At 35.9% G+C, this 278,520-nt stretch overlaps 23 protein-coding genes, 7 long non-coding RNA genes and 1 other non-coding gene across 43 annotated transcripts; 19 read left to right on the top strand and 12 right to left on the bottom strand.

Moving 5' to 3' along the window:
* Positions 1-5,236: 5,236 nt before the first annotated feature.
* LOC135117839 (uncharacterized) lies at positions 5,237-7,988 on the bottom strand. Its single transcript, XR_010277204.1, has 3 exons — positions 7,155-7,988; positions 6,526-6,618; positions 5,237-6,071 (listed from the first exon to the last, which is right to left on the bottom strand). It is a non-coding gene; the product is annotated as an uncharacterized LOC135117839 (long non-coding RNA).
* A 1,472-nt stretch (positions 7,989-9,460) lies between these two features.
* Positions 9,461-11,656, bottom strand: LOC110376370 (allergen Tha p 1). Of its 2 annotated transcripts, none has more exons than XM_021334827.3 (3): positions 11,535-11,656; positions 10,252-10,444; positions 9,461-9,914 (listed from the first exon to the last, which is right to left on the bottom strand). In XM_021334827.3, exons 2-3 carry the CDS (start codon positions 10,436-10,438, stop codon positions 9,730-9,732), a joined length of 372 nt encoding a protein of 123 aa, XP_021190502.3. In that variant the 5' UTR covers positions 10,439-10,444; positions 11,535-11,656; the 3' UTR covers positions 9,461-9,729. The 2 variants fall into 2 exon arrangements, with proteins under 2 accessions (XP_021190502.3, XP_021190503.3); XM_021334828.3 differs by lacking the exon at positions 11,535-11,656 and adding an exon at positions 10,855-11,092.
* Positions 11,657-12,898: 1,242 nt separating this feature from the next.
* LOC110376373 (allergen Tha p 1) lies at positions 12,899-15,722 on the bottom strand. The gene is made up of 3 exons (XM_021334835.3): positions 15,565-15,722; positions 13,870-14,059; positions 12,899-13,503 (listed from the first exon to the last, which is right to left on the bottom strand). The coding sequence occupies exons 2-3, from the start codon at positions 14,051-14,053 to the stop codon at positions 13,316-13,318; spliced, it is 372 nt and encodes a 123-aa protein (XP_021190510.3). The 5' UTR covers positions 14,054-14,059; positions 15,565-15,722; the 3' UTR covers positions 12,899-13,315.
* A 7,121-nt stretch (positions 15,723-22,843) lies between these two features.
* Positions 22,844-23,913, top strand: LOC110376390 (uncharacterized). Its single transcript, XM_021334855.3, has 2 exons — positions 22,844-23,210; positions 23,409-23,913. The coding sequence occupies exons 1-2, from the start codon at positions 23,172-23,174 to the stop codon at positions 23,772-23,774; spliced, it is 405 nt and encodes a 134-aa protein (XP_021190530.3). The 5' UTR covers positions 22,844-23,171; the 3' UTR covers positions 23,775-23,913.
* A 3,760-nt stretch (positions 23,914-27,673) lies between these two features.
* Positions 27,674-28,803, bottom strand: LOC135117814 (uncharacterized). The gene is made up of 2 exons (XR_010277184.1): positions 28,459-28,803; positions 27,674-28,196 (listed from the first exon to the last, which is right to left on the bottom strand). It is a non-coding gene; the product is annotated as an uncharacterized LOC135117814 (long non-coding RNA).
* A 10,110-nt stretch (positions 28,804-38,913) lies between these two features.
* Positions 38,914-39,915, top strand: LOC110376388 (uncharacterized). Its single transcript, XM_021334853.3, has 2 exons — positions 38,914-39,025; positions 39,406-39,915. The coding sequence occupies exons 1-2, from the start codon at positions 39,011-39,013 to the stop codon at positions 39,682-39,684; spliced, it is 294 nt and encodes a 97-aa protein (XP_021190528.3). The 5' UTR covers positions 38,914-39,010; the 3' UTR covers positions 39,685-39,915.
* Positions 39,916-43,186: 3,271 nt separating this feature from the next.
* LOC110376395 (uncharacterized) lies at positions 43,187-44,260 on the top strand. Its single transcript, XM_021334859.3, has 2 exons — positions 43,187-43,270; positions 43,586-44,260. The coding sequence occupies exons 1-2, from the start codon at positions 43,256-43,258 to the stop codon at positions 43,973-43,975; spliced, it is 405 nt and encodes a 134-aa protein (XP_021190534.3). The 5' UTR covers positions 43,187-43,255; the 3' UTR covers positions 43,976-44,260.
* A 3,306-nt stretch (positions 44,261-47,566) lies between these two features.
* On the top strand, positions 47,567-48,336 carry LOC110376381 (keratin-associated protein 19-2). Its single transcript, XM_049845392.2, has 2 exons — positions 47,567-47,724; positions 48,014-48,336. The coding sequence occupies exons 1-2, from the start codon at positions 47,710-47,712 to the stop codon at positions 48,248-48,250; spliced, it is 252 nt and encodes an 83-aa protein (XP_049701349.2). The 5' UTR covers positions 47,567-47,709; the 3' UTR covers positions 48,251-48,336.
* Positions 48,337-48,392: 56 nt separating this feature from the next.
* On the bottom strand, positions 48,393-49,552 carry LOC110376380 (proline-rich protein 36). Its single transcript, XM_021334846.3, has 2 exons — positions 49,404-49,552; positions 48,393-49,325 (listed from the first exon to the last, which is right to left on the bottom strand). The coding sequence occupies exons 1-2, from the start codon at positions 49,419-49,421 to the stop codon at positions 48,429-48,431; spliced, it is 915 nt and encodes a 304-aa protein (XP_021190521.3). The 5' UTR covers positions 49,422-49,552; the 3' UTR covers positions 48,393-48,428.
* Positions 49,553-62,431: 12,879 nt separating this feature from the next.
* On the bottom strand, positions 62,432-69,498 carry LOC110376364 (uncharacterized). 2 transcript variants are annotated; one of them, XM_064038333.1, is made up of 4 exons: positions 69,213-69,498; positions 66,119-67,407; positions 63,492-64,647; positions 62,432-63,018 (listed from the first exon to the last, which is right to left on the bottom strand). In XM_064038333.1, exons 1-2 carry the CDS (start codon positions 69,276-69,278, stop codon positions 66,535-66,537), a joined length of 939 nt encoding a protein of 312 aa, XP_063894403.1. In that variant the 5' UTR covers positions 69,279-69,498; the 3' UTR covers positions 62,432-63,018; positions 63,492-64,647; positions 66,119-66,534. The 2 variants fall into 2 exon arrangements, with proteins under 2 accessions (XP_063894403.1, XP_063894404.1); XM_064038334.1 differs by lacking the exons at positions 62,432-63,018; positions 63,492-64,647 and adding an exon at positions 65,092-65,927.
* An 880-nt stretch (positions 69,499-70,378) lies between these two features.
* On the top strand, positions 70,379-71,788 carry LOC110376396 (uncharacterized). The gene is made up of 2 exons (XM_021334860.3): positions 70,379-70,447; positions 70,708-71,788. The coding sequence occupies exons 1-2, from the start codon at positions 70,430-70,432 to the stop codon at positions 71,743-71,745; spliced, it is 1,056 nt and encodes a 351-aa protein (XP_021190535.3). The 5' UTR covers positions 70,379-70,429; the 3' UTR covers positions 71,746-71,788.
* A 10,507-nt stretch (positions 71,789-82,295) lies between these two features.
* Positions 82,296-83,131, top strand: LOC110376382 (uncharacterized). The gene is made up of 2 exons (XM_021334847.3): positions 82,296-82,448; positions 82,683-83,131. Exons 1-2 carry the CDS (start codon positions 82,440-82,442, stop codon positions 83,040-83,042), a joined length of 369 nt encoding a protein of 122 aa, XP_021190522.3. The 5' UTR covers positions 82,296-82,439; the 3' UTR covers positions 83,043-83,131.
* Positions 83,132-93,481: 10,350 nt separating this feature from the next.
* On the top strand, positions 93,482-95,069 carry LOC110376389 (uncharacterized). The gene is made up of 2 exons (XR_010277224.1): positions 93,482-93,672; positions 94,767-95,069. It is a non-coding gene; the product is annotated as an uncharacterized LOC110376389 (transcript).
* A 2,343-nt stretch (positions 95,070-97,412) lies between these two features.
* Positions 97,413-98,479, top strand: LOC110376363 (uncharacterized). The gene is made up of 2 exons (XM_021334818.3): positions 97,413-97,552; positions 97,704-98,479. Exons 1-2 carry the CDS (start codon positions 97,466-97,468, stop codon positions 98,160-98,162), a joined length of 546 nt encoding a protein of 181 aa, XP_021190493.3. The 5' UTR covers positions 97,413-97,465; the 3' UTR covers positions 98,163-98,479.
* A 1,230-nt stretch (positions 98,480-99,709) lies between these two features.
* On the top strand, positions 99,710-100,714 carry LOC110376400 (uncharacterized). Its single transcript, XR_002429547.3, has 2 exons — positions 99,710-99,848; positions 100,401-100,714. It is a non-coding gene; the product is annotated as an uncharacterized LOC110376400 (long non-coding RNA).
* A 936-nt stretch (positions 100,715-101,650) lies between these two features.
* Positions 101,651-102,728, top strand: LOC135117905 (uncharacterized). The gene is made up of 2 exons (XR_010277234.1): positions 101,651-102,073; positions 102,432-102,728. It is a non-coding gene; the product is annotated as an uncharacterized LOC135117905 (long non-coding RNA).
* A 1,909-nt stretch (positions 102,729-104,637) lies between these two features.
* LOC135117915 (uncharacterized) lies at positions 104,638-105,417 on the bottom strand. The gene is made up of 2 exons (XR_010277240.1): positions 105,345-105,417; positions 104,638-104,914 (listed from the first exon to the last, which is right to left on the bottom strand). It is a non-coding gene; the product is annotated as an uncharacterized LOC135117915 (long non-coding RNA).
* Positions 105,418-105,557: 140 nt separating this feature from the next.
* LOC135117805 (uncharacterized) lies at positions 105,558-106,617 on the top strand. Its single transcript, XR_010277180.1, has 2 exons — positions 105,558-105,983; positions 106,322-106,617. It is a non-coding gene; the product is annotated as an uncharacterized LOC135117805 (long non-coding RNA).
* A 5,957-nt stretch (positions 106,618-112,574) lies between these two features.
* LOC126055530 (uncharacterized) lies at positions 112,575-113,325 on the bottom strand. Its single transcript, XR_007511506.2, has 2 exons — positions 113,087-113,325; positions 112,575-112,839 (listed from the first exon to the last, which is right to left on the bottom strand). It is a non-coding gene; the product is annotated as an uncharacterized LOC126055530 (long non-coding RNA).
* Positions 113,326-114,146: 821 nt separating this feature from the next.
* LOC135117908 (uncharacterized) lies at positions 114,147-116,875 on the top strand. Its single transcript, XM_064038344.1, has 3 exons — positions 114,147-114,473; positions 115,542-115,737; positions 116,523-116,875. Exons 1-3 carry the CDS (start codon positions 114,468-114,470, stop codon positions 116,870-116,872), a joined length of 552 nt encoding a protein of 183 aa, XP_063894414.1. The 5' UTR covers positions 114,147-114,467; the 3' UTR covers positions 116,873-116,875.
* A 445-nt stretch (positions 116,876-117,320) lies between these two features.
* Positions 117,321-119,430, top strand: LOC110376403 (uncharacterized). Its single transcript, XM_021334867.3, has 5 exons — positions 117,321-117,929; positions 118,337-118,372; positions 118,623-118,749; positions 119,091-119,227; positions 119,333-119,430. Exons 1-4 carry the CDS (start codon positions 117,339-117,341, stop codon positions 119,213-119,215), a joined length of 879 nt encoding a protein of 292 aa, XP_021190542.3. The 5' UTR covers positions 117,321-117,338; the 3' UTR covers positions 119,216-119,227; positions 119,333-119,430.
* Positions 119,431-120,327: 897 nt separating this feature from the next.
* Positions 120,328-122,473, bottom strand: LOC110376404 (eukaryotic translation elongation factor 1 epsilon-1). The gene is made up of 4 exons (XM_064038126.1): positions 122,272-122,473; positions 121,812-122,000; positions 121,365-121,460; positions 120,328-120,715 (listed from the first exon to the last, which is right to left on the bottom strand). The coding sequence occupies exons 1-4, from the start codon at positions 122,356-122,358 to the stop codon at positions 120,566-120,568; spliced, it is 522 nt and encodes a 173-aa protein (XP_063894196.1). The 5' UTR covers positions 122,359-122,473; the 3' UTR covers positions 120,328-120,565.
* Positions 122,474-122,761: 288 nt separating this feature from the next.
* Positions 122,762-130,714, top strand: LOC110376379 (solute carrier family 35 member F5). 3 transcript variants are annotated; one of them, XR_010277198.1, is made up of 11 exons: positions 122,762-123,221; positions 123,306-123,440; positions 124,290-124,355; positions 124,682-124,693; positions 124,943-125,035; positions 125,334-125,486; positions 125,946-126,128; positions 126,604-126,751; positions 127,266-127,425; positions 127,924-128,681; positions 128,968-130,714. XR_010277198.1 is itself a non-coding variant. In XM_021334845.3 (10 exons), exons 1-10 carry the CDS (start codon positions 123,066-123,068, stop codon positions 129,035-129,037), a joined length of 1,377 nt encoding a protein of 458 aa, XP_021190520.3. In that variant the 5' UTR covers positions 122,762-123,065; the 3' UTR covers positions 129,038-130,714. The 3 variants fall into 3 exon arrangements, 1 of the variants encoding a protein (XP_021190520.3); XM_021334845.3 differs by lacking the exon at positions 124,682-124,693 and having other exon boundaries at positions 127,924-128,136; XR_010277199.1 differs by lacking the exon at positions 124,682-124,693 and having other exon boundaries at positions 122,763-123,221.
* A 680-nt stretch (positions 130,715-131,394) lies between these two features.
* LOC110376346 (nucleolar protein 8) lies at positions 131,395-134,365 on the top strand. The gene is made up of 8 exons (XM_021334796.3): positions 131,395-131,729; positions 131,952-132,076; positions 132,297-132,665; positions 132,858-133,052; positions 133,135-133,361; positions 133,460-133,740; positions 133,826-134,062; positions 134,146-134,365. The coding sequence occupies exons 1-8, from the start codon at positions 131,540-131,542 to the stop codon at positions 134,319-134,321; spliced, it is 1,800 nt and encodes a 599-aa protein (XP_021190471.3). The 5' UTR covers positions 131,395-131,539; the 3' UTR covers positions 134,322-134,365.
* Positions 134,366-134,500: 135 nt separating this feature from the next.
* Positions 134,501-135,916, bottom strand: LOC110376348 (small ribosomal subunit protein uS9m). The gene has a single exon (XM_021334797.3). It carries the CDS (start codon positions 135,743-135,745, stop codon positions 134,546-134,548), a length of 1,200 nt encoding a protein of 399 aa, XP_021190472.3. The 5' UTR covers positions 135,746-135,916; the 3' UTR covers positions 134,501-134,545.
* A 1,274-nt stretch (positions 135,917-137,190) lies between these two features.
* Positions 137,191-141,796, top strand: LOC110376401 (dual specificity protein kinase splB). The gene is made up of 5 exons (XM_021334866.3): positions 137,191-137,429; positions 137,537-137,813; positions 137,993-139,654; positions 139,734-139,853; positions 139,938-141,796. Exons 1-5 carry the CDS (start codon positions 137,376-137,378, stop codon positions 140,981-140,983), a joined length of 3,159 nt encoding a protein of 1,052 aa, XP_021190541.3. The 5' UTR covers positions 137,191-137,375; the 3' UTR covers positions 140,984-141,796.
* A 1,405-nt stretch (positions 141,797-143,201) lies between these two features.
* Positions 143,202-147,555, bottom strand: LOC110376349 (microtubule-associated protein RP/EB family member 1). Of its 5 annotated transcripts, none has more exons than XM_021334798.3 (6): positions 147,472-147,555; positions 146,826-147,115; positions 146,216-146,459; positions 144,958-145,061; positions 144,641-144,796; positions 143,202-144,469 (listed from the first exon to the last, which is right to left on the bottom strand). In XM_021334798.3, the coding sequence occupies exons 2-6, from the start codon at positions 147,090-147,092 to the stop codon at positions 144,401-144,403; spliced, it is 840 nt and encodes a 279-aa protein (XP_021190473.1). In that variant the 5' UTR covers positions 147,093-147,115; positions 147,472-147,555; the 3' UTR covers positions 143,202-144,400. The 5 variants fall into 5 exon arrangements, with proteins under 5 accessions (XP_021190473.1, XP_021190477.1, XP_021190474.1 ...); XM_021334802.3 differs by lacking the exon at positions 146,216-146,459 and adding an exon at positions 145,741-145,972; XM_021334799.3 differs by lacking the exon at positions 147,472-147,555 and adding an exon at positions 147,276-147,412.
* Positions 147,556-149,276: 1,721 nt separating this feature from the next.
* On the top strand, positions 149,277-165,567 carry LOC110376377 (probable peptidoglycan muropeptide transporter SLC46). Of its 3 annotated transcripts, none has more exons than XM_021334842.3 (8): positions 149,277-149,418; positions 149,549-149,690; positions 152,680-152,940; positions 158,516-158,690; positions 158,764-158,941; positions 162,480-162,858; positions 163,260-163,500; positions 164,014-165,567. In XM_021334842.3, the coding sequence occupies exons 2-8, from the start codon at positions 149,558-149,560 to the stop codon at positions 164,072-164,074; spliced, it is 1,428 nt and encodes a 475-aa protein (XP_021190517.3). In that variant the 5' UTR covers positions 149,277-149,418; positions 149,549-149,557; the 3' UTR covers positions 164,075-165,567. The 3 variants fall into 3 exon arrangements, with proteins under 3 accessions (XP_021190517.3, XP_021190515.3, XP_049700803.2); XM_021334840.3 differs by having other exon boundaries at positions 149,281-149,418; positions 149,511-149,690; XM_049844846.2 differs by having other exon boundaries at positions 149,403-149,418; positions 149,499-149,690.
* On the bottom strand, positions 165,562-174,508 carry LOC110376353 (ATP-dependent RNA helicase vasa). The gene is made up of 14 exons (XM_021334808.3): positions 174,365-174,508; positions 173,719-173,754; positions 173,427-173,511; positions 172,842-172,973; positions 172,102-172,352; positions 171,015-171,200; positions 170,838-170,924; positions 170,615-170,752; positions 169,723-169,899; positions 169,236-169,431; positions 168,902-169,099; positions 168,526-168,656; positions 167,863-167,988; positions 165,562-167,182 (listed from the first exon to the last, which is right to left on the bottom strand). The coding sequence occupies exons 2-14, from the start codon at positions 173,749-173,751 to the stop codon at positions 167,123-167,125; spliced, it is 1,800 nt and encodes a 599-aa protein (XP_021190483.3). The 5' UTR covers positions 173,752-173,754; positions 174,365-174,508; the 3' UTR covers positions 165,562-167,122.
* Positions 174,509-175,674: 1,166 nt separating this feature from the next.
* Positions 175,675-199,035, top strand: LOC110376354 (tyrosine-protein kinase hopscotch). Its single transcript, XM_049844823.2, has 22 exons — positions 175,675-176,194; positions 177,869-178,020; positions 179,234-179,392; positions 180,048-180,225; positions 180,378-180,532; positions 180,777-180,869; positions 180,952-181,071; positions 181,777-181,925; positions 183,443-183,577; positions 183,836-183,963; positions 184,420-184,556; positions 188,178-188,375; positions 189,775-189,925; positions 190,384-190,522; positions 190,897-190,971; positions 191,060-191,172; positions 191,545-191,763; positions 192,813-192,965; positions 193,459-193,632; positions 194,344-194,516; positions 194,847-194,996; positions 195,426-199,035. The coding sequence occupies exons 1-22, from the start codon at positions 175,952-175,954 to the stop codon at positions 195,562-195,564; spliced, it is 3,333 nt and encodes a 1,110-aa protein (XP_049700780.2). The 5' UTR covers positions 175,675-175,951; the 3' UTR covers positions 195,565-199,035.
* Positions 199,036-220,655: 21,620 nt separating this feature from the next.
* On the top strand, positions 220,656-277,608 carry LOC110376412 (G-protein coupled receptor dmsr-1). 3 transcript variants are annotated; one of them, XM_064038214.1, is made up of 8 exons: positions 220,656-221,013; positions 252,229-252,595; positions 265,139-265,297; positions 269,426-269,562; positions 272,125-272,227; positions 273,221-273,801; positions 273,971-273,991; positions 276,975-277,607. In XM_064038214.1, exons 2-8 carry the CDS (start codon positions 252,305-252,307, stop codon positions 276,994-276,996), a joined length of 1,314 nt encoding a protein of 437 aa, XP_063894284.1. In that variant the 5' UTR covers positions 220,656-221,013; positions 252,229-252,304; the 3' UTR covers positions 276,997-277,607. The 3 variants fall into 3 exon arrangements, with proteins under 3 accessions (XP_063894284.1, XP_021190552.1, XP_021190553.1); XM_021334877.3 differs by having other exon boundaries at positions 220,663-221,013; positions 273,971-274,027; positions 276,975-277,608; XM_021334878.3 differs by lacking the exon at positions 273,971-273,991 and having other exon boundaries at positions 220,675-221,013; positions 276,975-277,604.
* Positions 277,609-278,520: the final 912 nt, after the last annotated feature.

The raw sequence follows: 278,520 nt of genomic DNA, 5'->3' as shown, positions 1-278,520 counted from the left end.
CGGGGATTTTTCTAAGGTTCCGAAACTGTTAAACCGATATGAAAAGTTGTGTCACTGTTGGGAAGCTGTACTATCACTGAGTAATATAAACTATATTCTATCAGGGTATGGGAATGCGTTCCCATAGGACGCGGGTGAAGCCGCGGGGAAACTGCTAGTGGCTTGATATTTTATTAATTAACGTAAACTTGCTGCCCATTTGTATTACGACTTTTATAAAGCACGTAACACGTAAAATACTAGCTCTAAGTCTATAAAGTTTTTACCCAGATCCCGAATATTCGTGAATGTTTTCGTAATTCATGGAGACTAAAGGTGACCCCATAGCTATGAAATGTGACCACAGAACGTGCTCAGTGTGATTTATAGGAGATTAATTTTAATTTTATGCTGATCTGTATTCTTGAACTGTCTAAAGCTTTTTTGTGGGATAACCAAATTACATCACCTCTTTTAGATATCTAACATGTATCTAAGGGCTCTCACACAAAACTGCATACTCGTATCGCATCGCAAATATCTGCGAACTCACACGAATGCATCGCAAGAGCGTTCGATCTCATTCGCATCGCCCAGTTACAGCCTTTTTATCGTCCCACTCTGCTGGGCACAGGCCTCCTCTCACACGGAGAAGGATTGAGCATTAATCACCACGCTTGCTCAATGCGGGTTGGTGATTTCAGACTATATAGGTAGTCCAGGTTTCCTCAAGATGTTTTCCTTCACCTTTTTATCAGCCATTGGTGTCTAAGTATACTTAGAAAGAATTCGCATCGCCCATTCCTGCGATATTGACGCCCCTTTTAAAAGACTACTTCTGCTACCAAACGGTTTACCGTCAATAATCGTGTCGCAGAAATTCGTATCGCAAGTTCCTGCAATGCCGTATCGCATCGCATCGCTGTTCTGAGGTATATGAGAGCCCTAGTACTTACATGATATTGTTTTGTATCTAGGTATTAATACCACATTTTTCTGTTCGCTCTTGCTTTGTCCTATCCATAATCATATCGTTCAATGCATTCCGTAAAATAGTGTTATTATAAGGTGGAAATATAAAACAGTAAGTATTATGTATTTCCTACAAATTTTGGAAGCAAGACGGATTGAAACCTATTCTAAAATAATTAAAAGAGACAAATAATGTATGGCATAAATCCTTCCAAGATCCTAGACAAAAGAGAAATAACCAAAGAAATCTTTGATATAATACTTAAACTGAATAAGCTTAACCTTAACCACTTTTAACTTCTTTTGTAACCATTTTTACGTCCAGTATTCTTATTATGGAGGTAATATATAAGGTTTACGAGTATGTACATATATGCATACATACAATTTTCAAGGCTGGTCCGCCAACAATTGTTATTAATTATACCCAATTAAGTGATCACGATAGTGTGACCACTCTTGGTAAGACGGATGCTTGGCTTATATTTTTGGTACTAAGCATAAGTTCAACGTATGATTTTCCTATTCAGTACTGTAGTCATCTAGGACTTAAGGTGATGGCGTAGGTCAATGACCTTTAGATGATGTAATTGGTGATAGATATTCAAATAATTATTCTTCAATTAAGAAGCTTAACAAGGGCTAAGGCAATCAGACTGAAGAAATAGCAGCTTTAGAAAAAAAAGAAGACAAGAAATAGCATCATGGCAACGAAAAGCAAAATAATACTTACCTATGTTGTTTACGAAAGAGAACTTTAATAAAGAACCCTCTAACAGAATTTTATTGAAAAGTCAAAATTAAAATATTTACCTTTCAGCTTTATACCCAACCGTTCAGTTCTATTTCCTACACTTAAAACCTTTGTTTTTAAAATTATGATGCTAAAAACAACTGATTCTTTAAAGGCTCGATACAAACTGGAACATTCGCACTAAGTTATAAATATTTCAGTTTGAAAGTTGTAGTTATATTAAGAGCTCTGCCTCACTACCCAACAAACATTATGGCTGCAAATACAGCTTACTTTAGAACCTAAAGTGTTATGAAGGTAGAATAGTAGCTGCAATTATAGATTGAGACGACAAAAGAGTGTTAGTAATAAAATATAACACTTATAGTGACAGTGAAGCAATTATAAGAGCAATGTATGGAGGTTAAACGCGTAGAGCAGCGATTACTATCCCTACAATACAGACCAAAGCTTCTGTGTTATAGCTTTGAGCGAATTTTACGACTATAAGATCCATATAAGAAATTAACATTTACTATTAACTTCTAAAGTTCTAAGCAAGCTGCTACAAACTCTTTCGGAGCGCTGATAGTTGCTCAAAAGGAGCAATTAACGTTACTTGCTCTACAATGGTGTTCATTAACACTTTTACAACACCAAACTCCTAAAGGGATACAAAACTCCCTTGTATGATTTAGGGCTGAATAGTAGGGATATTTCTCCCTATTAATAGAACTTATAGTGTCAAGTATAGTCTCTATATTACTTAAGGTTTAATTATTGAGTTCGTTACTACTTTAGTACCTCTAATTGGTCACGTGGCGCACGAACAAAAAAATGGCGTCACAACATAGTTCCTCTCAAAAGCGTTTTAAAACTTGGAAAGTTCAAAGTAGAACCGGTGGAAATAGACGGAAAATCTTGAAAGATTATCGTAATATTTTAAACTACAACGTTGCAGATGCAAACTTATCACAAGATAACCTGAATGAAAATGGAAGCATCACTAGACGTGGTCAAGTGGGAGACTTACTTGATGAGGGTTCCGCATGTAATGGAAGTGATATCGCAACTGCAAGTTTTGATATTTCCGAAGAGGACCGATGTTATTACTCATTGAGTAGTGATGATGAGGATAATCCGAGTGAATATATTAAGAATTTTCAATTTAGTGAAAAATTGAGGGCATGGTCCATTGAGAAAAATATTACACAAACTGCTATAAAAGATTTGCTGTTAATCTTAAATGACAGATTTGGCATGATTCTACCAAAAGATCCTCGAACTCTTTTACAAACACCAAAAAATATTTTAATAAAAAAACTAGATGACGATGGCGAATATTGGCATAATGGAATTTCTGAACCTTTGAAATGTATTTTAAGGAAGTTTAGTAATTTACCCAATACAATTTACTTGAATTTTAATATTGATGGATTGCCAATCCACAACAGTTCTAAAAAAGAATTTTGGCCAATATTAGCAAACATTCATCAAGTCGACGCAAATCCTTTTGTGATTGGCGTGTATTTTGGTATCGGAAAACCAAAAAGTTTAAAACTTTATTTAGAAGATTTTGTAAATGAGACTAAATGTATTTTACAAGAAGGCATCCAAATAGAAGACAAGAAAATTTCTGTGAAAATCAGATGCTTCATCTGTGATTCTCCAGCGCGAGCTTTCATTAAAGGTTTGTACCTACATAATACGAATCGGTAAGTTTAGTCGGCAAATAATTACAGTAACAGGGCTCAAATCGGTAAGTCTATAATTGTTTATATATTTATATGAGATGTTATGTAACAATTTATTTAATGAGTCAATAAGTAATAGGTTAAATCAGTCTCTACCGGTTTCAAAAGCTTAATTCTTTGGCCGACTATTAAATGCAAATACAAAGCAATGCAAAACACAAAATATACGTTTTCTCATGTTTCAGGTGTCTGCAACTTTAATGGAATGCATGGTTGTTTGAAATGCACAACTGTGGGCGAATACTCTCACCGTTCACATACAGTGTTTTTCTTCGCGAAAGTTTCCTGATAGAAATAATGAAGATTTTAGAGCTAAGAAATATGGAGCTCATCACAAAGCAGATTCCCCACTATTAGAATTACCAATCGACATGGTTCAAGATATTCCTGTAGGAGATTCACTACATTTGATTGATCTAGGAATCATGAAACGGCTATTAGTGGGATGGCGTAATGGAAACTTTGGGATTTATACTACAAAATGGTGTGCAAGGGATATCACTAAAGTAAACGAATTCTTGATGAAAAGTAGAATGCCTTCCGAAATACACCGGTCAATCCGCTCACTTGATTGCCTTGCGCACTGGAAAGGATCAGAATTCAGGACTTTTACATTATTTGAGCATAATCGTACTTATTGATGTCCTTCATGAAGATGTGTACCAACATTTTCTAATGTTTTTCTGTGCGGCAACTATATGTTCAGTTAGTAGATATAGCACTTATTTACCAATAGCTAGAGAGCTGTTTCAAAGTTTTGTGGACCAGTTTAAATTTTTATGGGAGAGACTATGCGACCAGCAATGTTCACAATTTGATGCACGTAGTAGATGAAGTGGAAAAATTTGGGCCCCTGCTAACTTTTAACGCTTATCCATTCGAAAATAAATTATACACAATTAAAAATATGCTCAGGCAGGGCAATAAACCTCTGATACAGCTAGCGAAAAGAATCTCCGAGAAAAGTATGGTTGATTCTCCTAATTTACATAAAAGATCTGAGCATACTGAGCCTTTTGTATCTGAGAGTCAATATCGTACAACGCTTCATTTTAATACTTATGTATTATCATCTAAACTTCAGGACAGATACTGCATGACGAATGACAGCGACATTGTGGAAATAAAAGAGATTAAGCAATTACATGAATCTAATGTTGTGCATATTCATGGCTATAGATTAAGGAACAAACGTGACATATTTCAACGTCCTATTAAATCATCATATTTGAATATGTTTGTAGTTGCAAAAGACACTGAAAATCGAGATGAAATTGTGATATCACCAGGAGATGTCCAGTTTAAACTTGTGTGTATTGAGCTTGAAAATTCTCTTTACTTCTTTCCTTTACTTCACACTGTGTAACATTTTGAATTAAACGCAATTAATGTATGTATTTTTTTTTATTTCTCGTGCAAAATCAACCTCTTAATCTAAACTAAAATTAAGATCAGAAATTGTTTACGTTATTAAATAACAATTACAATCATTAAATGCGAATCAGGTACTTTTTTACTGGAATAGTGACATGTAGCATAGCGTATTTATTCGTATGATTAGTTCCTGTAATAAAACATTTGCATTATAATTAAAGTAGGCACTTTTACCTCCTAAAAATATAAATGAATTAAAAATGAATTAAATTAGCATAGGGACTCTTCTTCGACTTCGATTGAATCGTCACCTGGGGCTAGTACTATGGAATCATTTTTGATTCCAGGTATATGTCTGGGTTGATTTTCAACATTATTTTCAGCAGTTGCCACGAATGCTACATAATTGTTGTTTTCCGTCTCGTTTGCGTCTTGTTCAATATTTCCGGCACTATTTTCATTATTATAAGGCTCTGAGCTACTTTTATTATTTTCAATTTTGGCTCGTTTTCGTGCAGTAGATGACCTTTCTTGTTTAGCATTTTTTCTTTTGTTGGCATTCTTCAAAATGCTTTTGAAAAAAAGCTCATTTTTTTGTAATGTAAAAGTCTGGTCCCAACTGAAAATCATCTCCCAAAAAAACGAAACAACATTTTTATAGCACTTTAAACTAATTTTAACGCCATCAGAACGACTACTGCCACTCCAAGAGCACTGACACAAAAAATCACGCGAAAACATGATATCTATAAGTCTGTAGGCACAATTAATTCCTTTTCCACCGGAACAAATAACCGAAAAAGTTTGTTTCAGTTGTTTTCTAGCAGTTTTATCAGAAAGTAAATCATTGATTTTGTTCAAATCTTCAACAGTTGTAATTGGAGAGAAACTGAATCGCAAGTTCTCAACTTGGTTTTTAGACGTACCCAAGGGAACAACATCCTCTTCATTGCAATTACCGAGTTGTAATTGCATATTATCAACTTGGACAGAAATGCAAGCCATCTTGTGCATAATTTTTTTTTGATTTTCCAATATTGAATCCATCTTTTGTCGTGGTTTTCCAATACGTCTAATATTTTCTTTAAATCACTATTTTCTTGTGATTTGTCTATAAAGTGATCTTGGTTTTCAGCAAGCACACAATAGGTATTTGGAGGTATACCCAGTATTTGGTTATCTGAAGTCAAAATGATTTGAGATGAAGACTCGCTGGACTCATTGGGTACAGAAATCACGGGTGAATTGTATTGGTTATACTGAAAAAAAAAACACAAAAGGTGGGTTGTGTATCGTAAAAAAATCTCAGTCTCTGCATTGTAAAAAGTTTTTATGCAATCATCTATACTTATTACTTATAATATTATAAAGAGGAAAACTTTGTTTGTTTGCTTGTTTGGTAGTAATGAATAGGTAGGCTCAAAAACTACTGGACCGATTTTAAAAATTCTTTCACCATTCGAAAGCTATATTATCCACAAGCAACATAGGCTATATTTTATCCCGGTATGGGCAGTAGTTCCCACGGGACGCGGGTGAAACCGCGGGAAAACGGCTAGTTACTTATAAAACGTTGACCATGTTTTCATCTATAAGTATAAAGAGAAAAGAATCTATTCAGATCGCATACCTCGTAAAGCGTTTTGAAACAAAAACTCAATATCTATTTATCAAATGAAAGGATCTTGATTTCCTGAAAGTAATAATACATACCACTTGTTGTTGGTCGGATGTTGTAAATTTAGAGGAAGACGCGTTGGGCTCATTGGGTACAGAAATCATGAGTGGTTCGTATTGGTTGGTAGTCTGAAAAAAAAAGCAAAAGCACTCTTTGTATTGCAAAAAATGTCATTGCCTATTCGCAAGCAATTACGGTTGGGTTTCTGCCGGGAAATACCCAAGGTCGGGTATTTTCCTGAATAATACCCGAGCTTGTAAAATAAATTACATGACTTAAATATCTTGTGGTACTAATAACACAATTGTATAAAATGTTATTTAAAACGATTTTGTTAAAAGCCCTTACTTGATTTTTACACAAAGTCGTCTGAATTCGAGTTTTATCCCATTTTTATTTTCCGGGAAAATACCCGAGCTCGGGTATTTTTCGAGCAGAAACCCAAACGTAGTTGCAATCCGTTCATTATTTTTGGAACATCTTTTAGAAATTGAAGAAACTGACATAATTACTGACTGACCGGTCAATGCACAGCCAAAACCGAAACAGAAACACACAAAAACACCACATCACGATCGTGCAAATACGCGTGCAAAAGCTAATTTTATAACAAACTTTTTTTAAATTAAAGAAGCTTGAATTGAAAACGGAAAGTAATACATACCAATTGTTCCACAAGTGCATTCAAGTTTACTTCTTGTTTGTTGGATTTTGTCATTTTGTCATTTATTTGCTCTTCATCAGTGTCTGTTACACATAATAAATTCTCGAGTTCTCGTTCAGCGTCCTTATAAGTTGGAATATTGTTTCGTTTTACTCGGCACTTTATTTGTCGCCAATCCGGGTCTGGTAAGTAATCATCGCATTTAACAAGTTTTGAAATGTTTCTTTTAGGCCATTTTACAATGTTATTAGATTCCCATGTAGCAGGAACAATCCAGTGGCTGTATTTTCCCTTCTCTAATGTTCTTACAATTTTGAATGGCATTCTGAAATTGAAATATTATTGTTTAGTTAACAGAATTAAATTAAAAAAATACAATAACGTCTAAATCGTCTTGCACTCTTATTTATTTTAACAACCTATATGGTAAATAATGCTAATATCTACCTAGTGACACTTTTAAAACGGCGCAATCGAAGTTACCTACGTGAACAAAGGTATAGGCACTACAAAGTTTTCGCGCGGTGTCCAGCGCCAAAAACAACACTCGTCACGATGAACTTAGGTGGAGGGCAGAGACTGAATGGTAGGTATTTATTTATTAGCGCGCGGGCTCTGTGTGCGTTTTGTGTCAGCTAACCGGAACTGTCAACGTGCGTTGCCGTCACTGCGTACGGCGTCTAACTGAGTGTAGACAGCAAGTGCCCTCGCCTCTCCGCCCCACCGCTCACAAGCTCACATACCTAAGGCGCGGCCAAGTTCCGCGCGGACTATAGTCAACCGTAGGCTAGGTAGTGCTTTTGGAAAATAACTACGGATCCCCAAATTCATGCGTCCACCATTTTAGATAATGAAGTTAATTAAAACAGTAAAATATACGAAACGAAAACTTAATACAATGAAGGTATTTATTTTTCTAGCGTCCTAATACCAGGGTCACGACACTTAAGTCAATAGGCAAAGTTTTGTTACATATTTAGTAAAAAAATGTTTTGCTCCATGTGAATCAAAACATTTTTTTAGATAAATACGCAACAAAGTGTGGGCCCTTCAATTATTTGCTAATAATATATACACATATTCACAGTTTACTTACCTTCGCAATGAAAATTCCGCTTCAGCTTCCACTAACAACGATTTAAAATAACACTCAACTCCGCCTTTTTACCAAGCGAATTTTTTGATATATCATTCATTTAACAACGTTATACAAAACATACCGCATTAGCCGGCTATGAAAGAAAGTAAAAAATTATATCCTTAGACGCTAAAATTTCCTATTCTAGATCTATACTGCAACTCAAGGTGTTACAATTTACCTTATTGCCACCTTCTAACCGCTCAAACAGTAAGTAAGATACATCATAGATCTACTGTGCCCCTTACGGAGTTTATATTCATACATTTGCTCCCTTTATAGCGCTCAAAGCGTCAGTAAGCAGCATGTAGCTCTACCATACCGCTTGAGGAGTCACTAGTCACTTAAATACCACTCTTACAGCGCTTTAAGTCTCAGTTAGCGCTACTGTACCTCCACAATTGCTCTACTATATCTCTTAAATTAATTCTGTAACTCCACTACATCGCCATTATGGAACCTAAGGCCATAAGAACTTGTGCCCATTCCAGGGGTATAATAGATTTATAGCTCGCTATAACTCCCATGTGATAGCACTTATTGATGACCTTAGGACCTGTTTAGCTCCTTTATATATCTGTTATAACTCTTGTATTAGCGCTTAATGTTAGTTGGGTAGGACGCCATGGCGACGTCGCCAGTGGCACAGGTCTGGCTACTTCTGGCATCCAAATATCGCCAAGTCGAGTGACCATGGCGTCTCGACAGTCAATTGTTTACGTCGTTGCTGAATAAATTGCACGCTGACTGGCGACCACATTGGCAACTGTGTGAGGGAGGTGCGCTTTACCGTGTACATTATGGTGGCAACTGTGGCCACGTCGCCAAGCTGACACGGTAGCCAGAAGCCACGTATGGAACTGTAGCTCGTGGCCACGCCTCCAGTTTGGCGACGTTGCCAAACCGTCGCCAAGTGAGATAGGTTCCATACATTTCAATACTAACTGCTTGGATACGTAGCCGGCGACGTCGCCATTGGCGTCCTAATGAGGCAGAGCTCTAAGAGAGCAAGAGCAAGGTTACTTAGTAGATAAACTTGTGTGTCTTTTGAGAGTTAATCTGGTTGCTATTGATGCCTAAAAAAATTTGTAAAACTCTATTTTGTTAGAGATCTGCACCATTCCTCATCTTAATTTTAGTTACTACAAGTTTTAATATAAATACAATAATAGTTATACAAATTTACTTATCGCTAGATCATTTGTTATCATCACTTATATCATGTTTCCATAGATATCATAATTATTTCCATAACTGAAGTCAAAACATCTTTCATCACAAAGAAAATATTATAACGATTTATCTTATGTAAGGTTATTAAGTAACTATTAAATAATGCACATTATCAACTAGTTAATCCTAAGTTTATTTTTTCTACTACAGAAGTCCAAAAAATATCGTTTAAAATTACTCTTAACAAACAAAATGTTACATTATCTAAAACGCGGCAACTGCAGCTTCAAAATTGTCGAAATATTTCCCTTCTGGATCGTATTTGTTCTTGAACTTCTGAAACTTTTCAGGCATTTTCTTCTTGAAGCTTTCGTTGAATACTCTCACTATGTGCTTCTGTGCTGGTGTGCATTTGGCACAGGCTTCCTGAACCGCTTCAGGAATTACACCTAAAGAGAAAAAAACGAATGTTAAAATAGCAAAGCTACAAAAAGGTCAGTAACCAACTGCAAAGTGTATTAGGAGACCGACAGGCAGACTCTTTTTTAAAGTCATACCTATACTAGGTGTCACACGGATTCAATTTGAAATTTCTTTCTTATGCTTTTTATGCCTTCAGCAGCTCTATTTACTCTACATTACTACAACTCGCTCAATCGCCCAATCCTAGCCCGCTGTATTACTTTTGTCCAGATACATAATGTAGATCCCATGTCAGTCTAGCAGCACAACGGAAACTATTATTTATCTTTACAAAACTAAGCAAATATAAGTAGGTATTCTCACTTTTAAATGTATCAGCAACATCGTCACAAGGAGCCTCGTCTATAAAGCAGTCGATGAAGCTATTGAATTGGTCCTTATCTTCCACCACAGCTGCTATGTCTAAATCGTCGTGATCGGTTCCATATGTGTCTTCTTCATACTGTGCTGTCACCACTGCTGCCAGGAGTAGCAGAACCAGGGTCTTCATCTTCAACTGAAATTATAGGAATATAATTATGTAGATACTTATTTTTCAAATGTTGGTAGGTCTAGGTTCTCGCCTAACTTTTTGTTGTTGTAACACATTACGCGAATGGCTACGCAGTCACTATTTTTATGTATCGGCATGTGAACTTAGTATGTAAGTACCTATGGGTACCATGCGCCTTCCTATGCACGGAATTGATTGCTCTCAGCCATTGAGTTTGGCGAGAATTTTTGCTATCTATGATAATTCCTTGAGCTTTAAGTTACTTGAGAAAGCTTCACAGAAAATCGATACATGCGGGCTAAGTAAATGTACCTATAGGTTACAATATGTTACGGTTCAATCACCTAAATATTATAGTTACAGTACCTACAGACGAATAGCATGATAGAAAAATCTCGACTTTTAGATCGTACCTCTTGTATTTACACTTTATCACCAAACTGCAACCACCAACAACTTATACCAACTTATCAATAATAGCCTAATCTACACTACTCTCACAAGAAATTAGGAACCTGCTTCCACCATTCACTGCCATAGAACTAGATTGATTCAAAAGTTCTTCATTATGATTTGAAAATCTAAATAAATCTAATAATAATTTTGAGGTCGTCGTGCAACCAGTCTGGCCACCGTGTATTGACCTTCATTTTGGATGCACACCTGGCCAATTCTTGTATATTATATGCTAATATTCATGGTATATATCATCATTCATTAGTTTTTTTTCCTCCGATTGACAGGTCTGATAATGGGAATCTTTTAAGCAAACATGAGATTGTATTTTAGTCAGTAATTTTAACTGCCTTAAGGATTGCGAATAAAGAATACACCTACATACGTATAATCTAATAAATGGTCTCAAAATTATAAAATTAAGCTTTAAAGAGTGTTTGCTTACGAAATATCATTCTTACTCGCGGAAAAATCGATCGGAGAATCCGCTCGGAAAATGTGCAAGAGTGAAAGGGTTGTTACTGGCAACGTTATTCAAATGTAAATATATAACTTTGACGACCTTTAATTTATTGTTAACTTAACTAAATTAAATATAAAAATAAAATAATTATAAATAAACTATGACTGAGCTTACGTTCAAGATGGGCGCGCCGCAACTGTATTGGTTCAGACTAAAGCCAAAATGATGTAACACAAAAATGTTTTAGTAATTGATATTAAAACAATTAATTTTTATTACAACTGGAAGGCTGTCTACCAATAATATAATTGACTATACCCGTAGTACCAGTTAAACTACATAGTTATTTGGGTATCATAAACAAGTCTGGAAACACCCATAAAATTAAAATCGCAGTACACACTTACATCTATGTATAAAGCTTATGTTTCTATTAAGGAGCAATTTTAGCATATTTTCGTTAAGTTCGACTTTTAGAAAAATCATAGCAATGTGTAGCAGGAAAACATCATACTCAGTGGCTTCTCTTGTAATGCCACAAAATGTTAACAAATTAATAAGGCTTTTTAAAAAGTGTAAAATTGCTAAAATCTTACAGCTGCGGGCTGCCAAATGAAGAAATCACATGTATTATCACCTACACAACATTAACATAACAAACCTTTATGGGTTCAATATGAAAGAAGTACTGGCCACTTTACGTTTAAAATATTATCAGATGCCATAAACATAAAAGAAATAAAAATTAATAACTTTTTTTTTATTTTAGGACAGTGTTAAAAGAGATTAAATACTTTTTCAAAGGCGCTCCACCATAATAAGTTTCTGAATGCATATTTTATCGAAGATTTTAATATTCTAAATGTATTGATACCAATAGTAACACTAACATTTGGCATAATTAGTAGGTACTTGTTTAGAATATAGGTTTGTACCATTCAGTAACTATCTAAATTACCAATTAGATAACGTAATCACGAACCTACAAAAAGAAAATGAACAAAAACTACATCGTCAAGATCACATTACATTGAATTGACGTACCTATATCAAAATCTCATTATTGATATTATTTATAGAGTTTACGCTTCTTATCGGAGAAACTAATTTTGTTTAATTCATTTTTATACGATCACTTTTTATTCATTCATAGCAATGTGTTGTATGGAACCGTCATTCTCAGTTGCTAATATACCGTTGACAATCGCTCACAGTAGAAATCTTGATCTTTGGTTTATGAGCTTAGCATTTTAGAAACGTGAATCTTACCTGCTACAGTCGCAAAGCAAAATCAAACGACTGAGAAATCACTAAGGTTTGTGTTATGCAGAACACGCCTCATATAACTCTCACAGCAATTTTCATTATTGCGCCTATATAAAACCTTCATGCTGTCACAGATCAGCGAAACACTGGCCGCTTTTCGTTAAAATAATTATAGATGCCATATAAGATTGACATTAAAAAGAAAGAAATAAAAACTTAGTCAATTTAAATATTTTCTTTGCTTTTATTAAATAAATAAATAAGATATAATAACAATAGGATTAAGTAATTGTCTTTACAAATTAAGTTAGTACAAAAGCTTATAATTAATTAATGTGATGTTTAACAAAATAGTAACGTAAACACGGACCTACGTTTTATTTGCCCAGACGATGTCAATCAAGCCAAGGTAAGCCAAAATGTTTATCTATACGAAAATGAGATAATACAATTTTCGCACAGACATGTCAAAATTAGCACTTGGCACTGCATAAATGCACAAGATGCATTTTCGTAACGAGCCCCCGCACACTGCTAAATTGTCGGCCTATAGTTGATCCGATGGCTGGCATGTAAATGCAATCAAACTTTTAAGTAGTCCGATACCTGATCGTTAAAACGTCGGCCGACTAAAAGTTTGCAGTGTACGGGAGAAGAACCTCCTTGGCATTACATCTCTTTGGTATTATTTAGTCGGATCCGTTCAGGAACCTAGTGAAAATTTCCTTGTATTGGCCATTAGGGTCTTCCTTCTTGACGAGCTGTTGCCATAGGTCTGGAGTCTTGGATCGGAAGCCTTGGACCACGACGCGAATTAGATGGCGCTGCTTGGCTGTGCATTTGCCGCAGCCGGTTCTTAGAGCGTCGGGGATGGTTTCTGTGAAGAGAATTGTATCATCAGTTTTTGTTATACGCTGTCATTTGATGAACTACTTTATTTTATTTTGTATTTTGTATAAAAAATATAGTTATGTATATATTATTTCGTCTCCGACAGGCATACATTTTCAATCGACTTTCCAAAAAGGAGAAGGTTGTCAATTCGTCAGGATCTTTTTTATTTTTGCGATTGATTTCATAGCACTGAGTTCACAAACAAATTACTTAAAAAAATAGATTAAATACAGACACACATAGCTCCGAAGAAAATCTGATCACATATTATTCTTGTCTTTTTACTAGATACGATTAAAACTCAAGAGAAGAAAGAAACACATCTACTAAGGAAACAAACTGTACTCACTCTTGAAGTCACTTCCCTCAGGAGTGCAAGGTCCGGTGCCGAGGAAGCAATGGCCATATGCCTTCAGTAGCCGAACATTCTCCACCAGGGTCTCCGCATCAAAGTCATCATATCGAGTGTCATATGTTTCTGGGCGCGCCCACACAGCGGCGATTAATAAACACAGGAATAGAAGGGACTTCATGATGAGCTGGAAAAATATTAAATAGATAATAAGTAAGTAGAAAGTATTCTTTAAGTCAGTGTAACATTTGATGGTTAAAATGCTCAAAATATCTCTTATTTTGAGCATTTCAACCATCAAATGTCAAGCTTATAAAAATGAGTCTTTCAATGGCATAATAGCGGTAACTATCTCTATACATCAACCCTTTGAAAAGTTTGAATATTTACACACTAGGAAACATGTAAAGCAACTAATGAAATTAAATTCTATTGGGTACTTAAATCACTAGATATAGTATAAAAATAGTATAAAAAAACCATAAACACGAAAACCCAAAACAACAATTCCTACAAAAAGTAATCTAGACACACGGCAGTGTGTCAGCCAAGTTCGAGCAAAAAAAGCGACACACCGGCCGTGGGTTATATTACACGAACCATTTCGGGCCAAATTCGACCCCCCTGTAACTCAAAATCTATTTTATTTACGCATATCAAATTTCTAGTATCTGTTGAGACCCCCTCACTTATCTAAAATACAAAATTTCATTAATATACCTATTGTAGGTCTTGAGATATTGACGTCAGAAAATCGCTATTTTTACTATACACTCACTGACTGACTGATTCACTGACTCACTCATCAAAAACCTAGACCACTTCCAATGGTCGTATTGACTTGAAATTTGGCATGGAGGTAGGTCTTTATGTCAAGGTAAAGGGAAAAATCTGAAAATGGCCAAGTGTGAGTCGGTTTTAAAATAATGAAGGTGTTTTTTACCCGGTGTAAATTTATACCCCTAAGGAAATAAAACGAACTAAATTTATCTATATTTATATAATATATCTTCGAATGGTACAAAGGTTTGTATTGAGTCAAAGTAAAGTAAAAATCTGAAAACAGCCAAGTGTGAATCACTTTCGAAAATAACGTATGTGTAACTTTGATCCCCGAACATAATATATGATAACATGTCATGTCAGTCAGTTGGTAAATCTAGTCCATTTAGTTAATCTAGTTCATTTCTTTGTAAGAAACATAGTCCATATTAAAAAATCTAAAAGATAGTATAAATGAGACATTTCTTTTTAACTAACTTCATCATAAGAAAAAAATAAAATAAACAACCTTACAAAAATAAATGAAATCCCACCCAAAACAAAAATGTGAAAGACTGCCAAGTTCGATAATATGGGAATACTTCGCCTATAAAAGAAGTGAGATCTGAATAAGTACCAAGTTCCATACACATACCTCAGTTAATAATAGTTACTTTTTAATGATGTTACTTGGCAAGTTTTAATAGAAAATTAAATACTTGATTCATTGCGTTTAGTAGGTTTATAACAAGGTGTATGAAAACTTGCCAAGTAACATCATTAAAAAGTAACAATTTTTAACTGAGGTATGTGTATGGAACTTGGTACTTATTCAGATCTCACTTCTTTTATAGGCGAAGTATTCCCATATTATCGAACTTGGCAGTCTTTCACATTTTTGTTTTGGGTGGGATACCAAAAATTACTCACCTATAAAACGTGAAACTTCCGTGTCCTGACAACAACTATGATATAAGTGTCACAGTACCTCTTTATATATCACTAGGATTTTAACTGAACATCTTACGAATTATGATAAGAAACCAGTCAGCATTGATACCTATTAACCAAAACCGCTGACGAGTTGGAATGTCAACGCCGCGACAATTGAACGTGTAAACTTCCATTTTAGAACATTTGTCATTATGCATCATTCGAGCAAACGTGATAATTTTGTAATCCAACAATTTTTACATCCTTGTTATGAGTATCAATCACATTCGATTTAATACAGATACATATAACTTATGTTATAGACCATCTTACTTAGGCAAGGGTTTTCATGACGATTATTACATAATTCGTAAAACCTGCAAAAGGTAATGATGGCAACATCATCATCCTCCTGCCCTAATCCCAATTTATTTGGGGTCGGTATAGCAAGTGCTCTCTTTCCATACTCTTCTATCTCCCGTCATCTCACAACATTACACTTTCACACAATCCGCCTATCGTTTCTTTGGTCGTTCTCTTCCACAATATCCGTTCACGTTCATTCTCAAAACCTTCTTCTCACCATGATTTTGCTTTCCTCCTCATCACATGCCTAGGTCATTTTTAGTCAGTGGGAGTCCGGCACACCCAGTACCGACCCGATATGATGGATAGTCAATGTCATTGTTTAATTGTTAAAAAATGCCACAGGATGGTTCGAAAGAGTTTCCACGGTCCTGGTACACAAATGTTTCCAGAAAAAGTATTTGATCGGCAAAATGAAGAGCAGTAGGTTTATGTCAATGACCGCTTTGATATACTTTTTAAAAATACGTATTTTATATAGATAGATAGGTGGGGTCATAGACAAACAGTTAGGTATAGGTATAGGTCTCTTGAATCCTTAGTTTTCTCCAGTACGGTGTTGTATTGAAAACGTGGGAAACAGATATTTTTGATTTTCTTTATTAATACAGTTTTGATTGTTATTTTTTCCTATTAAACATTTGATATTTTGAATGCTGTTATTCAAAGCGATCATAAAACAAAGCTGTGATATATTTGACCCCAGATTGACCGCGACTGATTGTTCGACCGTGCCTACCTATACGCAATAAATTCTTGGTAAATGCTACATTAACAAAAATACAATGTGTTTAACATTAACAAAGCTTGGCCAAATGAGTTTGGGGTCTAGGTTTCCTCCCAATATTTTCCTTCATTCACTTAAAACTCAAAAATGGTACATAGGTACATACATGCATGTAGATACATGCTTGGCGTGAATCAAAGTCGCTCACTCGTACTGGAGAAAGAAGCTGCTTTTCTAGGTACGGTCACCACGATCCTCTGGACATTTTCACGATTTAAATATTGGTGCCATTTTACAAGTCAAAAATAAATACTTAGTTGGTAAATACCTATGCCTAATTATTAAATAAGAAAAAAAAAACTCACTTTTAGTCTTTACCTGTAGAATATACAATCGACCCTATCTTATTGCGAGGGTCAGTTTGGGTATTTATGATTACATTATGGTTTTTATATTCATTCCTCCATCAAATCGTTGGGTTCATGGTCAAGATTAATAACAACAAAAATACAAAGTATATTTATCAGTCTACCAATTCTTATCAATGTCCACTTCTCGGTAAAACAAAAAATCTTTTGTCTCCAATTCCGTTTAAAAAGTCATGATTATTTTTGGTTCGTAGGGGTTATCACCTTGTGCTCTATTTATTTATCAATATTTGTTGTGTACGCATATAAAAAGATCTTTAATATAATTAGGAAGGCAGTTTTGTCTTGCTAATTGAAGTGTCAAGAGAAAAAAAAATCATCATGAGCAAATTCACGGTGCGTACTATTTTTGTGAAAATGGTGTTCTAAAAACTGTCTTTTTTGATTATACGTACCTACTTAATTTTGAATTAAAAATAATCATTTTAAATGTGTGTATGTAAATGACACGCAAAAAACAGATAACTCAAGAAGTTTTCCGTAAAAATCCCATAAATAAGTAACTCCTATATTAAAAGGAAATAAATCTACCTACTCATGATTAAGAATATGTTTTTTCTGTAAAAATAACATTCGTTTATTAATTTCAGATCCTTCTGCTGTTGGCAGCTTTGGTAACCATTACCATCCAAGGTAAGAAGTTTTCTTTACTCACTTCAAACTTATACGGTACCTATCTATGTTTGATAAACAAACAAAACAAAAATGCTTTTTATAGATATTAAGTCCTAAAAAAAAATCCTCCTCCTTACAAAAATAAAGAAAATCATCCTACTCGTATTTACTTGATTCTGACGGACGTTAAACGCAGTAAACATTTACAAAAAACTCCTATAAACCAATACCTACGTGACTGGAAATTATAAAATTCGTGCACACGGATACAAAACAGATTTAGAGATATAATATAAATCTAGGCTGATGCGACTTTATTTCTGTACACTGGTCTATTGAGTACCTAACCCACTAGATTAAAATCTCACCAAGAGATTTACCCCCAATTTTTTTTGTGATAAATCAGGTATAATCAAGCAGAAAACATACTAATCTAGCCATAAACATCCTTATATAAAACTAAAATTATGTATTTGATTTCGTAGCTACGCGCCTACTACTGTTGGAAACAAAGACTATAAAACCACTTGACTGCGCATACAGTGCCCCGACGCTCGCCAAAAGTTAGTGATTTTGCGCGTACTATAAGGCTACGATCAGTACGATCCTTTAGTAGCGACCTTGAACTGACCAATAGTAGCCGCGGATTATGTCGCGTCCCCCCGCCCGCAGCGGTGAGTCGTGTTCTTAGAAGAAATTGGCGAGTGCGCTCTCTAGTGGTTATTTACTTTATGGTTGGAAATGTACCTAGTACATATACAGGGAGTTTCATTTTAATTACTGTTAGCTACCAATTCTGATCTCAAAGATTCAGAAATTAGCAAAGTTAATCTTGAACTGTTTGACATTATTCCTTTAACTGATCGAAATCAAATATCATATCCCAATAGACTAACTTCGGATCGGCCATGACACATCAGCGGTTTTGTACAACGTATGTTTACGTAGTTAAGCATTGAAACCGGTTTAAACCTTTATTGATATTTCTATTTAAAACTTCGTCGTTTATGGAAATTGTGTGTCTTTAACTTTCCATTCTCGATGTTTTCCATTGAATACGTAGTATCTAATGTTAACAAATGTAGGACCGGTTCTTATGGGCAGACTTGAAAGAGCTATATTTGCTGCAATGCATGCCTATATCGTGTGATTGTGACGCATATTTTTATATGTATACTATACAGTTTGAATCTCCAAAATGTACATGTAAAAATTAGAGAATCTAGGTATGATATAATTTTGTCAAAGAAAAATACCTATTATTTGCCAAATTAAAAGTATGTATATTTTGTTTCAGCTCCCCAGGATAACGGATCAGGTGGTAAGTACAAATTAAAAAAAAAACATTTTATTTCAAAAGTGGCTCTTCTAGAAATATTTTGATCAATTGTTTTTCTTTTTTGTTTTTTAACTTTATGATAGTTGGACAGTGTCATGCTTAAGAATATACATATAATTTATTTTGTTTTATTACATTTGCAGTCAATGTCATCGATGGCGACCAACAAGGTAAATATACTGTTTTTATGTTATGTGTATAAATGAACACGAGCCATAAAAAAAACATCTATTCATTCATCATTCATTGTTAACTATTTCAGTAGTCCTAGTAGTAAAATAACGAATTGGCAAGCTATGGTAGGTATACTCTCGTATTAAAGTAATAGAGTAATTCCCAATTACAATAAAAGACAACAGCTTCCGTAAAGAACAACTGATAACAAATAAAGAATTTTCAGTGTATTTGTTTTTTCTTGCAGTTTTTTATTAAAAAAAAATACTTATTCTCTATTTCTTTTGTTTCCAGTAAACGTTGTGGATGGTGACCAACAAGGTGAGTCGTCTTACTTTTGTACATAATGTACACACCCTTTTCCCATTTTTGGAAACTGCAGACATATTAGGTACATTTAGTACATAAGTGGTAACAGGTTTACTAGATACAACGTCTATAATATATAGCTTGAAGCAATATAAATGTGTAGGTATACATAATGGTTCACTTCGGTAAAGCAATTTAATTCGTTTAAAATGTTCATGTTTTCCTGAAGGCTATTTTCCTCCGCTACTAGGTCATCAGTAACTAAGATATTAACTTGGTTGGTACCCATGTAAGGGAAAGTAACCTTATTGTTAAACCATTTGGTTGTAAACATCATAAAGGCTCTACGTAAAACATCCGTATTCATCCCTAAAATATTGTGCGAAGCCTTCAATTTTGTCAAGTTAATGTGCTTGCTTGTATAGTAATTAATGTGTGCTTTTTATTTTTTTCAGTGAACGTTGTTGACGGTGTTGACAATGGTAAGTACTTACCTCATCCAAAAAAATAGCATTTGACGTAGAGCGTGTTCTAACTGTTAAAAAATAACAGCCTTACTTATAAAAACCAACTAATCATCTTCTAATCATTGTTTTAACTAATTACTACTCAAAGCCTTAAGTAGTGATTAAATTATTTTGACCTATAAACGTTGCTTAAGCATGTCTTAAGTAATGAACAGATAATGACATAAAAACATACTAATTTCTCAACACTACCGGAATGTTGATAGCTAAAAAAAATATTTGTCATGAAAACTTTGTGTAATGGCAACAATGGCATCCGTAAAATATAAAATTAAAAGGTTGAACTGTCAATAAACCGGAAATAAAAAATCAGCTGGTAAGAATCCAGCCATTTTGCTAATTAGCGGGTTAAACAAGGGTGTGAGGCTACTTAATTTGACAGCTCATTTAAGACATTGCTAAGAAAATGATTTATTTCAGCCACGTTTATAAGTAAGATTTTTTCTTAAACACCCCTTAAGTATAACTTATTATTTAATTCACGTTTATAAGTAAGACTGTAACAGCCTTACTTATAAAAACCAACTAATCATCTTCTAATCATTGTTTTAACTAATTACTACTCAAAGCCTTAAGTAGTGATTAAATTATTTTGACCTATAAACGTTGCTTAAGCATGTCTTAAGTAATGAACAGATAATGACATAAAAACATACTAATTTCTCAACACTACCGGAATGTTGATAGCTAAAAAAAATATTTGTCATGAAAACTTTGTGTAATGGCAACAATGGCATCCGTAAAATATAAAATTAAAAGGTTGAACTGTCAATAAACCGGAAATAAAAAATCAGCTGGTAAGAATCCAGCCATTTTGCTAATTAGCGGGTTAAACAAGGGTGTGAGGCTACTTAATTTGACAGCTCATTTAAGACATTGCTAAGAAAATGATTTATTTCAGCCACGTTTATAAGTAAGATTTTTTCTTAAACACCCCTTAAGTATAACTTATTATTTAATTCACGTTTATAAGTAAGACTGTAAGAGTTCTTTTTGTATTTCCAAAGTAAATTGCACCTCATCTGTAATGCATTATAAATTATTTTTTTTTTCAGTGCAACCTCGGAACCAGCCTACAGAATAGTACTAGGAAATAGTAAATAGTTTCAAATTCTTTTATAAGTAAACCCAAATATGTATAACGCACACAATTAATTTGTAAAATAAAGTTATTTTTTCATTCCTTATTTTGTTTTGAATTCAATATATCTACCTATTATCATCCGTTACAGCTGTGTTTACATTTCGGTACATAATAAGAAGCATTGTGACAGATCCGGCCGACCTCTTTGATTGGGCAATGTGGGTCAAGTTCGTGTCAACCGACGTATCTCGCGAACCCTGCCCATCTGGTTAGCATCTGTTACCATCAACTATATAGGTATAAAAATACAGTATGAATAATTTAAATTCAAGTCCTTTAACAACCGGGTAACTGAGTTGAGGAGGTCAGACAGACTCGCTCCTTGTAAAATTGGTAGTCAGCTGCATCTGGTTAGACTGGATGCCGACCCCAACATACATAATTGGAAAAAGTCTAAGCAGATGATGACTGCCTTTAAGAATAAAATGCTAGAAACTACAAGTCTATCTACCTTTTAAAGAATTACAGATAAAAAGAAGAACAATCAAAGAGTTTAGTTTTTACGCCCATTGCGTGCGAAAACTCATTAACTAAACATACAATTCCTACATATTCTACTAATTGTAATTAAGTAGAAGTAGTATTTACAATTGCGACCCGCATGAATTTAATATAGCAATGTTCACAAGTAGCTGCTGAGTAAACTTAGAAGACACGCCTACGCACATTTACATTCTACTATTCGATACAACATATTGCTCAGACAGATTATATTTCATATCTGCTTCCAATAGTAGGCAGAGATATTGGTAGGTACTACATAGCATATCATTTATTTATCGTTATTCCTCCTGCCCTTATCCAAATTATTTCAGGTATGCTCAGCATGTCTTCTATTTCCATACCCTGCTATCTTACGTCAACACCTAAGTAATACTCCTTACAGTCATATTGATATCGTCGTGCACACAAGTAATCCATAGTTTCTTTACACTAGCACTAAAGTATCGGTGATAGCATTACTTGATGAGTTTTTGTCCTTAGGTCTACACCTACATACTATATACTTACTTACTTAACTAGATGATCTAGCCTCGTAGCGACATGCAGGTAATGAATATTTATGAAAAATATAAATGCACATATGTATATTGTTATAATAGCTGAAAAATATTGCGTAGTTAAACTCTTTAAAAACCTTTGTCTCGGGTAAAAACCTTTTTGTTTCTGTCGTGGCAATGTGTCACCAGTTCCCCGGGTAATGACCCTTGTGAGACCGGTGCAAGGAACGCTCTCGATACTCTCCAAGCGTGACCAATAGATGACAAATCCTGCACCCGTCGGCTTTCGGTCATAGCGGCGAAGAAACGACGTGACCTAGTTCACATATCCCTATCTCTAAAGGGTTTTATATTTCAGCTCCTACAGTTTAATATATACTTACGTACACTTTAGTAGCTTTAGAATATGCACCAAATCAATTTAAATACAATCAGGTTAATAAACAGGTGCCCCTAAGACGACAGGTCATCTCAATATCACTTGATCTCCATTTGGCGTACTCATTGTATTACACTGGTTACTATTTTTACACTATGTGACCTCTAGCGACTAGATATCTTCTAAAGCTCATTGGTCCAAATGATGTTATTAAAAATAAATTTAAAATATGTAAGGCGTAGTTCAACAATTACGAATCATTTGTATAATTTTGCGTAAGCCTTAAACGTCATCAGTTACAGGAAAACGTTGCTCAGGTAAATCCGTATCGACTCACGACATTGGTCTTGATCGTTGTTTTCCCTCGTCCTTTCTTTAGCGAAGTCGTGTGTTTTATATGAAATACTGTGTTCAATTGTTAATATCGTGAGGTACCAATAAAGACTAGTGACATCACAGTCTAAAAGAGCCACAAGCTCCAACTGACATTAATTGAGTGCGACGACGGGACCGCTCGCCGCGACTGTGCCAATCTAACCTCGTTTGAAACACTCGTCTCACTATCGACAACGCAGAACACAACATATTTTTTTAAATGGCGATCTACGTCGGCTTTATCGTCGCTCTGGTTTTGGTAAGTTAAACAAAATATTTTCATCTACCAATTAAAAAGCATAGAATATTTTCTGTCTCTGTTGATAGTATTATTATGTCGTCGATACTGGTATGCACATCGATAATCATAAAAAATCCAAGATGGCGGCCATTTGACGTAATTCTATTAAGAATTTATGATCATAGGTGGGTACATAACATGTTTATGTCTTTGCAGGCTGCGCTGGTTATCATATGGATAGCTTACTGCATGTTTGTTCGAGAGCGACATAAATCTGAGGTATTCCACCACAATATTGCTGATATACAACACAAGAACTACGTTCTTCAAATGGAAGAAGACGAGGAACCTAAGAAAGATGTTAAGAAAGATCTGGCTGTTGGTGTGTTTGTGCTGCCGTCACGACATAAGCAGAAAACAGAGACTTACGACAAGAGGCCGGACTACCCGGAGAGTCCCGTCCACGTCACCCATAGTACCGATAAATTGATTAATATACTGAACGATTCCGCCGACGACTTACACTACAAAGATGGTATTTATGAGGTGGACTCACACCAGCCGTGCCACAGTGACGTGTAACACATTGCACAACTATGTGACATCTCCTTATTAGATGCCCGCACCGACCACCACTCTAGATATAAGAATGCATTATGCACAATAGGTACATATAATATTATAAGATGTTTTTACTGTTATAATAAAACTTGAAAACAGATTTGATTTATTTATTTCTAACCGGTCTAATGCTAACTAATGTAAAACGAAGGCGTGTGTGTATGTTTGTTTATATAATTTTACTGTAGGGAGGCTAAGTCGATTTCAATGAAATGGAAACAGTACTAGCACACACTATTACAACAGTACGTTACATTGAAAAGGCAGTTCAAAGCAAACGGCTACATTAACATTGAAATAATTGTAAATATAAAATGTACTTACTAAGACAAGTAAAGAGTAGTATTACTTACTAAAAGAAAATATGGGACGAATTGCCTGTAAAATTATATTATCGAGTACGATTATGAAGACACAATGTAATGGTGAATACATTATCACCATGTAATAAAACTTAAAAATAATTTATTTGCCTAACTTTATTTAACTTAACTAACCATTACGATGTAATTCCTATAAATTAGAAAAAAACGTAGTAAAAGAAAGGTGGCCTAATTTTTTCAAAACTTTAACTCATTATAAAATCATGTTAAAACAGTTATCTATCTAAAAAGAACACACCATAGGCAAGAACAGTCGGGCGATAAAGTAAGTGTAATATTAATAAGGCCAAGTTGCCAATAGCGTTTCAATACTCGTTTTTACGTAAGCACTTGAAAGGATAATGCAAGGAACTGGTTAGTCGGCGAAGCTCTTGATTCCATCTGTTAGCTTGTTGACAACGCTCTTCTCTGTTGGCTTAAACACGTGGACGACAGCGTCGCCCGCATCGCTCAGTGTCCTCACGACTTCTCCCCATGCGTGCTTCATGGAGTCCATCACATCACGCCTCTCCCGCAACACAGCATTCTCCGAAGGAAAAGCCGAAGCAATCACGACTAAGAACTGCAAATCCAAAAACACTCACTGCAGTTTCACACTCGAAGAACAAAGACAAAAAGAAACAAAAGTGTACAACTTACCAAACATAAGAAAATCGTCAGTCGCAAATCCATAGCAGCGTTATCGAACTTCAGTACAATACTTCACTTCAAGCTTGACCCAGTTGGGTATCAATATTTGACAATGGTTTAGTAGGCCGGCTACTATTGTGTTACAACAATGTGCTGAGCGCTCAACGCACTAACTCCTACTGGTCACAAAGGATCAACAGGAAGGTCTGAATTTAGTTTTGCACGCACGTGTGTCAGCGTAATCAGGCGAGCAGACAAATTTACTGGGGACAATCGACCGTAACAAGGGCCGCGATGACAACATCAGCAGTCTGCAATATCTACTCATATATTATTTTCTTTTCTACTACTAAAGAAACCCACTAACTATTTAATAGACGGATTAATGGCTTAAAAGTAGTGAAGAAGTGTAGTACATGAAGCTTGTACGCCGTTGTATCACACAATCAATCTGCTATTTAACTTCGAGTCATTTTTATTGTAGTTCTTATCACAATGATTAAATCGATGAATCTAACCAGATCAAATTGTGATTATTGACAAATTGAATCGTGTTTTGAAAATATAATCTATATGGGGAGCATATCGAATCAGGTAGTAGGTATTAAAGCATCTATGTCTAATATCTATATTGAATAAGATTAATTATTTTGTTTAGTGACAGAAAAGATAAGACCCTTTGACGTAGTAGGTTATAGCATATGTTGAGAAAGTGTAAAACACACGCTACAAGTGTGTAAATATTAATGTTGATAGATGGAGAGGCAGACAAAGACCAAGGAAAAGGTGAATGATATTACTTGCACGAGGACAGAAGTATGATAAGGGAGACGAAATAAGTATGATAGCGGACAGAGAGACCTTGGGAAAAGGGCAGGAAGAAGGAGAAAATGAATCACTTTATTCAACAAATACAACGTATCTAACACTAGAACAAAATGTATGAAAGAAATAAGGGCTACGCAATAAAAAACAGTTTTCAAAGTTTTGGACACCCTGATCGCAACCTAAATTGAGTAATAGGCGTACGCCGGAGGTGACGGTCTCACTGAATCACATCACAAATAATACCACCGTCAAATACACTGCTTAGCAAATTGCTTTATTTACCTCCTGCTTGTACCTGCGCAATAAATAAATGAATAAATCATATGCGTACATCCGTCAGCGTTCATCTTCTATCTAGTTCATAACTTTATTGAATTATGTTAAACAATTTCTATAATTACTACGAGTAGTAAATACCAAGGCAACGTGTTAGAATTGCAAATAAATGAATAGTTAATGAGTAAACTAAAAAACATTTAAAAGGAAATATTCTAAGTTTTGCTTCTGATGGTTCTTCTCCTTTCTTGTTTTTGACACTGGTATTATTTTTTTCTACGACTATCTCTTAATGGTCTTCTGCTTGAATCTCAATGAAATTAATAACTTTTATTTTACCGAAAGATTCAATATCTTAAATGAATATGAAAGCAACATTTGATTTTACGTCTTCTAAAATTAGATCTTATTCTACATCTGAAAAAACGTTTACGGTGGTTGTTTTTTTAGTTGCTGGGGTGTCGTCGCGAAAAGCGAGTACGACAGCATCACCGACTATGTTCAAAGTCTTCACGAAGTCATCCCATACTACCTTCGCCGCATCCACGACATCACGCTTGTTTCGAACACTATCTTTATCCTCTAGTGCGACAACCATCTTCAACTGAAAGGGATTTAGAAGATTCTCATTGAATGAAGAATGAACTTCATCGGTGTGAAGGCCTATTCGCACTGTGTGGTTACTTGTGACCCTTGTGGATAGCCTCGACTAAGCCACAAGACTTGGTAAACAAACAACAAATAATTCTACTTACGAGTATACAAATCTAAATATTAATATATATTTACTTCCACTATGTATTGCGGATTTGGTCCATCAGAGGTTCTACGTGGATGTATTAATCATTTTTATTTGAAAGTTTTCGGTTGCGGTCTTTATCACTGACATTAAGTATCAATTTTTAAATTAACCACAACACTGTGGTTGAACCACAAAGAGGCTGCAACTGACCAAAATATTGCAAAAACTAAATAAACAATGATTTAGTGGTCATCTGCAACCTTTGCTAAAGGCTCCACAGGGAGTTCATGATAAATAAAAAAACTTTACTTACAAAACACATCAAAATGATGAGTCGGAAATCCATTCCGATCTTCTGTTACTGACAAAAATAGTTGACCGTCCAACGAAATTGTATCTTCTATAGATTCTTGAACATCAACAAGAAACACCTGAACTCACTTATTTACAGTGCACTCCAACTGATTAGTTATTTTATTAACATTCCTTGAACAATGCTCATTAAATAGTTATTAATTTAATAAATTATATTTAAAATCTCAAACTACAAGTAGGTACATGAGCTACAAAATAGTCAGTTGAGCGTTGATTGTTTTAATTGCACTATAATCTTATCGATATGATTAAATCAACGGTTGGCTTAACCTGAAGTCGTAAATATGTAATAAAAAGTAGAACAAACAAAACCAGTAGGAAGTTGTAGAGAAATTCCGACAAACGTTGATGAAGACGAGAAAATTTTCACGTTCGTAAAGCACTCCCCAAAGAAATATGTAGCAGTTTAAAGTATTTAACAATACGACGAGCCCTGACAGTATGTCCTTTTGCCAATACGCCACTATTTTAAGGACAAACTGCAAAGCGAAAAATATGGGACCTCATAACTAAATAGTTAGAGAGCATAAGTTACGTGCTACAGAAAATGTGCCGTAATTTTGCAAACCTTCTTCTAATTACAAATTCTCATGAAAACGATAAAATTATAATCAAAACATGACAAGTTGTTAACTATTTTTATTGATAAGCTATTATAATAAACAGTATGATTTCATAATTGTAATTATATGTCCTTACCACGATTATAAAATTAAAGACAGACGTACAACTATTCTCGGCGGATATATTGTATTAAGACACAAGCTTTAATAAATTGTACCTTTACCTGTACTAAAAGTCACTGTATACTTGGAAAAAAAAACCTTAAACTTACGCTGAACCAGACAAGATTGTAGGACTAACTTGTACTGCAGTATTGTACCAATATCATGCCAATACTCCAATTTGTACGCAGCTATCAATATCGCAAGGAACTGGTTACACATCACCGTACTTGGGTAGTTCAGAAACCACCGGCTTTAGTGTGCCGGGTTCCGTCGGTTTGAAGATTTGCACGATGTTCTCCCCAACCTCATTCATCGTATTCATGACTGCAGTCCACGCCTGCTTAGCGTATTCCACTAAATCACGTTTTGCCCTTCCTCCTCCCATTTCTATGGGGAAAGCCGTCGCGATGGCTAGCATGAACTAAAACAATTAGACAATATAAATGAGCACAACACAATACAAATACACTGCTTTTGCTCTGAAAACTTTTAGTCGGCTGATAGGACTAGAAAATCAGTATGGTGATGAATGTACTGCGCACATTGTGCCGACCGGGATCAGACCGAAATTTGATTGACTGCGTAGTCGTAGTCCAAACAATGGATGTATAGAATCTATGTAAGTCTTAAATATTTAGTTTCCAGTCACTTAATAGCAAAAAGTAGATAAACGTTATACTTACAAAGCATAGAAGAATCGTTAATCGCAAGTCCATGGCGAGGTAACTTCAATGATATTTCAATATCGGAAATGAACCAGAGTATTGAATGTATGGAACCTGTTGATCCCCCTACTTCACTTGGCACGTTCTGGCGTAATCTGACAATATTAATAGAGCCACGGACATTGGTCTATTAAGTAAATATTATTGTTTCTAGCCTCGGTTTACAATATCACAACAAATTCTCGTGGGACCGACAGGTACCCTTCCTTTGTGACTCAGTTCAGCATTCCTTGTTTTAAAGTGCTTAATTTTAAATACAATTCTACTTTGTTATGATCTACAGCAAATTATTATGATTTAGTTTTAATTATACCACCTACAGATATAGGTATTTTATAACCTTCATCGAAATTATTGCTCAACGCTCGAGTTACAAAATTAAACCATATATTAATAATATTTAGAAATATAATCAAATTACTAAATTAAGCATAACTATTGTTACTGATAATAAAAATCGAAAGTTATAACAAAACTCTCTTGGCAGTACAATTATTGTATTATATGAAGGCGTCTATTTTCTCAGTTTTGACACCCTGATGGTAACCTTATTGAGTAATAGGCGTACTCCGGAGGTGACGAGTCGATCTCAATGAATCACATCACAATAGTACCGTAGTCACACAATGTACTGACAAAGTACTGAATTTTTCTATTTACTATAAAACTGTGGGAAATCGAAATGAATAGACTCTTGCATTGTCATCAGTCATAACATATATGCATATATGCATATTAACAACACATTTTGAATCAACAAACATTTTTATTCGTAATACTTATTTACATTAGAAAACAGCTAAAAAAGTAACTTATCTCTATAAATAAATTAATCATCTTAAAAATATGAAAAACGTAATTATTATTATACCTAATATTCGCTCTGGATATTTTCTATTTTCATTTTCCTGTTAGTTTATCCTCGCAATGATGTTTTGAAGCCGATGACTCATTTTAATAGATTTGTACTTGAGATACAATCTGCTGGGGCAATCCAGCGTACGTACCCTGGGATTGTAAATTACTAGTTTACAAACGCGATTTATTCCTGCCTGAAAAATATCAATATTAACGACGAATATCAAAAACGTATAATTTTCTAATTTATTTCCGTGTTCTAAAATTGGTTTTCCGAATATTTTGAAATGGGTCTTGTTGTTTTCTTGAGATAGCTGTTTGAATATATTTTCCTATCAGCACTTTGATTAGAATTATGTATGGTAACTTTTTATTCTTCACAATAATAATTCGACTTTTCTTAGTAGTAGGTACTGCAAACTAAACTCAGTCGGCTGACAGTTGACCCGATGGATGTAAATTCTTAAACATTAAATCTCGATTCCAGTCAAAGTTTTCAGTCATTCCGATACTGGTTAAATACTGATTTATGAGCCAAACCATCTATCGGCCGTCTAAAAGTTTGCAGTGTGCTACTGCCATAGTTATTTAAATCATCTGTCTTAGGAAGCCATGTTCTGAAATCTCTCCAACCATTTTTGAAAAATGATTTCATACTAGATCCCACATTTCCAGCGACTGTTTTCATATTGTGTCCAAAACCCTTTATCGAGTCATGAATATTGTACCACGTCTCTCTTTGTAATGTGAAACTTGAGACTTCTATTGGACATAGAAGTTGAAATACAAGCGCCTGTAAAAGAAATACAGAATTATCTAAAGTTCATATTATATCATCTATCAGTTCGTCTACGTATAAAAAAAGTCGGTATCAGCAATCGAACTATATTTTTTTAGTTTGGCAACTATTCTCTAAGTAAGATATAAAATTAAAAGATGTCTTCAGCTTCAGTAATTAAGAAAAATTTGAAATGACATTAAACTAGCCGTCTACGTTGCACCATTCGCTTCCGATGGGAACTTTATCATACACCAAAATAAACTATAAACCTACTTCTTTAAATACATACATATCTAACACTGAAATATGTTTTCCAATTTTGGTATTAAAGCGTTGGAACAAACAAACTCTTCAACTTTTTAATAAAATTTGGAGAAAACTACAGACATCACGAGTATTATACTTAAGTATAAAAAGGCAAACCAAACAAAATCAACACACAAAGAAGAAAGAGTCGCAAAAAAACTATTACCACTGTCAGCAAGGTCATTGGTTTTCGCTGCATCATCTTATCTTCGAGTAATGAACTCCGTAACGAGACTCCATCATGACGAAGCATTTAAATTCTTCTTTTGTTAATTGATTAATCACGTCCATGAAGTTTTCTAATGTTCTTATGAACTCTGATCAGAATTATCTCTGACAATTGATGTACGTGCGATATTTCTCGATAGCTTGTCTCTGGATTATCTGTTGCCATGAATCCATGTTGAATATCTGTGCCAAAGATGTGAAGAAACAATTTAATAGGATCATAATTTACGCGTTTTATTCACAGACACACAATAGTAGTTACAATTTTAAAAGGTTTCCATAAACTTCAGTACCTATCCCATACTTGACTTCACAAATCTGAATGAGCACTTGACCTAATTATGGGACTGTAACAGATGAAACTACGACTTTATATACTACTATTTTATCAACAAATGCCCGCATTGGTCAATTACAGATTGTTTAAAAGGATATAAATTATGAAATATTCACACGCTCATCTCACAATACCTACTCCGGACATGCCAACAGAATTGTCGGTCAATCAAATCGCAGTCAGGCTTCCCGCCGAAGAGTGCATTTACGTGTAACTTTGTGCAAAATACTCAAGTATCATATGCAATTCAAACACGCAGGAAATGCAAGGTTACTGACACCTTATCAATGGAAAACTAAAATTAATTCCGTTATCAAACATGTCAATTAGATCACCAAAGTGAATGAAAATTATGGTTATGTTCAACAAAGCAGATATGGATGTTGTATAAATTCGGTGGCACTGAACATTCCTCAAGGCGTTTACAAGTGACGATCAAAATGGCATTCAAGGTAAGAAGTAATACTGAATTTTATTGTGCTAATTTTGTTTTTGACCCTGCTGCTCGTGCAAATACCGTTATGTCTGTAGATAGAAGAAGTCATCATTTTCATCATCATCTAACCGGATGCAGCCGTGTATCAGTGTTTAACAAGCAGCGACTGCCCTACCTGACCTCCTCAACCCAGTTCCCCAGGCAACCCAATACCCCTTGGTTAGACTGGTGTCAGACTTACTGGATTCTGACTACCCGTAACGACTGCCGAAGCTGTGCACTGACAGCCGGGAACTACAATTTAACGTGCCATCAGAATATCCGAGATATTTTAAATCAATGTTAGATAGCCCATTTATCCAGGAAGGGTATGGGCTACATTTCATAAGGATTTCCACGGGACGCGGGTAAACTGCTGGCGGAAGCCAGTTATTTACACCAAAGGACATGGCTGGTCACACATAGCATAGGTCCAAGCATAATGCAGAGCCTAAGGTTGTGGAATTCAGAGGCATAGTGAAACTGGTGCAAATATTGTGTATTGACCTGATAATAATGAACGAATATTCTTAAAATACTTCCCGTGGAGAAGTGTACCCATTCGGCACATTTCCCTTGAAATGGATTCTTGGACAGACCTTCTTTTCTTCGGAAGACGTTTGATATCTTTAGACGCACACATGGATACCGCAGCAATCATACTCAGGTTTCTGGTAATTTACCAACACCTTTAATTCGAGGCGGCGCCGTGCTGCTGCCATGCTGTTGCGGTGCTGCTGTAATGTGCCACAAGCTTATTTATTCTTTCCATTGCAGATTCTCAGTGTCTTCCTCCTCGTGTGCTTGGTCGGCTCCATTCACTCCGCATCATTAGAAAGAGTGAAACGTGAAGATGGAGAGGAAACCACGGCAGCACCAGCGACTGAAACCACAGACTCAGGAACAACTGCTCAACCTTCGTCAACCAGTACATCAACCAAGTCTCCACTAGACTTTGGTGCCATTTTTGAGAACTTTGGGCAAATATTCCCGAGTAATAACGGCAACGGTCAGAATTGGTACGAGGGCGCTAGCTCCTTCCTTACCAATGTGCCTAACTGGTTCGGTCAACAAAGATCGTAGATTGTGAATATGTGAGCTTAAAATATTATTAAATATAATATGCTAAAAAAAAGATGTGATGTATTTTTTACTACTTTTTTGTTTCAAGGTATTCCGTCTAACAAAGAGACGTAGAGAATCACAAGGCATTCAGTCCGCAAATGTGGCATTTTGTACGTGAAGTATAAGCATAAATAAAAAGTTCTGAGTGAACTAATTATACGTCGCACAGGTGTATTATAACAATGCATACAGGATAAGTACAACGGAAACAGGTAAATGCCTATATCGATAAACATAATTGCGACGACCTCGATGGCGCAATGGTTACCATGCCGGACTGCCGGACCTGAGGTCCCGGGTTCGATTCCCGGTTCGGTCGATATTTATGTGATGAGCATGCTTGTTGATCGTGGTCTGGGTGTTATAATATGTATTTATAACTATGTATATATGTAGCTATATGTAGTTTATCAGTTGTGTTAGCACCCATAACACAAGCTAATAAATAGCTAACCATGGGGCTAACCGACCGTGTGTGAAGGTGTCGCGATATTTATTTATTATTATTTATTAATTGCAGTGGGTGGAACAAAAAATTGCTCTAAACTGTTATGGATGCGTCAAACTAAAGACTCGGCGATATGGCATAGGTACTTTATAATAGATCCATGTATGCTGTTGACAAAAAAAACGTACAGCGAAGTCTATACAATTACTCGTGTGTTTCGCAATAAAAAATAATTTTTAGCGCCTTATCAATATTTAATTCCGAACTTGCCACGCGCTCCGAGCTAAATAATTTTGTTAGGCGCTTTACATCAAACAGCATGACGTGAAACTGGTCATCCCTCAGTCTTCCAGTACCTATTACCTCGTGAAACTGCTCGTCCCACATTTTTTAAGTATTGGGTATATGATTTTACGAATACGCTCTTCTGCACACGTCTATAATAAGAGCAACGACACGAATGCTGTAAAAAGTTAATACGCGGTGAAAATATAAATTCTTGTACCTACATAGTTATATCCAGTTCAATGTTCTATACATTTTCTTGACTATCATTGAAAAAATGCTAATGACACATTTTTTCCAAAAGAGATCAATCAAATAATTATTATAGTTCAAGGTTGCACTTATTACACTCAAGATTGACTGTTAGATAATTGGGTACTCGTCAGGTCGTTAACCGAGCGTCGGCATAAGAACCATTACATAAAAAATATTTAGTTTGTACATATTGATATAGATACAAACATGTACAAACACATGATTTATGTAACTAGCTGTTATGTAATAGCAATGTAAAAAATATTTTCCGAAGAGGCAGGATATACCTTAGAATCTCTCATTTCAGTTCTAATTCTCAGCTGGTAAACAATTCAAATGAGCTAACTACATACCTTCATAAATAGTATTCATAACTTAACTTACATCATCATCAGCCGTAGGACGTCCACTGCTTAACATAGGCCTCCCCCTTAGATCTCCACAGATACCCAGATACTTACTTCGAAAATCGATTTCTCGTAAAATCGACAAAGCAAGTGCTTTCAAAAAGTAATCGCATCTAGCTTATATAATTTTGCCTGTAGGTACAGTAGACCGCACATCAGTGGTAACTGTCATGCACCTTAACTCAATAGTAATAAGTTCGATTTTCCTATAAAACTGTTACCACTGACCTGAAGGTGACTGTACATTCCTACCTCTAAAACTAAGCTACTTAATTAGTTAATAGTAGAGTATAACACTAATGACGATATAAAAACTATTTAGCACGGACGTCATCAAAATCATGTGAACCCATGTCTTGGGAAATCCATCAAAAGTCATCAATCGTCTATGACCTATTATGCCCCACGCACTGGTCAAAGTCCTCTTAATGTACAGAAAAAAATACACGAGTATCGGCCAGTACACTCTTCAAGGAGGACTGGCATGGTGAGATTTTTTTTCCTAATCTAATTTTGAAGGAAGATTAGAAGTCGTTTAAAACAACCATTTTATCAATTTCTCGATTACAGTCGCGTCGTGAAGAAAAAGTTTTTACAAAAAAAAACTAGGTACTTCAATAATATATGTACAGTTAAACATGAGATAATCGCACACAATACAAAACTGAACACAAACTGAGAACCACCTTTTTTGAAATCGGTTAAAAACAAAAGTGAGTATCAGTAAGTCAATATTAATCAGTAGGAGCTGGTACCTAATGAGGTGATATTGTCGTATCCAATGAGGGTTTCGTAAAATGGCGTCCACGAGGTGGCAGCACCGAGTCGTCAGGTCCAAATAACTGTCAAAGTGCTTATCTTTACTATGAATAGTGAACGATTTTAGTGTTTTTTTTATTTTATAATTAAAGCACTGCATTATTGTTTTACTATTGCGGTTGAGTAAATAAAAAAAACTAAATCATATTGTGTTAAAAAATTTTTCAACAAGCTTTTCCTTAGTACCAGTGACTTTTGCACCCTCTCTCTTAGCTCAATTTTTAGTTCGGAAACCTTATTCTGACCGTAGTCCATAATAAAATCAATAACACTTCCAATATAACAGAATTTCAATAAACAATAAGTTCGGCACCTACAATTCCATACTATTTGACAACTGTTTGGACCAGACGCATACGTGGCGCCACCCGGTGGCAGAAAAAATTTCAAAAACCCTCATTTATTGGCAAAACAGAAGTAATTCATAATAACAGTTTTTGTAAGGTTTTCCCTGTAAAAGTGGAAAGTTGAATTCGATTGTATGGTAAATACATCACGTCATTACGAGAGATATCGAGACATCGTCATTGTTGACGATCCGATATCTCGATGGTGACATAAAAACCGGTTTCCGTTATGGCATGTTTGGATATTCCCATTGTTTGTCTGTTAATTAAGTATGTGTGTTATATCTTGGAAAACGAAAAAAACACACCTATGTAATTCATTAAATAATCAATAAATCCCATAATTTATATCACATAAGTAAGGCATATTATCATACGACACTGGTTTCTGATAACCAATAACATGAGCGGAAAAATCGAAAATATACAGATCATTTTAAAGTCAAGCACTTCCAATATTTTCTATTTATCTTCATTATATCTATATATACTTGTACTAATGTGGGCACTTAAGTTAAACTGCCATCATCCCAAATAATTACACCAGTCTAAATATGAAGCGGACGTAAAGATAACACACCACATTATCCTGACCACTGATAGCTTTAATTGCTGTCTACAACTGCTTTAAATACTGCATACACCTTACTTCTCTACTCTTCGGTAATAGAACAATGCATACATTACTTGTTTCGAGTATACTCCTAGCCTTGTTAGGCGTGGTGTACACAGATTATGGCGGGGAGACTGACAGAAGTGACAACGAGTCAAGCTCTTTGAAACCTTTCATCCGAACATTTGCTGATCGAGTGAAACCAGTGAAGATTACTCCGAAATATGACGAAAGATATCTAGTTCACCATGTGGTAGGAAAGCCTTATGGAACTGCTCCATATGTCCCAGGAATTTACACTTTCCCATACTTTGCGTATGGTGAAATTAACCCAGGGTATCCAGTGTTTAATCCTTATGCTCCCTACTTTAATGGAAATTATTTTATCAGAAAAGATGGCGTTGATAAACCTGATGTTCCATATAATAAAAACTGATCATCGTTATGATTTAAATATTAATACAAATTATTATCATTTAAATGTCATATTTCACACCATAAAAGGCAAAAAAATGGAATCGGGCCGTCCCCAATATATGTTACCAAAACAATAAATTAATTTGTTTTCCACATTAATAAAATATTTCCATAATTACGTTGTTTTTTTTTTCTTATTTTTTTTTATAACAACAGCAAAGCCTCACGTAGGTACTACATGATCATTTTAATTACACCATAGTGAAATTAAAGATACGCAGATGACATAACATTGAATATTTTATGCTTTCTAATAATGGTTTTCCGTGACTTTTATATGGGTATTTTTACTTTTTTATAATGTCCGTGACAAAAGGGTGTCTAAAAATAGACAGAGAGTTTAAATTTTTTGTTATGTGATAATCATACACGCGATGTTTTCACACCAATTTGTGTAACTGATACATATAATTAGGTGTGAAGATCCCATAACGGATACGCATAATAAAAACACGACACCGCGTTTTTAATTATTCCATAGTAGATATATTAAACGTCTATAGAGAATGTATCTTCAAAGTTTAACACTAGCATAAACTTAGATGGATATAGAAGAATAAGACAACCCTGAAGTACAGGGTTAAAGAACCACCCCCACTCAAAAAATTTTGGAGACGAATACAAAAACTATGAATGGATGGTCTGTGAAGGATATTTTAGATTAGACTATTTGGACTCTATAGATATTTGATTTGAGATAAGAGAAGAGAAATGTTTAGAAGCGAGAAAGAATATATTAATACCCAGTTTTCAAAGATTTCCCTGTATTTTCCCCAATTTAAAAATATTATTATCAGGTATAATTTAATCTACTAACTTACATTGTAGTACATTGTCTTAGCACGAAGTAAAACCTAGTAAACCACATTATATCTGCTTGGAAGACGTCCGTGATCAGTATTATGTTCTGCATCGGCATCACGACGTGATTTAATTACGACATAATTATTACTTCATCTGGAAATGCTAGTGGAAGGTTACATAGAAACAAGTTCAGTTAGAATACTTAACAAAGGTTCCGTACAATAAAACACGCCTTAAAAACATTTTACTACTTTCAAAGCAATTGGTGTCCTCTTAAATCAACATTTTTGTTACCATCTAAATACTTACTTACATATCTCGAGAGATACTACGATTTGCGAACTTATACACACTTCTTCTTCCTGTCCCCAAGTTATTTGGTATCGGCGCAATATGTTTTTCACTTCCATTTATCTCTGTCAGACGTCATACTATCATCCACGCATGTCCTCTTTCAGGCAATCTAACCATATTTTCCCTCGATCTACCTGTGCCTCTCCATACTTCGACATTCACACTACATACATACCTACTACGTTGTGCTTTTTCTCAATTGACATTACGTAATTCGTAGCTCAAAGAAAAAATAAATAAAAGCAATACCACTGTATCGATTAGTCACACTTCAACCAAAATAACACCTGTGAACTCACTCGAATGTAAACCGCCATTATTAATAAGTGGTCAACAAATAAAACAGAGATTTTGCTACGAAAACAGCCAAAACTCCTGTCCAGGCCTCTCTAGATCTTTCTACTTACAATAGGTACCTAACTCAAAGTATTTAAATACCATATTTACATAAGAAACCAATTAACACGGTATTCCACATTATGCATATTTTGACTAGGATAAAGAAAATTCTAAGTTTAAACTACGTAATAATACTAGCTTTTGTCAATATACCTATAGAATACTTACTAAATATTTGATGCTACTAGAACTCAATTTGTGTTTTTTTTTTAGATATTTTAAATACGGGGCAGTAGACAAACACTCAGAAAGTATATTAATGTAATCTGTGTACCTGATCAACAATTAATATTTTTTGACTGTAAATTGTTACGTATTTTGTAACACTTAACAAATTCACTGTTTGTAATATTGAAAGTATTCTCTAAATATCCCTCAACAGTATCAAAAGTCAATCAATATCATAATCAATATTTTGTCATTCCCAGGATCTATATTTTGAAGATAGTAAACAAAAACCACGCGAGTTCTAACGAAATTGGACGATATACATAATTATTATGATAATAAGCAGCTCACACAAACACTCTTTAGTGCCGGGGAATCACGCTAGACTGTGACTAAATAAGAAATTCGGCTAAAATATCTATTTTCAATTGTCACTGTGGTATTCAAAGTTTCTAGATAAAAACAAGAACAAAGACGATACAATACTCCCTTCTACTGTTTAACATCAATTATTATAAGAACTTTATTTCATACACAATATATTCATGGATTCGCCTTGAATTTTAGAAAAATACTTATTTTGATTACGTAACTTGTGAAAGCAATACCTAGTTTACTGTTCATAAAATTTAACCTTAATGCTCTTTATTTCTATTTAATGATCGGTTCTAACCACACATTGATCGTAAACAACACTAGAAAACTATAAAGTAACCATAAAATTACATACTTCTTACCCCACGTTATAAAAAGCAGGTACCTATTAAAAGTTTTTTGAAAAGTCTTTTGTAAGGTTACAATCTCAAAAGAATATTGGAGGCTCTTAGCACCATTGAACTAAGTTTGACGCTAAATAAGTTCCTAGAAAAACCTCAAATGGTTGAGAACCACAGATATTTTTCTTTTCAATTAGCATACCATAATGAGAATACTTCAATTGCTTTGTAAAGAGGATAAGTACTCGTACATATATAAAGCACAAGAAAACAAATTCTATCGCAGTCATTTGTTATATTTCGCAACTATGGCATCATTAAAGGTAATATCATAAAGTTATTACATAATTTTAAGGCTTAGAATTGTTATTTAGAAACCAATATAGACGTTATAGAGGTAGAAACGATACATTAAGTACCAAATCTATCCAAAAGAGTACAATTGCAGATTTCGTGTCTGAAGTTCATGGCATGACTGATACAACGCACCTACATATTTTAACATTATCTCCCAATTCGTAATTAGTTAAAAATAATTACTGTCATAAAGTCCAGAAGATTGGTAATCTTTCCACAAAATTAGATTTATTTTATGTTTACAACATGTAACTATACGCTTTTTTTTAAATTTTGTATAGTATATTTAAACATAATATGTTTTGTATGTTTATTTATATTTTACATTTATATTCGTTTTTTTCAGACTTTGTTCATCTTCGGAGTGCTTTTGGCACTAATCGCTACGGCCTTCGCACAGGGTGGTAGAGGCGGATTCGGGGGTGGTAGAAACCAAGGGGGCTTTGGAGGTGGTAGGAACCAAGGCGGCTTTGGTGGTGGTAGAAACCAGGGCGGATTCGGTGGTAGAAACCCAGGTGGTTTTGGAGGTGGAAACCAAGGCTTCGGTGGCGGCTTTGGTGGTGGCAGAAACCCAGGTGGTTTTGGACAAGGCGGATTCGGTCAAGGAGGATTTGCACGAGGCTAAATACTTACACTGAATTGGTTTCATGATTACGAATTCTAAAAATATGGCCATCGATACTTTTGAATTATCATGTCTACTGCAACTGTTCTCGTTGACTCTGCTCTTTAATAATACCTATGTTGTTATGTAAAAGCTAAAATTAAAACGAGACAACTAATTCAAATTCTAAAATAGCAAACTTGTTGTATTTTATTGTTTTTTACAAAACGAAAATAAAATGTTGAAATTGTTGATGATTTTTTTATTTGAACGACTTTTTCGCTATCGACATGAGTTCACAAAATTATAGGAATATTTAGTCAAGCTTACGTCTAGTTAGCTCTCAGATCAATTACCCCCCCTACTTATAAAACCTCTAATCACCTTCTAAGCAACATAATAACTAATGTTAGTTAAGACATACTTAAGCAACGTTTATAAGTAAGGAATTTCTTAAACAGCCCTTAAGTATTATTTATATTTAATTCACGTTTATAAGTAAGGCTGTTAAGTCCCAGGAATATTGTAAAGTATAATGAAATGTAAGGTGCAGCCTGAAGAATCAACATGTTTCATATTGCACCAATGAACTCTAATTAGATGCAACCAATAATTATTTCCAAGTAAAACCTCAAAGCTATGAAATACACGCATTTCATTACTTCAAGTATCATGTTTTAGTTATTAAATAATTACGATTACATAAAAAACAATTGCTTTGTATTGTATAAAAGGCAAATAAAAACAATGTATATTGCAGTATTACTGTAGAATTCACAACTATGGGATCATCTAAGGTAATTATATAAGTAAACATCGTTATCATCTACCTAGCCCTTTCCAAACTATGTTGGGGTCGGCTTCCAGTCTAACCAGATGCAACTGAGTACCAGTTAACAACCCAGTTACCCGGGCAACTCAATAACCCTCGGTAAGACTGGTTGTCAGGCTCACTGGCTCCCCAGCGGGGCCCAGCAGGGCCAAGGCCTGCCGGGGCTGCGGGTTGTTCGAAAGAGATACCGCGACCCTGGTACATAAAAGGCCTATGACGGAACACGACGGTTTTTAGTCAGTAAATCTGGCTTCTGACTACCGGTAACGACTGTTAAAAATGTTCAATTCTTACAACACACATAGCAGTACTCCATATCGGTAGGAGTGACATTAAATCCAAACTAGGTGTTAGTTAATTTAAACAATGACACCTATTCCTATACCGCAAAATTCTGTAATTTTGCACTCGTATATTTACAGAAAATAATCTCCGTAACGGATAGTCCGTTTCGTTCAGGAGCCACTGGCTGAGACAACATGTAATTTTAGAACGAATACGTCTATAGATCGGGTTGTATTCAAAACTAGCCGATCCTGCGAGCTTCGTATCGTTTAAACCTTCACTGGACCTCTACAAGCAAAGACCAGCCACTCTCGAGTTTAAGTCAGACTAACGAACAGCAAATCATTTTTATATATTTATAAGAAGATTACATTCTGACGCATATAGCCTTTTCAGATTCTGTTCATCTTTGGACTGTTGCTGACCTTGATCGTGGCAGCCTTTGGTCAAGGTGCACGTGGAAGCTTCGCGGGCATGAGGGGGGGAGGCAGGAACCAAGGATTTGGAGGAGGCATGCTCCAAGGTTACGGCGGTCGAGGTCGCGGTGGCAGGGGTTAACTACGGGTGAAACAAATAATTATCGCATACTTAAGCCCCTTATTTTGAGATGTTTCAATAAGAAATAAATTCGTACATTTCTGTGCTTACATGACATAAGCATAGTATGTAATCTGTTAATGTGCCAATAAATAAATATATGCTTATTATTACAAAAAATATGTATAAAAGTTAACAAATTGAACGAAAATAACTAGGTAAACTGTAAAATGTTAATTGGGTGCAGATAAAGAAAATAAATCCATTTTAAATTATCATGATTGTGAGAAACCTATAACCTGAACCTGGAAGAACAAGACCTCAAATCAAGATTAAAATCCAATTTACCAAATTACCTAAAATATTGAAATAGCACATTTCCATAATAAATAAATTAGCATGCAAAGCTGCTTTATGTACCTAATCACATTTATGACTTCTTACCTACACATACATACGAACACGTATGACGGCTGTTCCCAATAATTTATCTATCTACTGTTTCGCTTAGTAAAGATAGAAATTTGACATTCCTACTAATATTATAAATGCGAAAGTAACTCTGTCTGTCTGTCTGTTGCGCGTACACGTCTAAACCACTGAACTGATTTTAATAAAATTTGATACAGAAATAGAGTTGACCTTGAGAAAGAACATAGGATAGTTTTTATCCCGGACTTTTGGAAAATTCTCTTGGAAACGCTTATATCGCGTCTACCGAACTCTACGCGGGCGAAGCCCCAGGCGGAAGCTAGTTACTTGGATAAAGCCAACGTCAAAATTACATCTTTTGTAAAGAAATCAGTAGATAGAATATTGGGAACTAAAGATAATGTCGCTGGATTGGTGTGGTCCTCACAAATATCAACGCTGAAGATAAACAGCTGATTGTGGTTGTGACCAAATATTCGGGTTTTGTATTCATTTACACTACGACAGTGGTATCCAAAGTTTTCGTACTTTACTGCACTAGCACTTTAGTGTTCATTTTAACAGCTGAAATTAATCCTACTTCCTACTTATATTATAAATGTGAAAGTTTGTGAGAATGTATGGATGTATGTTTGTTATACAATCACGCGAAAACGGCTGGACCGATTTGATTGAAATTTGGTATGTAGATAGGTGATACCCTGGATCAACACATAGGCTACTTTTTATCAACACACCACGCGGACGAAGCCGCTGGCGGAAGCTAGTAATGCTATATTTGCTTGTAGCAGTTCCACTACGCTTTATCGTGAGCAAAAGGGTTCAAACCACTTTCCCTTCTCGCTAGAAGAAATAAATAAGATAATGCAAGTGCTCTCACAGTGACTGCAATATATGTGCTTTCTAAAATGGATCTGGAGAAGGCATTATACTTCTTTACTTTATCTAAACCTACTAATACATATAATAAAGCTTAAGACTTTGTTAATCGAAGAAAATAGGTACTGGACCGATTTGAAAAATTCTTTCAGTCTTTGATCCGAGTGCCTAACATTTTACCCGAGTGATCAAAGTAGTTTCCATGAGACGCTGGTATAGTCACTGGAAATAGTGATTTATATAGCTTAAACCTTCAAGATAAACTGATAACTTAATAATTATATTCATAGGCTAGTTATAAAAGCCTGCTGTATTAGGGCTTTCATGAAACGTTTATTTAGGTTTCTCACCGATAAGTTGGGTTCTATTCCAGCTGTCGGGTGGGAGTTAAAGCTAATGACCAATAATTTTTTTTAATGATGATCTGTTACAAATCTTGTGCATGTCAAATAATGATTAAAAAATAATATTTATCTCCTACAAGAAAAAATATAGTTGGAAACCACAAACTCCGGAGCTATCAATTAGCATAGTGTAACTAAAAAAAACTTCGGCAGGTTTCAAGAGATCATATATAAAGCACAAAGGAATAATATCCTTGACAGTGATCTGTGAGAGTTCGCAACTATGGCATCATCTAAGGTAACACTTACATAATGTTTTGTTTTGAACTATTTTACAAGGCGTGTGTGACGTTTTGTTTGCAAACATTGGATTCTTACTTATATTTGTCCCAAAAAATTCAATCCATCTTTACAGAATTTCATTTAAAGATATGTTTATTTTGTAAAATGATGTACTGTACTGTAAAATGATATAGTAAACTGTTTCCATAAAAATACCAATTAATAATTGCTTCACTTTCTTTACGTTTCTCGAGAACAGCATATTATACAAATCTGATTGTAAATCGTCATTTATCGTCATCGTTCATATTCATATTTATCCTATTTCCAGATATTACTTCTCTTCGGAGTGGCGTTAGCCCTGATAGCCACAGCCTTCGCACAGGGCTATGGTGGCGGTGGTGGTTACGGCGGCGGCTTCGGTGGACAAGGAGGCGGCTTTGGTGGTCAAGGAGGCGGCTTCGGAGGCCAAGGAGGCGGCTTCGGAGGCCAAGGCGGCGGTGGCGGTTTCGGAGCTCAAGGCGGTGGTTTCAAAGTACAAGGAGGAGGATTCAGAGCCCAGGGCGGCGGCTTTGGAGCACAGGGTGGCGGCTTTGGAGCCCAGGGAGGTGGCTTCGGCGGCCAAGGAGGTGGCTTCGGAGGACAAGGTGGTGGCTTCGGCGGACAAGGAGGCGGTTTCGGAGGAGGATTCGGGGGTGGACGAGGAGGCTATGGACGTTGATTTTGAAGTGGAAATGTACGCTTACGGAGAATGATTTGAAGCTTTATTTTTTTTTTGTTCCTTTTTAAACCAATACTCAACTTGAATACAAAATTATTTTGACGACTGTGATATTTTCAGTTCGGAAAAATGTACTTGTTTATTTTTTTGTTTAAAACTTTGTTGTATAAAGAATACATAATTTTATATTGAAACATGTAAATAGCTAATTACGAATTGTATTTTCCCACGAGTCACATGACGCAAAGAAAAATAAATAAACAATCTTAGTTTACTTTATAATAAGTATTTTTTTGTCTAAAACCTGAAATTCTTTCCTAGTATAAGTAAGTGTAGGTAAGCGACATGGCACTAATGCTGACTACAAGCTAGATTAGTATTCAGATTCCAGTGCTTAACAACGTAAACAAAGTTAATATTAGATACTTCTTCTACCAATATATTTGGCTCCTTGCTTAAGAACTTAATAAAGCACAGAAAATTATGGCTCATTGTACAAAAGCGATCAAGTGTTTGAACATCTATCAATGAATTGAACATCTACTGACACTGTTCAATCTTATCATTCTGATTTTCATAACTTAAATGGTGTACAAAGCCTTGTGCAACTACTACCTAAAAATCGATTCCTATATCAAGTCAAAATGGTTTGTGGACGGTTAAGATTTCCACAAAGCAGCCCGGAGTCTGGAAGTAGGTGGCAATACACCCCTGCCTCGAACATCACGTAAAGGTCGATCCTTGACATGATCTACATATAGGAAGATATAGAGGGAATATACAAAATATACCTGTGTCTGCGCAAGACATTATTTCAAATTGTTTGCGCAACTAGTTGATCTCCTTCGAGAACAATCGCAGATACCGACTATTGGTATGAATGCCAGTCTGACAACTAGAATTTCTGTAACAAACAATATTTATCTAGAATTTCGGTAACATGTAGACACACAATGTCACCTGTTATGCCGAGCGTGAAGCCCGCAGTTAATTCTTTGCGCGTCAAAAAGACGCGTGGTAAACATAGACAGCTAATATCTGTATTCAAAACCGGCCAAGTGTGAGTCCGACTGCAGGTTCCGTATCTACTACAGGATATATACGATGCTCTGCTTTTGAAACTGAGCATTTCATTATTACAATCGGTGATTCACAGCCCTACCATCACCTATAAGAAAACAACTTTGGCCTTAATATGAATACTATGAAAAGTAAAAGATTTCTTACTGTTACAGCCTTTTTATCGTCCCACTGCTGCGCACAGGCCTCCTCTCACAGGGAGAAGGATTGAGCATTAATCGCCACGCTTGCTCAATGAGGGTTGGTGATTTCAGACTATATAGTCCAGGTTTCCTCAAGATGTTTTCCTTCGCCTTTTTATTAGCCATTGGTGTCCAAGATATACTTACTTACATACAAACTTAGAAAAGATTGGTACTTGCCTGAACTGGAATCGAACCCACACCCTCATACTAGTTCTTTACCCACTATGCCACCACGACTTTCATTCGAAAGATTTCGAAAATATTTCTTAATTTTAAAATATTCTTGCTACATTTCATGATGTCAGTTCAGCGAGACAAACTATATATTCCTCTACATACTTGTGGTTGGGTCTCAGTAGCCTACAATTAACCCAGAATAAATGATCCGTAGTTAAATAACTAAATTATTTTACAAATTGTATACTTCGACCGTAGATGTACATAACCCTAAAATTGTTAGTTGTTGATTAAAATAGAATGGAGATATATCTACGTCTATTGTCTTTCTTTCCCGTCACGGTAAATTGCTCTGTCTATTTTAAAGATAATTCGCTTTAATTGGTAGTGTTCAAAATGCGTGTGGGAATTCGGCACGATCACAAAATTAAATCTTTTTAATACCTGTTCTATGGTAATTTATTTACGTCTAAGCGGTCTTTTACGTTAACTGTATTTTAAATGTCCCTTCTTTTACGTACAAATGATTTGAATACTTATCATCGTCAGCCGAAAGACGTCCACTGCTGAATAAAAGCCTCATCCAAGATTCGCCATGGTGCAACGGGTTGCACCATGGCGAATCAGCGTGCGGATGCCCGCATCCGCACGCTTGTTCCCTGATAGTATCCAAAAAGTCCAAATTGTTAATAGAATTTCCATAAATTGAAAAATAAAATGACATTTATAGGGGAAACCCCTCGGAGTTTTGGGTCAAAGCTCAAAGCTCAATTTTTGCACTTCCTACTAGACCAATGAGTAAGATAGAACAAAGTCCAAACTTTTTTTTATTTTTGCGATGATTCAAATAATAAATAATAGGTTCTTACTATGTCAGTATAAAAAAATATTTAATAGATTGTTGTATGTTGTTTATGGCAAAACATGGGCTCATCTCATAGTACCGATGATATTAGAATGATACATTTACATTGTATCCTGAAGGGAACACACCCCATAGTTGATAGATACGGAAAAGCGTCGTGAAACTGAACGCCGAAGCTCAGAGTGAAGCAAAGGGTGTGCAAAGAACTTAGGTCTTTCAGGACTTGTATATTATACTGTATCATCCGCGGCGGACGAACCGCCCGTACTATAGTTTGCCCTAACCCTAATCTATATAATAGTACTCTATGCCCTAAACTGTCGTCACATTTTACTGACATTTTTTGTTACCTACGGAGTATCTAACTAAAATGACGAGTTGCTATGTTGAAAATCAAGAAAAACTACTGATAAATTACAAATTATTACTGGAAAAGTAGGCATTTAGGCAATTTATCTTTACGAATTCACTAGATTTTTCTGAACATGATTCTTTTGAGATACTGCACATACTTATAGTGGGCCGGATTTGAAACATCTCCTTTAGGGGGGCATTTTTCAACTTTTGGCAAAAAAACAACGGGACGACAAAATTAGACCCGTTTAGGCGAAATACTTTGAAAAACAATAAAAATCGTGACACAAAAATTATACCAACGAGTAGATATTATAATATAAACATATGTGTAAAATTCCAGGTCAACAAAAACTTGTAAAACAAGATATTTTTCCAATCCAAAAATATCGGAAAACAAATCGTGGGATCTTTAAATAGATGTTTATTATGCGTATTTTAAAATAAATAACATTATTTTGATGCAAACCAAAAACAACCAGCTACTTTTGTTAGTGGTGGCTTTGCTAGTATAATAGTTTCGTGCCTGGCAATTTTTATTTGAAAAGCTTTGTTTTGAAAGTTTTTATATCTATGAATATTGTATTTTCTATGAATATCTATGTATATAAGTATCTATCTGTGGTATGTATTGACAGCATGACAGCTATGCTATTAAAGGGCAAATTTTTGTAAAGATATATCAAAGACATATAAGTATCTAATAGTATCAACAGTTAAAATGCAATGCTTGCTGTATGTATTAAAACAAACCCATATGGATAACTTTAGGAATCATAGTATGTCTGGACCGTAAAGGTTTGTAAAAGCTCCTATGTATTTCTGTATTTCTTATCAAACAAAAAACCCGCTATGGTACAAAAGTCCAATGGCCGATTTTGAACCATCAAATCACGATGATGAGTTGTGTTTATTAAAAATGTTGATACCCGCTTGTTATTTGTGAATCAAAGGCGTGGTACGAGGTCAGTCGTTCGTGAATTCCCAAACCTATGTGATTTCATATATATATCAGCCTTTATGGGCACCATGTATCAGTTTGTGCTTAGACGATCTAGCTCTAACAACGCAAAATGGCAGTAACTAAAGTAAGTCAAAATACCTATGTATAAGTTACCAAAAATATTTTATTTACAATTAAAATAATTTTATTTTAAAATTATATAAAAAATCCAAAAATAAAACTTTATTAAAAAAATTGTCTTATTCAATTAGTTTTTGTGACTTTTTTACATCATAACTTATCACAACAGTTCCATATTTATGTCCCTTTTATTGTGCAGACTACACTTTAATCTTCGAAATTTTGTACCTTACCATTTTTCACCAGTCATATTTTATATAGGTATATGGCTAATCAATGCATTCTTTTTGCAGTTCACATTGGTGGTGGTAATCCTGGCCGTCCTGGTGTCTGTGGTCACCGCACAATTCGGCTACGGAGGATTTGGGGGTGCTCGGTTCGGAGGAGGCTACGGTGGTTTCGGCGGCTACGGTGCCTACCGTGCGGGCTACGGTGGCGCTTTATACCGTGGTGGTTACGGTGGATACGGAGGCTACGGAGGTGGCTTTGGGGCGATCGGAGGAATTCGCGGATACGGATACGGACGCTAAACAATCGACAACAAATGGACAAAACTGAGCAGCTAACTGGATGTGGTACCGACTGTTAAGTAATAAATTATTTAGTTTTACTGAAATTTTTATTCCTTTTTTTTCTAAACCTCCTCTAACATAAATGATCTAGAAAACAAACACTCAAATTCTAAGGTATACTAGTCACTATAAAATGCTAATTATTATACACTGGGGGCGGATTAGTCATTTGATCAAAAGTTGCTCTAGCATTAGACATAAACTGTGACATCAGCTGAAGGAAAATACTTCCAAAATACAAGGCCATCTTCGAGCCTCTGACCAGTGAACTATCATTTAATGCAAAACCACTTTTGGGGACTTCTGGTTTAATACTATTTGTCTCCAATGGTGGTGCAACTTTCTCCTCTACGGCAAAAGAAGGTGGTACTGCTTGATTCGATTCCATAAATTCTCTTACTGGTTCAGCTCTCGAGATATCAGTAAATCGTGGTGGTATAACCATATTCGAGGATAAAGGAGGCAGAGCGCCTTCTAATTTTACATCATTGGCAATTGATTGGTTAGGTGGCATGACTATGTCATTATATAGAGAGGGCGGTGGTACACTATTTACTATAGGGCGAGGAGTAGGGGTCACAATAACACTTAAAGGCATAGAAGGAGGTGCTGGGGATGAAATTATCAAAGGACTAGGGGAAATAGGTTGTATAGGCGTACCAATTGGAACTACTGGAGAAGATATAAGCGGTATTACAGATCTAGGTGTTTGATTAGGTACAGCTATATAAGGAGGAGGGTTTAAATGTTCCTCAACGTGCTCGAACACTGGTGCAGGTCTGATTGGTCCCGAAACAATTGGCGCTGGCGATGCTGCCTCAACTGGCACCACAACAGCACCAGGGCTCCTCTTCTGAATTGAATGCTTTGTTCCAAAAACTCCGAACGGTGACCATTTTTGTCTTAGAAACGTTAACGGCTTCCTTGGCAGAGGTTTAAAGTTAAGTTCGAAACCTCTTTGGAAGCTTATCCCTTGGAACAATGGAGTGCTGTCCACTTCAAGCCACAGTATCGCCACGATTACAAACACGATCTGGGAACCAGAGAAATTACTTTTAAGTCCTAATAAAACACGATTTAAATTACAATCACAACACAACACTGAATATACCTGAAGGAACTTCGTCATGATGCAAGGGATGCCACAATGAAAATCAAAAGAAAATTACTGGCCAGACTTTAAGTAATATTTCTGACGGAAAATTGTTCCTTCATTCATAATTAATTGTAATTAATCCGACCTTTATTAGGAAGCACGCTATGACATTACACTCTCCAAGGTTTGTATTGTATTCATAATTCAATGATACTTTCCTGTAGATTGTTCATCTTTGCCATTACGACAAGGATCTGATTGTAAGATGACTGAAGAAGGAGTTTAATTCACCTATCGGAACGACTTTACAGGAAATTACTGTAAAAATAAAATTAAAATTCAGTTATTCTTTCGAAACTTTACTAGCCATCTACGAAAGAATGAAGAAAATAATTCTGCTGCACGCCAATAATTTGACATAGTTTAATAATAACAGTTAAACCATAAAAATAATCTAAAACACATCACCTCTACCTGTAAGACTTGATTAATAGTTTCCTATAGGCAGATTGGACTTTGCCCCACAACTTTGCAAATGAATATTAAATATCTTCGCGATTTTCCGACCGCAATGACGACGCTATTATTATCTCGTTCAATGTTTAAAGGTTGATATAAATCAAGTATCAGATTGTTACAACCGCTACAAACTTAAAGACATTAAATAAAACAAGAACAGAAGTATGAATCACCCGCCGTGTAACACTTATCGGAACAGAATGACAAACATCGGATATACAACCTCTTTCCTCTATTATGCAACAACTGTCGTAAAAACGATTGCTCGGAATAAATATATCAGGCCTCCAAATAATTATTCCAAGTAAAAAACTCGATAAAGGAGAAATCCTGCGCTTCGGAACCGCGGTTTAAGTAACCCTACCAACCAATACCTGTTTGCCATAAATCATTCGACCGTTACTTTAACCTGGTTCTTAATATATTCCGAACAGTTCTGTGACACAGCTACAGAATAACAATACAAACTAAATGACAATATTAATAAGTTTTCTTAATAGTTTGTATGTGCATTGGGTGTGGGGAAAGACACCAAGTTATAATAGCGTGTGCATGAAAGTGGTTATAAGTGGTAGGGATTCAGTCTGGCTGATCACTGGCTGGGACAGTTGTCTGGCCACCGTTAATGGATCACCACCATTTGGTATAAAAATACTTATATATAAAAACAATCGTCATATAATTGTTATATGAAACGTCATTGTGAAAGAAACATGTGAGTGAATTTCAAAGTGTGAAGGGCTAAGAAAACTTATGTCTGGATTTATTGAGTTGAAAGTCGAGATCGGATATACCTAAAGGTACGTTTTAATTTCCTGACATTTTGTTTTTTTTTACAGCGAGAGGTTACGTAACTGTTATCAAAAATGCTTTCATTGTGTCATCGGTCGAGATCTTGTTTTAAAAGGATATTATTATCGAAGTTATAACAGATCAAAAGTATTTTTTGTAAATCAAAATGGATCCTACAATAGCTATTAAACTGGCAATACTCTAGATTAAAGATTTAACTTGATTAAAAGTGAAAACTATGAGAAAGAAGAGTGAACCATTATATCATGTTACATATTATTATTCTCATACCCGTGGTTATAAATAAATAATACCTACATAAAATTGCGTGCTTGGCAAAAGATTTTTATTGCTTGTGTTTTAGAAATATAGAGGTAGAAAGTAAGACATTTCCCGCCATTACTCATGATCAGCAAAACAAAGGTAATAAAATAAAGAAAATACCATCCACATAAGTTGTAACGTTAGTGTGGGTGATCATTGTAACGAGGTAAATAGATATATGTTTATAAGGAGCGTCGTTGTAAGGTAACTGAGCACTTTATCAAGACGTAATCACTACAGAACAAAGTCGCTTTTTCTGTCCCTATATCCCTTTGTACGCAAAAAACTACGCAACGGATTTTGATGCAGTTTTTTAAATAGATAGAGTGATTAAAGAGGAAGGTTTATATGTATAATAACATACATTAAGTAGTGGGGAAATACTGTTATCCCGTGCGAAGCCGGGGCGGGTCGCTAGCAATTTTATTAAACAATGTCTTCTACCGTATTTGTCTGAATGTTTGCCATAAACGATAAAACGAATTTATGGAGTTTCATACTCAGGTTTTTGACCAATAGATTGAATTATGAGAAACAGTTGGGTATAGACCCGTAACAATCCGTACCTGATCCACAAAACCAAACTTCATACAGAATCTATTATGGTTGATGATACTAAGATACCAACAATGAAAGTTTAGCTATGTTTTGCAGCCTTAATGCAACCTATTTAATCTTTTTGCTATTCGTAATATAAGTCAAAACTACATACGTGTATAATATAGTTTTACCAATGTTCCCTAGTTTTCCTACCTGGTTCCCCTTTTATGAAAATGGGAAATTATGAGATCCCGTTATGGGTAGGGGGTGAGGGAAGAAATGTTAGACTTTTACAGACCACCATAGTTCCTTTTAGAGAACTAGGATAAAAAGTAGCCTATGTCCTTTCTCAGACTCTGGACTATATGTTTACCAAATTCCATAAGTCAGCAGTGTGCAAGCCGATTATAGACAGTCAAGAGTTACTTTCGCATTTATAACATACTTAGTAAATTTATGAAGTCACGTAGTCTTCCTAATAAGAGTATTATTTTGAAGATAAATCAGTATACAGCTAACACTGCTCTAGTTGAAAGTCTTTCCTCGTTACGTAAAAAAATATTGCAGCTTAGTTATGTTAGAAACATGAGCCAAATGACATAATAAGCGGGTTTAGTTTACCTCTATACGCGGTTGTCTAAAAATAGTAGTGTAATTTAAAACCACCAACGGTTCAGTTTTTTTTCTTGACTTAACGTTTTGGTGACTCAAGTCATTGTTAATTCAGACGAGACAAAAAGCTAACCTGACCTAAAAATATATACCTAAGTTCTGAAATTACTATTAAAACTTTACACAAAATATATCTTAATCATATACGCAAATATTTGTATGTACTGATTTCCTTTTTCACTTAGAAACTACTTAGCTGATATTGATGAAACTTGGCAGTTATACAGCTTCAACATCAGAAAAACATAGAAGCTACTTTTAATCTTGGTACGGGAATTAGTTCCCTACACGCGCGGGCGACAGCCAGTTAAGTTAGTTAGAAGCCAGAACAGCTATGAATGAATACGGGTCAATAAAAAAACAAATGAAGGAAAACCAAAAACAAAGAAATAACAAAGTTACATAAGTAAGTAAAGATGACATGGTTTTGGCCATAAGAATTTCTCCAATTGCAGAATAACTTATATAACTTCAGCGTTTTGTGTATTCACGTAATTACAGAACATGCAAATAGTACTAAGACTGTCATTTTCATTATCATTAACTGCCTAGCCATTTCCCAACCAAATTAGGGTCGGCTGCCAGTCTAATCGGATGCAGCTAAGTACCAGTGATTTACAAGGAGCGACTGCCTATCTGACCTCCTCAACCCAGTTATACGGGCAACCCAGTACCTAAGTACCACCCGTAACGACTGTGAAAGATGCTCAAATGATAGCCGGGACCTACAGTTTATCGTACCTACCCTTTGAAACATGGTGTAATTTTCATTATACAGTTTATTATTTAGTTAGAACCTTAATGGGATAACTTCATAAGAATATCTTGAAGGCTCTTCCAGTGCATTAGGTATCCAATCGACTGTAGCCTCACTTGTGGATTCATTTATTTATACATATTTTGGGGCTGTATTCCAGTCTCAGTGGATGCAGCTGAGCAGCAGTGGTTTACTTGGAGGGACTGCCTATCTGACCTCCTCAAACCGGTATTAATTTCATAATTGTCATTACTCTAGACGTACAAATTCTTCCTAAAAACAAAATGTTCTACGAAATTCAACTGGTCTAAGTAAACCGATTACGTTTCAACGTTTGTTACGAAACAGGCGGGTCTATGCAAATCAAAAGAAAGTCAAAAACCGAAAGTTTCCAATAGGTCAATAATAGTAAACCAGTTTAACATTTCCACATATTTAGTGCGGAAAGAACTGGTGGTAATTAACCTAGTTATTTAATAGGCAACTTTGTTAGGATGCGTAGGTATTAGTTTTACCTACTGCAATGATGGCTAAAGAATCTATCATGTATTAAAAACACTCATATGGTATTGTTTATTAAAAAATGAGAGTATCTATAATAATATCTATTTAGAAACGAAATAACTTGCTGTTTTCTCGCTGTTTTGTCACCCGGAAAATAATAAGCCTTTTCTTTTTATGTTTATTTCGCTGTGTTATGAAATTGAAAAAAAGTGAATTTAACAAAAAAATATTCTTCACCGCAAAAATAGTTCTATGTGTGGTCCTACTTTTTCACAGTGTGAATAATCCATATCGTAAACTTTATTGCATTTCTCATACATTGTATTCAAAAACGTAACTTTTAAAAGTATTCATGGTTTTTTGTACTTTCTCTAATTTAATTCATTTCGCACACATTTTCCTTGTTTTGAACGTTTCTTTCTTTTTCTGCGGTTTGTTAATTACCTCAAACTACCTAATAGAGGTGTATAGGTATAGGACTACCAAAACTATCAACGATCTAAATAATTATAGCGTATGTTTTGGATATCCGAAAAGTAACGCTTGTTTCCATAATTTCACGATCTAAGTCACCAAGCCTCCGGATCTCACAGGAAAAATTGCCCATAATTTCTTAAATTAATAACAAAAGGCGTGTAACTTAACATATTTTATCTTTTATTCCAGAAAAATGCACCTGAGAATCATACTGGCAGCTTCAATAATCACTCTATTCCTGACATCGTGCGAAGCTGCACAGCATTGGTTTCAAAATGAATCGAGCGAAAATGAGCAAAGGAGTATGGCATCCGCAGTTATGGACTACTTGGACCTATTGTTCCCTAAAGATGACGATGAGTCTATGACTTTAAAGTGGGTGTTCTCAATGCTAACGGACAATGAGAGTATATTAGGAGGGATGACGGAACTGATGACGTAGACTGCAGTGCCCTTGCGCAACTTTTGACTACGTGCTGCGGCCAATCTATGTGATTGGAGGTATAATCTCCTCGAAATAAATTGATTTTTGTTTTACTTCCTTGTATGTGGTTTGGACGCCACTAGAGAAAGTCTACTAGGTATATCTGGTTTAATATTCAATTAAAACAACTAGAATTGTGTAACAAATAGGTACCTAAATTGATGCTTAGATATTTTTTTAAACCAAATTGTCGGCAGCAAAGTTTTGGTTAAAACTTGCCACAACTTTTAATATTTACTCTTAAGGATATTTAATTTGTACAAAATAAGTTGTAATCTATTACTCTATACATATAATAAATCTGTAGAAAGTGATTGTTTGTTCGGGATTCACGTAAAATCTACGAATTTAATGCAGACAATGCTTATATACAAAAGTTCTACGTAACTTGGGGTATTACTTAGGCTTTGTTTCATCGAAATCGGTTCACTCTATCAAAAGATATGATTAATTTAGTGAATTCAAGATGTAAAATATTACGATACGCAATCTGTTTGACAAAACAGTACAGGTTAAAGTAGCTCCATCTGTGGTAAATAAAATACATCAAGAAGCGAGGTGGTAAATAACAATGAATTACCATTTACATTCTTTATATACTATTATTTCAATAGATGGAGTTGTGTATTTTCCGTAATTCACCATATTTTAACACGTAGTGTAATTTTTCGATAGACATTTCAATAGTGTTTGTCAGTTTGCCGTGCCACATCAAAATCCAACTATAATTATTACCTTGATGAAAGGAAAATTAAAAGATCTCAGCCAAATTTAAAACGGTGCCATCTAAATTATTTTTTGAACATTATGTCAAAAATGATGACTTTAGTGGAACAATTAATTATAATTTAAAGTTACAGATGGAGTTCATATCAGGATTTTTTCATAAACATAGTTTAGCTTATCTTCCACTAATGTGGTGGCCTTAAACAAATTACTTTGAGTGAGTAGTATTATTTTTTCTGATGCAAAATATGAAAACTTAATCCTAGAAGAAATCAGGATCTATCTCTCGCAAGCGCTGCTAAGCGTGAGGTAGGTAATGTAGGATTCTGTAGCTTTAAAAACCAGCCCAGATACAAAGTGCAGATAAGAAATGGGAGCTGCCTTATCGCGTCTGAAAACGTACAAAATACGCGTCGCATACCAGAGACATGCTTACTTTCAACTTCCGATCGCAATTAATACACTGTTCACGATTACGAACAGTCTCAGTTAGACCCGAGCCAAGTCTAAAAAAAATACCTTTTATATAAAACAACGTTTGATATCATTCAATTACAAAGACAGAATTGTTCTCTGTTGCAAATCCTATCCACCTATATCCTATCCTATTCCAGAATGCATTGCAGGTGTGCATTGCACAAAAACCAATGGTATCCTATTCGAGAAGTCAAAAGAGTTGACCTGCCAACGTCAGCTTCTGCGCTAAGCAAGTGTTCTTAATAGTACCATCAGAATTACATTCATCGTTGAATGAGGTGAATAAATTTTCAGAAACCACAATAACAGTAGGAGCCAAAGCGTATTATCGCTTCATAGAGCTCTGATTGGCCCCAGGTGACCAAGTCAGGTCTGATTTGTTCGTTCATCAGATCTTTGAAAGTGTTTCGGTGGATACTTACTGTCGTCCTGTTTACGTGTGACACAAAATATGGTAAAACGTCCTCCGCAAGAGCGAAATTTTCCCAGTGTGCGATAGTGACGCACAGTATACAACACTTATGTTTCTTTCGATTTGCTGGCTCCACCAAGAAATGACAAATTGCGAGCGTACATTTTGAAAATCTTGGCAAAACTGCAGGTTTCAAGTACGAACACATGAAGTGGACTCTCTCAGATACGTACATTTTGCCTATTCGTGAACTAATGCAAACATTTCGGTGGAGTCCCGGCTTAGGCCACCACATTAGGCGTGCGCGATCCTCGGGCGGGTGAGTAGCGCGGGCGCCGCGCGTGCGTCGCGAGCGCGTTGCGTGAGCGTCGCGTTTTGCTGCCCTGCGGCATTTGTAGCGCGCTCCTTGACGTTTAACTGCTAAGGCGTTTAGCGGGCGGCGGGGATAGCGGGCGAAGGGGTAAGAACGCAACTCGAGCGCCGCGTGCTCGCCTCGAGCGCGTCGCTTGCTCTCTTCACACATGCCGCAGGGCAGCAAAACGCCATGTTCACGCAGCGCGCTCGCGACGCCCGCGCTACTCACACGCCCGAGGATCGCGCACGCCTAATGTGGGGTCAGCCTTACCATAGTGAGTAAGTGAAACTATCCTACCCTATGCGCCTGCTGATGATGATGACTCATTTCATCATCCATCCAGCTATTCCCCAACTATGTTGGTGTTGGCTTCCAGTCGCCGAATCTGTTCGAGTACCAATATTTTGCTTGGAGCGACTACCTATCTGATCTCTTCAATCCAGTCACATTACAAGACATTATCCATGGTAAGACTGACAGACTTTCTGGCTTCTGATTAGTCACAGCAGCTGCAGAAAATGTACAAATGACAGCTTTGTCAGACTCAAAGCATATAGACATAGATCATAGCTGTTTCCTGTGAAAATTACTTACGCACTATACTTAATAATTTTCCAAATTGGCTGACTAGATCCAGAGATATTCACAACGTCACAAACTTTACTTCTTTTGTTTAGATAAATGGTCACATCCACAACACAACCTTGATCAATGAATCTATGCGACTGCTAAGTGCTAATCCTAATTATACTGTCACGTGAAAAAATGCACCTACGGGATAAGTAGTATTTTGACTATTCTATATTGCCCACGCAGACGAAGTTGCGGGCAACAGCTAGTTCTACATAAAATTATTTCTTTGATGTGATTGATTAAGTTTTTCATCATTTATTTATTTTCTAACATATTATTTACATTTTTAAATATTAAATATAAAAATAAAAAACATTTAAAAATATAAAAAATAGGTTGCCACCGATATCGGGCACAGGGTCCAAGGTACCGGTGGTTAGGGTCCCAGAGACAGAAACCTCCTCACAATACGTGCCGTATCAAGGAGTACTGCCTTCTGAATCAGTCCCTTGATCCAGCCGCCCAACGAGAGCCTCCTGAGGTGTTCGTCGAGGCTCTTGGCTATTAAACCATTGGCCGTAACGACAATCGGCACAACAACAGCCGTGTCGACACTCCACATGGCGACAACCTCGTGCGCTAAGTCGAGATACTTTATTTGTTTCTCTTTCTCAGCTTTCACAAGGTTCTCGTCATGCGGAACGGCGACATCGACTATCATCGCGCGGCGCGCTAATCGATCTATCACCACAATATCAGGCTTATTGGCTACAATAGTCCTGTCTGTGATGATAGATCGATCCCAGTACAACGTGATATGGTCCTTTTCGAGAACTGGGTCGGGCGCATACTTGTAGTACGGTACCTCAAGGTCTACAAGGTTGTATTGCAGAGCAAGCTGCTGGTGGATGATCTTGGCCACTTGGTTATGTCTGTGCAAATATTCACCATTAGCCAAACGAGAACAACCAGATATAATATGTCTGATAGACTCACCCGGATGGTGACATGCCCGACATATGTCAACCGTCCCGTCTTTCACGATATATCTCCGGTAGTTATTCGTAAGGATAACTTCGTCCATAATTGCACATACAAACCCTTCGGTTTCTCCAAACAAGTCACCGAAGCGTAGCCAAGATACGGACGCTTTGAAGTCTACATCGGGGCCATGAAGAGCCCCGAAGAAGCGTCCGTGTAGCTGTTTGCTCTGCCATACCTCCCTGCGATCGTGGGTAGTTAGTACGACAGGTTTGCGCCAGTTCTCATTTGCCAACGACAGCGGGGTGAGTCCTCTGTCCACTGCCACCATATCACGGTGCATACCCACGTCGCTTTTGAGAAAATATTCTCTGAGACTGCACACCTCGCGGTTGTGGAGCGTCTTTGCATTTAAAAAGCCTCGGCCTCCACATTTCCGTGGGATGTACAGTCTCATCACTGACGATCGTGGGTGATGCATTCGTTCTGCGGTCAGCAGTGTGCGGACTTTCCTATCCAGGGCGTCCAATTCAGTTTGAGTCCATTTGAGTATGCCGAAAGAGTACATCAGGACTGGCATGACCCAACCATTAAAGGCGCGAACCTTGTTGCCGCCTGATAAGGAACTTTTTAGGACCTTATTCAGGCGGCCAAAGAAACGCTCCCGTAATGACTGTTTCATAACAGCCACATTGATGCCTAACCCCTCCGCCATACCCAAGTATTTATATGTATCGTTTGCGGAGAGTGATCTCAGGTTTATAGAATCTGAGAGTTGTACTCCCTCAGATTCCACAATTCCCCCTCGCTTTACATGCATGACTGCACATTTGTCCACACCAAATTCCATCCTGATGCAACTACTGAAAGTTTCAGTGACCTTCAGTAGCTTCATCAGCTGCAATTCTGTGGTGGCAAACAGTTTCAGATCGTCCATGTAAAGCAAATGGGATATAACCTGACCCCCTCTCCGCAAAGGATAGCCCAACCCCGAGCCCTCTAGCAATGTGCTCAGAGGGTTCAAGGCCAGGCAAAACCAAAGTGGACTCAAACTGTCACCCTGGAAAATTCCCCGCTCGATCTTAATAGGATCGCCGGTCCCTTCAATTTCTCGACATCCTGGATAGTGAAGAACCGTTCTCCATTGCTCCATACATGACGCAAGAAAGGCGCGTAGAGTTGAGTTTATTTTATACAACTCCAATACCCTCTTAAGCCATGTATGGGGGACCGAGTCGTAGGCCTTCTTATAGTCTATCCAACATGTCGACAAATTCTTTCGGGATCGCCGAACCTGTTGGCTGATGACCATATCAGTGAGGAGCAGCTCCTTAGTAGCACTGGACCCCTTCTTACATCCATTTTGAGAAGTTGACATAATTGAATATTTTTCAATATGTTGATTTATTTTTAATCTCAAAATAGATGTAAGAAGTTTATAGACCGTCGGTAAACAAGTGATCGGTCTATAATTTTTGGGTTCCGCGGTACTACCTGATTTATGGAGCAGGTGGGTAATCCCTGTTGTTAGAAACTGTGGGAGCGACCCGGCTTCTAAGGATGACTGAAACTGTGATGCTAAACAGGGGTGCGAACTTTGCAGCCACTTTAACCAGAAATTGTGCAGTCCGTCCGGCCCTGGTGATTTCCAATTCTGCATCGGACGGACTGCATAGGCTACGTCGGAGGAGGTAATATTAACCTCTTCCATTTCTGGTATTTTTTCACACTCTCGCTCAACATCACATGTCCAGTCACCCTCCTCGTGATAGACGGGCGTCGACCAGAGGTTGCGCCAAAACATGTTTGTGGCATCATCATCCGGTCGGCTCCCGTCCATCACGCATTGCTCAGGTTGCTCCCAAGTTCTATATACCCACCTTTGGTCACTCTGGAACATACGATTCTGGGTGTAACGTTCTACCCGTCGTTTATACCTTCGAATACGGCTCGCCCATGCACAGACTTTTTGCCTCAGGAAGTCGATGCGCTCTGTGACACGTGACATATATTCATGAGGACTGAGTCCAGTCCCCACAAATGCACGCCTCACAAAGCGCATCACCCGTGGTCGGGTATTACCCTCCCTGAAGCAATATAGTTTGCCAATGAGTACTCTGGCCCCCTCGATACGACGCTCAATCCTGCATTGCCAGGCTGGTACCGCTAACTTTGGTCGTGTGGCTCTGTCCTTGTCAGGGAATTTGACATTAGCCACACGACATGCAGCAACAGCCGCGCAATACATAATTGAGTGTGTATCAAGGAGGTCTTCGCTGTTTTCAAAATATTTTTCCAACAGCGAATCCAGAGCACACACCAGCGCCCTATTTTGTCTATGCATAGGCAAGCGTGGTAGTCGTGGTCGGCTTTCGACGGGTGAGTATCTAAACTCCAGAATCGCATCCTCCAGAGCACTCCTCACCTGTTCATTGCACTGGGTACTTACCGTTTCAACCCTATCATCCTCATCCCGTTCAACAAGATCGGACCGCGGCGTGATTTCGCCTGGAGGTGGCGGTGGTACCGCGGCCTGTGACGAGGTGGTGACCATAGGGCTGCCCAGCATCTCTAAGCGCAGCCGATCAAGTGCGGCGTCGTCCAGTCTGTGATTGCGCTGGATAACCCGCACCTGATCCGACAGTCGTTGGGCGGAGACGTTGACGGCTGGCTCTAGTACCTGAAACAGAGTGATTAAGTTTATTATTTATTTATTTATACAACAATAAAAAACTTGTTACGTTGTTTGAATTTTCGTGATACCATTATCTAGTGTAAATCAACTCTTAACAAATCCGTCTCAAGAAAGCATAAACAGTAGATAAATCACTTAGAAGTATAAAGTGGAACCTATGATAATCTGATGGGACAGACTGTCATTCACAACTCAAGTAATCTCAGGTTTTCTCTAAAATACGTAGGTATAACAACTAGAGCACATCGCTATAATGTGACTTGAGGAGCTAGATAACTATCACTTACTCAATTAGACTACAAATATACTGATAATATGTAGGTACTTAATTTATTTAGGTATAAGTTTGCCCGGGTGACTGAGTTGGGGAGGTCATATAGGGCAGCTTGTAAAGCACCGGTACCGACATAGTTGGGAAAAGGCTCGGAAGATGAACATGATAAAGGTACTTAACTTATTCTCTGCTTATCTGCAATAGGTGCCTCCATGATGCAACGGTCCGAACATTATGTCTCGTTCCTGATATACCATCACCTCCTCTTTTCTGAAGTCCTCTTCAGACGAATCTAAATTTTAGTACGTTTACAATAAAAAACCATATGAAGATGATAAAGGTTCAATTCGTTCTTTGATAATAATCTTTTTGTTTGAAACAACCAGTAGGTACCTAATTCAAAAAGATATTATAAATCCGTACTTCTGTTACTTCTTGCTCTGTGTTTTAAGGCAGGTGTTAAAATACCATGTTGCGTTACTTCTACTAGCTAGCACAATCAAGCCTTTGCCCATATGACCATTCCCAATATTCTACATATCTGACCATTTGCTTACTAGACATGTATAGACGTTAGCCCCATGCAAGTAATGTCAAAAAAAAAAGTCGTGGTGGGTAAAAAACCAACCTCTGGAGTATGAGGGTGTGGGTTCGGTTCCAGGTCAGGCAAGTACTAATGCAACTTTTCTAAGTTTGTATGTACGTTCTAAGTATTATCTTAGACACCAATGGCTCATAAAAAAACTGGACTATAAAGTCTGAAATCACCATCCCGCATTGAGCAAGCGTGGTGATTAATGCTCAATTCTTCTCCGTATGAAAGGAGGCCTGTGCCCAGTAGTGAGACGATAAAAAGGCTGTAACAGTAACAGTAAGTAATGTCGAATTCCTATCTCTAGTAATCAAAACAACAGATAGATTATTGGGAATGGTCGTCAGCCGTCGTCGCGTCGCGCGAGTCTGATTGAAAAACTTGGCCGCGAGTTTTAGGGCTCTTTTAAAATAGGTGAATGTGTCCCAATGGTGCGTTTGTTGATAGAAACCCTTACCGTCACGGCTTTTAAGTAAATCCGACGGATCAGCATCTTTATGTGTATGGCTTTTGTGTGTTGACAAGAAAATAATGTATAGTCTTCAACTGTTTTCTTATGTTAATAAAAACCATATTAGCCTTTACCAAGCTTTTACCAATTAGGTACATTACACTAGAAACTTAAATAAGTGTACTATTTTAATCAAAGTACATATGTTAGCGCCTACCTGTACAAGCAGAGCAACAAAAGTATTCGTTGCTTTGCTAATATGCCACGGCAGGTAATACACACAAGGCAATATTATGAGTTACATCATGAATTTACTTGAAATTTTATTTAAAATAAGATATATTCGAATCATCATCATAAAATCATGATAAATATACATTTACTTTTATGAAAAGCTTAAAAAATACAATACAAAGAAAAAGATATTAAGATAAGATATTATGTATAACTATATTTATTGACAGGTATCGAAGGAACTATACTTTCCTACAAACAATACGGTTATTCACTTCCATACATTTAGTCACCGCAGCTGGCCTTCTCGTAGAACCCCTTCCTGAGTTCTCACCAGAGATGCCGTTACCTGTTCCGTCGCCTTCGGCACCGCTGTTAAACGGTGGGTTGTCCCAAACCGGTGGTCTCCTCGGATTTGTGTATGGACCCTGTGCATACCCGCATTCCAACCTCCCACCTCGTAATCTACAGCCCCCAGTCATTTCAACCATTTGTCTTTTACTTTTAGGTTTTCCAACATTCTTGTCGTACCCGCAGAGCACCCGGTCGTCCAGGACCCTGCAGTCATTGCCATCGAACTCGTATGGACAGCAACGGTTACGTCGCCGTCCTGCAGTAGTTTTATCTTTAGCTTTTTTCGGAAATGAAGGTCCACGTCTAATAGTATAAGATAAGTTGTCTAGCGTAGTTGCTTCAGGTTCGTTTCGCCGAGCATTTTGAAAGAGATATTGGCCTATGCAATTAGCCTTGCAATTCCCTATGATGGCCATAAATAGTGCAATGGCGAATATCTGTAACCACGAATATGTTAAATTGTAATAGTTTTTAGCGTAGGTAGGTACCTACATGATTTTTCCAGATCCTAAACATAACAATGACAGTATTTGGGTAGCTAATATGAATGGGGTGGTAAAAGTTTGTAATTAAGTATCACGCTATATTTTCTGGGTGTTATTTCTAAGCTCCAGACAAAAGTTCTAGAGATTTTCTATTTGTTTGAATGCGCTTGTTCTAGCAGGTTCTACTGTAAAGACTTGAAATAATTTCAAAGATAGCCCAACATATACAAGATACAAGTAATAACTTTGCGCTTTCAATAAAAACGAATGTAAAGCATTTCTCAAGTGGATGTTTTAGTGGCTCAGTTTTAGTCATCCCTATTAATTCCTTAGTCAAGATGAAACAACAAATGTTGAGTATGATAATCAATAGAATTATTCATCATAACATACAAAAGTAAAAAATATTTAAATCATTTACTAACCGCGATCGCAACGCACGAACTGCCACATAGCCTTTGCATCACCCTTATCTTAAATGGATGTATATTTCAATTAACTTTTGCCTATAAATATAGGTACGGTTGACAAAATACTTATACTTTCGAGTCCATATTTTTTTCTAAGAAATTGAATAAATGTCATAGATATAATATTAATACTTAATTTTTTTTTAATTTCCCACAAGATTTAACGTTGCTTATAAAGTTTATCTGAATACATGTTAATTATTAAGACTGGCTTGGCTTATCGTTTAGAGAGCAACGCTATTGTACGTTTCAGCAATTTGTTCTCGATTCCTAGCGCATCCACATCTATGCAACTGAGGTCAAACTCGACAATATTGATATTATCAAAAGCAATATGGTTTTCTGCAAAGAATTTGCTCCAACGTTCGTTATTTTGTAAAGCAACCATTAGCCACTGCCAGAGGTGTCTCCTAATTTCACGTTTAATGAATTTCCTTCTATCACTCGTATCTGTTTGGCGATATCGACCACTGCTTATAGTATCTTTGCTGGTCTGCGACTCACAAGGATCATTATAATGTTTTAACTCTTCTTTATTATTCTTTATGATGACTGATATAATATAATTATTCATTTCCGAGTTTGTGAGATTGACTTGACACGGATGCTTCTCGTCGTCCCAGTCTATGGGAAGATCACTTCTTAATATTTCCCATATTTTATTATTTATTTGATATTCCATACTCTGTCTATGGCCTGATGAGATCCTAGGCTTCATTTCGCTTTGGTTCCATTCTTGGTGTGTCTTCTCATACATCCTTTGCGTTGTACTTTGTGCATATTTTTCGTTCGCAATACTTGATTTTTTATTGTTCTCTTGAGTGAGTCTCTGAATACTTTTAGACCTATCACGTTTTCGTGTTTGCACGTGAATTACCTTTTCCTGATGTCTCTTATCTTCTGGTGACTTCCGTTGTCCAGTTTTATTTACGAAATTTGATTTTTCTACTTGAATCCTTCCAACATTATAGACTTTTCTTGGTAAAATGATGTTTTTGATTTGAGTCGGCAAAGGAGTGCGTTCATTATTTGTCACATCGACTTCACTACGTAGATTATTCCGCAAGGAGAAGTAAGGATTTTCAAGATGTTTAAAATTATTTTGTACAACCTGTCAAAAAAAATAGGTTTCATAAACTTTTGATAATTAATCTTTTCTCATTTAACTATTTCAAATACATGTATTTATATTGATGTCAATTTATCATAACCAGCATTCTACCATCTAATACATAAATAACACTTGACCCACTATGACTATATTTACAGGTTTTTTTTTAATCTATGTTTAATCTATATCTTCTATTGTTTTTTAAATGAAAATCATATAATTTCGACTAGAGTGTAGTAATATACTATACACTTCTGTACGTCTAGTTACTAGATCGAAGGTATGGGAATACCTTAAAGGGTAACGAAAATAATAAAATGAAATAGGTACATGTTAATAATAAGAGACTTTTCGGCTTTGTTTTTATTCATAATTCAGTTATTACAAAATAAATTGATGCATGTTCATTTGCTGTTACATAATAATTAGACTTTTTAAAAGTAATTAAATAGAGATGATTAAATGTGTTAATCTATGCAAGACTTCAAGTGCTCAAGTTCTCTTCTTCCCTTAAATTAATCTGCGTGTCTTAAAAATCAATTTTGATCATCGATTCAAGGTTTTTAACCTCCATGATAACTCTGACATCAAAGTATGAACTCTTTGTTTTGAGGCAACAACGAATGAAAGGTTGCTAGCCAAGTATGAAAGTCCTCTTTTTTTCTTCTTTCCTTCTCGATATTGTTTAACTATATCCTGAACACGATCTTTTGTGAGTCTATTGGGATCAAATAAAGTTTGAACCAATTCTAATTTAGAACCTTTCCCATTATTTAATTCTTTCATTACTTTATCTAAATTGCATGCTTCAGATTTAGTCAAAGACAATTTCTTCTTCAGTTGACGAGCATTATCTAGTATATCTTCCAAATCTTTCTTTCTCCGTACTTCATCATATTCTTTTATCATTCTATTTAGCCGAGTCTTATCAAGCCATTTGTCATTAAATTTAGATTTATGAGACATTCCTGCTAGAGAAAGCCTGCCGTCTTTATAATCAGCTACCATTTCTTCTAATATTTTAGCGTTTGCACCAGATACAGAAAAGCGTTTCTTCAAATCATTTGCATCCATGCCATCAATCAGTTCGATGTCTCTTATATTTAATTTGGATTGGTTCATGTTACTTCTGAATAGCGAGATTACAGAGTGTTTAAATCTGGGCTCAAGTTGGCCCCTTCTTTTAATCCAGCGCCTACAGGCTAATGTTTTAGGCTTCCTGGTAAATATATTCTTCATCCATGTCCATTTCTCTGGTTTGAATGGTGTGTGCTGAATTCCTGAAGTAGAGCACAACGATCGGGAAAGAATACATAATTCTAATATAATTTTAGACAATAATTTCACTATGCACAATTACTAATCTTAATAATCCAAGCGTGATGGTGATGTAAAAATGACATTTTTTTTTGTTCTAAATAAAAAAATACCTACTGGCTAGTTTCATGATAACTGAACTATAAATATTTACCTTTAGTGTGTCGTTTGAACATTTCCCTAAAGGTATATTCATATTAGTATGGAAATTGTGCAATGCTTGAACCAGATTATTTTACATCGACTCGTCAAAAATTTCTACTCGTACTCTGCCTCAATTTCTCTCATCATTCGTCATGCCAACTTAACATCTGTGTATTTGTATTTTGAAATAAAGGGCATATTTTAATAAAATTATATTTTTTTGCTGGTTTGGTGTTCTTTACGTGTCATTTTAGTAACATCGTGAAAAAGCCGTCAATGTGACATTTTTCAAATTACGTTCAGAAAAGCGAAAGAGCTCAAAAAAGAAAAACAACGGTTACATTTTTTATCGTTTATTTATTATATATCTTGGGTTACGCAAATATTTAACTATATTATCACGTAAGCTTCACTTTCAACATTATTTCATTTAAGGAGCCACGTTATTGTACGCTTTAGTAATTTGTTCTCAATTCCCAAAGCGTCTACATCGATGAGGCTGAGGTCAATCTTGTCAATGTTTATGTTGTCTAGTATTATATTGTTTTCAGCTAAAAACTGAGTCCAATGAGCGCTATGTCGTATAGAAGTTTTAGCCAACTGCCAGAGATGTCTTCTCACTCTTCGTTTCATTGCTTTCTTCCTGTTGTCCTTACTGCTGCTTATACTTTCTATACTCGGTTCAGGCTCCATCGGTATATTACATTTCTTGAACTCTTTATTATTACATTTCTTTATTACAGATATTATGTACCTCTTCGTTTCTGAATCTGATGCCTGAATTTGGCTATTGAATTTATCATAATCCAAAAGGAATGAATCGCGACTCAATATTTGCCAAATCTTAGTACTTATTCGGCGTTCTAAGTTCCTTAAATGACTCGGAGAATTTTTTGTTTTATCAGTCAATTTCCCTGGACATTTTCTTTGCCCCTTATTTTGTATCTCTAGGCTAGTTCTAGACTCACTATTAGATTTCCCTTGTTTAGGTTTTTCTTTATTTAATTTATCATTGCTTAGTTTGCCTTGACTTCTTTTCGGTGTTTTCTTTACTCGATGTCGGTTTAACTCATTATCAGTTTGGCTAAGGTTTAATTTACTGAGTATGCTCGATTTTACTGGCTTTGTTTTTTTCACAGAGCCAGATTTTTTTATTCCCACTCTTTCCACGTTGAAGGCTTTCTTCAAATTAATGCCAGTTTTGATATCAGGGCTATATTTTTTATCACGTTTTAGTAAACCTACATTTTTGCTCTGTGACATGGATGGAAGTGACTGATCTCCCCGTTTTCTTAGAGCCTGTAAACAATTCAAAATAATTTATAAATCAGTTATAGCATAAAATCTTATTGGCTTCTAGTCTACAGGCTGCTTTCGACTTTCTCGACCCAGGCAACTCGATTCTCTTTGACAACCTCAGAGACTAAGTCAAACTAGTTTATCATAGAGTGTTTGCTGTTATATCAGCATCATCTAGCTTGGCCTAGGCTAAACTGAATCATAAAAAAATCCTTAAACGAAGCTTACTTATCTTAGGCGTAAGTGGACTAACAACATATAAAACTGCGTTTTTATTAAAACAACTGTTTACTTTAGAACGTGAAAATTCTAAGCAAACAGTGGTGTAACAAAAACAGCCGTATCGGAGAAATTTGAAGAAGGATGTATGTATCAAATCTAATAGGGATTAGTTCATAGAAGGTAAGAAGTATTACCAAAAAAACAGACTGTGTTATTATCTTGAAGATTGAACACTTTCTGTTAATGATTAAAGAAAACCCAAATTAATGCACAAAATATGTATTTCTGAAATAAATGAGATTATTTAAATAAAAATATTTAATAATAATATTAAATTACCAATGGAAAAGTCTAAACAAATATTAAAGCATGGCAGCCATTTTTCGTTATTTTAATTAAATTGATGGTGTAACAATCGTATCGAGTATGTAGAGGAAATCATTCGTTCATTTTTAACGGTTCAACAGCTCCGAAATATGTAAATCTTTAGACTATTTAGCCAATAACTGTTGCATTCTAAGCTTCGATGGAATCATCGAGAATTTACTTTTCCGAAGTATAGAAGATAGGCCTCTCTTCTGTTTGCTCGCATCGCCGTACTGGGATAAAAATTTGCTTATATCTTTATTATCCAAATTTTTTAGGTCTAATTTGTTTTTCAATAAATCAACATTCGAAAATTTACCCTTTTTTAAATCTTCCAATACATTATCCAATAATTGCCTTTGGGATTGAGTTTTAACGATTTTCTTTAAATCTTTGGCATTCTTCTGAATTTCATCAGCTACCGTTTTTTTCTTAGCTGTGTCGTAATCTTTCAGAATTTCGTTCATTTGCTCTTTTGTTAATTGTTTTGTTGAAGAAGGTTTGCGAGATTTTTGTGAAAAGGATATATTACCATCATTGTAATCAGTGACCATCCCTTCTAGTATTTTAAGCTTAGATCCTTTAATTGAATATCGTTTTTTCAAATCATTAGCACTGATTCCTTTGATCTTTTCGATATCCTTCATATCAACTTTAGCCAGTTTTATTTTATTTGCAGCGGCAACTTTCTTATTCAAAGATTTATCACTGGTTTTTCCTGTAACATTATCTTGTAAGCTTTCTAGATCCATTCCCATAATCTCGTAGTCTGCTAGCTTTGGAATTACATGTCCAAATATCTTTTTCTTGAGGCATCTTTCAAATTTACTTAAAATCCATCGTTGACATTTGAGTTTACAGGAACCCTTGTTCTTTTTTTGTGGAATTTGGGTCTCCTTATTTCCTGTTGGTAACGATTATTATCGGAAAGGAATAATTTTAAGATATCTAGCAAACAGAAATCTGTGAAATTTTGGGTTAACTTATCACTAATTTCAATCAAGGGCCGTACATACTGTAAACCAGTTCTAGAAACCATAAGTATACGCGCCGAAAAACGAATAATAATGATATGTTACGTACAAAAAAACTGTTGAATTCTGAACCTTTTTTTGGAAGTGAGTGTCCTACTTGAATAAATAGTGACACGTGAACAAGAATTAATAGAAGTAGAATCCTACAACGTAAATGAAGATAAGTAAATCCATATAACTTACTGTTTTCACGGCCGATGCACATTTTGCAGTATTGGATTTAGCGGCGGTATTATCAATTTTCAACATTTTAACTGCAGTTATGGTTCGTCGGTATGGCGATCTATGGCATTTGGAGTTGAAGGCTAAAGGGAATTTTATTGTTCGTACATGGCTACCTAAGAAGTTTCATGTTGTTGTTGATATTGTTTGTCCGTTATAAGTAATTAAATTTACATGGTGAATGGTTTCGTAAAATTTATTTTGCCAAAAACATTTGGCTGTGGTGGAGAGGTGGAGATGAAAATAATTTGACTTGTGACTAAAGTCTCTTTGACGTAGCATGATCGTTTGGAAACTGAAACATTATCAGTCGATTCATAATATTCTCTTTGGATTTATTTTTTGCATCAATATCATCTTTATTAACTCAATATTCAAGCTTAGCTTTTTGTGTTTGTTAGGGAATCCCCGTTTAAGGAAAATTATTAAGAACACTTAAGATCAAAACTGTAGGTACTTGTAGCAATCAATCGTTGGATGTACCTATTATTAATGTAAGATAGGTAATGCGCGCATCATGACATATGAGACGTTGCTCGTAACATCATCCTCCGAGCCTTTTTCCCAATCATGTTGGGGTCTGCTTCCAGTCTTACCGGAGTCAGCTGAGTACCAGTGCTTTACAAGAAGCGACTGCCTATCTGACCTCCCCAACCCAGTTACCCGGGCAACCCGATACCCCTTGGTTAGACTGGTGTCAGACTTACTGGCTTCTGACTACCCGTAACGACTGCCAAGGATGTTCAATGACAGCCGGGACCTACAGTTTAACGTGCCATCCGAAACACAGCCAATGGTGTCTAAGATATACTTAGAAAGTACATACAAACTTAGAAAAGTTGCATTGGTACTTGCTTGACCTGGGATCGAACCCGCACCCTCGTACTTGAGGTTGGTCCTTTACCCACTAGGCCACCACGACTTCAGACGTTGCTCGTAACATGAGAAGAATATTCTACATATACCAGAAGTAGTATAAGGAGCTAATTTCTATCATACTAAAAAAATATCCTTCTTGTTCCTCAAAATTCACCCATGCCCGAAAATAAAGGCTTCTTTTGCTGACTGTACTAACTTTCAACGTATGAAAGCTAGTTTGCAAATTATAAACATAAAAGAAAATGAATGAAAATAATCGACAAATGTACTCTCCAATTTATGAATAGGTAGGATATACAATGACAATATCTTTACTGGTAAGGTCGTTTTGTATTTTTATTACATAGTGGTTATTTCGCTACTTTTTTAGCAGCTACGGTTAAATGTCTAGATTCAAACATCAGTTATTAACTACCTAAAACTGATTTCCATGTTCTATTCACTATCTAATGTTTAACAATATCCATGAGCTCATAAAATGAATACATTTTCATTGCATCCACACACTTCCTGACTAATTTCAACGTTATCAATTTCACTGGCGTTTTCAAATTGAATCTAAACTCTAACATTTCAGATACACTGTGCCTTGGCAGAAATAATACTAGCCTATAATTCTGTGCCAGAATTTGGAAATGGTATTTTTGATCCCGTGATGTCCAGTTCTGAAACTTCTGATAGCTACTTGTCAAACGATATGGTAGTTCCGTTATTGCGGGAACAGAAGGAACCTGTCGTGGTACGAGAACTATACGACGGCTATTTATTCGATGATAAAAAATGTATCCAATTTAATAAAAGAATACTCTGCGGCTATGATAAGAATAATGGAGACAAGTTAGATGACTATGAAATGATAGATATAGGGGATGGCTGTCGTATTAGGGCCGATAGAATTGAATGCGGATATGAAAGAAAAGTGCTAAGGCTTCGTAAAACCCTTGTTAGAAAAGCGCCTACAAGAACAAGTATGCCAACTACGCCCAAGTTTGTTCTTGAGAATAAAATAAAAATGGATATTTTGGAGAAAATGTTACTAAAATCTGGTCTTGTTCTAATGAAGTCTGTAGATACTGCAAGCATTCCAACAGTCACTGAGTCTGAACCAGAAACACCTGCCTCTGAAACAATTGTGCCCAGATCATCGTCGCACGAAACGTCCTCGTCTTATACACTTGATGCATCTACAGATATACCGACAGAAAGTACATTACCTGCGTTACCTCAATCGACCATGCTAAACCCAGAATCAATCAGTGAAATAACAACTGTATCAGATGATGAAATTACATCAACAGCTAGTACAAATAACATATTGTCTGAAGCCATTACAGAAACAGTGAACCTAGGTGAAGTAACTGATCATGAGATAGATGAGTCTGCAGTTCAAAACACGACAATATTGACTAAAATATTGACCACTTTGCCTGAATTAGTTACTGAATCTTATTTAGATGTTACAGGTTTACTGCGTGAACAATCTGCAATTAATGATACGATAAGACGTTCAGATCTAGCAAACAATACTAGTGACAATAAGATTAATACTACATGTGTTGAGAAGAGCGATAGAATTGTGTGCTATTATTTCAAGAAAGAGCAATCTGTGAAATAGTATTTTATTTATTTGTACATTATACATAGATGAACTAATTATATTTCTTCATAATTGTGTGTTCTATTTATTTGAAACCATTTCTCCTTAGGAATGATTATAGATTTTCTCAAAAAAACATTCAGCGACGATAAAGCGAATCCGACCAGAGACATCAAGCATCGGAAGGAACAACATTTCGTTTATATTGATGTACTTACTTTCATTCGTTGAATAATTCCCATCGTGTATCATCCTACCATTTTCGGCAACCAGGCATAAAATATGACGAGACTTTATAAGGGATTGTGGCAATAAAATATAGAAGGTTATCGAGTTAATATACATTTAATGCTCTTCCTTATGTTCATGCGGTAATTTTACATAATGTTATGCAGTTATAGCAATGACCCAAGTTATGTGGTTAACGAACTCAAGTCTTAATAAAAACTAGAGAAGTCTGCCCAAAATCATAATTGATGGTTTGATTGATGTATAAAGTTTTTACAAAAATATATTTTCTTCAAGTCATGATGTTTTTACTTTGATTAAATAAAATTGCTAATGGCAAGACTCCACCAAAATTGTTCGCCTTCACGAATAAAAAATGTGTACGCGACGATACGAGTCAATAGGTAGCATGTTCTTGCTCAAAGTTTGCAATTTGTTACTGTTCGCTGTTTGTGTATCAGTGGAATCTTGGGTTAGTGATGACTGCGTGTGTGTGGCCTAGGGGTGAAGGATCCCGCTTCAACATGTCAGTTGCTATTCAGCCTTTGACATGCAACGACTACTACTGGGCAACAGTCGGGGACCTAGGCTTTAGGTACCCTCCAATGAACGAGGATGTATCTACTAACTTCCAGTCTTCGCATAACTGTGTATGTTTCTGCAAACCCATATACCGATTTCAGGAATCAGATAGGTACATGACCTCAACTAAAATTGAAAGCCTACCCTATATGAACAGAATAGTTAGCTCAGCAGTTTTCCTCCTCTCTCCTCAACTTGAACATCAAATGCAGTGACTTTGAACTATTGAACTAATGTCAAAAAGGTCAGGTTTTTATAATAGCAAGATCATCGTGATAAGATTCTGCACTGGCACCTATATTTCCTGAATATAAATGATTCATGATGTCAGGATAATTTTCTGTCAATTACAATAATGCAAAAAATGATCTCAGTGACCGGTCAATCGTACCGGATCTTTTGAATAACAAATCATCCGTGACGTAGAGCAGCTGTTCCCAAATGGGGTTCCGCGGAACCCTGAGGTTCCGTGACAGGCCCTCAGGGGTTCCGTGGAAAATTCAAGATTTCCATATGGTAAATCGTTTCGCTTTTGACAATATTAAATTATTATTCATTTTCAATTAAATTGTTTTAAATATTGCATTCTAAAATTCCATTTAGGCACCATGTAGGTGGGTACCACTCGGGAGTGTAAGTACGAGTTCGCGACAAGTGGCGGGGGAAGGCAACGGCAGCAGATAATTTAATTCCGTTTTTTACAAATTGTAGATTAACTTAATAACTCCAGGTCTTCGGCAATCGGCAAAAATAGGTAGCGAGTCGGCCAAAAATCACCGTATTTTTTGGGCTTATTTCATCGCCAGGATTATATACGTTTTCATACATTTGACAGGACGTGAAATGACACGGCATACGAGTTTTTCCAGTGGCTATTTTTACCATGAATCAAAAAGTGACATTATTTCCAATTTTTGCACCTCCGCGAATCCGAAAATTTCACGCTCGCTTCGCTCGCGACTCCATGTTGCCTGTGATGCTTTTATGTTCATTTAATTGCTCAAGTATCCAACACCGAAAAAATTTCGCGCTCTTCCGTCGAGGTTTCCTTTGATGTTTATTTTTTATTCCTCTGGTTCAGAAAAAGCAAAAGCGCTTTTTTCGCTAGCTGCTTCGTATTCATTTGCATTACCTTTTTTGTGTGGATATTGTACATTAATTTACAGTGGTTTTGTTTATTTTGTGTAGGCACTTAAACTAACTAAAAAAAATTCGCGCTCGCTTCGCTCGCGATATCGGCTACCCCTGAATGTCTTTCAAAGCTAGCGGGTGTTTGGAACTTCTTCTTTTAGTTGAAATAAATCGCGCTCGCTCGCCTCGCACCTGTACAAACCCAATCTATTTCTTTTTGCGTTTACTTTATCAGTTTTTAAACTGAAAACTATTCACATAGTACACAAAGTCAAGAGCGGCTAAATTGTTTTCTGGCCCGTGTGGCAGATAATGGCTACGCCTGAGTATACTGAATATGTCTCTAACTATATAACCATTTGGTGCGCTACCACACGCTACGAGCCATACCTAAGTGTATTTACGTCTTTATTTTACTTTTTACTTAAGCTAAGGTTCCGCCGAAAAATGGTGAAACAAAAAGGGTTCCGAAGCCAAAAGAATTCGGGAACCGCTGACGTAGAGACTATGAAGATGGTTACATGTTTCATGTCCAGGACTACACCTTCTTTTTCGTTTTTTTGCTGTCGCTGGGCTAAAAATGCTACTACACATCCCCTTCCCGTCGGGGGACGGGAGGGGGTATGTGGGACTCCCCGGTAAAGAAGTTCCCGGTATACTCACTAGGCCTAGTGGAACTCCGCCCTCGCCTGAGTGGAGGAGGTCTGGGAATCTATGGCGTCCAGGCCCCCACCGGCGACTGCCCGCCTAACGGCAGGCCTCTCAACCTCCCCCCAGCGGGGAGGTCCAGGACTACACCTACACTCACACCAATTCGCGCCAATTAACTTTGCATTTCTGAAGTCAACCATTTGACGTATCACGCATGTGCGTGCAGTGATGTTTTATTAATATTTTTTGTTATTGTGTAGACAATAGTAGCCACAGGACAAGCACAACTTCGTAACAAGATCTACTTATACAAACAAATTCGCAAGAAAATAAAAATGATATACTTCAAAAATTCTACTATTTGGCGCAAAATGTAGAAATCTATAAATACCTCACAAGACAAGGTAAAGCTTGTTTACAAAACTACAGTAAACTTTTGACAACAATGGTATATGGTCCTCAGAAGTGACAGCTCTAGTTCAATGTCGTGAGAAACGGCATAACGTAGCAGATGTCAGTATTCACAACTTATCGTCATTTTCAACAAGTCTACAACCCCTGCACAACCTTGAAAACCCAATTGATGTCACATTGGGGTATCGTCCCATCCTCCTAAATCAATTATCATTTATTAAGAGATTATCACAGTATTGCGATAAATCATTATTTTTGTAGCCATTATACGTTAATGGCCAAATTGCAATAAACAACTAAATTTTTGTTACTTTAATAGCAGAAAATCATAGGTATTATATAAAAAATCAAAAGCAATCATTAATAATCAAACTTAATATGAAATCAATACTAATAACAATAAAAAACCTCTTTGGATCCTCACAGTGTTAATACTGTACCTTTATTCATTAATAGGTACTAAGTATGTCTGATTGCCATCGACTCGCCAAAAAGAAGATTAAGTAGGACTAGAGTAGCACTGTGGTCTATTGATTAAGAACATAAAAATGTACATGGTAGGTAGGTATATTAGTAAGATTATACAAGAATTTCTTAAATGACCAATCTTAAAGATTTCCATTCTCACGAAATTCCACAAATAAAACCCATTCTTAAAACAATATAAGTGACACATCACAACATAATTCTACCTTTACGTAGTATTTACGCCTTCGCTAATAGATCAGTCATCCGGTTGGTATAGCGGGTCATTATTTACTCTATTATGTACAAACATTAGCGGGGAGACGACCTCACCCGTGTGTGATGGGTATTCCCCAAAGATGCTCGTCTATACTCAAAACATGAGATTACGAGCACTAAAAAATTGGTGAAGCGTAAATAGTGCTCATGTATCTAGGGTTCCGGACTTTAGATTTTTATATCTATAGTTTATACGTTATGTCTTTTAAACTTCATTAATCAAGACATTATTATCCAATTGTCTATTGCTACAAAATCATTTTTCAATCAATTATCACATTTAAGTACATGTACTTTATTATGCTATTATGTTAAGTAAATGATGAACGTTTTGTTTACAGAAGGAAACAAACAAATCGTTGATCCCTAAAAATACGTATTGTTATAACAATGACATCAAGCACATATACCTTAAATTAAAAAAAATCTTGAAATAAGGAATACCTGCAGACTAAATAAACAATAGATTTACATTTTATTATTTCGGTTCATATTCATAAAAAGAATCGTGAGACCACCACGCCCACTTTTTTGTTTTGAACTATGCGGCATTATTTTAACAAAAAAGGTCAATTTTTTGTATGCCTTATCGGTCTACAGAATTGCTCCTATTAAAGTCACGACACAAAATAGCAACAGTTAAATAAAGCACGTATGACTCACGAATATAAATCTCTCTGTTACATATAAAGGTTAAGAATATGTAATAGTTATGTAGGACATTAAATTATTAATAGTAATATAATCCAGTTCATCATCATCAACTCAGCCATAGGACGTCCACTGCTGAACATAAGCCTCCCCCTTAGATCTCCACAGATACCTGTTGGAGGCGACCTGCATCCAGCGTCTTCCGGCGACCTTTATTATCCAGTTGAACCCTAATAAAACATGCGTCATTAACAAAAACTGGAAAACTGCTTCATCAAGCAATATTTTAAGTACCTAAACGTCTTACCTCTTACGCGATACAAGCGTTTTTATACCACTTGACGAGTAAATGAAGCAATTAAAAATAAATACTGGTATCACTCACAAATCTAGGAGTTTGTTTTATTGCGTTCACCCGGGTCACCTCGGTGTTCTTGATTCTCGATACTTGAAGGTTACCTTTTGACTTTTTAATTAAATTACTTTTAGAAACAGGTTGAAGCTTATTCCAAATCTGTATTTTTTTTCCAAATTAATTATTTGTTAAATACCAAAGGCTGCTTGTTTGGAATCAAACCGCAAAATTCGTCTGAATTTTATTATGTCAGGAAGCTCATCAGCATTACATAGTCCAGAACGCAATTACTATAAAATAAGTACCTACTTACAGAAAAATATTTACAAATTACGAGTATGTACATAACTTATGCCTATAAACAACTGAACCGCATTCGTCCGTCGCGTATCTTCGACTACACCATAAAAATAAAACGCAAAGAATTTAAAATTAATGGAGGGTGTTACTCTTTTTGTCAAAATACTCAATTACTTTATCACCTGCTTCAAAAGGTGAAGGATAACTAGTAAAATACACAAACGTACCAAAAACAAAGTTATTTACTTGCGGATGTCCAGTGAAGAGAGGGAACATGTAACCATACTGGGCATCACATTCAAGAATACAAATGAACCTGTCCAATTTGAGTTTCTCGAGATACTATCGTGAGAACACATTTGTTTTTTTTTTTGCGGTTGGCAGATTGTTTTCTTCAAGAAAAGTCCCTTTGAATACGTTATAAGAATGTATGAGCTAAAAGAGGCCTAACTGGTGTATTAACATATATCTTACGAGTTGTTTCGCACCTTATGACGTGTGCTCTGAGAAAAATATATCCCGCGACCTACTAAAAAAAACTATATGACTCTTCCAGATATACCACCTATTTACATTACTACTTCAACAGGATAAGTCCTTCCTTATTGTGACCTACCTCTATAGCCATGATAGGTAATCGATGATTTTCAACTGTTTTTTTTTCTGGGGTCCTTGATGAGTAGCATATCACCGTACTTAACGTTTACTTTTACTTCCTCAATCTCACCTTTGTCTAATAGTATAATAATACCTTTCTAATCAGCTATCGAGGATATCCCATTTTTTTGGAAAAAGCCTTGAGCCTGCACATTGTTGTCTGTTTTGGTTCCTAATCACTAATTTATGCAATCTGAACTAACTTATAAAGTATTGTTTCGTTTATTTCAGTTCCCAAAAAGCTTTATTGTTAGCCTATATTTGAGTCTCAAGGTTTTGTTTAGCTCAATAGTAAAGATTAGTTTTTCAATAGGACTATTACGCAGCATTTAAATAAACAATCGGTGGGAAATACAACCACTTAGAACAAATATTGCTAATTACGTATCTTGGAATATATTTCTCAAATAATAAATAAACGGTGACCGTCAATCCGTCAATAAATATTTTATTTTGATTATTTATTCACAAGTTTATTCAAATGGCTTCAAGGTCTTATCAACCCTTAACCCTTTCTCGTCAAAGAACTAATGGTTATTATATCCCATTAAAATCGTACTATGAACCAGGAAGATCAATGACTGTGCTTCTGTCATTTGCTACCTTTTTTTTTAACGACGTCAAAAATCATCAAATGACCCCTCCCGCTGTGGGTTAGCAGCGGTGAGGGAGTGTCAGACTCTTACTGACTAAAAACCGTCGTGTTCCGTCATAGGCCTTTTATGTACCAGGGCCGCGGTATCTGTTTCGAACAACCCGCAGCCCGTCATTTGCTACCTGCTCTATAAGTCTGACAGCTCCTAATCCATTATAACTATTGGTGAATCTGCCCGAATCATGATGACGTATCATGACTCCGTATTTTGGGACCCTGAATGAAAATTAATACAAGTCATGCTCAATTTTTTATTGGGCATACTCTAGATAATGATGGAACAATTATGTGATGTAAACAAACGATATCGAATGAAGATGAAGATGACGTCCTCCTAGGCAATTATCGACAACGGTGGCTGTTCTCATGTAAGAAGATCAGCCAGCTGCGCAGGACATATTATAGTGCACAAGTATTTGCGCAGACACGGATGGCGTGCACTCTCTATTTCCTAACTCTCAAAGCCCGATGCGACGGTAATCCGACACGACCGAAGAGAGATCAGGCTCAGGGCCGACATTAACCCATTAGAGGTCAAACAAAAAGTACTTATATTATTTTGGAATTTTCTTTATTTTCATATAGAATTGGGAACAGAAAAACACAAAATACAAGAAAAATGTGAAAATTCGTAGTTTTCATGAAATTACAGGGGTGTACTCAACTGAGTACAATGACCTCCTGTGTATAAAGATGTTCGAATAATAATTTTTCGACACAAAGTATTTTTAGATACGTCATACTCTGCCAAAGAACTCTCGAATGACAAGTTACACGTCGTAGCTGTTTTTCTATTTTGACGGGATAGTGTTCAACTCCAACTTGATGAAGGCCATCGACTATTGATGCAGCATGGCGCGATTTTATTCGTTCGTTGTATCAGCCGAAAGAGGCCCACAGCTGGACAAAGGCCTCCCCTCACGTTTACCACATTGCTCGATCTTCAGCAACCCGCATCCAGTGCTTCCCGATGACCCTGGCCAGATCTTTCGTTCTTCTAGTCGAGGGCCTGCCCATGCTGCGCCTTCCATGTTGTGGTTTCCACTAAAGAACAGCCCAATCGGCCATCTGTTCTGCAAGCTACATGCCTTACCCATTACCACTTCAGCTTTGCAATTCTTCGGGCCAAGTCGGACTTTGGTTCTTCTGCGGATCTCCTCATTTCAATCTCGCAGAGAAACTCCTGGCATAGCCTCTCGTTGCTCTTTTTTTTGAGACTGAGACTTTGAGCTTCCTCTGGAGGCTCATAGTTTACCGGCGACTATTATTGGTTCACCTTGGCGAAAATGATATCGTGCGATATGACTGCGAAACTCCATAGAACTACTATTACTCCTTGCATAAAAAGGCCACGCATTAGCAAATGCCATGTACAGTACAGCAATTCTGTCCAGTGAAACAGACTGGTAGAGTTCATCCTCACGTCCCATATTGTTATTGTTTCTTTGGAATAGCCCGATATCGCTATGGCCACCTTCTCCTTCTTTATTCACACCACACCATTACACCATCTTTTGATTGTCCTCTGTGGTTCAATAGTGTCATAGTTGATTGCCATGGTATCCAGATGATATCAATAGTACCAGCTACGTCTCACGGTTGTCGATATGCTGCTGTATCCTTATTAGGACTCTCCTCTTCATCAGGCAATGCACACGTGTACAATATAAAACGGCTTCAATAACTTCTTCGAACCCCTTAGTAGCTTTTTATTCAGGAAAATGTTGCTTCTACACAGTAAGGAATTTGAAAAAATAATAGTTATTTTACTTACCTATGTTGTCATTGTACTCAATCGAGTACAGTCGTTTTTATATGAACCTAGTTTCATTTGAGGTACGAATTACTTATTATATTGTTATTTATATATTTCTTTGATATGTATTTTGAAATAATCTTACGAAAAAAACAACTAAAAAGTAGCAATAATAAAAAAAAAAAACTAAAAATGACAACATACCTCAACAACATTTCGGAAGCACAACTTCAACTGGATTTTTTTGTGAAAAAAAATCACGCTACGCACATAATAATTTTCATATAATAAAAGGGTGTTATAATCAAGTAAAATAACAAGGTTAACTACATTAACTTTACGAGATCTGTTATTTACACTTAGGAATATGACTGTACTCAATCGAGTACAGTGACTTCTAATGGGTTAACGTGCTCTCCGATGCACGATTTATGAGAAGTCCTGAATTCTACGTGTGCCTTTAAAAGAAATAAAGCGTGTTCCGACAAGATTTTCTATGATCTAAATTAGTTACGTCATAGTTAAATCGTTTATTAATATTTTTAACACCTACCAAAGCTCGTTCAACTTCAAAACCGCAAATCATGCACAAAAAAGGGAATACTAAAGTTTTCCTTAAGCTATTACACTCTGCAGTTTTTTTCTTTGCTATGAATAACTTTGTTTGAAATTAATGATGACGGAAGATTGGTAACGCTTGAAGATTATCTGAAACATTGTGCAATAAACTATGAGGAAAATGATGAATAAGCTTTTTTGATTTAGGAAGTTAATCTCTGGGTTTTCACTTCGTGGAATTTTTAAAATATTTTATTTGAATTTTCCATAACAGATTCAGATAGGTTAGAAATTATCGCTAAGCCAGCATTTTCCGGGTTTTCAGAGCTTAAATAGATAGATAGTATATACTTTATTGGTACACCAATTTTACATTTTTAATCCATCTGGTTAAAGTAGGTGACATAATGGGCGGTCTTAGAGCTTAGGGCTCATACAGTATTTCATTTATTTAAATATTTAAAGACAGTTATGATATTAATGACAAACTGAGGCGAGACAAATACATAATAATAATTTTATACGGATGCTAGTGTTACTCTATTATCGAGATGTCTTAGGATGATTCAAAATATGCATCATAGTACGTGGATGCGTTACAAAAATATCTGTACTTATGTGGTTTACCTTGATGATATAAGTGATTATTATAGTTGTCATCATACAGAGTGCAAAACAACACATATGCATATTAATTGTAGACTCATTCAAATGGCTGTTTTTCCCAATTACGTATGTAAAGTAGCTGTTTCTCGCGGTTTCACAAGCTTCCTTTGGGAACCACTTCACCCACCCGATAAAAAGTAGCCTACAGCCTTTGCTGATAAATAGGCTATATAATGCTGAAAGATTTTTTCAAATCGGTCAAGTGATTCCAGTGATTACCTCATTCAACCAACACACGGTTCAGCTTCATAAAGCACAGATTCAGTCATTACATGTCGCAGAATGATTTCTGAAAGGTAAGATAGGCTCTTAAGTATAACTTGGCAGTATTTCGAATTTTCAGAGAGACGGTTTAAGATTTTTCCTGCCACACAAACTACTTTTCCCTAAAATAAAATAATTTTGGAGATGAATTTAAAGGAGTTTTCGATTTTAAGATATTTAGGATAACTTATATTGTTATGCATTGGAAATGTTAATAGTTACGGAGGAGTCAGAAAACAAAAAGTTTGCCAACTAGATTTAGGTGCCCGGAGGTATGGTTTCCCGGTAACATAGTGGTAAATAGAAACTACTGAATTTGGTTTTCGGTCAGTAAATAATATTATGTATTTTCAAAAATATAAAGGAAACCTGATAATGCTGTTCTTTTGGACATTTTCATTTTAAAAATAAAACAACCGATTTTTGAAAATTCGCAAAGAGGATGATATTATATTACGACATTATTGACCTAACGGAATATAATATAGCTGTATCTAATGAGATCGATTAGGGCAGAGTAAATACCCTTTTCCACAAATGGGTAAAAAAATAAATATTATGGGAAAATATAATGTAATCATACATTCATTAATCGTCACTCCGCGAAGTCTTTAATCTTTGTCAAGTTATTACACGTGATGTTCCGTTAAGTGCTTATTTTTTGTCCTTACCTATCAAGGTTAGGGTCAGCCTCATTCTAAAAGCAGTTCCGATAAGGGCCGACTACTACTTTTTAAAATACTATAACAACGTAAATAATGAAACACTTGTGTATTCAGAATTACCCATCTATGACAAAAATGCGTACATCCGCCTATAGAAATGAATTTGCTTCAGTTTTGTCACTAAGTTTGAACTTGTTATAACAATTTTGATGGATACTCTTATTAAAGTGTTCGCGATAAACGTTTGATGTAAAGTAAAAAAACGTAGGTGCTATTTGGAAAATACTTTTTTGAAAATCTTGCATAGTAATGTGTCGAGAGTAGCGGTTATTTACCCGGCGTGAGTCAGAGAAGAGTAGCTCGCGACTCCAGCGCGTATATAAATACTTGTCTACGAGCGAACACCAGCAACATTACCACACAGCACTCACCACAATGAAGACTGTAAGTTATTACGAGCTTATAAACAAAATAAAATACTTACCTCTTAAAATTTAACTTTAAATTCACATCACATACCTGCTTAAAATTTTTTTATCATTTAATTTTACTTTGAATATTTATAACTGAAAATATTTTTTGACCTAAGTTAAGCATATCAAAGCGGTCTTCACCTAACCACCCCATTTACTTTAGACAATTCTGATCAAATTATTAACTGTGTTTATTCTTTTTCAGTTTATATGCGTCGGCCTGCTGGCATGCGCATGCGTGGCGTACGCGTCAGCCATCCCCGTGGAGGCTGCAGTAGCTGCCAGTGACTCTGCACCACTCCTGGTGGCAGTAGAAGGAGGTGATGAGACGCTGAAGACCGATGAGTCCCGCTGGGGCGGCTGGGGCGGCGGCCACAGGCATGGTGGATGGGGAGGCCGCGGATGGGGCGGCGGCCGCGGATGGGGTGGCGGCGGCGGCTATGGTGGTGGCGGCGGCTACGGAGGCGGTGGCGGCTTCGGCGGCGGCGGCGGCTTCGGTGGCGGCGGCGGCTTCGGCTACGGAGGCGGCTTCGGCTATGGAGGCGGCGGCGGTTGGGGACGTTAACACCAGTGCAGTGTACATGAATTCCATTTGGTATTTACATCTGTGATGATATCTATAACTTTGAAGTTAAATTATAAAGTTTAAGCACATCTGTGTCTATTATTCAATTCAGTTACCATTTTAATGCACAGCTGAAGTAATAACTCGGTCCAGTGTAGTCCTAAATCTTCATGTCCATTCAGTGAGTTTTTGGTGTCATAAATGATAAACATTTTCCCATACAACCCCCCATTTGGGCACAGCCTCTACTCGTAGAAACAAAAGTAGCTTGCTCAAAGACAATTAGCTCCTCGACATCATCTCATTAATCAGCGGTGTGTATGATGCATTGATTCTGTGCTTAGCTATAGAAAATATGATTTTGAGTAAAGAACATAATACACTTGACTAAATTTAGTCGTCTAAATGATTCAGTCACTAAATTCAGTCAAATGTAATCGCATTTAGGAAGGTAGGTTTCATTAAATCATTTAGAAACCTAATTAGACAAACCTATTTAGACGACTGAATTTAGTCAAATGTAATAAGCCCTTAAGTTCCATAGGTAAATATCTTATTGCCAGTTTTCAACCTGGCACAATGGTATGGTATTATGTGAAAGATACAGTGATTCCAGAGGTACAGATAAAATTTACCATAGATAAAAGAATCGAATAAATCATTGGTTGAAAACCTATATAACGACGTTAACCGATATCAATGTCAAATCATATTTTACCTACTAAACTGACATCCCTACATCGCATCGATTAGAAAAAGGTAGCTAGGTACATAAACTGCAGAAATATACGACTCTTTGTTTCAATGTACTCATTCATCAAAACAGAAATACATAAGTTTATCGTCAATTGTATCTTTATATCGGAAAATACACAGTGGGAAATGTTTTTAGGTTTGCAAGAGTCATTAGTTAAATATTTTTAATACCTATGTTCATTTTTCTAGAGGCGCTTATAAAGGCATCGTAATTGGACTGATGTCTATTAACATGTCGTGATATGTACAAAGAAATAGTGAACGAGTTCGTAGGTTTTGGTTTCGAATACCAAGGAACACATGAAGACCATCAAAATGTAATACAGGAGATGTTAAATAGAATTTACAAGCTACACCAGAAAAAAACCAGAGACGAGACAGGGTTTATTGAAGTCACTTAGTATATTTTATCAGAAAAAAAAACCCTCTCTATTCACTTAAAAAGTGGATCTCATACAAAATATTAAGATGTAAGTAAATTGACGTCCAAGCTCTCGACTATTGAAGTGACTATTAAGTGAATATTAAAGAGTACTTACTTCATTATTTGGAGATTTGCCCCAGTAGAACTGACATAATAATTTCACTATCATGATTATTACCTGCGAGACTAAATGGTGTATTCATAAAAAAAAAATTAAAACACACAGTTACCCATATTTTAGATCTTAGATACTTAGATTTCTCGATAGATTTAGGAATCACCAAATTGCACAATATATGCAAGATATTTTGCAATAGCTTAGTAATTATTGGCTAAATAACCACAAGATGGGAAAACACAAGAAAACTTCAAGATCAGTGCTCCACCAATTGTCAATAACATCATTAACATGCTAGTAAAATAAATTACTCACCAACTTAACATGCAGAGTAAACAAAGATTTTTGGTAAGTAAACAATTATTAAACAAAACACAACTACTTACTTGACCAAAAATATTATTAAAACTTTAGAAGAAGAATATTAAAAGGTTTACATGAATCACATACAGTCTTCAAGTCTTCAACAGCAATAGACAACATAAATATAAGATTAACAATTTACTCTTTCATCATTTTCAATTCAGTGTGTTGATGTATCGACTGTAATCAGTAAAATATGTACTATATTAGTCTGTACTATAAATATGCGTTTCACTCTTAATTTAGGTACTGTTGGATTCGAAGCCAGTGTATAACCATTTAAACCGACATCATTCTTAAAAGAGACATCAGTCAGTGAGGACCTAAAATGAAGCCTTGAGGCATCCCCTTTATTATCAGAGATAATGCGCCTCAAACTTTTTGTTCTCATTTTCGTCTGACTTACTTTAGGAAACAATGGTCAATAAATTACTTTTCATGAGAAGAATCACTCTTTAATCCATTGATTTATTTTATTATCTTTATGTTTAATGCAATCAAAAGCCTCTGATGGAATCAAGCTATAATATTTAAACAGCTAAGAGCCCCTACACAGCAGATGAGCTGTCAACCAACGTTGACGGACGTTGACGGACAGTTTATTTTAAAGGTAAATCAGATCAAACTTGTATTACGTCGGTTTGAAATCGGCAGGATACCTTCGTGTGTTCCTGTCAATATACTCGTAATGTACTGACCTGACTATCCTTCATCTCTATACTTATTCGTAAGCCCGATCAAACTGTAAGCCAACTAATAGTTTGCAGTGTTATTATTTATTTTCTTGTTAATTTCTTTACAAAAACTGTTCAATGCGTTCAATAGCTCTTTGTTTACACCTACGCTCTTCAGACACAAGGCTGCGTGGGTGTGACAGGTTGCTAAGAATTACATTATAGGTGCATCATTCATGCTCGTTTTCTCAACAACTTAGGATACTATTAACAATACGAATCCACTTAAAGTTTATACAAGAAAATACATCTTTAAAAGCTTCTTACAAAGACCGGATGAATAAAATTAAAATGATCGATCTCCCCAAGTGCATGCACCTAGCTAAGTATTTATTGCAAGCACCTACAGAAACTGTGATAGCAGAATTATACATAAGTGTCATGTTATGTTAGTAACTTAGAAATTCAACCCTGAATTTCACGAAGTCAAGAACTTATTGTTGCCTTATCTCTCGTCTAGCTTCCATCAGAGGTTACGCCCGCGTCCCGTAGGAGCTATTTGGTGCTCCTGGATGGAAAAATAAAAACTGAATAGATGGGCTACAGAGTTTTACGATAAATGAGCTTTCTTACCCTTAAATACTTTTTAATTGCCCTATCAGTATCAGTATGAATGGACAACGGCTAATCAAGTATTGGAGAGATTCGATTTAGTAGGACATTACCATCAACGGAATCTGTGTGAACAGGCTCAGACGTCAGATATTTCCTTACTTCCTTTTCATACTGTTTAGTTATTAAAAGAAGAAATCCACTCCAAAGTTCATTTGTTTTCTAAGTTAGCCCTATTAGAACAAACTACTTGATCTGCCTAACATGAGCCTACCGTAACGGTTGAATCATTTTTGTTTTCGCAAATTCTTTCACACAATATTAAGCTCACATTCAGAGACGTGTTTTACGACTCAATATTCTAAAACCAGTTGTGGCATTATGTGTGACTAAGATCAAGTTCAAGACTGTTAACCAAACAAGTTTTAACGTAAACAAATAGACACGTCATTAACTGATCGATTTTGAGTAGAAACGTTGGCACATTATTAGCATTAGATATTTGCATGCAATAAAAAGTTGGTAATTTTAGGGTTTTTCAGAAATTGGTTTTACCAATGTCACTAATGCAATGTCATTGCCGTTGAGTAATACGTATGCAATCACATGTAATATATATATATAATATTTTACAAGTATCATACTATTTTAATTAGTATCCCTCTGTTGATGCAGCGCGAGGGACTGCCAGACTCGTACTGACTAAAACTCACCACGTTCCTTCTTAAGCCCTTTATATACCATGGCCGCGATGTCTCTTCAAGCAGTGGTCAAAAACCTTTCAAAGCATACATTTTATGAACATGCGATTTTTTAGATATGGGGAATTTTTGCTTTGCCTAAGATAAGGAAGGTCACGACTGACATTCAAACTAACTCACTCTTAGCAGGTTAAACAAGAAATATTAACGAATCTGGACCAACATTTTTTGAAAAAATCCTGATACTGGTCGTGATAACGAGAACAAGATATGAAGGATTAGTGTTTGGCCTTTTTATGTTCCCCGCCTTTCAAAATTGAACTTGCCCAAAAATGCGAGCTAAAAGCGTATAGAGCTAAATCCCTAAATAAAATTGATTCAACCAATTTCATGACACTAGGATACGGTGATCGTGAATAGTACAGGGATTGAGCAAAGAAATTCCATACCTCTAAAGTAGAGCACTAAGATATCCAGAATGGATATTAATATATTCTAGTAGCTTTCAGCACCCATCAACACCCGCGGGCGTTTGAACACACATCATCATGTCATCTTCATTGGAATAATCATCTTGGTATAATATGCGTATAAGTACCATGAAAACAAATAAAAACCGGTTACTAATTTCTACAGGCAAATGTTGATGAACCTTAGTTTTTGTTCATGACAGGAAAAACTGATACGCATCAATTTTGGTATGCAGTACTTACAAATTATTTTTCGAACATGTTCCTTTATTTCGCAAACAGACCCTTAAATATTCTTTAACTCTTGAAATCCTTGAAAATAGCATTGACCTCAACCTTCATATCCAACAGTGGTAAACCAGTTAAATCCTTGATTGTACAAAATGCTTGATCACACAAAGTTGAGCGACCGATCTCATTGAAGGTTATCTTCAGTAAAACTTGTTTAAGTAAATAAATGGGCCTTTAGCTAGAAAATTATTGTATGTTTTTAATCTAGATATTGTCTCTCCGGGACTACATTCTGCTTATTTGTGTACGATTCGTTTGGATGCAGTTCCCGGCCGCTTCCAAACTTTAATCCTTTGGGAAATCAACGGGCTCCTCCTTTATTCAACAGTTGACGTTCTTTGAGATGTTAAGGTACAAAAAGTAGCAAGTAGGTAAGTTCTTCTTAAGCCAAAACAGAAGAAAAGAAGTAGTGAAATCTATTACAATACTTAAGCAATTAAGGCTATTAACAACACACAATGCATAGGGAGCCACCAGGAAGTCCCGCATAAGAAGCACAGTTAGGATTTTCAATAAATTCGGTATCAGATTTTACGATAAAACTTGTCAGTTAGAGTCCCGTTATAAAACCGTTTCTTGAATTAAGTATTTAAATTCAGCCAGCATACAAGGAAAAGAAAATCACCTTATCTTCATCTAATCCTTTTACGTATCACGCACATGCACATGTCATTCGCAGTCACTTGCGTAATTCATGTCATTATCCTCATCTAGGATAGTTTTATAAATATAACCTAGTTACATACCAAATGAAGCATTAGCAGTACCTACATTGTACGGTTTACGTACAGGCATTTTTTTGCTAACGTCGCGCGACCTACTTTCGCGAGTCGATTTAATTATTTTTGTATTATTTAGTGTTCAGTTGATTAGAACTATACCCACGATTAGCATCCCACGGAACTAGTGTAACTTGCACAATAAACTATTGAACGGGAAATCTGTGGTCTTTTTCAACTCAATACAAACTAACGACGCCTGAGGTCCATACATCAAGAAATGGTCCTTCGAGCCGGATCCAGAGTGTGAAGCGTGTCTCTATTTGTCGATAGCCATTATTCTACCGACTTCTGAAAAGGAGGTTTTCAATTCGACAGCGTTTATCAGTCTGACATATACCACAATAGGGTATTTTAGTCTAGATGAGAAAAAACTTAAAAGTGTATTACAATGATTGTTTAGAGGAAAAGCAATCGGGAAATGTTAGTTTCACTTCGTAAGGTACATAAATATATTTTTTATTGCAGTTTAAAGTTTTTAGGTTTTTTTATCTGTCTTTGAACACTACGAAATGTCGCCGCCATGCTAATGACGTCATTACGGTAGTAAACAACTTTTAACCAAGTTTTTCTCATATTTATATCCACTGGTACTTGAATCCATAATTTGTCTGGTGTTTTTACACTAGTGTTCTCACATTCAGAAACAACACACCAACGATACGGAGCATAATTACTCATTATTAAAATTTTCAATACATATCAAAATATGTATTACTGACAGCTGTAGTTTGCTTACTAACGTAATGACGTCATGACCAAAAAACAATCATGGCGTCCGTTGTGTGCCGCGTTTTCGCGAAATACGCGCGAAATTTGAAATTATGATAAAACAACATAACGTGAGAAAAAAAATTATTTTTAATTTTTTAGAGATATATTAAGACTAAAGAATTTATTTAATATATATTTCAAAAATGCATGTAATACCCTATTGAAATATATTTTGTTACTATCATCATCTTCACCTTGTGAGCCTTTTCCAACTATGGTGATCTTCACACTGCCCCGCATCACGCTGCATCTTGCGTGTCGACGCATCTACGCGCCTTCCTGCGGGAGTGCAGATCTGCATCATCGTGCGGGTTTTTCACGCACTCACGCGCGTAGGTGCGTTTTGTAAATTCACGCACAGCGGCTCTCATCGAGTTCCATTTTCAAATATACACGTCACGCCCATTCAAAATCACGCGCGTCACTGCGGGATCAGTGTGCCATACCTTGCGTTTCGCCCCGCACCTACGCGCGGGGGTGCGTGTTTCTCCGCATGTATGTGCGTGATCCGCATGAACGCGCGTGGATGCATTTTCAGTGTGTTGGACTATGCGTGTTTTCCATACAAACTGAGATATTTCCATACAACGGAAAAAAACGCATCCACGCACCACGCTGCATCATGCGGGGCAGTGTGATAATCGCCAAAGTTGGAGTCGGCTTATTTTGTTGCTAATACAGCAGACATGAAAGTGTCAATGTGTGATACTAAATTGGTGTCCTATATTAAAGTAGATGTAAATAATCTCTGGCCTTCGTCTAGAAAGGATAATACCGCAGTGTAGAAATATGATCCTAGTAATTCGAGAGACTTGTAACGAATCCTACGAAAATAAACAGTCTACTTAGTTTATATACGGGTGTGGAGTATGTGGAGTACTAGTGCTTTCCTGCAACACTATGCACTGTCTGAAGGAACTACTGCGTTCACCCGAATAAAAAGCAGTTTAAAGCCTTTCCAATAGATCGTTTTGCCCAGTTGTCAACCTCACCTGCAGCCGTGCATTGAAATACCGACGATGCTCTGGCGAGGGAGCGGTATAACGATATTAAGTGCCTCAGTGGTCAGAGATGAGCAGCAGCACCTCTGAAGCTAAAAATATCCTACACTGCGGAACTTCACCAAACAGATATGCCCAGCGCGGTGTGCGGTAAGGGAAAATCCCCTCAGCTTGAAGGGCCTTTCTTCAACAGTGGACCTCTTTCGGCTGTGATGATGATAACGACAATAACGTCGAAAGACAGCTCAAGCAATTCTTATAGACTAAAGAGGATGTTCTCACCCATGCTGTTTTTATTCCTATTTAAATACCTAGATGGTAATTTATATTTTGATTTTTGCTAAGGCATTCACCGGGATGACATAAACTAGTATTTTGAAGGTCAGTCTAGTGGGAACTTGAATCACAACTTTGTTTTGAAAAACACGTCTGTTTAAATTGCTCCGCTATAATTATTGTTATTTCGTTTATATAAAAACAAAACAGATTTTTTATCATTTTGTAAGAAACTAGCCGTTTTTCCGCGGTTGTAGCCCGCTTCCAGTGGGAACTACTGCTCATACCGGGATTAAAATGTAGCCTATTCTATCAGTGAAAGAATTTCGGAAATCCGACCTTCTAAAGATTACCCAGTACATACAAACTTCAAAATTTTACCTCTTAATAATGTTAGCATAAAACACCTTAAAAAAGAACCTTTTACTACAACTACTTTATCCGCACATCACAGACTTAAAGTCGGTACACGTGCGTGCAAAATAAATGACGCGTTAAACCGCTTATTATTTTATGAGAAAAAAACAGGTCAGAAACATACTGGCTGGATAGTGACCGGTTCCGTGACTCAATTTATTTTGTAGGTGTGTGTGTTTTTTTTGCAAGATTAATAGGCTCATTTAATTAATACGATTATTATTCAATCAGAAACACGTGTTTTTATTTTTTTATCTAAAAAAACGTGAAATATTGACGTATTTTTGCGGTGAGAAGAATCTGACCAAAAGTGGAAAATGGATGAGAAACCTTATTAATTCATAACCTTATTAATTTAGCTCTTAATAAAAGTGTAAACAGTGCCAACCAATTGGATGACAAAATAATTAACAGTGATTGATTATTATTTGTCACGTTTCTTTTTACCTTGATATTACTGTATCTACATAATATGTGATAATAACATAAGTAGGTATTACATAACTCGATTACCTAACTCTACATATTATTACCCATTAACTTTTATTGCACTCCATATCATACATTCAGTACATTTCGCAGACAATGGTGGACACAATTCTGGGTGAAACTCGCCCTTGCCCGAGGGCAAGCCCATATAACCATTTTTGCGAACATAACGTAACCGTTTCGACACTTAGTGTCGACACTGATCTATCTCGAAACATAATCTCGTCGACGTTCCGTGTTAGCGCCGTCGCTGCAACTAAAAATGGGGAAGATCTCGACACAATAAACAAGTAACATTTGGTTTCTAATTTACGTCGCCGTGTCGTAACATTGTTACCATATTTTAACCAGAGTTCGCACTAATCATTCAATCATTCATTCGTTCGATCAATTTCGTTGGCTCGTGCGTGGGTGACACGACGAAATAATACAAAATCCCAAAATGATGGTTGAAGTATGATAATGATAATGAAGTAAACAAAGTTTTAGTTTTCATTAATTAATATGGTTAATAATGCTCAAATCTTATTGGGAAAAAAAGTTTACTGTGTAATTTCTTTGAATATGTTGATATTTCCAACGCGCCACCGTAATATCATGTTTTAATAATTCTGGCGAAAGAAAAACTTTTGTTAAAATAAAATAAAAATATAAAATGATGCACATCGAGTGCTCAAAAGCTTCCCTTTAAATACAATATCAAATATTTTAATCCTAATACAAATTATTTTAGCAAGATTTACTCATAAAATTGCTAAATAATGAACTATGAAAAAACATTTTTGATGTTTGTTATGAAAAATATGCTCGTCGCAACTAGTCACAAAGTTACGATAATGTGTCGACACGTGTCGACATGTTACGGTAACTTGTTACAAAATTACTAGATTTTTAAGATGGTTTCTCTTAACATTTGGTTACAGTGTTTTCCAAAGTTTTTATCAAGATGCCTTTTTGCATTGTTCTAACCAAAGAAGGCTCATCAGAATTAATATCGCTTGTACCGAGTAGGTACTTGGGTTAAAGACGAAGACGTCTTGTTTTGGCCGAGAAAAAGAAAAAACAGCGATTTGGAGCTCGAAAGTTGAAACTTTGGCACTAGGGACTATACCAATAAGCTCCTCGGTACGAAATTCCGTACTGTTTTCCTGTAAATGGCCTAGAAAAGAATAAGTTTTGAGTTCAATAAAATGGGTATCCGTCAATTTGCCCTACCAACAATGCAACATCATGAAAAAAATATTATTATAATAAAAAAAAACCTACATGTACTCGTACGAGTACAATATTTTGGGGCGTACTTATTTCTTTAATTCTTCTGTAAAAAGTTGAAGTCCATCGGAATTTACGTAAGGTTTTTGGTTCTTTACTCATTTTAAATTTCATTAAATGGTTGATAACGGCAGAAAACATAGACAGTTTGAGAATAACTGGCTCTCGTCATGTTTTTATATATGCAAGTTAGTGTCAAAGTGTTCTGGAACATCGACTACACCATGTTACTACCCCGTTACAACACAATTGTGTCAACATTGCACATTGGTTACAAACCAAACGCAAAGTTTATAAAAAGTGTGGTTACCAATTAAGCTGTAAAGTATCGACACAGCGACCACACAAAGTTACTGAATCTAGTTTCCGTCACATTTTTACTGAACCGTTACAACACATAAAAGCTAATCCATACACAGTCACGTTGTGTCGTACCTGTTACGAAACTGTTGCGACTTGTTACATCTTTATCATATCTGCGACCAAAAATGGTTGTATGGGAGGCTTCACCCATAATTGTGTTCACCCAGAAGGAGAGGGGGTTCACCCAGAACTGTGTTTTGTTACAGCAAACCTTAACATAAGAGAGTTATAATTATCAGGACAAGTCTGGACAGGTTACAGGCATAAATCCTCTAACAACGAAAAGGGTCAGTTAGCATAAGATATGGCATAAGAAGAAAAACACAACACAGGCTTGCATCCACCATACAGGCATTGTAAGACTGCTGCGAAAGATCCAATATTCTCTATGCGCGGTCTGTCTTAAAATCCAGATTCCAATAGATAAATTTTTTACAACACCTCTTAAAATCTGTGCCTACATCTAAAAGGCAAATAACAGATTATAGAAGAATTACAAAAGCAGTCTTAAAGAGTATAGAAAGGGAATCAAATTTATTGGAACACACCTACAAATGCGCAGACTTGCAAGGGTTCCAATTACCCTAGGTAAACAAGATGCATCTGCAAATATTTGTATAAATGACACAGAGATGCTATAAACTACACACTTAAGTGCACATACATATTTGTTACGATTTTCCCGGTAAAGCGTTAAACGTACAAATTGTACCTATAAGCTAGAAGTAATTGTTTAAAACAATGTACATAAAACGCAGTATGAGATGCCCTCATCGACCTCATGTGAGTATATAAGGGTCCTGTCTATTGCCACTGGCATAGTAGTGCAAGTACGTCTACAATGAACACAGTAAGTACTAAACTTTATCCCTGTAATATTTGAATTTGTCTCAGAACCGCAAATTGTCTTGTGACATTTATTTAGCAGCAAAATAGCAAAGATTTTGCAAAAATCTTGGTCTACTCCTTGGTTCAACTGTTCTTTAGACATGGGAGATAAGCCTCCCATCTTCTGCACATCAGTTATTTAATTCTCATCCCTGCCATAAATAAGGCTCAAAATTATGCCCCTGTCTATAAGAAGTAATATCTTCTACTCTTTGGCAGATGAATTTTCCTTTGCACCATAAACAGCATTGTGGACAATATCAATACGACTGTCGGTGTTAGAATTTCTCCACTTTAAACATTTCAAAAATATTCTTCTTCTTTTGCAAGCCACCTGCCTTACTCCGATTTCATTCCTCACGATTCTTTGTGAATTAACATTTATTTTCTATCTTTCTACAAAAAGGCACTGAGTTGGTTCAGAGGCATGACCATCCTAATTAAAAGAAAAGCACCTGCCTTCTTCTTAAAAAGTGTCAGGATATGAGCAGGCCGGCATTTTGCATAGGTCGCATAACCTTAATACTAACAGTTGCCAGAGAAAAAAAATAACCGTTGTAGAATCCACTGACTGATTTCTTATACTATACCTGTAACTCATTATCATCAGCCACTGCTGGACATAGGCCTCTCCAAGTGCACGCCACTGAGATCTATTTTCGGCTTCTCGCATCCAGCTCCTGCCAGCCGTCTTGCGCAAGTCATCACTCCACCGTGCCTGAGGACGTCCTACACTATGTTTGCCGTTTTCCACTCTAGAACTCTTTTACCCCAACGGTTATCAGTACTTCGGCTAATATGGCCAGCCCACTGCCACTTCAGCTTGCTGATTCGGTTTTCCTCATGTGCAGTACCTGTATCTGTATATATTATTTCTTATTTATTTAAATAAATAAATATGAATTAGTTCATTATTTCTTACATATTAGCTGCCAGGGCAGGTAAAAGAATAAGTAGGTAATAAAAAAACATTGTGGTTATGATTCTGTTACGATAACCTCCCGTTTTACCCACTCCAAGATTAACGAAGATCTTCAAACATTCTCTCATTTCCAGTTCACTTTCTTCGCCTTGGTAATCTGCGCGATCTTCGCTCTGGTGAGCGGAGTTCCGCAGCCGGACGCAGAGATATCTATCACTGGAGCAGGGCCTGTTCCTGCGGAGTTGTTCGAAGGAGCTGAGTCCCGAGGATACAACCGTCATGGAGGCGGTGGCGGCCACGGACACTATGGACATGATCACCACCACGGACATGGACATCACGGACATGGACGTTAAGGACCAAAGCACTGTTTTTTCGAAGTACTGTTCACTGATTTCGCCATGTTTATTTTTTTGTAATAAAAGCAATTGATTGGATTTAATTGTTTGATTTTTCCTGGATTATAAGTGAGCTTTATACTTTGTTTACAAATCATTTTCTACGGGAAACTGTTTTCAGGAAATAAAGAATACTATCCTATGTAATTCATCATCATCGTCCTGCCTTTAACAGAATTTTATTAGAGGTCTATAGGGGTTTTATAGGTGGTACCTATCAATGGAGCAAGGCCTGTTCCTGCGGAGTTGTTCGAAGGAGCAGAGTCTCGAGGATACAACCGTCATGGAGGCGGTGGCGGCCACGGACACTATGGACATGATCACCACCACGGACATGGACATCATGGCCATGGGCGTTAAGGACCAATGCACTGTTTATTCGAAGTACTGTTTACTGATTTCGCCATGTTTATTTTTTTGTAATAAAAGCAATTGATTGAATTTATTTAATTTTTTGCCTGTTTTGTTTTTTTTTATGAAACATATCACAATAGAGTAAAGCTTCTCCAATGACAATACTTTTAACAAAATAAAGCACGGATGACGAATTGGAATAATGTAAAACAAAATATTCAATGCAATGTTAAATAAGAACGATCCAGACACACTTAATACCAATACTCTTGAAGATAAAAAAAAATCTCGAAGATTAGCTGTTACAGTGCATATAAATATTGTGATTACATGGCACATATAGGTACATTTACAAATGAATTCCTTTAAAAATTAAAAATGAGTTGATCAGCATAAAATTGAAGAAAAAAAACAAGCTTTTGTCAATTACACTCACGGAACCAAAAAAATACGTTTTTTTAAAATAAGTATTTCAGTTTAAATATAAATGTATACCTACATTTTTTTAATACATAGTAATTTAAATGCAAAAAATACACGCTCTTCGCCCTGTGCCATTTTGACACTGATGGCGTCAGTGCATGGAGCCCCTTCAGCTACACCAACACCGCTAAACACCCCCACAACAGTTATGGATACATAAATTCCATTATGGACACGGCCGAAGGGACCATGGGTGCTATCGGAGCCATAGGGGATAAATGAAGCCATGAGTGTGGCCAGACTGAACCCCATCGTAAACAAATTCCTAACACCCCCAGACAATACCACTGGGGGTGTCACGGGTATTTTTGTAAGGAGTCGTGACACCCTGAGATGAATAAGTGGTGTAGGTACTATTGAGTTTACTGTAATACGGTAGTTTCCAACGAGTCAAATTCATTACTTTTATTTAACTGTCAAAAACTGTCACTTTCTTTGCATTATGTATGTAAGCGCAACATATGACGTCACAGATTTTTCACATCAAACTGGATTCTTATTTAGCTTATATTATCAATAAAAAAATTTAATCAATTATTCCATCAAAACGATAAATGGAAGTGACATTATTTTTAGATGCTTCACTAAATGAATATGACAACGTAATTTATTTTTGACCTAGTCATCCACCCAATTACCTACATATTTATTATAAGTTCTATTAAGACGTAGAAATGCTTTAAAAATACATTATTTTAATAACTTCGAGATATTGTTTTATTTCATCAACATATGTAGGTATGTAGTATATTTAGTTAACAAGCATTTTTTTGTAAATCCATATTTAAATTGAAAACTAAACACCTGTAGAATTGAGCCTCCGGGAAATCTTGATATTATTTATTTCCATGACAACCGATGTTCATAGCATTAACCCCGATGCATACTAAAGAAGTCACATGTGGTTAGGTTTCAAATTCACACGTCACTCACTCAAAATATTCAAGTGTGACGTACTAGACCGTTAGCATGCCACACCCATCGTGATTATCTATCACAAAGAAATAATTAACCACGCAATTATTGGACAAAAAGTCATGAATAAAAATCTAGCACTGCCCTTGTTATTTTTGTTACGTTCAAGCGAACTACGTGCTCTGGGGCGACTGATCAGTGGTGACTTGTAGTGAAGAGCAAAATAGTACTAATACAAAGTATTATGTCATTATGCTATTACTCCTAGGGCTAAGTAAATTATATTACAGCTACAAAAGTAGATTAAGTAGAATTTCAAGATCGCAATGTTTATTAAGTTCCATAATATTCAGTAAAGCAATATTCCTTAAAGCTTATTTAAACCTAGCAATATGACCTGAAATCCGCGTCTCAATGGGATGCCTAAGCTTACACGCCTGAATCTAAATTCTTGAAGGCACATGTAAAATGCCTATTAAATTAGCACAAGGCAACCACACAAATATTTTATGCCATATTTTCATGAACATTTTATAAACTTGAATAATAAAATTTAAAAAAAACCCCGCTATGCCATGTCAATCGTGGTCATTATGGTTTTTATAATTTTAATCTCTAGGAAGAACCGTACACTTCATTTGTATAATAACCGCAACAATTTTGAATTTAATGGGAAAACTTGAATGTTGACCTTCATCTTGACTCCTATAAATAATCGCGAAGGACCGATATTGATACTATTCGATTCAAAACCGAAGAAAATGAAGACCGTGAGTTCTGCTATATGTTTATTTTAATAGAAAAATACTTATATGACATTTTAAATCATCCGATTTTTTATATTCCTCTTCTATTATGTTATATGTTATATACCGTTAAGAACCTTAGCTCATAGTATAATATTTTGTATCTCATTTTCAGTTTGTATTAGTAACCCTGGTGGCGAGCGCCCTCCTTGCCTTGGCCCATGGCTTGCCTGAGCCTGGCTACGGAGGAGGAGGCCACAGCAGCGGCCACAACAGCGGCTATGGCCATGGTGGCCAGAATTACGACCAGGGACATGGCAGCCACGGATTTGACCAAGGTCACGGCAGCCACGGATACGACCAAGGTCACGGTAGCCACGGATTCGACCAAGGTCACGGTAGCCACGGATTCGACCAAGGTCATGGTCACGGTGGTCACGGATACGATCAGGGACACGGCCACGGCAACCAAGGATTCGACCAAGGGTTCGGTCACGGAGGAAACGGAGGATTCGACCAGGGCTTCAACCAGGGAGGTCATCACGGACAAGGCGGCCACGGGCATAACCAAGGACACGGTTATGATCAAGGTCATGGTCACGGTCACGGTCATGATGATCATCACCACTACTAAATAAATTAAGATAAGGTCATAGTTAAGCTAACATGTCTAAAACTGGGTAAGCACAACATTGGATCCTATTATGTTCACATTTATTAGTCACATCATCAGCTATAGTAATTAAGATCAAAACCTTGCTATTTGTTTAAAGCCGTATAAAAAAGTGTTATTTATCTATACATATTTCAATTTAAGAGTCATTATGTACACCTGGTTTTATTCAAGTTCTTGTATTAAGTTAAATTAAATTGTCAACGATTGCCAACCCTGAATTTTTCAGGTGATCCTGAAATGGTGTTATGTAAATAAAATAAATTATTACTAAAATACATTTTTTTTTCTTTTACAAAACATAAATTAAATTTAGAATGATTAAAGTTGTAAACTTTGTTTATGAGTCTCAAACTTAGAACCTGATGTTGCCCGCAGATACCTACTGAAAAGCAAGAAAGAACACATGACTTTTTAAACTAATTATTGGGTGTTCCACCCAGAAATTACTATTTTTCATTCACCTAGGCTTGATTATAATTATTTTTTAGAAAACAGTCCTTTTTGACCTTTTGATTTTTATGTATAAAAGCTTTGGTACAATAGACTCAAATAAATGCTGTTTTACTACAAGAACTCATCATGAAATACGAAAGTTACCTATTTTATTTGTATTACCTAATTGGTAATTTACCAGAAAATATCAAATCTAGTCCTCCTACTTCCTACTAATATTCCTACTTTCCTACTAAAATTATAAATGTGAAAGTTTCTGAGAGTGTATGTGTTTGTTATTCTTTCACGCAAAAACGGCTGGACTGATTTGGTTGAAATTTGGTATGAATGTAGATAGGTGATACTCTGGATTAACACATAGACTACTACTTATCAACAGACGGCAAAGCCGCGAGCGGAAGGTAGTTAGTTATATTTCTTAGTTTCTTTAATTCTGTAGGTACTGGTTTACCCGAAAGACATTGTTCTGTTTATTTTTATGTCAATAAAATTGAATATTTGAAACCATCTTAAGGCAATAATTGAATTTATTCCGAGTGGAGTCCACTCGTGACCAAAAGGCTGGCCTATACTTCGGTCAAAGAATATGCAATTTAGCGTGGCAATGCAGCCAGCGTTTTGGGCACGATCCCCGCTGACAGAGATGCGGATGAATTTTTGGATATATAGTTTGAATTTTTTTTAATATGTAGATTAAGTAGGATATGTAAGTTTTTTACTAGAATAGTATTAATTCCGATTATTCGAAAACATGTTTAGTCAGTTATCTTTATCATGGGTCGGTAATAGCAAACTTTTATGTTTGTTTTCATCTAGATTACGTTTGGATCGGTCTTAAATCGGAAAGTAGGTAACTTTGGCTGAAATGTTTGGTAAGTTCAAGATGGTCTTGACCAGATATATCTACTTTTTACTCAGTTGCGAGAATTGTTTTTTCTGAAATCTGATGCGCAGTTGTCAAATGATTAGGTACCTACATAATAAAACACTCAAACTTGAAGCACTTCCTAAATATGTTTAAATATCCTAGATGCATTTTCCTCATTAACCTGTTCCAAAATTATTCATATGTAAGTAGTTTTAGAATAATTTTAGAAATCTCACCGGTTTTTGCGACCTTTTATTTTGATATAAAAGGAATTACAATCATTCCAGAACAATATAGTTCTTCAGAAACTCACAATGAAATACGTAAGTCCTTACCACACTTTTGATATTGTTTTTTTTGTTTTACTGGCCATCTTTAGAACCATCATTTTTCAATACCACATCAATAATTTGAGTCATCAGCAAATAAAGCACTACGTACCTAAATGTACGTAATACACTTCTTTAGCGTCGGCAAAACAGTCCAATCTTGGATATTCATTTAGATTCCATATCAAACCTCCCCACTCAGAGACATTTAATGGTTACTTAAGCCATTCCTTAGTGAAGGATTTGTTTGACATTCCGTCACTAAGGAGTGACTAAAGTAATCATTAAATGTCTCTGAGTGGGGAGGTTAGATTTTAGTTTAGCGTCTTTGACATAATGACACATATCAGAGGAAACTGGTGTGCACTTTTCAAAGTATACTGCACTTACTCGAAACCATGGACATTTCAGAGATGTAGCCCGAAAAGGGCTCAGGTTCAGAGAGCAGGTACAGAGGTAGATTTTATCAGTAGTAGTCCAACTAAAGATGTTCCTCCTCTGTACGGTTTTTAGCTGGAAACTAAATTATGCATATTCTTATTACAGTTCGCATTTGTTGCCTTCTTGGTGTGCGTCTTGTTGGCGCTGGCTGGCGCCTCCGTGGTATCCTCAAAGCAACACCAGCATGGGACACACGAGAGGGTCGGACGCAGCGCTGAGCCTGGGTATGGCTACCAGGGCAGAGGAAACCATGGCCGGAGTTACGGGCGAGGAGGCTAAATTACGATGTTGACGCATAACTATTTTGTGCAACACTGTTATAGGAACATGCTCTATGCTAAGCTTCTTCAAAAAAAGTCTACAATTATGATGCTACAATCGATTATGATTTACTTAAGAAATAAAATATGTGAAACAAAGTACTGAAACATTATTTTAAATACCTCTAGTACTATCCATTAATCTAAACTGATGCCAAAGACAAAAGAAACTGCCATTGCGACTTTACCCGAGTACACGTACCTATAGTACATACTCATCCTCCGAGCCTTTTTAACCGACTTCCCAAAACGGAGGAGGTTCTCAATTCGGCCTGTATGTTTTTTTTTCTATGTATGTACATCGATTACGCCGAGGTTTATAGACCGATTTACGTGATTCTTTTTTTGTTCGAGGCAGAATAGCTGCCAGTTGGTCCCATTATCATCAGGTCAGGATCTGATGATGGAAACCCTGAGAAATCGAGGGCAACCTTCGAAAGTTGTATGCAAACATAGGGTAAAACCTTAACACTCAGGTGTATGCCTGAAAGCACTATTCAACACTGAAGAATTGAAGCTGACCTGATGATGGAGACCAGAGAGGGTCGAGGGAACTCGACAACTGAATATGTAAACTACCTCGTGATTGGGCTTATAAGATTTGTATTGATGAGATCTTTGCAACAGTGAAGGTTTGGAGCTGACCTGATGATGAAGACCAGAGAAGGTCGAGGGAACTCGACAACTGAATATGTAAAATACCTCGTATTTAGGCTTAAATTATTTGTATTGATGAGAACTTCCCACTTATATGGATAGTGACAACTATTTGTATCACTGAAAAGCTGTAAATAAAAAACATTTTTACAAAAAAAATTAACCGACTTCCCAAAACACTAAAAAGCCAAAAAATAACGAATTTAATTGCATCGGCCTAGAAGTCGGTGGCAAAATTAACTTAGGCACATCCATTAGACACCGACTTCTAGGCCGATGCACCTAAATTCGTTATTTTTTGGCTTTTTAGTGTTTTGGGAAGTCGGTTAATTTTTTTTGTACACATACACACACATGCTTAACTTGAACTGCTGTTCTTCGAGGTATTTCCTGTCGACCAAATGCACATCAAAAATGAGTTCTGTCGAAGTAATAATCAGACTAGTGATTTTCTAAGTAAAGTCGAGTTCAGAGTGACAGCCGTAGTCATCAGTAATAATAAGTAAATTGTAAGTAATAGTATATCAAGCAGCAGTTTAGCATTTAAAAAGCCCTTAACAACGTCAAAAAATTATCATTTAGAACTCAAAAAGGTTTCGATCAATTTTCCTCATTGTATATTATGTGATACTTACCTGTTTAGTGTGTATCAGTAAAATGAAATAATAAGTAAAAAAAGAATACGTATTTGTTTTCGAAATGCACGGGTTTTGTGGGACAGATTTGAATATATAAAGCTTTAGTGCATACTGCAAATCATCACAGTGCTCTGCAAGTATTCCACAAGTCAAAATGAAATTCGTAAGTAATATTGTAATATTTTTTATATTTTCATTGTATCATCACCTCAAAAAGAACAAGAAATTACTTAGTGTACTTTCTATGTCAGTATTGTATATTCTATGTATTATGTCAGTCTATCCGTCTATCACAACTCTTTATGGAATGCGTTGATGCTCAGAATTCCGAAGTCAAGTAGTCAGAATCCCAGTAACGGTGTTGAAATCCAAAAAAATGTAGGGTCCATAATTTAATAGGGGGAAGATTTTTGAAACAAGTGCATTTTTACATAATTATTTTAATGGAAAATGCGTCAAAACCTATGTTATTCCTGTCATCATGTACCTAAATAACTGATTAACAAACCTTTTCATTCCAGTTCGCATTCGTCGCTCTGCTGTTGTGTGCGGTCATGGCCTTCGCCAGTGCCGGCGTGGCTCCGCAACTGCCTGACGTAGCGAACCCCGAAGCTCCCAGGCTGGTCCGCAGCCCCGGCTACTATCACAAGAAGGAGGAACATCATCATCATCACCACTATGGCGGCTACGGATACGGTTACCACGGATAAACTTAATTAACTCAATGAGTTTGTTCTTACAACATTGTAGTTACCATTTTCAGTGATATACTATGTAATTTTTGTGTATTAAAAATATTTATGTTTTTACTTATTAGATTTTTTTTGTTTTTTTCTTGTTCTTTCTAAGAGTACCTCTGTCTTTTATATGCTTACCGCAAAAGACTTGAATTGAGAAAAGATTTGAAGATTTTTGGTACGGAAATTGGTACAGTAATTTTAGGAGGACATAGAATAGAATATACACATACTTATTAAACGTGGTCCACGCGCAACTATATGAAACTGAAGGATCCACTTGATTTCTAATAAGTAAAAAGTCTTTATTTTGTCCTATGAAAATAGTGGAAAGTATTTAGTAAGCAGGTACCTACTAGCGCAACTATTGGAAAAATGCATGGATAGCGCAACTATTGGAGAGCCGTTTGGAGTTGAAACATTATAAGACCAAAGGACCTAAATGCCCACAGACTCTATCAAAAAATCAGCAGGCTCTTAATGGAGTCGACTCGTGACCGTAGCTAGCCTGTACCTTTACCAAAGAAAATACATTGTCATCTAGCGTGGCAGGCCAGCCTTTGCCGCTGACAGTAACTTTTTATTGGTATTGTAGGTATCTTCCAGTACGGCTTCCAGTCTCACCGGATGCAGCCGAGTATTAGAGTTTTACATGGAGCGACGGCCTTATCTGACCTCATCAACCCGGGTAACCAAAATCCCTTGAGACTGGTGTCAAACTTACTGGCTTCTGACTACCCGTATTGACTGCCAAGGATGTTCAATGACAGCCGGGACCTACAGTTTAACGTGCCATCCGAAACACCGTCACTGGTGTCTAAGATATAGGTACGTGGATCATCACTCACTCCTGGTATTCAGGGTACAGGGAAAGATAGGTTTATTAATAGGTCAAACCTCTTTTTTCCGCCTAGTCCGATAGATCCCTTAAAGTGGGTCCACACGATGCGGAATCAACTTCACATAGATTTTCATAGAATTTTGTCTGCGCAACAAATCGTGCATACAAAAGTCTGAGCCAATGATAAGTCTGCACTTGACAAACATCTTGCCATCAGGTTTCCGTTCAAACTTTAAAGAGAATTTACACGTGCTTAAAATCTGTGTGACTTTAAGCGTAGAAATTGAAATTGTTATTTAAAAAACTTCTTCAAGCTGCTCCGCACTGGTTATTTATTTTTCGGCTTAGCAATCATAAGTAGGTAGTGACAATATGTATACCAACTTAAGGAACTACATTTGGAAGGGTCTGTAGGCGGTGAGTGGGTCTGTGGGCGGTGAGTTCGGGTGGCTCACCGTTCCTCCGTCCAACCGACAGACCCGTGTCGGCGGCGCGCGTTACTCCACGCGCTCCTCAAATAGATGTCAGCAACCCCATCGAGCCCCAGCAGGACCAAAGCCTGCCAGGGCTGCGGGATTGTTCGAAAGAATTACCGCGGCCTAAAATTTAACCCCTAAATTTCCAAGTGATTATATGTAAGTTTCTTTATAGTAGAGCATACGTAGTAGAGTAATATACATAAAGCAACTCTACTTTAAAACTGTTACGTAGTTAAATATTCAGCAAACAGTAAGATGCTGATGAAAAACAGTAGCATGTTACCAACTAATCGATGTGGTTTCCAACATTCTCGAATTGTGAGTTATATTGTAAGAACGAGTTTTTGTACCTATTCTACTTCATCCAAATCTTACGTAATATACCTTTCAAAACAAAGGATTTTAATTGCACAAGAGAAAGATTAATTCAACAATTCATAAGTAGAGAGAATCAGTTATTAAATACCTTCCTGAGTATTGTATTGCTGGGACAGAATAACGATGTTATTCCAATTATTTCATCACTTTTAACTTTAAAATTGACTGCATGCTGGCTGACAAAATGTATCCTATCCCAGTCCTTCCTAAGGTTAATTGTATCAATTTTTGTACAACAAAACTTCCAAAGCAGTTCAAAATCAATAAAGGTTCATAAAAAATAGACAAGAAATTAGAAACAATACTTTTAATATATAAAACTACATATCACTGAAAATGGTAACTACAAAGTTGTAAGAACAAATTCATTGGTTCAGTTTAGTTTATCCGTGGTAGCCGTATCCATAGCCGCCATAGTGATGATGATGATGTTCCTCCTTCTTGTGATAGTAGCCGGGGCTGCGGACCAGCCTGGGAGCTTCAGGGTTCGCTACGTCAGGTAGTTGCGGAACCACGCCGGCACTGGCGAAGGCCATGACCGCACACAACAGCAGAGCGACGAATGCGAACTGTAATGAAAGGTATCAATTATTTTAAAGTTTTGCATTATTTTAGGAGTAGGATGGCAGTAATAATACTAGACTTCTTGAGTACTTGTTGTTAGCAAAATGTGAGGTTGCGTTTGGTCAGAACAGACTACTCTCTACTCTGTAGGTACCTAAATCGGATCATAGGGATACTAAGAATCCCTCAGTAATGCTTTTGGTATGCTGAATATCCCGTTAAAAAAATCCGCAAAGTTCTCATTGCTAAAGAAAATTGGCAGGAATAACATGCAAAGTGCAGACGTTAAAAGAGGTTTATATCACATCTAAACTTTCGACTAATAAAAGGCTGGCGATATTAATAACAAAAAAACTACAATATTTTACTTACAATGAAAATTAATTATTGATAAAAAAAAAATGATTTCAATATTAATTATATTGAAATACTTACGAATTTCATTTTGACTTGTGGGCTACTTGCAGAACACTGTGATGATTTGAACTAAGCCCTAAGGCTTTATATATTCAAATATGTCCCACAAACCGGTGCATTTCGAAAACAAAACTATACTCACTCCTTTTTTACTTATTATTTCATTGACTAATATATAAACCTACTAAACGGGTAATCATGACATACAAATGAGGAAAATTATTCAAAACCTTTTCATGCCCCAAATAATCTTTTTTTCAACCGCCATCGTTGTTATGATTTTTTAAAAGGATGCACGTTACCTATATGTACAATTTAATACGCAAAAGTAATAACTAGGTAATTATCATAATAGTTTAATTCTAGAGTAATCCAAAACAAAACAGGAGTTATCTGTGTATATTGTATTGTATTGTGTATCTATGTATATTATAGAAGCTAGCCTGGTACATACTAAACACTGCACTTTAGTGAAAAACAACATATTTCTAGGTAGTACCTATGCAGATAAACATTCCTAGTTTTTGTTAAACTAATGAGTTTAGTAAATTACCGACTTCATTAACCATGACGGCGATGTACTATATAAAGGTGCATCCGCATGACCGAATTGTGAATTGTCTTCAGGAACCATAACAGAAACCCAAAATGAAATTGGTAAGTCAATTTTATAATAGATAAATATTATCATAGGTTCATTTACATATTTAGCAAACTGTTTGATTTTATTGTTCGACATTTTAAACAATTAGAAATAATAAAGGTGTCGTGTAGTGATTAATTAAGCATTTAGACCCACAGCTTAATTTTCTAAAATCATCTGTCTCATTTTTCACATAGATATTTACAACACAAAAAGAAACTGTCCTAGTTGGTCCTAGTAAAACAATAAAAAAAAAACAAATTTCAATTTATGATTTTGTTATATTCGAAATTCAAATTATGATTGAAACTTTTTAGAAGAACCTCCACCGATTCGATATTTTTTTTTTCAGTTTGCATTGATCGCTCTGCTGTTATGCGCAATACTGGCTGGTGCGCACGTTGTCTATGCTGCGGCCGATCCTGATCAGCCAGCATTAGTAAGAGAAGCTCGCAGCCCAACTAAAGGCAAGATCTACAAAGGCCATGGATACGGACACGGGTAGAGAGAACAGCATTTGGGCCTACACATTATAATATATTATGAACTACGTAATAAGGGGCTGGTAGTTGAAACTATCTTTTAATATGTAAAACGTTAATTTCTTTTATGTTATAAATGTCTTGGGAATAAAATGTTAGCAAAATATTAATTTATTTCATTCATCTCTTGGAACGTTAAATAGGAACAATAGAGTAGGACTGTATCTCACATGTTCGGATACATTTTGAAAATGCAAAGACTGATTGCGTATTTTCCCTACAGACCAGTAAGTACTTATTGGGGTGAACAACCACAAGACAACTGTTTGTCAACAAACAGCATTTGAAATCACTCGAAGAATTCGCATTTTGTTCGACCCCAAAACGAATTAAGTAGCATAATATGCCAATAATATTAATTTGTTTTATGTGTACAGAAAAAGAAGCATGAACACGATCTGACTTAGGTACACAAAAAAGTAAAACATACAACTTGTTTTCTCTGTTTAAAGTTATGTAAGAAAAAATATTTTATTTGTATTGCAAATTCGTCTCGGTAGTTTAGTAGGATTAGGTAGGTACGCCTTGCGTTTCGAAAAAAAATGAACGATTTTAAAGCATGCAATCGGGTTATTTTATAACTAGCCAATCTTTCTATCTGAATCAACTTTTACACAGTTTATCCAGCCTTTTTTATTAGTAGGTACTTATGGTAGGCCTAACTAACTAAGATTCTATTTTTGGTCACAGCTACATTTCAACTGCAACGTGGCACTTTGGATGAACTATTTTCCTATTTTATTGATCACTTGGGACCGCGCTTTTATGCTCTTTTTTTAGAGTCTTTCATTCTCCTGACATGACTAACAAAAAGTATACCTGGAACTGCTATATAAAATCATTTTCCATCATCAGATGCCAAAAAACTACGAACCTATAATAAAGAAAAAATGCCCATCACTATGAATTGTAATTATGTACACACCTTTTTTTAGGCAAAAAAGGCTCAAAACGAAGTGCAAAAACCTTTTCAAGACGCATATAAAGGAATGACTCTTAAACCAAATAAGTTCAGTCTTTTATCAGATATCAAAATGAAATACGTGAGTACAATTTCTCTGCAACCTTATATATTATTTGTGTAATTAATCCCTATTTTCTGGTGAAAGTTCTCACAGTTATAGAGAGCTACAATTTTATACAGATAACGCAGAAAACTTTGTTAGTCAAAATTTTATCTGGACAGAATTATGGTGTATGCGTGAGCCAAGCTCCTGAAGACCATTTTTGTTGAACCTTTTTTGGATCCCTATTTATCAAGTGACATTCCATTCAGTAGCTTCCCAACTCTACACCATAAAGTAGTAACTTCAGTCTCAAATCAAATATTCCTCATTTTCAGTTGGCGTACCTAGCAGTCTTAATATTCGCACTCATTGCAGTAGCGAGCGCGGGGTTAGATACCCGACCTACCGTGAGGGTGGCTCGTGGTATAGTTGGTCAACACCATCGACATGGCTACGGGTACAGTGGGGGCAACAGAGATAGACATGGACAAACTAAGGACCTGAGAAAACCTTGAAAAGAACACTACAAAATGAGATTCAGGCGTCAATCTGTGATTATTAAATGTTAAATTGTTTATTTGAAAAACTTCTGAATTTCATACAAGTTTTATTTGTAAAGTGATGATCTAATTAGCCTTAGTTAAGTAAAGTAATCTAAAGCAAACGCTCTTGTTTTATTTATTACATCGTTGCTTTACCTCATGACCTATCGATCTTGACTTAGCCACGAGTCTAGAGTAAAGATACCTATTCAAAAAAGTGAAAATTGAAGATTTCTGATGAACTTAAACTTACTGAACAATCATGAAATGCAGTTGAAGAGCAATTGTTCTCCAAATAAACTGACTTACAACTTAAGTACCTACTTTTTGTACATCCGTCCTCTTTTTGCTCCGACCTTTCAGACTCATTTAGCAAATATCCTTTTTAGGGTTCCGTACCTCGAAAAGAAAAAACGGAACCCTTATAGGATCACTTTGTTGTCCGTCTGTCTGTCTGTCTGTCTGTCTGTCTGTCTGTCAAGACCCTTTATCTTAAGAACGCGTGGACGTATCAAGCTGAAATTCACATGAAATACTCGAATCTATTGCCCCTTTAAGCTGTGAAAATATCAAACTTCTAAGCCAAGCCAATCAAAAGATACAACCGATTATGTCGATATTTTCAACAAATTTTCGACACTCGCAAAGGAATCAAAACCTACAGGGTACTTCCCGTAAACTCAGAATCTTGAAATTCTGCACGAAGCATTGTAATATAATGCAAATATAGGAAAAATTGCGAAAATCACATTTTTTAGTTAAATAATATTAATAAAAATATTTTAATAAAATGAAACTTACTACCTTATTTCTCACGAACGAATAAAGGTACCAAATTGAAATTTATACCAAATACCTAGGTCTATTGTCCCTTTAAGCAATGAAAAAATCAAACTTCTAAGTTAAAGCGATCAAAAGATACAGCAGTTTTACCGACACCCTAGACGAATTTCCGTCACACGCTAGGGAATCAAAACCTACAAGGTACTTCCCGTGAACTCAGAAACTTGAAATTCGGCACGAAGCAACGTTATATAGTACAGATAAAGGAAAAATTGCGAAAATGATAAATTTGAAGTTACATAAAATATTAAAATATTATTTTTGCTTACATAACATAAAATATTTTTTTATTGATTATAAACTTACTACCTACCCTTTTTCACATGAACGCGTAGAGATATTAAAGTTTTGAATAAAAAGTGAAATTCATATCAAACACTTCTTAAATATAATTGCCTCTAAACTGTGAAAAATTTTAAATCATTCAAAGGTCATTGGGCACCTTAGTATGGAAACCATACCCACGGCGGACACGAACGAAATATAGCACAGTATAATGATATAAGGCTCTGATTTACTATGGCATTAGTCGTATCAATGTGAACCATGGGAATCTAGAGCAAATCAGGTGTAAACATCAAATATTTTCCTCATTTCAATGGGGAATTCAAACGACCACGTTTGACGGATTTGAGAAATCATTTCTTTGTAGTGAAAGAGTATACTCACCGTTTATTTCCATTGTCATCAGGTCAGGATCTGATGATGGAAATCCTGAGAAATCGAGGGCAACTATCAGAAATTGTAGGCATGCATAGGATTAAAACTTGATTCTCAGATGTATGTCTGGTGATACTATCAAACAGTGAAGGTTTAGAGCTTACCTGATGATGGAGACGTGAGAAAGTCGAGAGAACTCCTTAACGGTATGTTTTAGTTACGTCGTGTTTGGGCTTATATGTATTATTCGTATTGACGAGAACTTTTCACAAAAGTTAAAAATAAAACTTTTACAAAAATAAAACAACTTCTAAAAACAACAAGAAAACTGTTTATATGCATCGGTCTAGATCTCGGTGGTAAATATAGATGCATCCTCTAGACACCGACTTCTCGACCGATGCACCTAACATCTTTTTAATTTCTTTCTTGCTTTTGTTTTCTTGTTGCTTTTTTATATGTTTGAAGTTGGATTTGTGTGTAAAATGCTACAAAATAAAATAAAGCCGACTTTATAAAACAAAGAAAGGGACAGAATTACACTTTTGTCAAGGCTCTAGAAACGTAAAGCCAGCAGCCCCGAATCCTACTCTCTAGAAGTCGTTGTTACAATTCGACAGCTACAAGTCGTCAGGCGGTTTCGAAAAAAACCTGAAACTGGGGCTCGTTAGGTGATTAATCCCTCAAAAATAAAAGATCCCATTCCTGCAATGGCTGCTTTAGCCCAAGTTAGTAGTGAATTCTCATCACCTAAAATAAAATAAGCTCCAACACAAGGTTACGTTTTAAATTGTAAAGGAGTTCCCATAACTATATCTGATCTTTGCTATCGATCACACAATGGCAGTCAAACCTATCTATGTGGAAAGTCTTCGCCAATACGAATAAAATAAGCCCAAGCACGTGGTAGTTGCAACATACCGTTCAGGAGTTCCCTCGACTCTCTGTGGTCTCCATAATCAAATCAGCTCCAAACCTTCACCGTTTACCAGTACCCTCAAAAATACACTGACATGTCTGGTTATGACTCGATGCGTGCCTACAATATTCAAGAGTTGACCTCGATTTCTCAGGGTTTCCAGATTCTCATCAGATCCTGGTCATCCGAATTGGCATCTTCCTTCTTTATGAAAAGTCTTTAACAATAAAAACTAGTATTTCAACCTGTACTATCCTCTGAAACTGCTTGTCTTTTATATTTTTCAAACGATCCTGGACATTCGTCTCCATGGAATTTTAATAAAATATTTATATTCAAAGAAAACCATTCTCCACGATTTAAAACTACTTTGATTCATGTCCGTCACTTTTTACAAAGCGGGTCAGATATGCCCGTCAGATATATAGTTATTTTCAATCAAATTTCTGAATGATGACTATAAAATGTTGTATATAAATAACTTTAATAAAATAACTTTTACAAGGTACTGGCCTACTATTTTAGTTATATTATAAAATAAAAAATATTTACTATTTTCAATCTCACGAAATTACCATAACTATGATTGTTCTAAACTGAACGGTTGGCGCGAGACTCACTTTTATCTGTACAGGATTTGTACGGAACCCTCGGTGCGCGAGTCCGACTCGCACTTGGCCGGTTTTTTTGTTGAACTCTGCACTTGACTCCAAATTGCCTCAAATACTTATTTGTTAACATTGTGGGTGAAATACTTGGGTTTGGTTGCAAAAACATGTACATGAACATAATGTACGTTCATAAGAGTACCTACTTATGATGAAGTTTTCTAATTTAGGAATAATATTGCACTCAGTTGTTTATTTGTAATCCAGAATGTATTATCAAAGTTTTAATTCTTTCATTAATACATTATTGTGTGTCCGTAAGGGTGCCTCCACATTTCTGGTGCATGTTGGGAATCCACAGCCAGTAAGACGTCATCGTCGGCATTGCTGAGCAGATCCGCCAGTTTTGGACTTTCGTTGGCTCCCAACGCCACCATGGCGATGAGTGTCCACACCAAGAAGACTAGGAACGCATACTGGAATAATAAATGAAGTTCCATATTCATATGTGGAAAAATAAGTTCAATAAAGTCTATGTTGTGGACGATCTTAAATTATGCATAGCTAAAGAGTCTTTATTACATAATTTAATTGGACGGTGATTGAACTCTCAGAAAAATAAATAATAATCAATCAATCGCTATATAGAAAGATTTGACACGGATAACACTAAAAAACGTTGTGAGTGAGGTGGATATCCTCACAATCATTAATTGTCGGTTTTAGATTGCCAAGCTCAACACAATTTCAATATATTTAAAATTTTATTCAATTCAAATAGGGCTTTTTTATTTGAGGAAGTAATTTTATAACGCAAAGATATGAGCAGAAGACAATCATCAATTTTGGTAAAACAAAACAAGAGAGGATAAGGAACCTCTTCCTTTTTGGAAAGCCGGTTGAAAATAATTACTAACAAAACTTACGGTTTGCATCGTTATTGCTCCTGATATAAATGGTGCCATAGGCTGTTCATGATATTTATATACCTCTATTGTCTAAAGATTAATAGGGTGATCGTCATTTTTTATCACATTAGATTCGGTCCTGACTAATGTTGGAACCTACAGGAAAAGATTCTTTGATCTACAAAACTACCTATTTAGGTACTCTCGTAATGTCAAAGTAGGTATCAGATAAGTGTGGCAAAAAGTTAAGATCGTGTAGATGCTATTATAATAATTTATTGGCTTATAGGACATCTAGGTATTATGGTACAACTCCTGATCTAATGTTTTTGCGGGGGATATGGTCATAGGGTATTAAACGAGGTGATTAAAGCTGTCGTGTTTCTTTTCCATCCCCATTTTAATAGCAATAAAAGTACCAAATACGAATAAACGAATGTTTACAAAACATATATCGCTAAATAATTACCATGACTGCAAGAAATGATGTCAAAAAGAAGGACAAAATTGTTTACAATTTGTCGACCATAAATAAATGATCAATGCTGACGACCGTAAAAAATAAAACCTCACAAATAAATCATCAAAATAAAAGGTTTATTACCAAAACAACACCCGATTGAAAACAAAACGAAAAAAATGAAGTGAATCAAGGAGATTCCTCGTTTTAATATCAATAACGACGGCCATAATGATAGTTGTTGTAACGCTGGTAGTATCCAGGTGCTGACTCCGAGTCCTCGACGGCCGCAGGGCTTCGTGGCCACCTCCGAGCTGGCTCAGCGCTGGCAACGCTCACCAGTGACAAGATGGCGCACAGGGCCATAACGAAGAAAGCGATCTGGAATCAAATGAGGTTTTATGAATATGCGGATTTTAGATTTTTTTTTATGCCGACTGCATGATGACGTGAAGGAGGATAATGTGTATTTACATGAAGGACACTTTTAACAAAATATGATAGAGTTAAGATGTCATACAGATAGATAATCACCCAGACAAGTCTTAGTTTATACAATATAGGTTAATACTTATAATCTATGGAATAAGTTTAAAAAGAAGCAGTATTTAATGAAGAGGCTACTTACGAATTTCATGGTATCAGTTTTCAAAGAACACTAACTGACTTCAGTACTAAATGCACCCTTTATATACGAAATGCTTTACCATTACCAGGTCATACAAACAATTCAGATAATTATTTGGGACCTAATCAAAATTGAGGATCAATCAAATGTACAGCAAAAAATAGGACGTGCGATTGAACTCGTCAAAACATTGAAGGTGATTAGTGTTATCTTTTGTACTAAAATACAAGATTAATATAGTTTTCTGTATGTAAGAGGATCGTTGAATTCATTAACCTTCCAGTGATCAGCCCCCTACATGTAGCCTGACAAATCTTAACCTCATTGTTACATCCATATTGATATAGGTAAGAACAGCTGGATATCCATAGCAAAGTCTTAAACCACCAAACTTCCTGTAAATTCTATCCTGTAATCCTAAGTCTAGAATAAATATGTATAGTTTTGTTAAGGTTTGTTATACATAGTAATATTTGCATAAAAACTGTCACAAAATGCTGCAAAATATTCATAATAGTGACCTGTTCTCCTTGATTTGGGTAGAGTCTTGTGGCATCTTCAGAATCTGTAGCAAAAAAAGTATCTCTTTGTTGATCGCTTTAGAAATGGTTCTGCACAATGCAGTACAAGTTATTTGCGGGTTTCTATCTATCTTATCTTTTTTACTTTAGACTTAAATCTGAAAGAATCTCGAATTAGCTCAATATAGATAAAGGATTGCTCATTTATAGCTAATTTATTAGCCAGCCTTCAATCTAACTAATATCCTTATAATTAAATGGATTAATCAAGTAATAAACAGATTTTGTACGAATTTGTGGAACCCAAAACCAGTTGCAGGTGACTCCCCGCCGAGAAACTGGCTTTTGTTATTGTTACTTTTATTATTTCTAGTTTTATAAGGCTCCACCTTGACATTGAACTTGGAAATACTAATCAGTATTTTTTTTCAAGCAAAACAGATCTCCATAGATGCATAAGTAGGTACAGGATCCCATTGAACAGGGCACATATACCATCAACATGTAAATAAATATAACGATCACTCTCTGGGAACACCCCGGGATATCGTAGCTTTCTATAATCTTCACAGTAGCTCCAGAGATTACATCATACATACAACCTTACAAACTTTCTTCTTTATGACATAAATATGAATATTAAAGTTCATAAGACGTCCAGATCGGTCATTCACATCGCTATCACTTTCTTAAGAGGTCGGCCTTGACCGTGGCAATAAAAATAAGGTGCATGGTGGGAGAAAGTCTTCCTGGTTACATAACATGAAGATCCCTACAAAAAGGTTAGTCAGGTGAATTTATTTGTGTAGTGCAGTTGCAACTTAAAAAGTATTTCATAGATAAAGGAAGACTGCGGCGTTATGATTGTAAGTTTTTTTTTAATTATTTTATTCTTATTTGAATATTTGTTGTTGATCTCTGTGATTCTTCATTTTTTTTTGCGTTTTCCTTGTTACCTACTCATGAGTTTACGGCAAGGCCCTAAATCGTAAAACGTGTTCAGAGTCAATTAAACTTTTAATCGGAAAACATTGATTAGTCTCGTGATCAAAACAATATAAAATCCGCCTTCAAAAACACGTCATAAATATGTTAATCTTTGATAAAACACATTAAGAATGGGTATTATGCTAAACAGAACATTTTTCTTAAATATACTATTTTTCTTCATTAAACATTAGGTACCTGCTATTATAAAAATATTAAAATAATAGCTTCTGAGAAACATGCTTCTGAGGATTTAGTTATATTCAACTAGGTTCTGAATTTCAGTCCTGTCCTGTTTAAGTAGGTGTGGTTGATTTAATATTGAAATCTACATGTAGGTAATTGTGATATTCATAATACAATGCAACGCAAAATATAACTACTACAACCTATCCCAATAGATCATCTTAGTCTATAGCACTTTAATCATAAGTTTCAGACGTGCGCAGATAAAAACTTTGTAATAAAATACCTATGTTTACACTAAGTGGTAGGTAAACACTAAACAGTACATAATAATAAAATAGCATATGGTCTTGAAGTGTTCCATTAGTGTACCTAATTGCTATACAAGCATGTTATAACGCATTGTATTACTAGTGATTCTTCCTCAATTAAGTTGTATAGTTATGATTAATTGTAGACATCTGTGATGATTTAATCAATCACTGTCGATAGAACCGCAATAACTTTGTATCTACATTGTCACTTTATTATTTAGTTGTCTTTTAATATTTCCTCTAACAGCTTATAACTTTAGGACACATCATTGTCACAGTTGTTGTTCTACATTGTATCTTTAAGAAAGAAAAACGATCTTATATTTTCTGACCTAAGTAGATAAAAAAATTTGGACAATTACAATTACGCGGGTGCACGGAGTAGGTAGTCCCCACGGAAGCGGGTGGACCACTGGTGAAAGCTATTTACATTATAAAAATCTTCAGTTCCAGGTCGCTTCACTATGCATGATCCTGTGGTCAGTCGAAAGCGCGGTACTGGATCCAGCCCTCTACTTATCCCCGAGTCCACCGCTAACGGACACCAAGGACAGTATTACTGCAGCCGAACTATGGAACCTGCCTTTGGACAGCAGGATGGCTAGAGAAGCAAGAGATGCCTTGCCTCAGGTTATTGAAGAAAGTAAGTATCATTGGTTAATAGAGACTTATGTGTAGATCTTGCCCTGCTAGGGCTGCGGGATCGATTGGAAGACTTAGCGGCCCCGGAACCCAAAGGGTCATATTCTTACGGGTGTGTGTAAATTAATAGTGTCTGACAGTCCCTTCCGTTATATCCAGAGCATTATGGGATATGTCATGATTTCTCAAGTACCTAGATACCTATGTAGCAATAAAGTGGATTTTTTATTGCGTCTCAAATTGATGTCAGAGGTAATAAAAAAATGGTACGGACGGAGCTTCTTCTTTTTCACAAAACATGTAGTCCGTAGTTCTGGGTACCTTTGGTTTAAATTATCATTTTCAATCAACTACCTACTTATTTGCCCTCCACGTTACCTACAAAAACTTGTCTCGAATTCATAACAACATCGATTGATTCAATATTTACCTGATTTTACCTGTTTGGTATTTTATTTAACAATTGCGCAATAGATATTTATCTCATCATCATAAACATGACTTTAATGTACTAAAACCCAACTATTAGTTACGGTTTTTAATATTCTACAGATGTTTAGTCGGAAGAATCGAGATATACCTAGTAATTATGTTTTTACCGAGTCTCTAAGTAGGTAGGTAAGTAGGTACTCTATACCTAGGTACTTAGGTACCTATGAAGCACAGCACTATGCATGTTCAGAGAGACACTTATCTCATGTTCACCAAGTATTAACATTTGGTTTGTCTGATTATCATACGCAATCTATGTTTTTGTCAAATAACCAATTGCCATTTCATCCACAGGACCAGCATCAAAAAGGATACCACATCCAATGGAAAAGGCGAAATTTTTTTGGCCATCGTTTCGTTCTTCTAACTACAGAGCTGGCTCAGGCAATGTCCAGGTTCCTTTAACATTCAGCCTATCAGGACTTTACGGGAAATATTCTCCCGGGAATGTGGGATCATCCGGAGTGATCGGCAGCTCTTATGGAACAATATCCGAAGTTGGAGGAACAGTTGTCTCTGGTCTAGCTGGTAGTGGTTATGGAAAATATAGAACGTATTCTGGATTGAGAATCTATGGTGGGGAAAACGGGCCAGCTTGGAGCGGGTGGGGTAATGGAAGATGGGGGAACTATGGTAAAGGGTAACTTAGGGAGTTTTTAATATAATATTTATTTTGATAAACATTTTGTTTTATTTATTTTTGTGTCATCATCCTCCAAAGATTCAATATCACTACTTACTTCGAGTCTGGCCGGTAGTAGCAACTAGATCCTGAGATTAGTAGGTATTTCAACAATCATCAGCTCGAAAATTTAGAAAAATGTTCTATCTACCTAAGCTCATACTATCATCTTAACTATACGAATGATGTCAGCTAAAACTTCTGATTTGAAGAGCTGCAGAGGGAAAATCCTTCAATTCATCCACGTGTAGCAAAATAGTCTAGACCTTTATAAAACTTAGCTACAATTGAACAACCTCGCAATCAGATGTAGGCAGATAATAATCAACTTGTCATACGTCTATTATTGGGCGCATCTATGTTTGAATTCATTATGGGTTCAATTACGAATTTGTAGGTAAAGCCATCCGTATCAACAGTGCACTCTAATGAATTTTCAAATTGTTGCAATGAGAATAGTTCACAGGAATATCACTACTTCCGACAGGCACCTGTCAACTATAATGATCGAGTTTCCTGTACAGATACAATTTATACGCTCGGTTGTTCTGCAAACATTTTATTTCCCTGCTATGGTGTCTGCCGTGGTACTTCTCACGCTGCTGCCGGCCTGGGTGTCTTGCGCCGGAGAAGGGAACATCAAGTTACTGGAAGATGAAGTAGCTGTGGCCTTGAAATCATGTTCATACCCTGACGATATACCAAGTTCTAAAGAATCAGCACCAAAGGACCGCCAGCGGCGTTCTGACGACTCGTACGATGGATCTCCTCGAATCGATGACAATATGAAGCAAGGAAGTCGATACAGCCACGAGAGGAGGAACACCAATGACAGTGGGGATCAGCTGCAAGTGATCAATGCTACAAATGACGACTACGACGGTTACGGTAGTGGGGACACGGGAGAGAAGTTGCTGACGTCAATGCCTCGTCCAGCGTCAGCAAATAATAAAGCGAATATGAGAAATCATAGTAGAACAAGACGAAGTGAGCCACTGTTGAAACCAGAAACTGATCAGGTATTAAAATCGTCATAAAACATTGTTTTTCTTTGTAACTTAATTTACACTGCTTTCCATATATTAGAAATCCCAAGAAAAAGTAGATAGCCTTGATAACCTAGGTATACCTAGGTTATAGGTTAGCATAAATTGCTGCAGGCATCAACTTGATCTTGGATAGGTATACTAGACTAGACACATTAACAGGTTCAGAGGTAGAGTAGCTTAGTAGTTCAGAGAGTACCTAAATGATTTTAATCAATTCACGACATTTTTTTTTCAAGTTATAAGGAAAACGCTTGATATTATTAACTTTGCGGTTTTTAATTAAAGCCCAACGGACGGATGACGGATTAGCTTTGCACGTACTAAAGCTACCCAAAATTTAAAATTAATTCTATATTTAAATAAAAATATGTTTTCAGTGCCTCAGCCAATGTGTGTTCGCCAATTTGCAAGTGGTGAGTACCTGAACTTTAATTTGTGCAACGTATGGTCAACAAGATCGTTTTCTTGTTTAGTTTGGAGTCTAAAAGAAAACGAGTAAGTTAGCTTACTACCTAGTTGAGTGGCGTTGTTCAAGCAATTGGCTAGCTGTTTGATTAAATAGCGGCTGAAACACCCTCAGGAACATAGGACACCTATTATAAAACACTATGCATGAAAGTATCATAATGTTCAGAACATTTTACTGATCATTTAACATACCAGGTGGACACTCGAGGCATTCCCCGCGAGGCTGAGCTGTGGAACAAAGTGCAGTCTTCTGTGACGTCACAACAATCCCGGTCTGCGTTGCATGATCAGATACGCGCATGCTTTCAGGAGTTGCAGTCAGGTAAACAAGGCGAAGCATAAAGGCTGCAGCTTACCTACATTTTTTAAAAATTTTGGAAACATACAAAATGTATAAAAGCACATAATATGTACCTCTATATAACAGAGACACGGACGGGAACGTGGCACTCACGGGCAATCACGTCCCGGCCCCGATCCCGTTCACGACACGTTAGTGGCTCCCTCGTCATTGAAATTGGCTGATGACATTGGAATGAAAATACATTGCTCTATGCGAAACATGAAATAATGTCTTTCTGAGAAAATGATTTCGTCAATGATATGAAATAATACGAGGATATGTTTTTAAACAATCACTGAGTACAGCAATCTTGCTTTCAGAGGCTGAAGACAATGGCTGTTCCTACTCAAATAAGCTAGAGAGGTGCTTGATGCTTCGCTTCGCCGACCGCAAAGTTGACGGCAAAGCCAGCACTCAGAAACCAGCTTCTACCGAAAAGACATAAATCAATATTTTGGTATGTAGGTACCTATGTAAAAGCTAAGCACTTAATGTTTTTTTTTTAATAAATAGATAAGAAATGAAAAGTACCCAAATAATTTTATAATGTTTGCTCTTTCAGATGATCACGATTCACGACTACGACCATCAGCATCGAATAAAGGACCCAAAGGCCAAGACTATAGATACCTAGCTAGATTAATTAGGAAAATCGCAATTCAGAATAAAATCTGATCAAAAGTAAAAGATCTTTCAGTTTTTTTAGCAGTCCTATGATTTTGAGCATTAGGCGTGCCTAACTCTCGAAGGTTAATCTCTATTTCTCAGCGTTTCCGTCATCGGATCCTGACCTGATGACTATGAGGCCGCCTGGGAAGTATACCTAATCACATAGAAAAACAGGCTTCTTTGAGTAATCGGTGAACATACAAATCGATTAAAAAGCGCCCTCTACATTAAAAAAGTATATTAGAATTGTGAGTCCTAGTTTTGTAAGTTAACGCTCTCGATACGCAATTAGGTAGGTACAACACCTCCATTCATTTTTCTGGATAATAATTTACGATACGACCGAGTGTTGATGACAGCCTTTATTAAATAAACAGTTTTAAAATTAATGCTACGTAATTAAGTAGTACTATTGTAAATTATTATTTTCGAGAAAGTTGACTTGCAAAACTAACACGAGGCATTCTGTTAGGCTGTTCAAAGATAAAGAATCACTGGGTATCCGGGATGAGAAAGAGGTTGAGGGAAGAACAGGACGGGTTTGTCTAAACTTGTGTTCTTCAATTGATGAGGCAGTATTGGTGCAGGCAGCTTAGGTAGTCGGTCAGTTGTTGCACACTGAAATTAAATAAAAACTCCTTTACCCGTACTGCCAGTGTTGGCATATCTCCCCACCACCACACTCTTTTATTTTAATGAATTTTCTGCACATTTTACTGCAGGGGTAAGCAGCAACGTTACTGAAGTCATTATTATATTTATCACCTAACTTTGCAGTATAATTTCAATCATCAAATCAAGTTAAAATATGCAATTTTTTTATATAAAATGGGCATTACTTTGAACATAAAATTTCACATGTCCATGGGTAATAGAAAAAGACTTCAATTATCAATATAAAATTATATTACCATCGCAGAATACACCACAAATGACTGTACTTACACTAATCAAGAACAAATAATTAGCAATACAAATAATTAACATAATTAACTTGTTCAAAACAATCATTATGAAGGCTTTCAAAACACTAATACTTTCACAGTCTTAATTTTACTGTTGGCAATTGATTGTCAATAAAGGTTTTATTGTTTTGGTACTTTTTGCTTGTAATGCTAATGAGGTTTTAATGTACAGCTGGTGCTAATATTGAGAGATTCAGGGTGTTCAGAGTGAGGGGAGGCTGGCTCGTGCACACTCTTGGCTGTGCTTGTATGTGCCTCGTCCATCGGCACAGATGCATAAGTCCTTCACGTTCTGTGATTGAGAGCCGCTCCTGAAAACAATTAGTTGCTTTTGTTATAGCATAGTTATTTTGTACATTTTGTTGAGCTCGTGGCTAAGTCAAAGCCGCGCGGATCGATCGATCATAAGGTTAAGCAACGCTTGGCGCGGTCGGTCCGTGGATGGGTGACCATCTTGTCATAATGAGTTCTTCCGTGTTTCGGATGGCACGATAAACTGTAGGTCCCGGCTGCCATTTAAACATCTTTGGTAGTCGTTACGGGTAGTCAGAAGCCAGAAAGTCTGACATCCAGTCTTACCAAGGGGTATCGGGTTGCCCAGGTAACTGGTTGAGGAGGTCAGATAGGCAGTCGCTCCTTGTAAAACCCTGGTACTCAGCTGCATCCGGTTAGACTGGAAGCCCACCCCAACATAGTTGGGAAAAGGCTAGGCAGATGATGATGATGATGAGTTGTTTTGTTCATTACCATCTGTTAGTCCCAGTTCCACCCGCATCTCAGAGGTACCTACTTCTTTCCATACCCTTTTTTTTTCAAATGAGTTGAGTAGTATTGGAGCTTATTCAATGCAAAGACATTAACAAATAATTCTCCCATAGATGTTATCAACAAAGGAGGTATACTATTAGATTATTCATAGTTTTCTGAATATCTTCACTATAAGTTAAAAGCAGTACTTACAATAAGAGGATATAATACATAATAAGCAGCAACATCAGTCACATTTAGGCTCTGTCCAGTTAAATATGTGTTCTTCTCCAAGGCTCTATTTATATCCTGGAAATAAAATAAAAAAATATATGTAATTATATGCATTTCAATAATAGTGCTTCAGATGGTTGCCAACTGACAAGAATAAGAATCATTTATTTGCCAAATGTAGGTATACAAATTTGCTGGAAATAATATTTTACAACAGTCCCAATACATTTTGCCTTACGGCGTGCAAATTTGTTTACTTAGGTAGGACACAGAGTTGCCTCTTTGTATCTTCAGAAAAGGAATCAAAAGAATATTTGAATTATGAAATCTGGAGTATACTTAGGGCAAAGCAATTTTCCATATCACTGGTTAAACAACTGTTCTATTTTACAGAAAGTTTAAAAAAAGTGTAATAAATCGAATTACCTTTAAAAACCCCTGAGCAAAGGCAGGGTTAGCCGCAGCCTGGTTGGCATACATAGCTATGTGCTCCAGCCACTGGTAGCTAAGCAACATCTGTTCTTGACTCAGTTTGATTCCACTGCTCGAAGCTAACTTCAATACTATTGTAGCAAAACCTTCTATGCTCTGTTTGTTTAATACTGTGGTGAGTACCTAAAAGTATATATCAAAATTTGTTTTAGAGTCTATTCTTTGTGGACGCAACATCAATACCATACAACCACACATGCATCAGGAATTTTAATCCTTGTAAACTGTAACTAGCTTTTTGGTTTTACCAGCGTCCTGTGGAAACTACTGCCCGCAACTGGATAAAATATAGTCTATGACACCTAGGGATAATATACACAGTTTCCCACCAGTGAAATATTTTTTCAAATAGGTTCAGTGGTGGTGGTATGGATTAAATACTGTTGATGATCACCTTATCAGTATTGTAACATACGGTTCCAACCGGCACATTATAATATTTCCCAATTTGCTTGATTACTTCAACGTTACAGACGCTCATTGTATATGGTCTATTTTTTAATTATGGTGTATTTAAAAAGGTCACTATTTTTTATAAAAATTGTATGTTAACAGTTTTTTTTTTATAGGTTAGCTTTTCTTTCAATTTGTATTTTGTGACGCTGTGACACTGACACTTGACATTTGAATTAACTATTAGCTGCTAGCTGCGAACAAAAATTGATCGTCTAGGAAGCACCTAATGACAATCCATTATCTGTGAAAAGGAATAAAATAATATATTCATGAGTTACAACGTAACACAACACCGCAGCAGATGTAAGCGTAGCGAAAAAATGAATTTTGGTTTTCGATGTGACAACGTGACAAGTTCTATTGTTTCCTATAAAATCTCAAATTCATAATCATGATGTGTGACAGCACTATTCATTGAATTCTATGATTCTGATTTCTATGATAGCAACATCGGCCTAATCAGTAATCAGCCATTGAAATAGTTGTTGATACTGAATTTGATTGTTCGATCTTCGTACATTAAATTGGAATAATATTGATAAAATCAAGACAAACTGTAAACTTATTCAACTATAATCACCAAGATTCACTGTGAATTAATTAGCTTTCCACGCTATATCAACGAAAATGTTACCGTAAACACACATGCGAATATGATTCCGAGCATTTCAGTGTAATTTCAAATAATTGTATATTTACTTTGTTAGTTATCGAATACCTTTATTCGTCTTAATGTTGACTTTGTGCCACAATTATTTTCGAGTAACATCCAGCAATAAGAACAATAAAGATGTGCCGCAACGCTTCAATAAGAGGAAGTTCGCATTTGGCATTTTCATTCTGTTATTGGTCGTTGTGCTGTGGGTGGTATCCTCTGAGATGACAAAAGTAAGTCAAATAAACCATTAGCAACATGTTGCAGTACTTGTGTATGTAAACAAGATGTAAAACCAGTAATGTTTTTGTTTACAGTACTTGTATGTAGAGAAACATATAGAGAGACCATTCCTTGTCACCTATGTGAGAAGTTCCTTGCTGTTTATTTACCTATTAGTACTATGTTTTACGCCTCCAACGAGGGATCCATGTCAGCCAGCTGATTACACAGTAAGTTTACTTTAAACAAATGACCTTCTAACACTAGTACAGGTTAAATTATTTTTAGAGAACACAGGTATAGTGCCCCTTGATGACAAAGATAACCTTTTGTTATTGCCAAATCGTTTGGCTAAGCATGTTAGCCACACTTTTGGCTTTAAACTTTTCAAGGACACAAGTACCCAAATGAACAAATTGTGTCAACATTTAACAGAAAATTGACCAGCATTATTACAAATTCCTGGTGATAAAAATACATCAATACATTCTAATCAGCCTTCATTCAGAGTTGTTGGTAATATTACCTACAGTGCAAAACAATTTAAAAGGGAAACAACACATTGATGATAATATATTTAATTTGAGCCTTAACTGGTAGCAATAAGGGATGTAGATACAAGTCCACACGATCAAGTTGTTCTGAGGGTCACACCTGCACAACTCAGATTTGTATGCACTTCATTTGTAATTAAACATGTGCACTCTGTTAATTACTAAAGGTATTATGAAAACAATGAATTACTGAAGACAAAATAGACTAATTCTTTAAATATTGGGCTATATACAAAATAGTATCAACTTTAATTGAATATTGTAACAAAGCTGCAAACGTTCCAGAGTTGTATAGATAACTAGCTGTTTTCACGCGGTTTCACCCGCATCCCATGGTAACTACTGCCCGTACCGGGATAATATATAGCCTATGTTACTCGTGGATAATGTAGCTTTCGAATGGTGAAAGAATTAAAAAAAAACGGCCCAGTAGTTTTTGAGCTTATTCATTACAACCAAACAAACAAAGTTTTCCTCTTTATAATATTAGTATAGAACATTTTTAAAATAATGTGTATGTTTCAGCAATTACTTGAACAAACTGGAGAAACTGACGATGAGAGTTATTTCAATGAATCCACAAATAGTTTGGTAAGTGTTATTTTTTACAAATTCTTATTCAAAGCTCATATTTATGCACATCCCCTTTTGTTAAATCAGGATGTATTTTGAAACCTTAGCAATATTACCCTTAATTAAATTAACCATTTTAATATTCAAAGTAGACTGTAGAATGAATAAAATACTCTTCGGAATTTGAAATACTCTTGTTTACATTAATAATTTATTCTTGTGCAGTTAACATTGCCCATTCACTATCTACAAGAACAAAGTAGTGGTAGACCTTGATTCATGCTGCAAAATGTACCTTCAAGGCTAAGATATTTTATTATAACAACCTTTTTGTATTGTTTTAGGTTCAGACTCAGGTAAACAACCACCATACTCAATATTGCTTGGGATAAAAAATACAACCTGCAAACACCATGCATTTTAGAGGCTTGAAACCTTATACTCTAATGAATAAAAATATAAAAACGAAAAAAAAATAAGTCTATGATGCTGTGTTCTTTATTCAAACAGAACTTGCAATGAGTTTCAAAGCAAAGAGTTTTCTAGCCTTTGAAAGAGCATGGTGTATAAGGATAGAAAGATCTTATTGCTAAATGATATTTTAGGGAGACTCCACTTTCGTGCCAGTTCGGGCCGGGGAGACGACAGACAGTGATGATGCTGCACCAAGAGCTGTACGGTTTAATAAAGTAGCCGAGGTATGTTTTCACTTTCACTGCAATTTGCTAGATAACCTCTAGACAAACAACTCATAATCTTCAGATAAGATATCAGCATTTGTTGTTAAGTTAAAAATACATAATTTGAATTACATAATTAAGAGCATTCACATCAGTAAATATGAAAGTAAACTATAGAGATAAAGAGAAGTACTGTAGATTAGTTTTAGAAATTCCCTTATTTTGGGGAAAAAATCTTTTTATCAATAAAAACTTTATTGTTGTTTTTTTGCCCTCTATTCTCGCCAATGCTGACTCTCACGTACGATGATCCCAGGTGCGAGTAATGTCAGCTGCGATGGCTAGCGAGGCGTTGCTCGCGCGGCTGTCGTGGGCTGCGTCGGTTCGCGCCACTGAGCACGCACAACGGCGGGCAGCGGCCGCCGCCACTCGCCGACATCTGAGGCTGGCATTACTGTTCTGCGTACCTGTGAGTTTTGTTGCACAGATTAGTATACCCACTGTTTTACATAAACTAGGCTTGTGGCCAATTTCGCTGATAAAATCTCTGATAGCCTTATATGACAGCTAAACTATAACTTTTGTTTTCCAATATCTTGGGTAGCAATATCTGGCAGAAATTTTAAGCATCTCTTATCTGTCAGATAGCATTAATTATCAAATACCGGGCCTTGGCCTTCGTACAGTTCCCGACCTATAACTTTGCTTTTCCGAAGATATTCATTGTTTGCCTCGCGCTTGCATATCAGTCTTTTTTCTTACATCTAAGTAGAGTGAAATCACTAGCTATCAGATTTTGATCAAACAAAAATAAACAACCAATTATGCATACATAATACCTATAAACGAATGTTTCTAATAAATTACATTAGCAGTAATTGACCTATCAAAACATTTTCATTGTTCTAATATGACTTATTTATTTCAGTGGTTCATATCGAATTACCTATACCGATTAAGCCTGTTACACACGAGTACGGGCTCAGCCACAATATACACGTCGACGGCGGGAGCGCTGGCGCTCTCGGTCGGTGCTATATTCGCACAAGTGCCCAACGACCGGTTCACGCTGTCCAAGTGTGTCGCTGTCCTATTGACTGCCGCCGGACTGGTGAGTGCAGACCAGGTTTTATATTACGAATTATTAGTTGGAGGTACTGCTGTGTCATACCACGGCTTACATTTCAGCAACTATTTTGTTATGGTAAAAAAAGAACTGGGTGCTTCTCTGAATTTTGGCAGAAGACACCATGAACCACGTAAATTACTGGACTAGAACTTTGGCTCTCGGAACTCGCAATTTCGCTTATGGGCAGTTTCGCATTTAAAAAAACCTGCTAAAAATGATTGTTGATAGCATCTTAGATATACAATACAAAATATGTAAATAGATAACCTACTTTACAAACAACAGATAATTTTATTATGATTCATTGTATTGGCGCAGTATATCTGAATTGTTTTATTTCCAAGTACATAAAATCTTATATAAAGTAGTAGTCATAAATTCTAAAAACTTTTAGAACAATTATTTTCACTTAAAAATTATATGACCATTATTTATTCGATGTTTTTCCTAATTTCAGGTGGTATTAGGTATATCAGAGAGCCATCAAACAAATTGGATAGCAGTATTGGCCGCATTAGGCTCAGCATTATGCTATGCAGTACATTTACTTTTGTTCCGGCAAGCTTTAAGAAATGGGGATGATATCAACTCATCATTGCTTGTTGGTGAGTATTTTAACTGTAGGATTTGTTTATCACCGACCCTCATTGAGCAAGCGTGGTGATTAATGCTCAATCCTTCTCCGTGTGAGAGGAGGCCTGTGCCCAGGAGTGGGACAATAAAAAGGCTGTAACATAACAGAATTTGTTTATAGATTATGTGACAATAGATATACAATCGTGTAATCTTTTGAGATAGATTTGAGAGAAGGGAAGATTAGAAATGGTCCTGTAAATTATAGAAATATTTTGAATACGAATATGTGAGTGAAATGCAGTTGTTAATGTTTGAATTTCATCAATACGAATAAGCTTCTAAATACATTTTAGCGATAACTTGAAATAGTCTATATTTTCCCTTGTTTCCAATATCAGATACTTATCTATATTCTGAAGTAATTTCTTCAGATCATACTTCAAATTTCTCTCTAACTTTTTTTGATTAATTCTCAAATTCATCATCATCATTTTCCTGCCCTATTCCCAAGTCATTAAAATCAAAATTCTACAATATTCCCAGGTCTAGTAGGCTGTGCGTGTGGCTGCCTCACGTGGGTGATAGGCGGCTTACTGGCGGCGACGGGTATCGAGCGAGCGGAGCTGCCCCCGCCGCGACAGTGGACCTGGCTGCTACTCGACGCCGCGTTGGGACCGCTGCTTATTGATTCGCTCTGGTTGTGGTAAGATATTAATATTTTGTTTGTGTGTAACTACGGATAATTACAGCCTCGGATTTCTAGAAGGCGAAGGTCGTGAGCTCTTTTGATACATTCTTCTAATATTATAAATGTGAAAGTTTTTTGAGAATGTATGGATGTATGTTTGTTATTCTTTCACGCAAAAACGGCTGAACAGATTCGTGTGAGCTCAAATGCGTCAACCACTGCCGCCGCGCGTCTCTGAGATGCGGCTCGATATTCGCTAGCATTTGTTTTTTTCGGCCACCTCACAGCGGGGTTCAGGCCGCGAGGCGCGTCGCTCCGGTGTGACATACTTCATTCATTTGGTGTAGACTATTTGTTTTCGCCGCGCTGCAAGACGTGCCGTAACTCGCACCGCGCTTGCCTGTGGCTGGGCTATTAGTGCCCTCTCAGACATGAATACCTATTTTATGGCTTTCATAATTAAACTTGTGATTTTAACATGTTTTTTTTCTCACGAATATATTCTCTTCACAGGGGCAAATCCCTGACGTCTCCTCAAGCGGCGACGGGTATCCTGGGCCTGGCGGTGCCGCTGTCGGTGTGCGTGGAGGCGTGGCGCGGCGGCGGCGCGTGGCAGGCGCTGGCGGCGGCGCTGGCGGGCGCGGGCTGGGCCGCCGCCGCCGCGCCGCTGCCGCAGCACTGCTTCACCTGCCTCACCGAGCGGCTGCGGGCTGCTGAGGGGTTCACGTCAGTACACTTGTGTATAGTCCTACTGTAGCTGTGGCGGCGCTGGCGGGCGCGGGCTGGGCCGCCGCCGCCGCGCCGCTGCCGCAGCACTGCTTCACCTGCCTCACCGAGCGGCTGCGGGCTGCTGAGGGTTCACGTCAGTACACTTGTGTATAGTCCTACTGTAGCTGTGGCGGCGCTGGCGGGCGCGGGCTGGGCCGCCGCCGCCGCCCGCTGCCGCAGCACTGCTTCACCTGCCTCACCGAGCGGCTGCGGGCTGCTGAGGGTTCACGTCAGTACACTTGTGTATAGTCCTACTGTAGCTGTGGCGGCGCTGGCGGGCGCGGGCTGGGCCGCCGCCGCCGCGCCGCTGCCGCAGCACTGCTTCACCTGCCTCACCGAGCGGCTGCGGGCTGCTGAGGGGTTCACGTCAGTACACTTGTGTATAGTCCTACTGTAGCTGTGGCGGCGCTGGCGGGCGCGGGCTGGGCCGCCGCCGCCGCGCCGCTGCCGCAGCACTGCTTCACCTGCCTCACCGAGCGGCTGCGGGCTGCTGAGGGGTTCACGTCAGTACACTTGTGTATAGTCCTACTGTAGCTGTGGCGGCGCTGGCTGCGATTCATATCACACCACAGTTCACAACCTACATACTACGTCAAAGGGTTACTTGTGAATTTACGTATCTACTGCTGTCTAACTAAAAAATTTAAAAACATTAGCACAAACAAATCTAAAATTTATTAAAAATAAGCAAATGAAAATGAGAATATATTTCTACATATTCATACAAAACACCCCCTCGCTCAGCATGCTCTCTCTATCACATTCTAATTTCCACCATATTATTTACAGGGTAATACGAAACATCCCGGACTTAGACGAGCAGTCAGAAGCTCTGATGTCGTCGGACGAGCCCACGTAGCGCCTCCACCGTCACTCCTGCCACGAGAGGAACCACTGCTAAGTCTGAGCCGAATCCGTACCGGCTACACAAATAATGCCTGCTGACCTACCTACACCGCTGACACTACATGACGACAAGGTTAAACAAAAACAAGTCTGTCTTTTAAGTAAGATAAAAATATTGAACACATATGTTTTTTGTTTTAATAAAAAATGATAAGATAGGGGCCATAGTTTTCGTTTATGAAATGACAAAAAATTTGAACACGCTGTATCTTACTAGTTTGCGGGGGTAAATGAAAGAATAGTGTCGAATATTTTTGGTTTATCTAAAAGATTGACTTACTTTTTTGTCGTCATACCTACTGCATCATAGCGTGATCGTCATCGCTGTCACTCTATGTGCAGTTTGATACTACCAATGCAAGATTGACGGTTTACGTAGACAGCAGGCCAACTAGACATAAGTAAGACACTGACTTCATTCATTCCGTATAGTATACGCAACTATTTATTTTTAAGCATCACGTCTTATGAACCCCTCGGCACGAGCCGATGAGAGCCTGTGATCTAGATCAATTATATATTTAGATTCAGAGCTTTTAATACCATAAATTTTATCGTAGTGTGATTGCGCCAGTTTGTATTATAAATTATTATATCTCTTACGGGGTTTGCCGTATGTTCTGGCACTGCATATTTGGTAACGAGTAGCTAGTCGGGTGTTAACTTATATAATAAATGCACCCTGAAGTATTTGTGTGGTCACACCTTGTTTCGCCTAGTCTAATTTATAATAACTACTAAACTATTAGGTGTGTTAACAGTTAACTTTGTAAAACTTCCTAATTTCTATCCTAAATTTGAACATAATGTGTTAAGAGTTACAAAAATAATCAATATAAAGAAATATCTTATTTGTATAATATGATCTAAATGTTTTCAAATCTATACAAAACATGTTGTAAATTGTATATTAAAACTAACAGTAGCTTTGTGTGATTAAAATCTTGTAATGTACATCTGAATATTGTAAACTGTTTGAAGTATACTCAACTATTAACTATTTTCATAAGTCTCCTGTACCTATTGAGTCCATATTACAAAGTAACTAATAAGTGAAACGGAATACGTTTTTATTTATTCACTAGCTGTGCCTTTGATCTCTGTGTTTACTAGGGGTAGAAAAAATTAAGGGCTGAATACACTGACATATTGGTTCCAAAACTTTTATGTATACCGTACTTAATTGATATTGGTCTTAGCTATTAATATTTTATATATTGTGCATTTATTGGACGATCAAATTATGAATTGGAATTAATATATTAATTTGTTGTTGTTTTGTAGTGTTGCCACCTTATTATCTTGTTGCTTTTACTTGAATTCGAAATTCTTTCGTCTTGTTTTCTTGTTGATTTCTTTTCTTACTGTAGTAACAATCAATAGTGAATTGAAATGTTTTTGAAGTGGTTGAAATAATGTCTTTTAAATTGTTTGCATGATTCAATAATAATTTTGACATTTATGATTATGATGATTATGAACTATGTAAATAGATAAACACTATGTAATTATATATTATACTATCTACCTGTTGTATATTGTGTTATGATTATAATTGACACAGTATTATGTAAGTGAATTATTTTGTGTTATTAAAGTAGTAGCAATAGATTTTATATACATATTACAATTCGTTTAATTTATTTTGTAATAATTTATTAAATGGTTTGGGTACTACTGATTCATAAGGGGTGTAGCCTCTACTAGGCATAGACCTACTTTCCGCACCTACATCGGAGAGCACATAAATATCGTCCCATCGGGCTATGATTGTGAAGGAATAGTGAGTGCACCTGTGTTTTCGCAAATGCTTATGCACTATAATATGTCCTGCGCAATTGGCTAATCTCCTTATTTAAGAACAGCCGCCGTCGGAGATAATCGGCTAGGACATTTTTTTTCTTTAGGAGAATATAGGAGCAAGTAGAAATAGTGAAACAGTAGTTTCTGCCTCCAGTGTTAAAGAATCTATAATATCAACCATGAACTGAGAAGACTGCATATGAAATCAGCTAATTCTTAAACTGTCAATCCTATGGTTTGCCAAAGCCAAATCTTAGAAACGGCTGAACCCGCCTAGATGAAATTCTTATAACAATAAAACCCGATATGAGCTCTCGTTAGCGAAACGTGCTTGAAACCAAAAACCCGACAGATTATTATTATTCTTTTTCTGTCGAGTCGACCGACATTCTAAATCTCTGGCGAGATTTAAAACTCGTCGTTTTCAACTCGTTTTAATTTGACTATGGACAACGGTAAAAAATACAAAAATACTGACTGACAACGACAAGTGACAATCAAACAAGTGTCAAAAGCAAGCACACGATCCACACCGGATCGCACGCCTACATGTCACATAACCTCACTTTTGAAAGTCAAAATAATGCAGAGTTGAAGTGATGAACAATGCTTATTTTATAAATCCCAAAAGTTTTTAAAATATTATTTCGTCATGATATCTGCTACCCGTTTGTTTGTGGGAAACCTCCCAGAAAACACTCAAGAAAATGAACTTCACAAGGCATTCTCTGTTTTTGGTGAAATAACAAACTTGGATCTAAAATGTAAACCTGGAGACTCTAATGAGAGTAAGAAGTTTGCCTTCGTTTCAATCTCTGCCGGGAATGCAGACGTGGAATCATGTAAGTATGCTGTATTGTAGTTGTATCTATTTCTATACTTGACTTTGAGAGATAAACAAACGAAATAACCTGAAACGCGCCAAAAATATTTGTAATACACAAATTACATCTTGCAAGGCTCTGTTCTATACCATTTAGAGAATAAGCAAGTACTAAAAACTGTTAATATTAACTCAATGATTTTATATGACAAACTTTGATTCATATTTGGTTATATTTCAGGCATAAAACATTTTTCACAAGAAACCTTTAAAGGCAATAGATTGTATGTAACAAGAGCCAGAGAAAGTTTCTTGGAAAGACTGCAAAGGGAAAGACAGCTTGCACAAGTAAAAGAATCAGGAAAGGTATACACATTTTCAGTATTGTTAAATATCTGTAAAAATTATTGCCTTACCTCCCCACTGAGAGACATTTAATGATTACTTAAGTCACTCCTTAGTGACGGAATGTCATACAAATCCTTCACTAAGGAATGGCTTAAGTAACCATTAAATGTCTCTGAGTGGGGAGGTTAATCTTTAAAATAATAAAAAGCTAACTCCTCTGAAATGTATAAATTTTCAGGGTGTACAAGAAGAACATTTACCCAAGAAAACCCCAATATTAAAACTGAGTGACAAATTGAATCCAAGGAAAAGAAAAATAGAAGTGAATCACGTTAATGAAGGTAACAGGACAAGAAGACATAGTAAAGATGACCCTCTCGCTAATGAGTCTTCATTAAATGATCATAAACATAAAATAAAACGTAATTTAAAAGATTCAAAACTTAATGACGCTGGAGATGCCACAGATGGTAAAAACTTGTCTATTGTAACTGAAGCTGATAAAAAAAAGCATGAAGCTGAAAAGAAAAGGCTAGAATCTATGAAAAAGAAGAGACAGGAGTTTAAAGAGAAACAAATGATAATTAAAACTGGTTTAACTGGTGTTGTAAGTATTGTTTGAAATAGTTTATTTGCATATTTATATTTCAAGAATTCTGAATGAGAAGAGTTCTGAACGTTATGAGAGCTGTTACTCTGTAGCCAAAATGTGTCTTAAATACAATGGCCACTGGCCATTGTATCAATTATGTATTAATTGATATTCTTTGTGACAGTTAACCATATAAAAAATTTACAGGACAAAGCAAAAAATAAAAAGGTGATATTTTCGGATTATGAAGATGAAATACCAAACGGAAGAACAGAAAATAATAGTAATAAAACAAAAAGAAAAGGGAACCAAAACACTCTGTTTGAAGATGATGGTGATGAATCTGACGATGGATTGAATTTTGAAGTCAAAAAGCAATTTGAAGGCAAGAAAGGACAGAAGGTATAAAACACAATTGACATTTTAGTTGTAGTTCTTTGATTGTATATTTGTATAGTGTAGCATAAAATGTTTGACATATTAGGTTTTAGATTTGCAATCAAGATACAAATCTGATAAACGTTTCACCTTAGATGAAAGGTTCATTGATGATGATGAAGAAGAAGAAACTAATCCAAGCCAAGATTACAATACTGAAGAAGTAGAGTTGGGCACTGCAGATGAAAAAGCTAAACAAATGAATATACTACAAGATGTTCTTGGAGTGACTATCAAACAAAAATACACAGACAATGACAATAAGAACAAAAAGTAAGTCCTAGACCAAACCAATGCTAAGTAGTCTCTGTAAAAGCCTATCAGGGATAGAGGGCAACAACAATTTTCTTAATTATTTATTCACTTTGCAGACCAAAACTAGGAATGCTTAGGTTTGACCCCTTGCAGCCTGACCATGCCAAATTTTTGGCACCTGTTGAACCCAAACCAGAACCAACAAAGAAATCTAAAAAGAAAGCAAAAGAAAAGCAAGAGGACATACAGGAACAACAAATAGAGCCAGAAGGTCCAAAAGTTGAAGTATCTAAAGAACAATTTTATAAAGTCAGTGATGCATTGAAAGAAGCCATAGCACAACCAAGCAGTTTCAGTTTGCGAAGTTTGTTTGGCAGCAAGGAAAATGATGATGATGGTATGTGCTTGTTTTTATAGATACAACCTTCATAGAATAAAATATAATAAATATTAATGAAAACTTGCTATTTTATAATTTACAGGTGTCCAAGAACAAGAGACAGACTATATTCCCCTTGAAGCACCTAAGGCAAAAAAGGTGAAAAATCCATTAGATCCTAAGGAAAAGAATCCTTTTGTTTATGATTCTTCTGATTCCGAAACTGAGGAGCCAGAGACTAAAGAAGTTAAACCAGAGCAGCTACCGGCACCTGCCATTGAAACTAAAGCTGTGTGGAAAGAAAATCTATTCTTTTCTACATTTGATATACGTCTAAAAGGTATTTTTCTTTACCACTTCGTTGACATTTTGTTACTAATACATTATTGAATTATTATCTAATATGCCATTCATTTTTTTCAGATGGTCTATCTTTCTTCAGTAAAGCTCCAGAGACTGAAATACAAAAAGAAAGAAGGGAACTGAAGTCATTAATGAAGAAACGAATTTACAATAATGATAGAAAGAATCAAATGTTCAAAAAGAAAATAGGAGGCAAGAAGAAATCAATGAAAAAACCATATAAAAATAAAAGTTAATTTTGTTGAAAAAGTGTTTTAAGAAATATAATACTATTATTTTATGTACTGTTATTTAATTGACTTCCATCTGAAATACATACATTAATGTTTCATGCACCAGTCACTATAAAGTCTGAAAAAGTCGGTTGGAATGAATGGGGTACCCTGGAAACACCGGTGTAACAAGAATAAACCTGTTTTAACTATAATCATTTTTTATTCAAACTATACAACTTAATAAATTAACGCCTCTTCCATGTAGGCTTCTTCCTAGCACCAGGTTGACCAGGCTTCTTACGTTCACGTCTCCTGTAGTCTCTGGTCAGAAGACCTGCTACTTGCATCCTCTGCAACATCTCTGCATCAACAAAACTGCGCAGGCCCCAAGCAATGCCCCACCTTATGGCACCTGACTGCCCAGATGGACCTCCCCCTTCAATATTGCATTCAATATCAACACGGTCTTGCATTCCAGTGAATATTAACGGGAACAGGACTTGTTCCCTTGACTGAACATCCTCAAAGTATGTCAAGTCTTTGCCATTGATAGTTATCTTTCCAGTACCAGGAGCCCTGACTGTTACATCACCTCTAGCTTTCTTTCTCAAACATTCATATGTTGTGATGAATGCACGGCCATCACTATCATAACTGGGCTTGGGGATTTCTAATGCAAATTTTTGAGAAGCGATGGGATTTCTGAATTTTTCGATAAAGTCCTTGAAACGATAGGCATGTGGTAATGAAGCTAGCCTCTCCATAACCAACTTGAAGTTATTGTACTCTAGATCTGTGATAGTTTCCACTAGTACTTGTTCCAGTTGATCTTTGCTCAACCAAACACTAGTGCTCAAGTTCAGACTCCCATTGGGGTCAGGTGTAGCCTTTTTCCTTAAAACTTTGTCTTGGAAACTGTATAATTGCTGAATATTATCTGCAGCATCATGCATAAGTTTAAAGTAACTGGGTTTCCCAGTGTAAAACAAGAAATGATGAGGTCTGCCTGCTTCATCAAACTCCGCCGCTTTTCGCGCTGGGAAGACTTCTTCCGGTGGTTTCATCAGTGGCCGCGCAGCTGGGTCGTAAATACCACTAGGAAACAGATACTCGATTGCACGGTCAACATCCTTTTGAGTAAATGTCTCAGGATCTTCGCCCATCATATTTGCGAGATGTCGCTTGCCTATGTTGTATTCAAACTCCTGTCTTTTCATAAACTGGTCATGTTCTTGGGACCTTTCTAAATAGGCTTTCATGGCTTTACTGATCTTCTTTTTCCTGCTTAGGGTTTCCCAATCTGTTAAGTCATTGAGTACATTGTTAGAAGTTGTAGCAGTAACTTTCGAACTGTAATTCAAAACATTGCACACTGTCGGATTCCATAACTTCACACAAAAAGACTTGGTGTGTGGAAAGAGTTGTTTTAAGAATACAAGAGACATGTTGAGGCTACTTCAATGTACACAATAATAATACTATTTATTCATATTTTAAAGTAAGTGCGCGCTTTCTTATATAAATTTAATCCTTGTGTAGAATAACAGATTAACCTGAGGAAAATTATTTATAACCTCAAAAAACGAATACTTGATATTCTATTTTTGGTTATGGCAATCGATCAGTGCGACCAATATTTTTTTTCTCGATTATCCGCCTTGCTCGATATTGTAAAACGTTTGTTTCAAGTCCGGAAATTCCCCCTCTTTTTTACTCCAAAATAAGTTTTTGGAACAAAATCACTAATTTATACGAGTCGTTTCAGCAGAGAGACGTCCACTGCTGGGCAAAAGCCTCTCCCAAGGTTTGCCACTTTATCAATCTTCAACAACTCGCAACTTTTGGTATTGACTCATTAATCTGAGACTTGATCGGACTTGGGCTTGACGATACCTACAGTCTACTGCTCAGATATGGACTACTGAGAGATACTGCAACAACTTCAAAAAAGTTCGCCATGAAGTGAAACCTGCCATCACATGAGTAAGCCTTGTGCACTTTAGTTTCAGGAACCCATGTGCCCATAGCTGTATGCAGCGGCGGCCCTAGCCATTGCGAGGCTACGTGCGGCAGGTCTATGCGAGGCCCTTTGTCCTACGTGAAAAGTCTGTGTTGCGTGCTAGGAGTTATTTTCTTGTTAATAAAAGGATTTACAAGCGGCGATACCTTCTAGGTTCGGCTAAGTGGAAAAAAAATTTGAGCTTTGTTTCACTAAAGCACCTAAACTTGTATAGCAAACAATAGTGTAAGGTGTGGTCGCGAGCACAGCGAGCGCGAAAAATTTTGATTTTCGGGACATAAAAGTACTGTAAGCATGTTAGAATGAACGGTACCGACAAGTGAACAGCCGCAAGCGCAGCGAGCGCGAAAATTTTTGAGTTTTGGGACATAAAAGTACTCTAATCATGTTAGAATGAACGGTACCGAGAAGTGAACAGCCGCGAGCGTAGCGAGCGCGAAAATTTTTGAGTTTTGGGACATAAAAGTACTCTAATTATGTTAGAATGAACTGTACTGACAAGTGAACAGTCGCGAGCGTAGCGAGCGCGAATTTTTTTTTAATTGTTTGTTTAAGGACTCTCAAATTAAACTCGGAATTAAGCACAAATAAAAAGAATCCGTGACTGGATCGCATCGAGAGCCAGTTTTTGTTACTTTGGTGTTCCAACTTTTTGTTAAATTGAGAACTCAAAAAGTAAACGCAGAATGAATTAGAAATAAAGAAAAAATGCATATTTTTTTTGGACCAGATATATATTTTATAATTAAAAATTTTTATATTAGTGTGGGTTGTAGCGCGAGGCCCCCCCAAGCGCGAGGCCCTGTGCGAAGGCACAGTTCGCACACCCCTAGGGCCGCCACTGGCTGTATGCGCCTTTACTTCAATAATTATTTGGTATGGCAACATTGTCAAGCAGCATAAAAATTTAAATGTATCATGGACCGTTGTACCTACTTGTACAACAAAATGTAACGCAATGTTTGTTTGTTTGTGATTGGAATAGTGTTTTGAATAAAGTGTTAATTTGGTGATTGTGACAATCTGATTAAACAGTTCTGTGTCTCATTTTCAAAATGAGTGATGATGAAAGCGATTTATGTAACGATTTTAATTTTCAGAATGCCACAGTGAGTATTATTTTGTAACAATATTTTAAGTATCGTTTGGATCCGTTAAAACCAATTGTTTTAAGCAGTGACACCGAGAATCTAATTGTTTCCCTTGTACATTGCAGACGATAAGCGCTAAGGGTCCAAATACCAATATAACTAATTTGAGTTTTCGACCATATCGACACGCAATGTCATCGACAATGTTTGGGCGGCAAAGGTATGCTGAGTCTTCCTACGACCAAAGGAGTATGTATTATAGAAGAGAAACTTCGCCGATGTCGGTACACAGTGCTCGTGACGAGCGACCACGGAACTTTCAACGATATTATTCTGGCATGAGCTCTCACAGATCAGTGTATAATGGAAGGAGTGGATCACCAATGTCTATGAGGAGTATAGGTATGTTCATTTCATATGTTGTTCAAGCTGTCCCTCGAAATATGGATCCATTAAACCCATTTCCTATAATTGGCCATAATTTGATGCCATTACATTTGATCCCTACTTCGAGGGTCACCCTGTATTAATCGCCCTTTGGCATCAAATACTCATGAATTTGAAATCATTTCATATTCCAGATTCATCAGCAAGTGTCAGTGCTGCAGACATTGCTTTTGCTTTCAAAAATGTAGACTTCAATAAATATCAATTACGAATAATAAAGGATGCCTATCAAAAGTTTATAAAACAAAAGGTTCGTAGAAGAATAGAAAGGAGAAGAAATATGAGACTTTTCCTGAAAGGCAAAAGACGGGGATCAGGTTATGACTCCGGAGAGCAAGGAAGTAGTTCCTCCATTAGCAGTGACGATCACAGATCCGTAGTAACATCCTATAAAGAAAACATGTCTAGCAATAGATTAGCGAGGATTGATTTTAAAGGTTTCAAAGATTGCAATATGGTTAAAGATTGCTCAGAACAATTCAGGCAAAATTCATTCAGAAACAAGTTTTCATTTGGTTCTAACATCAATCAACCATTTAATATCAGTACTGCTTCAAAGCAGATTATACCAACTCAAAAAGATAGATTCAGTCAACGAAATGGTTTTTTGTTGCCATCTCAAAGATTTAACCAATCCATTGCTTCATCTGCCATAGAGGAAAATACTGGAAAGCCTCCAAGAACACAAAATAATAATATGAAGAATGTGAAAAATCATGATTCCCAAAGTATGAATGATAATTGTCCAAGTGCTAGTGAAAATGAAGAAATATTCTCAGAAATCACAGTCAGAGAGAAAAGCACTTACGATGTTCAATCTCAAGGCAAGCGAAGCCTAGACAGTGACGATGATATTGCTCTTCCTAAAAACAAGAAAAGCAGGGTAGCATCCCCAGTAAAAAATGCAGCAAATACCAAAAAAGCTCCTTCAAAACCAAGTATTGCAGCATGCCAAGAGAATGTTGAAATGTCAAATAGTTTTCAATTTGCCAAGCCCATGTTACCAGTAAGGAAATCTAGGCCAAAGGTTCAAGAAAAGCTTATTGCCAAATCACACTCAACTCCTTTGCAACCGCTTAATGATTTTGTTGAACCTATTCCACAAACCCAAAATAATTTACCAAGTCCCCAACCAGCCAAGGTACAAGAAAAACCCAATGAAAATGTTGCCAAATTGGATCAAACAGAAACATCACAGATTAGCGATGTTTCTTCACGACCAAGCTTTATCAAAAGAAAGTTGTACACACAAAAAATGGATGTTGCAGAGAAAGCAAACCTGAGTTATGATAGTGCAACAAACAGTCCACAATCTAGTGTTTATTCATTACAAAAGGAGAAGAATAAAGCAAGAAAGTTGGTAACAAACCAGTCATGTTTGAATAGAGAAGTCCAAGATGAGAACAATCTATTAGACTTGATCCATAAAATCGTGCCTCCTGACCAAATAAACATTACAAACCAAACCACTTTGAACCAGACTAGAATGACTGATGTAAATACAGTTAGTAAAAAGGACAATGATGAAAAATGGGATGTAACATCTGTTATATCAATGTGTAATGATGATGATGTAAGTGATACATTCACTGATGAAGAAATATTTAAAGCTGATGACAGACCAGATGGTCAGAAGAACAAAAACACAAATATCAAAGCTGAGGAAAAAAACACGGACAAACAAGTAAACAGTGATAGAGTTATTAAAGAGTGCAAAATAGTATTGGAGAAGGTTCAGGAGAATAATACATTGCAGAAGCATGTTGTTACAAAGAACTTCAACCATATGCATAACAGTGAGTATAACTTTAAATCATAATGAAACATTAAAGTAAGATGTACTGAGTATTATGACATATCATTTATAATTTTCAGATGTCTCCAAACCAATTATGAAGAGTGCAGCCCAAAAATTTTGGGATTTGGACACAGATAGCGAAGCAGAATGTCAGACAACATTCCAGCCGAGCAACCAATTCAGTAACTTGAAAACTGGTACAATAAACTTTATATTTTTTATCAATATAAATATTTAAATAGTTCTTGATTATATTGAATAGTTATTTTTATATGTTCCAGCAATTGCCACATTCAACACTACAAAGCAAGATTGTATCAGTTCTAAAGGTCATAACAAAAATGAAATCTCCAAGAAATCGCAAAATGTTCCAGAAATTCAAGAACATGTAAACATGACATCTATGAACAACACAGTTATGAGCAATCCTATCGACAATATGCGTAAGTTTAATGTCAGTGTGAGATCACATCGCACATGTAAGAAGAAGAAATCCACCCATAATATAACATTGACGAATGAAATAAACTCAAATTTGGACTATCTAAGAATGTTTTCAAGGGAGAAAAAAGACTCCAAAACAGTGGAAGAAAAAATAGAAAATGTTGATCCAAAACATAAAACTCCAAAAAAATCTTCTACGCACGCGCCTAAACCAAAGTTAAATAAACAAACCAGCAAAGAAAAGCCTGCTACTCAGAACAAAAAGAGTCCTAAAGAAAATAACAAAACAGCTAACAAAGATAAAAAGGTAACAACAGAACCAAATTCAACTAAAGATAGTAAATTAAAATCAAAATCCGAGACTGATAAAACTAGTAGTTCAGATAAAAATAAAAAATTAAAGCAAGTTGAGAGTGCGCCTAATATAAAAGCGACTCCTAAAGTAAGTCCTAAGAAGAAACCTAAATCTAAAAACGATCAACAAAAAAATAAAAATACTGAGTCACAATCCACTAAATCAAATCTTAGCAAAACCATAGAAACTAAACTTAATACTACTGTTAGGAACACTCGGCCAATACGGTCGTGTCGGACCCCCAGCCAGAACAGATCCATAGAACTATCCAAATCTTCACTACTCAACAATACTTCTATTGACGGTAATAAAACTCTCCGTTCAAGAGTAATAAATTTATCATCGTCTATTGATAACTCAATTAAAATTCAACCTAAAAATAAAAGAAAAAACAATACTAAAAATAATTCAGAGATGGATAGACGGCAGAGTGATATATCGTTTTCTTTAAGATCGGAAAAACAGATACCCGCGTCCAAAAAGAATTTAACACGAAATCGCGCCGAATTTTTCAAAGGTAAAACTTAAGTAAATATGTATGTTTCTAATATTTTAAGAATTATGTTAAATTATGTACATATTTAAAAATCGCCTCTTCTGACATCGCCGTGTCCCGAATCCATTGCCAGCGCCGGTTGCTGCATTGGCTGCTGACTTTGACTTTATAAACATGTAACTGTCCTCACATCTTAGTGTATAGTAGGTTTGTTTCCGAATATGTTCGGTGAAGACTAGACCGTAAGACGCTGTCTTTTTGCGAGGACTTTGTGGCAGAAGCAACCGGAGCGGGACAAGTTTACATGCCCACACCGCCCACAGCACGCTAGCATGTAGTGATAATCAGTATATCGCTTTTATTCAAAATCAGCGTTAGTAGCCAATTTGGGACATGGCGCCGGCAAAGGAGGAACTCCTCAGTAGGTTTAACTCAAATTTTCAAGAGTAAAATTAGGTACAAAGGATAGTAAAGTTAACGACTTGTTATTGAATGTTTTATAATGTAATTTATACATTTTAAATTAGTGTTTAGAGTTTTATAAGTAGATTTAGTTTTTGCCGATTTTTTTTCTTATTGCTCAGAAAATAATTGCGAACCGCCATCAAATTTGACGGAAAGTCATTTATTCAAACTCGTCTGCAAAACAGGTGTCTGTCTGTAGTAGATATACAATTTGTAATATTGACATGAAATAAATGTAAAAAGATTTTAATGACCACATATACATAATATAGATAGTTCAAGTTTTGTAAATAAATAATCAATATTTTTTGTGAAATAGGTAATGTTTAAAATGTATAATTATGTTTTTACTTGCATGAGTTCTAATAAATATTTTAAACATAAATTATTTTTTTATTTTCTAATAAAGGTTTGGCTGTTTCCGTATCGTACTTATACTCAGTATGCGTAAGAACTAACTACCTTCAGCAAAGGACAATGGGTTCTGGTCTAAATGTCCATTCTACCACGAACGCGATCTATATAATTAATGAGTCCACTATTCACTAAATGTAGAGTAACTTTCACTAAGAAAGGGAAAAAATATCATGCCAGAAATTGATAAGTATGGTTTACAAATTTAATATTCCTGGATCCTGAGATGTGAGTTCGTCCCGAGAACGCCTTTTTCACGCGTCCTTACAATTAATAGCGGCCTATAACTCCAGGTTTTCATCTGTCAGCCTTCCTTTTAAGTTTCATCAAGTTAACATTGTAAAATGACCCATCGGCAAGTAAAATTGTAAGAGAAGTTGTCCTCGCTTTGCTTATGCATTACTCATTTCGTTTTTTTTTATTGTTTTTGCTTGGGTAATGATTACATCGGGCGCTATATGAAGAGCTAGACACGCCTCTGAATTCAAGAAAATATTATTGTTTAGTCATTTCCTTTTTTTCAAACTTAATCTATTTCGCTTTTTTTTTTGCGAAAGTTACTCTACATTTAGGGGATTATTTAATTATATAGGTCTCATTAGCGCTGACCATTTTGGATTAGACAGGCTTCATTCCCCATTCTCCTTGTAATATTATACGCATAAATTATAATTATCAGAAGTTTCTGATCCGCTCGACTGCATACCTACCTACCGCAAATGGTAACGTTCGCGCTCCGGCTAGTGATACTCTCCTTGACAGCTCTGGGTCTGGTGGCCAAGGTGAACGTGACGTAACTACGCGGTTCGGTGAGCAGTCTTTAATAGTGATGAACGCCACAACCCCAGTAAAAGTACCGTAATAAAGTATTGGGGATATATCTAGAACTTAATAAATAGGTACTTAGGACAATGAACAATGCCTATTTATAGCATAAATTTTAATAACACCCTATAAGAATTATTTCCAAAGTATCAGAGACGCGGTGAAGGGTGAACCTTCAGCCACGAGCTATCTAGACTTTCAATATTATTAAGGGCTGATTTTTCGATCCTCAGTTAACTTCTATCTGAGGAATAAATATGGCGGGTTGACATATTTTCCATACAAAAGCTGTCAAATCGTCAAACATATTCTTCAGATAAGAGTTATCTGTTGATTGAAAAATCAGCCCTAAACCGGATATATTTATTTGGGTTGTTTGTACCCTAGACTCCGAAACGACGGAACCGATTATAAAAAAGGCTATTAGGTAGCTATCTAGGTCATCCCCAAGGAACAAAGTCTATATTTTTTTCCGACAAAATGAACAGGGATAATTTTACAGATTGCATTTGGTATTGATTTAGGTATATAACAATAAAAAACTCATTTTAATAAAGTTATTATTTTATTCGATAAGACATTCACAATCTGAAAACCAGAGGCAATTAATATTTGCTGTTAAGGCAATTTATGAATGCTAAAGTAAATAAATTAATTATCTATTTATCTTAACCAGCGAATAACATCTTTTTTACGCCAACAAGTCGTTAGTTTCTTCGACGCGTCTAGGATGTAATAATCTACTAAATAAAAATATGTTGAATTATAATGTTATTAGTATACTTCTTATAGTTAGTTATAATAGTGCAAAAATTCAAGTTTAAGTCTTGTATTTTGATTAACCTAAATCATGGTCATGTAAATATCACACTACCTGGAACCAATTCATGATTACAATAATTATAATCACGTTTAATTTTGTTAGTTACTTTCAGATCTAATACTTATTCACTTGTTATTCCAATTGTATAAAAATTATATAATTTAGAACCAAATATTACAATTTGACCCAACTGTGTCAGTATTATAACAGAATTAAACAATTAACAGTAAATCTCTTCCAATAATTTAACAACCTATTAAATGCACATTTATATAGGCACCAGTGGCCCAAAAATGATGTCGAATATAGCTTTTCTTACATTCCACAGTCAAACTTCATACCATACAGCTTTAAAATACACAGTAATTGGGTTACTCCATAGGAAGAGCATACAGAATTAGAAATAACTTCTGTCAAGAAACAAAGTCAAGGAATGCACTTAGATATGACACAGCCACGTGAACATGTATAATAATGAATTACAGAGCGTGTACATGACAGCATGCACTTTATGATAATGATGCGAGACAGTAAATATAAATCCACACAATAATATTTAATAGGACAACACACACAAACAAGTGTTAAATATTATTTATTGAACTAATCTCAAGGAATATTGCCTAAAATATATTGCATTTGTACAACAAGTAGCAGTAATAATGTACAAGCCTCGTTAGTATACTGTAACATATTTATTATACATTTACATCTAGTGTGTAGGTATTAAGTGAACTTGAGCTATGTTAAGCCATTTTAGGGCCACTGTTTCCAAACATTTAACCTACATGATTCAATTACGACTCATTGGCTGTGAAATACTAAGCACTCGATACTGTCGATGATTGTAAAGCGAGATAATTTCGATTTGATATATGTAATATACAAAGAGCACTATGATACGCGTAGATACATTGATATTTCAATATTCGTCTTCTTCGGGCGGGTGTGGGTTGTCGCCGTCTATTTCCTCTGGAGGCGCGAATCCGTCCTGACAACCAAAACAACATATATTCACGTCACTTGATTACATACAGTCTGACAAAATGTTACCTTACTCAATTTTCATAAAGTGACTCCCATTGGGAGATATTAATGCTTTTGAATTGTAAAAGGACAAATCGGTATACTATAAATGAACATGTCTGGTATGAGAACGTACCTCAGTTGCATATAAAATATCCAAAATCTTCTGCACAATTGGAGCATTTTGCTGTTCTTCCATCTCTTGACAGATCACCTCTATATCCCGGAGCTTGCCAAAGTAGAAGTCCCTTTCTTTCTCGAGGCCATCAACTGTTGCTTTCAATTCATTTATCTGCAACAAAAAAGTCCAATATTTATTATAAAAAATCACTGATAAGGGATAAGTAATGCTGTAAGTAATGTATAATTTCACTGGACTTTAGATAGATTTAGATAACACAACTTTAAAGAATATCCTAATGTTATCAACAATGTATAAAAATATTACAGTACCTGATGATTTAACTCGTCAATAACTTTGGAGTCCCCCTTAGCACTTTGATTTATCCTAGATAAGTTAACTGGAGGAGACCTCACTGTGCTGTTTGCTTTGCCAACTGTAAAACATAAAATACTTATTAAAATAATTTCATGTAATTGATACCATTCCCAAACAACTACCTACACTAACAAGAAATATTTATTGTAAATGTTTTTTTTGACCGATATTGTTTCAATAACAATCGAATTCAGCTAATGGTTAAGTTACTTCAACATAGCCATATCAAAATTTAGCAATTCCAATAGCATTATTAAAGCATTTAGTAAGCAAAATCACAAATCGAGGTAAATATATAAATAAACTATCTTCCTGTAGTGACATAATGATAAACATAACACAAATAATATGACTGGGTGCAATGACTCAGGAGATGAATAGGAAAAAAGTTAACAATAAATGACTGATAACCAACTGTGTAAATGAAGAATATATAAATGTGCATATGATACTGTGCAGGTGTGGACTGGTTATAATTTTAATTTAATGTAATATACAATATGTACATTTCATATAATAATTTAATATTATCTCAGAATAATAAGGTTTATATCTTATATTTGATGGATATAATAATGGCGCAAAATATTATTTACTTAAATATAGGGGTCCAATTGTTACATAAAGTATAAAAATTACTATAACTTTGATTATGGTTCATATATCCTCTATGCAACTGAATAGAAAAGCAAAGTTAATAAAACAAATCAATTTCTATAAAGAAAACAAAATAGTACTGGATTGGGGTCTAGCTGCGACTTTGGCGACTGGCGCCGTCGGTTTCTTGGCGACGGCGGCCGCAGCCCGCGGGGCAGCGGCGCCCCCGTGCCCCATGGGCAGACCCTCGCGTTGCGCCACCGCGTCATATTCCGTGCCTCCATAGTTGGCATCAAAGAATTTCTTGAACCATTGCAAAAATTCAAAATTGTCTTGGAAACGACCCTTCACCAGTCTGTCAATGGGTACTATCTACAAAAGAAAAAAGTGAAGGTAAAAATAAAAAGAATCACAATGCTACAAAAGGTGCCACTACCTGCCTACAGTAATACTACACAAGACATGTACAGATGACCACAGATAGGAACACATGATGTGGAGTACGCTTCACAGTTACTATTGAGTTGACCAGTCTCACACAGTCACTAGCCACAAGTAGTGTTGCTATGTGTGGTTTATGAGTGAGGTGCATTATTTGAGTCGGCTGATGCATACTGCCGGAGTGGTGCATGGGCGCAGGGCGGCGCGCGGCGGCCCTGGGCGGCGGTGGCGCCTGAACTGCACCACACAAAGGCACTCCAGATTCACATGCCCCCGACCCGATGGTGATGCCACCACGGGCCTCAAATGCGTCATACTCCCTCCCGTCATAATTGGCATCAAAAAACTTTTTAAACCATTGTAAGAACTCAAAATTGTCTTGGAACCTTCCTTTTATCAGCTTGTCCACTGGTATTACCTATAAAGTATATTGTAGTGGTGTGGTAAATTATATCTTCACTCTAAATGTAGTTTCCTAGAGTATCTGTGTTAAGATTTTACTTTTGAGCTTTTTGAAAAGTATATGGTGTTTTCTTTGACTTGTAGGTTTCAGAGCTTTAGAAGTATTTAAAATATGTATTTTTTGGGTATATATAAAGTAGCTTTAGGTTGTGCAGCACACAGTGTTTAAAAGTGCCTCTTGAAGCTTGGTTTAGCTTCTAAGAGAAAATAATCTTGGAGTAACAAAATTAACAACATTTAGCTAATAAATGGCTGAAATATGTAAGTTTTCAATTACTTAGCTTACTTATAGTAAAAGTTTAGTGTGTTGCTCAAACATTACCTTATCAACTCCCATTTTTTTGAAACCAGCTTGTAGTATTTTGAAGTTTTGTATGTATTCATGTTCTAGGTTTGTTTTGAACTTAATTCTTTTCATGGGCACACTGTTCGGGAACAACATGTCCATGAACTGACAGTAAGCGGCGCCTGTGCACAGTTCCTCAATCTTCGCGAAGTTCGACTGCAGGCAGTCGTTCACCCACGCCAACATATCATGTCGGGACAAATTCTCAGAAGTCACATTCGTTGAATACACGTTCACTGCCATCTTCACTATTCCAATACTTGCGTCTAAAATATAATATCACTAAACATTAAAGGAATGCCGAGAGACCGGCTTAAAATCGACAGCAATGCGTTTCGGAAAAAAGAAAGCCGATCTAAAAATAGGTCGTGGTATATCCGTGACGATTACCCGACGAATCACCCAAAGTTACATCAAAACACTCACTGAACACTTTCTAAACTATTTCCGATATGTTTCGATACTTTAAATATAGAAAATAACAGTAAACGTCGCCTTCAGCGGATGTGGTGATAATAATATGACAGGGGACGAGACGACTCATCAAAAATCCGTAGCGCCGCATGATGAAAGTTGTCGGCACACCCTTTTCTGAAATATTATCTATATTTATGCGACTTACCTTTAATAAGTGAGGTCTTAGAATTAAATAATGTGCTTCAATTTATCGTGTTTGAACAAGCAATCAAAAACGTTAGATCTATATAGTGTATTATCTATGCGTTAGATTTTTGTCCAAAAACGCTTGCCGAGTTCTTCGTTCCGTGTTGTCATAGACTAAGTAAGTACCACAGACAAATCAAGCTTTATAAAAAAAAATATCTATGGACTTTCAAACTATGAAACATGACCTTTAGTATCTGTTTACGCCTTTAATTAGTGGACTTTGAGTAAGATGCTGCCTAGTTTAACCGATAAGAAATCATCAAATGACTGCAAGATTCCACTGGACCTCTTTCGAATCATCTGGCAGCTTGGACAAAGTCGTTCCGCTAGGAGTTCCGACGTTCGAAAAAAGTCAATGTTAAAATGTTCGCTGACTGAAAACCTGTGCAATGAAGGTACACTTATCGGCACGGATATCGAGCCATGACCTTCACCTGCGCAGAAGCGATTTACTGCCTTATTGCCTTATGCGTACGGGTGCGCAAAGCGATCCCCACTCTTCCGCCGAGAGCCCAATATCCGTGCCGGTATCTGTAATAAGGTAATAGTTACCAGTAGCATATTTTTCGAAATACTGAGTAAGAGTGAAACCAACTATGCAGTTATCGTGGGCAACAATCGATCCCAACATTCCATGCAGAAAATAGCATAGTAAGAGGATAGCATATTTGCAGTAAAAATAGTATTTTTTCTTTTCTATACTTATATTATAAAGCTGAAGAGGTTGTTTGTTTGAACGTGCTAATCTCAGGAACTACTGGTCCGATTTGAAAATTTATTTCAGTGTTAGATAGCCCATTTATCGAGGAAGGCTATAGGCTTTTATCCCGGTACGGAAAGTAGTTCCCACGGGATGCGGGTGGAACCGCTGGCAGAAGCTAGTTGAGTATAAAAAAATTGTTCTTAACACGATAGATGGAGTTGTACATACTACGTTACTGGGCCCTTGCCAAAATACCAGGGCTAAAAAATAGACAATGCAACAAGACCTTCCTCTGAACAACAAAGAATCTGTGGCATAATTCCATAAAATCACAGATTTCTGCAAAAATTGCTTTCGTTTGTCACAGACATTCAGATAAGAATTTGACCGTCATTATAGGACCTCAAGTAACGCTCATTTCCTTGTTTTAACGAATCAAGATCAGCGCCATCTGGGCATCAGCTGGAAAAATAATAACAAAAAAGAAAATCAGTCATTTGATCGTCTAGAAAGCGCCTTAGGCTGCCCCTCAATAATACGCATTGTGCCAAACGAGGGATTTTCGATTCACTTTTTTTTAAGCTGATATATAGAAAATGGGAAATAAAAATTGAATGAAATGAGAATAGACATCAGTCAGACAACTACCCGAATGTCCCGAGAGATTTTAAAAACAATTTGCTGAATTTCTTGGGTCTCGACTCAAAGGGCTCGGTGCAACGTTTTTTTTTAACTTGGCAAAGGGTCACTCATGTACAGTAAAACGCCATCTGGCACTGTTTTTGGAACATTTAAATGCTCAAAAAAAACCTCTCATTGACCGTGCAGAGTTATTATTGAAGGTACCAGCTATTGAAGATAATGTTTTTGTACACAAGAGATATACAACTTCACGATTTACACGGGAATGAAGAAAAACTTTTTCGCCAATCTTGCTGTGGGCAGTGTTCGATAATTCTTTTTCTGGCAACAATGATCTGAATTGTCATTGTGAAATGCATGACATTGACTTTGTCGGTTGCTGTCAGCACTCAGCTGTGACAGCCGCGTGAGCTGTCACAATATTCAATTGCATTGCCCCGGGAAAGGGAATGATCCAACCAAATGAATTTTGATTATACATAAGTTTAGACGTTATTTACGCAATATATTTATAATTTAATTTAATATAGTTGGCCTTTTAGTCTAGTGTAGTGTAAGGTAATTTACTGTGTATAGTCTCACTAACTGTTAAATTTCATTGCCGATTTGTTTATTATTGCTGATAAAAATAATCGTAGTTATATTTACAGTGCTTTTCGGCAGCACCTTATCAGTTGTTTTGATTTAGTTTAGCACAATGGCCGAAGATGAGGAACAGCTTACTGAGAGTAATCCTAACATTAATAGAATTAGTGAATTACCGGCGAAGAAATTCGCTATTACGATGGAGTTCCCCTTGTTTGTTGTGATGATGGCAATGTCGCTCTCTGGTGAGTCTACTATTATTTATCTATTGCGTATGAGTAGAAATCTCAGGTCTCTAAATATAGCTATCTACAAATAAATTTCTCCCACTAATATAACTTTGTATGCATGTTCATTTTGCAATTGTTATTAATTTCACGCTATACCTATCGCACGCGGAAGCAGAAATAAACAATGCGACTATGACTCATATTATATGTTTCAATGACAAACAATTTTTATTAAATAACATTAAGTTTCTATTTTTTTGCGAATGGCAGTTTGCCAGCAAGTGTAAATAAATATATTGAAAATCATGTTTGGCAAATTGCCCACAAATATTTTTTTCTTATAAATCCTTTACCTCCAGTAACATGCCCAGTTCCTTTTGTTCAGTTACAGAATAGTGGTAAATAATAACTCTAAAATTACCTAGTAATTAAAATATAAAATAATTAAGATATCCTAGGCTCCTGATTCTAAGCTGATCCTAAGCTCCTGGCCACAAATGGCGACCGATAGGGAAAGATGGAGCTATGATGGAGGGAGCTATGGGGGAGGCCTTTGCCCAGCAGTGGGACAACACAGGCTAAATAAATAAATAAAAAAAAAAGCTGATTGCACCTCAGTATCAACATCAAAAAATTTATATAAATAACACATCAAAATATTGGTTATAATTAACAAATAGACAAGAATTTATAAAAGCAATCATCATAGTACCCAGTACCCATCTGTTTGTCTTTATACTATCTATTTAATTTGCATGTCTGAATACAATGTAAACTGATATACTGTTATCTGGTAATTTTTACTAATTGTGTGTTAAGCTTAACAATGGTAATAAAGTACAGCTGTCTAGCTCTTACATTCTTTAAGCCATAATTCTAGTCATGTATGTTATATAAAAATATCAAATGGTATATTGTTCATACATGCAGGTGTCTACTAAATCTTATCAATATCATTGTACCTACTATAAGATTATAAAAGAGGTCCAAGCATACTTTATTTTGTAATAATATAATTTTGGATAGTCTAGCTTATTATAATATAATGTCACTCAAAAGATAATATTTTGGTGAACTAAAAAAAATCCCCTTTTTCAGATATAAACCTTATGAATATGCAGAATGACTCATATTGGTATGATGTTAAAAACTAATTTCAGTAGTTTTTTGAAAACTTTTTATAACCCTTCTTTCATTAATCAGTTTCATTTATTTTAAAACTATATTTATCTTTTAAGAAACATCTGTAGTAGTTCGTAGTTGCAAACTTCTTCTGAGGCCTTTAAACATCGTATATAACAGTTTTAAGTACCCAATAAGACCATGGATAGCCCTGACATTAATTCGCATGTGCGTGCGCCGCGTATACGTGTATACTAGTCATACTTCTAGCGTGGTATGCGTAACATTCGACTAAACTACAAAAGTAGTTTAAAAAAATATTAATCTGATTGATTACTTTCAAATTAAAGGTACAACACGTAGGGCTAAGGAAGGATACAGTCTGCTGTTATGCGGAAAAAACAGTATAAGTAGTCGTGTTCAATAGCTGTAGTTAAATCAGTATAATTTTTCAAAATATTCGCGAGTTCAATTTTGGCGCCATAGTGTTTCATTATTAAATTCCTTCTGGTTTATTACCCATTCGTCAATGTGTAATAAACCAGAAGAACCAACTTTTGAATTGTGGGTAAAATATTATTACCAAATGGCTTCTTCGCATCTCTCGCTCTTTTGCACAGCATGCATGTCATGCATTTCTCTCTTCTTGGAAATAAGCCGAGCAAAGTCTTCGACGAACAAATTCCTTAATGATAATAGGTACTTACCTCAGTGGTGTCCCTAGTGTTTAAAAAGACGTGGTGACCCGGTGGGTAAAGCACCGACCTTTCATGTATGAGTGTGTGGGTTCGATTCCAGGTCATTTGCTGGTTCTAAGTTTGTATGTAAAGTACAGACATACTTACAAACGTAAGTATGTCTTAGACAACAATGGCTGATAAAAAAGGTGAAGGAAAACATCTCGAGAAAACCAAGCTAGACTTTTAGTCTAATATCATATCACCAACCCGCATTGAGCAAGCGTGGTTATTTACGCTCAATCCTTCTCCGCGTGAGAGGAGGCCTGTGCATTGGGCCCCAAGCCCCAAGCTTTTATTATCGCCCCAATGATTGGGGCGATAAAAAGGCTGTAAGAGCCGCCGTACACGGACTGCTTCAAGCAGTTGAGACCGACTGCTTAAAGCCGCGACCGCGCAGTGAACTATAGTCATTCATTCGCTGCCGTACACACGACTGCTCGAGCAGTCGCGACCGCTTCAAGCCGTCAACTGCATGATGAAATTCCATCGTGCCGTCGACCGCTCGCGAGCGGTTGCGAGGCATACACCGACTGCTCGAGCCGTTGACTGCGCTAGAGCAGTCGACAGCTCTCCGTCTTCCCTCTCCCCCCCCCGCCCTTTGCGGCCTCGCGGCGTCTGTTTTCTCATTTGACTGCTCGAGCAGTTGGGTCGTAGCTCGAGCAGTCAATAACCGACAGCTCAAGCAGTCGACGCCGACCGCTCGAGCGGTCCGTGTATTTCACTCAGCCGCTAACTGCTCGAGCAGTCCGTGTACGGCGGCCCTAACAGTAACTTATTTCAGTATCGTACCTTACCTACAAACTACCCACATCATCTTCTCAAATCATATAAAATTACCAAATTAATTCGTTACTCACACTATAGTTTTTTCAAAACATTGGCGCACGCTTTATTTACAACGCTTTATTATCTTTTCATGTTATTACACACAATATTTGCGATAGCGAAATATTCTGTATTCTAATATCATAGGTATTGTTTTGCTTCTGCTTTAGATATTGTAAAACTCACAAACAACGATTTCTTGATTAGAATTTAAAAGGGGGTTCGATACCAATACTAAACGTATTAAGAAAAATAAAATGAAAGTCCTGCTTTAGTCGACTCATGTCTGATCTTTTTTTAAATAACTATACTTTTAGGAGCGGCAATGAGCAACATTATACTCTATCGAACATGCGTCCACGGTTTGTACCACACGGAAGACGAATGCAGGCCATTCCTCTCACCTGACAAAAACAACCAGACACATGGCTTAGAAGCCGAAGTTCAGAAGTACGCGACAATCGTTGGAACAGTAAGGGGTATCATAGAAGCGGTCGTGCCAGCGATTCTGTCCTTCTTCCTAGGAGTATGGTCTGACACGCATGGACGAAAACCGCTGATTGTGTGGCCGCTTTTGGGTAAGTTCTTAAACTACTATTGTGCCGAGGAAATGGCATTGAATCTGGCCTTTTGGATTAATTTCGAAATGAAAGTATTGACAGAGGCAATAATTAAAAAACGAAAACCTAAATAATTGTAACAATCAAATCGTCCTACGTAAAATCCTCCAGTTTTTTAAATGGTCAGAAGAAACCAACACCATGTCATCATTTTCTTCATTGGAAACTATAGATATCACTTTAATGTCGACGGGGGGTCCTAATTTTGCAGAAATCGCTGCGCTTAGTTTTAGCACGATACCTATTCACTAATTTATTAATTTAAATTAGCAGGTAGGTATACGAAACATCCTAGTGTAGACAATAATATTTGCATAACATGCAAAAACAATAAACCTGTTGGTTTTTAAAATGCTTTTTATGTTCATAAATGAATCGGTCCCCTTTTGGTAGTGCGTTAACTTATTTGTGATTATTTTTAAACTCACGTGTCTGCTTTGCCGGATTGAATTTATGAAGGGTTCTCTAAAATGTAGGTAACTGATACACCAGATGTAACCAGTTTACCCAATCCTTTTTATTGGTTGTATATCAGTTTTATGGAGAAATAATATGACAGCAAAGTCAGGGCGTCTTAACTTTAACGCTTAATCAACATTTAGAGAACTTTGTAGCCTAGAAACGAGACATGCAAGTAATGCAGTAAACATTGACTACAAACACGCAGTATCAAAAGTAGGTACCTATATTATCTTATGCAATACTACAATTTAAATAAACTGCATAATGTTTATCGTGGGCAACATTGTAAGTATAATGATCTAGCTAGAAAGTAGAGATGAGATTTTCATGCACCTATTTACTTTACTCAGATTCGGAACATTGAATCTCGATAGTAGGAAAATGGAAAGGGAAGTCGATAGTAATATTGTTTTGCACCTAACCTTAAGAATAGAATAGAATTACAGTTATTTGCATAAAACGTGGTATACAGGATGGAAGATTCATGGACGCAGTAGATGATTACCGTCTTACCACAAAAACTTTTAAACGTCAGTTTATGCCTTGTCTAAAAAAATGTCAAATTATGACGTTGACATATGGTTCATTTTGCAGCCAAAATTTTATTAGACAAGTGTAAAACAGGGTTTAAAGTTTTTGTAGTAAGGCCCTTAAAGTTTAATTATTAAACCTTGTTTCTTGTTATGGGTTTTTACTTTAAGACGTTGAATCATCATCATCATCATCATCATCATCTCAGCCATAGGACGTCCACTGCTGAACATAGGCCCCCTTTGATCTCCACAGATACCTGTTGGAAGCGACCTGCATCCAGCGTCTTCCGGCGACCTTTATAAGGTCGTCTGTCCACCTCGTTGGTGGACGTCCTACGCTGCGCTTGCTAGTCCGTGGTCTCCACTCCAGCACTTTTCGGCCCCATCTGCCATCTGCTCTGCGAGCAATATGGCCTGCCCATTGCCACTTCAACTTGCTAATCCGGTGGGCTATATCGGTCACTTTGGTTCGTCTACGGATCTCCTCGTTTCGGATTCGATCACGTAGAGAAACACCGAGCATAGCCCTCTCCATAGCTCGTTGAGCGACTTTGAGCTTTGAGATGAGGCCGATAGTGAGAGACCACGTTTCGGTGCCGTAAGTCATCACTGGTAACACACATTGGTTAAAGACTTTCGTCTTGAGGCACTGAGGTATGTCGGACGAAAAGACATTGCGTAGTTTCCCGAACGCTGCCCAGCCGAGTTGGATTCGGCGGTTGACCTCTTTCTCGAAGTTGGACCTACCTAATTGGACTACTTGTCCTAGGTAGATATATGAGTCAACAACTTCGAGTACCGAGCTTCCAACAGAGACTGGTGGGCTGAACATGGACATTTGACATAATTTTCGTCTTGTCCATGTTCATTTTCAGGCCCACCCGTTGTGAAACTCGGTCGAGGCCCTCGAGCATCATACTGAGTTCCTCCATCGACTTTGCCATGACTACGATGTCGTCGGCAAACCGAAGGTGAGTGATGTATTCGCCGTTGATGTTGATGCCAAGTCCTTGCCATTCCAGGAGCTTGAAGGCGTCTTCCATTGCGGCGGTAAACAGTTTCGGGGAGATTACGTCCCCCTGTCTTACGCCTCTTCTCAATGGAATCGGCTTCGTGCTATGCTCCTGTACTCGGACCGACATGGTGGCGTTATAATACAAACACTTCAACACCTCGATGTACCGATAGTCAATATGGCATCGTTGGAATGACTCAAGTACCGCCCATGTTTCCACCGAATCGAAGGCTTTCTCATAGTCCACAAACGCTAAGCATAATGGCAAGTTATACTCCTCGGTCTTCTGTATAACTTGCCGCAGCGTATGGATGTGGTCTATGGTACTAAAGCCTCTTCGGAAACCGGCTTGTTCGGGAGGCTGGAAGTCATCAAGCCTGTGCTCGAGACGGTTCGTGATAACCCTTGAAAACAGCTTATAAACATGGCTTAGAAGTGTGATGGGTCTGTAGTTCTTCAATAGGCAGTTGTCACCTTTTTTGAAGAACAACACCACCACACCCCTGCTCCATGCTTCAGGCGTTTTGCCCTCGGACAGGACGGAGTTAAAGAGCTTCTGGAGGACTTTAAGTACCGGTGTTCCACCCGCTCTCAGAAGCTCTGAAGTGATTCCGTCCTCACCCGGCGCCTTGTTGTTCTTAAGCTGCTTCAGGGCCATCCTAATCTCGTACAGACTGATGTCCGGGATATCTTCGGTGTAATGTCGGGACAGCTTGGCTCTTGGATCTCCTGCCAAGCTGTCAACGGACTTTGCGACCGAAGTGTATAACTGTCCATAGAACCTCTCGATCTCGCCTAAAACCTCTGCCTTGGTCGACGCTATGCTGCCATCCTCCCGTTTCAGCTTAGTCATCTGGCTTTGCCCAATAGACTTGTCCTTTGCGAACACTTTGGAGCCTTGGTTTCGCTGTATGGTCTCTTTAACACGATTTGTATTAAAGAGACGCAGATCGTGTCGCAAGGACTTGGATATTCGTCTATTGAGCTGCCTATATGACTTCGCATCATGGGAAGACTGCAACTGTAGCAAGCGTCGTTCAGCCATGAGGTTTAAGGTTTGCTCGGTTAGTTTTTGAGGTCTATTTTTACGGCAGGGTCTAAAAAACTTAGATCCTACCGTGCGGACAGTTTCCACTAGTCCGTCGTTGATCTCGTCCACTGACACTAAGTTCTCAAGGCAAGCAAAGCGATTAGAGAGCTCGAGTTGAAAGCTTTCCGGGTTTTGAATATGGGACCGAGTAGGTCGGAGCGTAGACTTCATCAGACTGGACCTTTCAAGTTTAACATTGATATTCAGTGAGGCTCTTACGATTCGGTGATCGCTACCGGTTTTTACCCTGTTGATCACAGAGACATCACTGAATATCCGTCTCTTGTCGGTCATGAAGAAGTCTATCTCGTTTCTCGTGAAACCATCGGGACTCAACCAGGTCCATTTCCTGTGAGGCGGCTTCTGGAAGAAAGAGTTCATCATGAAGAGTTCCTCTTTCTCCAGAAAGTCAGCCAGCCTCTGTCCCCTAGGGTTCCGTTGCCCATATCCAAATTGCCCCACTCTCAACTCATCACCGCTTTTCTTGCCCAACCTAGCGTTAAAGTCCCCCATAACAACAGTGAAGTGGGTTTTGGAACTATGTATGGCCCTACTTACGTCCTCATACATAGTCTCCACCTCATCATCGGAGTGTGACGAGGTCGGTGCGTATACCTGAATGACCTTCAGCGAATATCTTTCGGATATTCTGAGTATTAGGTATATCACCCTGTTCGACACACTGTCGATGGTTGTTATGTTGTTTACGAGGGACTTGTGAACGAGAAACCCGACACCACCTTGGGACTTTTGGTCGCCCTCCCGGTAGTAGAGCAAGTTACCAGACTTCAGGGTTACGGTGTCCTCTCCCTCTCTACGGACTTCGCATAACCCTATAATGTCCCAATGTAACTTGCTCAACTCCTCTTCCAGCTCGCAGATCTTTTCGTCAGTCCTCAATGTGCGTATGTTGTGTGTTACCAGGGCCAGTCGTCGTGGGGGTGGGTAGCCGGATCTCTTCCGGAGATTCTTAGCACCCCCTGCTCCGCCGTTACCTTGACCGCTACCCGCGCCAGGGATAGCGGAGCTGCCGGGGACTGGGGGCCTGGTTTCTGTGCTTCTCATTGGGGGGTAATTGCCTTTAATCGCCACGCTTGGCAGGCGGGTTGGCGATCGCAGTGAGGGTATGCAGTACGCGGAGGACGCTGCTGCCCGACCTCCGGTTTGTCCCTTAGTCGCCTCTTACGACACCCACGGGATGATTTGGGGGGAGCGCAATTCTAAGCCGGCGTCCCACGGCAAGACGTTGAATAAAGTACCTATATTAAGTGAAGTTAAGTAGGTACCTAGATTTTTTGCGCTTGAATAATTAAGTTCTAGATCTAGACACGACTAACTTGATGACCTTGTAATCTTATTCGAATAATGACGTTAAACATTTGCAACGATCGCAAAATATTATAATGGTATACCTATATATATAGAGACGCGTTTAATTGTAAACATTTTAGGAATTAGAATTATGAATTCAAAGACATCAAAAATTACTTATTTTACACATTAGGTATAGTACCTATATATACTAATGATAAATATAACGCCTCATAAAGTCATATCTAATGTTGACTTAGGTATAATTACAAAAAAACCTTTAAGTAGGTACCGAAATATTGTAGTTTCTATTTATTATAAAAAAAAACTCCTTTCTTACTAATCTGAAATGTTATTTAAGTATCTAAATAAAAACAACACTCATTCTAATTATAGACGTTTATAAACCGAAATACACAAGAAAATTTAAACTGGGAAACATTGAACTAAAAACAATTATGAACAAATTGTAATTTAATTAATTCCATTGTTCTGCGTAAATAAACTGTAATTGTTTAATGGATGTAGGTATAGTTCCAACTGTAATGACTGCCAGCTGTCGATTTTGCTATCTGACCTAAATACCTAATTACAATATGTGCAAAACTAAACGTTTCTAAAATCAGGATTCATGATTTAATTCTTGTTATTATTTAAATAATTCAAAATTTGAATCTAATTTTGCTTTACAGAACAAGGAAATAATATTGGAATAAATAATAACAATTTATTAATAATTAATAAACCGTAATAATTTGCCACTTCGGTTTTATAAAAATTAAAATTTATTATAATTCAGGATAGGTCACCTGAAGTGACTGAGCACACGATTGCAGCTTGATTATATTTTCTAAATACCTAATTACAATATTTGCAAAATTAAACGTTTCTAAAATCCGGATTCATGATTCTTGTTATTATTTAAATAATTTAAAATTAAAAACTTGAATCTAACTTTGATTTACAAAACAGGGAAATAATTTGGAACAATAAATAAAAATACATAAATAATTAATAAGCTATAATTGCCACTGTGGTTTTATAAATATAAAAATTAAAATTTATAATAGGATAGGACACCTGAAGAGACTGGGCACATTGCAAACTGATTATATTTTTTAGGTATAACATTTTCTTCTGGAATGTTCGTGGTCTACAGTATGATGGACAATTTGGGACCCTGGTGGTTCATTTTGACAGTCATACCTTATTCCCTCAGTGGGGGATTCACAATATTTTTTACTGGGGCATTTTGTTATATGAGTGACATCACGACGGCTGAGAATAGATCTCTGAGGTAATATTTTAATTAATTATGAGTTTTATATAAAGTATTGGAATAAAATAATTATTATATCTTTGTTTCACAGGATGACCCTCATGGAAGCTACTGTGGGACTAGGCAGTGTTGTGGGTGGTTTATTAAGTCCTTATGTCCTAAGAATGGTTGGAAATGTGTATCTTCTGTTGATATCTGCAGCGTTGAACGTTGTAGCATACGTATTTTCGAATGTTTGTTTGAGGGAATCATTAAATGGAGCAATACAGGTAAGTTTTTCACCTAATTATTAACCGAGTGAATGAACAATATTTTGCTGTAGTGTAGCATGCTCATTATTGTTCATACGGGAAGATGCCCGACAGCGCATTCTTTATTTGCAAGTTGCTAAAGATAAAGAAGACGACAAGGGCACATCGTTTTCACTCCGCATTTTTAAACTGGTTGATAAAACTATGGTCTATCTTCACACCCGAGTTTCCTTGGCATGTGCAATATATCTACCTATAAGTATCCTACAGAAAAAGATGGCATTAGAAATCAGTCAGTTAACCACTCAGAACTTTACCGTAAACAATCTTTATAAATAAAAACAACTGCGACAATCAGTCAAGGTAAAAAAAAATTGCAAGCATTGACTCAGCTAATGACACGCGATATAGCGTGGTGACATTTTTGTTTTCTGCCTCAGAAACCAGGTACCTGCCAGTTGCGATTTATATTTTTATTTGCATTGTTCTAGTTTAGGTTCTTATAAAACTTCAACCAGTTTCATCATTTAGGGTCTTTTAGTTAAAGAATAGGGTGCCTAAATTAATCAAAATGTGGCGTTGTTTACATTTCGGCCGCCATGTTACAATGAAATATAGGTATTATAGTTTGGAGGTCACCTGTAATCGCTTTGGCGTAAAAACTAACCTTTGTATCTACACCAAAGCGGTCAAGTGTTACTAGAGGAAACATGACACGGGATATGCCCCATAGCGGATACAATACAACAGAAGATATTCGGTGTAACATTGGGGCGCTGCACGGTTCAATATTCGCGATACTGATCAATAATTACGTAGGTACCGATTGGCAGACGAGGTATCTTGTATGCTATGTAAGATCAAGGTAACCTTGAATTAGAATCACTTGGTAAGAATGCATATTATGTATGTGAGGATTTTTCTGCAGTCTGCAAAGCGATGCATGCAAGATTTGTGCGAGATGGTAAAACGAAACAGATTAAATGTTTTGTTGTTGAAACCAGTTACGGTCTAGAATGTTTAGGGTACCTACGTAACAAGTTCATGGTTATTGGAAACGTGTCCATTTCGACCGCGCGGCCACCTCATAATTTTTGATGAAACTTTGCCAGGAATTAGTAGTAATTTGTTACTTTTCACTCCTCTTTTCCTGAATTTGTTACAAAAAAAACCAAGCCGCTATGACAAAGAACAGTTGGCCGCTAGAACCGCCACTTGCCGTAGTCATCGCCCGTGATTACTCAGAAACTATACAATGCAGATAGACGAATGATACATCAAAAGAAAGGTCTTAATTTGTTAAATTTGTTACAAAATAAAAAGGTCAAAACGTAGATATACAAAAGTTATGCAATGTTAAGTTTTCAGGTTATGAGTAGGTAAGTATATCACCGTAGGCACCAAATTAATAGAGGCTAATGTGTATAGAAAATTAGTCTTTAATTTGTTACAGCGAAAAAAGACAAAAAAATACTAGAAAGCAATAATATGTTAGAGTCGATTTTAGTTGGCCGCGCGGACGGCAATATGCCTAAAATACAATTTCGTTTTTCTCGTTATTAAAAGTAGGTTTTAGCTTAATTAAAGTACTAGTCGATGGGTAACGTAACCTAGTTTGAATAAATAAAGCGAATTTAACTGCAGCATTCGTATTTTAGGAGATATTTACAAAAACACAGTGGTATGAAACTGTATGAGAGTAGGGTGTCCATGCATTTTCACATATTCGAAATTTTCGTTATTCACGTCTTATTTTTTTAGGGAGAGTGCATACTTTATAAAAATCAAAGTCACAAATAGATTAAAATTTCTTTATTTACAATCAACACAAAGGCAAACAAATCAATTGTTTGCCTTTGTGTTAACACAATGTGTCAAAAATGTGACACAGAGTTGAAAGGTGAACTTAAGCTAGGCGAGATCATAACATTTGATTTAAGCTGAGCTGCAGACTCAGTTTTACTCACTGAATTGCCGATTACTCTTAGCATTAAGGATAATTATTATTTCTTAGTTGGTACTATAGAATTTATACCAGGCACAAAAATAGGCCACTATAAATGTCATTTTTTAAATAACAATAAGTATTTTTGTTACGACGACAATTCTTTTAAAATTGAAATAAGTACCTCTAAGAAAATATGTCTACATTCTGTGTCACATATTTTGTTTTTTGTTAGAATTTATAAATATTATGTTAGTTTATGAAGATTTAATATTTATCTGGTTGTCTTTTATTACTTGATTTGTTTGCCTTTGTGTTGATTGTAAATAAAGAAATTTTAATCTATTTGTGACTTTGATTTTTATAAAGTATGCACTCTCCCTAAAAAAATAAGACGTGAATAACGAAAATTTCGAATATGTGAAAATGCATGGACACCCTACTCTCATACAGTTTCATACCACTGTGTTTTTGTAAATATCTCCTAAAATACGAATGCTGCAGTTAAATTCGCTTTATTTATTCAAACTAGGTTACGTTACCCATCGACTAGTACTTTAATTAAGCTAAAACCTACTTTTAATAACGAGAAAAACGAAATTGTATTTTAGGCATATTGCCGTCCGCGCGGCCAACTAAAATCGACTCTAACATATTATTGAACCTGCTTTCTAGTATTTTTTCTTTTTCGCTGTAACAAATTAAAGACTAATTTTCTATACACATTAGCCTCTATTAATTTGGTGCCTACGGTGATATACTTACCTACTCATAACCTGAAAACTTAACATTGCATAACTTTTTGTATATCTACGTTTTGACCTTTTTTATTTTTGTAACAAATTTAACAAATTAAGACCTTTCTTTTGATGTATCATTCGTCTATCTGCATTGTATAGTTTCTGAGTAATCACGGGCGATGACTACGGCAAGTGGCGGTTCTAGCGGCCAACTGTTCTTTGTCATAGCGGCTTGGTTTTTTTTTGTAACAAATTCAGGAAAAGAGGAGTGAAAAGTAACAAATTACTACTAATTCCTGGCAAAGTTTCATCAAAAATTATGAGGTGGCCGCGCGGTCGAAATGGACACTTGGAAACAGCCAATGTCGTTTTTATGGTGGGTTATACAATGTTATTTATTGTCCAGGTACTTATCAATGAAATTAGGTATCATATTAGGTATTGAAATTCCTGCTATATTATTTATACATAAATGTACCTTCTATTCTGAAAAACAATGTATGATAATGTTGTCTAGTGATTAGGATTACATTACCGCTGATTCACCAAGTTATCAAACGATGACTCGTTCTAATATCTCATAATATCTGTTGCTTTGTCGATCTCTTCAGATAATGATGTGTTTTATTTGCATGGCGATATTAAAGTTGGTATAATATTGATAAGAGAATTTACATAGCCTATTCCAGAATTTGCGTGCTCTGAATCGACAAACTGGGATGATTACTTCAATTGTGTGCTCATGTATATGATGCTAAGTTATTCCTAAAACAATATGGAACGACGATTGTTGATAACTTCAGTAATACTTTCTAAACATTTGTTTTCCCCAAATTAGGCAGTAAACTAATTAAGATACGTTTTGTTGCAGGGTGGTATCACTTCAGTATTAGACTTCTTATTAGTCAAAGAAATGATGAGAGAATGTTTCAAAAGGCGACCAAACAATGGCCGGGCACAAATACTTCTCCTAACGGTTGCTAACTGCCTCTCCATATTTACACTGTACGGACTTATAGGTCTAGAATATCTCTATGTGAGGAAAAAACTTAATTGGGCAATGAAAGAGTATACGCAATTTTCAGCTTCAAGTACTGTGATAGGTTTCATCGGATCTTTTGTAGGCATTGTGATACTACAAAAACTATTTAGAATAAGTGACTTGGTTATAACCAATTTAGCATTTTTATCGACAATAGTTGAATACGTTATTAGAACGTTTGCTACGAAGTCATGGCACATGTACTTGGGTAAGTTGTTTTCGAATAATACAAATGTTTATGCAAATAATGTTCAAAATAAATCGTCAGTATGCGGTTTTGGCATTAGTTTTGCGGTTATGTGATAGGCGCACTACATATAAAATCCCCTGAATCGTACCTAAAGTTTTATATTATGGTCTTTTAAATCTGTAATGCAATGCTGCTTGCTTAGCTCTTATCAAAGCATTTTGTTATTTCTTTGTTACTAATTGCTAATGATGACGAGCATATTGTAATTATCAACAACAATTTCCACTTTAGAATCGAGGACTTAAGAACGTTTTGCTTTCAACTAGGTGGTGATTAATCGCATTATAAATATTTACTTTTTGGCAAGCTTTTGTTTGTTGTGCTATTAAATTACTTCACAACATATTTTAACGTTCCAGGAGCCTCAGTATCGTCGCTCAAAGGTCTAAGTGCGCCTTTGATCCGATCGTTTTTGACAAAAATATTGCCAGTTGTGGATATAGCGAAGGTGTTCTCGTTGATGTCAGCGATCGAAGGCCTGTGTCCGTTGTTCTCTCCTTTGCTCTTCAACTCGCTGTATCAGTTCACCGTCACAACATTCCCAGGATCGATTTATATGCTCAGCAGTGGAGTTGCTCTTATTAGCGCCGTGTGCATATCGTGAGTATAATAATGTCTTTATGATTGTGTAATTTAACTTCGTCTCGTGAGATTACGAATGTCCTTGCACAAAACCTGTTACGCATGTTCCATGTCCTTAAGTCCTGGTAACATTTTTACCACGAACAAAGAAGCAAGTTCTGGCTTAGGATATCTGCAGGATAAGTTGTTTCATATAAATGTTGTTTTGATAGTTATAATAACGCTACCCCGAAGTGGAGAAACACAGTAAACTTATATAACGATAACTTCAAAATATCGGTAGTAGAATAATCATACAAAATATAGAACTTGTTCCTTATTTGTGGCATACATTTCATTATATCTATTCTGTTTAACTAATTAGTCTGGTTGTTTAACCTTTCCAACGGCAGACACAATAAAAATAATAATGTCGCGTTTGCAGACGCCAAAATACTTGTCTATATTTATACACATAATTTTTCTCAAAACTGACAAAACATGGTTTTTCCAACTTATACTACAGCGCATTTTGTATTTTATTTCTTTCAGGGTGGTTCAATATTACCGGTGGAATGTGTCATCACCATACCAGCCTTTGGCTTCAGCATAGTATATTTTAAGATATTCTGAAGTCATGAATAATACGTTGTACCAGATAACACGGAATAGGCCTCTATTAGGCTGGCAATATCACTTGATGGCACTGTACCGTAGTTACTTAGTAAGTAAGAAGACTGAAAACGTCATATCTATCAATGAAAACCGACGAACATATGAACAGCACGTGGTTGCACTGTGGTATTAGTTAAGTAAAAATGTTTTCTATAACTTTTAGGTTTGGATTTGAATCAAAGTAATGTGATATGTAGGATTTAAGATTTCACTATACCCGATGGTAGTAAAATATGTTTAAAGATTTTTAAAACTTAGGCATCATAATAATCTATTTACTTCAATGACATGAAAGAAAACTATGTTTCTAACGAAGTTTCTAAGCTGATCAGAAAACGGATTCAAATGTCTAAAAGAAATGTATGTTTTATATCGCCATGATGCCTTTGGGTTAATGCACCCATTCACGTTTTATATTAATATTCAATGAAGCTAGTGATGACTTTTGTAAATTGGTATTTTCTTCATTTTTATAAAAATATAAAATTCTTGTTTGTAATTAAAACGATTTAGGTATTGGAACACAAATTTATGGAGACGCTGATTTTGTCGTATAATAACAATAACTTGTTGGTTATTATTTTTGAATTAAAATAAAAGCATGTTAATGCACCCATACACGTTTTATATTAATATTCAATGAAGCTAGTGAAGCTGCTTAATATGGACTTTTAGAAATTATTATTTTCTTGAGTTTAAATGAAAATTTACACAATATAATAATTCTTGTTTGCCATAAAAACGATATAGGTACCTATTGGAATATGGAGACACTGATATTTTGTGGAATGATAAATACTTGTTAGGTTATTTCTTATTTTTCTGTCAAGTTCAGCAGCTTGGAAGATACAAAGACACCCAATTATTGAAATCTTATCTATATAATATTATAGGAATGGATTGTTATTATAAAATACTAGCTGGTGCCCGCGACTTCGTCTGCGCAGGTTTAGTATTTCGAACAATATGTTTACAAATTGTAGCCTATGTGTTATTCTGATGTATAAGCTATATTATTGTAAAGTTTCATTAAAATCCATTCAGTAGTTTTTGCGTGAAAGAGTAACAAACATCCATACATACAAACTTTCGCGTTTATAATATTAGTAGGATTGGGGCATATCATCTCATACCCAAATTTTAATAAGCCTAAAACTGGGTGTCCACAATTTAAGGCCAAGTCCGGCAATCAATATTAACGAGTTCCGAGTTTTGAACTACGGCGCCTGGTTTCAAGTTTACTCGATATTTTTAAAATTAATTTTCGGCTTGAAAAGCCAGTGATAGAATAATCAGGAAATCGTTGAAACGATTTTTGGCATATTGGTGCTATTTGAACATTATAGAAAATTGAACATGCTATTATCGCATTTAAGTTAGTAAAATTAATTGTGAAGAGGTACATTATAAAATTAAACAAATGACTCCTTATTGCTTTTTTTATTATTAACGTCTTACAACTAATGAGTAGTACTTCCCTTGCACACAACTTATGTAATTATGTTAAATGTGGCAGAAAGTACCAGGTATGAAATACAATTGTCAGAAATTCAATTTACCTGTTTTTTATGTTTGAACTGAAATGTTTATTATGGCATTGAATGATGAAGTGTGAACCTATTCTACTTATAATAATAATCATCACAGATTATAAAGTTTATCTTTCTAAAAATTTTTAGTTCCGTCTTTGTACAGAAAATAAGTTTTTAGGCAAAAATAGGTTGTCAAACACTCTGTGCTTTACAATGATTTTTAGTCTGTGCGGAACTAGTTGGTCGCGCCTTAGGTGGCGACAGGGGTGAGGGGAGGACTGCTTACTGCACGCAATGCACATGAGAATAGACAATGATGACCAATCTCGAGATATCGCGTTCAATAAATGAAAATAACAAATAAAGAACAATTATTAAACTCTTAGTAGTTTTTACTATACCTATCTAATCAGTGTTATTGATAGTAAAATAAACCAAAAACAAAGACATATTTTAATGACATATGAAATTGTTTGTGTTCAGCATTCACATCGACTTTCCGTTTTTTAAGAAAACGCATGCACTTTAAGTATTATTTCCTTCGATTTTCTTTTTACCGGCGAACTCTTCTCGCTATTGCATTCTCATGTGCTTTTTGTATCAACTAGCCGGAACTGTCAACGCAAGTTGCCGTCACGAAGTACTGCGACTAACTGAGTAATGACGGCAAGTGCCCTGGCCTCCGCCCTACATCTCACATACTAAGGCGCGGCCAACTAGTTCCACGCGGACTATAGTTAAGTATTTCTTACGCCTTTGTACGTCAACATGAGATTCTAGAAGTTACTCCATTTTTCAATATCTCCAATTACAAATTATTTGCAAGTTTCAATCTCAAAGTTACACCAACAGAAAGTAGACCTATATTAAGATATAACTATGCAAATTGTAAACTATATTTAAAATTTTAAAGTGAGCAACTTTACATAATAACATCACAGATTTGCCACTTTGAGGGTAATTTTGTTCATAATATTTTCGAAACTTGGTAGCTACCTAAACTTAGGTATGGAAGCAGTACACAATAAACAAAAACAAGTACTAAATATCTAAAAAAAATAATGAAAACAAACTTAAACGCTATATGATAACCATATGAAATGAAGAATAGTAATATAAGTACAACAAGATGATGAATGAATGTGTTAATAGCAATGGAACTTATGCAATGTTAAGTTACATATCAAGGCAAACTTAAAATTATTCATACATCTAAAATACTTGTCAAATAGTATACAGTCTTATAATGATGAGGCTCTCTAAATTAAGAAGAGTTTCTATTCCTAACACAGGGAACAAATTCGGTTAAAGTTTAAACCATTCACTTGGAAGTTTTAATGGAGTCGCATAAGCACCACTGTTCTTTACACACGCACCACCAGTTGCACGAAAAAAAAAACAAACTAACATTCACTTGAGTAATTGGTGAGTTAGTGATAGTAACATTGAGTCCTTTACCACTCCTCCTCGGGCTCAGCACCTTGCTCAACTGCAGCCGAAGCATTATTGAAGTCCTGCAGAAAAATTAATTGTCAATAATGTGAAGGAACCCTCATAAAGTCCTAAACAAGTGTTTTGATGAGCGAAAATATCTTGGAAAATCTATAGCGTAGAAAATGCCATACAAGTAATATATTGAAAATTATCTTTAACTTAGATCTACCACTAGCAACAGATTGTGCAACTAGTGTGATGTTTCATAGTAGCCTGCAAAAGCTTGCAACAAAAACTTGTTTAAAAAAAGAATCTTTTGCAAATGAAACTACTTGCATCATATACTATTTAAAATCAGGTCTACTAACATCATTCTTATAATAAATTATAATGCTATCATAGTATCATGAAAACAAGTGTCTATCAACATGCTGGTAATGACACGAATCTGACGATAATTTCAACTATATACTACAAAAGCTTGTATTAATTTATCACTTGCAGCAATTAAATGCATATTTACATTTTAGCTACTTACATATTCTTCTCTCTTTTGTTTGCGTGCGCAAATAGGGTATCATGATTTACCGATATAATTAGTACCCTTATAAATATGAAGGTGAATTTGTTATGCATGGCAACTGAGATGAAATTGAAGGGAGTTTTATTCAGATACAAAAGTAATTTCTTTCTGATCGTGGGAAAGTACACATATATCAAACCTATTCAATTCATATTCAACAATATAAAAATTACTTACTCGAATGTCGCTGCCACCGTATTTGTTGCCCTTATATGTGGCAGTGCCGCCTCCTTGCAGGAAGTCAGGCACAGGTTGGTCAGCTTGTTTCAGGATCTTCGCCAAATCGGCTAACAGTGCAATGTCCTGTACAATTAGTAATGAATATTAGTATAATACTGCAGACTCATTTTCACATTTCTACAAACTTTTCATGTTTAGTTTGCGGAAATGTGTAAAAGAGTTATATAAATGCAGTTATATCGGGTGTGTCGTTCACAATCACATTAAATCATATCACATATACTTTATGATATTCTATGGCGAATTGTAAAAAAAATAACCTAATCCATTCAGTGGTTTAGCCACAGGAGTCATTTTTCGTTTTTATAATTTACAACATCATGTGTAAAGCAGAGATAAAGTTAGGAGTATCGTATGTTTTGATCAGTTGACAGCTGTCAGTTTTCAAGGGAGAATTTCAGTTGTTTGTAATGACTGACTTTTATATGGTGTTCTAATTTTTGCACATTTTTATTCCATTTACTTTGTTTGAAAAAATCATTTTTTTATTTTTACGTATTTTTCTTTTATCTTTGTGTTAGTCGACATATATTAACCAGTATATTAATGCATTTAATTTAATGTGATTATGAACGACACACCCAATATATCTTTACTTACTTTATCAGCATCATAGAAAGATACTGCCATGCCTCTGTTGCCCACGCGACCGGTTCTACCGATTCTGTGCACGTACTCGTCTATACTCTTTGGCAGATCATAGTTGACGACTATGTCGACGTTCTTTATATCTGTTTTGCGAAAATGAAATTATTTTAGGGTCATACAACAATATTTGTGTCCAGTTTCACTGGGTCCCGATGAAGACTTCGATACCCTATCAGGAACTTATTTGTCAGATAAATTATATGGTTATAATAATACCAATATCTCTGACACTTTATCGGTAACCAGAGAAACCGAGTATGACACTTATAAAAGCAGAAGATAGCACCTGTTGACCATCAAAATAAATTGCTCAGATAAAATTGTTTACCTAATCCTCTAGCGGCTACAGCAGTGGCAACAAGAATACAATGTCTTCCACTCTTGAAGTTATCGAGAGCCTCTTCACGTTCACGTTGCATGCGGTCTCCGTGAATCGATGACGTCAACATTTGTTGCTCAGACAACATGGCCGCGATGTAGTCCGCATTGCGCTTCGTCTCCACGAATACTAAGATGCGCTTGCGCTCTAGAACATGTTAAAAATGATTCTTTGTAAACCTTTACCGAAAATAAAAAAATTACCCTCGAATTTGCCGCAAGTAAGCAAAAGGCTAGGCAGAGGAATCTGTGAAAGCGATCAAAGTCCATGTAAAGATACCCACCATTCTCTGCAATTAAATTCTTCAGTGTAGTTTGTTTTTCGTACTTGGAAACTTGATGGAATATTTGTTCGACGTCTGTGCTAGCGCCTCCTACGATACCGACGGCGACGAACAAGTAATTGTTCAGGAACTTTCCGGCTAAGTGTTGGATGTCTTCAGGGAATGTTGCCGAAAACATCAGCGTTTGTCGTTCCGTCTGCAGATTACAGTGAAAAGGGTATTTAATTAAAGGACAATGATTCATCCTTTAACAAATTGTCACAGATACCTATTATAGCAAATATTAGTTAAGAAAATCGTTTATTTGAACTCATTAAAAACCTAATATTTGTTTTCTTTATTACAATGTTTTTAATCAGTTATCTGTTTCCAAAGAAATTGCTTTCTATATGACATGCATGAATGATTATTTTAATCTTGTTATCATATCTCGAATTCAAGATAGTGTCTCACTGATAAATTATTTTGTTTACGGTACAATACTTACAAGTGGCACCATGGTGGGATGGTCCATCATTTTCTCGACACTTGGTATGAAGCCCATATCGAGCATGCGGTCCGCCTCGTCGAGCACCACAAATCGGATGCTGTCGAAAGACACGCGATTGCGGTCTACGAAGTCATGGAGACGACCCGGCGTTGCTACTAAGATATGGCACCCTCTCTGTATAACAAAATACGATTAAATTATACGATTGTTTTTTTGTTTGTTAAATAACTGGACCAAAATTTAAAAATCATTTCCTAATTAGAAGCTACATTTTCTGTGAGTAAAATAGGCTATACTTTATCCCGGTACGGGCAGTGGTTCCCAAAGGACGCGGGTGAAACCGCAGGAAAGCGGCTAGTAAAACATGGCAACAATCTTTTTCTCAGACCCGGGGTAGATATAAATAGCAGGCAATTGAGCTAACTCGTGTATGCCTTCCATATCGCAATAATAGTTGTTAATAGGGGGCTAGAAAAGGAGTGGTAGAACAAACTGCGCTTGTATTTTCAACGATATACATTCGACTCATGACGGCAGAGTGGTACCATGACAATAAACACAGACACAAATATTATAATCATAATAATATCATACACCTGCTGTTATTGCAATATCAAACTGTACTAAACTCACGAGCGAGGGTTTATGGTGGAGTAGCAAATGGGAACTAGCATTAGGTTCATGAATATAATGTAAAGCTATAATGTAACAAAACCAATTTACCACAATCTGTTAGCTGTAAAAATAAAATACATTGAAAATAAGCTTCAAAGTACAACCAGGACCAAAATATTGATTTTTTAAATGTTTATTGATGGAATTATGTGGAAAATAATTTATTTTCATTGTATTTTTTATCCATACTTCTTTTGCCAATATTTATACTTACAGAAATATTATCGCCTTGATGGCGCACAGCTGTCCCTCCGTAAGCGACGGCTATCTTCAAAACGGATCCATATGAAAACTTTCTTGCTTCATTGAATATTTGTAATGTCAGTTCACGAGTAGGTGATACAATAACAACCTGAAATTGTAATAAAGACATAATTAGTACATCGCAAATAATACAAAAAAGAAATAATTGATTAATAAGGAGAACTTTAATGTACCTGTGGTTGAGCACATCCATTTGGTCCAACAATAAGTTCTCGAGCATCTTGCAAGAGAGTATTGATAATTGGCAGAAGAAAGGCGGCCTAGAAAAAGATAGGATGGTTTCACAACAAGACCCTTAGTAAAAAATGCTGTTGCTTCTTACAAATATTTTTCTAAAGGGAGTAGTTTACCGTCTTGCCAGAGCCAGTCTGGGCACAACCCATGAGATCTCGGCCGCCCATAATGATGGGGATGGCGTGTTTCTGAATAGGCGTCGGCTTCCTGTAGCCTGCCTTCAATATGTTGTCCAGCACATATTTCCGCAGGTTGGCAGTCTCGAAGCTGTCGATAGCACGAGGTGGGTTTTCACCACTGACCTGAATTGACATTAAAGTACTACAATTAGACCAAATGGTCAACGTGATAAGAGTGCAAAACACCTGAACTTATATAATTGGAATTTGATGACGATAGGGACTTGCAGACAACTTATCATTTTTTTTGCACGCACATAAAGCTAACTTTAAAACCAAAGCATACTCAATTTTTATAAAAGTATAGTATAGCAGACCAAGGTGAAGCAAATAAAAAAGAAGTATTAAAATTGGCTTAGAAAGAAAAAAAGTAATCACAGCTCTAGGTTTGCTTATATTAGGCATATAATTTACAGTTGAGTGGTTTCCCTGATAATAATAATTTAAATAATTAATAAATTTTGGTTTATGTGGTTTATTTAATCCACAGGATAATGAAAATCAATAGTTGACCTTTTTACACATTGTTTAAAATTATATAATTAATGGTTACTGAAGAGCAACTTAAAATACTGGTGGGGCCCCAGATCCAAGGCCACAACTTGAGATACGAGATTTTGACCTTGAAGATAAGGTCAATGGGAAGTTTATTCATGTTTCTCTTTTTAAATAAAAATTTGCCCTTTAATTTCAGACAAAGAACTATGTGATGCTAGACATAGGCATTTAAAAATGAATGTTCAGTTACTTCAGTATTATGGTGACAAACATTTGAGTATGTACTGAGGTCTATGTTACAGAAAACTATTAGCAGTTTTCGCCTATATGCAAAGCAACATTTCAACTAAGTAGTGATTTTCATTCAACTTTACAGTAAATTTATTTGTCTATTCGAATTACTGATTTCAAATGTTTAATTACAAAAAAATTTGATGGAGGTCATTTACTTTTGGGTTCATTGTGTTGAAGTTTAACTTGAAAAGCATAAAAAGGACTTAACAATGAAATGAGTAACTTGACTTACTTTAACAGCAATGCAATCAAACTTGTCGAAGTTGATGCCAGAGCTAATAGTGCTGCTGAAGATTTCCTGTTCATCCTCAGTTGGCTCCGGTGGTACATATGTTACTGGGGCCTTCTTGGGTTCTCCGTCTTCACCTATTTCAGGAGAAGGTCCGTCCCCGTTGGGGCTGCCGCCACCTCGGCCTCCACCGCGGCCCCCGCGTCCACGACCGCGCCCTCGCTCACCTCGATCCCGCCTATCTTCACCGTCACCTAAGAATTTAGGGGACATTGTACTAAGTAACCAATCAATTACTACCTATTTCTTGTCTTCAAATACATTAATTAGATTGTTATGTAGGCAAGTGCTTTCCAACAAGTTAAGATTCTATTGTACTAGAATTAGTTGTTAGCCTGCAAAAGTGCACTGTCTAATAAGTAACTACCCACACTTTATGTATGAGATTTGTGTTTTTGGTATGTATTTATCATGTTTTGACTACACAATATAAAATATGCATAGTTGAAAAGACATATTTTTTATTTGAAGCAAAGAAAATATTAAACTTTGAAATAATAAGTTATGAAGTGCATCACTCTAAATTACAAATTGACACATTTGTGAAACTGTCTCGGAATGTTGGCATGCTTTCAGTGAAATGCATAATGTATTCCAATAGGTGATTTCCGGTCGCGATATTGAATGACACGCAAAGGCGTATTTTTTGTAGTCATATGTGGGTAAGTAGTGTTTTTTCTTACCGTTTTCGTAATCCCGATGTTCTCTACCGGGTCCACCGCCGCGACCTCCGCGCCCACCCCTCCCGCGGCCGCCCCCTCGTCCGCCGCGCCCGCGCCTTTCGCCAAACCCATTACTGCCCTTATCTTCGAATTCTATAAAAAATATAAGCATGCCTTAGTTAGCTAAACACTCTTGCCAGTATAAGCATAAGTGGTAATATGATACCTGAAGGCTGAGTGAGTGGTTCAAGTGTCATAAACATGAGCAAGGGTATAATGCTTATGTAGTGTCTACAAAAGATTATACTGTTTCAGTTTTAACCAATAGGATGTTTTGATTACATGGATAATATTTTGAACTCTTTGTTATTCTTATACATAAATTGGATAGCAACAAGTTTCATTTATAATTTTTTGGGTCAGTATACTTGTTAAAGGTATTCCACTTGAATAAAATACTTTTTTATTATCTGAGTAAAATTCACAAAAACTAACAATTTTTAAATTAAAATTTAGAAAATTATAGGCTTCAAACTACTATTTAATCAAATAGTAGTATTATAAGACTAGTATTTAAGCAAACTGATGGTAAGTTTGATTACTTACCATCATCATTGAATGACTGGAATCCTCTTCCCCTGGAAAGACTGTGTCCTTCATCAACGGTTGAGTAGCTGTTGGTTTGTACTCCCTGTAAATATATTAGAGCAGGCATTCAATACCAACTTGAACAGTTAAAAGATTTGAAGTCGGGTACAACTATTATATGAATGAAAAATAAATGAACTGCGAGGAGAACAAAAGAAACCGATCACTTGTAAGACTTTGAAAGGAAATTCTATCAAACTAGTCAAAACCTGGTTATGAAAGTTTTAAAAGATTCCAATAGGAAACTTACCGCATCTCCAGCATCATCCCAGTCATCATCCATTGTCTGAAACAAAAACACATTAATATAGGAAATGTTTTTTTTATTTCTACCCTAAAGGCTATGAAACTACTGAAAAGATTTGAAAAAATATTTCACAGTTGGGTTGCTACACTATTCCCATGTACCATAGGCTACATTTTATCCGGGCACGAGTAGTGGTTCCCACGGGACGGGTGTGAAACCGCGGGAAAACAGCCAGTTTTTCAATTTTCCCGATTATGTGGCGGAGGGATTTTGTTTTAATCGTATTTCTTTACTTAAGAATTAGAATAACCATAACCAATTACATAAAAAGAGGTATCCCTCATGCTTTTGTGCTGTTTTTTCGAATACCTACCTACTTAGTGGCGAGTAGGTACCTACGTACTTTTAAAAAACCTAGCGGAAATCCGAACCGTAAGAAAGTTAGAAGTTCAGAACCGATAGATATTAAACCAGGAAGATGAAAAAAACATTAGTGGTGTTAATTATTACAAAAAATCTATTAATAATTCAGTAAGAAAAAAAAAAATGCTTCAACCGACACCGGCTTTTGTCAACTATACACACGTGTTGTTGGATTATAACTAATATTGTTTTTTATGTGTAAGTCACGGAAAAAATATTTACTTACCGATTAATTGTTTAATTTAACGATAGTTGCGTAGAATTTTAAAATTAAGAATGCCAATTACAAACGAACAAAGACAGCCAGCCGCCAATGAGTGCCAAAATGCCACCAAAAGCAATGGCATGGCAATGGCGGAAAAGATAAAGGGTTGCCAATTTGCTATGTTTAGAATATGGTATTAGCAGTTGCAAAAAAAAACATAAACAATTTACCAAGATCACAAAAAAGTCAGGCTGATTTCTAGCAGTAACAAAAAAAAAGTCTGACCGGAATTCAATAATAAAATCAGTTTTTATACTTTGAATAAATCTAAATATAAATGTAGAGTTTATAAATCAATGAAAGTAGTAAATAATAATCTACACAGTTGCATACAACTAGGCGGAATGGTCGACATGAAAATATGTTTTTTTTTTATGAAAACCTGACAATAATGATGATGATGTCCTCCTGGCCGATTATCGGCTACGGCGGTGGCGGCTGTTCTCATGTAAGGAGATCAGACAACTGCGCAAGACATTAGTGCACAAGCATTTGTGCAGACTATAGTATTATTTTACTCATTGGTGACACAGGTGAACTCATTATTTTTCCAATCTCATAGCTCGATGCAATCAATGGGACGATAATTCAACACGTCCGCGACCGGAGAGAGATCAGGCGCAGACAGAATCGACATTTGCGAGCCCACGACACGCACGGCAGGTGTATCAGTCACCAACTCCCAGAAAGTTTATAAAACCCACAAAGCTATTTCGGCCCGACCAAGGAATCAAACCTGAGACCTCGTGCTCAGCAGCCGCACTTGCGACTGCTAGACCATAGCAATAAGGCAATGCAATGCGGAGAATACGGGAGTGTTGGGCTTTTAGAGTCGAAGTCTGGCGGGGCTGTGAAATTCTTCATAAAATGTTAAGGCGTCGTCCATTACTTGCCAGCCCTTGTTTACAGGTATGAGTTTTGGAGACAATCCATAATTTTATTCTTGCCTAATGGCGCATCCACACATGCCCGGCGGCACGGCCGGCGGCATGGCCGGCAGCGGTGCCGCCGGCATTTGCCGCATCTCAGCCGCGGCACGCGCGGCTTTTAGTTGCCGGCGGCAGTTTGCTTGCGGCTTCGATACGGAGTGGTAATTTGCCGGCAACCGGCGGCCTGCATTCAGTGGCAAGGCGGTCTGAAACCCGGCGGCATAAGCCGGCGGCATGTGTGGATGCGCCATAATATCCAAACGATAAAAATCGACTAATTTTAAGAAACGAAATAGTTCAGACAATTACAGACAATTACAGAATAGTGTTCCTACCTGTCAAAGTCAAGTTCACTCAAGCGCATTACGGGAAAATAACGCAAGTGACCGAAAATATTCCGAAAAAAATACTACGCCGAATGAAGAATTTTGCTAACGTTATAAATAAACATCTTATCGTTTATGAATTTGGCGTTTATTAGATGTTCAGCTCGAAGTGGCAGTGATGCAAAATGATTTTGATCGTGAAAAATTGTGTTAACGTAACGATGCATTTATCAAAGTGGGTTTAAGTCTTATCTCTGTTGGCGTCCTCTTGTTTTTTATGGTTCAAGTTCACGATGGCAACAGTCGAAGAGACAGTTAAAGTGTCCGTGGTGACTGACCGATCACCAAATATTATACGATGCTCTAGTACGACGAGTGCAGAGGATTTGTGCATTATTCTTTGCAAAAAGTATAAAATTCCACCTCTCACTCGGACGCTGTTCGCGTTACGAGTCAAAGGCAGAGATTATTTTCTCAAAGATAACGCAAAAGTTCTGTCCAGCACCAGGGATTACGAGCTTAGGATTCGTTTTAAGGTAATTATTAGTCAATTCTTATGTAAAGTGCTAAAATCTTAATTTCTCTGAAGTGTTTAGAAACCACTGTGTTAGTTAATGAATAATTAATGTGCAAAGGAAAGGCCTTGGTGGCTCTTTAAATATTAGGAAACCTATTTTCATTTGAGTTAAAAGAAGCCAAATACAGTGCATTCTGGCTATCAGTTGTTTGTTTATTAGTTCCTCATTATGTTTATTTATGTTACTGTATTTGTGATTGGATTAAATGCATATTACTATAGTTAATCACACTGTTATCTAACTCAGATAATTTGCCAAATATTAATTAAAGTAAATCTAGCAGAAAAGATGAATAAGGCAAAACAACATGTTTGTTTCAGAATCAAGAATTTAGTTACAATTTTAGTATGTTTATGAATAGTGAAGTATTCACAGAATTTGTATCACATATTATTATAAAAAAAATATAGTTAAGACATTGTGTATTCATAGTAAAAGTAATTTACAATAGCAAAAGTATAATCTGGCTTCATAAAAATCTAATTTTATGTAATAATAATTAAAAAAAAAAACAAAAATGATTTCTATAATATTCTATAATTAGTTCTGTAATATAATATTGCACATAACACAAAGATAACAATGCCTGCTTGTAAATTAAATGGAAGCAAGTATTATGAAATCCTTATTATTTATTTTATAAATTCGAAACTTTGTTCATCTTTTAAGTGTCTTTTATCAATGTCTTTGCTAATATAGCTGAAACAATCTTTAGGACTTTTTATTTAAAGACACAGTTGAACATAAACAGTGTCTGAAAAACAATAAAATAACAATTACCTAATCCGTCAAATAATTATATTAAGCAATAGTTTGTAGGTATTTGTGTAAAAAGTCCTATCTAGATTGCTTACCTATCGTTAAGTGCCTAATCATATAGAGAATAAGTGGGAAGGCCCTTAGAGGCCAATAAATTATAGAAAACTTATTGCCCTTTGAAAATTATTTGCCCTTAGTAAAATAGGCTTACCTAAATTAAATGAGTCAGTGAATTTGATCAACCTTCATGGAAAGTTCTTGTCTGGATATTAGTCACAATGGTCATGAAAGTATTTAATTTCCTTAATTAAATACATATATAGTAGGCTAATATGACGAAAGGACATTTTGAACTTCACTGGTCCTTATAAACATACTAGCTTTTGCCCGCGGCTTCGCTCGCGTTAAGAAGTATACAAACTTTCATCCCCTATTTTATCCCCTTAGGGATGGAATTTATCAAAATCTTTTCTTAAGGGTTGCCTACGCCATAGTAGCTTTATGCATGCAAAGTCTCAGTCCGATCGGTTTAAAATTGACAAAGTTTCATACAAACTTTCATCCCCTATTTTATCCCCTTGGGGGTAGAATTGATCAAAATCCTTTCTTAGCGGATGCCTACGTCATAACATCTACCTGCATGCCAAATTTCAGCCCGGTCCGTCCAGTGGTTTCAGCTGTGCGTTGATAGATCACTATGTCAGTCAGTCAGTCAGTCAGTCACCTTTGAGTTTTATATATATAGAAATTGGTCTAGTACCTCCTGAGCGTAGCGTGTTCATGCAAAGATATTAACTTTTCAACTTAATTTTATTAGCTAGTACATATAGATTATTTTCACTCAATATTTAATTCAATATTTTTTTTCTACAGGTACCGAGATTAGAGCTGCTAATAACTTTGGATGAAACAACTTATGACTACTACTTCCTTCAAGCCAGAAGCGATGTGTACGAGAACAGGATCCCTGAGCTCAAGTACCCTGACCACAAGAAAGAAATGCTCGGTCTTGGTATTGCCGACATGTAAGTTTTTTTTTTACTACATATTTCTACAAACTTTGGGCTTTACAAAATTGTTGGCTGTATAACTGTTTATCTAAAATTTAGTTCATTATTTATTTGCTAGTACATAATTTTTTTTTTAGAATCTAATTGAAACTACAAGTAAATATTGAAATACTTTTATTTTTTTGGTTGTACAGTCAGGATCAGATAGTGGCACTCACTTCTTGACACTGGATATTGTAAATAACTGACATTTCTGTTATATATAGAACACTACAATGGGACATGTTACCTACACTACACAATTATCATAGTACTTCATAAATCGTCAAGTATGATTGTATCTTGCATTGGCAAAGAACAATGGACTATAAACTTGTAATTACTCCGTCTCCACTGTGAGACAATAGCCCTCGAGAGTGTTACAGTGCAATTAACAAATTATATCTTTAATTTACATATTTTTATGTCATGTTGTATTTTACTTGACTTACTTGTTATGGAAGGATAGCAACAAATTCATATCTTGGACACCTAACATAACAAATATTAGTTACAATTAGTGGTTTACTTTATGACGTTCATAACGTCATTCAACATGCAGCCTCAAAGCAAATAGGTTTATTTATGTCATGCAAATATTATAATAAAACAACCGAACCCGCGACCCTGAACTAAAAAAGCGGTTCGGCCGCTTCACAATTGTTACTTAATATTGTGTGCTTTACTCGTTAGTAGTAGATGTCCGAAAATCCCTACGTGCAAACATGACGGCAAATAATCTTCAAACAAAATCTGTTTCACATCCTGAGGTATCGTCAACAATCTACATGATTACAATATTTTTCCTGCTTCTTACATGATCACGAATGTTCGCGGCGAACGAGCTGAGCATTATTGTACTGATTGCATACAGTTACCTAAACATAATAATACCTATGCAATGCAGGAACGGGGCATGACCCGAGCCGATGCAATACGTACCAGGTTTAAACTACCCACAATTGGATGCGACGTTTTATCGTCGTCTTTCATAAACCAATTGCATGCCTGTGAAAAGGATGTCCTCACTTACTATACAATCTGTTTCCTTTATTTTAAATTAAAATTGGATCCCGCTGCGATTTTGATCAAGTTTATTAGCCGTTTACGTAAATATCATCACGTCTCAAATCTCCAAAAATAGTGATGGTTTTGTGTGGCAAATTGCGAGTACATGTTTTTGATTCAGGACACGCGCCACGGCTGAGGAAAAATTGTCGGTAAACGATGTTGTGAGGGATTACAAAAAATATATACCGAAAGTGATCGTTAGGAGACACGGTCACGTTGCGAAGAAGCATGCTCACGACCAACTACCAAAGCTTTGTTCTGTTGGACATAACGTCAAGTAAGTATTGCCGATTGGGACACAATTTGCAGCAATCTGCTCCTTTATTACTTTTTTTTGCGATCGGACTTTTTATGTCCCTGCTCCTACACAATGCAAACAAAAGCTGGTTTGATTGTATCACTGGTCAGATGTTTGAGACTGTCTGCATTCAAGCGTCACCCTTTTTTAGCACTCTACATCATAAACATTAGTGGCGTTGATCCAGGAGTTCATGTCTAATAAAACTGTTCTGTTGAACATTTCTGAACTAGGGTGAAGTCCCTAATACCATTAGTAAAAAATCTTACCTACGTTGTTGATCGACCTATCTATTATTGGATCGACAGCAAACGACTGACCTTTAAGATAGTAGGTAAAACATGGCTCCTAGAATGAATGTTTGTCATGACAGGCAGATCTCAACAAGCCAACAAGAATAACACAATATAATATATTACTATACATATGCAAGTGTTCGAGCATATACACATGTTTAATCCCTTGGGATCTCTATATCTGGAATGAATGAAACGATCGGACATGATAGGAGCACAGCCGATTCGCTTTTCGTCCATTTAGCTCCGGAAATGTCACGAAAATGATCACCACTTAGATACCATACATGCATTACCCTAAATTAAATTCAAATATATAATATATGTCACCTTTACAGCTACATAAAAAACTTGTACCTGCAACAACTATACATTATGGCGCCGAACTATTTGGCGGAGGAATATGACAATGTTCTATGGCAGAACGGCAGCGAGGTGATACCCGTGCGAGTCATGGTCGCTCCCTTCCACCCGCATCAGCCCGGCATCAGACTCTTCAATACCGTCAAACGAGACGTGAGTTATAGTTTATAGACCTTCAATATTATTGAGAACCAGTTTCATAATCACATTATTTACGTAGGTACTCGATTAATTCTTTGAATTTTTTATCTAAACATACATGACTAAACTCAGTTTTTTTTTTCTCTATTGTGACGTAATTTCAGTGGTGCCACGTTTGCAAAATAGAAGAATTAATTTATATAACAAGGAATGGAGAGAACTCGTTAGAAATATCTAGAAGAGGAACCCCTTTGTTCTTTAAGTTTAAGTCTGAGGAGCACTTGTCGTCGTTTATATCAGTTTGTGATGGATATTACAGGTTAGTGATAACTAGGATTAAAACTATTTTTAGGTAGATCAAATGCTGCCCCTTAATTAAAAACCTCTCAGCAGGTCTTATTATTGTTATTAATGCAGTTTCATTAATGAATAATTCCTTTGCTTTTAAATGAATCCAAACATAATATTGAAACCTTCACCAGATACGAAGCTATAAATTATTGTTCATTTAAATAAAAAGCATAACAAGCAATCAAATAAAACCTCTTTATTATGCAAAACAGATTGATGGTGAAATGGACGTTTAACCTGTCTAAAGACGACGAAACGCCATCGCTAAAGGAACTACAAAGAATAAAATGTCACGGCCCTGTCGGGTAAGTGCGCTAGTAAAAGGGGTACATATTTAATGTAATTGTTACTGAGAATTTTGTTTAAAAAAAACTTTTAACTTTGTAGGGGTGCATTCTCGTATCGAAAGTTGGAAGAAAAACGCGCTAAGAAACACGGTTGTTATATATTGAGGCAGTGCCAGGATGACTACAATGTTTATTATTTGGACGTATGCACTAAAAATAGGTAATAACGTTTTCTTATTTTTGTTTTGGTATACAAACTTTTTTGTTGTAATGCTATGCGTTTATTGGAGTGTGTCGAAGATTTGTATGAAGATATAATATGACGTAGAAAATCAGATAGTTTCCTTCCTTCATTTTCAGAACTTAAATCTTTACAATTCTAGACTGTGGCTTTTAGTAGACATGGTAATTTGTGAAACGCAGAACCCCTTATCATTATTATAGTTGTACAAAGAGTGCGTATAATGTAGGTACCTAAAATTTGGAGTTTATAACCAGTGACCCAGCACTCTTTCTAGATTATAATGTATTCATTGCTATTTTAATTAGACAGTTTATTATCTCGTTCTGTGTCCGGTTCCGATTAATCAGTGTCCTTGAACTGCCTGGTCTAAATCATATTCTAGACGTCAGAAAACAGAATTTTTGTGTACTTACTTTTTTAGGAAAATAACTCTCTTATCTAAAACGAATGTTTTGCTTGATATAAAGACGAGTATTTTTGATATGTTTGTTCGTACCCTAAAGGCTTCGATACTACTGAAACGATTTGAAAATATCTTTTGCTGTTGGAAAGCCACACTTTCCTCGGTGACATAGGCTATATTTTAATTAGGCACTTGAATAAGTTACTCTAAGATGTGGGGAAAACTTGTTGATGGATTTTTATGAAATTGTTATTTGCAAAGATGTTTTTTTTTTGCAGCACAACAGAAACGTATAAAATAGAGTTTAAGGGTCATTGTTACGTGGTGAACAATGAGGAGTATTACAGCATAGAGAGGCTAGTCGGGTGCCATCAGAACCAAGAAGGAAGGATATTCCTGAACGAATGTATACCGCCTTCAGAGTATGGTAAATATTAAAATTTTGTTTTTCTTAGCACTTACTGTCCCACTGCTGGGCAAAGTTCCATTTTAATTGAGCTGCTCTTCGGCCCACATCGAAAATTCCGGTTTTGGAGCGTAATATATATATAATATATTTTTTATTTAAATACATGAATTACAATTTGTCCCACATTTTTTTAATATGTACTGTTGTAACTTAAAAATAGTTTTGCAAAGGTTATAAAATATTGGACTTGACTAACTACTTTTAGAATTGTGCTCACTCATATGTCTCGATTTAAAACTGACACATGCGATTCTAATCTCGATCAAAAGTAGATTTTAATCGAGATTTATAGCTGAGCGGTGGTTTACAAGACTTCGAGTATTATGTACAATAAAAATATTATTATTTATCGCCATTATTTTACACGACTGCTCCGAAGCTATAAATCTGCCCAGCCTCTTGTTATGTTGGGGTCGGTTTCCAGTCTAACCTTATGCAGCCGAGTACCAGTGTTTGACAAAGAGCGATTGCCTATCTGACCTCCTCAACCCAGTTACCCGAGCAACCCAATACCTCTAGGAACGACTGGTTGTCAGACTTACTGGTTTCTGACTACCCGTAACGACTGCCAAAGATGTTCGAATGTCAGTTTTTGGTATTTGTATTAGGTTTTACCATTTTTGATTTTTTAGTCCCCCCGCAATAGGCATAAGGTGAAGTTAGCCTGTCTACACTGATAAGGAAAACATACATAACTATTTTGTTGAGCTTCGTGCGTTAAGTAATTATTTTGCAGTAGGTAGGTATACCCCGCATTGATTCTGAAGCTATTGTAGGTACATAAATCTTAAACGCGCGTCTTATCCGATGTGGAATTAAATTATCTTAACGGAATCGTTCAGCCGTGTCGATCGTTCGCTGCATAATACTTTTGTACGAGATTTAACTGATACATTGTAGCTGACTTGTTTGTATATCTGTTTATACCATTATCATTGTTATATTGCGCCGATTTTGATGAAATGATTCAATATGACCCATGGATGGCCGTAATATTTTTCTTAATAATTTAAACGTTAATTCTGAGTCATGACATTGATATGAAAATGTGAAAAAAAAACATTTAAAACGAATACATAAATATAAACAATACACTAGTTTTTTATATTCCATGCAGTTTTTATATTGCATAATTTGTCAAAAGAAACATTTGCTTGACTTTTTATGGCATTTTACTAACACGTTTTTACGCAACTTTTTTTGCCTCAAATTGATTATCCTATATCTATTCCATTTTAATTAGAATATAAAAGTATATTCCTGGAAAAATACAATATATTTGATGCAGTGAGTTAAGTAAATATTCTTCTACGAAATATCCCCGCATTCAAGAAAATTGTTAATATAATGAGCTTTTTATTCGTCATAATTGATTAGCTTTACCCATATAAGTAGGTGTTAGACGTTACATTAATACATTAAGCGTTCATTATAGCTTCAAGCGTATGTTTATTAATTTTGAATTATTGTTGTAGATAAGTCCCAATTACTGTTATGTGGGGAGCCGGTTAAAAGAGGTGTGAGAATTGACCAAGCTGAACTTCAAGATATTCTCAAAGACAACCGGAGCCCTCGATGTTTGCCAAATAAGGACATTTTACTGTACACAGGTAATATAGGTACCTAATTAATTAGGTATCTCATACATCATTGTCACGCTTCTGTAATTGTTATTCTGTAATGAGAATTTATTTAATGTCTATGATAATGTCTTTGAATTCGCCTTATTCTCGTTATTTTTGTGTTATTTACAAGAATTTTTACTTCAAAGGTTTTTGTTGTGTTCCCCGTTATTTAATGTAGACTGCCAGTTGCGTCACTAGACACGGTTTAATTTGTTTTTGTCACGATTTACGCATTTTTTCTAGGTTCTGAAAAGTTTGGTTCGGAAAACATAACGACTACTTACAAAGCTTTGTGGAGGCTCGATGAAACTAAGAAATTGGTGGTCGCATTCAAGACTTTACAGAGAGAAAAGGCCAATGACCATTTAAAAGTAAGACTTTTTATATCGACTGTAATCGATATCGATTTTTGTAGTGGCATCGATTTTGTATATCGATTCGTTAGTGGTGGTTAATCGATTTTATTTTTTATTTGGAATTCGTAGAGTTAACAAGTAAATGAGCTTTTCATTCTAATATTATAAGATTTTTTATTTGACAGCAACTGTAATCGATATCGATTAGTGTGCCGGCATCGAATGGACATTTTGATGTTATGCAATGTTCGTTGCTGATTCAATTGTGTGTATCGATTCTATTCGAGAGTGGTGATTAATCGAATTCAGTTTACCATTAGCATGTAAAGTAACATTTTTAGATCGACTGTAATCGATATCTATTGTTAAACTAGAATCGTTATTACACATCTATCCTATTCAATAATCGTTGCCGATTTTATTGTGTATGTCGATTCTATTCGATAGTAATGATTAATCGATTATTTTCAGGAATTCGTAGAGTTAGCGAGCAAATGGGCTTGCGTGCAGTCCAGCTCCATGGTTCGACTATACGGAGTGACGTTGAGTTCGCCAACAGCACTAGTGCTGGAATACTTGCCATTCGGACCCTTTGATGATTATCTAAGGTAAATATAAAGTTCTTGTGTTAAGGTGGGTCCACACGCTACAGACTTAAGTTTGTACAAATGTAAGGTTGTGTTAATCTAAGTTCGAGATCTTACGTGGATGTGGAAAGTCTGAGTGAAAATATGATGACAAGATTTTTGTGCAGACTTATCATTCTTTCAGACTTTTCTTTGCATCTACTTAAGAGGCTGAATGTATCCAAAAGAGAGAAAAAGAGAGAGAAGCCGGTTGACGCGACGTTCGTAACATTCATAACATACCTACATATAAATTGATAGCTTTAAAATGAGTTGAGTAATCAAAAATAAAAATTAACCAAGTTCTGTATTTACACACTGGCCGTTTTCCCGCGGTTTCACCCTCGTATTTACACATGGACTCGTCAATGTTACAAATTTTATCAATGTACGTTGATAATTAATACAGATATTTTTGTTGGAAGATCATTTTAGAAGTAAGTTTCAATTTTTTTTGTATCGAGAAAACTTTTCGAAAACTTGTTTTGAAATTAACAGGGTTCTCAGAGATATGTTCAAGATTTTTTTTTTTTTTTTTTAATTAGCCTGTGCTGTCCCACTGCTGGGCAAAGGCCTCCCCCAAAGCCTTCCACTTTTCTTTATCCCTCGCTGTTCTGTATTTACACACTGGCCGTTTTCCCGCGGTTTCACCCTCGTATTTACACATGGACTCGTCAATGTTACAAATTTTATCAATGTACGTTGATAATTAATACAGATATTTTTGTTGGAAGATCATTTTAGAAGTAAGTTTCAATTTTTTTTGTATCGAGAAAACTTTTCGAAAACTTGTTTTGAAATTAACAGGGTTCTCAGAGATATGTTCAAGATTTTTTTTTTTTAATTAGCCTGTGCTGTCCCACTGCTGGGCAAAGGCCTCCCCCAAAGCCTTCCACTTTTCTTTATCCCTCGCTGCTTGAGACCAGTCCGAGAGGAAGCTGTCCAAGTCTTCCCTCCAGCGTTTCCTTGGTCTCCCTCTCGGTCGCCTTCCATCCTCCGGGATCCACTTTGTGGTTATATTGGCCCACTTGTCTGGGTGCATTCGACAGATGTGACCCGCCCAATCCCACTTCAACTTCGCAGACTTATTGCCCACATCGAGTATGCCCGTCTTGGACCGGATAATGGTGTTGCGTATCCGGTCGCTTAGCCGTATGTTGAGCAGGCTACGCTCCATGCTTCTTTGGCATACTTTTAGCCTGGACTTCTGAGATTCGGTCAAAGACCAAGTCTGAGCGCCGTAGGTTAGGATGGGCAGAATACACATGTCGACTAGTTTTCGCTTCAGCGATAAAAGCTCACCCTTCATAAGCGACTTCATGGACCAGTAGCTCTTCCAGGCGTTTTCGATCCGTCGGTCGATTTCCTTGTCTTGCCTGTTTTCGAAGGACACTAACTGGCCCAAGTAGATGTATTCGTCGACATGTTGTATCTCTTGCCCATCTACCTCGACCCTACGTTTCGCGCTATTAGTCATTACTTTAGTCTTTGACCGGTTCATCACAAGCCCGACTTTGAGGCTGGCGGAGCTCAGCTCTTGGAGCATCTGTTGCAGCTGTTCTGCCGACGGTGCGAATAGGACAATATCATCTGCAAAGCGAAGGTTAGTGAGTATTTTACTGCCGACTCGGATACCCTGCGATATCCAGGGGTCGGCCAGTTCCTTAAAAATCTCTTCGAGTGTGCTGGTAAAAAGTTTTGGTGAGAGCGGATCACCCTGCTTGACTCCTTTATGTATCTGAAATTTGGTGCCTGATGTGTCTAATTTTATGTTGGGATTAATATATATTTTTTTCGCCGTCAAAAACTGTATAGATTTGGCCAAAAAATTGTTTGATACAAACCAATTTAGGCATTCAGCCCCTTAAGTCTGTGTGAAGTTGGTATCATGTGGATCGTCTCATACATTTTAATTTGTAATTTTATATGTTGAAGTAGTAAAATTAAATTAATAGTTGGAATTGAATCGTGACATCACTTTACGAATTTTGAATCACATTACAGTAATGTTCTTACATGTCGCTATCTTTGATGTGGACGATAATTTTAATAGAATAAATTGCCACTTTGTTTGAGCAAACTGGATCGTTATAGAGAATATAGTAAGTTCAACTCAGTCGTGCGCGCGGCCTTTTGTGTGGGTAATCCTTGTACATATACAGTGACTTTGTGTGCGTGACAAGAGGTCCAGTCAGGAACAAATACAGTTATTTCGGGGTTGTATACAGGTGTTTAAGAAAAATTGTTATAACGTAATTTAGTGTTAATCTTTTTATAACGATTCTGAATCGCTACTTGAAAAATCAAATGATGAATTTTTGGATTCGCTACTTTCCAAGGTGAATTATAAATTCTGACTCCATGTCAAAATGTCTATAGTATTCTTCTTTATTCTTTTGTACATGTCGACAAGTATTACCCCACATCCCTTAATCAATTTGATTTAAACGTTCATTTATGAGTTTCATTATTTCCGTCTTATTTTGGTCGACATTATGCGAAGCAATATAATTTTTTAAAATTCCCCACACATTTTGTTTACATTATTATACACGATTACGTTTTTTTTTTACATTTTTAGTCCACACTTTTATTTATTGTCCTCGTACCCCGAGCTAGAAAATATGTAAGGAGTATTTAATTCATCTTAGATATTTCACGTCATTTATTTCTTAGACACTGTCAATGTCAATTTGAAAAGACGTATGAGAAAATAATGAAAAACTGTAAAATGTTATAATAAAAAGCTTTGAATGTTTCATTTTTTGAAACGCTACCTGACTCCTTTGAAACATTTTCTCCGTGAAGAACTAGACATTTTCGTAAACGACTGTACCCATAACAAAAAGCGATAAGAACACGTCATCCTCGGACGACGTCACTGTCACACGAATGAAAGTTGTATATTTACAAGCCGACGCACACATAGGGCCGCGCGCAAATCTGAGTTGAACTATCTATACCAAAATATTTGCAATTTTTTATTGTATTTTTTGTTTATATTTTGATTAAACTGGTCACTTAGCATGTGATATACCTAACGGGATAAAGACAAACCTTAGCATGAATAATGTTAATGTTGGTAGCGTATTGATTCGATAAAGTTTCCTTAGATTTAAAATTCGATGCAGCAAATTAGGTTCCTTTCATTGACGTCATAGGACAAGTTTGTTTGTGAAGAAAAAATCTAGTTAACAGTATGCGTAGGTAATGTTTATTTATGCTTCATCAAGCTACTGCATCAAATTAAAGTGTACAGTTATTTTCTTAGAAAACATAAACAATCGAAAGTGCTTTCACTCTTATTTTTAACCGATTTAAAAAAGGACGTTTTTCAAATTGACTCTGTATTGGGCTTTTAAGGGTGAAATCGTATGCGTCAATTCTTACAATTGTAAAAAAAATCGTCTACATAAAGCCGTCGCCGTTTCACATTGCAATTATGATGTAGATATCATCACCTTAAAGAACACTAAAAAGCACTTGCCTAATATCGACTTTAAGTGAGCGAATTTCGGTCGGTGGACTCAAAATCAAAGATAATTTTCATTTTAAGATGGTCTTGCATTAATTTATTGATTGTTACTTTATTTGTGTGTCCAGAGAAAACGGTGCCCGCGTAAAGCTACTCCACCTAAAGAAGGTAGCGGCGGGTCTAGCCCGGGCGCTATGGGACCTGTCAGAGGCAGGCATAGTGCACGGGTCGGTGCGGTGCCGGCGCCTGCTGCTAGCGGCGCACGACGGCGACCGCATCGTCGTCAAGCTGTCCGGCCCCACGCTGCGCAACTACACACAGCACGAGTGAGTACAAACCACATAACAAAAAAAAGATCCCGACGAATTGAGAACCCCCTCCTTTTTGGGAAGTCGGTTAAAAAATCAAAACAGATGAAAGGTAGTGCGGAATCAGTTACAGGTAAACTCAGCATTCAATGGAAGTTGTACGCAGGTAAAAAGTTAAATACTGTAGGTTCCTACTGCTACTAAGTTACTATATGTGAAATACGAGATGCCCTAATGCTGGTAGGTCAGGCGTCTTCTCAAATGCATACGGTGGACATGACCAAAACGATACCTGCGCTACGAGTGAACTGACAAGGCATTCGGTTCTTTGAGACATCTGTCAACAATTTTACGATGTTACATCTGATTTTTCACGCCCAAACTGAGCGACAGATATTTGCCGCTCGGTATGTGTAAGCGATTGAGATTGAATTATGTACTTTTTTTCAAGAAAAGTTAATAATAATCAAGTAAATATTCTTTTTTTTACCAATAAATCCGTCTTACTACAAATAAATTTAAACGTCATCGTCAGTTTAACACCTGTCTAAAAAACCGGCCAAGTGCGAGTCGGACTCGTGCACGAAGGGTTCCGTAAATTACAGTTAAATCAACCTATCTCAAAAACTATAAGAGATACTTTGATCAAACCAAAAATCGTTGAAAGAGTTAATTAGCATGCATCACCTCTATTTTTTTTAGAATTTTATACCCCGTAGTTATAAAAATAGAGGGGGGGGGGGACATACTTTTTACGACTTTGAGAGCTGATATCTCAAAAACCGTTCACTTTAAGAAAAATGTTTTTTAGAAAACTTTATATCATTTTAAAAGACCTTTCCATTGATACCCCACACGGATATGTACATCGAAAAAAAAAATTTCATCCCTCAGTTACATGTATGGGGGGCCCCACCCCCAATTCTTTTTTTTACTATTTAGTGTCATATTTTTGTAGCGGTTCATACAACACATATTCCCATCAAATTTCATCACTGTAGTACTTATAGTTTCCGAGTAAATCGGCTGTGACAGACGGACAGACGGACAGACGGACAGACGGACAGACGGACATGACGAAACTATAAGGGTTCCGTTTTTGCCATTTTGGCTACGGAACCCTAAAAATGACAAATTATGACGTAGAAATAAGGTCCATTTTTAGCCAAACTTTTTTTAGACAAGTTTCACACATGTTTAAGTTTTTGTAGTAAGACCATAAGGGCCTTACTACAAAAACTTTAAACCCTGTTTTACGCTTGTCTAATAAAATTTTGGCTGCAAAATGAACCATATGTCAACGTCATAATTTGACATTTTTTTAGACAAGGTATAAACTGACGTTTAAAAGTTTTTGTGGTAAGACGGTAAATATTTATGTACTTTTTCCTTCAATTCAATTATCTTCAATTCGCAGCGTACACTGGATGCCGGTGGAATTCTTCTCCGACATGAGCTTAGCGAAGCGGTCGGTGATGGGCGACATCTGGGCGTTCGCCACCACGCTGTGGGAGGTGTTCTCTTACGGACAGTCGCCGACTGAGACCAATCCTGTGTTGACTGCTAGGGTGAGTACATTTCATTTTGTACGACTTATAATTGTTATAACAGTGTAATGTGGTTTAAGAACTTGAAATAAAAGAAAAATATGTTTTTCGTAAATTTAAATTAGGTAATTGGTTTAATTAGCGTTGAGATTTTTCAAAAATTTTCTTTATTTGTTTACGCTCTATCAACGGCACGGATTTCGATGAAACTTTGGCATAAAGCATCAGAACAACATAAAAATTATAAATTAATTTATTTTTATCCGAATGTGGAAAATGTGGTCATTATAAATATGTACTAGCATTAAATGTCGAATGTTGCTGTGCAATAACAGGGTTTCGTTGTTCCTACCTAAGCCATTGTATGTCCTCTCAAAACATTGTGGAAAGGAAGCTCGTAGAACGGAAGTGATTGTAGTCTAATTTACTACAGCAAACTATCCTACACTTTTTACTTATTTGTCTATTTCGTACTCCAGAGCTACGAGATGGGTGACCGGCTGCTGCGTCCGGCTCGGTGCCCGGGCGAGGTGTGGGCACTCATGCGCCAGTGCTGGCAGCCCGACCCGCTGCGCCCGCAGGAGATCATGCGGGACATGAACCATATGCTGCACAGAGGTATGTCCTACCTACTCACAGAGCTACGAGATGGGTGACCGGCTGCTGCGTCCGGCTCGGTGCCCGGGCGAGGTGTGGGCACTCATGCGCCAGTGCTGGCAGCCCGACCCGCTGCGCCCGCAGGAGATCATGCGGGACATGAACCATATGCTGCACAGAGGTATGTCCTACCTACTCACAGAGCTACGAGATGGGTGACCGGCTGCTGCGTCCGGCTCTATAGTTGATCCGCGGTTTTCACCAGTTTTAGGATGCTCTTTTCATTTTCTTCAGCTCCTGTGGACCTCAAAATGTTAAACACACCATAAATAAACCATGTTTAACATTTAATAGAAGAATCATGTCTAACAAAATCAATATACTTTTTCTTGCAGAATATGTGCCGATTCACGAATACGAAGAGCCAAAGATCTCCCTTGAACATATGGAACATGCTGAGACTGTATCAAGTAAGTATTCATCCGAATGCCATCATGTGAAATAAAGTCTACATTTTCATGAGATGAATTGTATATAATCGTAATGTTTGTATTTCAGGTGATAGGTTTATACCGAGTGAATTGAGTGATGCTGGTAGCAACAAGTCTTTGATATCGGATAGCAGTGTGCTTTCAATGAACGGGACCATGTCTGATCAATATGATAATCCTGTAAGTATATATGATGGTTGTATATTGAAATTAGCAATGCTATTTGTGTGATTACCACTTCCAAATCGATTAGACCCGATCTTTTGTAGAAATATTTATTTTCTTGCTGTGTATATAAGTAGCGCGCAAATATTTTCATGTAACATTTTAAATTACATTAACAATTTGATGGCTTTGTTAAGGAGTCAATTCTAGATTAAAGCTCGCCGTTGTACATTTTTGTGTGTTTCTTATAATAAGTGTGCAATGAAGACCTATAAAGAAATAAATAATATTATATAAGACTGCCTAACTGTTTATCTCTGTTGCCCCATTTCAGCGAATATTATATTTACATCACACATATTCTTACGTATTCATATTCCATTCCAGTTCGCAGACAACAAAAGCTCTAACTCTCTAGAAAGCATGAACGGCCTGCCTTACGCGTTACAACGCGAGCTACGTTCCCGAAACAGCGGCAGTGTGAACGCAGCACGAGCCATCGATGACGAACTGGATGACGACTCCACGCCCGCGCCCAGGCTCATGGAGTCCATCGTGTCACAGGGGAAGACTTACCTCGTCACGCTAACTAAGAAGATTGGCAGTGTGAGTATTATAATATTACATTATATACAATAAACAAACAGCGGCAGTGTGAACGCAGCACGAGCCATCGATGACGAACTCGATGACGAGTCCACGCCCGCGCCCAGGCTCATGGAGTCCATCGTGTCACAGGGGAAGACTTACCTCGTCACATTGACTAAGAAGATTGGCAGTGTGAGTATTGTGATATAACATTATATATTACAAAGAAACAGCGGCAGTGTGAACGCAGCACGAGCCATCGATGACGAACTGGATGACGACTCCACGCCCGCGCCCAGGCTCATGGAGTCCATCGTGTCACAGGGGAAGACTTACCTCGTCACGTTGACTAAGAAGATTGGCAGTGTGAGTATTGTGATATAACAGTATATATTATAAAGAAACAGCGGCAGTGTGAACGCAGCACGAGCCATCGATGACGAACTCGATGACGACTCCACGCCCGCGCCCAGGCTCATGGAGTCCATCGTGTCACAGGGGAAGACTTACCTCGTCACGTTGACTAAGAAGATTGGCAGTGTGAGTATTATAACATTATATATGACAGAGTAACAGCGGCAGTGTGAACGCAGCACGAGCCATCGATGACGAACTCGATGACGAGTCCACGCCCGCGCCCAGGCTCATGGAGTCCATCGTGTCACAGGGGAAGACTTACCTCGTCACGTTGACTAAGAAGATTGGCAGTGTAAGTATTGGGAACTACCCATAAAAGACAAGGGGGGAATTTTACTTTGTAACTGGAACCTAGAACCTTGCGCGAGCGTACCAGATTCTTGAGGGAACTGCTTTCGCAAAAATACCTATATGTTATTCTGATGTATGAACTACATAATAACATTACTACTATGTATTATCTTAATACGTCCAGCCGTTTGCGCTTGAAGATATTACGGAAATATACAGTCACAAACTTTCGCCTTTATAATAATTAGTGTGTGTGTGTGTGTGTGAATAATATTGTTTACCAAACAAAAAATAAATACGGCTACACGCTTGTAACAAACAAAACATTTGGTTAATTAATGTTATTTTCTTCCTCACAGGGCAACTACGGGCACGTATTCAAAGGCTGGATGGAGCGCGACAACCAAGAATCTCAGCGAAGAGAAGTGGCCGTCAAGAAGTTGACGCGGCAGGCATCTGAAAGAAATGGCACTTTGTATGAAGACTTCAAGAATGAGTTGGAGATTATGAAGGTAAATACATAGCACCTATTATAATATATAGAATTAGAGTATAACATGCTCAGTAAAATCTTTTATTCGCGGTCTAATTATTTTCTTATATGGACTTCGTAAGACGAAAGTTGATGTTAGAATTTCTAATTTAAACTATATACTGAGAAATCAGTGATAATAACTAGCGAAAGAAAATTTTGTTTCACACCACTCTTGCGTGAAACGAATATCCATTATTTTGTGTAGCGAAATATCAAGCATCTATATTGGAAAGCTTGAAAGAAGGAACTTTAGGAAGACAGCAACTTTTCGTCAACCAGTTTACGCCAAAATGGTCTTTATTGCTTTCTATATTTACCGGCACGGATATTGAGCTCTCGGCGGAAGAGTGGGGATCGCTTTGCGCACTGTACACATAAGGCAATAAACCAATAAATCGCTTCTGCGCAGGTGAAGGTCAGGGCTCCATATCCGTGCCGATAACTATACATAAATCTCAATTTACTTCCAGTCGCTACAACACATCAACATAGTAGAGATCCTCGGTTACTCGTGGGACCATGGATCAGATGTGCTCATCGTGATGGAGTACCTCGAAGAAGGATCGCTCAACTACTACCTCAAGTTCCAGGGAGACAAGCTGAGGATCTCGCATCTCTTGAAGTACGCCAGGGATATTGCTACGGTATGTGTTGTAACTCGTGTTTAAGTATGTGAAATTATTCCTATTCTACAGGAATTTTTTTTTTGCAAAATATTTAAAAAAAGCAATAGGGTTGATACGTAGGTATTTGTAACAAAAACTGGCCAAGTGCGAGTCGGACTCGCGCACGAAGGGTTCCATACCATTATTTATAAAACCCAAAAAAATATTTATTTAATTCTAGTTTTCAGTACATATTTGTTGTTATAGCGGCCACAAAAATACATCATCTGTGAAAATTTCAACTCTCTAACTATCACGGTTCATGAGATACAGCCTGGTGACAGACGGTCGGACGGACAGAGGAGCGAAAACAATAGGGTCCCGTTTTACTCTTTGGGTACGGAACCCTAAAAACTGAACAAGCTTTAAGATAATTTGTTTGTAGAAAACTTGGGTGCCAATCACCCACACACATGCACAAACGTAACAATTGTATGCACAAACAGTGCATATAAGATTGTAATGTAATATATGTGTGGTCAATTAATCTGTCTTTTGATATACAAAGTCAATACAGCAATTTTGTACACATTATTGAGAATTCATTAGTTAATTACAATGGCATACAGAGATTTATCTACTTCGTCATATGCACACCTACTTGCCTTCTTTGTAGAAGTGTTCTTAACCTAACATTCAAAATAATTACTATTAAACATAATAATTTAATAATCTATCTTTTCCTCCCAGGGTATGGATCATGTGTCCGCAAAGAATGTGGTGCACCGTGACCTCGCGACGCGGAATATTCTAGTCGTGAACAAGTACCACGTGAAGATATCCGACTTCGGCCTCGCCAGGATCATTCCCAAGGAAGAAAACGCATACAGACTTAAGACTGAAAGACTGCTGCCTATTAATTGGTAAGAGATTGTTGTTTACAGTTCTATGTTATTTTTGGTCTTGTTGATATGACTTCTGAGTTGAAATTTGGTTTGCTGGAAAATAAATACACATTGTCTCACTCATGGGTTTGCAGGTTCATTAATATAAAAAGCAAACAATGTTGGTTAAAATTAAACACATACATACTTAAACTTAAACGTACTTAAATATCATATTTATTACTGAGACCATATTTAATAATTAATTTGATAAATCACCTCTGCCGCCATCTTACCATCAGATGACAGTTAATTTCCCGCCCTTTTGTTAAGACCATAGACATCACTAAAGAGTTCCTTACACCGCAGGTACGCGCCCGAGTCTGCGGTGGAGCCGTGGCACTTCTCCACGAAGAGCGACGTGTGGTCGTACGGCGTCACGGCGTGGGAGATCTTCACTCGCGCCCGACAGGAGGTGCCCAAGTTCAATCCTGAGAGACCGCTAGAACGGGCTTCATGGTAATAAACATACTATATTTATTTACTATAGTACTATGGACCCAACAAGTAAGTTGTACAGTTGGGCAAAATAGGAAGTAAATATTGTTGGAGGCCTGTGCCCAGCAGTGGGACGATAAAAAAAAAAAAAGGCTGTAACTGAACTGAACTGAACTACCACATTTGGAAAATTCAATCACCCGTAAAAATGTGTGTTTATCAAAAGTATAAAATTAAAATGGAGTATTCTAGTCAAAGCATGCTTGGTCGGTGCTATATAATGTGTTGTAGCTTTGATACTTCCATGTATTCACTCGTCTGTTTATCCTCTGGGAACTTCTTCCTTCGTCGGAATAAAAGGGACCCACGTTATATTGATATAGAAGACATGTCACTTCAAGTTTTACTTTTCTAATATTAGTATGATTGAATAAAATATTCCTGTTACAGCTTTCAAATACCGGAAGATTGTCCGTCAGAAATATTCAGACACCTGATGATGGATTGTTGGAATCTCAAACCGAACTTACGACCCAAGTTCATTGACCTCGTGCATATGTGCAAACGATTTATGGACGAATATAAGTAGAGCTTTTATTTCTTATTGCACCAAATCTCAAAATATTATCGTGGAAAAAGTATATACGTAAAATATCGTCTTGCTTTTGTGATTTTCTTGTACGGAAATGGACTATGGTGCTTCTTTGAAAAGTTCACCACAAATCCTGCAACAAGAGAAAAAAGGCCAATTATGGATAATATATTTTTTACGTAAAGAAAAATGTGAAAGCAGTTTCGTATGTACTCAGGTGCAGTTCGGATGAATACTATTTTGGATGTTTATATCGTTGTATATTTAGAGTTCATTCGTCTCATTATGTGTTTGTTATATTTGCGCTATATTTGCACAAACGGTACTAGCTAATCAATCGTCTAACATAAGTATGTGTTTTTGTGGTTCCTCCAAGCATTTGCCTTAGTTCTGTATAGTTTATAGTTATTTGTAAATATTTATACAAATGTTATATCAGTTTTTTTATTACAATATCATAATGCATCTCAATCATGTGGAATCTATTAATTTGTGTTTTTCAGTGCAATCATAATGAATGGATTATTGTTGTTGTCTGTCAATGTTTTTTTTTTTTTATTAATATTATTGTTTTTGTCCCAGTTTTTGTATATTTCATTTGAATTGACTAAGAATTTGAATTTTGACGTAATGAATACTTGCCGTGTATTATTGTGACTAATTGACGAGTCAATTTTAGTGTAAGCAAAGCTATATTGTGTAAGCAATCAGTGTATAAGTTTCGCTAGTCTAACCATTCTAGAGCTCTTACTGGCACAAATGTGAACCTGCGAGATTATGAAGTTATTGGTGTTCAAACAAATTGCAAATCTATAACAATTTGAGCATTTGTACAAAAGTTCGCAACTATTAGATGACAATGAAATAATCTTTGTTAACAGGACGTACGCACACGGTATACAGAATGGTCGCATAGATCGATTCACTATAAAACCAAAGATGATATTAAAATATGAACATAAAATCTAGAGAACAATTTATTTTTAAGAATTATTGTGTACATTTTATTAATTTTACGCCTTATATGTAAGTTTTGCAATTCACTGTTGTGACAATTATAAAAAATGTAGTTATAATTTTAGTTAGGCACGAAAAATATAATCGGGTAATTAAAACTTACATTTATAATTATTTTAGAAATTTATATTTGTTTAGATATGATTGGGAAATATTTTATAAAATTGTTTTTAATTATTATTTTGCGCAGCGTCGCTTGGCGGTGTGTCGACGAATTGGATTGTGATTACATAGACTGACAAAATGGAGTATCGGTGCTAAAGGATGAAATTAGCAGTGTTGGGTCAATCAACGAATGATTTTTTTGGTAACTAATAATTGACTTATTATTTTTTAATGATGTCTTATGTACTTTTACTGAGTTATCCATCGAAAATGTATAAAAGTAAGAAAAATGTCTTCTTTATTATTAATTAATGTTGAAGTTTCTACGAATTTTACCCAACACTGGAAATTAGGCCTTATATTTTCTATTGAGAGCGTCCGGGACGACAGTTGGTAAAGATCTAGACGTCGGTAGTTGTAGAAGATCTAGTTCCTGCTGAACTATTATAGATTTTAGTCCGAAATTATTATCTACCCAGAACCTGAAATTATAAACGCCGAGGGATTTTATTTTGGAAATTTTATTATACACCCTGTATATTTTACAAAAATAATCATGTGTAAATCAGCTCAATTTTGTTATGACCAAATTAAATATTTACATTATTTACTCCATGGACCCGATTTTATATAAACTATTGTTATTCAAGCTACAGTGACCACATTCAACTATTGCAGTCGAATTAAATCTTATTATTGGCTAGCGTATTGATGTCTATTTAAAAAAAAATACTATATAGTTCAATTATTAAAACTGCCATGTTTAAAAAATTGGCAATATAAAAATTATGTGTAAAAATCTTTGATATGTCACTGTGTACATAAATTAACGGTGCTTTAGCTTTGCACAACGATTAAATTACTGTGTTTTTATATTTATGTCTACAAGCAAATTGCCTAGATTTTGTATTTTTATTGTATTACGTACAATATTGAAGCTGCATTGCTTCTTCATATTAATTATAATAGCAATCAGTTCCCTGGGACATCATAAGTTATCCAAGGAGATAGTTATATTCGACTTTACGTAATATCTTCGCCTTAGTATTTAAATGAGTTCATATAAGTCATATATCATTAAAATGCTAAGTATTTTCAATAAAATGAGTCAATTTTGTTCTACTACATAAAAGTAAAACAAATGCAATAATATGGGTGTTTCAATACAAAATTATCTGTTCGAATAAAAACTAAGTAGTGTCAATTAAAATCTGTGTGTTTGTATATTTTAATAGTAAGTACTAAAGTAGTTTCGACGTGGAAGAAAACTGGTCCAAACCCTGGCTGCATGCATGTTGTGTAATGCGAATAATGCAAGTGTAATAGACAATGTTAATTCTCAAAACCCTTTGAATTTTGAGACGATCACGATAAGATTTTATAGGCAGGTTATTAAAGTAAGTACGATATGAGCAAGTAAACAGGCTTTCTCAAATGGGCTTGTACCATAGGGTCATTGAATTTGGTTAAAGACACAGTTTGGTGGCATTGAAGAAGATTTTAAACTGTAACTGAATATTATGATGCCCTTCGTATTATTTTTCACAGTTTTATACCTTACAGTAAATCGCACATTTCTTGGATGTATACAACTTCAATATAAGTAACTTGAGACTGGATCCAGAATACGTACAAACGCTTATTTTTTTGATATAGAACAAAATAACATACGTAAATGTAAACGTAATATGATCGTGATCGTCTCATCCCCATTCGAGGGTTCACCAGCAAATAACACGAATAGCAAGCTTAGAATGTTGCTGTAAATATTAGTTACATTTTATAAATTAAGTAAAATTTGTTTTATTATAATTTAAGACTCGATGTGCTGCTGTTTCGTGCGATAACAAAACTCGACCTTATTACAATAGATATACAGTCCATTTTCCTTTGTACGGGACATCGACGGGCCTAGCAACAGTGATTTATAACAATGTAATGGGATTATCTTGCCATTTGTCGTACGAATAAATACATCCTGCACGGTCAATGGCGCAGTAAATCAAAATTATGTGTTAAGTATCATTTCACTGTGAATAACCTGTGCTCAGTTGGTTTGTTAATGCTAGTCGTATGATTGTCAATTGTATGCAAGAATGTAACAATGCGGTGTAGTGCATTCGATGCAAAGTTCCTGAATTTGTTGACGGAATCCGAATATTTAACGATGTCTTACGTTTTAAGTTTGCGTCATAACAAGACTTGGCCTAATTAATGTCATAATTAAAATATTATTGTGCCCAGTATACGTAAGTTTCTGAAATGCATTTTCTGCCTGAAACTTTTGATGAATATTGCACGACACAGCAGCACATTCATGTTATTTTTGCCATGAAAATTAAAATAAATTATTGGTACGTGAAAATTGATTTTATTTTATGAACCTTTGCACATTTACCTAATATTTTTAATGTTTTGGGGATGACCAATGTCTGAGTAGTTACCGCTGAGCCTACTGCCGGTCTTATGTCATTAGTGACACATAAATTCACAAATTCACAAGGTCTTCTAAAAAATTGGCATTAGCGTTTGATGTGAGACCCACATTAGAAATGTAGACAGAAAATAACGAAAAGTATGCGGTGTTACTTTGCATTATCTTCTCTAAAACCTCATGAAGATCAGACACAATCAATCCACAAATCCATTAACGTTACGAGTCTACCGAGAATTTCAAATCGAATATTGTTCACAATTTATAAAAAGCTACCACATTGCATTGTCGTACCGTCGTGAATAATAAACTGGGTGAGACCAGAGAGTAATTTAATCAGCGTAACAAACGGCAGTTCTTTCTCTCGGCACTTTTAATTTCGCGCTAAGACCTTAACTGTCCCTAATGGCATAACTTTGAACATTGAGGTGAAAGGACACCTACAATTAGCTAAAAATAGACGGCTTGTCTTGTTGTGCTTGCGTAATCGTGTTTACAGTGATTTACATGAAGAAAGACATTTGTTTTTAGAGGTCTTTTAAGTTTCAAATAAATATTGCATTTATTATTACAACATGACTTTCCAAAGCCATCAAAGTAAAATTTTCAGTAGTCACGCCTAACTCTCATCATCTCCCGAGCCTTTTCAAGTCCTAATTCTAAAATTAACCTAAATAAGTCCACAGCTACTTATAATGCAAATCTAGGCACCATTTTCAGCCTCCACTACATTACTCAGTTTATTGAATATTAGAAGATAATTCACCAGTACACAATTAAGTTTAGCATTTTATGTAAATGAACGCCGCAATAAAAGGTGCTATATTTAGATAAAGCCTGCCTAATGGTTAATGGGCCGAGAGATTTAAATATTTATTAGGAGGCAATCCTTTACACTCATTATGTGAAAAGAGTTTAATGTTCCTGGAAATAAACATTTGAATGTTTTTCAAAATCGACAGTGTTACAGCCGGATGGTAAGCCCTCTATTGAATCTGAAAACTTTTAATTGATTTAAGGGGATGGTGGACTGAAAAGCTTTACAAATCCCGCCATAGTTTGTTCATTCGATAGTTGGTTTGCAGAATGCATTTTTAGGCCTTTGTGAGTGCGCAATATAGTACAATAGGCCACTGAAACACTGAAAAACTGTATTTGGTGTACCTACTAGTGGGTTAGAAGTGTAATTCTATCAATTAATTTTTATTATTAGTGTGACATAAAAAAAATCAAGAAACTGGTTTGATAATGACGCAATAGAAACTGGACAGATAGAGTGCTCTATTGACTACCTAGGGGCGAGTCCGAGATGTTTAAATAACAATCAGTCACTCCAGCCATCCACGCGTATGATGGATGTGCGTAGCTGTCAGTTTAGTCACGAGTTGAACAGCGGGTCAGTGGCAGTACACGAGTTTGCGACAACTTGACAACGTAGGAATTTTGAATAACATTAGGTATTCAAGCGACCGACGTAAACTATTATGAGGAAACAATAGCACCCCTTTTGATAATTGAATTTCTAAGCTACCGGTGCCGTTATTCTATTTTTAGACAGCAGCGGGAAATGTGATAGGTTTTTCCGTGCGGCCCTAGATTTAGGGACAGTTGGGGCACAATGGTACGAAAAAAATTTATTTATTTTTAGAAAAATCAGTGTTTATTATTTATGTAATTTTTGCTTACAGATATCAACAATATACCTTAACTTAATAATTGCACAGCAAAACGGAGATCAATAATCAAACTTAAACCTATTTATCTTCGATTTTGTGAACACCTTCCTGTGTTCCACTGTACCCCAGGTCTGGGGTACAATGAAACAGGGTATGGGGCACATTGGAACTCGACCTATATTCATACCAAAACATTAACCAATGGTATCAAATCTTTTTAATATCTTGTCAGGAAACGTGTAGATGCTTTTTTGACGTTTAGTTTTTCCAGATAAGGACGGGTGTGGCAAGACTAGTTCAATATCCTCAGCTGAAACCATTCTAAGGGTCTCTACATTCTAAGGGGCTTTTTATCTGATTTTCAAATTCTTGGATAGTAGCTCTTGAAGTAGAAGGTTGCTGGTCATCAATAGGAGGTGTAGTATCCTTTGGTTGCTCTGGTTGTTGCTCCTCACCAGTCAAAAGTCTATTTGTCAGTGTTCCACTGTGCCCCGTTCCATAGTGCCCCATAGCGTGTAAAAAAATTCAAACAAGTCTTCAAAAAGTTAGGTAATGTTTTGAAATTAACACATAGCGGTCTCAAATAGACAAAATGATTAAGATTTATGAAATAAATATATCACTTGCCTATTGTTTAAACTTTTTTACTAAAATCGAAAGTACTTTGAAAAGAAATCTCAACTTTTGAAAATAAAAACCAATATTTTTCTATTCACAGCTCCATTGTTGTCGCACCGCCATATTTCACTACGTCCTCGTATGACGCAGGACGCGCTGCCATTGGTCATAGCGGTAGCGCGCGAATTAGTTTGAAATTCAAATTTTTATCGTTATTGTTCCATAGTGCCCCGTGTTCCACTGTTCCCCAACTGTCCCTATACATTCGCGTTGTACCTATTCTAATCGTAACAGACGAAATGTAAGTGTATAGGTAAACAAATAAAGGTCAAACTTTACCTAACTCTGAAAAAGAGCAAGCTGTTATGTAATTCAATTTAGCAAAAAAATCGTACGAGACCTGCATGTACACAATGTGACAGCGTTCCATTGTCGTTAACATACAGAGGTATTAATTCAATGTGAACGTGTTTGACGTGATGCATGGGAGTCACAGCGTTGCATCGTCATCAATGCGACTTGCATGCTACACCGGCCCACCGACGGCAATTGATTGATGGAGCTGCACCGGCCGCGCCGTGTCCCGTCCGAACCTATTAATCCTATCGCTTACAGTTAGCGATTTAGCGTGTAGAATGTGTAGTTGACGTCAGAGGAGCTGTTGACACGTGTATGCAGATCACTATTAAGTCTCCTATTTATTAATAAGACACGAATGTAAATGTAATTAAATGGAGCGTGTTTCTAAGCCCTCAGGTTGACCATTATAGGTGATGTAATCTGAATTTTTTTCTTTGTGTCGGAGGGCTGTGAGCTATATGTATTTTATTTTCTTAATTTAAAGGTATTTACTCAGGTACTTCCATAATTAGAACAAAACAATCACTATTTTTATTCGAGAAGAGTGACAAAGGAACGGATGTTTTTAAGCACATTGTGATGAAGCACTTATCTCTCACTTACTTCTGATAATCTGATCAAAGAGTTTTGATTGCTGACCTGTTATGAAACAAAGAAAGTAAACATGGTCAATGACACTTACTTCTACCTAATGTGTAATGGAACATGGCATATAACAAAATTATATTCGGTAGGCTTCTGATGATACCCAAAAATGTAATTATGAAACCTTTTTTTGATGAAAAACATGTTTCCTTTGTCGCACAATACCATTTGTTTAGACTGAGTACCTACAAATTATAATTAAGGAACTAATTTTTGCACAGTGTTCTGTTGAAATGAATGAATGACAATTAAAGAATATAATTAGCGACAGGCTAAGGAAGCCACATGGGTCTGTTGAATATTACTTTTTATAATTTAAGTTAATTAAATACTGTTTTGTTACGCAAATCGTTCATTTTGCTTGCAGCTTCTACTTTGTCAAGAATACCTCGAATAGAGCCTTGAGATACAAGAAAATAAGTGTCAAACGATTTTTTTAAACTTCGAAAGTGACTTCCCCTACAATCCATGCTTGGATAAAAGCAGTTAAATTATATCGGACTGCTTTTACTTTATTTAAGGTATCCTTTAAATAAAATACACACCTACAATTTTATGAACTTAAAACCTTCTTGATAAACCTTAGGTAAATATTAAAAAATGTGAGCAGATACATATGTGAACCTGTACCTACTGTTACTTCCAGGAACTGTTGGAGATTTGAATTTTAGATGAGGCGGATCAAAGTTAGCAGAGTTGCATGCACTATGACGGGGTTTTCTAAAATTCTATTTCCTTGGATTAGCTTCTGGTAAAATAGGAGATTTTCGTTTGTTCTACCTTTCATAAAAGCATATATAAAACTAGAGTATCTGAGTATTACACCTACACCTAGTTCTAACCGAAGATAAGAGGACTAAGTTTAGCACAAATGGCCGGCTAAACCTAGGTGCAGCTGCACTTCGGGCTTTAGCCACACATTATTTGTACAAATATTAAAGACTCTTTATAAAACAAGATGATAATTTTTATAATCTGAAAACATGTTAACTATTTTCGGTAACAAAGTTTCATAATTTACAAGCAAAGTATAAATTGACAGAGAGTCAGAACATCAGATATTTTGGGAATTTTGTTTGATAGGTAGGTACGCAACAATGACGTTTTCAAAGGGTTTCGAAGATTGAATTAATGAAAACTGACTTTGTCTTAATACGGTAATTGCTACTGAACAACGTCTAACGTTCTCTCTCCACGTTCCAAAGATCTAAGACTTAATTTGTGACTGTGATGAACTAAGTCGCTTGGTGACAGTTAATTGAGATAATAAAGCAATGTCTCAAAATAGTCGTTTTTGATGTAATTTTAGTATTTATCTTCGAAATATCGAATTACTTTGCCAACTTTAATAACGCTTCAGAAATTCCATTAAATATTTAACTTGGATTAGTTTGGCTATAACTGCCAAACTGATGCTTTTATTTCAAAGACTATTTTATTTACATTTTATGATTAGCAGCGACTGAGATAGTCTTATTTACGATTGAATATTCGCATTAATTAATATATAACGGTAAAATTATGGAAAACTAGCCGTTTTCCCGGCAGTTACACCTACGTCTCGTGGGAACTACTACCTTTACGGGAAGAGAGTAGCTTTCCACCTGTGAAAGAATTTTTCAAATCGGTTCAATAGTTTCGGAGCCTTTAGGGTTCAAACAAAAAAATGTTTCTTCTTTATTACAATACCTTTACACAATTACGTTCCGTGGTTGTTATTCATCGAAGACTCGCTGAAGACCAATCTATCAAAGCAGCATCGGGTTATGAGAGTGAAGGAATATGGAGTGCACCTGTGTCTGCGCAAATGCTCGTGCACTATAATATGTCCTGCGCAGCTGGCTGCAGCCGCCGTGGCCGAAATCGGCCGTGGACGCCATTATTATCAAAGTTATATTCTATGCTAGTGTTAATGACTCAATGTACGACTATGTATGTTATTAAACTGTACCAAAGCTTAAATCCTAAGCTCCTTATTAAATGGCTCAATGTATGTAATCAATAAGTATGTTTACATTACAGTTGTTATAAATAGAAGACAGTAAATTAGACTAATGTTTCGAGCGGGAACGCGTTGTATTACATGTGTAGCAATTTGATTAGCCGTGTAATATGTGTTAACATTTATTGGGTAATTAAAACTGCGGCCATGCGGCGGCGTTGTGACATTTACCTACAATGAGTTTATCAATGTGATACTAGGGAACTTCTTCATGAACCCTGGTTATATGCAGTCTACATTATCTTATGCGAGCATAATATAGCTTTTGCATAGTCGAGGATAAAATATTAAGGAAAAAATATTTTTGTGCGCATCCAAAAAATACCAAAAATACATTGTTTATCTATGTATAAAGTATGTACATCGAAAAAGTAAAATAAAATGAGTGCTACCTAATAGTTTATGTATTCTGTATTACCGCGGTTCCACCAGAAAATCCAGAAAATCATAGTTACTTTCGCATTTATACATAGCATTGAGTAAGATTTATCGTACTAAATATACTGCAAAAGACTAAATAAAAGCTAAAAATCCGTTTTATAAATGCATTTCTAATGGAAATAACATCTAGTAACTTCTATAGGTACCTATATATCTTGTTTACTCACCGTCCCTTTTTGACTAATGGCCCTATCCACTCAAGCGTTCGCGTGCGACACCTGTCAACGCCTTGTACGTTCACGCGCTCGATCTGTGTTGAACCGCGTCGAGCGCGCCATGCCGTTACCGATTTAAAGTGTATTTTCTAGCAAACTATTGCAGCTATAGCAAAGTAAAATATACCAGTATAAAGCTGAATTATTAAGGAATCAAAATATGTACTAATTAAAGTACAGAAATCAATTACAAATGCATAAAAAAAAGTTGAACTTAACAGAACGGGCCAAATTCAAGTAAAATATTTGTTTTAACAAGTTTTAACTAAACGTTATTTAACTTTTTTCATTGATTTATACTCATTATTAAACTAGATTAAATAAGCTTTTTTTTGATACCAATATTATATATACTTGGAATGAACAGTGTAGCACATTAAACCAAAACAAACGGCATTCCCGCAGCAATCTGTTATCGCCTCGGATGACGAAATGACGATAAAAACGTTAAATCCTAACTATTTCCGTTTCTTTTTTCCGCATAATTTTTTTATACGTTAATTATGACCTATTCTCTTAATTACAAGAAGAATTTTATTAAAATATAGAATATTTCACACAAAAACTTAACGAAAAACTGGCACACAAAGGCAGTTTTCGCATGTCGACTTTATTTAAATGTAAAGACAACCTATCAAATTTTGGATTGATAGCACTTATTAATATTTTGAAAGAATGAATCTTGAGGATTATTTTAATATATAACACTAATACAGTATGATGATAAATAAATGAATACTTAAATTTTAAATGCAGAGTTCCTAAACACTTCACAAAACTTGACACACAGTTTGTAAACAATTATTTTTTATATTTTTGCTGTACCTGGCATACTGTTTTACCGACCCATAGATGCGTTATTTAATACAGATCCATCTAGTGTAACATTCGTAAAGCTCTTTGAAACTTGTCATAGATAAAAATTCGTTTAAAGTGTACAAGTCAAAGAGGCTGCTATAGTCGCCCGGACGCTTAACGCCAAAAATTTTTGGGCGACTATAGTCGCCCGGACGCTTGAGTGGCTATTACAATGCCGGTTTCGTTTTCTGCACTAACTTTGATAATTTAATTGGTTCTCAAGGTGCTACATAAAGAGCCACTTAGGGGGCTCGTTAAATAATATCAGAATGCTCTGTCCTTTTGATTTGCGTACAAAGCATTTTTTTGCGCGTTTTATTTTGAATGACTCGTCTTTGTTAGCAATAATGTTGATTTTGCGTGTAATAATGCATTTGGTTTATTAATCAGAATTAGTTAAAGATACTAAAAATGTTATCCTTTAGTTTGTGCTAATAGAAGTAAAAGCCGAATGAGTTGCAATATTGTTTCAAAACATTTAAGGTATAGGTATGCTGTATCATACCTTAATAGCCAACTAAATGATGGTTCATTATTTGCATAAGTTACTATATTTAAGTAATAAACACCTGAAGCAGCATTTACTAGAATTAAGTAACAAATGCGTGAAATGTAGTTTTTCCTATTTTCGCTCATACAAAATGACCTGTGCAAAGTGCTAGATTTCTTTTACGTGCAACATTGTTCCATCTTCTGTGTACCTAACTACATATACTACAAATAGCATGTAACACAATGTCCGTACAGTTTAATCCGGGACAGTAAAGCAGTAATTGTAACAGCGAGTTGCAAGCAATTCGCCGTTGATTTGATTATGTGCTGAGAAGCAACTGCGTCCCTCGAGACTCGGTCCAGTATCCACAGATAATCTAAGCACCGATTGTAGCCAGCCAGCAACGACTTTGAGTATTGAGTTCCATATTCAAATAATTTAGATTTGATTTTAGAAGCGCAGAATGGAGTTTTATGGAATATTTTTGGTTAGGTTTTTTTTTTAATATTTATTTTTGTTATTTTAAAAATAGTAATGCAAATATGTAGTGTATTCTAGTTGTGTGTTTATTGTAGGTAACTTTTATTTTATAAAAAACACTACGGTTTTTTTAATTTTACAATTTAGCCCCTGTGATTTTGTTCATTATATTTTTTTGTTAAGTACCTACTCTATAAAATATACTCCTTTTGTCCGTAGAAGACGAAGAGATTCTTTTAAGTTTAACACTTAATGGAGAACCATTTTAATAGTTCTAACTTCGTTTAATTAACCTTAAGTGCAGCATGCTCAGCTAATATTAAAACTTTACCCACTAATTAACTGGTACATTGAAATTAAACATTACTGTTTAAAAAAGAAATACAATTAAATAGCAATGAACGTTAATTTTAAAATAATACCTGCAAAGAAAACATTGTCTTTAACTAAATTGGTTTCGTGTCCAAAAGAAAGAATGAAAGAATTTAACTGGACATGCAAGTTCAATGACCTTTTAGTTAGTTACAAAACAAGAAAAATCCAATGTTCTGTTCTATTAGGTAAAGCGTGGAATTGAAAACTCCTTGGTCTGTATTCGAATCACGTGTGGGGACAGACGCAATCGCTCACTCCCGATCACTATCTTAGTTTATTTCCTTAGACGTATAATGTAGGTATTATGCTATAAATAGATCTATTGATTAAAGGAGTCCATATAAGTTTAAGGCTTGTTACTAAGTACTAAGCTTGTAATTTTTTGTGAGTCAAGTGTTGTTTGTGGAAATTATGGGTACTGTACAATACTGATTTGATATTAATATAAAAATAAATAAATATTTTACGGTATGAGTTTCAGATTTTGCTGTCTGGTGACTAACTTAAATACCAGCTTATTATTTATAGCGTCAAGTGTTGTGTGTGGAAGAACATAGGGGAGAATTATGGAGATCGGTAATTGCTTTGATAAAAATTAAAAAATAAAGCAATGTTTTAGAATAATTCAACTCGTAAAGAATTAAATATCTGAGACAATGGTGTTGTGAGTTTTTGACGGTTTCTTTTTTTTATTTTTCTTCCCATCTTTTAAGTGTGATATCGTCTGTATAAGTAATGGTTTTTCAAACCAAAGAGACAGATTTAGACATATGTTGCTGGGGAGTTGTTGCGCCCACGGAGGGTTGCGCCATTTCTTCTTCCCAGTACAAACACATAGGAAGTGGGTTTTGTTGTCGTCCAAAAAGTGCTCATTTTTCCCATGTTACTAATTTTAACGTCGTTTTCACAAAATTCATCTAAAATTAGGTATTATATTAATGGAAACAAAAAAGAGAACAATATTTATTATGAACAATCACAGCCTTTCAATATTAGGTACGTGATATTAATAGACAGGCTTTGTCTAGATATATGGCAGTAGCAAATATTTTAGTTCAATAAAAATGTTTTTGTGAGAGCTCCGATAAAATAAATGCCTATTTTGATCATGAGTATACATTAGGTACATATATAGGTACAATAATATATTGTCCAATTGGCTATATACGTGACAATGATTTTTGTATTTTTGGAACGTAGCTCCGTCTGGGTCGTTAGATCTATGTTTTGCTGTATTGTTTACAAATGAGGAGTATTTTTATTTCGGTACCTATGTGTATCAATATTCTATTTCATCGACTTTATATATTGCTGTTTTTATTCGTTTAATGTACCTAATCTTAAAGTAGTCTGAGTTCTTTACCTGAATACATAAAAGCTTAAAGTACAGACGTTGTGGCATTTGTTATTTTGCGTAATTACATGTCTTTACAACTATTACCATTAGTTTTTGGGACTCTTTGAGAATATCATGGTAAAAACTTTATAGTTACCTAATAAGGGTACGCTGATAATTAAAATTGATACAGTCCTAATGTACAATCCGCAAATCACAACAGCATTCATTCATAGACAATACTTTTAAAAGAAAACCTCGACAAACTACATTCAAATACATATGTCTATGTGAACGCTACCATATACAGTACCTACGTCTAGTCTAGTGGTTAGATAAATGATTCTTTCCACATCGTACGCATTAGAATAAATATTAATCTTCAAGAACTTCCCAGTCTGAGAATGTTTCATTGAATATTTTCATTCAGTTTGCAGGAATCTGTAAAAACATGAGTCGTTTGCTAACAGAACAGTGTTTTGAATTCACCAATACTTAGGCGTGGTCAAAAATATTTTAATTTAAGTTGTATGTTTAAAATTTACGGACAAAAATGTTCAGAAATTCTTTGAATTGAATACAAATAGTATCTACTTATTGCAAAATGATTAGAGATAAGAGATAGAGAAAATAAGAGAATAAGAAATAAGAAGATATAGAAGATATAGAAGATATAAGAGAATAAGAATAAGAGATAGAGAAAAATTTCAGCGAATTTTTTCTAATCATCACCCATGAAAATACTATTTTTTTTTATTTCAAGCGCAGACACTAAACGCTAACTAAAATGGAAGCGTCGCGTTTAGTTTCACTTATTTAATTAAGCACAACACTGCGGAGGTGGATGCTTCCTTCCTACTCCCCAAAGAGTAATACATCTTGACGATATTTTAGGAAGAGGGAATAGACAAAGTTTTGTCTTAGCAGTCTAGACAAAGACAAATATATATCTATACTTTGACACTACATATCGACGATATGTAGACTGAAAACCTCGGAAATGCATTTTTTTTTCAATTTATTTAGCGTTTCAAGGATGCGTATAGTGCAAAGAACATCCTATGGGTACTTATTTCTCCTAAAAAGTTGTCTCTTTCATTAACGAGGTTTTTACTCTAAGGCGTCGATATGTACCTATCTACTTGTTCGGATTTACGACTCATTTGTAATTTTGTATTATTCTCAGTGATTTCCCTGAATAAAATAAAATTTGATTTAATGTCACGTTTACCTGGAAGTGTGTTTTAAATCCTTTCCTAAATTAAAGGTGTCTACGTGGTGTGTATTATGTTTTCTCAGAATCTGTGTCATGTAAAGCTTTTGTTTATGTTGGCAATGTGTGATGCTAAGTTACATTGAAATAAATATTATTACGCATATAAAGTTTATATAAATAAGGATAAAAATGTAGGGACAATGTATTAACACAAAATAAATAGATTAATCTGTAGGTATCTTTGCTATTATAAAGAGGAATTAATAATATTTTTCTTTGTTTGTAAAGGTTAAATTTAAAAACTACTGGACCGATTTTAAAATGATTTCGCCATTAGCTACATTATCTGCGAGTAAGATAGGTTATATTTTATCCATAGCAGTAGTTCCGTTCCGACGGGGCGCGGGGGAATTCGCGGGAAAACGGCTAGTTTTAGATAAATGTCCGATTATCACTTTTCTTATAACCATGCAGTCTGCTGATACGATTGACTTACTATTCTATGAAATATAAACATTATTATCAGAAACAAAAGTTTTCTCGTGATAATTAATTAACTAGCTTTTCATCATAACGTTTTCCAGAAAGGAAAACTATTTCTGTATTTCTGAAAAGAATTACTAAAATAACCACCTGAAGTTACATTCTTATTAATGCATGAATAATAAACGCTTAATTAGCTGATAAGTAATTTCTTTAAGTAATTTTTTAGCATTAATGAGAAAGTAACTCGGTCTGTATATTGCGCTCTATATCAAAACTACGTCACATTATTTAACACTAGTCTAGAGTCTGACAAAGGATAAAGGCTATTTTAAATCTGGCTTCGGGAAGTAGGTCCCCGGTACACAGGTGGGCCACAGGGAACACCTACATTGATAGTCACCACATCTGAGCCTACAGAATGTAAGTATACTACGATTTGTATGTACATATACTGCATATACACACATGAATGTGGCTCTCCCGATTTCTAGAGATAAAACATCAACTTGCAGGTAATATATAAGGCTAAAAAAGTAATGTAACCAGACCTTTATTAGGCTAAGTACACAATTACACATAATGTAAGGAGGTTGAATCAATAACGGACTTTGATTCTTTTGTATCTCCAGATTTGATTTCAGCTTTAACAACTTTTTCTCATAAATTACGCGTAGAACTTTCATGAAACAGGTATAATTTACTTTTGTATAAGTTAACCAAATTAGCTGTCTCGTTGCTCGGAAACCCAGTAACTTGAGTAGAATTGGTACTAAATCTACAAATCGATTAGGTCCTTCAAATGTCTGTGAATGGTAAGAAAAAATAAGTTTTCGTACATAGCAACTTAGAGTTTTATTTTGCTCCTGCACAAAACTACAATTTTGTAGGTACCTTTACTTCAGATTTTCTACCAAACATCTTCACAGTCACACATATGAAGGGGTCTAATTACAAGATCGGACTAATTGCGTTTCCATCAGCTGTCCGTTAAACACAAAAGCCGACTGGTGATTAACAAATTTGTGTCAAAACAAGTTTAAAGGGATCAAGCTTTCAACTCAAACAATGGGGAACGGGAACAAAACAAACTCCCAATTATAAGTATCTTAATATTTCCCATGGGTTTACAAAGTCCGCTACAAAATAGGCTTGTTACTGAGACCGACATGATCCTTGTGAGAAATTTGAAGAGATTTGCGTCGTCAAGCGCAATAAAATATGGTTGAGCTACACTATGACAGATGGTATGCGTTCCCTCTTTGGGACAGGACCACTCAAAGGAGCTACATCTCAAAAGGAAGAGTTTATTCTGAGGAAATTGAACGCAAGAACATCCAATCGTTTAGCCTCTGAACCATTGTATTAATTTACAAGAGATAACGTTGTTTTACGCAATAGAAACACAACAAACTGTGTAATTACACATAAATAAAGCCCTTTAGGTTCTTATTAAGGCTTTGTTTTCGAAAATTATGGCGCCATAAACTATGAATGAAACATAGACACTGACTCAGTTTTGATCAATATTTGTTCAGTAAACACAAATGTTTTGTTCCAAAAGCCAGCGGCAGGCGAAACGTAACTACGAGCTACATTAGCGAATCTGTTTCAGCCGTCTAATTGTATTTACAAATCGAAATGAAAAGCGAACTGTAAAAAAATATTCATCATTACATCCTACGTAACTATTAAATATTTGACAGCCGTTTCAGGGTATTCAAAAACCCCATTTAAGTGGAAGTCAGATAAGAATCGCTGTATTTAAAATATGAAATATTTCTGAAATAAAACCTCTATGCAACTTGCGAGACAGTAGAAAGAAAATAGAAGCTAATTTCTATTAACAATGCATTGTGAAAAGCCTGTCAGCCTATTATGTTACGAGTACAATATGACATTGGCAAAGCGTTGTAAATTGCATGCTAGAATATTTCTTATTACACTGCAGATTTTACATAAATTATTCAAATGAGGAGAGCATTTCGAAATTAATATATAATGTAGGAAAAATATGGTTGTAAATTGAACAGAAATGACGTGATATGACAACAAATATGGCGGGCAATTGTAAAGTGAGATGTTTTGTTCTGTTAATTGTGCGTGTCACCACCACACCCACAGTTTCGAGGAAAGGGTAATTGTAAATAGCGAGCATTGTAAAACAACTTCATGCAGGCAATGAATGAGTAATCAATACTAGTATTATAAAGAGGAATTGATTGTTTGTTCGTTTGAATAATAATATTTATTTGCGTAAAACATAGTATAGTGTCACTATCTCCAATCTGAGTGACATAGGCAAAGTTTTATCCTGGTTAACACAACTACATAGTTCCCCCGGGACGCGGGTAAAGCTGCAGGGAAAAACAAGTCGCTAATACTAATTTGACGGGCGTGTTATGTGACGTCATAGATGCCCACGCGCCATTGCTGACGAAGAGAAGGAAGGAAACAACACATACGTATGTTAATTTCAAACCACTATCGCGCGAGTGAATTTATTCGCCCGTTGCCTCATTATCACGTGCATGCATAAACGTCTCTTTCCGATGGGTCAGAATTACATAATGGTATTCATTTCTTGTATAGTTTTTGTATTCACTAATGGTACTAGAAACCGACAGTGAACCCTTACCTATGTATATACTTAGAAAGTTTGTATATATACCTACCTTTTAGGAAGTTGTAATAGCTTTTAAGGGAATTATTTTCAGGAGTTTCTATTTACATTTGTAGTTACTGTTCAAAGCTGCGTGATTTGAATTCTCTTTTTGAACTCGTTATCCTGTCTGTTAGCAAAAAACAGATATAACAATTTAATGAACTTAATTACAAAGTATTATATTATAACAATACTGAAACGAGATAATGAGACCTATGTTATTTTTATCTCAGAGCTACATAAAACATGTGTTTTCAGACGTACTTTACAAAACGAGGACTTAAGCAAAAAATTAAAACCTAGGTTCTAATGCGAGCTATTTTGAGAGCAACGTTCACACAATTAAAAACTTAATAGCTAATTAGTGGCCGCCTCATAACTCAGATGGCAGCGACCTAAATATTGTGTCTAATTAACAAAATGTATGGAACACGTGGAACTAAACAACAATGACTAGGATGCTTGCAAATTCAGATCTGCAGTCAGATGTTTTTTACTACAGGAGACATCTGACAATTAGGATCGCAGAAATAGAAATATTGGTTGATAGTTTTGAATGCAGCCATTTACTGTAAAACAGGACATTTCGTAAGTTGATAACAACGACTTTAATCCAATAAAAAAAATGAGGTTTTGGGGATTAGTAAAGTATTTGTGCTTATTTATTAGTAAATTGGTCTCCTCACGGATTCGGACGTACCTTTATTCCATGACCACATAGCTTCAGAACCACGTACTTTTGCAGTAAATTCGATAGCTAAATTAGCATTACCTAAATACCTTCGCAGTACCTGGTAACATACTTGTTTGGATATTAAAGCCTTTGGCTTTTAGCTAGTCTTTGGTCGGGACTTACGTAAACAAAACCTTCCCAGTAATATTGTTGGTGGAAACTAAGGGATTATTTTGGACAGGACAATATCCTAGCACTTTCTAATTAAAGTGGATACTTCGAGCCTCAAGCAACGGCCTTCGCTTTTGAGTTACTATTGACAAACATGGGACACTTTGATTATGCCTGAGGTTGATAAATAAGGGTTAGAGTGATGTAGGTCAGGCGACGACCATGGTAGAAAATAGATACATCCGAATATTTATTTATTTAATTTCCACAGATATTTACAACACAAAAAAGAAACTATCCTAGAAGAACAATAAAAAAAAAATATATATATACCTACACTATATCTAAAAGGCGTCAAAAAATTCATCCCCATCGCTGTCAACTGGGAGCGTACCCAAGAGGCTGGCAGCATTACCTCGTTGGATGGCCATGCTGATCCTTTGTCCGAGGTAATAGCCAGCCTTTTGGTCACGGGAAGCGTCAACCAGCCGCCTAGACAGGTCTTTAAATAGGTTATGCGCATTCGGACCCCACGACCCGAGGGTTTCAACCCCAAACGGTTCGAAAATATAGTTGCCGACAAGGCCACTATATTTCCGCCGCTTGAGGTTCTCCGCGGCCGCAGCGGCAGCAGCAGCACAGCACGCAGAACTTGGAAGATGGGATGGCGCAAGAGTATCGACACAGGTTGCGTCCCATACTAAAGGCCTACCCATCTTCCAAGGGAATAAAGACATGCCGTCCAGTCTCTTACCGTCGTCGCGTGCCAAGCCATTTGGTTCCAGTACAGCTGGCTGGCACCCCGACGGCAACAAGAGCCCGACGAATAATGTCGTTGATATTTGCGTGCCGCGCAATGGCCGTATCGCACTACGGCTGCACGACAGGCCGTGGTGTCCGAGGCTGGTGACAGCCTCACCACAGTGGCAGCGATGAGGGGAGCATCCGAATTGAGAAAATCCTTTTCTAAAACTCAATTTTTAAATCCTCGTGTAGGTCTGAAGGATTTTTGAAATAAACAAAAAGAGAGCAAGATCTTCAATTCTAAGAATTAAAGAAATGTGTTACTGAAATCGAAATATCTAAGGTTTGCATTTCGACGTTAGGTTTCTCCGAAACGATTATTGGTTTTCTCCCCAGACCCAGTTCTAGTGCAAATAAAAAGAGTAATTCATGAGAACACGTAATAAAGACTGTACACATTATTTCATTATTTTCGTTTGAAACTATACCAACCTACGTAATGAAAATAGCGACATTTCATTTCATTATAACAAAGAGGAAAAAATAAATTGTATATGAAAAAACTTTTTGGTATTTACTATACCTGGAAACTAATAATAATAAACTGAAAACAAAAGAAATAGGTACGTAGAACATAATATCCTATTAACAAAGACTGCCTACGTAACTACGATTACTAACTATAAAGGCCCAGGAATTTAATTTAAAGGACATTTTGAAATAGAGCGCTGAAAAACTCACTCCCGAACACTGGTTGTTTTTGAATGTTTGAATAGAATATGTTCTTTACTTTTTTATACCATCATATCTGGACAAAAAAGTAGAATTGACAAACTAACTTTAAGCATTAAAACGAACAGTCCAAAATAGCTTAGTCTTAATGAAATCCTAATATGTTATTAGGGTTTTGTCAGTCAGAATACTTTTATTAAAAAGAACAAAACAGATTCGCAATTCGATGATTTTATAATATTATTGACGATAGTAGTGGTTTCCTTAATAAAACGGATAACCTGGAATCAGACATATCAAATTCTCTCGCTTCGCTTGCTAGTGAAACCATTAATTGGATTTTGCAACGTGATTTCTGTTTGAAGCGGCTGCGCTGCTCAGTTGTTTTCTATTTAAAACAAAAGAAACTTGCTTACTTTAAAAGTTCTTCGGCGAAAGCTCATAAATAAATATTTATGTGAAAAGAGATATCAGGGCTTCGAGACATAGATTCTTACCCAAAAATTCTGCACAACTTTTTTTGGACCCGGACGTTTGCTAAATTGGCGAACACATTGATAGGATTAATTCAAATTATGCAATAAAGATAAAGTTAAGTAAGACAATGCTGGTAGATAATCTGAGACATTAAAAGTACACCACTATGCACCACGAAGTCGTTTTGGGTTAATGCCAATGATGTCAATGTAAGCTGAGGCCAAACCGCCAACAGCATGTAATTGAGATGCAACTAGAGCACTCAGCAATTCTTCTACTCTTAAATCCTTTCTTTTCTATATTATTAGTATAGATGTAGGTAATAATACAATATAATACCTTAAGTTGAGCAAAACTACAAATAACAATTTACAAATAGTTATAAAAGAGGAATTACAACTAAGTATCAAAAACTCATCAGCATTTCTATCTGTCAGCGGGGATAGTGCCCAAAAGACGGGCTGTATTGTCACTCTTAAATTGAATAAACTACATATTATAAAGCAAACTCTTCTATCTCTGTCCGCAATAAACGTAAAACCTACAAAACTTTTCTTGCGGTTTTCCACAATAGGTAAAAGGATTTAGAAGGAACGTTTAAGTACCTACATAATAGTTAAGACCCGTGTGACTGTGAAGCCGTGTCGCTAGTCTAAATATATAAAACTCAAAAGTGACTGACTGACTGACTGACTGACTGACATAGTGATCTATCAACGCACAGCTGAAACCACTGGACGGATCGGGCTGAAATTTGGCATGCAGGTAGATGTTATGACGTAGGCATCCGCTAAGAAAGGATTTTGATCAATTCTACCCCCAAAGGGATAAAATAGGGGATGAAAGTTTGTATGAAACTTTGTCAATTTTAAACCGATCGGACTGAGACTTTGCATGCATAAAGCTACTATGGTGTAGGCAACCCTTAAGAAAGGATTTTGATAAATTCCATCCCTAAGGGGATAAAATAGGGGATGAAAGTTTGTATACATCTTCTTAGATTTTATGAAGAAGTCCTGATGACGAATCAGAATTTTATGATGACGTTCGCTTAAATACGATTTTGTCTAATTCAACCCCCATTCAACCCCCACGGGTGATAAAATAAGGGATGATGAAGGATGTAAAATGTATTAGTTTGAACCTATCAGTACGTAATGGAACGAACAAAATAATGTTTAGTACGTAATAATTTTCCAAATACTTCTTTTGTTTAGATAAATGGTCACATCCACAACACAACCTTGATCAATGAATCTATGCGACTGCTAAGTGCTAATCCTAATTATACTGTCACGTGAAAGAATGCACCTACGGGATAAGTAGTATTTTGACTATTCTATATTGCCCACGCAGACGAAGTTGCGGGCAACAGCTAGTCTACTTATAAGAGCTGAGACTGTTACACTTTTTTATCAATCCCAGCAAAGTTTAATAGGGAAAAGTTACGTTTATGCCTCACTGTAAACTCGCCTGAAACCTTCATGGAAGCAGTTTTTGCCGGTAACACCCGTTTATTGCTGTAATATCACTTTTAGTTTATATTGGGAAGATTAAAGACATTACCTAAAGTAGTTTGCTCAAGTTTTATAGATTACCTATTTTTAACACTAACCATCTAGTTTATTCACAGTTCTATTAAAAAATTAAGGTTCCTACATGTTGTAAATTTTACCGAAATTTATATTTTTCTAGTATATGTATTTTTTGGTTTATAAAATGAAGTATGTATGTGCATTTTTCTGTATATGAATGACTACTCATAAGGAGTAATGCCCTTAGTTTGAGAAGCGTGTAATGGTCTTCAATACTTCAGGATACAATAATATTATTGTTGTGGTTTCCTTAAACATCGTGTAACCAACCGCAAATCAATTAATGAATTTTGAATGGGGAAATTGCGTGAGTAGGCACTTGACTGTGTATTTGAGATATTTTTTCCGTACAACTTAGAATATGTTCCTAAAAATTGGAGCCGTAAAGTATTTATCTAAAAAGATTTTCGTTTTAATTGTACTCAATGAAGGCCGTAACCTTTTTAACAGTAATTGTTTGAACTAATTGAGCATTTGCAAACATCCTGTGTAATACGGAGACCTTTTTTCAAAAGCTTTCAGTATACATTTCATGGCCCTCCTGAAACTTTCAGTGACGGAACTGTCAGTATGGGTCGCCCACAATTTCTCAAGTAAGATGGAGTGTCGACAATATTTTGTATAAACAACGCAATTGTTGCGTAACTTTTTATTAAATTAAGGGACCCTAAGAGTTCGTAAGTTAATTTTCATTGTGATAACAGTGACACTGTCATTTGCATCTTGATGTATCGAAAAGTGGTGCAAAGCTCTGTAATAGGGTAGTGTCCAGGGTCGAAATAATGAAATAATATTTAGTCCGCTTTTTAGATAATCAAAAAATATTGGATAGGTATTTTTTCTTTTTTTAATTAAACATAAAATGACAAAGATAATACACTTCAAAAATTAGGAGTGGGGGCCTTTTACGTCACAGTGTCCTGAAAATTGTAGCAACTTGTGACGTCACACTCAACTTTAACACGCTATATCTTAACAAGTTCTGATCCAATTTAAAAAAGAAAAAATACGTATCGCTTAATTTTGGACAATCTACAAGACGGGCTAATTATTATTTTTTAGGAAACTAGCCTATTGGGTTTACGTTTGCACACTTTTGTATGACGGAAAAACTTTTTTACAGTCAACATTTTGGCTTTACGGTCAGTTGAACAAGCAGTAAACTAAAATATATGTTTTGTATATCTTGATGGTAAATAAAACTTTTAGAATTCATCATGAACACTCAATTTTGTATCGAATACCTACTCTCTATTCTGACTCGATTTAACAATCAATCACTGAATTGAATTCGAAATACGAATGTAAAAAATATCGGTGCGTTTTTGACAACCGTATAAATTGATATCTTAATTGAATGATCGATTTGAATGAGCGTTTTTCACGTCAAATAATAATTTGTATTTAGAACTATTTATTTGCACAGTGCTTAAAAAAGTAATTTTCCAACAAAATAAGTAAGCCAGGTACACATTTTTTATTGGAATATGGAATATAGTTTGAAAAAAAAAATGCCTCGAAGTTGTGCTCTAAATTGGTATGCAGACTAAAAATGTAGACTTGAAAATTGGCGTTGGGCCTGCAACCGTTCTGCACACTGAACTGTGAACGGTTCACGGGAAAATGTTACCCTTTGTAACCTGAACTTTTTACGTATTCTAACCTCTTTTCAGTCAGTGTACATTTCTCTGTTAATTAACATTTAATCTATGTTTATCTTAGAATAGGACTCGTGTTTGCTAATTGCGTACGAGGCCTAAAATGTTTGCACGTCATATTAGAACGTTATTATATTATAACAGATATATTTGAGTTTAACGTTACAATTTTCGCAAGTTATATATGATGAATACGAGTTAAAGGATTCGTTGGTTTTATAAAGAAAAAACTAATGATCATCATCATCCTCCAAGCCTTTTCCCAACCATATTGGGGTCGGCTTCCAGTCTAACCGGATTTAGCTGAGTACCAGTGTTTTATAAGAAGCGACTGCCTATCTGACCTCCTCAACCCAGTTACGAGTTACGTTAAGAAAAAACTAATAACGATCTTTAAAAAATTGTAAATTGAAATCTGTTTTAATATTGAAGCTATAAAGTTATGAAATATTTTCGGGGTTGATCCGGATTCATAGTTCTCGAGTGTAAACGACTTATGAACTCAAATTATTGTAAGCTTTCGTTGATAAGCGACGTCACCGTCGGCTGTTTCTAGTCTCTACACCCTTCTCAAACATTTGCCACCCGACAACTTAGAATTAATTTGCGGACAATTAATTTTAACTTTACCAATTTTCTCATGTTATCTATATAATTAGTTACGAAGACGTTAGTCCTTCTTTATGGAGTTACTTAGGACACTTACCTTAATACAGTAATAATTGAGATTTAGCAGCTTATTTATGATCTAAGTAATACGAACGGCTATAACTTTTCGTGGAACAAGATATTATTGATGGCAGAAAGCGTCTCGGATGGACATTGAAATCTGAGAAATTGAATCGACGGTTTGGAAATAAAATTGGTAAAAATAGAACTGTCTCGAGTAAAATTCTTGGATAATACTGGACATAGACAGACTGACAGTGTTGACTGTGATCCTTTGATAATGATCTGCATAACAACAGTGTTATTATCCGTTTTGGCCTGAGGCCTCTTCTCGTAAAGCGAATGAACATGCTTTGATCATCAGTGTAGACTGGACATTATAGAGTAACAGCTTTGGAGCAAATAAGGCTGACAGATAATTAAAATATGTGTAATAGTGACCAAGCACGTTGAAAATTAGTTTGACTTTTTCTGAAAAGCCCCTCATTAACAGTAACAATTAATGACCAATTGAAAAGTACGGCAAAGTTACTATTAAGGTAGGCTGAAGTAAAGGGAAAGTCCCGAATATAATTATTTTCCTTCATAGTTATTAAAACGGTTTTCAAAACGTCGCTTTTCAAAAATGTTTTCTATGCATGTTATTTTACAAACGACATTTTAGCTCCCCACTGTCACAACATCTTACTTTAAATATTTGGCATTTGTTCACAAAATTAGCGTAGCGCTAATTTGTTATTGGGCTATCGCCTATACCAAAAACTGTTTAGCTTCGATTGCTCTCAATATAGCGCAAGACGATGAGCGATTGATTATTCTGTTCCCCATTATCTGATCAGAATCAACAGAAATGAACCCGAAATCAAAATAAACGAAATTAATTAAACAATATCCAACTAGCGAGACTAAACAGGATATTTCTCTATTTAATGTGGGAAAATACCTGTAAGGAAAAAAATGTGATTCACTAAAATACAAGTAAATAATGACACGGGAGTGACGTATATAGTCATCAGTTGGGACACTATGGTTGTGAACAAGTCGTAATAGGTACAATTGTGCCCTTTGCCGTGGGACATCGCCGCCCGCATGGACCGTTTTCAGTCGAGTTCGTATCCGCGGCCGAGAGGGACGCCACCGTGCCGTACGCAGAAATACATCGATATCGACATTCATACTTTCGCATCTCTAAACTTTGAACAATTTTGTTGAAACAGAACAGCTTAGTAGTGATTAGTGTTTTGTGAACAATAATTGGATTAGTTGTGCAAGTTTCTGAACTTTTCTCGTTCGAATTTTGTTTTCCCGGTAAGTAATGTTTGTTTAATGTTTTGAAAAGTCTGTCTTTCTTAAAATAGTCTTACGTTGTTAGGTATTTGGATCATTTCTCTAATCATATTTTATAGCTTATTATTTTTTATTGTTTACAAAATTATCAAAAAGGAAACGAATAAAATTTGATAACAAGGAGCAATTTCTGTATTGTCAATGATTATATATTTTTATTATTATTTGCATACAATTATTTATCAGGATTTCCAATGATACAATAAACATACCTTTCTATTCACACACCAATCTTACTCCATGAATAACCATCTTTAAACGTATCTAAATATTTTCGTTAGCACTCTACTATAAACAGAGAGATAATGCAAAAGTTTTTCACATTACGTAGTTATACGAAGCAGTCGTAAATATTGTAGTAATGTACTATGGAAATACTACATCACAGTTATGTGCCATACTATCGAATTAATCGTCGACGATCGTAAAAATAATTTTCTTTTTCATCGCGTCGTTTATATAAAATGAGTCATTTAATAAAGAATATAATCTAAGCATATTCTTATGTTTTGTTCTTATATAAAAGCTTGATTATGTTGATACTTATGTATACAATTACGATACCTAATTGGTGTTAATTAATAACAATAAGACGCTTCGTGGTTTCTCCGCCTACAGCGTTTTCAGCATCGGATACTTACCAATTTCGTATTTTTAAATTTCAGTATTTTGTTGTAAACAACGGGTATCTTACAATTAGGAATTTTATCGAAATTATTGTACTCGTTTGTAATGTTAAAAAGTTTTTCCCGGAAATTGTTATTTGGAGTTTTAATAGAAATTGTATGGTGTTCTCCCGTTTAAATAACAAAGAGCTTTTTGGCTTTATTGAATTCGATTCTAATACGGTTATTGATTACAAAGGAGGATGTAACAGAAATTCTGTATTCAGTTTTTTTTTGTTCCTCTAAGATGATTTAATAAATATGTCGGCGCGTTTATAACATTAAAATTATGAGCGGGTAACCCCGAATAGAGTAGTAAGTGTCACGACGAGTAATGGCAGCGGTCATTCTGGTGACAGGTGCCAACTGAAGTGCGCACATACTAACCTATTGGCTCGAAATCTCATTCCATCTTACTGATTGTGTGCGATTGTGAATAAAATGGCGAGGAAACCAAACAATGGAACATTGGACTATACAAGCGTGCCTTTATTTCTGAATTCCGGCAGTTGCAACGCAAACGATGGAAGGTGACAGCCAGAACCGCCGCGAGGCTCCTTCTGACGTTCCCACATCAGAAGTGGGATGTAATCCGAATGCCCACATGTGTTCAGGATTGCCCTGCTACGTGCTAAAAAAAATTGAAAACGCTAGTAGCGAAAAAAATTATGTCTGATACGATACTGCTAACACAAGGAAGAATCCTGTGTGGAAACATCTCGTACTGCAACATAATGTTCATGGAGCTGTCTATGTAGAACAAGAATTTTGTGAACAGATTGGTTTCGGGAGAATTTGCCACGTGAAAATTGCAATCCTTATAGTGCTAAATAAACACTCAAAAAAAATGGAACGTCGATTATTTAAAATGGTGTTTTTAGAAGAAGATTTATAAAGAATTTCAGCAAGTATGGTAACCACGGTTATGGTTATGGTATCGGTTTCCATTTTGTTTTTTTTTTACAAGTCAAGCTTGTTATTCGAAGGTATGCTAGAAAATTAACCGAATTTATCTAATTTTCATGTTTCAACAATGACGGTGATTATTGTGCAATATGGCGACAAAATTACGGTCGTGAATGGAGCATCCCAGCTGCCTGCGGAGCTTGACGTGTCATCGTGAGTTTAGAGTGTCGGTGCTCGTGCATCTCCGTGGTGCCTGCGAGCGTGAAGCCGCTGTACTGCGCGCCATAGCGATGTGCGCATCGTCACGCACTTTGAGTAGACAACCGGTGAGATCGATCCATTTTTGCTTTATGTTAAGGTTATTTGTCATACGACATTTATAAACTTGAGAGGCAGTTTCAATTGCGTTAAAAATTAAAACCTCAAGTTAGAATAAATCAGTTTTGCGTCATTGATTGATTGAATGTGCATCAGACGATAGATTTTTGGTAACATTTGGCGCTAAGTTGTACCAATGACGGATATCGGGGTGACTTGAAAAATACCCTTTGGCCTGCGTGATGGCATCGGGGTGACCAAGAAGAGACCTGTGTAAAGTCTGCGGTACTGTTGTTTTTATTGGTTTTAAGCTGTACCTATGATGGGTATCGGGGTGACCTGGAAGAGACTCGTTGGCCTGTGTGACGGCATCAGGGTGACCAGGAAGAGACCCGTATACATCGTGGTACAGTTGGTAACATGTGTCTGATAGCTTGGCTAAGGGAACCCTGTGTGACAGCTACTAGCCTGTGTGGCAATGACTAGCCTGTGTGGCAATAACTGGCCTGTGTGGCATGACTAGCCTGTGTGGCAGGACTAGCCTGCGTGGCATGACTAGCCTGTGTGGCAACGACTAGCCTGTGTGGCAATAACTGGCCTGTGTGGCATGACTAGCCTGTGTGGCAACGACTAGCCTGTGTGGCAATAACTGGCTTGTGTGGCAATGACTAGCCTGCGTGGCAATAAGTATCCTGTGTGGCAATGATTAGCCTCTGTGGCAATGACTAACCTGTGTGGCAGCGATTGGCCCGTGTGGCATTGACTTTCGGAAATGTGTGACTTTAGGGAAACATTTTGTTGCATTTGGACTTCAAATTTATAACCACTGTAAGATGTACAACATGGACAAAGGGAGTCATTTGAGGAGTCAGGGAGGCCGAACGGAGTAGACTGTAAGATGAAACCGGTACACACGAGGACGTGTGGTAATGCAGGACGGCCGTGTCGGCGCGTTTATAACATTAAAATTATGAGCGGGTAACCCCGAATAGAGTAGTAAGTGTCACGACGAGTAATGGCAGCGGTCATTCTGGTGACAGGTGCCAACTGAAGTGCGCACATACTAACCTATTGGCTCGAAATCTCATTCCATCTTACTGATTGTGTGCGATTGTGAATAAAATGGCGAGGAAACCAAACAATGGAACATTGGACTATACAAGCGTGCCTTTATTTCTGAATTCCGGCAGTTGCAACGCAAACGATGGAAGGTGACAGCCAGAACCGCCGCGAGGCTCCTTCTGACGTTCCCACAAATATATATGGTGTTGTTTGGACGTCCCGTTGTAAATTAATGGTTAACGATGGTAGGGGGCATTAATGGGATATTTCAGCAATGGACGTGCTATCTGGTTACGTGAAGCAATCCTTCGGGGTGCGGGTGAAACTGCAAGAAAAATACGTTAAAACATTCATAGACTTTTATCATTACTCTCTTTGTCAACACAATAAATTAAGTAGAATAATTGAATTATATTTAATGATGTGCCTATTATGTATATTGATATGGCTCAGAACTGTCGTTCATTCGCGTACATTTCCCTACAGAATAGGAAAAATCATAGGTATAAGTTCTTATTGAATTTACCTTATGATTCCTAAGTACGTTTTAGAAATTACCAAGAAATGTTTAATAAGCTTTCAAACTTCCAAATGTGTATTTACAAGCATATGATACCGAGAATTTCGAAGGAAATATTTTTTTTTTTCCTAACCTAACGCATTGTGTGCAATATGAAAATAACTTTCAACGAAATTGATCCTAATTATAGAAATAACCCGTGGGAAGTTCCTAATAAAATTAATGTATTAGATTGCGATTATTTTCTTCTTAATAATATCTACTCAACTGATTTAAATAAAATTTGGTACACCACCGGTAGTCTGAAAGCCTAAGAAATGAAATGGAAGCCTAAGAAAGGACACACATGGCATAGATACTTCTTACCCGGTTGCGGCAGATAGCTCCTTCGAGACGTGGATGCTAACTATTATAGAAATATGTATGTACATATTATCCAAAAGTATTTTCTAAAATCTGATTGTGATTTTGTGCTGTTCGTTGATTTATGGAAATCGGCTCATCAGATAACATGGACACATATTGTCGTACAATATAGGCTGTAGTGTACCCCTTTGAAGATTACAGGCACTGTGTTTCACAGCTAGTAAATAAAATGATGTGGATTTGTTGTAAGGAACAATAATTTTTATCATCCTTAATTTTTTTGGTGCAAACCATAACTTGACACTCTCTTCATTATTTTTTAGTATTTTAGTAGTTATTATAGACGGAAGAAATGAGAGAACTAAAACTGCATACTGTAATGATAGTAAATCGTAATTGGGTAACTTATCCAACTGCACAGAATGAAAATACTATTAGCAAAGATTATTATAATGAATCCTGTCAATAATGAATGTTGCGGACAGGAGGTTATCAGGGTAAAGGTATTTGTATAATCAGTTCGCTCTAGTGTCATATTTGAAATGGGAACATTATGGAATTATGCACAACCCACAACCAAACCATTTAGATGTCTCATTTACATAATAACTGAGTTAACTATCAAAATATGAGCAAGTCAGAACATCCAGGTTCCCAAGTGTGAGTGCCATTCGAAACACTATCTATGTAAAGTCAACTCGATTGAGCAAGCGATTGAGCGGAGAGAGCAGCTTTTAGAGCGAGCAGTTTCTTAAAATCGCAGATTTTTTCGCTCCAATTTTTTTCACGTCCCTATTCGCTTCTGACAAAGCGGAAAACCTGAGGGCCATATTACACGTGCTACATTACAGCTACCTACCTATAACTCATTTTAACAAAAGAATTTTCTTACACGAAAGAATTTTAAGATCGCACCTATAAAAGTTTAGGAATTGATTTACAAAAGGCAATGTCATGTGAAACGCTACTGAAAGGGGTTGAACCTTTCATTATTGCACGTTCAGAATTCGAACTTAAGGCTGCTGTAATTTTCATTATCAAAGGCCTTTTCAGTCAGGCTACTATCAATCAATCGGCTTAGGATTTCCGTTCGTTCCTGTTGCAATTGTAGGCTAGATAATGTAGGTCATGTGTTGAGCATTTCTGAAATATCCGAGGTACTCACCTGGCTAAAGAACACGAGCAATGAGCATTAGTGTTCTAAATCCTGGTAATTAGAAACCTTTTTAGTAGAATCCTCCAATATTTGAAGAGCCATTATGAGAAAACTGAATTGAACAAAAAGAAACAATAAGCAGCTATTTACTAAAAAATTATAGAGGTGCTGCTTCTTGGTCTTTTGGTAGCAAACAATTATTATTTCTATCTCCAGTTAGTAACGCAAAATGACGTCAATCCGTGAATGAAATAGGGATAAACTAATAAACTAATTTAAATGTAGGAGCCATCGTAGTTTAGGGTAGGTCACTACTCGCTCTAGCGACGGGTGTAATTAACGACTCGATTACTAAGATTAAACCCACTTCAAAAGGGGTAAATCTGTATTTTGTTTACTAAATAAATAAGCTTTATCCTTATGTATTTAAATTTATATTACGGTTGCTAAGATACGACTTTCTTTGGCACTTTATCTCTTGTTAATCAGGTAGCTGCAGGTTGTTCATTAAGTCAAGATGGGGTTAAAATGAATGAGAGTTTTTGTAATAATTGAAGATAATTTTATTTGGACCTTTAACCCACTCAAAGAAAGGGTAACATTTTTATTTTCAGGTATTATTTTCTGATTGATATACATACAATGTTAAACCTTTTTTCGCCATATATTTTAACGTCATCATCAACATTAGGTATGTTTACGTTGTGGTCGGCCGGCCTGTGATGTGAAACCTCAGGCGGCCAATGATTGACGGTTTTAGTCCCCGTTCTACATAACACGCATAATAAATTAGCTATATAACCTTTATCAAAATACGTACATACAATAATAGCTATACATACACATACCTGCATACATTTGGAGATTTGTGGCGTGCGAAGGCATGTGTCTTAGGAGTATGTTAACATTGGCTTATTATTATAATGACAGCTATCTATGTAATGATCTGTATTGTATGAAAATCGTATGATTTGCTGGACTATATAATGGCTTCTGAGAGGTCGTTACAGGTATCAACACAAGGGTAAATTAAAGGTAAATCGGCCGCAGTTGCACTACTGGTTTGTATGTATTTAGCACGTGCAGTCGCCCTTAGATATCAATTGTTTTAATGTTGTTATAGTTGCAGTTCTTTGAAAATGACCTACTAATTAACCATTCTTATGAGTTTGTGTAATAGAGCATACTCAATTAAAATAATGTTCCGGGTATTAAATGATATCTATTTACTTGTCTATTTTATACCGAATGATGAGAAAAAATATTGATAAGTCTGTCGGTCGATACTAAAAATAAAAGCATAATCAATCTCTTAAAATACATTTCCACTGGTGTTGATTGATCGATGAGTTCACAAAAGCATTTTTTGTATTAATTTCCAGATTAAAGCGGTACAATCCACAAACATTACAAAATTAAGTAAAATATTATCCGTATTATAAGCTTATATCTAGGTTTGAAAATAAGGTTTTCTTCTCCTTCATTTAAGCACATAATAAGATTACTTTACTAAGTCCGTAGCAACCAACTTATAAAAATATAAGATACTTTAAAACCGCGTAACAATTAGTTTCAGCAAAATTGTTATATACCACCACCTCCGTGGGGATTACATAGTTTAAAAGTTTTATAAATCCTTTCAAAAGGTCACACTGAAATATTTCAGTAAGCAATTTAGTTTTTTCACTTAATAGGAAATGTTATTATTCAACAAGAGCCTATACTTTATTTAATATTCATTAGTAGGATAACGGAAAACAAGAGTAAGAACAGATAAATTTCAAACATATTTTTGAATTCGGTTTATAAGTAATGTCGTCAGTTGAATAACTTAAACATAGCTCTTATTATTGTTTAGGATAATTTATATTTATACTTTTATGTAAATGGTTGTGATTCTTTCATTATTACAATTTTTTAGTCACTATATGACAACATTTATTATTTCAGAGTACTAAGTATGTATCTGTAAACGTGAAACATTAATATCCTAACGGTAGTTCGATCATGCATTGGCTACCGCGTGGTTTGTAGGACATAGCGTATAAATAAAAAATACCAGCATGCAGACAATCTGTCCTCTTATCTGTGACACAGAGAATTTTGCTACATCAAATTCAGATTTTCGTAAAAATCATCACCGTCTGGCCTATGAAGGGAACACATAAGCCTTCTTTCACACATACACGAAATTGAACATTAATCACTACGCTGAATATGCGTAAGACTCGTATATTGAAAATATCAAATTGGAAATGATTTAATTTTTGTGATGCGAACGAAATAATTAATATTGGCAGCAATAAAATGAATACCAATTTTACCTATCATTTGTTATTTTTGCCACAGACTTCCGAAACAATGGTTCGGATAACAATGTTTGCCATATCCCAAGGATTATTCAAATTCCCCATGTGGCGGATCGTCCTCTCTGTAAATATTTTGTCGCATCACAGAAAAAAAAATACTAAACGATATTTAAATATTAGTAAAACATATTTTTTTACAAGACCACCTATCTCGCTTCCTGTATAAAATAAAACTATTTACACTTTGTTGAACAGCAATAAAAATAGTCTGGCACTCAGTGATAGTGAAGCTAGATTTTCATAAATAAAAGCAATTTTCAGAACTGAATAAACGATCCCACAAACATTATACAAATAGCCTTACCTTTTTATATTTGCATAACAAATTTTGTCATATAAAGGTAACTAAAAATTGTTTTCCCAGTAAATCATTTTACTTCTGGAACAAGTATTTTATATTGAAATAAAAAAATGGTTACGTTTATATTCATGATGGTTATGAAAACAATTTATTTTCAATTTATATAAACACTAGCTGTTGCCCGCAACTTCGTCTGCGTGGGCAATATAGAATCGTCAAAATACTACTTATCCCGTAGGTGCATTCTTTCACGTGACAGTATAATTAGGATTAGCACTTAGCAGTCGCATAGATTCAATGATCAAGGTTGTGTTGTGGATGTGACCATTTATCTAAACAAAAGAAGTAAAGTTTGTGACGTTGTGAATATCTCTGGATCTAGTCAGCCAATTTGGAAAATTATTACGTATAGTGCGTAAGTAATTTTCACAGGAAACAGCTATAATCTATGTCTATATGCTTTGAGTCTGACAAAGCTGTCATTTGTACATTTTTTGCAGTTGCTGTGACTAATCAGAAGCCAGAAAGTCTGTCAGTCTTACCATGGATAATGTCTTGTAATGTGACTGGATTGAAGAGATCAGATAGGTAGTCGCTCCAAGCAAAATATTGGTACTCGAACAGATTCGGCGACTGGAAGCCAACACCAACATAGTTGGGGAATAGCTGGATGGATGATGAAATGAGTCATCATCATCAGCAGGCGCATAGGGTAGGATAGTTTCACTTACTCACTATGGTAAGGCTGACCCCACATTAGGCGTGCGCGATCCTCGGGCGTGTGAGTAGCGCGGGCGTCGCGAGCGCGCTGCGTGAACATCGCGTTTTGCTGCCCTGCGGCATGTGTGAAGAGTGCAAGCGACGCGCTCGAGGCGAGCACGCGGCGCTCGAGTTGCGTTCTTACCCCTTCGCCCGCTATCCCCGATGCCCGCTAAACGCCTTAGCAGTTAAACGTCAAGGAGAGCGGCGCGTGCGCGCCGCGAGCGCGCTACAAATGCCGCAGGGCAGCAAAACGCGACGCTCACGCAACGCGCTCGCGACGCACGCGCGGCGCCCGCGCTACTCACACGCCCGAGGATCGCGCACGCCTAATGTGGTGGCCTAAGCCGGGACTCCACCGAAATGTTTGCATTAGTTCACGAATAGGCAAAATGTACGTATCTGAGAGAGTCCACTTCATGTGTTCGTACTTGAAACCTGCAGTTTTGCCAAGATTTTCAAAATGTACGCTCGCAATTTGTCATTTCTTGGTGGAGCCAGCAAATCAAAAGAAACATAAGTGTTGTATACTGTGCGTCACTACCGCACTCTGGGAAAATTTCGCTCTTGCGGAGGACGTTTATATACCATATTTTGTGTCACACGTAAACAGGACGACAGTAAGTATCCACCGAAACACTTTCAAAGATCTGATGAACGAACAAATCATACCTGACTTGGTCACCTGGGGCCAATCAGAGCTCTATGAAGCGATAATACGCTTTGGCTCCTACTGTTATTGTGGTTTCCGAAAATTTATTCACCTCATTCAACGATGAATGTAATTCTGATGGTACTATTAAGAACACTTGCTTAGCGCAGAAGCTGACGTTGGCAGGTCAACTCTGTTGACTTCTCGAATAGGATACCATTGGTTTTTGTGCAATGCACACCTGCAATGCATTCTGGATTAGGATAGGATATGGGTGGATAGGATTTGCAACAGAGAACAATTCTGTCTTTGTAATTGAATGATATCAAACGTAGTTTTATATAAAAGGTGTTTTTTTAGACTTGGCTCGGGTCTAACTGAGACTGTTCGTAATCGTGAACAGTGTATTAATTGCGATCGGAAGTTGAAAGTAAGCATGTCTCTGGTATGCGACGCGTATTTTGTACGTTTTCAGACGCGATAAGGCACCTCCCATTTCTTATCTGCACTTTGTATCTGGGCTGGTTTTTAAAGCTACAGAAGCCTACATTATCTGACGCTTAGCAGCGCTTGCGAGAGATAGATCCTGATTTCTTCTAGGATTAAGTTTTCATATTTTGCATCAGAAAAAATAATACTACTCACTCAAAGTAATTTGTTTAAGACCACCACATTAGTGGAAGATAAGCTAAACTATGTTTATGAAAAAATCCTGATATGAACTCCATCTGTAACTTTAAATTATAATTAATTGTTCCACTAAAGTCATCATTTTTGACATAATGTTCAAAAAATAATTTAGATGGCACCGTTTTAAATTTGGCTGAAATCTATTAATTTTCCTTTCATCAAGGTAATAATTATAGTTGGATTTTGATGTGGCACGGCAAACTGACAAACACACTTGAAATGTCTATCGAAAAATTACACTACGTGTTAAAATATGGTGAATTACGGAAAATACACAACTCCATCTATTGAAATAATAGTATATAAAGAATGTAAATGGTAATTCATTGTTATTTACCACCTCGCTTCTTGATGTATTTTATTTACCACAGATGGAGCTACTTTAACCTGTACTGTTTTGTCAAACAGATTGCGTGTCGTAATATTTTACATCTTGAATTCACTAAATTAATCATATCTTTTGATAGAGTGAACCGATTTCGATGAAACAAAGCCTAAGTAATACCCCAAGTTACGTAGAACTTTTTTATATAAGCATTGTCTGCATTAGTTTCGTAGATTTTACGTGAATCCCGAACAAACAATCACTTTCTACAGATTTATTATATGTATAGATTATTTCTAGCCTGATTTATTATGTATTTTATATTCGGTGTTACCAAATACATACTAGAGGACAGAAGCTTTTATTAAAAAGAATACCTGACACGCGTACACGAAAATTACCTCATCTCCTTGCCTTAAATAAACAATCTCATTTCAACACTTCCCGGTAAAATGGTTTATTCAAATCTAAAACAAATCAAAGCTGTTGTTTGAAAGTGAATAACCCTGTAATAAAATATGTCTGGGTGAATCCGTTTTTTCTGTTGAATACAAATGAAGTTAGGTGACAAGGAGGCGCAGCAAAAACAGTTGACAGTAACGAGTCGTGATAACAATTTAGTGTTTTATGTTTTACACAGTTTAATGCGTCAACGGATACATCAGTTTGCAAGAGAAACGTGGGTGAAGTAAATAAATGCTTTTTGTAATTGTTGGGCCGAGTTCCAAGGTGTAAGTGTAACGTGTAGGTGCTATATGGACTTTTCTTTAGTTGACATTTAAATCGGTTCAGTGGTTTTAGCGTGATAGACAGACAGAGTTACTTACGTAATGATAATAACAGGTAACGAGAGTTTTGATAAGCTGAATTAATTTGTTGATTTACAGCTAAATGAGTGATATTTCCGCAACATTGTTATTAACATCATTCATTGTTTAGTTTGGTCAACGATTCGAACAGTACCGAGTTAATATTAATATAACAATACATTTAGTACTCAATTTAATGAATTGCAAGCTTTATGTAAAACTGTAGCAACATTTATTTTATTACAAAAATATTTTTCATTGCTGATTTCAATGAATATTTATTATAAGAGCATTTACATTTCTTAACCCCTTGCTTATTCATGCCATTGCTAAGGTTGTATCAACGTTAACTTTTGTTGACACCAAACCCTTCCAGTTATTCTTGAACTGTCTCGTCAAGGATTTGAAGAGGCTCCATTAAGAGACTATTATTAACACATTTTGTACATTACTTCACGCCAACTGTCAGCAAAGGGTTAGGTAGAAATACATAATCTGTATTGTATTGTAATCTATTTTTAGACGGTTATTTGTCCCAAGTTATTGGCATGAAAAGTTCAAATGATTCCAAATATGGCGTTGTTGTTATTCAGAACTACGTACTTCCTTCGTTTTCACCCTGAAGGAACTACTTTCCGTACCCTGATAAAAATAACTTGTTGTAAAAACTAAATGTTATTCCGATATAACAATACTAAGCAGAACGACCTGAAGGAACTACTTTTCGTATCGGGATAAATAGTAACCTAAATATTCTGATTTAACGAGTTAAGTGCGATGCTAAGTTGCATCGCAATCTGTTGAGTAATTTTTGCGTAAAGAACTAACAGACATAGGTACAAACTACACATTCCAGTATGATAAACATTCCCAATTATGACCACTAAACTGAATGGGCAACTAAAATCAACTAACATACGGTATGGCTTACAGTTTCTGTGTGGGAGTACAGTGGACTTACAAACACGGTTGGTACATGATACGGTACATTGACAAGCTACAAAGTCTGACGTAATAAGTTCTGAACATTTACGACTATGCTAAAGTTTGCATGTTGTTAGTATAATCTGTAAATTGTGTCATTTCTCAGAATGTTGACAAATATTGAAGCGTTTCCCAGAAAGTTTCTATACGTTGGTATGATACTATTTGAGTAGTTAAGTATATTCTTTAATAGGATCATGTGGGTGATATAATTCTGTGCTTAGAAAATTCGAGGAATTTTGTTCTGCGCCGTCGCTCATCTGAAGTAAATAAAAATTCGAGAAAGTAGTAGAAAATAAGTTATTTACATTTCCAAGTATTTTGTGAAAGCATTTGCCTACTCGCATTTAAAAATGTATACGGAATAAAGTGTTTTTGTTCATGCTCTATTAAGGATAAGTATATATTAGTAATTTATTTACGTAAATTGACCTTTTAATAGGCAAGGTAGGTATAATTGAAAAAGCTTCATTATCTCTGTACATTATTAATTATTATAAGAGGCTAGTATTTTGTTTCTTTTAAATAATGTAATTTATTTTTTATTTATTATTTATTCATTTATTTCACGCATCAAGGCTTTTGAAATTATGAGCTTGAGAACACTTGGTTGGCACATAAACATAAATACTCCAAGCTTAATAAACGATATTTAAGTGTACTTGTGTAATTTGTATTTAATGGTTTACGAAATTCTGAAACGAAATGCTAATAATTTGATTTCCCGGTATTTTATTAGCCCCTAGTGAAAACCCTTTTAGGGAAACTTGCAAATTGTTTTCATTAAATTGACATTTAAAATTTCAAACGTTCCTACCTCACAGAGATAACTTAGGCGACAATTTACTGTCGAGTTTGATATTTCTTGCCTAGTTGAATGTTTTCAGGCATCTGAGTTTTGTTTGACTTTATCAGAAGCCTGCCAGACAAATACGATATTTATCCGAATGACTGAATGTTTTAAAACGATGTAACTTAAACTGGGACCTCAGTCTATTCCAAATTAAAACCATTCAACACGATGGTGATTAATATAAAAAATACTTAATATTATAAAGTCTTCGCTAAAGAAAAAATAGCATTTTACATAAAAATGTCTTCGATAGCAGGAATTTTATCATCCAAGCGTTCGCATAAACAAAATTATGCACTATTTGCTCATGCAGTCTATTGGGACACCAATCTGACTCTTTGAGTGAATCGGGAACAGAATACGTGTTCTCTGAGGAACGAAGGGGCTTTCGAAATTGTGAGGAAACAGCCAACAGATATACCTACTGATAAGAACATAATAAACGTCAGAATTTTCGGCGTAGATGTTCTTCAGTTAAATACGTGCCTGTCCAATGAACAGGAGAGGAGCGTGGCTACCATGAAACCGACAATTAAATATACGATTGTTTCAAATTTTGTGAAATGTTATTGGTTTATATTTCTCAGTTTCCGCACCGCAACCTCACTCTGCTTCTGTAGACAGGCAGCCTTAATTGCAGTCATTTTGGTTCAGGTGTCAAAGGGCGGCAGAAATGCGTGGGTATGATCACAATCATGTGCGAACTTGGCTCTGAAGTCAGTTATGAACCGCCATTAATTTGGCGCAAACTATATTTATTAACACGTTTCCACCCGTAATCAGATTAAATGGGTCCAGTAAGAAGTTATAAACGTGCAGTATAAAGTAACGATGCAATAAACTTTATTTTTCTATCATCGTTCGGGCTGTGACGTAAAGTTTGTGACGATTGGCGTAACTCGTGTCAGTTCATAACATTTTATATCAAACTGTGCCCGTAAACTGTACAACGGTTAACTGTTTAATGGCAGTGGGAATTTTACTCTGTTCAAAGTATATTTATTATGGTTTGTTTTTTGACGACTTTAGTGTAGTAATGTAAATAATCTTCGTGCTTAACTCGATTCTATATTTTTTTTATTTGCGAAAGTAACACTGTCCTTATTTACCGTAATGAGACATGTGGTATATAAATATTTTTATGTACACGTCAGGTTCTCAATGAGTTTTCAATCCACATTAATTGTTTAAAAATAGCACAGGCTTTAATGTGGTTTCATTTCACAACATCCACCCACGCAATTATGACAAAGAGATCATAAATTATTAAGTATGTAAAGAAAATACGTATAAATTAACGCTCTGCATTCATTATAGAGCTTTATAGTGAAAATATTTACCTATAAATAATGGAATCCTGTTTTATCAAATCAAAGTACACGCCATAATTATTATCCTGCATGTATTGAATTGATTTTATTCGACCACAATATGAAAATGAGGGAGAATTTTGTTTACTTCATTAATTTTACTTGTTTTCTCAGTATTGGAATTTGTTGTTGACGGAATATAGTTTGTAGATTAATAATATGAGGATTATTGAAGATATATTTTTTTAATGACCTTCTCGGACTGTGGGGAAATATTTTGATTTTACCGCTAGTCTATTGAATTTGGATGTTTTAGTAATGTATGATGCTGCCATATTATATTTCACTTCAGAGACTTTTGATAAGGAACTTGAACTTCTTTATTACCAACAAAAATATCTACTTACAGACTTGTAGGTATGCTGATATTCGACAGCGATGAGAAGGATTTTTTTGAAGCTTTTTTTTTAGTTTTATCGCAAATAGGTTATCTCTTATACTTTATGTTCAATTTTTTTTATAAACTTTTAAAAAAGGTAAATGACATAAAAAATACAAACTCGTAAAAAGTTTCATATTTCGAATATCAATATTTAATTCGTTCGTTTAACATGAATACTCAAAATTGCAGATATATCGTTGGAATATTTGGTTTAAATTCTGAAACGAAATCCATTCCGATTGATATTGAAGTAATGATTCGCTTTCATGCAAACTCTTTGAATATAAGTTCGAATCTTGTTTTTAGTAAAAACTATGTTATATTTACCGACTATTGGCCTATAAAAACTTAAACAGCTGTTGAACAATTGTCTAAAAAAATTGTGGCTGCAAAACGGACCGTATCTGTCATTTTTTTAGACAAGTGTTCAAATGTTTAAAAGTGTTTGTGGCACGACGGTATATGTTTTATATTTTATGTTAACACTATCTAGGGAACTACTTACTTGCCGCAACGGAATAAAAAGTAGCTTATAGCTAAGAAGCTTTGAAATAATTTTTCAAATCAGACTGTGCCTGAGAATTAATCCTAGAGCGTTAAAAACAATCTCTTTTGCTTTATAATATTTGTAAGACAACAATAATTACGAGTAAAACAAAACAAATGTTACAAGCGATTAATATTAGAAACCTTAATTTTATATTATTTTGTGTAAATATCTAGTAGGGCTGTAGGCAAATAATGTAACAATCCAGTTTTCATTACATACATAACTAGAACACAAATGATTATGTTTACTTAGAAAACAAACAGAGAGTAGTCTACTTAATATTCGACATGTAACCTGTTGGGACTCCCGGCCTCACCCATTTAGGGGCTTTTTTTCTGATGCGAAATCATCAAATGACTCCTCTAGCTGCGGGTTAGCAACGGCGAGGTAGTCTAAAAACATCTGTTGAACACTTGTCTAAAAAAAGTGTGGCTGCAAAACGGACCTTATTTCAACGTCATAATCTGTCATTTTTAGAAGTGTTGAACAGACGTTTAAAAGTTATTGTGGTGCGACGGATACTGACTACAACCCATCGTGTTCCTACGTAGGCCTTTTCTGTGCCAGGTTTCAGGAGGTGTAATTTATCTTCGCTCTAATAATTTCGGCATTGCAGCCTGCTGAAAATATCTTCAACACTTTTTTAATTTTTATGTTAATAATATCGATGTTAGTTGTTGCTTAATAATAATGTTTGCTTAGAAAACAAAGAGAGAGTAGTCTACTTATTATTCGATATGTAACCCGTTGGGACAGCCGGCCTCACCCGTGTAGCGGCTTAGGAGGACTCATTTATCTTGGCTCTGAAGATTTTGGCGTTGTAGATAAGTTCAGTAATAATAACTTCCAACACTTTTATAAGTTTTATGGCAATAATATCAATATTAGATCCTGACTAATAGTTTTTGTGATACATCGGTACTTACAGAGAAAGATACAAATCATGTTTATATTTGTATGAACAAACGAGGAAGTATTCAGTTATATATAATAACTAAATACCACAAAATAACTACAATACATTATTTTATTATATTATTTTAATACATTGAAATGATACATTATTTAATTTAGTATATCATTTCAATACATGGAAATTGTGGTCAATTACCCAAAGCAAATTGTTACCTAGCAGCTGTTAGCTGGTAGGTAACAATTTGTATTATTCAAAGAACAATCAATACTAATATTGAAATATTTTATTGTTAATGCGCTAACTACTATCATTTGATACACATTTATTAAGAAAGGTTCTAGGCTTCTTTTTTAATGGAGGCGGCTAAAATCGCTGTTGAAAGCTCACAAATGAACCATACTTAAAAATAACGACAGCAAACGCCCAAATCTCCAATGATTTCGCAGATTTAAATACGCCAAAGTAAACTTTTACTATTAACATAAGCTTCTAAATTACTTTTTAAGTCAAATAATTACTGTGACAATTGATGTTGCTGAACCAACTGTTTACAGTAAGAGTATACACACTGAAGACTAAACAGTTGGCCGACAGTTGCTCAGATGGTAGGCATTTTTTTTAAAGAAAATATTGATTCCAGTCTATGTTTTCAGTCCTTCAGATACCGATAAATACCTCATCTTTGTAATATGCGTACTACTATTCCTCTTCATACTGATTTGGGTTATTGTACATTCGTCACAAAGTAAATTAGCCATATTCTGAAAAATCCATACATTGAAAGTAAATTCGTCACATGTATAAAAAATATGTGTAAACTCGTTATAGTTTCATAAGGGTTATTGTAAATTTGTCACAAATCCTCAATTCACATTTTTTTTTTCTTCAGTAGCGATAGCAAGCAAGATTTAAGGGCTCGATATATAAATTAATAAATTTAATAAATTTGAGTTTGAGTTCGAAATTAAATATACTCCTGCACTCGCTGTCGCATCGTGCTCGCTCGTTCTCTGTTCTCTGCATACATCCCTTTCTAACAGTATCTGTCAAAAGCATATATATAGTACGATGACATATGATACATGACAGGTGCAACTGTCACTAACACAAAAAATGGTGACCCACTGCAATAGTATTAGACGATTATATCAATAGACTTAGAAGTTTAGTAATGCTTTATTTTAGTAGGTATCAAAGCGGTTTTTTTTATTTTAAATAATTAATACATCCTGCATATTAAAATGTCTCTCTACAACATCATTACAAAAACTGGAGAAAAAATATATAACGAGATTCAGAGAAATGAATACTAGAAAGTCAGAAAAATACAAATAATTTTATACGTTTTTATTCATTACGGTTGCTATTTTATTCACAATTTATTTAAATTAAAGAATTTCAAATTTGATATATCCTTAAAGATGAGAACACGTCGATCCATAGCCTATGAAAAAAATTGAAAACTATTTTGGACAATTACGATAAAATGTCTTTGGCTGAAGTTCTTAAAAAACTTTCTGTTTTGCAGCATTTTAAAAAGATGTAACATTTAATTTTTTTACATAGTTTATATACTTATAAGTCTTATTATTTTTGTATTGTTATAGACAAGTCAGCCACTCAGAACTGTGATTTTTACTTAGGTTAAGAAAAAAAAGTGATTATAACTGTGATGTAATTATTTTCTTATAATTGTAATGTTGTTCGTAAATAAGCCACTAAAAATCTGTGATTTTTATGTTGTTTTTAGGTTAATGACAGACTTTAGCTGTTTTTCTTATTATTCGTAATGTTACGGGCATACCAGCCACTTGAGAACTATGATTTTTACGTAGATGTTAGGTTATTATATTTATTTATCTATATTGTTGTTGGCAACAGCAAGTCGAGAACTGTGATTCTTTATAAATGTTATGTTAAACTAAAAAAAAAGATGTTTATGGCTGTGTTTTAATGTCTTTCTATTGTTTATCTTATTATTGTTAAGGTTTAGGCAAATCGTTCACTCGAGAACTGTGATTGTTTTTATGTAAATGTAAGGTAAATCAATAACCTTGATGTGATTCTGAAAAATATATAACATTTTATTCTACTTCTTGTTTATTTTTTGTGCTATCGGTGCAAATAAAACCAATGTGACGAATTTACAATAAACAAAATTAATATATTGGAAATTTATTGTATAAATTAGAATTGTGGCAAATTTACACATACTTTTTTTCGTGACGAATTTACTTTATGACGAATGTACAACAACCCACTGATTTACGAGCCCAAACAAGCTATCGGCCGACTATAAGTTTGCAGTGTATCTCTTAGTAAATAGGTGCCTACTGAGCGAAAGGCTTGGTCGACTTATTTCGCAGTAAGCCTGAACTCATTTAAATAATATTAATTTTAAGTAAGAATTGTGTTTATCCTTAATTTTGAAGGGAGTTTAAATTTGATTCCGGGAATCTGGTTCTATGGTAGTGTAAACAACCTTATTTATGAGAAGATTGAGTTAAAATGACTGTAAATTATTGTCGACCTGGTTTACTTATATTAACCTAGTTGTAGAAATTACCAAAAATACGGTAATCTAAAATTAACTTACCCCATTTAAAGTATTGTGGAATGTATCTTTGATAGTCAGTACGAGTAGCCAGAAAGACTGACAACCAGTCTTACCAAGGAGCTTCGGGTTGCCCTGTTGAGTTTCATCTAAAACACTGGTATATAGTAGCATCTCTAGACTCAAATACTTATAATTGAGAAAAGGCTAAGTAGATTTCAGATTGATTGTAGATTCAAAGTAATTTGGAATACTGTTACTGTTACAGCCTTTTTATCGTCCCACTGCTGGGCACAGGCCTCCTCTCACATGGAGAAGGATTTGGAATACATTAAACTGTTATTTACTTAGTCAAAAATTATTATGTCTTATACAATAGTTGTTACTGTTACCCTGTAGTTTTAATCAAAAACTTATGTAGTGACTTAACAATAGCCAAGAAAATCGAATTACTTTAAGTTTGTACTCGGTAACTTGTTTCAAGTTAAAGTAGGTGCGCTCTATACAATGGCTCGTTATAACTTCAGTGGGTACAGGTGTGAACATGGTTTATCAATTAGCCTCAAGTTGGGAACTCGGGGGACCCCGCAAACTTCCAATACATGTATCTTTTAGTTAATTAGTTGCTCTTTTTTCGTGAGTACGGTGTTGAGTAAAGAAACGTGTTTCCCATATGGGAGATGGAACCTTAAGTTCTTATTATTAAGTTATAGTTACGTTATTATGTTACAGTTTTCTATATTGATAGTGTTTGTCTCATAAGGAAGCTATGCCATACAATTTTTAAGGACATGGTTGCCAATGATATCTTATGTAGATTCTGTTTCGATACATAGAAAAATCCTCAGGCGCGGTGGAGTGATGACTGGCAGGAGCTGGATGCGAGAAGCTGAAAATCGATCTCAGTGGCGTGCACTTGGAGAGGCCTATGTCCAGCAGTGGACTACGATAGGCTGATGATGACATAGAAAAATCTGCTCTAATTTTCTGTTTGTAGGGTTTATTTTACAGTCTTCAAATTAATGAAATCTAAAACGCGGGCAGGGCTGCCGATAAATAATTTTTAATAGCACTAATAAAACAGTCGTTATTTCTGACTAATTGTTATACACAAAGCCAAGTAAAAACCTGGCCAAACTTATATTCTTATCCAGATTTTCCAAGACGGAATTCTATTCCATTTTATTCTTTCTTTTCTAGTTAGAATTTAATTTTTGAATTCCAATGCCAATATGCAGTGGAGGTTTCCGGCGTTTTAACTAGATAATGTGTTCAGACGAGGTTACGAGTTCAAACGAAGATTGGCACGATACGATTATGTAAAATACTTTGTACAGCCAATAATCTCAAACTGTTATAGGCTACCTGGATATTGGAATGCTGAACACGCTTAAAACTGAGATTCACTCCAATTTCGGTAAAAAATATTATTTTAATGAAATCATGAAATCAGAGTTTTTTTTCTCAAAGTAGTCATAGTATTAAAATTGTGATATACCAATTCTATGTTTTTACATTTTATTCATCATCATCAGCCATTTTATCGTACATCGGCTTCTTCTCTGTAAAACGATTGAGCGTTAATCACTAAGCTTGCTATGCGGGCTGGTGATTTCAGACTTTATAGTCCAGGTTTCCTCCAGATGTTTTCTTAGTCCAAGATATACTTAGAACTTTACATAAAAAATAGCAAAAAATGATTGGTGCCTGACCTCGAATCAAATTCATACTTGATAGGTTGGTTCTTTACCCACTGGGCCACCAGCAGCGCCAAAATATTGTTTTTAATCAAACTTCAATTTTTCACATAAAAAAAATAAAATTACCTTTGGTTTCTATGCAGTATTAAACATTCTTTCCAAACGAAGTTGAAACAAGTATTCATTTTATGCTGGACTACAAACAAGTTGTATGTACAACTCAAATATGAGACTCGTACATAGTTCGTGTAATAAGTTCATTTCATTGCTATTTCCTACTGTTTGTGTCAGCGTTCGTGCTTCAAGATTGCTACTTTGTACACGGTTACTGCTCTTCTTCTTTGTATGTATGGATATTACCTTATTTTTGGGGTCAGTAGTATTATCTTGTAACTTATCTAAGTATATCAGTGTTCTTGTCCACACCAGTGCTACGTACCTATTTGTGTCACCTGTGTACCAATTAATTTTAAACTACACATACACGTTTTTGTTACAATGCTGAATTATTATTTTGGAATATGAAAAGGAACATTGTCAAACACATCCATCATTATTTTACTGGAATGCATTCATTTCTCTATAACAATGCTATTTACAACTAGTGAAACAAAAACAAACAAAACGTCATGTTTTTTTCATTAGGTATTAAAAAAACAAATAATATTCTATTGTATACTGACAAAACAATAACAATCGATTTTACTACAGGCGATTGATTTCCAAAACCATATTACCATAACCCAGGATATATTAAAGGTCAGAAGGATTTCACTTGTTTATTTTCTTTTAGTGGGTATTGCCTATCACTCTTCAATCTACATATAATCTCAAGAGTAAATAACGCCACTCAAAGTCTTCCATGTCTGTCCATCTATTCACGATAAAATTAAATACTATCAAACGGATTATCATGCATTTAAACGGTATAGAAAAAAAGAAAAGGCGGATCATGACTATTATCGTAAAATTTATAGTAAAATTTGAGTTTATTTCTTTTACAGTAACATAAACATGACTAAATTATAAGTCCAATATAGTCAGACCATTTTTTTTATTGTATCGACCATCATTATGTACCTATATTCTGGCAAATAAGTAAATTTAATTTAATTTCACTACTGAATTAATTACAACAAAAGACGCAGGTGAAACCACAGACGACAGCTAGTTAAGATATAAAGTTGAGATACACAAGTCGGAAACTTGGCAGTCGTCTATCGTTACAAAGTTCCCTGTTGCCTGTCAACTTAAAGCCGCTACCCATAATGACTGAAACTATTTAGCGAAGTCATGGCCTTTCAGAGGCTTAATATTATGTTTTGGTTTAGCTTGGGTTATAGATCAAGATATCTATGCATAGTTTACCTTCATTTGGTGAGATGGAAAGCTGAGCTGTTATTGAACATCTTGAGCAGTCGTTACGGATAGTCAGAAGGCAGTCTGATAACCAGTCTTACTAAGTGGTATTGGGTTGCGCGGGTAACTGGGTTGAGGAGGTCATATAGGTAGTCGCTCCTTGTAAAACTCTGTTACTCAGCTGCATCCAGGTAGACTGGAAGCCGGCCTCATCATTATTGGAAAAAGGCTCGGGAGATGATGATATAAAAAAAACTGATAAATATATCAATAGACGTCTCCGGAGATTTTCAAGTAAGTAATATATTGAAAGAACTTGCCAATTCGTTTCAAATATTTTTATGTTGAAGTCTCCCAAGTTCTTTCAAGCTAAATTATGTAGTTAGGTTTCCATTAGTGCTTCTAAAGTGGTAATTCAAAACATTTTCCACTTTTAAAAGGTTTTTTTTTCTAAGTTCCTTTCAGTTTTATATTGAGAGCATAAAAACTTTCCCGTAGTACCTTAGTAGGTGCCAATAGAAAAAATCGATTAAGCGTACCGTATTAAGAAGAAATGAAACAATATTTTGTATTGCTTAATATGTAAATCCGAGTTTTTAGCGACAGACTACAATAATACGTACACGTCTCTCTGTGCAAAAAGGTTTTATATCGACATGATACAGGCATTCTGATTGTGTTGCAAGCTGTAAGCTGTCCATCACTACAGGGTTGCCAGACCTCAGTTTTACACGCATCACACGCCATTCCGGCTTTCCGCACATTCGCCCATCATATAGAAGCTATCAGGTATTCTTGGTTTGATGTAGGAATTCACCATGGTAGGTATTTTCTTCTTTTCTAAAATTACATCATCTCTATTTTCATCCACTTTTTTTCATATAAATAGGATAATAATGTAATTTTCACTGTTTTTTCTTGTCGTAAACTCATTAGCGTTGTTCGGACGCTTTGTTATTTATGATCGCTATAAGTATCAGCAAAAAATGAGGTCGCAAAAGGAAGAGAGAGGCTTGTGACTTGAGGCGGTCCTAAGGGAACTGATAAGGACGGGACAAAGTTGCCAATGTCAACAGTCTGACTTTTGCTCTTAATACGTAAAACCCTATATGGATGTGTATCAATTTGTTCGCAAAAATGTATCGTGGTCACTTTGTTACGTTTCCACGTATAAGTGGACGGATAATTTTTTTTAAGTGTAGTTATTTGTGACCCATTTTATACATAATTAATTCGTGAAAAGGTTAGCCTTTGATTGTAATAAAAAACATTAAAAGCAAGTTTTTCGTTTACCGTAAAGCCGATTAATTTTGATGCAGTGTAACACTGCAGTGTAACACTGCATAAAAATGAAAATTCAATAATTGCTTCTATAAAATGCGTTAAAACAAAGTTATTGTTAAACAGAAATGCACCGTAATTGGATTTTACACTCCTTTATTTCTCCGGATATTTGATAACAAAATTAATCGGCTTTACGGTAAACGAAAAACTTGCTTTTAATGTTTTTTATTACAATCAAAGGCTAACCTTTTCACGAATTAATTATGTATAAAATGGGTCACAAATAACTACACTTAAAAAAAATTATCCGTCCACTTATACGTGGAAACGTAACAAAGTGACCACGATACATTTTTGCGAACAAATTGATACACATCCATATAGGGTTTTACGTATTAAGAGCAAAAGTCAGACTGTTGACATTGGCAACTTTGTCCCGTCCTTATCAGTTCCCTTAGGACCGCCTCAAGTCACAAGCCTCTCTCTTCCTTTTGCGACCTCATTTTTTGCTGATACTTATAGCGATCATAAATAACAAAGCGTCCGAACAACGCTAATGAGTTTACGACAAGAAAAAACAGTGAAAAATCTCCAGTTACGATTATAGTAAGTAGAAATCCACACCTATTACACCTCTAGAAGAAAGTATTACAGCAATAGTTAGGTAATGGGCCCCACGTTTTTATTTTAGTCTAATATGACCGGGACCACCTACGTAGGTTTATAGGTAAGTAACAGTTTTTTTTATTTTCTAGTTTTCAGTGCACATAAGATAAAACCGTTTAACTTAAAAGTTTTTTTTACCGATTTTTTTAACCTTCTCCGAACAGTTCGAGCACTCACAGATACTCCGTGGAAGTCGCGAAGTTGTTTTTGTGTCTCAATGGAGGTAAGGTGACGATTTCTCAAGCTGGTCATCACGATGAATCGCTCCTGCCTTTCAGTTGTGACCCGAGATCGTGGCCTTCCTTGGCGACGAACAAAGCCGCCAGTCTCTAGGTACCTCCGATAAACATTTCAGACCGCAGATCGACTTAAATTAAGTTGAGCACTCACGTTTCTTTGGCTGCGTCCGGCCTGAATAAGTGCCACAGCTTGGGCGGCGACTTCAGGTGAAGTATCCATAGATTATTGAGAGAACCTCACCTTAATGTAAAGAATAAGTAATGTTTGTTGCAAAACCAAAGATATCAATCACTTTTTCAAGAATTAAGTCCAAGTAAACCAATAAAACCAAGTTTTCTTAGTAATCGACTGTTTGATATCAACAAGCAGGCTCCAAATTGTCTCTTATTTCTTTAAATTCTGTATTCGAAATTCAAAAAAAGACTATTGAATGAAATTGTGAATGGGCAAGGTTGAAAACTGCATACAAACCTTTTGCTCGACCTAATATAAAAAATTAGCTAGGACCAAACGAAACTGAAAATACAAGGTGGGCCTATAGATGTGTCCAGAAGTGTATTTGCTGTCGAGCGTACACGAGCGAAACTCCGAACGAACCGGGTGATGTAGTCCTGAAAATCCACCGGTATGAAACGGTTAGGTACCTATATTAATTTTAGTTCAACGAAGTGCCTACCTACCCAACAAGCATGCCATCATTTATTATTTATTATCGTCCCATAAAACGGTACTTCACTAATTTGATCATAGTATCAATCTTTTGTGAGCTCACGGCCCCTTTCGATAAATCATAAACTAGGCGATAAGAGCAGGGTGGGTATTTTTTATAGTAGTTTCATATACGTTATGGTGTGTATACCCCATTTAGTAATATTTTCTACGCTGTTGAAGGTTGACCTAAATATAGAGGCATCAATCCATCGTTTGTGTATTCCTTTCGCGATTAAGTATATGCTAATTGATGGATTTTGATGCGATTTTCAAGATTATTTGAGGAAAGTTCAGCGTATAATGTATTCATCTTTACTTAAGCAATGTGCGCATTTGGCGCGAAAATACCAGGGCATTATCTATTAATGCTGTTATGCTATTAATAAGAAACAAATATTTCCCTGAACATTATCTGTATAAGGATTTTCAGGAGAATGTAGGCGCTTTATCGCAGATTTTCAGGATTTCCTTAACTGCCTGCTTTCTCTTGAGGCGCAGTTGATTCCTACGCGTTCTAAAAATAGATTACTAATCCTTTGATTCTAAAAATAAACGCCCATCTTCTACTATAAAAGCGTTTGGGTCGCTTAGGAATAATCCTTTTATTAAGCCAGTACATCCATCACTAAAAATGAATATCGCGACACCGTCAAATAAAAAAAGAATTTCAGAGAGTTCCAAAATTGAAAAAGTTGTTCTCGGTCGCCGATCAACCTGTATCACCAGTGCTGTTAAAGCGTCGTGTAGTGTCCAATTTAAATATTTTGAATTTAGAATAGTTTAATTTTATTTTGACAGTTAAATAAAAGAAACTCTTTGTTGGCGAACACAGAACGTTGAGTGCCAGAAAAAAAAGTAAAAAAAAGTGCTGTGATTAGTGATACTCGCACTTATTTTACTTTTACTCAAATGTTGGTTACGTACTTTACGCATCGTAAAATCCCATACAAAGATAAAGGGAGGGCGAGTGTATTGTGGGTCCAATCTTTAGGGAAACTCCGTATTTGTTGTGGTTAAACGTGGTCTATAAAATAGTTGAAACATCTCAGGGATCGCGAAGTAATTTTGTTAAGTAACAGGGAACTTACTCGGTGGTTATTTTCTTAAGTTTAGGACTGATTCGGTGGGTCAAGTACGAACGTAATGTACTTAAACGAAAACGTAAGTCGAGCGATTTTGTATCCGAAAATAAAATTAATCTGATGTCTTGTTTGTAGAGGGACTTACTTATCCAAAAGCCTTAAGTAATTGTACCCCTGGGGAATAAGAAAATAAAATAAAAATAGCACATTCAATGTCAAATGTAGACGGTGACCTCTCCCAAACTTTTGGATTTTAAAAGACATAAATATCGAAAATAGAAGTATATGTCCCTATGAACGAATGAATACGGTCCGATTTCCATGCTAATTTATGTGTGAGAGCCGTACTTCAAAGTTGAGCACAATCCCGTTCCTAGAATTACTTAAGTATCTATTGATTCAACGACATTGTTTGATCCGTTTATTGACACTCAGTCTCACGGCAATTAGAGTCTATAACGTTCAGTTGCCACAAAGCGATTACCAAAGGGAGCAACTACGATCGTAATACATATTTATGTTAGTATAATTTTCGAATAAGGGTCTCATACTTTTAAAATGTATAGATCTATATTTCAATATACCATTCTATGTATGTATTTATACACACAAAAAAAATGTGTTGCCTCGTATAGCAATGCATGGTACGCTCCCGGTTGACAGAGATCTGGAGAATTTTTTTCATGCCATATAATATCAGTTTTTGTGTGAATTAGTTATTTTTATCCTAGTATGAGTATAATTTTGGGCGGCGGCGACCTCTCGCGTCCGGCTTGGGCGGCGGCGACCTCTCGCGTCCGGCTTGGGCGGCGGCGACCTCTCGCGTCCGGCCCTGGTTCAAGCCATGGTCCGGGGCGAAAGGGAATGGGATGCCGTCGCCTCCTTCTGCGAAGCAGTCATGCTCGAGAAGGAGGCGGCGGAACGTCAGAGAGGTCGCACCTCTCATCCCGGCCGCCGCGCTGGAGCAGGTAGACACCACGGGCGCCGGGTGTCGCGAGACGACTCCCGGCCACCGTAGGCGTGGGTCTGTGGGCGGTGAGATCGGGTGGCTCATCGCTCATGTCTGTTTTTAGACAACAGACCCGTGTCGGCGGCGCGCGTTGTTCCACGCGCTCCTCAAAGAGATGTCAGCAACCCCAGAGGGCCCAGCAGGGCCTGGCGGGGCTGCGGGTTGTTCGAAAGAGGTACCGCGGCCCTAGCACATAAGGCCTACGACGGAACACGACGGCTTTTAGTCAGTAAGAGTTCGATCCTCACCGCTGCTAACCCACAGCGGGAGGGGTCATTTGATGATTTTTTACGTCGTTAAAAAAAAAAAAAAAAAAAAAGTATGAGTATAATTCCCACGAGACGTAGATAAATCTGTAGTTAAGGACTAAGTTTATTATAACTAAGCATAACCTAGGCAATCTAAACTACGGAATACCGATTTGATATCTGCAAAGCAATCAAACTAATCGTGATTTGTTCGAGATAAACTCAGTTAGCGCGTTTGAGTTAGCAGTTATCCATTACGAACCGAATTAAGTAGTTTAATGGGATCCGCTTTTCATTTTAAACTGTAATTCCTGGAAATAATTATTATGGAGTATCTAAGTAAAGTGGAAGCACTATTTTATAATCCTTGAACTTGTTTTCATTGTGGAATTTAACACATATTAGTTGTTTCGAATAACAACAAACAATTAACACGAAACGAATATCAGAAAGATACTTTTTTGTACCTTGAACGCTCCAAAGCTTCTACATTACTTCACTCTAGCAAAGCTTCACTATCTAGGTGACAAGTGCTATATTCTACCTGGTCTGATCTCTCTCCGGTCGTGTCGGATTACAGTTCCATCGGGCTATGAGAGTAAAGGAATAATGAGCGCACTTAATTGTGTCTGTGCAAATGCTCGTGCACTATATGTCCTGCGGAGCTGACTGATCTCATTATATGAGAACAGCTGCCGTGGCCGAAATCGGCCTTGGACTCCATCATCATTCCATCTGGGTGCGGGAATAAGTTTCCCGGGACTTGGTGAAATTGCGCGAAAGTTAATAGTATGATGATAAGTTAGTAGTAGTTAAGATACCATGTATACATACAAACCTAAAACCGCTTCATGTACACAATACAAATATTGACAAACATTTTTAATCACTCAGACTGTTTGTGTTTCTTAAGTTTTCAAACTAGCTAGACAATTTTCAGTGCCTAATTTAGATGTTTGTATTACCTATTCATGAAAACCATTTTGGTGAAACAGTTGTTTCTACATGAGAAAATTAAACATTTTCAGTGATTTACATGGAAAGTCACTTTACGATTTTGTTTGAACAGGTGGGAAGAGAGAAATTAAACAAAGATACGAGAGAAACAAATGAACAGGATCCAAAACAAAAGAAAAACTTTCCATTTGTAGATAAGTGATGTTGAATTCAACTAACTATCTTCTTATATATAAAAACGAATTGCTGTTCGTTGTCTCACTAAAACTCGAGAATGGCTGGATTTGGTTAATTTTGGTTTTAAAATGTTTGTAGAGGTCGGGGGAAGGTTTAAACGATACGAAGTTTGTTGGGTCAACTAGTATTATAATAAATATTCTACTGATCTGTTCTTTTCCTTACTAGAGATAGAATTTTGATATTTGACCCACGCAAGTTACGTCAAATTTTATCTCTGGCAAGTAAAACAACATATCTACAGATAAGTTATTGGAAATGGCCGTAAGGCATTCTATTTTTTCCTGTCGCTGAAGTAATAAGATCCTTATACAAAAATGTTGAGCACAGCGGATTTGGCAGAATATATGAGCTAACTATGCTAATATGGTCCCACTAGGTGTCAATAACAGAGGTACTTGAGCTCCTTCGGGGAAATCGACTGAAATGTATGTTAGTAGTCGAAGGGTGAATTGATAAGAGTAGACGGGTACTATTTCAAATGAAACGGTTCGGGGGAATTTTGTTGTAGCTTTGGTACTTTGCTGAATAATATCGATTTAGGCTGTAATATATTAAATGCTGATAGGAACGCAATAAAATTTCATACTATTTACGGACTAGATAAGTACTTACACGTTTCACATGCCATGCCGTGCTTCTTCCCAGCAAAAACACATAGGAAGTGGTGAAGGGCGGGCTTTTTGGGGGCTGTCTTTTGTAGATTTGACGTTCAAAAAGTGCTGATTTTCAGCCTACTTTGAATAAATGACTTTTGATTTTGATTTGACACATTTCTGTTTAAATAACTTTAATTTGAAGTCACACGAAGAAACAGGGGTTTTTAAACTTTCGCGATTTGTATACGTATTTATAACTAAACGGGACTTATAGCCGACTTCGGGGCGGAAAATTTATTTGACAAGAACTGTAGTACCTATAGTCGAGCCTTGAGTTATATTTAGTTACATCCCGTAACGTAGTTTTTCGAACAATTTGTAACTCGGGTGATATTTATAATAGACATGGCATTTATAAGGAAACTTTGTCCTTCATATGTTTTCTTTATAATAGTAGATATGTGGTGGATTTGAAAAGCTCTTTCTTTTTGGGAAGTCGGTTAAAAATAAAGTTAACTAAATTAAGAAATTATAAATGGTAATTAATCACATTAGTCACAGAGAAATTGTGTATTGTAGCGGTAGAACGCCATTTAAGTTTTGAAGTTAGGTAATTATTTTAACTACTAGGGCTAGTTAATTAAAATGTTCAGCGGCATACTAGGGCATGCCTAGCTAGCATTATATGTGTTAATCAGACTGGAACACCCCGAATCCCCGTGGAATTAAATTGATACAGATTATTATAGTTTCACACACAATATTAAGCATAGATTATAATGAACTGGACGTCCTTCAATATTGATTGTTATTTTGCACAAAATAATGGAAATCATTGTGGAAGCTTATGAATAGAAATTCAAAATTAATAGCAGAAGTTATAACTGCATTCAATGCCCTTGTACTGAACGCATTTGTACCTAGGTTTTTCAAAATAATAATGGATTAAAAAAATGTTCAGTTACGTTGGTTTAACGACTCTATCATGAAGTTGTAGTGACAACTTTCAGCGTAGATTTCGAGGACAATAGTATCACGTTCTTTACTAGAAATAGGTGACACAATACGAACTACCGGGTACTACGAATACTAAACTCTTGATTAAACTTATGCTACATTGATTAAATGAATTAAGTTTGATTTCTCAAAATGTAACAAAGTTTTCGTGACCAACAAACGTTAATGAGAAAAAAGGTGCTTAGAAGGACAGTATTCAAACATAATATTTATAAAGTGAACAGATTGTAAAGTGAACAGTGAACAGAACACAGCAGTACTATACTTAAATAAATAAAATACCGTTCCAAAAGTAAATTGAAATGCAATACTTGATATCATATAAGAGTTAATTGAAACCCGCGAGTGTATGCTTTTATTTCAACGTATATAACAATAAAAATGTTGACTTTGTGATCGTTATCCGGCTCCGCAAAATGCTGGAAGCCTGCCAGCGAGGAAGCAATCATAAAATTAATATTTGCTTGTGTTGTTTTCATTAAGATATGTCTTTCATACTGTTGGATATTAATATTTATGGACTTTAACCTATTAATAATGGTGAAGGCCACCTAGCCGTAAGTTTATAATAGAAATGAAAATACTTAATCAGAATCGAAAAGAAGGTTAGAAAAGGTGGGGTGAAAATATAGTAACTCCAGCTTATGATGTTCGAAGGATTTGTTTCTGCTCTACCGTGTGAAACGTCATTCATAGTTTCGGTGTGTTAATTAAAAAGGCGTTTAGACAAGATGACATCGGATTTTTGTTTTTTTTTTGGGCTTCAATTTTTTATATTATCTACGAGTAGTTCTTTACCCTTGTTTATATGTCTGGATGAGCATTTAACACTGAATCAATAATTCAAATCATACCAGTAGTTTTTCAGCGTTTAAACAAATAAATAAACAAAGTTTTCAGCTTTCAAATATTAGGATCTATAGATATTATTACTCAAAAACATAAGGAAAATGCAATAAAACTTTGAAATTTTCTGTGTCGAAATAAAAGGACTTTGCCGGAACGAATAAGTGTTACTTTTACAGCATTTGAACTGTTTAGTAGTGAAGTTAAAATTGCTTTAAATTAACAGTTCAAAGTTAGACTAGTTCCAGCTAAGTTTGTTACTCTCTGCTACAGATGTCTGTATTGATTTTACTCGTTGATACTGCTCCTTTTAAAAGGCAGCGAGTTACATACGATTAATTAAAAAGTATGGAAAGACTTAAAATATAAATAAATATGAAATTCCACTTGTAATTTCCAAGGATTCAGGAATATTCGGAAGGTAAAAATCGTCATTTCATTTTATCTTATTTGAATATGTAGGTAAGGCGGTTATCAGAAAAAATTAAAGATTTTTTTTATTTTTTATTAAAATCTTCCTAAAGTTGATAAGTTGACCATATATTTATTTATTCAGTACAAAATGACCAATTTCCTTCATATAATACAATTGATAATGCAATGCAAATCTTTCGCTTCGTACCGCGACAGTTCCGATAAATGACAGTCTTCGAGAAAAATGATTTATTTTACACCTAGATAAAATTTCTAACGGGAACATTCATCTTGTTTCAGATTGCAAATGGGGCGAGGACAATAAGGAGAATGGACAATGAGTTTACAGTGCTAATCGTAGATACCAGGAATTAAAATGTCTAACAAATCGCATACGCTCTTGGAGATTTTCCAAGAGATCTTAGCAGCGCCTGGAAATGCTTCGGACAGTGGTATCAATGAGACTCAGATAGTGACCATGTTGAGGGAACAGGCTGGGAGAGGGGGAAGGGGGGATGAGATGGAGTCGCTGCTGGTGAAAATGATGAAGGATGCTAAGAACAGACTGAATTTGACTTTGAAGCCGGATACTTGTGGATACTGTGAGGGCGACTTTCGTGATGTCATTATGGCGTATAATAGTATTCACGGCTATGTCAGCTTACTGGTATGTATAAATTATTTTTATGCACTAAAAATTAATCTATTTTATTTTTCGAACCAAAAAAATATATCTTCGTTCGCTTTTGGACATTAAAAACATTTATCAACTATATTTATTTGGCAGATATGATTTAGGGTTCATAGAATTTATTACAATGATTGAGCGTAAGGCTTGTTCGACTCAAGAGAAAAGTCTAGTTGTTGAAATTCGTAAGTAAGGGCTCGAGAGCTAATAAAATAATCAGACTTAAAAACAACGTCTCGAATTCTTAGTATTAGCATTTACAATTTAAATGTAGGTATTCACTCGTAGCAACTAAGGATGGATTTAGTTTGGATTTCTAGAAATAACTTGATTTGTCTAGTTCATATTTAGACACAGATATTGATTTTACGTTCAGATATAGCCATGTTTTCAGTAAGGTAAATAACGGCAACTAGATATCCCTGTTCATGATATTTTTCTCCGATCTAGGATATACATATAGGTATTTGGTTTTGTTTATTTTTGCTGGCCCTTTATCACAGTTGCTCTATATGGGGATCCCAAATAATTATACGTATAAATCTATACTAATATTATAAAGAGGAAAACTTGGTTTGTTTGTTTGTTTGGTTGTAATGGATAAACTCAAAAATTACCGACCGATTTTAAATATTCTTTCACCATTAGAAAGCTATATTAACTGCGACTAACATAGGCTATATTTTATCCCGGTGCGGGCAGTAGCTCCCACGGGACGCGGGTGAAACCGCGGGAAAACGGCTAGTTATAAATAATTTATTATTCTACTTGTGAGTATCTTTTGTTGGGAATAGTAATATGTGATCTGTAAAAAAATCAACAAACTATCAAGGCACGGATCATGAGCTACAACGAAATCCTAGTAATAGGCTAATTTTACCATTTGGGTACCTATGGTTATATAAAAAGACTTTCTTTTAAGTTACAAGTGGCTCGAATGTTGAATATAGCCTTTTGACTCCAGAATTACTTTTTATACAGAATATTTTTTACTCTACTGATGTCTAGATATCATAATTTTCTTTGATGTAAACCTTTTAAGACGAAACTACCTTTAAAGTGGATGGTACAAAGGGTTAAGATGGTATGTTAAGATTCTACCAAATTTGATAGCACTCGACTGAAATGATAGACACAGTCATAGTCAGTTGAAAAATATGAAATAATAAACTGTATACTTAATATTAATCTCGCATAACACATTTCTTTCATAAACTGTGTGCTTGGCTACACATCAGCAAACAAGTCCTAGTCATGACAGTCGTTCCAAAGAGCTTTAAGTGTGCACAGAGTATGCTCTCTTCAGCAAATACCTTATTCTTTCTGTGGCCACTACAAACATCAGGAAAGGCATTAGACTGACAATCGGATTTCATGTGAAAGTTTGGAAAAATTCTATACCTAAATTAAAATTCCTTAAAAGCTATTCCAAAATAATTTGTAGCCTTCAATATTAATATACTGCGGCTGAAAACTGAAACACCACTCAATTTTAGAAAAAACTCAGAAAAGCTCTCAAGTAAGAATAAGTTGAGTAATGTTCGAGTATTTTTTAATATCTCTATGTTCATAAACACTTGATCGAACCAATTTAAAACTAAAATGCATCAAATACACGTGATGTACACATATACCTACCTACCTCCTACTCAGATTATCTGTCACACAGCCCACGCTACAGCACAAGTGCTAAACACAAAATTAGATCCCCTGTTCTAATAATACACCACCACTTGAATACATTATTCACATCACGGATGATCCTTCGAAGTCTTCTTAACTTGATTCCTCCTATTAGACATTTGAGTCAAAATCCTTATTAGTAATAGGTATCTATAGATGTAATAGAATCTTTGTATGTGGCGCAGCAAGCATAGCAGGTAATTAAGTGTTCTAATGCTTGGGAAAGGATATAGATTTATTTTTATCGGGTGTGGAAAGAAGTATCCTCTGGATCCGTGTGGAAGCGAGGAATACCCCACAGCAGGGCCCAGCATAAAAGGTCTATTAGTTAGACTATCATTCGATATCACTAGTCGTCCGATAATTATTTATGAAACTATAAATACGCGGTTCAAAAAGCAACTAAATTCGTATTGCACGTATACGGAACTAAACCGTCCAATATTTATTGGCCAAACCCCGTATTCCAGTTACTATTAGTAGTGAAAACATTCAAAATAATAAATTCTATGAAACAAGCTGTGAATCGTTTATCAAAAGCCGATAAAACCTATTGGATAACATCCACATCCTTGGTCACAGACAACTTATACAACCGTATTGGGTTTCGGTATGTTTCCTCAAATGTGTGTCGAACAACCTTCCAAATATTTACTCATGCATACGTTTGATCATTCGAGCCATCTACAGGATATTGCAATGTTTATTTGGGAGCCATCCATCAAAACATTTTTGCTAAGTTGCTGGGTATTTTTTTTGGGTCATAGACTAGTAAAATGTTTGTGTATTGGTCATAATAGTCTGGAATCTGATAGGTGTGGATGTAAAGAGATATTAACAAATAAAAGTTAATTATTCAATAGTCAATATTTAAATTATCGTAATATAATATTTAAATATTATATTACGGGTAGTCAGAAGCCAGTAAGTCTGACACCAGTCTAACCAAGGGGTATTGGGTTGCCCGGGTAACTGGGTTGAGGGGGTCAGATAGGGCAGTCGCTACTTGTAAAGCACTGGTACTCAGCTACATCCGGTTAGACTGGAAGCCGACCCCAACGTAGTTTGGGAAAAAGGCTCGGAGGATGGATGAATATTTAAATTATAAACTCTTGGGTACACTCCCGGTGGGCAGCGATGAGGAGTCTTTTGATGCAATTTTATAATTGTTTTTATTTGTACATTTAAATAAGTTTTAGGTCATTAAATTAGAGTTAATAAATCGTATAAACTAATCGGAAACTGCTGGATAAAGGCTTTTTTTAGTGGTGTGTGGTGGTTATACGGCCACCAGTCTGTCACTAGAGCCGTTCGTTTTTCAGCAGGGAACCACGGAACAGTGAGGTTGGCAATTGGGGCTAGACGATGTTGGTTTGCCCCCTTACCCCTCAATTAGACCAATAAAAACACAAAAATATATTCTATTTTGGCAATATTCATAATCTGTCTCTGAATTCTAAAAAATCTATGTATTTAAAAATGCATGAACCAAATTGTACTCATCTAATAAAAACAGTCACGATTTTTTATTATTTACTGCTCAGAAAAATATGAAGTTGGTAGCTTATATCAGTCCCAGTACATAAAGTTAATAAAATGATCTATATTATAATATATTTTAGGATCACAACTCCCAAAGCGGCATCGAACTACGGCAAGAGAACGGATTAAAAGTTTTATCGCTCTGATTTTGTTGGTGTTACTCCACTTAACTTATTTAAACTTTCAGGTACTTTGAATATACATTATTTACATGTATTTTAGTATATTAGATTGTAGTGTTAATGTTAAAGTTAAAGTTTCTTCTCTCACTTACAGGTTATTTAATCCAACTGGATAGGTCTCTGGGTCAAAAATAAAACCGTTTACCATCATTATTTGGCAAAGCATTTTGAAATAATGTCGAAAGTAGTACTATTTTAAAAGTAGTATTTATTTACTTACTCATAATATAAGCTAAATAACTACACAGCGTGAAAAATCTGCGACATCATTGTTCGCATTTTCAAACGAATTGCCAAAAAGGTTTGACAGTTCAATAAAAGTATAGAATTTGGCTTGTTGTTTTACTACCATATTAACACCATGGCCACGATAGTATTATGCAGATCTATGTTCGGTGAGATGAGAAAATCGTAGGGACAGTTTAGTGACCCGCTGTCTTTGGCAGTTAGACCTACACGGATCATTGTTCAGTCAAGCACCAAGGTTGTTTACCTCACGATTTGGGGTAGGTGCTAAAATTATAATACGTTCGCAAAACAGGATCTAACATAGACGCTCTGTGTGAATATAAAGTAAGTGATTAATTTAATTTGTACAATTAGTACAACAATAGTAGCAATATCACACAAGATTTTTTGAAAAATATTACTTATTTAACTTTTTAAACAATTAATGTATTCTTAGAGGTCAGATCAGAAGTGGTACTTGAAAATGAATAACACACGTCTATAGACATTTAACCTGGTAAGGTTTATTTCTTACAAAGGATTTAGCAGAAGCCAACTTTGAATAGCAAATACAATATCGATAATTAATTGTAAGATCACGATGTGACATCTTCAACGTCCGTCATCCTTCTATCCGTCATAACTTCTTCTTCTATACCAGCCCGGTCAGGCCAGGTTGGTAGCAAGGAGGATTCATATCTAACAGTATATTTTTAAAATTGCGAGTTTTTCACTGTATGTTGCAAAGCCGAAAAATCCGCTAAGTATATAAAATTACCTTTAGCCTAGAACAAGTTTTCAAAGCTGTCAATTTTATAATTCTAAAAATGGTCCCTTATTCAGTATTCCAAGAATAGGAAAATGTTCATCAAAACATTACTTACATTAATTAATAATAATTACATTAATCTCACTAGATTTTGTACAATTTTCTTGTTGGTAAAAAGTCTTGCATGGTTGTTACGCAAACGGTTGTTTATTTTCGAACTGACAGTTTGTTTACGTCGCAACCAGTCGTTTGTTTCACATTAGCGTGGGCTCGAATATTTGTTATTCAATCATTCAGACTTGTCAGCACGGAGGAAGGAAAGATAGCGGAGATGCCATATGGAAGGTCGCCCTCTTGTAGGTCACGTAACATACAGTAGGCTAGAACTAACGAGGCGTTCGGGTTCTTGTCATATCAAAACCAATCTGTCAACGATCGGTCTTGATTGATTGGAGATTTTGAAAATAATGGACGGGTTCCATGGAAGGCGTGCAAGAGCGGAGCTTGTAACGTCCTTAGTCTCCCAAACACCCGCATTTTGGCGAGCTACTTTCTTGGCAGATTTTGCGATATGTCATCTCCGCTAATCATTTACTTCTCCATGGTTCTCAGTATCCTAGTGTAAAGGTGAAATAGTTTACTGGCAGGGATATTCAAAGTAGATCCCTCAAATATTATTATGTAAAGGTGTGAAGACATTGTACCTGTGGCTAGAATAACGGTGTTTAGGGTATTACTTAATAATTTTGTTGACAAAATATTAAATTCAAAAATATTGATCACTTAATTTTAATTAACACATTCAAATTGGCATGTATTCATTTAAAAGCCTCCGTGATTGACGGTCTGTTTGTTCGTTATTATTATATTGCCAATGTAAAGTAAAAACAAAAAGTTATTATGAGTAATTTTCCTATGAAAGTACGTAAATATTTATATTTGTTATAAAAAAGAGTTCTGAGAAGGAATCTCGTGATTTAGCTTGGCAGAGTATATAAATATCAATTGCTCTGAATTTTCCCACAGAAATTATATTGTTTTAGGAATCATTATTACAACTGGTAAAAGTAATATTTTACTACCATAACATAATCTGGTTTTATTTTTATTTCTTCGTATAGTTTGTATAGTTTTAATGGAAAAACTGGATATTTATTTAGGACGTTTTAATAAGCCTTTAATAATATTGTTGTTAAAGTTGACAGAGCAGTAGGTAGGTATTTAAACCTCTATGGATTCGATGTTATGTTTATTATATTTTATGAAGTTCTGTTGGCACTCAAGTATGATAAAATACATTTCTTTTCTTTCTTTTCTTTCTATAAAATTAGGCTATTTCAACCATGGAATAGAATCTTTGATGAACAGATTTTTATGCCGAAAGCAGTGATTTAGTCACCGATCATCATCTGCCTAGCTTTTTCCTAACAATGTTTGGGTCGGCTTTCAGTCTAATGGGATGCAGCTGAGTACCAGTGTTTTACAGCGAGCGACTGCATATCTGACTTCCTCAACCCAGTTACCCGAGCAACCCAATACCACTCGGTAAGACTGATCCAGTCACCCACACAAAAGTGTAGAGTGCACTTAAATTTCAGCGTCCATCAGCAAGCGAAACTATTATGTGTTCGTACTATGAGGAACATCACTCTAAAATGTAGGTACATTATGCAGCTGTATCATATTACTACATACACCTAAGTACCTACATTGTGCAGCTATGATTTTATACAGTTTTCATCACATAAACAAAAGAACTGACATCAAAGCATACCTCCCCTTTAATGAAAAGTATATTTTACGGAATCTAGGTATCCCAAGTCATTTCGAGGTACACCAATTTCAGACAAAACTCATTCCTTCCGAGTTTAAATATTTTCATTTTACATTCGTTGCGATACCGACGGTGCTTACAACTGGAATCTAAAATATTATTGACATTGTCTAGACACTCATGTTATGAGAAATACGAAATGAAGGTATGGCACTTTTCTTTGGTTAAGAGCAGACTGCTAACTTTTAGTCAGCCGATAGTTCATCGGGCTCATAAATCTGTGTGGAGATGAATGGTAGGTATATTATAACTATTAGTTACCCAGCGGCTATCAAATCGACTAAAGAGTTTGGTTGGATACATCATTATCTTCAAAATGAACTATCGAGGCAAATATAGCCGACAGTTTAGTTTGCAGTATGAGAGAGTTCTAAATATTTCTTATTGGAAAACTGAAGTTAAGAATCCTTAAGATTTATAGTGCAATTGGTCGCAGAGTCGTCAAATATACGTGGCAGCACTTTTCGAAAAATTGTCGCAAACGAAAATTACCCTTATAACTTTGTCTGGTTTTGATTGAGCAGACACCTATTGTTGAAGGAATTTTCTCCATCGAATTACGGTTTATTTTCAGTTCGTTAGTAATGGAACTTTTCTTATTGAATCGGTATGAAAGACGTAATCAGGGAATTTCCGAACAAATACTCATTTTGTATGATATACGTATAGTTACAGGCAGAATTATTGGTCTCAGTTATACCGAAATATAGTGTTTTGAAATGGTTCCAAGTTAGATACAGCAATGCTGTAATAAGTTCATATAAAGTTGGACACTAACCGCTTTTCCATAATCCATGGTCTATAAATTTTAAGCCACCTTATTTCATGTAAAATTAAAACAAAAGTTCATATTTTAGTAATAATAACACACTCAAACTATATTATTTATTCACGTACACTTGAATAATTTATTGTGATTAATAAAAAAGATCAAAAGGTCTATATACCTGTAACGTCATGAAGGAAAAAAAATGAAAATTGACGAAGGTCTTAGCACCGACTGCGAGTTTAGGTACAAGGAAAAAATAATCTCAATCTTAGAGAGAGTATTTCATTAAAAATATAATAGCTACCTGTGGAAAAGGGAATACTAAATCATATAGCTCTCTGAGGATTTTTTGTTGTGACGAATTTTAATTTTGTCTATGGCAAAAATATTTTACGCCTGGTATGTATGGTTGGCATAAAAAGTACTTCACTTAAAAGGAAAGACGTCTAGTCTACGTTTTATTTTCTTTTTAATTTTTTTATTATTATGTAAATTACAATTCAAGTAATGATGTTCACAGATCAGATGTACTTTCTTTTTTTTACGTATTGAATACGTGTAAAATTAAATATACATTTACATATATAATTTCATTTCTTAGAATGTATCTGCAATATTAGGTAGACAGTATGATGTGTTTTTATTCATTAATACACAACTTGTATTTAGAAAATAAAAAATAAATGGGGCGTTCAAATATTATGCGACATTGAAACACAACATTCAAAAGTAGGCCTTAACAAAACTATATAAAAACTGAACATTCTGAATTTTAAACTGTCTCTTAAAATACGTTAATAAGCCAATTCAAAGAAAGACAAGAATGATTTTTAAACAATTCTCATTTCGTGAATGACTAAGTCGACATTCAACTTAGTCGACTTTTGAAAGTTCTTTATTAAAAGTCACTGCAAATTGAGCATTGTTGAATGAATTCTTATCTACTCTACTTGTCTGATTTATTTGAAGTTCTCTAAAGTTTTTTAAGACAGAATGTTCCTATTAATATAATACGACCAACGTGATATTTAAGCAGTTTTATAGAACATAGACAAATGGCATTTGTAAATTCCGTTCAAAAAGTGCTGTTTTGCAGCCAAGTTTGAATAAATAGCTTTTGATTTTGTTTTTGGTACGGAATCATCATGCGTTTTTAATTTAAATCATAACTCCAAGATTATAAATAGGTACCCAATACTCTGTGAATATGTTATAAGTTCTTAATTTTATTGATATAGTATTTACCTTTAATTTGTCATCGAATTCCAAAACGGGACAGCCTTAACCTTTAAATAGACAGGAAAATAAAAACAAAAACAATAAAAATAGCCAAACATTTTTATAACGTATATCTGTAGTCATGTTATTGAAAATCCCTTGGGCCAATAAACCGTTTATATTTTGTTGTAAGCCCTTGGGTCAGTCTTTGATGTATGGTTGTTTTTCCATTCATAGAAAATAAGCGATTAATTTTCGACAGTCAAAACAGTAACAATTCGAACTCCACTGTAGCAATTCAAAAGGTACCAATACTGATAGTATTGAATAAATTAATTGTTCCAAATTCGGGATGTTATCGAATTAACAATGGCCGTTCCATGTTCTATGACAGGAACACGAATATTTCTATCAAAATGATATTGATTTAATTTGGCTTTGATTAAATTATGATTGGTAATTACTGAATTTCCTTTGACTAGAATTACTGTCTTGTCAACATTGTTGTTTGCCTCGGGTAGTTCTTGTCCGATTGTAGATGAATTATTTTTATTATTCCGCTTGTTAAAGCTGGGATGTGATGTGAATGTCCGTCGATCTGATAGGAATGGTCTACGTTATTTAATCGTCTTCTTCACCTTTATTTTTTGGTGTAAATAGTTTCAATAAATATAAGTACTGCACAAGTTTTAATCAGTCCGTAATCAAGTCTCACACCATTTTGAGTTCCTATTAGATTATGACCACCGTTCCTATCTAATTTGACAACGAAATGGAACCATCTCACCTTATTAGTCTAATTAGCAATTTTGCGTCAGAAACTTCTTCGTGAGAAGTGACACTGGAATTGTTTCACGGCTACCTCGTCGCATAGAGTTGTGATTACGGAAATTTCCTCAACGCTCATCCGTTTGAACGAAATAGTTTAAATAACTCGTGTGTGCCCCGCATGGGAAGGGCACCGCCGGGTCCTCGTCGAGGCTTTGGGCGGCGGCGACCTCTCGCGTCCGGCCCTGGTTCAGGCCATGGTCCGGGGCGAGAGGGAATGGGATGCCGTCGCCTCCTTCTGCGAAGCGGTCATGCTCGAGAAGGAGGAGGCGGAACGCCAGAGAGTCCGCACCTCTCATCCCGGCCGCCGCGCTGGACCAGGTAGACACCATGGGCGCCGGGTGTCGCGAGATGACTCCCGGCCACCGTAGGCGTGGGTCTGTGGGCGGTGAGTTCGGGTGGCTCATCGTCCCTCTGTCTTCCTAGACGACAGACCCGTGTCGACGGCGCGCGTTGTTCCACGCGCTCCTCAAAGAGACGTCAGCAACCCCAGCGGGGCCCAGCAGGGCCAAGGCCTGCCGGGGCTGCGGGTTGTTCGAAAGAGATACCGCGGCCCTGGTACATAAAAGGCCTATGACGGAACACGACGATTTTAGTCAGTAAGAGTCTGACACTCCCTCACCGCTGCTAACCCACAGCGGGAGGGGTCATTTGATGATTTTACGTCGATAAAAAAAAAGGCGTAAAATAAAACTTTAGAATTTTATTCAAATAATTTTATTTCGATTCATGTACAAACAAAGATAAATGGGACAACTTCCCAAGACATTATTTACAACGAGCATTAAACATTTGAACTTTCTAAAGCGTTTCAACTACTCAAACTCATAACAGTGCAAGTTAAACTCAAGCTTCAATTTTAATTAACACATTGACATGAACAGACAATACGAGTCTCTCCTGAATATCATTGTCACAATTTTCTCACCTTTGACATCTGACTTCCACGTGTACAGGTGAAGTGTGTCATTAAACCGTGTTATTAATAACCCCCAATGGAGTGTAACACTGACTCCTTTGAGCCAAGCGTTGAGCGAGAAATACCGACATTACTGTGTGATATTGCAATTCCTTCATTCGTAAACCAATAAAACGTTTTATACTGTAATAATCATAAATCTCGTTATTTACATAAGAAAGTACACTGTTCTCGGAATTTAACATAATTTAGAAACATCAGTTACATAAATATTTTACATAGGTAAGGATGGTGAAAACCGCGAAATCTCACAAAGACGGGGTGGTTACGCTCAAATGGGTTTAAGGGCGCTTTTACAGAAAATATTTGTGATTTTCCGCGCAAATTGAGTGTAAATGTTTATGAATAATTGGAATATTGTTGCTTGTTGTTCTAATAAACAGGAATATATAATTACGCTGAGTTAATCTACCCTAATAATTTAATTTATTCATTTTGGGAGTACACAAAAGTTGCTGGTTTAATTTCAATTGAATTCAAGAAAAAATACAAGCTTTTAATCAAATTTAACTCCGATTTTATATGGATTGTAAATCGGTACGTATTTCACCCATTCCCCAACGAAAATTCGTAAGAGATTCTTCCAAAAATACATTTACTACGGGAACCCAAAACTTTCTTCGTATTGACGAACTCACTTCACGCTGTATTGGCAATATCCATGGCGTTTTCAATGGGATTTCAATATAACTTTGTAAGTACGAGTATTATTTACTTACATTACATTTATAGGCATATCGAATGTGATCACTATTCGTGGAATCACCTATCCTATCGCCTTTATTTTGAAAGTTTTGTTCGCCTTTGTTCTCTCTATATCTAATTATAACTAGGCAGAAATAAAGAGTCGTATGAGTATGTTACAGCAAATCAAGAATATTTCCCTTTCATTTATTTCGCCGGTTGATAACGTTAACTATGATGCGAGCGGCCGCGTTTATTATATTTAGATTTATAAATACTGTTTTATCTTTTTTTTTTAAAGTGTAGTTATTTATTCACAAAATATTTACATTAATTGAAAATAAAATAAACTTAAGTTATAATATATATATAAGTTATAATATATAAGTTATAATAAACTTAAGTTTTTATTTACTAACAGATTTTGTATATAATATATATACAAGATAGTTTTTAAGGTATTTATCTATGGGCCATTGATGCCTGAAAATAAAGTTTTAAATAAAAAATAAAATAAATAAAAAGAATACGACCAAAAGCCAATGATAGCTGTATTACATAAAACAGTTTGTAAAGTAAATGCAACGTTATTATGTTGTAGGTATATTTATTTACTTGGAATAGGGAGCGAGCAGGGTTTCATATTCCCCATTGTTGTGTCTCTTTGAAGGTTGTTCATGTCACACGGTAAACCCAATGACACTGTGACCGACCTGGGAATCAAACCACATGTTTAGAAGTCACTTTTAAACGAACATTAGCCACAAATCATTATCTTATTAATATAATTTGAAACATATGGCAACACATTTAACACTTTATGATTCTCGATTATAATAATAATAGCCTCTTTTATAGAGCCCCTGCACAGTGCAAACTAAGTTGGCCTATAGTTGGTCGGGCTCAAAAGAGCGAGATGTGCCTATGTACCTACATGTAGAAATGCGCACTTCACTATGAATTGGATTCACAATGACCTTCAAAATAAAATGTCAGCCAACTATCGGCCGATAGTTTGTCTGCAGTGTGCTGGGACTATTAATGTGTTTTGCTCTTATTAATAAATATAAATAGCGAATGTGAACTAATGTGCCGTTTTTAGCATTTACCTTAATCTTTAGGCTATAATCATAAATACAGATCAAGAAGCCCTTATAATAATTTATTTCAGTACTTACGTGTATAGTTTGGCTAGATAATACCTACTAATGGGCATCTTCGTCTAGATAGTTTAATGGATAGGTATTCAATAGTATCTAATATATTTTTCTGAATAAAGTAAGATATGATTATGATAGTTAATAATAAGGATCATTCATCATAGATATGGAGGAAAAATACTAAATATACTAATGATCAATTTATGTCTTGTTAATGTTACTACAAAACTACAGTTACTGAAATGCAACTCTGCTCAAACATCGTTCTATCTTTGTCACAATTAAGTTTCGTGCGACAGAAATACTTTTAAGTAGAACTTAAAGTTAAGAAACTTTTGAGTATTCAAAGGAAACTAGAATTGAAAGTTCCGAACATCTTCAACTCGTGTTTTGAAACCTACATTAAACAATTATTTTTGTTATTTAAACAAACGATTCATAATTTCAACGTAAACTAAATATTTACGTCAAAGGGCGTCAAAAAATTGGTCCTCGTCGCTGTCTCACGGCTGTGTATCCAATAGGCTGCCAGCATTGCCACATTGGATGGCAATGCTTAAACGTTGGGCGAAGTAAAAGCCAGCCCTTGAGTCACGTGAAGTGTCTTATAAAATGAATGCGCTATATCAGTTGTCATTTGTTCCAGGTGTGCACAATAGGAGTATTAGCAAACACAATGAACATAGCTGTGCTGACTCGCAGAGACATGGCGGCAGCTCCCATCAACCGTCTGCTGAAGTGGCTCGCTGTGGCTGATGTCTTCGTCATGATAGAATATGTACCTTTCGTTATATATCGACATTTGGTGAGTTAATCCTGCCTGATATTGTTAACTTAATTTTGTCCGTGGTTTTACCTGAATCCAGTGGGAACTCCGGTACCTAAATGTGCACCCAAATATATAACCTACAGCCGTCCTCAAAATGCTCTAGCTATCGTCGGAAATAATTTTATACTTGCCCTTTTTGACCAATCGAGCCAGTAAGTAATTCTTGAGATTATCTCATTCAACCAGATGCACATACAAGCCGTTCAAATATCGTATAATGTGAGTTTTTTTGTTTGTTTGTAAGGTAAAATAACTAAATCAAAATATATAAATTTCCAAGCTGTTCCTCGAGTTTTCTAGTGCTTAAGTACTTATGTAGTTCCAAAATGCTGGGACAATGCAAAGTGCAATGATAAATAAAATAACAAAAGCAAAACTGCATGAAACTGCTAGTGGTAAATAGAGAGCACGTATGTTTGCCTAACGTGTTACGTGAACGTTTTGTTGCTATATTTGGGAACACGCTCTTTTATTTATATAGCTCACGATTTACCTTTCAGACATGAAGTAAATGAAAACTTATAAGAGGTCATTCACCTTTGGATTTGTTATTATTATTTTTATAAATACCTTATTAAGTAAAGAGAAGTCTGTGCTTATTTGTCTACATATTTTTGAGGATAATACTCTCAAATGTATTTAATGAGGATACCTACGTGAAAATCAAAGCTTTTCTCTAGGTACTTAAATAGAAAATTTTATATTCTTTTATAGTTTACTCAGTCTGGTTCATTGACTCTGAACCGTGATAACATGAGAATTTATCTAGCATACCAATGAGTGTATCATTAAATAGAAATAGAAGAAAATCTTTAAACAATTGGTTAGCGAGTGTCGAGAGCGATTTTCGGGCGATAAAATGCCTTTGATGTTTTTTAGAAATTCTTTTTGGTAGTAGTTCCATTTCGGCAATTTAATTGCGTTTTGGTCTCAAAAAGGATAACGTATATCCTATTTTGACGATGCTTTATAGCGTTTGTAAATATCTCTGTGTTTAGGCAAAACTCTATCTACAATATTATTCCCAGAAATAGCACATTGTCGTCAAAATAGCATAAATTACTAATATCTATGTTATTACTAAACTAGACTGCCTTATCTGTTCTATTCATCATACACTAATTCCTAGGAATCGATAAATACAATCTATATCGCAGCTCTATGGTACTTTGAAACATATTGATGAAATATATAGAGGAATCATGTTTCTTGTGTATTCCATTAATGTGTAGTCTATAGATCACTATAGACTACAGATACAGATATGATATATGAAGGGGATTGTTGCTAAGTAATACCCGCAGGGCTCGATCGATCATAAGGTTATGCAACACTTGGTGTAGTTGGTCCGAGGATGGGTGACCATCTTTGTTGCGACGAATTCCTCCATGTTTCGGTGTTGTATTTGTAGGTAAGTCCCGACTATATTTTGAACATAGATTGATAGATAGATAGATATTCTTTATTAGGTAGACCAATTTTTCATTTTTGATCTTAAACTAGTTAAAGTAGGTCTTATCTTATCGCTAAGAGCGATCTTAGACCAGGCAACCTTAGGATGGATTGAGACGAGAAGATTATATGATACATATTTGGCAAACAGTTTTACTAAAGAGAATAGGGTTGCTCGGGTACCTTGGTTGAGGAGGTCAGTTACGCAGTCGCTCCATGTAAACAGTGCTACTCACTGTACACAGGTAGTCTGGAACCCCTGAAAGGTCATTTTTGTTCTGTGTGCGAGGAGCAGTTTTGCAGGACACTGGTGAAACCACTGGCTGATAAAGAGCTAGTATATAAGTTAAGTAAGGAGAATAGGAGCAACAGTTCGCCGAATAACAATTAAACTTGATTGGGTAAGCTACATTACGCTAATCCAGATTGTATTAGGTACCATTCTGAGAGTTCACCAAGTAAAATCTAAATAACATTACAGCTTACCTAGAATTTCACACAAGAGCAATAGCTTCTACTAGCAGTATCACTTACGGCCCGTGGAAACTACTAAGTGCTCCCGGACAAAAAATAACATATTATATCAATAATTTCTAACGAAAGAGTGAATAAAAAACTTCAGCTTCATAGTAAAGATTACTGCCAAATAAACGACGCACTACAAATGAAACTCAAACCTACGGGTCATCTAATTCGGGCAATATATACAGCAATCAAACAGCTACAACGTTTGGGGCTTACCGCAAATATATCTCAGGACAGATTTCCGATCCGATGCTCGACACCACAGACATCTCCTCTGACATTCCTGTCCTTGAACCGAAACCTTCGTCCCTAATCATGGTGTAAGCTCACCTCTTAATACCATCGGGAACAACGTAATAAGAGCTATTGTTTAATGAGCGGGATTTGTAGTAGGTTAACAAGGGAGTGTGAGAAGAATACGTTGGTCTGTGTGTGTATTTAATTTGCATTTCTGTGTATTTGTTGTACTGTAAGGAAGCCATTCGATTTGTAAATCGGAATTGTATGTTGAACAGTATACGATAGACAATTCTCTATAGCATAGTATAGTGGACTGCGTTAGGCTGATGATGATGATAGTACGCACCACAAAACACTTGAATAAAAATAGAACACACTTATAGCAAAGTGCAACGCACGCATTTTACTAAAGTTGGGCGGAAAATCTTTGTCTGAGTTTCCTACAAAATATCGTATTGATTATTACCTGTCCTACAAAACATCTGACATAAGAGGGCAGCCTAAAGATTGATATTTCTAGTTCAAACAATATAGTATTTAGGAAATCTTGAGAAAACAATGTTAGATCATCTAGAACGCGTGCCCGAACCTAGATAATAGAACATTGTATAATGAACGGCCGATGAATGGCGCCGATTCTTCCATTGTGTTCGCTGATTTACTAGCACTGTGGTGCAGCTGCTACTATTGTCCGGATAGAAATAATTTTATAAATAAAACTGCAGCATTGATATTTTTCCTTGCTAACGGCGAGGTTATGAAAAGCGTATTATTGATGTCTTGCTTGTTTTGTTATTATAATGCTATAGTTTGTTATTTCAATGCAGTAGAAAATTATTCAATAGAGACTATTATAAAGAATGTAATTTTCTAAGATCATGAATTGTGGATTTTCATACATTTAACTGACGTAATTTGTAAGCTTTATACTAACAACATCTACTGAGATGGATAGGCCGCTAAATAAAATTACGCATTAACGCCTACGGATTTTAAACGATCACACCGTTGACAGCAAAAAAAGTCTTTTAAATTTTATCAATGACGACAACATAATGGTTTTTTCGTCGGGGACCACTCTTTGCCAGTTTTATTGAAAAAGAAATGGGTCAATGGATTCTGTGTTTTCCTCAATTTTACCCACCTATCGACCCAAATTTGTCGGACGTAGGACATGAGTGCAAATGACGTGAATAAATGGTTTATAAACGATTCTCCACTATTTTGTTGTTGTCATCAAAAATATTTTAGAGTGAAGACAAATTGATGTAATGGCCCTACAATTTGTTATGTCATAAATTACGCACATACATCAAAAGTAAATATAAGAAAGTTTTTTCCATATAAATATTCGCATTCACCGTTGATGACACTCGGCCTGAAAATGGCTTACGTATATCATACACGAAATGATAAATCCTTCACAACATGAATGAACAATTGTAGCAAATTTTTATTCCCTGTGCAAGAATATATCTTTTCAAAATTACATTATAAAAAATTGCTTGAAAAGTTTTTTTTTAGAATTAGAATTTATTTATTTGGTTGAAATATGGTTACAATTAGGTCTTAAAATACAATGATTTTTTTCACATCTCGCCTCATATCCAGCATGCAAATTTAATATGAAAGGGCATAATTATTAATATCCCATAAAAATTTTTAACAAATATCATTTTACAATGTCAATAAATAAAATTTTAAGAAAAAACTAAAACATTTAAAATATCAAACTAAAACAAATAAAATGTCAAGAACTAAAAAGAATACAAAAATATAAAAATTAAGTTGATGTTAGACAACATGCTGTTATGAATACAGATGACAATAATTCACTTTAAGAACACAATGTAAGCGACGTTTCTGAACAAGGATTTTATTCTGCAGGTCTTGCCGGAGAAATTGGATTTCCCGTACTCCTGGGCTATGTACTTGTTGTTCCACATGCACTTTGCTCAAATACTGCACACCGCGTCAATTTGTCTGACTCTCTCGCTGGCTATATGGAGATATTTGGCGATAAAGTAAGTATATTCCTACATCTTTTATTTATTTTCGTGTCTTTGAAAAGTAGCTAATATATAGTTAGGCAAAACAAAATGGTGTTTAATCCGTTTGGTTTCATTAATTTTATTCTTCTTGGCTTTAATTTTTTTTAAACTTAACCATTCATAAGTCCGTTCAAACAGACCGGCTCGGAGAGCATCGGCGCGCATTTTTCCTTTCACACAGACCAGAGCCGATCGGCTGCGCGAGAATTAAAGAGCATGCAATCTGAACCAAACGTCAAGAAAAAGTACGCGATCGGAGACGGTCGGCTTCTCTTATTATTTCACACCGAGCGCCTTCGAGCATTCATAATGACAAAAGCAGTGCACATACAAAAATAAACCTTACTACAAATAAATACTAAGTACTCGATTTTTAATTTGCTCTTCTCTCCGCGCCGGTCTGTTCGAACGGACCCATATTGGTCATTCATCATGTCAGTATAAAATCTGAATATTAAAAAGGTTTTCATAATTATTATCAAGCTATTTAAATATCTGACCTTTTACTATGGACATATCAGATTCAGATATAATTTAAAAGGTCAAATTCATTAAACCCTGCCGCCTGGCGGGCCTGCACTTCAGTTCTCCAGTACGAAGTGAATGCATTTCATCTGAATGGTTGCACATTCAATGGAGGTTTCACAAACTGTCGATGCAGTTATAATATTTGTCAAATGCAGACTTAGAACTTTGTAAACTTCTGCTTTATATATGTACATCCAGTACTGGGCTTTGACACCTTTTAGATTTCTATTTTAAATAGGAATATGAATACCTTTTAGAAATCTAAGACAAATTGTGAAAGTTTACTTTGAAACTTTGAAACATTTTTTACACAATATTAAAATCCAAAGACGTAAAAAATTAAAAAAAGATTCATAGATTTTACTTCCATGAAAAAAGAGTACCTAAAAACAACTTTAATATAAAAATAATCTCAAATTTGCGAAATTCAAGAGATCTTTAAATCACTTTTCGGCGAGATATACACAAGACAATCCCAACATTATTCAGTTTCCATTTTGTTGAAAGCTTCGGCAAACAGACCGGGAATCATTTAAACATGGTGCTTGAACACGACTGAACGAGTTTGAACAACGGGCTAATGGCCTGATAGACCATTGCTTACAAACGCCGAGTCACTCCATTTGTCGCAGACGATGGTATCAATTCGTTGAAAATGAGCTGACGAATGTTGCTGTTTTAGTGTTTAGGGGATCGTTAGTATTGAATACTCATTCTAATAAGTATGAAATGATATCTGTATGATTAAAAAAACAATATAAATAATTGACTTGAATGATGAAGACATCGGTTTTTACAAAGATTTGATCAGAGGCAGGGTGATCTTTGAACTTTTGCTAATATCATCTTCGATCTTCAGTTGTCTAATTGGAATCTACACAAAACCTTTTATAACCCATAGCACCAAAAATCAAAAGATATAATTCGCATCATGCTTCTATAAAAACATCCGAATTGGTAACCTCCTCCTTTTCGGGACGTCTGTTAAAAAAAATAAGCGTCCTACTTAGAAGCGTTATTGTCTAATTATATCTACGTATGTAAAGAGATGCGGATACAAAATGCTCAAGGTAAGGGTGGTTTAAGGCGTTACACTGTCCTTTCATCCAACAATATCTCATTATTGAAGGTGAGATCAGTAGCAACCATGATTAATTAAATTGGGTTTCCAGAACACCCCATTAATTAATTAAGCAAATACTTAATCCTTAAGGAACGGCAACTTGTTACTCCTTTATATTTACTAAGAAACCTATTAATTCTGTCGGCACTTTAAGCGTAAATAGGTACCATCTCATTACAAAACGTAGAACTCCCCTGAGATTAACTAGTAGATAATTTATTTTGTTCGACATAGAAAGTATAAAACTGTTTCATACACAAATATTAACTCCATTTTTTATTACCTGACTGTTGAAAAAGATCGGATGCAGCGATATAAGTTATCATCCTTTGACATTTATTTGGACAATTTCATTTTCGTACAACAAAATGAATGGAGAATATTTCCATTGTATTTTGCCTGAAACCAATTAAATTACGGCTATTCTGAAATAAAGGCACTTATTTCCAGCATTTGCAGATATCAATTGGACATTTGCAACGTAAATAATATGTCTTCCGAAATGGCGGTCATTTGGCCACGTTCTGCGACACTGAAAGACGAATTATTGGCATCGTATACCCATTAGTTTGTCGTTCGTTGACTCTTCCGATAGTTCCATACAAAAAGGATATCGCTGAAGTTGTACGCTAAAGTTTCATATATGACATGCTCTTTTACGGAAAATCGCTAAAAATCTTTATTACCGAATACGTTTAAAATTCTTTCAGTAAGCGATGCAAATAAAGTGTCAGGGATTGAGTGAGCGACATTCCTTCGCGTGCTTATTGCATACGTATCAAAGGCATATTCCTCAAATGAAATACCTCTCAACAAATCAGATGATTTCGTGTATCCGAATGCAGCTCACATTTAAAAACGATGTATTTTCCAATCTGTTTCAGGTACTCGGACAAAAGTCACATTTTGTGTACGGAACGAAGATGCAGTATTGCGATATTGACCAGCTTTATATTGCCGCCTATACTGTGTGCGCCGACCTTTATGGTAAGATACTCATTTACTTTTTTATTAAAAGAGATTTTTTTGCGTAATAACCTTCTCGGGAGAAGAAACCTTCGTATTTTATATACTTTTTCTCATACATTGTGAGCTATGTATGTAAGTCCAAAGTGAGGATCTCACAATGAAGTTAGAGCGAGCACATTAATTATGAATATGTAGAGGGTTTAATTAAGAGACGCATAGCAAATAGTGGTGAACATCACATATATATAACAATGCTAACATATATACGGTAGTTCGTTTGCACAATTTCTACAGAAGTGGCAATCATATTAGCGAAGCTGAAGTTTCGCAAATGGAGCCAATTTGATTTGAATTTTTATCTCTCCTTTGACCCGGATGATCCACTAATGTAATATAGACCCCAAGGTCTTGTAATACCGACACTTTTGGAATATTACATATCTATTATGTATCCTAGCTAGAGCCATTTCAAACTGAATAAAAGGAAAAGTTTCTTAGGGGTGTTACGTAAAAACAAATGATGGCATGCATTTGCAAGCTTATAAACTAAACATTCACTTGTTTTATTTTCCTGTTAATTCTTTTCAATTGTTCGTCATTGAGTATTTTCCATACAATATCAATTATCATCGAATGTGTTCATTGTTCATGGAATTAGCATAGCTATTCGCGCGGCGATGTTGTCAATCATTCGGTCACGTTAACAGTGGACAGCGATTAGGAGAATTTGTAGCTCCGGACTGTGATCAATCAAATGTAGCTAGCTATATTTACTGTTGGATCTCTGTAAGGTCTCCAAATACTCAGGAAATTCGCTGTTTATTCAATTCTGTTTACATCAAGTGTATGACTAAGAAATAATAAAAAGGAATTTATCTTCGCTTACAAACTTTGTGAACCGGCCCGTAATTTCGTTGATTAATTTCAGTTTTTGTTTGTTTTGAACTCCAAACAAATCTTTATACAACTCGGAATTTTCAATGATTAGGAAATGTTTGCTTTTTTCTACAGGTTTTCGACATACACACAAAAAACGTGACTGACCGTTTTGGAAACCCAGACATTGCATACCACGTGGATTCGGACTACGAAGGGACACTTTACCAAGCTAACTTCTGGGTGCATGGCGTCGTGATCAAGTTATTACCATGTTCCATTCTTACCGTCATCAGCGTCTGGCTTATACGAGCGTTATACAATGCCAACCAACATCAGAAGAAACTTAGGAACTATAACGCTTGCCCCGCGGCTGAGAAAATGGTGAAGAGGCAGAATAAAGCAGACAAACGGACTGACAGAACAACGAAGATGTTATTAGCTGTGCTCTTACTATTCCTTGTGACGGAACTGCCTCAAGGGATCATGGGGCTGATGAGTGGATTACTAGGCTGGTGCTTCTTCAAACGATGCTACGATCTGTTCGGGGAGCTCATGGACTTTCTGGCGCTGTTGAATGGAGCCATCAACTTCGTGCTGTACTGTTCCATGTCACGGCAGTTCCGACAAACCTTCAGGCAGCTGCTTCTAGAACCACACTTGGCGAGGTTCCTGCCCCCCACAGCATCGCATTCCGACTCACACAACCAGAACACGTAAGTTTTACACAAAAAGACCAACATTAATTAAATAATAACCCAGCATTTTCATTTCGCTTCGATTTTGCCTTTCATGTTCGTTCTAATTCAATTTTCTGCTAACTGCATGTTTTGTGAAACAATTTAAAACTATGTTCATGAGCCATGAAATTGTTTCCCCCTGCAGGTGCACAGAAAAGATAAAAAGGTAACTACAGCCGAGCTTCAATATAAATATGGATATGTGAGTAATGATTGCCTTTGCATTTTTAAGAGTTTGCGTACGAAGTGTTTTCTCAACTGTGTTCCTGTTACTATTACTAATACGTATGTATGTTCTTTGTGGGTTGCATGCATGTTAAAAATAAGTCTTCCTCTTCAACTACTTTCTTTTTTAACGTCACACTTATAGATAGATGGGAAATTCAAGTTTTCTTGTACTTGTGAATACAACACATCTGCCGTTTGAAGCTAATATTTGAATTTTATTGGTCATGCCGTACAAACGAGGTCGCACAAAGTATTCTGGCTGTCGCATAGCTCGCGTCAATTGCTCTCACGCTGGTCATTACTGCCATATGTGCTTCTTTCACTCGTAGCTTATGTACGAATGTTACGCACACATTTTTTATTACAATGGCTTTTGGTTCAGCCTTTCTTTTTATTTTTTCACGCTCTTATTTCTCCACAAGTATTGTTACTTATGGCTTATTTTTTGGCGCTTTTTATGATATTAATGTTTCTAGGTAGTATTCTAGATGTAAGCAAAAGTGAATTTGTATGTTATGTATATCAGTGAAATAAATGGGTTAGGGGTAACTAATGCAAAAACAAGTTTGTCCGCTTTCCCAGAAAATTGTTAATTCGATTAAAATGAAATTTAGTTTAAAAGCATGTTTGACTAATATTAAAAATAATATTTAGAGCGGGTAAAATGTAGGCTACTAAATTAGCCGGGTTCGGGGGGTATAGAAAGTATTTTTTCATGGCAGTAAACATAGTATACATCAAAGGCATTTCTAAGAAAGAGGTTATCCAATAAAAAGGGATTAGAAGCATTGTCCAGTGTTCTGAGCATGCATTAGTTTAGTGTCGCAAATCTGACCTAATTGCAAAGCCACTCCGACTTTATGTTAACCAACTTTAAGCTGCAGATTTGAAAAGCAAAGTTTGTGGTATTAAGTTATATTTATATTGTAAATCCTCTGAGCTCTGTAGCAGTATTAATGATTTATTCCACTTTAAATGTATGTTCAGGTAGGTTGAAACGCTTTACTGTTTTACAGCATGTGTAGGGAATTACATGTTTGCTGCATTTTATGTTCTTTAACTGAAATGATTTCATTTTATTTTTAAATATGTATTTCAATATCATTCAAGAAAAAAATTAAATACTATTTTACTGTTGGATACTTCTAACCGTTACTTTTATTCAGACTGTAATTTTTGAGGTCCTATGCGTTAGTATGATACTGTATGGATAGTAATGAAAAGTAAGAGTCCCTGAACGTTTTTTGATAGCAAAAGTTTTCAAACCACATTACGACATTATTTTCTTACAAGATACCTTAGATAGCGTGGGTAAAGTGCATGTACATAGTTATCTTTGTTAGCACCTTCAAATGAGAAAATAACTATCTATTACACCTTTATGTCAAAGAAAGGTATTTATAAAAATAGCTTCAAACAAGGATTTTTCTTTATGCTCATGAGGTATTTTTACTATATTGTGGACAAATCCGTGGGCGTCTCATATTTATATCTTCTTTGGCACACAATCACTCATTTTAGAAGCTTTTGCATGTGTATTAGTGTAGGTACCTACCTTTTATGAACAGGACTCTTTGGAGTCTTCAATCATACGCAAGACAGCATGTAATTTAGCTTAGATTAATTCAGTCTGACATTCAAAGGTGCGTTCTGAAAGCTAGCTGCCGACTGTATGTGCAGCGAATGCATGAAATCAGTCGATATCTGAGGGCTCATGGGAACGACAGCGTTCTGATCCAAAACGGTCTCATGTAAATACATATAAACCTGAGGTCAGTAGTTGCAGTCGGAAGCTCAAAACGTACCTTTAGATTAACAAGAAACTGGTCTATATTTGTCTACTAAAGAAAATACTTGTCTAGAAAAAAACTTGTCTAGTAAAGAAAATCTGAGAAATTCAAACGAAACCCAAAGATTGCAGTGAAAGTCTAATCGCTGATAGTGACTATAATGATATGAAGAAACGGTAATCTTAACCCTAAAATGGTAATGTTATCGTTATTCCGTTTATGTAGAATAAGCTCATAACCGTTTTACTTAATGGTGGTATTTGTAGGGTTTAAGATGGTGTAAATATAAGGGCTTACAGTTTGTCCAAGATTTTGTGTGTATGTATCTATACTAATACAATATAGAGGAATAGTTTTTTGTCAGTTTGTACCCGAAGGTTCCGAAATTATGGAACCGATTTAAAAAACTCTTTCACCGTTGGAAAGCTACACTCTTCCCGATTAAGATAGGCCATATTTTATCCCGGTACGGGGGCAGAAGTCCCCACGGGAAGCGGATGAAACCGCGGGAAATTTTCTAGTGTAGCATACATAACCGTTATATTTAAATGTGGTACCTATCTGTCATTTGTAGGTGGTGTAAATACTAGGCGCTTATAGTATGTCCAAGATGTATGTTGTGTGTTTGTATGTGTGTAGTGAATGTCGATTTTAGGAAGGTTTGTGGGCTTTGATTGATATTTGCACGGGCAGGCTTTCTGGTCTATCGGCTTTTTGGGTCACTCGATACACAATTTCCCTTATCTGACGTCATATGAGTCATTGCGTCATGGCTAGTTTTTAACACACTTTTTTATTCACATGCTTTTTGATAGTGAACAACGGAAAACTTTATTTGGTTCTGTAGCGAGCACGCTTGTGATTTAGAGTTTTATTTTAATGAATATACAATCCGTCTTCTACAGCCCTTACCTCAATAACCTTTTCATTTATTACAAGAGAATGGTTGTATAGGTCTTCGCTGACTAAAGAAAAAAACATTTTAGTTTTAGAATCAAAATAAAACATTATGATATTTTCTTTTCAAACGTCAGCTCCACTTTCCTTAGCCAAAAATTTTCTGAGATCACTTTTTTTAATTTAAAAAATTTAAAATTAAAAATAAAATAACGTTTTAATCATTTGTTTCAGTGCAAAGACGTCCGTGCCGTGAGGACGGGTGAAACACGGGAGTGTCCCAGTGGTACGAGAACATTTTCTATAGTGAAACACTCGCCCAAGCCAGTGCTTTAGATGATAAATCAGTGTTCAGTGTCAAACGAATGTGACGTCGAACGTCTTAGGGTTAACGAAGAACTGTCAGTTTGTTGAACGTTCACCTAATGTATATAGCCTCGCTAAAGCAAGACTGTGTTGATTCAGTCAATATTGTAAATAAGTCCTACCAAAGAGTTGTAATTACCAAAATAGTGTCAAAAGATTGCTTTTTTTATTAGCTTTTTATATATTGAGAATCTGTTTTGTATAGAAGTTATTTTATGCTTGCAAACGCTCAAATTGAATTTCATGATTAGTACTACGTTGTTCGTTGTATAAGATTACGTGGTAATGTTTGGTATAATGAAATGATTATATAATAAGATTGGCCTGTTGTCTAGTGTTGTTCCAATGTGGAAAATAAATATGGTATTATATGAATATTTGTAATACCTAAATATAAATTATTACGAAGTAAATTGATCAATTAGAAATTACCATTATTTCAAATAACTGTGTCTCTTTCAACTTTATCTTATTCGAAATAATTTTATTTTCAACTTTTATTGAAAATTAAAGAAATGTTTTATAGTAAATTTCGCTTGTATTATTTCACTGAATAATACCTTAGAAAATTACCTGTCAGAAATCACATTAGATATAAACCAGATAAGAAAGTATAAAACACAAACATTTTCTTTTGTTCTCCCTTGTTTTTGCCTTTATTTAGTCTGTAACAGAAAAATATTGCAACATCATCATCATGACAGGGTGAGAAATAATATATGAAGAAGGCCCCCAAAATGAGCGGCGAAAATAATTGATTAAAAGAAGACAAATTACAAGCTGCATCATCACCATAGTCATGGTAACAAAAAATATTAGCGATATTAATCACTGTTCCGATATGGAATCATGTTCCTTAGCCCGTCAATATAGCTAATAGCTACATCAAGATTAGCATGATGTAGCTATTCCGATAGCTATTTCGATAATGCCGTATCATTAATTATGGCTGACAAGCGAGTAAATATGCAATTGCATACAATGGTATGATTTACGGTAATTAGGGCTGAATGTGAAGTTTGGCGTGCTCGGTATTTGAAATAGCTATTACGTTCATACGTCGGTCGATCATTCATGTATTCTAGACTAAAGGGCCGATTCCACTAACAGTCGGTGTACGTAATCGGTCGGTTGATAGACAACTTAACGACTGTATAACAAAAAAAAAAAAATTTCCTTTCACAGTTACAGTGTGTTTAGAAACTGAAGAGTAAATAATGATTTTTTTTATTAGTAGGTATTTATTACTTTTTAACTGTGAATGAAGATATTTCTTGTATTCTACCAAATTATCCAATCTCTTTTCAGTAATCCATTGTTTAAGGACTTTGTAATAAGTTCCAAATTAAAAGGTCTGTCCTGAACTAAAACGCGTTCAACTTTAGGACAAACAGCGGCTTTCCTTAATCTCGCG

The sequence above is a fragment of the Helicoverpa armigera genome, chromosome 15, assembly GCF_030705265.1.
Source record: "Helicoverpa armigera isolate CAAS_96S chromosome 15, ASM3070526v1, whole genome shotgun sequence".
Taxonomy (NCBI): domain Eukaryota; kingdom Metazoa; phylum Arthropoda; class Insecta; order Lepidoptera; family Noctuidae; genus Helicoverpa; species Helicoverpa armigera.
Note: the sequence above shows the minus strand (reverse complement) of the source record. Positions and strands in the feature narration are given on the sequence as shown.

Bases quoted from the DNA above. Each gene is read 5' to 3' on its own strand.
- LOC110376370 (XM_021334827.3), bottom strand. From the start codon at position 10,438: ATGAAGACCCTGGTTCTGCTACTCCTGGCAGCAGTGGTGACAGCACAG. The intron at 9,915-10,251 runs GTGAGAATACCT...TTTTCTCTTTAG, and splicing joins TGTTGCTGATACATTTAAAA to GTGTAATTCCTGAAGCGGTT.
- LOC110376373 (XM_021334835.3), bottom strand. From the start codon at position 14,053: ATGAAGTCCCTTCTATTCCTGTGTTTATTAATCGCCGCTGTGTGGGCG. The intron at 13,504-13,869 runs GTGAGTACAGTT...TTCTCTTCACAG, and splicing joins TGAGGGAAGTGACTTCAAGA to AAACCATCCCCGACGCTCTA.
- LOC110376390 (XM_021334855.3), top strand. From the start codon at position 23,172: ATGGCGATCTACGTCGGCTTTATCGTCGCTCTGGTTTTG. The intron at 23,211-23,408 runs GTAAGTTAAACA...ATGTCTTTGCAG, and splicing joins TTATCGTCGCTCTGGTTTTG to GCTGCGCTGGTTATCATATG.
- LOC110376364 (XM_064038333.1), bottom strand. From the start codon at position 69,278: ATGTTGAAAATTGATAATACCGCCGCTAAATCCAATACTGCAAAATGT. The intron at 67,408-69,212 runs GTAAGTTATATG...AATTGTTTACAG, and splicing joins GTGCATCGGCCGTGAAAACA to GCTCTAAGAAAACGGGGAGA.
- LOC110376363 (XM_021334818.3), top strand. From the start codon at position 97,466: ATGTTGACCTTCATCTTGACTCCTATAAATAATCGCGAAGGACCGATA. The intron at 97,553-97,703 runs GTGAGTTCTGCT...TCTCATTTTCAG, and splicing joins AACCGAAGAAAATGAAGACC to TTTGTATTAGTAACCCTGGT.
- LOC135117908 (XM_064038344.1), top strand. The intron at 115,738-116,522 runs GTAAGTATCATT...TTTCATCCACAG, and splicing joins GCCTCAGGTTATTGAAGAAA to GACCAGCATCAAAAAGGATA.
- LOC110376403 (XM_021334867.3), top strand. From the start codon at position 117,339: ATGAATTTTCAAATTGTTGCAATGAGAATAGTTCACAGGAATATCACT. The intron at 117,930-118,336 runs GTATTAAAATCG...ATATGTTTTCAG, and splicing joins TGAAACCAGAAACTGATCAG to TGCCTCAGCCAATGTGTGTT. The intron at 118,373-118,622 runs GTGAGTACCTGA...TTAACATACCAG, and splicing joins TGTTCGCCAATTTGCAAGTG to GTGGACACTCGAGGCATTCC.
- LOC110376404 (XM_064038126.1), bottom strand. From the start codon at position 122,358: ATGAGCGTCTGTAACGTTGAAGTAATCAAGCAAATTGGGAAATATTAT. The intron at 121,461-121,811 runs GTAATTCGATTT...TTTTATTTCCAG, and splicing joins TTGCTCAGGGGTTTTTAAAG to GATATAAATAGAGCCTTGGA. The intron at 120,716-121,364 runs GTAAGTACTGCT...AATTGTTTTCAG, and splicing joins ATGTATTATATCCTCTTATT to GAGCGGCTCTCAATCACAGA.
- LOC110376379 (XM_021334845.3), top strand. From the start codon at position 123,066: ATGTTGACTTTGTGCCACAATTATTTTCGAGTAACATCCAGCAATAAG. The intron at 123,222-123,305 runs GTAAGTCAAATA...TTTTGTTTACAG, and splicing joins TATCCTCTGAGATGACAAAA to TACTTGTATGTAGAGAAACA. The intron at 126,129-126,603 runs GTGAGTGCAGAC...TCCTAATTTCAG, and splicing joins TATTGACTGCCGCCGGACTG to GTGGTATTAGGTATATCAGA.
- LOC110376346 (XM_021334796.3), top strand. From the start codon at position 131,540: ATGATATCTGCTACCCGTTTGTTTGTGGGAAACCTCCCAGAAAACACT. The intron at 132,077-132,296 runs GTATACACATTT...ATAAATTTTCAG, and splicing joins AAGTAAAAGAATCAGGAAAG to GGTGTACAAGAAGAACATTT. The intron at 133,053-133,134 runs GTATAAAACACA...TTGACATATTAG, and splicing joins AAGGCAAGAAAGGACAGAAG to GTTTTAGATTTGCAATCAAG.
- LOC110376348 (XM_021334797.3), bottom strand. From the start codon at position 135,745: ATGTCTCTTGTATTCTTAAAACAACTCTTTCCACACACCAAGTCTTTT.
- LOC110376401 (XM_021334866.3), top strand. From the start codon at position 137,376: ATGAGTGATGATGAAAGCGATTTATGTAACGATTTTAATTTTCAGAAT. The intron at 137,430-137,536 runs GTGAGTATTATT...TGTACATTGCAG, and splicing joins TTAATTTTCAGAATGCCACA to ACGATAAGCGCTAAGGGTCC. The intron at 139,655-139,733 runs GTGAGTATAACT...TATAATTTTCAG, and splicing joins CTTCAACCATATGCATAACA to ATGTCTCCAAACCAATTATG.
- LOC110376349 (XM_021334798.3), bottom strand. From the start codon at position 147,092: ATGGCAGTGAACGTGTATTCAACGAATGTGACTTCTGAGAATTTGTCC. The intron at 145,062-146,215 runs GTATGCATCAGC...TATGTTTTACAG, and splicing joins GCCCATGCACCACTCCGGCA to TTGGCAAAGCAAACAGCACA. The intron at 144,470-144,640 runs GTACGTTCTCAT...TTTGGTTGTCAG, and splicing joins ATATTTTATATGCAACTGAG to GACGGATTCGCGCCTCCAGA.
- LOC110376377 (XM_021334842.3), top strand. From the start codon at position 149,558: ATGGCCGAAGATGAGGAACAGCTTACTGAGAGTAATCCTAACATTAAT. The intron at 149,691-152,679 runs GTGAGTCTACTA...CTATACTTTTAG, and splicing joins GATGGCAATGTCGCTCTCTG to GAGCGGCAATGAGCAACATT. The intron at 152,941-158,515 runs GTAAGTTCTTAA...TATATTTTTTAG, and splicing joins GATTGTGTGGCCGCTTTTGG to GTATAACATTTTCTTCTGGA.
- LOC110376353 (XM_021334808.3), bottom strand. From the start codon at position 173,751: ATGGATGATGACTGGGATGATGCTGGAGATGCG. The intron at 172,974-173,426 runs GTAAGTAATCAA...TATTTTTTATAG, and splicing joins CCAGTCATTCAATGATGATG to AATTCGAAGATAAGGGCAGT. The intron at 169,900-170,614 runs GTAAGTATAAAT...TTTGTTATACAG, and splicing joins ATCAAGGCGATAATATTTCT to AGAGGGTGCCATATCTTAGT.
- LOC110376354 (XM_049844823.2), top strand. From the start codon at position 175,952: ATGGCAACAGTCGAAGAGACAGTTAAAGTGTCCGTGGTGACTGACCGA. The intron at 183,964-184,419 runs GTAAGACTTTTT...GATTATTTTCAG, and splicing joins AGGCCAATGACCATTTAAAA to GAATTCGTAGAGTTAGCGAG. The intron at 190,972-191,059 runs GTAAGTATTCAT...TTTGTATTTCAG, and splicing joins ACATGCTGAGACTGTATCAA to GTGATAGGTTTATACCGAGT.
- LOC110376412 (XM_064038214.1), top strand. From the start codon at position 252,305: ATGTCTAACAAATCGCATACGCTCTTGGAGATTTTCCAAGAGATCTTA. The intron at 269,563-272,124 runs GTAAGTATATTC...AATCTGTTTCAG, and splicing joins TGGAGATATTTGGCGATAAA to GTACTCGGACAAAAGTCACA. The intron at 273,802-273,970 runs GTAAGTTTTACA...TTCCCCCTGCAG, and splicing joins GACTCACACAACCAGAACAC to GTGCACAGAAAAGATAAAAA.